Raw genomic sequence first — 282,049 nt, forward strand, 5'->3', positions numbered from 1 at the left:
GCCTGGAGCCAGGGAGGGGCAGGGCTTAGGGAACCCCAGCTGAGGGCTCGCTCCCACCTCCAGGAACTTCCCCTGGCTAGAGGAAGTGCTGGTGGCAGTGGTGCAGATGTAAAGGGGCCAATCCTGCAACCCCTCTCAAATAGCCAGATGTCATGGTCTGTGACATGTTTTTCAGGGCCGTGAATTTGGTAGGACCCTCCTCATGACCCTCTCTGGGATCATGTAACCGCTGACCTAGTGGATTTTGTGCTGGCGTGAGCGAGAGCATGTAGAGTTATCAGCAAAATGCTGAGCTGCTGTCTCCATGGAGTCACTACGAGGCAACGCCTGCTCTTGGATTCTGCTGTTATTGCACATCCTTCCCCCAAGGGCTTCTCCTTTCAGAATTACAAGTGGAAGGGAGGGATTCTGTCTACTTCTCCCCGCGTGGCTAGCCTGCCTGCCAAACTGCCCCTCAGCAGAGTACATAAGCATTGGTTCAACTCGTGGGACAGTCTGGCTTCTTCCACCTGGACAAGTGGTGCTTAGAGAGTTAACACTGCCCCGAAACTCTTAACTAGCTGGTGTGGACGAGCCCCTGGCAGGGTTACAGCTGGTGTAGTGAGCTCCAATCCCCGGCAGTCGCTAGCGTATGTTCCCACAAACCCTGAAAAGTCTACGGGAGATTATCGGATGCAGCAGACTCTGGGGTGTCCAGGTTGGTGTAGAAGGTCCCCTTAGTTCTTCAGCAGTTCATTAGCCATTGTGGGATCAAGATGCCCATGCCACACGCTTCCAGTTGGAAGAGTTACTGTGACTCCAGTTATTGGTGAGAAACTGACATTTTTCTGGCCATGAAACCTTTTGCTAAATCCACCTGCCATCCTGTCCAGTGTGTCCTGGAATAGTACAGGACCCCATCTGCTGAGGTGCTCACAGAGGCTGCTCTATACAATATAGGCAGCTATCAGACGTTTGAGCAGCTGCCTACAGTCGCAAATTTTAGCCTCACTGCCCCCCAGTCATGCAAGACCACACGGCCACTCACTGGAATTTGGCACTGCCACCCTTTCCTTCATGATATAGGAGTGACTGGGCCAAATCTGCCACCCTAGGTGTCTGAGGAGGGGGATGGAAAGTTTTGCCTGGGATGGCAGATTGTCTCGAGCAGCCTCTGGGAGAGAAGTGCTGATTTCAACATGCTCTGATAAAATTCAATGGGAGTTGAGCAATCTCAGAGCCTGGAAGTCTAAAGACCAGAAACTGGAACCACAGAGACGCTATGATTCTGCACTGACCTGGAGAGGAAATGGTTGGGCCACGGTCCCTGGCCTGGCAATTGTGAGAAAGGGAAATGTGACCACGGGCGTCCGTTGCCCCGGAAAGTCATGATGACGTCTCCTATCAATATAAACTGCACCAATGGCAAGGAACAGAACAGACATCTCCACAGCCATGGAGACGGACAGCTTCTACCACAAATGGGACAGCTCAGAGCAAGTGGAACTAGCAGTGCAGGGAGGAAGCCGCGCACCTGGGAGAGCTGGTAAAGGTGAGCTGGCCTGAGGAAGGGTGGTCTTGTGATTAAGGAGCTGCCCTGGGAGTCAGGAGGACTGTGTGCGATTCCTGGCTTTGCTAATTTGAGGTTGGCCGGTGCCAACAATCAGGAGAGTTTCTCTCTCTCCCAAGTAGTGTCTTTGTTAAGTCTGGTTATTTCCATCATCCACATCAACTCCTTTCTTATCATGGGGCAAACTCATCCCTGGGTCACTCCAGTGTCTTCAGTGTTGCTATTCCAGGGATAAAACTGGTCCTGTGAACCTGCCCATATCTTCCCATTAGAGCCTGAAAGGATTCTCATGCTCCCTTTAAGGCAGGGGCTTCTCAATCTGGGTGTCACACTCATCTAAACTTCCCATATTGCCAAAAGGGAGAGGGATTCCCAGCATGGAAAATGGACCTCAGGGAAGGCTGAGAACTACCTCAAGGTATTTACCCTACAGTGAATCCCTCCCTTCCCCTTGTCCACTTATCATCTCTTGTAGGGAACCATGTTCACTGCCTGGAGTCTCTCCCCAAAGGGAATGTTAGGAGGGGGTGATCTTGCATTGAGAGATCTAACCAGTGTTGCTCCCCACAGCTCTTTGCCTCTCCAACTCCACCCAAGGGAAGGCCTTTGTGATCCTGTATCTCCTGCTGGTGATTTGCATTGCAGTGGCCACAGCTCTTATCGTGGTGAACCGTGGGAAATGTACGTCTCCTGATCATGTCTACCTTGACCTCAGATCTCACCTATCAAGAGTGAGGCTGCTCTGACTAGTTTTGGGTGGATTTTAGCAGTGGGGCACAAAATTGGGCTGAGACTGGAGGCTCAGTTACGGTCTTAATTATGGAGCAGTTGCCATTGCTAGGTAACTTTCACTCACCCGTGAGGTAATGTGACCGGATTTTCAAAGCGGTGGGATTTGTCCTTAGCATAATTCCCACTAGCTTTCCATGGGACGTGTGCTCGAAAAACACAGAAAAATCCCACCCCAAATCAGTAACCGGGGCATGTTTGTGGTGACATTTTGAAGGTTGTGAAATATTCATACAAAAATGTTCTTTTGTCAACGGTGTGCTGGGGCCAGTGCAAAGGGCTGGCTGCGGCTTCTGCTAGCGGAGAGGGAATGTCTGGGAGTGAGAACAATGCAACAGGGGCATGGCACAGTGCGCTGCCACAATTGCCTCTTCCACATTAACACAATCGGAGCTTGGGCCCGACAAATACATTCCTTTCCTTTTTAACTTTGCAACCAGCTAACCACACACAAACCGAGACAGGCTCCTTGTGGCAGCAGGCGGCTTTCTGCTCCGCACAGCAGTCAGAGCCCTGCATTGCTCTGGGAAGGCTGAACCTTTTCACTCTCAGCTTTGCTATGCCCCTTTGAGCTCTCCAGCCACATTCTGTGCCCATGTGTAGCAGTAGCAGCTGCACCACAAATCTACATTGTACCGAGGACCGAGCTGGTGTCCAGAATAATGAATCTCTGTGTTGAGCACAGTGTACCTGTAGCGGAGGATCACAGCTAGGAAGAGGTAATGGACATCAGAAGTCTTGGGTGGTAACTGGGAGGAAAGTGCACTAAACAGCAGCACTGATGTCCCCACATCTACGGGTTTCCCCTCCTGTTCAATTTTACTCTGCAATCAAAAGTCTCATATCTACAGTGTCCCAGGGTCTTGCCGAAGCCCAGGAGGATCGAGATACAATAAGAAGAGATTCCAAGAGAAATCTGTCACATCACCAGGACTATCTAGGTGAGAGGATAAAGAAAATGTTTCTATTCCTTGTCGGACTTCGCAAGTCTTTTTTGGTCCTTACACCTCAAGGGAGGGGAGAGTTGGGCGCACGGGGTCAGTTGCAGGGCTGGTGAAGATGATGTAGCTCCTTGGACTTCAGTGGAGCTGAGCAGACATACATCAGCTGGAGATCTGACCACAGCTAAGACAGGACTGTAGATTATTGTGAGGAGTGGGACAACCACAGGAAGTGGAAGCAGCCCTTAGAAGTTGTTGGACAATGTTGTCCTGCTCCTAGGATCACTGATTGTTCAGTGAGATTTTCTTCTGATGAAGTCATGTTTCTACCAGTGTCTCATAGGCTGAGAGTGTTGTCCTGCTGGGGAAGCCCTGACGTAGATGGAATTGGTCTGTTCCAGGAGTAGGCATGTGCCTGGGACTTCCATAAACAGTCACTGCTTGGGTGAGTGGGAACAGAGACCTGTGTCCCCCAGGAAAGATCCCAGTTTAAAGGAAGTAAGGAAGCAATAATCTAGACGGTGGAGAAGTGTTGTGGTGGGTCCCCAGTCATCCAGCAGATGGTCCCTGCAAACCCACCTGCAGTTGGAACCATTCTACAGAGGCAGGGCCAATGGGAACCACCACGCTGCGTGTCCCCGATACCCCTGGATTACCTCAATGCAGTCCTGGGTCTGACCTGTTCTTTCTACCACAGTCCCCCTGCACGGGTCATTGATTTCCTAATTTTCCTTTGGGACACTAACACTGTAACCAGCCTGCACCCACCTGGACAGGATGGGTGTCACTGTGCAGCACGTCACGGGCACTGAGAACATCCCAGTAACAGTGGGTTAGTACTCAGATCCTGCTGCTCCAAAAAGGGTCTGAGCCCCAGATGAGCAAAGGTTGGCTGCTGTTCTGGCTAAGGCCTGGGCTAGAACACACAAGATCTGGCTTCAGTCCCCAGTTTTGCCACTGACTCCCTGTGTGACCTTGAAAGAGTCACTTCATTCCTTTGTATCTCAGTTTCACTATCTGTGAAATGGGTAACATTTCTGGTCTATTTGTATTGGAACCGTCTCTCGTTCTGCGTCTATGCAGTGCCCAGAGCAACAGTGCCCAATCTCAGTTTGGGTTTGTGCAGCACCTGGCACAAAGGGGCCCTAATCTCAGTTGGGGCCTCTAGGCAGCATTGTAATATAAATCATTAATAGCTATAAGTGAAACCCATTTACATCCTTGCAAACGACTGCACTTGCTTTATAAATTTCACAGACTCCTGGATGAATGGTCCTTACCCAGCACTCCTCAGGGGTGGAGCATGTGAGTGGGGCAGCATGAGGTCCTGTGTTGTTATTTAAAATGGAAAATCCCTCTTCTCTCATCTTCCTTTTAGAGTTGAAGATGTCCAAAGAATTCCACGTATTTAACAGTCGACTTCTTAATGGTATGTTCTGCTGATGTTTCTCAAGAGTTGGGCATAAACAGTTCCATTGTACCCCAGCATTCAAAAATCATGAGTGAAGCCCATGAGACTGGCTTAAAAATCATTAATTTTTTAGAAATTCAATACATGTTGGGCTTGATTCTGTTCTGGTTTCTGAACCTTTCGGGTCACGCTTGGGTCACCTTATTAAGCTGTTCTCCGCTACCACGAAGGGTAGAAATTATTTTTTTCTAATGAAAGCTGAGACTCTCTCCTAACTGCATAAATCCAGGAGCTGGGGCTGAAGAAACATATCAAGAGTCACAAAACGGGCAATAAAATTGTGGAGGTTGCACATGGGTGGAGTCTCTCCCTTCAACACACCCAAGTACAGCAGTTGTTTCCTGCTCCCTGTTGTCTGCAGTGTCGAAGGAGCTGGCTGGGGTTAGGCTGGGGATCGAGGAGATCCAAGCGGATCATGTGAAAGACCCATCACATCTCCAGGACGCCATAGGTGAGAAACATCCTTTTCCTTCCTTTACCTGATCACTGCTACTTCCTTGTAGAGGGACTCCTGGGTCTGATCTTCCCCTGTGGAGGGCAAGCTGAAATGGAAGGAGAGAAGGAGGATGAGAAAGGGGAAGTGTGAGGATGGAGCAGGTAACCCTGTATGGATAATCCCATTTTAGTTTGGGATCAGCTGTATCCTGCTCCCATGGACCTCCCCAGGTTTTATCCTGAGCCCAGTTCATGCTGCAGCAGAACTTTGGATCTCAGACCCCGCTCCAGCAAAGGCACTTGGGCATGAGTAACCCATTGGTGAGCAGTGTGACAGGTCCCCCACTGTGCTGATCTAGGAGTTGATGGGGTAGCTTTGTCTCAAGCTGTAGTATTTCCTGCTTTTAGCCCTGGAGGACCCCAGTTCAATCCCCAAGTTGTTACCCACGATAGCAGCTGTCAATCTACTCTAGGCTCCCGATTACTGTGTGGGATACCTGCTCAGAGCAGTCATTTTCGACCTGTGGTCCGTAGACCTGTGGGGGTCCGCACACTATGCCTAAGATTTCAATAGGGGTCCACACCACCATTGAAAAGCTCAGGGGGTTGCAAATGAAAACAGGTTGAACATCACTGGCTTTGTGTTTAAGTGCTTTGCTGCATTGTGGTCTCAGTACTCTGTAAATACATTGGAGTGAGGGGCCAGGGGTTGTGGGGGGACTCTGGTTCGCTCAGCACTGCTGAGAGTTCACAGGGCCTGCAGAAGGAATTCGGGAATGCTCAGCCTTTCTGGTATCCGGCCCATCCAGTGCTAACATGAGCCGGATTCTGTGATGCAGAAGTGGAGTGTGGGCTACCTGATTGTGAGCCTACTGAGGTAAAAATTCACTCACTGAATCCAACAGTTGGCTTGAAGGAAAATCAATGAGCCCAGGATAGCACAGGTGCTCAGGTAATACAATGGTCGACTCCAGTATCAGAGCATGGATAGGTCGAAGGCTGTGAATGGGGACAGAGAGTGTGTTTGCGGATGGATGGACACAGAGAAATTTCCAGCTGCTGTGAAGGAAGGTCTGAGCCAGGCCAGAAATATCAACCTGTTGATTCCGGTGGCATTTTTCTACCCCCTGCCTGCCCTGACAGAGATAAGGAACCTAACGCACACTATGTCGAAGGAGCTTGCTGAGGTGAGAAGGGACCATGACAGACTCCAGCAGGTCTTGAGCAGGGTGCAGGACGAGTTACAGAATCTCACAGGTAAATAGTCGCCGGGTAGGGCTGTGACGCCTGTGACAGCGTTATCTGAAAGGCTCAGTGTCAGTAAAAGGGAACAGCACTTTCGACTGTCATGTTCCCATTAGGCCTATGGCCTGCGCAGCTCCCCCTGCACTGAAACTGACCACATCTCCCAGCTGGGAGTGCCCAGTGGCTGTAGAGCCGGCACAGATGTCTCCGATGCCACCCTCCTGTCTGGCCCCGATTCTCTCATTGGTTCTATGCCTTGGGCACCAGAGTTGGTGTAGAATCATCCAGAGACTCAGGGAACCATAAGCCATTCCCTGATACCTGCCCATCACCCAATGGAAACAGACACAGCTGATAATCTTGGCCCTAGTTGGCTAAATACATAAAGAAGACTAACATGAGATGGATACAATGCTGTATGGCAGAAGCCAGCAGATGGTGCCGTTGTACATCAGCTTGCAAGTTCTCTTCCCAAGCACGTCAGCGGTATTCAGTCTTTGAAGACATGATATGTTGTTGTTTGCAGGCTGTGATATTTTTGGGGGGCAGCTATTTTTTGTTTATGGGCACCTATTTTCCAGGACTAGTGCACGGAGCAAAAATCAACAAGTCATACTAGGAAAATATTAACTCACTGATTTATTTTCAATGGGAAACCGACCTACCAGGCCCTGCCATCTGCTACCACATGTCAGAGGGGTGACACTGCCATGTAACTTAGGGTTACCATATTTCAATCCTGTGAAAAGAGGACACTCCACGGGCTCTGGCCCTGCCCCAACCCCGCCCCTTCCCCGGCCCTGCCCTAACTCCGCCCCTTCCCCAAACGTCCCCGCCCCAACTCCGCCCCCAAGGTGACCAGAGCAAAAAAAACCAAACAACCCCCCCCACCATTCCGCCTTCCTCCGCAAGCGCTGGAGGGAGGCCTGGGAGACGCAGGGGAGTGTGTGTCCGGCCTGGCCCCACGCAGGCAGAACTCTGGCACGGTACCTGGAGGGAGAGTAGGAGGGCAGCCCGTGGGGCCAGGCGGCGGCTGTTCGTCCTCTTACCGTGCATCTCTATTTTCCCAGACATGGCCTGCTTTTTGGAAATTCCTCCCGGACGGGGATTTGAGGACCAAAAAGCCGGACATGTCCGGGAAAATCCGGACGTACGGTAACCCTAATGTAACTTATAAAACCACCCCACAGAGGATGAATATCAAAGTATGAATATTTGCAACAAACTATTTAGCAAGCTTTTCAGGAGGGTGAAATTCATGCTTAAGTCCAAATACTGAATAAATTCTTGAATTCCTTTAACTGCTTGTGAGCAGTTAGAATGCATTTTCACTCTCTAATCCAGGCTTGTCCCATAATTTGACTTCTCACAGAATTCACCTGCATGAAATGTCCACCTGGCTGGCAGCGTTTTGAGAAAAGTTGCTACTTCTTTTCAACATCGACTAAATCCTGGCCGGATTCCTCATCAAGACATTGCAGAAGGAATCCTGCCCTGAGGGAGAATCCACCTTAAGTTTTACATTGAGCCCAGTGCCTGCTGGGAACAGGACTTTGGGAGACTAGTTGGTGATGGGAGGATGCCCATGTAGTGCAGAGGTGGGCGAGGTACTGCTGTGAATCTGGAGTCACCAGAACCTAAATCTGACTCACGAGCACTACAGCTCATAGCGTGTGTATTTCGCTATCCCATCTTCAGTTCTGGATTTAAGGCTCCCCCAGTAACCAGGGTGCAGAATGGGACTTAACAGGGACTGTAAGATGATTCCTTGGTCCCCCTGCCTGGAGGAGACCTATGGCCATGAGATTCACAGTCCCCAGAGGCAGACCCTCAGCAGCTGTAGAAGGATTGAAAATTATCTGCAGTCCTCAGGGAACAGCAGCGTAATATTCAGCCTTATTATTATCACTTACCTGTATTGTGGTAGCACCTAGAAGTACCAATCAGAGCCCTGTTGTGCTAGGTGCTGTACACACATCACAAAAGGACAGTTCCTGCCCAAAACAGGCCAGTGTTCACCTCCCATTCTGAATGGGAGATTTGCAGGGCAAAGGGCAGAGATGAGACATTTGAAGTACAGCTGGTCAGAAAATGAGCTTTTTTTTCCCTGTGGAAAATTTCATTTTTGGGGGCAAACATTTATATATTGCAATTATTTGACTGAAAATCGAAACATTTTAATTTGGAAATGCTGCTGTAGTGCCTCATGGGAGCTGTAGTTTGGATGCCTCAGGCCCCCATTCTTTAGAGGTCAGACTACATCTCCCATGATGCACAATGGTCACTCCTCTTGAAGAGAGGAAGCAATGCATCATGGGAGTGCCTGGTGCATCATGGGAATGTAGGGTGGCCAGCCCTCATGTAAAGGGTTGGAAAAACAGAGGGAGGGATGAGAATCTACAGCGACAGACTCTGCTGGCCACAAACACAGGCCCCACAGGCCCCATGAAACCTCCTCACCTCCCTCCTCACCTTCTGCCTGGGATCATGATTGTCTCCTTCACCTGTTTTCCCACATAGACGTTTTTGTCAAACCACATCACTCAGCCCCACGTGTACTGGCTGGGCCTCAGCGACTCAGCGAAGGAAGGAGAGTGGCGCTGGCTGGACGGCAGCCCCCTGTCTGTTAGGCAAGTCCCTCTTTGTTTGGCCTCTTTGGAGAGAGAACTGTCCCTTACAATCAGCTGTTTCTGCTTTATCTCCTGTCCCGCTAAAGAGCCAGACGGAGCATTGATACCAATGCAATTGATAGTAAAGGGGTCTCTGGTCCCCTTTAGTGGCTAAACCACGTAAAGAAGGTTATGAGTCTGCAACTGCCTCCATGCTAATGTCATCCAGGGTCAGCACAGAGCCGGGACTGGACCTGGGATGTTCCTGGGGAGCAGAAAGCTGCTTGACCATGGGGCATTCTGAATGTCCTGCTAAGGAACGGTGCTGGGGAGAACAGCAACATGGCCCAGGGGACAGGGCCATGGACAAGGAGGCAGCACTCCTGGGTTCTAGTCCCAGCCCCATGAGTGTGCTCTGCGGGCTGACTGTGAGGCACGTCTCTTCCTGCTCTATGCCTCAGTTTCCCCACCCGTACAATGCACTGGAAACTGATGTCGTCCAAGCTGAGAACAGCTCTGGCTTGAGCAGTGGCTGGGCCAGCTTCCCCCTATTCAGTGGCTACCATGAACCTGCCATGGCCCTGACCTCCAGACACCACCTCAAGGAGTGAGTAGGCAGATCAGTCCATGCCCACCTTGACTCTCTCTGCTAAAACTATCAGACCAGTCAGTGCTCAGTGGCATCGGTGACATGGACACCTGTCCCCTAGGAGCTGGCTCATTTCACACCACCTACATGGATTAGGTTTTCAAACCAGAGACCTCTAATTTCACGTGGCTTTGGTTTTCTTCTCAGGTTCTGGGGGCCCGGGGAACCCAACAATCTTGGGGCACACGGGGAAGACTGTGTTATCCTGCGCTTCAATGGAAAGTGGAACGATGCCATCTGCTCCTTGACTCATTACTGGATCTGCGAACGGCAGTGCTAGCTGAGTCCCTGAATCCGCAGCAGGGAGGGGAGGTGTCACACAGCCTGCCCCACGTGGGACTGCTCCGGAGCTTTCATCTCTCTGAATCAGTGATTCTCAGACTGCCGCTCGTGAGCTGCAAGAGGCTTTAATGTGTCTCCTTTGGCTCTTTTCAGCACATGATATTAAAACACTGTGATTTAATTACACTGGTCTACAATTTTTGAGAAGTCGTCTGCTTCAGAGATAAAATGTGCTATTTATTATGTATTTTGATGTGCTGAATTCAAATATGACAATTAAAACAACTGATTGGCTACTCTTTCTAAGATATTTAAATTTTTACATTTTATGTCTATGAATATTGTGTAGATAGTAGAGTTTTAATCATAAATTGTAAACCTAAGTCTTTTCATGTGTTTATGGTTGTTTTACATGATAATATCTCACCTGTCCTGTTTATGTAACACTTTAAAAATCAGCAAAAGGGTTATATAAATAAAATTTATTATGAAACAAAAGGCAAAAAACTATTATGTACGTAGTTTAGTCCTATTCAGTGTCTACTCGGCGCTTCTTGGCTTGTCTCTTGTATTCATTAAATGAAGCATCTCTTGTCACTGTCCAGCAATAGTCTGCAAGCATTGATGGGCTCCATTTGCCCTGATAGCGTTTCTCCATTGTTGCAATGTCCTGGTGAAATCACTCGCTGTGCTCGTCGCTCACTGCTCCGCAGTTCGGTGGAAAAAAATCTAGGTGAGAGTGCAAAAAATGTATCTTTAGTGACATGTTGCAACCAAGGCTTTTGTATGCCTTGAGGAAGTTTTCCACCAACAACCTGTAGTTGTCTGCCTTGTTGTTTCCAAGAAAATTTATTGCCACTAACTGGAAGGCTTTCCATGCCGTCTTTTCCTTGCCACGCAGTGCATGGTCAAATGCATCATCTCGAAGAAGTTCACGAATCTGAGGACCAACAAAGACACCTTCCTTTATCTTAGCTTCACTTAACCTTGGAAATTTTCCACGGAGGTACTTGAAAGCTGCTTGTGTTTTGTCAATGGCCTTGACAAAGTTCTTCATCAGACCCAGCTTGATGTGTAAGAGTGGTAACAAAATCTTCCTTGATTCAACAAGTGGTGGATGTTGAACACTTTTCCTCCCAGGCTCCAATGACTGTTGGAGTGGCCAATCTTTCTTGATGTAGTGGGAATCTCTTGCACGACTATCCCATTCGCAGAGAAAACAGTACTTTGTGTATCCAGTCTGCAGACCAAGCAAGAGAGCAACAACCTTCAAATCGCCACAAAGTTGCCACTGATGTTGGTCATAGTTTATGCACCTCAAAAGTTGTTTCATGTTGTCATAGGTTTCCCTCATATGGACTGCATGACCAACTGGAATTGATGGCAAAACATTGCCATTATGCAGTAAAACAGCTTTAATACTCGTCTTCGATGAATCAATGAACAGTCTCCACTCATCTGGATCGTGAACGATGTTGAGGGCTGCCATCACACCATCGATGTTGTTGCAGGCTACAAGATCACCTTCCATGAAGAAGAATGGGACAAGATCCTTTTGATTCTGGTGCATCAGGGACCGGCAGTCCTTCTCCGTGGGGTACTGGGCGTATAGCTGATGGAATGTTTGGATAATTCACAGTCCACTTTTTCTTCTTTGACACACCTTTCCCAACTGAAGGCACCATGCAGAAGTAACAATTGCTGGTATGATCTGTTGGCTCTCTCCAAATCATTGGCACTGCAAAAGGCATAGATTTCCTTTTCCTGTTCAACCACTGGCGAAGATTTGTTGCACAAGTGTTGCAGCATATGTGTGGGGCCCATCTCTTGTCCTGATCTCCAATTTTGCAGCCAAAATAAAGGTGATAGGCTTTCTTAACCATAGTGGTTATATTGCGCTTTTGTGATGCAAAAGTCACTTCACCACAAACATAGTAGAAGTTATCTGCACTGTTCACACAAGTACGAGGCATCTCTGCTCACTTTGGCTAAACAGAAATGTGTCCCTTTGCAAAATCAAACACTGACAAATAAGAGAGCACGACACTTGTATGATTTCTAGAGCTGATATAGGGCAATTTGTTCAGCAGAGTGATGTAAGCTTCGTTATGATTGCATCATCCATGACTTCTAGGAATAACATGATGCAATTCATATCATGTATGACGCAATACCAGCTTCAGATTGCATCATTCATTGTTTTGCCTAAAAAGCAAGTACTGTCCAAACCCAGTCATAGATTTATTCATAGATCCAGTCAAAGATGTATTTTAGTCATTTCTGGTTTAAATTGAGATCCCTTCCCTTTATAACTCACTTATCCTCCGCCATTCCCAAGTCAAGGGTCATATATACTGACCCAATAGCATATCTTGAAAACTAGAGCCAATCAACAATTTTAAGCATCATTTTCGTTCTCAGTGACCCAGAATTAGTAAAGTTTGACTACATTTATTTCAGAAGCATTTTGACTGTACAGCAGTGTTATTAATTGATCTATTTCAGAGTAGCAGCCGTGTTAGTCTGTATCTGCAAACAGAAGAACAGGAGTACTTGTGGCACCTTAGAGACTAACAAATTTATTAGAGCATAAGCTTTCGTGGACTACAGCCCACTTCTTCGGATGCATATAGAATGGAACATATATTGAGGAGATATATATGCACACATACAGAGAGCATAAACAGGTGGGAGTTGTCTTACCAACTCTGAGAGGCCAATTAATTAAGAGAAAAAAAACTTTTGAAGTGATAATCAAGCTAGCCCAGTACAGACAGTTTGATAAGAAGTGTGAGAATACTTACAAGGGGAGATAGATTCAATGTTTGTAATGGCTCAGCCATTCCCAGTCCTTATTCAAATCGGAGTTGATTGTGTCTAGTTTGCATATCAATTCCAGCTCAGCAGTCTCTCCTTGGAGTCTGTTTTTGAAGTTTTTCTGTTGTAATATAGCCACCCGCAGGTCTGTCACTGAATGACCAGACAGGTTAAAGTGTTCTCCCACTGGTTTTTGAGTATTTTGATTCCTGATGTCAGATTTGTGTCCATTAATTCTTTTGCATAGAGACTGTCCGGTTTGGCCAATGTACATGGCAGAGGGGCATTGCTGGCACATGATGGCATATATCACATTGGTAGATGTGCAGGTGAACGAGCCCCTGATGGTATGGCTGATGTGATTAGGTCCTATGATGATGTCACTTGAATAGATATGTGGACAGAGTTGGCATCGGGGTTTGTTACAAGGATAGGTTCCTGGGTTAGTGGTTTTGTTCAGTGATGTGTGGTTGCTGGTGAGTATTTGCTTTAGGTTGGGGGGTTGTCTGTAAGCGAGGACAGGTCTGTCTCCCAAGATCTGTGAGAGTAAAGGATCATCTTTCAGGATAGGTTGTAGATCTCTGATGATGCGCTGGAGAGGTTTTAGTTGGGGGCTGAAGGTGACAGCTAGTGGTCTGTTATTTTCTTTGTTGGGCCTGTCTTGTAGGAGGTGACTTCTGGGTACTCGTCTGACTCTGTCAATTTTTTTGGACACAAATCTGACATCAGGAATCAAAATACTCAAAAACCAGTGGGAGAACACTTTAACCTGTCTGGTCATTCAGTGACAGACCTGCGGGTGGCTATATTACAACAGAAAAACTTCAAAAACAGACTCCAAGGAGAGACTGCTGAGCTGGAATTGATATGCAAACTAGACACAATCAACTCCGGTTTGAATAAGGACTGGGAATGGCTGAGCCATTACAAACATTGACTCTATCTCCCCTTGTAAGTATTCTCACACTTCTTATCAAACTGTCTGTACTGGGCTAGCTTGATTATCACTTCCAAAGTTTTGTTTTTCTTAATTAACTGATCTATGTTATTAACCAATCTGGATGCTTTTACTATGTTATTAACCCATTAAATTATCAACTTACACTAAGCTACTAACTTATTTGCTGTGAGAATAATATGTACAGATATGAAACTAAATATTTCCCATCACACTGTTTCGATATGAAGAGTACTATAGTCAATGAAACAATGAATTCACTCTACTGTGGCGCTTTTGCGTAACGGTGATGGCTAATTTGGCTCCTGAGCCACTGAGGCCCGAGTATCGCTGCTCTACACGCTGGGCGGCTATTGCAGCGAGTGGAGCTATGGGACGGGATCATGGAAAGCAGAGGTGGAGAAGGTGACTGGCATTGGACCGTCTAATCCGTTTCCCTCCCATACTGGGGCCCAGGGCGGGGTTGTTCCCCTCAGGGCTCTAGCATTAACTGTGGCTCCCGCCCTTCCCCCAAGACGTTGCAATTCCCCGGCCTGGTAGATCTCATTGCCAGGCTGTTCTTCCTGACACTGGGCCAGAGTCTGATCTCAGGTGCGCTGCTGTAAATGCAGAGGCTGTACTGGCTTCAGGGGACTCACCCCAAACTGACATCGATGTGAGTGGTATCAGAATCGGGGCCAATCACCCTCAAACGTCCTTTTCTTAATTTCATCCCATTGCTCCTCGCAAGACCCCCTCAGTCAGGTCTATCTTGGAGGCCAGGGGAGGCCAGGAGTGGGGAGTATTGACTTGGGAAGGTTGCAGGGGAGTTTTACTGGGGCTGTCTGCATTGGGGATGGGAGACTTTCCTTGAGGGAAGATACCTGAGCATGTAACATGAGAACCCAGGTGGGGGGTTGAAGATCACATGACCTCCTGGCCCGGGGAAAGAGACAAAGGGAGAGGAGGGGCTGGAGAGTTTCAGTTTGGAGCTGGCTGTGAAAATGGAGGGGAGGCCAGACAGACCTCCTGACCTCCCCTAGCCCCCAAGATGGACCTGACTGAGAGGGGTCCTGTTGTCTGTACCTGAAAGACCTGTCTGGGACTGTGTTCCTGTCATCTAAATAAACCTTCTGTTTTACTGGCTGGCTGAGAGTCATGGTGAATTGCAGGAAGCCGGGGGTGCAGGGCCTTGTGTCCCGCAAACTCTGTGACAGCAGGATAAACATATTAATTAAACAACTGCTTGTTGGAGAGGTGATTTTCTAACTGGTGCCGGGACGCAGCCCAATCTGCTGTAAATCAGATTCGGCATCACTGCTTTATAGTCCATAGGGCCAAATCCCTAGCTGGTGTAATATAACTGGCATTAAGGGGCCACATCTCCAGCTGATATAAATCAGCATTGCTCCTTGGAGTCACGCAGCCATATCCCCCGCTGGTGTGTATTTACATAGTTCCATTGTCTTCAAATAGCTCTATGCTGATTTCCACCAGCTGAAGATGTGGCCCAGAAAAGTGGTCATCTCTCTCTCTCTCTCTGTCTTTGATATCTGGGGAGTTTCTGTTCCGGGTGTTTTCTTTTTTAAATACCAGAGAGTTTGTTACAAACATTTTGCAGGCGTATGCAAATTCACAGATCACCTCTACTGGAGCATGGCAGCCTGTGTGGGTTTCTCTTTTAGTGGACGGTACAGAAGTGGGTTTACCACATTTACCAGGGGCATGCGAGTGAAAGTGTGCGACACCATGTGAATCAGTGTGAGAATGTATGTGCACACGCATGTGTATGTGCATCTGTGTATGTTTGTACATTGACACCAGCTAAGGAGCTCGCCTATTTAATTTAGAAACAACAAAGAGTCTGGTGGCACCTTAAAGACTAACAGATTTATTTGGGCATAAGCTTTCGTGAGTAAAAACCTCACTTCTTCGGATGCATCCGAAGAAGTGAGGTTTTTACTCACGAAAGCTTATGCCCAAATAAATCTGTTAGTCTTTAAGGTGCCACCAGACTCTTTGTTGTTTCTGAAGATACAGACTAACACGGCTACCCCCTGATACTATTTAATTTAATGGACTTATTCATGATTTACACCCATATATACAAGATCAGAATGAACTCCGCTCTGTGTGTTATTCCTGGATATCACGTTAAGGCTAGGAGCAGCAGAAGTTTGGAGTTCAGGTAGTGCTAAGTAAAGATCTCCAGAGTAGATTCTGATCTTAGTTACACTGGTATAAATCCAGAGTCACACCTTGGCACTCAGTGGAGTGACACCAGATTTCCACCCGGGGAAGAGTGCAGAGCCTGGCCCTTTGGCTGAACACTTCAGTGTATGTATGTTGTGGAGTTTAGGCCATGAGCCCCTGGGAGGAAGGATGGTGAAGATGGGAAAACATCTTTGCTCCATCGAGCAGGAACATGTAATATGATTCAGCAAGTCAAGGGTTAAAGGATTACTTTAGGAGCTCTATCTATAGCAGGTGAAAAGTCATTGCAAGCAACCCTTGTTTGGATGCCCTGGGCTCATGATCCCTCAAGGCATCCCTAGGTGCTTCCAAGGTTTGGGTGACCTACCTGCCTGTGAAGCCTGGGACACGGTCATTAGCTCAGGTTTGTCTGGACAGGTACTGGTTTCTTCTCACAAGAATTGCAGTTGCCCTGGCTTCCACCCCCACTAGTGACCTCCATCCCACAATTCAGTGCTTTGTGTTAAGAAATTCCCACAAGCCCCTTCACCCAGGAACTACTGGACAGGTGAGTCCCAGAATGCACGGGAACAACCATGTCTGCAAGGGGTGGATGGACCTGGTGAGACACACAAACACATATACTGTAATGATCATAATAGGACCCTCACATCAGAGCTCACAGCTAGTATGGGAAGCGTCCTTCTTACCCTAACCCATGACGCCTTCCTGTGTGGGCAGGACAGGGCCAGTTCTAGGTGATGAGGATCACTGGGACCTAACAAATGTGGTACATTATTAGCAGGTGCAGATATATCCTCTTCTAGTCCCTTCTTCACAGCACTGTGGTTTGCTGCATCAATGACCATCTTATTTATAAAATAAATAAATAGATGCTTAAAAATAAAAGTGTTGCCAACCTATACCTCCATCTGCTACTGGGCTACTCACTGCTCCGGCGATCTGACGGGCATTATGGGATCGGTATCCCACAATGCACTTGGGGTGAAACTGATCTCTCTGCAGAAGGCTAGCCCAAGGCTTAGGGCATAAGGAGGATGTACGTGGTGCCTTGGCCGGGGGAGTGATGTGTATTGATGCCCACTTGCCAACAGCCCAGCTCATAGCTGAGGTACACTTATCTGTGGCAGGGGCCTGCACTGGCACTGATCCCTGCTACAGGACTGAGGTATCGATTGAGTTGTAGGATAAAAGTCTAGCCACCTATGCAAAGCCAGGGAAGGACTGTGTGTTTCCTCCACCAACCACCCAGAGCCAGGGCGTGGGGACATTGGCGCAGCTAGGACAGAGGTCTTCCTATGGCCTCTAGGAGAAGCTGCAGTGGGGCTGGCCGCTAGTAGAGACAGGATATTGGGCTAAATGAACCACGGGTCCAACCCAGTATGGTGACTCCTATGCTCTAGAGCGTGGCTCTCAACCTTTCCAGGCATAGAACGGTTGTTTTGCATACCCCCAAGTTTCACCTCACTTCAAAAGCACTTGCTTACAAAATCAGGCATAAAAATACAAGCGTCCCAGCACACTACTACTGAAAAATGGCTGACTTTCTCATTGTTCTCATGTAATTATAAAATAAATCAATTGGACTATAAATACTGTACTTACATTTCAGTGTGCAGTACATAGAGCAGTATAAATAAGTCAGTGTCCGTATGAAATTTTAGTTTGTACCGACTTTGCTAGTGCTTTCAATGCATCCTGTTGTAAAACTAGGCAAATACCCAGATGAGTTGATGTACCCCTTGGAAGACCTGTGCGTACCCCCAGAGGTACGCATACCCCTGATTGAGAACCACTGCTCTTCAAAGTGTGGGCAGTAGACCCATGCAGTTCACAGACCAGGTGGCCGCCTCACCACCACTCCTCCAGCCGCCCCACGGCCATGCACCCCGCGGCGGGGTTGTGGCACAGCTACACTCCATGGCACACAGCATGGTCTCCCCTTTTACCTGGCTCAGTGTGCACAACTGAGCTCTGCTGCATTTCATGCTATTTGCATAACCTTATTTATCCGAGCCCCGGCAGAGAGAGGAACTGAAACTGAGGGAGTAACACAACTTGCCCTGAGCGAGATACTGAGCGCAAGGGAGTGCTTCAAGCAGAACTGGCTCTGGGGTTGGGGTGGGGTGGGGTCGGTTGATTCAGCAGCAGCCCACCTAAGCCCCTGGTCCCCAGCAATAAGGAATGTCTCAGCAAGAGCTCTATGGGAATTGGCTGTGCCCTCCACCGTCACCAGGGAAGAGACTGGTGAGACAAACAGGTAAAGACAAAGTGGTTGGAAACAGTTGGCACCATCTGTAGCCAGGCTTAGAAGGGGCAGATGTATGTTGTGTTGCGGTTGTGTGACGTGTGCAGCCATGTGCATTGTGGGGTGTGGGCAAGGAGCATATACCTACAGACATGTGTGCTTTGTGTGTGTGTGTACATGTGTAAGCCCCATTAAATGTGGATTATGTGGAGGGTGCATATGCAGTTGAATGTACTGTGCTTTGTGTGCAGGACTGTGCACATACCCATGTGCTGGTGTGTGAGCGAGTTTTGCGTCTGTGTGTGTACATGGGTGTGTAGTACATCCATCTTTCTGTGTGCAGGGCTGTGTGCGTTCTGTGTGCGTATGCAGAGGTGTGTGCCATTTGTATGGGAAGAGGATTGTGTGTGTGTAAGTATGTGCAAATGTATATGCTGTATAGTGTGTGGTCGTGTGTGTGTGTGTGTGTGTGTGTGTGTGTGTGTAGCATAAAAGAGTGCAGATATGTGTGCTCTTTGTGGTGCATATTTGTTCAGAAGGGAGAGGGGTAAGATGGGATAAGGTCAGTCCACCATAAACACAATACATCTCCCACTCAAATCTAGTGGTAGCTGGGGAACCCCACTGTGGTTCTCACTTGCATCAGTTTAGATCTTTGTGGAAGAAAATGACTTGGAAAATAACTGAGGAACCATAACCGACTGTGGGCTGAATTCTGCTTTCACTCAAATGCAGGCAATGGGCTGATGGTGTTAGCAGGCCTAGTTCCTCTGGAGCTAGTAGAATTGAACTGCTTGCATCCCGGTGGAATTTAGTGGGGCTGGATGTGGCCAGATCCCAAGCTGGTATAAATTGTCATCACTCCATTGACTTCAGCACAGGACGCGGATTTACCCCAACTGGGGATCTGGACCTTTGTCACTAAGGGCATGTCTACATCAGGAGATATTTTAATTTGAGGTTTACATTTGGGAAGAGTGCAGAACATCAACCGTTACAAAGTTAACTTCTTCCAGTGAATTGGCAAGTAATTAACTCCAGGTCATAAACTCTATCGTAGACAAGACCTGAAGGTAGAAATAATATTCAAATGTCACCGGGATCAGATATGTCATGTCCAAGACTCTAGGACAGATCCGAGAGGCCTTCAAACCCATACAGATCCTGGCTGTGCTGTAAGATTGAACTGTGTTTTAACAGTTTCTGGGAAGAGCATAACTGTAACCCCTGACCTGGCTGGATTTGTAGCAGGGATGGGATGTAGGAGGCTCAAGGGAGAGCAAAATCTCCCCAGCCACGTCCGGACATACGACTTCCATGCCCAAGGCAAAATGCTTCTGAAGAGCAAATTTGTTTCCCTTTTGGAATACGCTTCGCATCAGATATTTTCTAGGGCTGTCAAGCAATTTAAAAATTTAATTGCAATTAATCGCGCGATTGATCGCACTGTTGAACAATAATAGAATACCATTTATTTAAATATTTGTGGATGTTTTCTATTTTCTATTTTCAAATATATTGATTTCAATTACAACAAAGAATACAAAGTGTAGAGTGCTCACTTTATATTTATTTTTGATTACTGTAAAAAACAAAAAAAATCGTATTTTTCAATTCACCTCATACAAGTAGTGCATTCTCTTTATCATGAGAGTCGAACTTACAAATGAGGAATTATGTACAAAAAAATAACTGCATTCAAAAATAAAACCATGTAAAACCAAGTCTGCTCAGTCCTATCTCAGTCAATCGCTCAGCAAATAAGTTTGGTTACCATTCGCAGGAGATAATGCTGCCCGCTTTGTTTACAATGTCACCTGAAAGTGAGAACAGGCATTCGCATGGCACTGTTGTAGCTGGTGTTGCAAGATATTTACATGCCAGATGTGCTAAAGATTCGTATGTCCCTTCATCTTCAACCACCATTCCATAGAACACAGGTCCATGCTGTTGATGGGTTCTGCTCGATAACGATCCAAAGCAGAGCGGACCGATGCAGGTTCATTTTCATCATCTGAGTCAGATGCCACCAGTAGAAGCTTGATCTTCTTTTTTGGTGATTCGGATTCTGCAGTTTCCACATCTGAGTGTTGCTCTTTTAAGACTTCTGAATGCATGCTCCACACCTCGTCTCTCTCAGATTTTGGACAGCACTTCAGATTCTTAAATCTTGGGTCGAGTGCTATAGCTATTTTTAGAAATCTCACATTGGTACCTTCTTTGTGTTTTGTCAAATCTGCTGTGAAAGTGTGAAAATGAACATGTGCTGGGTCATCATCTGAGACTGCTATAATATGAATATATGGCAGAATGTGGGTAAAACAGAACAGGAGACATACAATTCTCCTCCAAGGAGTTCAGTCACAAATCTAATTAACGCATTATTTTTTTAATGAGCATCATCAGCATGGATGCATGTCCTCTGGAATGGTGGCCCGAAGCATCAAGGGACATACAAATGTTTAGCATATCTGGCACGTAAATACCTTGCAATGCCGGCTACAAAAGTGCCATGTGAACACGTGTTCTCACTTTCAGGTGACATTGTAAATAAGAAGCAGGCAGAAGTACCGCCTATTAATGCAAACAAACTTGTTTGTCTTAACGATTGGTTGAACAAGAAATAGGACTGAGTGGACTTCTAGGCACTAAAGTTTTACATTGTTTTGTTTTTTAGTGCCGTTATGTAACAAAAAATAATACATATGTAAGTTACACTTTCACAAGAAAGAGATTGTACTACAGTACTTGTATGAGGTGAACTGAAAGATAGTATTCTTTTGTTTATCATTTTACAGTGTAAATATTTGTAATAAAAATAATAATATAAAGTGAGAACTGTACACTTTGTATTCTGTGTTGTAACAGAAATCAATATATTTGAAAATGTAGAAAAACATCCAAAATGTTTAATACATTTCAATTGGCAGTCTATTGTTTAACGGTGTGATTAATCGCGATTAATTTTTTTAATCGTGATTAATTTTTTTGAGTTAATCGCATGAGTTTGCGGCGATTAATTGACAGCCCTAGTAGTTTCAGAGGGCAGTTATCATGGAAACCTTCCTGCTACACAACCTTTAGTCCACCAGCCTCCACGGGAGATGGCACTAGCTGAGTTCCGTGCTTTGCCACCATTGGATAATTAGGGCCAGATCCCCAGTTAGTGTTATTCTAGACTTGTCTGCCCTAGAAATGTTTGTTGCTTTAACTATATACTGGTATTTCTAAAGTGGAAAACCCCAGGTAGCATGAATGCAGTTATACCAGCATAAAAGTCTTTATCCTGGCATAGCTTCTTCTGATACAGGAAGAAGAATAAGCTATATTGGTATAAGGCACCTTCCAACCAGTATAAATGCATCTACATTGAGGCTTATACCAGAATTTGGGTAAAAAAAAAAATCACGCCCTCAACCGACAGTTATACTGGTCACAGGTTTCAGAGTGGTAGCCGTGTTAGTCTGTATCAGCAAAAACAACGAGGTGTCCTTGTGGCACCGTAGAGACTAACAAAGTTATTTGGGCATAAGCTTTCATGTGCTAAAACCCACTTCATCAGATGCATGGAGTGGAAAATACAGTAGCAAGTATAAAGAAGAACAGGAGTACTTGTGGCACCTTAGAGACTAACAAATTTATTAGAGCATAAGCTTTCGTGGACTACAGCCCACTTCTTCGGATGCATATATGCATCCGAAGAAGTGGGCTGTAGTCCACGAAAGCTTATGCTCTAATAAATTTGTTAGTCTCTAAGGTGCCACAAGTACTCCTGTTCTTCTTTTTGCGGATACAGACTAACACGGCTGTTACTCTGAAAGTAGCAAGTATATATACCACAGTACATGAAAAGATGGGAGTTGCCTTATCAAGTGTGGGGTCAGTGGTAATGAGACAATTCAATTAACAGTAGAATACCAAGGGAGGAAAAATCACTTCTGTAGACTCATAGACTCATAGACTTTAAGGTCAGAGGGGACCATTATGATCATCTGGTCTGACCTCCCGCATAATGCAGGCCACAAAGCCGTCCCTACCCTTTCCCTTGACTCTGCTGTTGAAGTCCCCAAATCCTGTGGTTTAGAGACTTCAAATAGCAGAGAATCCTCCAGCTAGCAATCCCTGCCCCATGCTGCGGAGGAAGGCGAAAAACCTCCAGGGCCTCTGCCAATCTACCCTGGAGGAAAATTCCTTCCCGACTCCAAATATGGTGATCAGTAGAACCCTGAGTATGTAGGCAAGATTCTCCAGCCTGACCCTCATTAGCCATTATACTGTTAACCAGCGATGGCACGCTGTTCCTTTGACTAAAATCATGTTATCCCATTAGACCATTCCCTCCATAAACTTATCTAGCTTAATCTTAAAACCAGACAGGTCCTTCGCCCCCACCGTTTCCCTCGGTAGTATAATGAGGGTGGCCCATTTCAAACAGTTGACAAGAAGGTGTGAGTAATAGTAGGGAGAAATTAGTATGGGGAAATTAGTTTTTGTAATGACCCATCCACTCCCACTTTTTATTCAGGCCTAATTTGATGGTGTCCGGTCTGCAAATTAATTCCAGTTCTGCAGTTTCTCATTGGAGTCTATTTTTGAAATTTTTTTGTTGAAGAATTGCCACTTTTAAGTCTGTTATTGTGTGACCAGGGAAACTGAAGTGTTCTCCTACTGGTTTTTGAATGTTATAATTCCTGATGTCAGATTTGTGTGCATTTATTCTTTTTTATAGAGACTGTCCGGTCTGCCCAATGTACATGGCAGAGGGGCATTGCTGGCACATGATGGCATATATTACATTGGTAGATGTGCAGGTGAACGAGCCCCTGATGGTGTGGCTGATGTGGTTAGGTCCTATGATGGTGTCCCTTGAATAGATATGCGGACAGAGTTGGCACCGGGCTTTGTTGCAGGGTTTGGTTCCTGGGTTGGTGTTTTTGTTGTGTGGTGTGTAGTTGCTGGTGAGTATTTGCTTCAGGTTGGGGGGCTGTCTGTAAGCGAGGACTGGCGTGTCTCCCAAGGTCTGTGAGAGTGATGGATCATCCTTCAGGATAGGTTGTAGATCCTTGACGATGCGCTGGAGAGGTTTTAGTGTGGGGCAGTAGGTGACGGCTAGTGGCGTTCTGTGACTTTCTTTGTCAGGCCTGTCTTGTAGTAGGTGACTTCTGGGTACCCTTCTGGCTCTGTCAATCTGTTTCTTCATTTCACCAGGTGGGTATTGTAGTTTTAAGCATGCTTAATAGAGATCCTGTACTGGTATAACTCTTCTAGTGTAGACCAGCCCTCGGTGTTGCTCTCTTGGAGTCAATGAGCCAGACTCCAGTTGAAGAAAATCAGCTGTCGTTCCACTGAAGTAAATGCTGATTTACACCTGCTGAGAATGTGGCCCATAAATTGTAACAACTTTTTCTTTGATGAGTTTCACCTCTTTTTTTCCCCCTGTTGGTGAACGGTCTCAATTTCTGTCCTAATTATGTGTTATCCAAAATGATTTGCTGGTCAACTCCTCCGCTTGTAAGACCATTTGCCATATTCTGAAATCCAAGGACACATGGCATCACTTCCTTTCCCTGACTGGATAACTGTATCTCCATGGATCAGGTTTCTAGTAGCAAAGGTTCACGCTTACAGGTTCAAAGCTCTCTTACCAATGCTGCTTTAGTGGGATGTTGCCAAAGAGCAGCTGCAGTGAAGATGATTTGGTTTCACCAGCTTGAGGGGCTGCCTCTCAGATTGTGGTGTCAGCATCAGATCCTGCAGGGGTATCCCCTAGAGAATTCTCACTTTCTCCAAACACATACCCTTTTCCTTCCTTGTTTGCAGGGATCTACTTATTAGCAGGGGGACCAGCACATGCAAGTCACTTCAGATCTGGTGAGTCCATATTACTTCCTCCTCATGTTCCTTGGATCAGGCTTTCTGCATCTGGGCCAGAGCAGAGTCCTGGGCCACAGCATGGTGCAAAGCGAACCTCGATGAGATACCAGTGTAGAGATAACTCTACTCCCAGCTTTGCTGGTGATTTATATGCGACCTTGGACCTCTTCTCTCTTTGTGCCTCCGTTTCCTCATCTGTGAAACGGGTGTAACAACTTCAAACCCACCTTCAAACAGGTGCTTGAGATCTGTGCATAAAGGGACTGATTCTCCTGTCCCACACGCCAGTTTTATTATTTGTATTACGATAGCACCTCAAAGCCCCACCTGCAATCAGGGCCCCATTGTGCTGGGTGTTGCACAGCCACATCATCAGAGACCATCCCTGCCCTGAAGAGTTGACAGTCTAAATTTACAAGACAGGCAAAAGTGACGGGACAGCGGCAGGAAGTGATTCGCTCAAGGTCACATGGTGGGTCAGAAGCAGAGCAACAAACAGCACCCAGGGTTCCTGAGTATTAGACTAGTGTCCTAACCACTAGGCCACAGTGGCTTTCGGCTTTGCTCCGTAAACTAAACCTACTGGACCAGCCAACATCTCCTCACTTCAGCAGTTTCTACAGATTTTCTCCATTATAAGGGAGAAGAGAATGGGGCTCCAAAAGAAATGAATAATATAATCATCATCCTTCTAGCAGTGAAGAGGGCAGTTGGTGAAATCTCACTGCAGGTGTTCTGTAATTCCAAAGCGACTAAGGGCTCCATGCCCAGGATGTGGAATCCCCTATGAATGTTCTCAGATGCAAAGGATTTGCTCTCATCAAAGTATATTAGCTCATTGGGCCAGATCCTCAGTTGATGTCATTTGAAGCAATGCCCATTTATACTGTCTGAGGATTTGGCCCTGATTACTGTACTGGGGTTAATTCTTCTCATCTATTTAGGCTCACCTGATAGTTTTTCCAATGAGGAGGATTATGACGATGTGTCCCTGTCCGAGACGGGAGATCACATGCAAAGGAGGCTACCAGCTTATCAAGACAATACAGATGTAGCAAGTCAGAGAAGCAAGGAAAGCAAAGGTAGAACCTATATCTCCTCCTGTTTGCTCCCTAGCCTGAACCGATCCCTGGTGAAGTCAGTGGGGATTCACCAGAGATGGGTTGGGGCCCACGACTGCATGTGGAGTTACACTCCCAGCAGCGGCGTGGCCTGGAGAAGCCTGCATATTTGATCGTGGGCGAATTGACGCTTCCTCCAATGCCTGCACTTTCCTTCCTGTTTGCAGGGGTTTACGTGCTAGCCGGGAAGCCAGCATCTTCAAGTCTCCCAAGGACAGGTTAGTTGGAGTTCCTGCAGTCTCCTGTCCCTTGGACTCTACTCCCTGTGTTGCTCTGGGTAATTGGATTCATATGGGCTACGGGGCAGCCATCAGATGGGAATGACTTTTGGTTGCTATAGACCTGGAATCAATCGATCTGTCTAAAGGTTTTATCCTGCCACCTATATCTGACCACCTTCCACATAAAGTTAATAGTATTAGCAGAGTCCCTAGTGGACTTCATGGAGTCTCTACCACTTCTCCTTTTTGGTTTGGATTGGGACTGATGCCCTAGAGATTAAAGTCCTCATATCCATTTTCCCTGACACCCCACAGCCAACCCCATGCCTGGGGACAGACTGGAGCCAATGCCTGAGAAGTGAAAGGTCCTGTGTTCCCTTCCCCAACCTCTGTCTTCTGATCTAACCATGAGACTCCACTCACCTCTCAGAGCTGGGGAGAGAACCCAGGAGTCCAGATGCCCAGCCCTAACCATCAGGCACCACTCTCCTCTCAGAGATGGGGAAAGAGTGCAGGAGTCCTGAATTCCGGGCCACACCCAGATGTGACCACTAGACCACACTGCTTCCCATTACTCATTTAAAAGAGCGAGCCAGTATCATTGTTTTCAGTGCAAGCCAACATGATTCTGAAAAGTTTAAATAACCACAAAGTCTTCCTTTAACATCAAGAGCCTGGGTGAAACCCTGCCCTGGGGTAAATGATTCCGGGATCCGTCCTGCTAGGAAATGCTGAAAGCACAGGGAGGTACTAACCAGTGCTGCTCTCCACAGCTGACCCCATTCCTGACGCCAACCAAGGAATAGGCTACAGACCGAAGTCCATTGTGACACTGTATCTCCTGATGGGCATTTGTTTTGCAATGTGGGCAGTTCTCCTCTCACTGGCAGTGGTGAAATGTAAGTTTCAGCACAAGTTAGTATGGACACCTACTTGGGGGGGGGGTGAGGGAGGGGCCTACTGATGTTATTCTCTTCTCTGAATTAATATATTTGTGCTAGGACAGGCATGCGACAGGGGCAGAAGTGGGGAGACAGCATCACAGATAAGCAATTAACAGAAAAAAATCCATTGCTATCACCTGCTCTCACACACACACACACACACACACACACACACACACACACACACACACACACACACACACACACACAAAACACCATCGACACACACTGATCTCACAGTGGTGCCAAAGCATCCCCAACCCACACTGATCTATTATCCTAGTGCCAAAGCATGCACACACATGCGCGTGCACGCGCACACACACACACCACTGATTTCAGTGCCACTCATGCCAAAGAGCCCCCAGTACGCACACTAATCTCAGTAGCACTGGTGCAACAGCACTATACTCTGTGTCTCGGATCTGTTACACGAGCGTAAATCCAGAGTAACTCCAGCAAAGTCAACAAGGAGTCTGGTGGCACCTGAAAGACTAACAGATTTATTTGGGCATAAGCTTTCGTGGGTAAAAAACCTCACTTCTTCGGATGCATGGAGTGAAAGTTACAGATGCAGCGAAGTCACAACGCTGTAAGCCTCATGTGATGTTGTCCTGAGCCCTGACCTGACCTGGTATTACTTTACACCCGCCTTGCACGGATGTAGATAACTGCACAAGGTTCAGGGCAACAGGGGCTCAAGCCCTACCCATACTAGCAACACTACTTTACCACTGAATGTTAAATGGGCTCGTGCTATCACTGAACATGGAGAATGGGGATGGGGGAGTGCGACCAGCAACTCCAGACAAATCCCTGCTCCAGTGATTCACCCATCAGGTCCTCTCCAAGAGAAAAGTGAGTGCCATATCCTCCTTCCCCCTCTTCCCCCGCCCCTCCCCCAAGTGTTCTTATAATTATTTATTATTATTACTTGTATTACAGTAGCTCCTAGAGAACCTGACCAAGATCAGGGCCCCATTGTGCTAGGCACTGTACAGGAATATAGAGAAAGGCAGTCCTTGCCCTTTCAATCTAAATGGATGAGGGTACATGTACACAGTAAAAAAAACCCAGAACCTACGGCAGCGGTCTCAGACCAGGATCAGTTGACTTGGGCTTGTGGGGCTAAATATAGCAGTGCAGATGTTTGGGCTCGGGCAGGAGCTGGGCTCCAGGACCCTCCCTGGTTTCACAGGGCAGGGTCCAGACTGATCCTGAATGTCTACATTGCTAGCTTTAGCCCTGCAGTGTGAGACCCGTGAGCCTAGCCAGTTCACCTGGGCTCTGAGACTGGCTACCACAGGTCTTTTTTTTTTGCTCTGTAGACATACCCTAAGAAAGACAAAGGGTGGGAGGGACTCCTGTCAATGCAGTCAAGTCCCATCCCAGCAATCCCACACTTAGGGATCAGATACTGCTCTTGGTTACAGTGGTGTAAATCTGGAGTAACTCCACTGGGTCAGATACTCAGCTGTGTAAATCAACGTAGCCCCACTGACTTAAAGGCATAAGCCAACCTCTCATTATTGGGTGGTAGGAGGAAACTTCCCCTGGAGGCAGGTTATCACCAGTGCACCTTCCCCCAAAGCAGCGAGCGGAGGCTGCTGTTGGAGACAGGATACTAGACTAGATGAGATTCCTGATAGGATCCAGTGTGGTCATTTCTAGCTAGGTGAGGATCTGGCCTATTTATTTTAGCATGAATGGAAAAAGCCATATTCTTTTGTTTCCTTTTTAGACATGGAGATGTCAGAGGAGTTAAAAGTTTTAAACTATAACCACTCGGAGAGGCTAATGAACGGTAGGTTCTGGGACTCTAGCTAACACGTCGTAGGTACTTCTGGTTCAAAGTGGAAAGTGCTGGGTTTGAATTCGGGGTGGGTGGGTCAATTTGGCCATGCTAATCCTTTCAGGAATCCCTGGCCCATCTCTAGCACCACCCACTGAAGCATCTCAAAGCTTTTTGGAAATAATGAAAAAAGCGAAACGATCTGATTCTCCTTTCATTTATATCAAGAAAAGAACCATTCACTTCGATAGAGTTACTTCTGATTTACACCAGAATTCCACCTTTGGACCTGATTCAGCTCTCACATCAGTTTATATTAGTGTAGCACCACTGACGCCAATGGAATTAGTGCAGGTGCCCACTGGTTTAAGTGAGATCAGGATCAGACCCGCTGAGCTTAATGGAGTTACTCCTGATTTACACTGGATAGTATGAGAGGAGAATCAGATGGAGAAACTGAAGCTGCAAGAGGCGAAGGATTTGGTTATGGTCACACAAAGAGACTGGGCACTTAGAAGATCCTCAGCTGATGTAAATCAATAAATGCCAATTGACATCCATTGAGGCTTATTGTTATCCCTTATCTGTATTGTGGTACCACCCGGTGGCCCCATCCCTACTGTGCTAGGCGCTGTGCAAACATATAAAAAAAATCACGGTCCCTGCTCCAAACAGCTTACACTCAAAGGCAAGAAAAATCAGATGAAAACAACAAATAAATGGTAGGAGCACATGATCACAATGAAGGAATTAAGGATCTGGCCCATCACGAGGCAGTCTGCCTCTCATGGAGCTGAAACTGAATTTCAATGATTACTTGCATTACACCAAAGTCAGGGGTCCGTTGTGCTAGGCACTGTACAGGCACATGAAAAAAACCCGCCCTTGCCTGCACAATCTAAAGAGAGAGGGAAAAGAGACTTGCCCAAACTAACAGACAGAGGGGGGACTAGAACTGAGATCCCTAGCACAGCACCTCATCTGCTAGACCATGCTGCCTACTGATTCATCTGATGCTTTGCACTTTTCAGTGGTGCAGGACCTGGCTGATGCACGAATAGAGCGAAAGAAAATCCAGACCAACGTGAACAAGAGCTATAAGGAATTGTTGGATTTGACAGGTACATCAGGGATATTTTCATCACGGGTATTTTCTCATGGTCTGTTCATGGTACCGGTGAAAACTCTGTTGATTGTTATCAATTTTACCCCAAGAAGCCTCAAAGGGGGCTGGTGAACGAAAGCCCGTTTCTGCTCTTGTATAAATCCAGAGTAACTCAACAGAAGACTACTGAGTCACTTTGAGTTTATGGCCGTGTGAATAAGAGCAAGATTTGGAGAAAGGAAGAGTCGAAGGCAGGCAGATTCCAAATAAAAAAGGATTTACAGGTCAAAATGGTTCATGGGAACAAATTGGAAGACAGTGGAATGGCTGGAAAACATGTGACACGCTCCCAGTGAGCCACCTCACTAAATAAGCAAAAAGTTGCTTTCTGCATAAGCCTTTGTTTCCAATGCTAAAGCAATGCTGTCCTGAATTCTCCCTTACAGCATCCATCTGCAATGCGTTCCCAGAGCCTATTCAATGTGCAGCCAGCTGGAAGAAGTTTGGGAAAACATGCTATTACTTTTCAAATACGACTACAGACTGGATGGGTGCGAAGCAGTTCTGCACTGATCAAAAGGCTTCCCTGGTTATCGTTAACAATGACAACGAGCAGGTAAGCTATCCCCGCTGTTTGCTGTAGTATGCCATTCACAATGGAAAGAGTGAGGCCTAAAGATTCTGCGTTCAGCTCCATCCATGTCAGTCCAGAGGAACTCCAGTCAATTCAGAGGTATTTCACAAGTTTGCACTGCCTCATCTTCCTCTCTGACTGATGTAACTTGACTGGCTGCAATTAAGTTGTGGAAAAATTGGAAAGAGTCCAGCGGAGGGCAACAAAAATGATTAGGGGTCTGGAGCACATGACTTATGAGGAGAGGCTGAGAGAACTGGGATTGTTTAGTCTCCAGAAGAGAAGAATGAGGGGGGATTTGATAGCAGCCTTCAACTACCTGAAGGGGGGTTCCAAAGAGGATGGAGCTCGGCTGTTCTCAGTGGTGGCAGATGACAGAACAAGGAGCAATGGTCTCAAGCTGCAGTGGGGGAGGTCCAGGTTGGATATCAGGAAAAACTATTTCACTAGGAGGGTGGTGAAACACTGGAATGCGTTACCTAGGGAGGTGGTGGAGTCTCCTTCCTTGGAGGTTTTTAAGGCCCGGCTTGACAAAGCCCTGGCTGGGATGATTTAGCTGGGAATTGGTCCTGCTTTGAGCAGGGGGTTGGACTAGATGACCTCTTGAGGTCCCTTCCAACTCTGATATTCTATGATTCTATGATTCTATGATTCTAAGTTACACTGACGGGAGAAGAGAATCAAGCTTGGGGTAGGAGTTTGTGACTTTCGTCACAAATGTGATTTGAGATTTGACCAGATCCTGAGATTTGTAAATCAGCATAGCTCTACTGAAGGCGATGGAGCTCTGTCAATTTTTGAGAATCTGGCCCTTTTGACTTCAGTAGAACTACACCAGCTGAGGATGTAGCCCTGAAAGCCCATCTGTGCTTCTTTTAGAGCACTGGGGAAGAGGCTATGGTGGGAGGACGTTTGTCAGAGACATGCACCCTGCCCGACTGGGAACTCCCAAACTCATCTCCCCTAAGGCAGTGAAAACACATTCAGAAGGCCGTGACTTTTGATCGCTAGACAGCTGGCTGACTTACAAGTGAAAGGCTGTTGAGATACCATGCCGATGGATGCATTGGAATTGTACAGACTGACCGCTCCGTTTCACCTTGCCAGACCCCAGAGCCATCATGCTGGCCTTCTTCATATTAAATTCTTTTCCATTCTAGGCTTTCTTGAAAGACTGTAATAAACAGAAAAGGACATACTGGCTGGGACTGAGTGATGCAGAGGAGGAAGGGAAGTGGCAGTGGATAGACAATAGCCCGTATTCTGTCAGGTAAGCCCCTTCTCATGCAAATCCTTTAATCAGAAAGCTAGTCCCAGTCCTCGGGAGTTTTGAAGCCATTGATATGTCTGTTTTGTCTCTTATCTCATGAAAGGGGACTGAGTAGGATAGGCTCAGAACAGGCACTGACCCTGGGAAGCAGGGATGCAAAACTGGGGCTGGAATATTAGCAGGGGAGGACTCTTTTACATGAATTTAGTGCCAATAAAAAGTATCCCGGAGACTGAAGTCCTTTGTTTATCTGCAGAGAAGGTACAGCCCATGCAGCAGCCAAGAAAGCCCCCCTTCTGCCCCGGCTGTTCCTTGCCAATACGCCTCTCCTCTGCCCTGGAGGGACTCCTCTGGTGTGAGAGGGGAGTTCAGTCTCCACAGCCTATTCCATCCTTGGCCTCTCTGCCCCGATGGCCAACATATTTTTGTGAGTGAGTGAGTTTCTCACAACATCCTGCCTGTCCCAATGTTGGTACACAGGGCGGAAACCAGTCTCTTCCATACTTATGGTCTTGAGATAGCCTATTCTGCCCTCCTTGCTAAGGGCTCTTCTTCGGGTTTTTCTTGGGATTCCTCACACCAGTCAGTTTCTACTTGGCAGCTTCATGTGGGAATCTATGTGTTGGCATTCAGAGTACAAGCCCCACATATGTCCAGCAATTCCTTCTGATTCTGATGGAAATGAGCTGCGAGTTGTTGATTTCTCAAATATCTTCATTGGTGATGAAGTTTTTTTTTTCAATCAACTCCCAGAATCTTTCGTAGGCACTAAATTTCCAAAGTTGTCTAGTTTTCCGTCTAAGATTTTAGTAAATCTCCAGGTCTCGCAGCAGTATGTTAGCACCGAGATTACATTTCAATGGAAAATTCTCAGGTTTTGTTCTAGTACTATATCTCTTTGATTTCTATATGTTGCTGAGTTTAGTAAGTGCTGTGGATGGCTTTACTATCCTTGATGTCACTTCCTTCTTGAGGCCTCTGTTAGCTAACTTTCTTGACATTTTTGCATTCTACTGTGATGTTACTGCTTGACATCTGGGTTTCAAGGATGTTTGTTTTAGCATAATTAATTCTGAGCTCCACTTGACGTGCTATTTTTGCCAAATTCTCTGTCTTTGTTTTTAACTTTCCAGGGATATTGCTCAGTAACGCAATATAATCAGCCAAGTCTGGGTCTTCTAGGCATTTTGCCATCTACCCATGCTATATCAGTGTTTGTGTTGCTAATACACTTCTTTCTTCATTACACAGTCTATTGCAATGCCAAACAATGGTGGAGATCAAATTCAACCCTATTTCATGCGGTCCACACTGAACCAGTCTGCGGTCTGGTTGTTCACCCTTACAGAGCACTTTGCATGGCTTTGATGTTGCTTATGACTTTAACTGGGATTTTGTAGGCCTGAAGAATATTCCACAATGTATGTCTGTGCAGGCAGGCAAATGCCTTTTGAAAAAAGAAGAAAAAAAACCATCAATAAAATGGATGAAAGGTGGAGTTTGCTATAAAGGTTCTAAATGTGAATATCTGATCTACATAGGAACTTTTGGGCCTGAATCCAACTGCTTCTTCCCTAAGCTTTGCATCCACTACCTCTTTCATTCTGTGTAGTATCGCACTGCAGAAGGCTTTCCCTACAACAGAGTAATGTAACTCCCCTCCAGCTGTTACAGTCAGGAAGATTGCTCTTTTTGGGTATTCTGACAATGATTCCATGATTCCACTGGTCAAAAGGAAGCCCCCTTTTCCCCAAATGTCATTGAACATCTGTCAATTTTGGTAGTATCAAATACTTTCAGCATTTCTGCTATAATTTGGTCATCTCCCACCACTGTTACTTTTCAGATTTTTGACTTCAGCCTGTACTTCTGACATCTTTATTGGATTGTTGTTAATGTGAAGTTGATCAGCTTCCCGTGTTTCATCAAACATGGCGCTGAAATGGGCCTGGGTCTATTGACGACTTCTTTGAAATGCTCTGCTCATCTGTTTTATCGGTTCTACTTCAGTTGTAAGCCTTTTTCTGTCTGCTTTTTATTGGCCCATGTCTGGTTTTGAAATTTTCACACTTGTTTTTAGTCACTTGGTAAAAAGCTCCGTGGTTTCCTAACATAGCAGCAACAACAGCAACTTCAACTTCAGCCGCTAGGTCTTCAACGTATCTTCCCTTGTGTTGCGTCATACTGTTTTTTCTGCTTTCTTATACTCCTCTTTTGGCTCTTGCCAATAGTTTATTGGTCTTAACATTCAGTTCTTTCCTTGATGAGATACCACATCTCTTGGCTTATCCAATTCTTGCTCTGTCTATGTTGATAACCAACTGTGACTGTTGCAGCCTGAATCATATGGTTTCTGAGCACTTCCCATTTTTCTTCAGGTCTGTGTCTCACCTCTCTCTGCCTCTGTCAGTGCCTCAAGCCTGTTTCTTAGTTCAAGTTGGAATTTCTCACACTACGCTTTTGCTTTCAGTTTTATACTGTTGATTTTCCTTTCCCGCTTTCTGCTTAGCATTGATCGTTCTCAATTTTAATTTCAGTTTAGCAATGCAAAGATTGTGGTCACCATTAACATCTGCTGCTCGATATGTCCTTACATCTTAGACGGATTACTTGGATCTTGAGCTAGTGTGGATGTGATCAATCTGACTTTTCATTTTGCCATCTGATGAAATCCAGGTTTCTGTGTGTATTCATTTGTTAGGGAACAGGGTACTTGCAAGAACCAGGTCGGTGAGCAAGCACAATTCAGTGAGTCTCTCACCATTTTGGTTAATGGTTCCCAACCCATGCTTCCCCATTGCTCTTTCCATTCTCGAGTTGTCACATCCTATTTTAGCGTTAAAGTTTCCCATCACAAGGAGGAAGTCATGTATAGGTATTCAGTCAATCACACTTTGGAGACAATTGTAGAATCCATCTTTATCCTCAGCACTATGTTCCTTTGTTGGCACTGTATGATGGACATTCTTAGGAATCTGGTTTGGAATCTGGCACATATGATGTTTTGGTTAATCAGTTCCCAGCCAGTGAGTGATTTTTCAGCAGAATCTGTCAAAATGAGAGCTACGCCCCCGAGTGTTGTTGTCACTATGACCTGAGTAAATGAGATGTTTCTTCTCTGGCTTGAAACGCTTCTTATCCGCACCTATCAACCTGCTCTCACTGATGCTCAAGATTTCAAGTCTATTGTTGTCCCTCTATCTCATGACCTGCAAGATCTTTGATGTTTGAAACATTGTTCTCATATTCCAATGACCAATTCTGAAGGCCAGCATCAAACTTGTGGGGTCCTGGCTTCCCCCAGGAGCCTTCTTGCAGCATGAGGGGGCAGCAGTGTTCATTTCTACTGAAATGTTGAGATATTTTTACTAGGCACAGTTGCCAACTTTCTCGTGGTAAATAAGCACCCCGACTTTCACAAGTCAATCCCATTTCAAAACAAGGCCAAAACAAGCCAATCCCTATGAACTAGGGATGTCAAGCAATCAAAACAATTAATCACTCAATTAATCACACTGTTAAACAATAATAGAATACCATTGATTTAAATATTTTTGGATGTTTTCTACATTTTCAAATATATTGATTTCAATTAGAACACAGAATACTTTTTATTACAACCTAATACAAGTACTGTAGTGCAGTCTCTTTATAATGAAAGTTGAACTTACAAATGTAGAATTATGTACAAAAAATAACTGCATTCAAAAATAAAACCATGTAAAACTTTAGAACCTACAAGTCTCACTTTCAGGTGACATTGTAAATAAGAAGCAGTCAGCAGTATCTCTTGTAAATGTAAACATACTTGTTTGTCTTAGCAATTGCCAGCAAGTTAACGAAGTATGGGCTGGATGAATGGACCATAAGGTGGATAGAAAGCTGGCTAGATCGTCGGGCTCAACGGGTAGTGATCAATGCTCCATGTCTAGTTGGCAGCCGGTTTCAAGCGGAGTGCCCCAAAGGTCGGTCCTGGGGCCGGTTTTGTTCAATATCTTCATTAATGATCTGGAGGATGGCGTGGACTGCACTCTCAGCAAGTTTGCGGATGACACTAAACTGGGAGGAGTGGTAGATACGCTGGAGGGTAGGGATAGGATACAGAGGGACCTAGACAAATTAGAGGATTGGGCCAAAAGAAACCTGATGAGGTTCAACAAGGACAAGTGCAGAGTCCTGCACTTAGGACGGAAGAATCCCATTCACTGTTACAGACTAGGGACCAAATGGCTAGGAAGCAGTTCTGCAGAAAAGGACCTAGGGGTTACAGTGGACGAGAAGTTGGATATGAGTCAACAGTGTGCCCTTGTTGCCAAGAAGGCTAACGGCATTTTGGGCTGTATAAGTAGGGGCATTGCCAGCAGATCGAGGGACGTGATCATTCCCCTCTATTTGACATTGGTGAGGCCTCATCTGGAGTACTGTGTCCAGTTTTGGGCCCCACACTACAAGAAGGATGTGGAAAAATTGGAAAGAGTCCAGCGGAGGGCAAGAAAAATGATTAGGGGGCTGCAGCACATGACTTATGAGGAGAGGCTGAGGGAACTGGGATTGTTTAGTCTGCAGAAGAGAAGAATGAGGGGGGATTTGATAGTTGCTTTCAACTACCTGAAAGGGGGTTCCAAAGAGGATGAATCTAGACTGTTCTCAGTGGTACCTGATGACAGAACAAGGAGTAATGGTCTCAAGTTGCAGTGGGGGAGGTTTAGGTTGGATATTAGGAAAAACTTTTTCACTAGGAGGCTGGTGAAGCACTGGAATGGGTTACCTAGGGAGGCAGTGGAATCTCCTTCCTTAGAGGTTTTTAAGGCCCGGCTTGACAAAGCCCTGGCTGGGATGATTTAGTTGGGAATTGGTCCTGCTTTGAGCAGGGGGTTGGACTAGATGACCTCCTGAGGTCCCTTCCAACCCTGATATTCTACGATTCTATGAATTGGCTGAACTAGAAGTAGGACTGAGTGGACTTGTAGGCTCTAAAATTTTACATTGTTTTGCTTTTGAGTGCAGTTATGTAACAAAAAAAACCTGCATTTGTAAGTTACACATTCACGATAAAGAGATTGCACAACTGTACTTGTATGAGGTGAACTGAAAAATAGTTTTTCTTTTGTTTATCATTTTTACAGTGCAAATATTTGTAATCAAAACTAATAATATAAAGTGAGCACTGTAGACTTTGTATTCTGTGTTGTAATAGAAATTAATATATTTGAAAATGTAGAAAAACATCCTAAATATTTAATAAATTTCAATTGGTATTCTATTGCTTAACAGTGCAATTAATCACGATTAATTTTTTAAATTGCAGTTAATTTTTTTGAGTTAATCACGTGAGATTACTGCGATTAATCGACTGCCCTACTAAGAACCCCAACACTCTATGCGACTAGATCCCCCCAGCGTGCAGTCTGGGACTGTGGTGGGCCCACTGTGCACCCCTGACTCTCTCCCCCCCCTTGTTCCTGCTTGCCCCTTGCCCCTGCTTGCCAGGAGCCGATCAAAAAAAAGAAGAAGCAACAAGCTAAAAGCCAAAAACTAGCCAACAAGCAACTCACAAGCCAATTAAGCCAAAAACAAGACCAATTTCTGTGTTTTTTTCGTGGGTTTGGCATGTCTGACCAGCAACCCCAGCATGCAGGAAGTGGGGTTCCATTATGGTGGTTAGTTGTTATTCTTCTCCATTGTTATATGGACTTGTCCCTCTGGTAAATGAATTGACACTAAGGGACAAATTGTGACTTAGCATAAGTGGGTGCATCTCTGTGGATTTGCACCTGCTTTCACCAGACCAGACTTTAGTCCTAGGGATTCATTTCACATAGACCACCAAAGAGCCATCAGATGGGGACATCTCCTGGTTGTTTAGTCAACTGGTCTGGACTGACCCAGTAATTTAGAACTGGAACTCTCCAGTGTCCAATCTCCCCTGCCTTGGAAGAACTCTTGCTGGAGAGTTGCCACTCTTGCCAGGGTTTGAGTTGTTCTACAGAACCTTTCCCACCTACAGCTCCTTCCCAGTAAGTGCCCTCCCAGTGCCCTCCCTACAGTGCCCTCCCAGAGCACCTCCTTTTGGTACAACCAAGCCCTGCAGGCACACTTCCCTCAGTTCCCTGTACAGGGATTCAGAAATAAATTACTCACCTCCAGAATCTTTAAACAATATTCCCCTTTTCCTGGGGTCTAATTTATTTATTATATACACATAGGTCTTCTGATTTTCAGTTGTAACGGATAAAGACTGATAAAACACCATGATACAAAAAGAAAAAAAATCCCTGTTTATCGGAATAAACACTGGAAAATATTACTTGTATCTAAGGGCTTGTCTGCACAGAGCAGTAATTGGGATTATGGGAGTTGGGATGGGTGATTTCTAAAGCCTACTAATGTGTTGTGCGTTAATTGGTCCATGTAGACCCTGCTGGTATGGACTAAAGGTTCCCAAGTGCGCTTTAATGTAGTGCTGTTTGAAACAACACTATGTTAAAGTGTGCCTAGGGAATATTACAATATATACACATTACTAATTACAGTACATATGAAGAGAAAGTCCCAAAAATCCCCAATGTTTGTAACTCAAATATTGCTAAAAATAAATCCCCCAAATTGAAATGAATAAACCTCACAAACTAGAAGCCTTATTAATACAGCTTCACCCAAAATAGCTCAATGTTTGGTCCAGCGTCTTTCCAGCCCTCCTTCTTGGGATGGGGGATTTCAGTCCTGGCCTCCCTGGCCCATAGAGTCTCACCTCAGAGTCAGGGGTTTTCCTAGGTCTCTTTCTTGGGGCCAAGGGGATTTCCTGTCAAGCTTCTCCCACAGCTTCCCTTATAGGGCTGTGTTTATTACCTCAGGCCCACTGTGGCTTTAAACCTGCTTCTCCTCCAGCTGGTCCTTTTTCACATTAGTCCGTTTTCTCCCTGGACTGGGAGAGCTTAGCTGACATCAACCTTCCACTTCCTGCAGTGTCTCCCTGTTTTGAGGGAGGAGGCCGACTATATCCAGACCTCTTTCCCAGAGCTGGTTCTGCTTGGTTAGGAGAGGGTGAAGCCTTGCCTCACCATCTCTACAAGACTTCTGGTCCTGGACTCTTAAAAGAATAGCACAGGTTTTCACCAATCACAGACTCTTCCCTGGGACCAATTCTCCTTTCCCCACAGCTGCCTTTGTCATTTTCCAAGAACCTGGGGTACTAAACCTTAAAAGGACGACACCACAGGATAGGGATGGGATGACCCCAAGGCCCTACTACCCCGACACTGCAGGGAAACCATTGACCCATTGATATGCCTGGCATTAATTCCCCTCTTGCTAACACCAGTGCAACTCCAGAAAGCCAGATTCCCAGCTCATGTAAACTGGCATTGCTCCATTTACATGTCCACTTACATGAGATGAGGACCAGAATGTACAGATGACGGGACTTACTGGTGTAAGAGGAAAATCAGGTCTGTAGTGTTATCAGTACCAGATTTACCCTGGCGCTGGGCCCACGTTCCAAAGGGCCCTGGCCCGGCCCACTCTTCTCCTCCCCCCCTCCAGTCCTCACTCCTGCACCCCCCACACATACCCAGCCCCACCCTGAGCACCAAATGGAAGCTGCCCCAGGTAAGCGCGCCACACCCCAACCTCCTGCCCCAACTCTCAGCTCCCTCCCTCCCCCTAGCTCCTGGCCAGACCCTGCACCCCAACCCCCAGCCTGCTCCTACACCCTAAATCCCTACCAGACCCTGCACCTCCAGCCCTGTGCTCAGTGCAGAGAGAGACGAAGAGAATGGGCTAGAACCAGGGAGAAAGTTGGCACCCGCTCTATGTGTGCAGGGGCGGGGGGGGATCCTGTTTAGCCCCTCCCCAGCCCTGCTGCACTTACAGTTTACCCCCAGCCCCTCCCTTGCTTCAGGGACCAACCCTAGCTCCTGCCCTGCTGTGCTTTTGCCCCCGGCCCCTGCCTTGCTCAAGTCAGCAGGGACTAATCCTCCCCCCATGCCCCACTCTGCTCATCTTGCCCCTGGCCCCTGCCTCACTCCAGCTGGGGACCAATCCTTCCCCCCCACCCCGCCTCACTGTCAGGGTGGATAAAAATCAATGACTTTTTAAAAAAAAATCAAAAAATCGGATTTTTTTATTTAAATGGGCCTTTTGAGGGGAAAAAACTATTATATCTCATCATGGAATAGGGATTATAAATTCTAATTCTATAGTATGAGACAAGATATTCATGCAAAGTTTTGTAAATGAGTTCTAATAGTTCATGGATTAGGGGCCCAATCTTATGGGTTCCACAGGCTTCTTACAGAGTATTTAGGTTAATCTTTCTATCTACCCAATGGGACTCAGTGCTCAGTCTAGAAGATACCATCAGAGATGCTTAGTTTTGCAGTTCTCAAACTGTGGATTTGTGTCTCCAGAGGTAACAGGCTTGTTCACAGCAAAAAATGTTTTAAAATAAATAAATAATATATAGTGGTGAGAAATAACAGACCTCAACTCTATTGCCCCTCTGCAAATTTGTGTACACAGAGTCAATCCCTTACCTCTCTTTAAATGTGAAAAGTTTCAAAAAGTTCAATGAATAGAAGATTGGTGGGGGCGGAATAGATCTGGACAAGGAGAAGAAGTCTGGAGATAAACGTGAGAAGCGAGGGACATATGCTTTTTTGTTAAAATATTATGTTTGCTGTTGAAAAAAAAAATCCAGAATACGTAATGTTGTTGTTTTAGTTAAATAAACAATTTAAATGTCTGTGCAGTGATGTTCTCCTCCTAATTCAGCCGGGCACGAAAATCCTCCAACTATTAATGATTAACCTGTTGAATTGGAGATAGTTCACCTCCCAATGCTTTCATAAATATCTGCTTCAATTATCTTTGGTAAATGAAATAACCAAACAATCATTCATTTTCTGATATAGCTGTAAAACTCATCTGAAAAGTTTTCAAAATAAATCACTGTTTAAAAATGCATAGTGTGTACCTTCTAAAAATGAAGCCTACATCTATCTCTGAGTTGTGACGAATATGTTTTAAGATTATAACAACAAACAAGAATGCACTTTTATGAAGAAAACCCTGATTAAATCGAGTCTTCCTGACTAGTGATTTAAATCATGATTTAAATCAAATCCACCCTGCCCGCTGTGCTCTTGCCCCTGGCCCCTTCATTCCCCAGGGGGGGCCCACAAATATGTTTGGCGCCGGGCTCACAAAAAGTTAATCCAGCCCGGGTTACCTTCTCAGAGTAAACTTTTGGTCTCCATTACACTGGAGTAAATCTGTAATCTCTCCATTAACGTCAATTTGGTTTACTCTTACACTGTTACCAGAATATGACCCATTGATTTAATCTTAAAAACTCGATGAATTTGTAGATATCTGTCTCTTCAGTGGAAGAGCTGTATTTAATAAAGGGGGCTGAGATCTACAAAATCCCTCCTTAGCGGCTACAGTTACTGGCACTGCCCTGAGAGGCGTGAACTTTTCCCATTTGTCTTAGTGGGTTTTAACTCTGGAGCCTGAAAGTGACCTTTTAAATGTCAACACAATTTAACTACATCAGCAGACTCTATGTGGCTTTGTTTTTCTTGGCAGCTTTTGGAACTTGGGGGAACCAGACATCCAGGGTGAGGAGGAAGACTGTGTCTACATGAGTTCTACTGGGACATGGGGCGATTCCAAGTGCTCCCAGCCCAATTACTGGATTTGTGAACAGACATGGATCTGCTGACCCACTTTTCAAACATGCTGTCATTATGGGATTGAGCACAAGTCCTACTGCTCCTCCTGCACCTGCTCAGTGGCTGACAAGAACTCACTCCAGCTCCCCAATAGCTGAACTGAAGATGACGTTTCTCCTGATTGTTAATAGCGCTCTCCTGCATGCTAGTTAGGGCTGTAGGTTCAGGGGTCCAAGTGGTCCCAAAAAAGTGGCAGTATTATACCTCAGCCCTGCTCACTTCCTCAAGCTTTACCCATAAAACACAGAGCAGCTACACACTTCAGCTAAAATTATCAATAGTTGAAATGTAACTGTGCTGACACGTAAATGGCCACCATTAGGCTTCAGAATCAACACCCACTTAAAACAAATGAGGAAAGTTCATGCCTCTCAGAGCTATGAGGCCCAATTCTTTACTTGCATCTGTTTTAAACCCACGTAACAACTGATTTCAATGTAGTTACCTGTGCATCAGTAGTGTCTACTTAACTCTCAGAAATTATGGCTTCTATAGACTAATTCTTATACTTCAAATCCACTCCTCAAAAATATGATAGTGTTGACAAGACCCCTTAAGGGGATGCAGCCACTTCACTCATACCATATATTTAGGCTTGGCAGAATTAGGTTGTTTTTATATATACAATTTTGAAAGATAAATAGTATCAATGTTTATTTAAGTATTTAAAAAAAATTATCAATGTAAATTTTCACAGTTGTAGAAAATTATGGGCAGGTCAGACAATATTTATTTTACGACAGTAGATAAATTAAACTAATGGAGACATCCTAACTCCTAGAACTGGAAGGGACCTTGAAAGGTCATCAAGTCCAGCCCCCTGCCTTCACTAGCAGGACCAAGTACTGATTTTGCCCCTGACCCCTAAGTGGCCCCCTCAAGGATTGAGCTCACAATCCTGGGTTTAGCAAGCCAATACTCAAACCACTGAGCTATCCCTCCCCCTATTTTGAATGCAGACATTCAAAAAGTTAAAACATTATCACCATTAAAAACACAAATTGTCAATGTCACATGTCAGAATATACAAAGTAGATATCCTTAAATCAAACTCTAATATATGCTCAAGCCGTATTTTCTTACTTTATCTATCTGTAAATTCTGATTATTAGCAATGACATTTTTTTGGGCGGTTTATTTGTGTACTGTGAAATTGACATTTACCAACATTGAATGATAAACGTTGAATCCTTCCAAGTTTACATATATTCCTCCTTCACTTTCTATCACTCCATGCAAGTTGCATCTCTCCCTGCCTTAAGCCATGTCCTTTCATTCATTTGTGGAATAATAATTATGTGATTCTGTAGCTAGGGTCAAGTTGAGTTTTGCCCTTTAAAACAGGGATTCTGCTTTATTGTTATGTAGAAAGAACATAGCATATTTTCCTCAAACGTGCAGAAATTGTAACGGAGCACAGAATGGATTTTCTGAGGGTTTACAAGTAAATCTGTTGACTAGTTTGGATTATAATCAATTAAACTTGTGTCCTTTTAAGAAGTGCAGTGCACATTGCCAGACTTTTTTTTGTACTGAATGACAAAATCATCTGTTGCGACAAACTATCTGTTTAAAGATTGACCTAAGTGCTCTAAAATTGACGTTTGTTGGATTTCTTTAAATTTGGGGTGCCTCAGGAGGATGCAGGGTAGGATTAGTGATGCAAATTTGGAGTCATTCAAGCCAGGGATTCCAGAGATATAAGCCTGGAAAAAATAGCTATTTTTAAAAAACGGTTTCTAGGTGGGTGGCTTTTTTTGCAGAGAGCTAGAGCTCAAACTATTGATGGGATGCAGGTAAAAATGGTCTCAATCTATTGAGTTTTACCCAAGGTAGTGTGTTGTATTCACTAAATCTTTGGCACCCTTAAGACTAACAGAAGTATTGGGAGCATAAGCTTTCGTGGGTAAGAACCTCACTTCTTCACTTGTATCTGAAGAAGTGAGGTTCTTACCCACGAAAGCTTATGCTCCCAATACTTCTGTTAGGCCTGGTCTACACTACGGGTTTAGGTCGACTTTAGCAGCGTTAAATCGAATTAAGTCTTAAGGGTGCCACAGGACCCTCTGTTGCTTTTTACAGATTCAGACTAACACAGCTACCCCTCTGACACTAAATCTTTGGGGGACCCAAACTGAGAACAGTATTTAAGAAAATGTACATTTTTACACTGTATGTGCACCAATACAAAAAAAAAAACCCATCTGGACAGTTTCCATGCCAGTTTTTTATATGCTTTAATCCTCGACTCTTATAAGAGCTCTAAAATCTGCATAGTGAATTGGATTGCTTTGAAATCTGGTGTGCCTCATGGTGGCATAGGGTAGAGTTAGGGATCCAAATTTGAGGTCATTTGGCCAAGGAGTTCCTGAGTTACAGGTCCCCTCCAAAAAAATGGTTTCCTTCTTTAGCCTTCTGCTGTTAATCTGAGAAGTATTAATGACTGGATGAATCTCAGGCTTGGTCTTCACTACAGAGTTAGGTCAATGTAAAACAGTTTACATTGACCTAATGCTGTGAATGTCTACACTACAATTTTGCTCCTGCCGATTTAAGTCACCCACTACACCGACTTAATAACTCCATCTCCACAACAGGCATAGCACTTAGGTTGATAGAGACACTGTATAGACACAGTATAGACACTGCATTGCTTACATCAGACTGTTCCGGCTGACCCCGGGGCTCATGGCTGGCAGTGCCCCACAATGCCCCACACAGACAGTTAAATCAATGCAAGTGCTCCTGGTGAGAACATTCACTGCCGACAGAAGGAATGAGTGTGGAGATGCAAAACTGATTTAATGACTGTGGTGTGTAGGTGTAACTTAAATGGACTTAACTTTGTAGTGTACACTTGCCCTTAGACCCCTTGATGGCGGTGAACTCAGCCTGCAATTACCATATCTAAGGATAATCCCCAACCTAAGACAAAAGGAGTTTGGAACAGAGTGGTTGGAGGTGCTACAATTTGTGACTCATAGGTGCCAGATTTATTTTGGTGGAAATATAATCAAACTGTTTGGAGGGGGAAAAATCAGACCTGTGAATGCTTCTTGAGATGGGAGGGGTATTAGGGAGGGGAAGGAATAGAGCTAGAGGGGTTTGGGGCTGGAGCAAGGAAGATTCTGGGGAGGTGGCTAAATAACGGATGGATGGTAAGTGTGGTGAAAGAGTTTGGGGGCTCAGGTGAGGGAGGCATGGCACCCCCCACCTCTGCCAAACCATTCCAACCCACCAGCACCCCAACCACCATGCAGCCCCAGCTCTGCCAGTGCACCTCAACCCCACTTCACATAAGCCGCCCTCCACCCCAACATGCCTGTACCCCACAGCTCTGCCAGTGCACCTCAACACCTTGGAATCCCCAGCTCTGCCAGTGCACCCCAACCACCTTGCACCCCAACATGTCCTGCCAGTTCACCCCAAATCTCTGCATGCAAACACCCCAGATCTTCCAGTGCATCCCCAAATCCTGCAATTCTAGCTTTGCCAGTGCACCCCAACCCTCTTGCACCCTCCAGCTCTGCCAGTGGTCGAGTGGACCCCATCTTCCCTGCACCCTCAGCTCTGCCACCGCACCCCAACCAACTTATACCCAAATCTTCCTGCACCCCAATACTATTCCATTGTAATATAGGTTATAGGAGAGGGCAAGTAATGGTAATAGGAGCATTTGTATACCAGGGAGTGAAGAGTTTAGGGAGATGCTTTCCCTGCTTGCAGTGGGGAGGCCTAGGCATACTAGGGGGAAGGGGCCCGTTTGGCGGGGGAGTGCATTGAATGGGTCAGGGGCATGGCTGGGGAGGTGTGCCAGAACAGGGCCTGTGGGATACAGCTGATGTGCGTGGTAGGGAGGAGGTAGGAATGGCTGGCTCTATATGCTAATTGTGGGATCATAAATGTATCATTGCCCAAATGACTACTAACTTCTAGCAACACCACATCTTTTCTTGTTCCAAAAACCAGGAAATTCAACAGCAAAAGCCTGTTAGCGCAGAGTTAAGGTTGCTTGGCAGTATGTTGTCCGCTTGCAGAACATTGTTGTGAACAAAACCCAAACTGCTGAAAACCAGGAAGTGCAGAGTTAAGGTTGCCCATGCAACCTTAACTCTGCCCTCTTCCAGCAATGCCCAAATGCAAACCGTTAACACACATACTTGACTCTGCCAACCCACAGTTGCTGAGATCTACAAGCTTTTCACCTCGTTTTACAACCCAGTCACTCTCACCCGCAGGATTCCATCGAACACTTTTAAAGCCCGCCCTCCCCAAAAAAGACTTGCCAATGGCGTGTTCCCACTACATTTTTTGAGCAATGCTTCAATATGAACTCAGCACATACTCCCACTAGCCCTTGGCACTATTAGATCCAGGAATGTTCAAGACCCTGGCATACTCCCTCACACTTTGCTAACACCCCAGAAAGAATACCACACATTACAATTTAAGAACTACTTCACAGACTTTTACAATAACTCCCTTATACTTACTCATAGGATACCATCTCACTTTCTCTTCACCACCATTAATATTGCAATCCCCTCAAATTCTGTCTCCCTGCTGACAGTATTGTTGGGGTCCACTAGGCATAGCTACCAGGTAACTCGGGAGAGTGGAAGGCCAAAAGTGCCGATGACGCTCTTTTGCTCTGGGTCTGTGAACCACAGTGACTCCATCTTGGGAACTCTCACCTACTTCTGTGCTAACTGCTTACTTGCTCTGAAGCAGGCTGAAGCAGAAATGTAATATCAGCTTTTTAGCAGATGGCTGCAGTTTCACTCACACTAGCAGAAATAATACAGATAAGAAGCGGGGTAGTTAGTTTGCAGGCGTCTAACTCAAGGTCGCAAAGACTGGGAAAGTTTTCTCACAAGCTTATGTAGAGCTTATTGTAACAGTTGTCTGGAAGGGAGGGGTAAGGAGGAACAGCCAGACAAAGAGATGTATGCAAACAGTTTGAAGTATAAAAGGTAAAAGTTGTTTGTATTTGTTGCACTGGATTTGAGACATGCTGGTCTCCTAGTGCCATTTCAGAGCTCTGAAATAAACTTGGCTTGCTTTCTCCCCTCGGTGTCTTTATTGGTGCCAAGCACACCGGGCGACGAACCCCCTGTTTGCCATCGCGGGCCCAGTTCTGGGCAGGCAACAGTATTGCTTATAATAAAATCCCTCTGTCCTGCTATTGACAATCCTACACAGAAATGATGCATACTGCAATCTGAAGATACGCACACACCACTTCTCATTGATCTCCTCATATCACAGTCACAGCTCTGTCACATACCTCAAAGGAATCCACATGTCCTCATATCACAGGCTTACCTTTACTCAGCAGGCCCAACTACTGCCTCCACCGTTTAGTGCAGGTACAATTAACACACTGACTGCACCTGGACGCTGTCCAAATAATTCCCATTGGCCATTGCCAGCTCCTGGAAAACAGAGGGAAGGGGGTGTGGGCAACCATTTTTGTTGTTTTGTTTTTGTCCTTTACCAGTGTTCAATGGAATTCTGGGGGTGAGAGTGAATGGGCTGCAAAAGGTGATGAAGGGCTTGTACATTTCTGTGGGGCTGGCACAGTAAAGGTAAGTGTGTTAACAGCGTGTATTGAGGCAATGTTGAAAGAGGGCAGAGTTCAAGTTTCATGGGCAACCTTACCTCTGCATTTCCTGGTTTTCAGAAGTTTGACTTTTGCTCAACTCAGCGTTCTGCAAGGCAACGACGTATCACCAAGCGACCTTAACTCTGAGTTTAGGTCGGTTTTTTGGGCCACTGAATACATATAGACGTACAAGAAAAAAGAGAAGCTCCAAGCAGGGCAGGGGCTATTGCAGAGTGTCTAGGGGATTACGACGTGCAGTGAATGTGTCTTGGCCTGAGCATTATGCTCCGGTTCAGCTCAAACTATCCCGCTCAGGCCACTGCGATGGCCATTTCTACGTTGACTGTGGGCAGCCGGCTTGGGAGAACTCCAGATATTCTACGCACAGGTTCTTGAAATCTGCCTCCTGGCTTTTGTGCTCACTTGGCCACTTCTCAATCCAAGTGTCTCTGCCAATGACATAGGAGATACTGGAAGGGACAAGGAGAAGATGTGTGCCTTTGATTCCGGGCTTCCCTCACTACTCACTGATCTGCCAGCCGTCTGTTGAGTTCTTCAAGGATGACCAGGCCTGCTCTCTTTGTAGGATCCCAAAGGCCACACCTGACTTGTACAGAATCAGAACAGATTGCATCCGGTATCATCTTTAATTTAGGGACACGGCCCATGGAGACTACAAGTCCCAGCAAGCAATGATCCACATTCAACTAGTCAGATTAGGATGGACCATTGCTCAGATGTCCTGACCTGCCCCTATTCTCCTCTCACTCACTGACTGGTCAGTTCTAATCAGACACCTAAATACAACCTTGGTTTCCACAGGATCAGCCAAGGCTGTCCCACTGAACTGGTGGCACCTTCCCATTCTAAGCTTATTTATATATTTCCCCCCAAAAGAAATATATTTCCACCTGTTCAAGTGAAGTTATTTATCCAAATTCAGGCCAATGCTATTCAGAAATGGCTCTGGGCCAATAACCCTCGAAGCGAACTGAAAACAGTGACCTTTAACTATTGTTGTGCTTGTTAAGGTGAAATGATTCACAAACTACAACTTCCTGCCACAGCCTTCTCCCCATCAACATGCAGAGATTCAAGGCCCAGGTCAAGGGGCTACTTACTTGGCTCTCAGGGCCCACAAATTACTTCTGAGGCCCCAGATTAAATAGTCATTAAGCTCCAGTTTCAGAACCTCACGACATTTTGCATAGCTGATCAACACACGTGTTTTTCCTTCTGGATTTTCATCAGTTCCTGGGGAAAAAAGAAAAAGATGCCGCACATCAGAAGTTGGAGAGGGGGATATTGAATGCAGGGAAAAGAGATAACAGGAAAAGGAAAAAGGGGAATCCCAGATGTTCTCCTGCAGCTTCAATACAGAGACCTAGGGCCAAATTTAATCCTAGAATAAGCAAGTGAACCCCTTATTGAAGCCAATCACTATAATTCAAACACTCAGATTAACTCGCCTCCCAGTCATGATAATCACAGAAGTGGCACGAGAACTTACTTTGCCCCCTGTTCACTTTGCCTTTATCATGGTTGATAGAAGTCAATTTTTAGGAACATCGGCTCATCCTCATCCATACCAGCTTGGGGCAACATCAGAGCTGGCATCTTGGCTCCGGCAGTGACCGTTACTGGAAAATTACACTTGGCAGAATTCTTTTTTTTTTTTTTTTTTAGTTATTTTGACAGATAATATTTTTTATTTGTAAGCATTTTTTCTCTTTTTATCCATTTAAATTTTCACAGTGATAGGAAATTGTGGGCAGGTCAGATAATGGGGGAGGTATCCGACAATAATTATTTAATTAGAGTAGATGTTGAGATTCAAAAAAAGTTAAAGCATTATAACAGTTAAAAAACAAATTGTCAGCATCACACATTATAATTTCCGAAGCAGAGATCCTTAAATCAAACTCTAAGAAGTTCTCCTGCAACTTTTTTCTTACTTTGCCTATCTGTAAATTTTGATTATTGTCGACAGAAATATTTGTCCATTGGTTTGTGTGTGTGCATGGTGAAATCAGTGTGACATTTACTGATAAAAACGAGGAAGTTACTCGCCTTGTGCAGGAACGATGGTTCTTCAAGATGTGTGTCCCTATGGGTGCTCTATGGTGGGTGTATGTGTGCCCCTGTGCCTCTAAACGGAGATTTTTGGTAGCAGTGTCTGTTGAGCCCACGCATGTGCCCTCCCTCCCTCATGGTCTACCTTTAGGCTATTTAGCACTGCACGGGCGAACCGCCCTCACTTCCTTCTCTACTGCAGAGTCCTATAGAAAACTCCAAAGTAGGGTGGAAGGTGAGTCGTGGAGCACCCATAGGGACACACATCTCGAAGAACCATCATTACTGCACAAGGTGAGTAACTTCCTCTTCTTCGAGTAGTGTCCCTATGGGTGCTCCACAGTAAGTGACTCCCAAGCAGTACCCACCACTGGAGGCTGGGACTTCGGAGTGGAGTCTTTTACTACAGAGCGTACTGTGGAGTCGAAGATGGTGTCAGCAGCCAAATCGTCAGTGATCGCATAATGTTCTGCGAAAGTACGGGCAGAGGCCCAAGTCGTTGCTCTATAGATTGCTGCGATTGGGGTATCCCTACGGAATGTGATTGAGGTAGAACCTGACCTCGTGGCATGTGTAAGGACTCTGAACAGAAACAATAAGTGATTAATGCAACTAGAAACCCATTTGGATAATCTTCGAGCAGATATCACAGAGCTTTTGGATCTTTCTGTGGACAAAAGGAAGAGTTTAGGGGATCTCCTGAAGTCCTTCATCCTGTCCAAGTAGAATGCTAATGTCCTTCTAATGTCTAGCATATGCACAATTGTCTCCCAGTGGTCACAATCTGGTTTTGGGAAAAAACAGGAGATGGATCTGTTGATTCATAAGGAAAGTGAAGAGAAAGTAGGGAGAAACTTGGGATATGGCCTTAGAGTTACTTTGTCTTTAATAAAAAAAAGGACGTGAATGGTGGGTGTGCCATCAGGGCCGCTATTTCTCCTATGTGCCTAGCTGAGGTGATGGCAATTAGAAATGCTGTCTTCATGGACAGGTGTAAGAGAGAACAAGTTGCCCTGGACTCAGAGGGAGGTCTAGTCAAAGCCCTGAGAACTAGGTTAAAGTCCCAGGGGCTGAAGCGAGTGGTGTCACATGTGGGAAGAGATTCCCAATGCCCTTAAAGAATCTACGCATTAATGGGTGAGCAAACACGGAGTGGGAGGCCGTTTTCACTGCAAGATGAACCTTAAGGGAGCTGAGTCAGAGTTTAAAATGTGGTGCAAAATCAGAGATATGAAAGATGAAGTTGGGTCTGTGTGTTTGGAATGACACAAACCTGGAGCTGTTTCCATTTTGTAGGGAAGTACGTCGAGTGGTCAACTTTTGGTTGTGTTGCAACACGTCTTTCAGCTTATCAGAGCATTCTTCCTCTAAGCCTTGGAACTAAGAAAGAGCTAAGCCTGGTGGAGGACCCGCGGGTTGGGGTGAAGGGTCAGGCCATTGTTTTGAGAGAGCGGGTGAGGAATGGGCTGAAGAGAAACAGGAGGGCCTATTGCCATCTGTGTCAGGTAAGGGAGCCAGACTTGTCATAGTCAAGAGGGGCAACCAGAATAACTCTCGCTTTGTCTTGTTGAATTTTCAACAGAATCTTGGCTAGAGTAGGAAACTGGGAAAAGATATACAAGTGGGCCCTGTCCCATGGGAAGATGAGGGCAACTGCCAATGAATGTTTCCCCGGGTCGGCCCTGGAGCAGTAACAAGGACCTTTCTTGTTCCGTTAAGTAGTGAAGAGACCCATAGCTAGGATTCCCCAAAGGGCAGATATATCTTGAAGCACCTCTGAGTTCAGTACACACTCATTGTCATGACAGAATTACAACTGAGACTGTCATCTGTCACATGCTGTATCCCTGGTAGATAGATAGCTGAGATGAGCACATTGTGATGGGTGCATCAATTCCAAAATTACAACTGAGACTGTCATCTGTCACATTCTGTATCCCTGGTAGATAGACAGCTGAGATGAGCACATTGTGATGGGTGCATCAATTCCAAAGTTTGAGTGCTGTCTTGTAAAGGGAGGGAAATCTGGCAGCCCCCTGGTGATTTATATAAAACATACAGGTCATAGTAAATCCATCATGACTTTTGTGAGTTGTTTTTGACGAAAAGCAGAAAGTATGCACAAGCATTCCTGACAGCCCTCAGCCCCAAAAGAGTAATATGGAAGGTCATTTCTGTGGAAAGCCATTTGTCCTGAACCTTGTGACTGTGTAGGTGAGCTCCCCAGAGTATTAGGGAGACATGTGTCCCAGGGTGGTGAATGTGGGTAGCGAGAGGAATGTTCTTGCTTGTACTGCATCAAGGTTGGTGATGATAAAGTCCAGTCACTGTACCAGGGTTAATATGCTGCTACAGTGAAGAGAACCTTGGAGAATACCCTGTGTGGAGCAGTCTTTACTGATAATGATCCTGCCAAAATGGTAAGCAGTAGGAAATCTCCTGTATGATGGTTGTATTGAGATACAGAAACAGGCACCTTGTAGGTTCAGGGCTAGAAATCAATCTCCTTGCTCTAGAGCTGGTCTTAACTGCTGTGAAGTAGGGCAAGGTGACTTCTGAGTGGTGTGACAGGTATACAGATGGCAGCTGATGTTGTAAGGTATCATTGTCCAGGCCCTCGACCAGCTCATCAAAAGTGCTTATAAGAGGCAGTTTGAGAGGTCAAAGACTGGGCTGCAGACTGTTCCTTGGTCCTCTTACACTGTGGCTCATAACAGCACTGAGATGGTGGGTATTGAGAAGATTGTGACCTGTGGTGTGGTTGAGAGGTATATCCTCTCTTCTGTCCCACCGTCTAGATTCCTAAAGAGTGTAACACGGTCTGAGAATCCTTCAGGATGTGGAGAGAAAATCTATCTTCTCCGCAAAGAGTTTGGCCCTTTAAACTGGAAGTCTGTAGCTCTTTGGGCAATCTAGAGAGGTGTAGACAAAAAGAAACCCCACAACCCGCCTCAGTACCACCGTCAAGGAGACTGGGCAGGCATCTGTAACAGCTACATCCAGTGCTGTCTCTAGGACCAGTCTGGCTATTAACTGATCATCTCTAAGAATGGTCTGAATCTGTTCTTTTTGTGTCTCCAGTAATGTTCCAGAAACAAATTGGATTTCCCATAATTAATAAAATTGTATTTGGTCATGACAGTTTGGTAATTCATGACTATAAACAGTAACATCGATGAATACATCATCTTGCCAAGCCTGATCGTGTGGAGTTGACTTGGCATTCGGTTGTTAGCTTCATGCCATAACCACATCCACTGTGATGGAGTTGGGTTGTGAATGTTCAAAACAAAGTCTGCCTCTTTGGGTAGAGATGTAGGGTTTTTCTTGTTGTTATTGTTTTTGTTTTTTTACACTCTGTTGCTGGTTGGTGCGATGGAGGCTGGTGTCTGCCAGATGACTTTGGTAGGATCTAGAATCATCTCATTAATTGGGAGGGCAATTCTAGATGACAAGGTGGTGTGCAGAATTTCCACCAACTTGTGATGTGTATCTCCCACCTCCTATAGGAGAATCTACAGCTTGTCTGCCACCCCCCTTGTTAACATCCAGAAATTTCTTAAAATCTTCCCCTAGTGATGAGGGGTGGGCAGCACAGCCTCATCTGGGAGAGATGAGGAGAAGGGTGCTGGAGGGGTGGCTTCTTCTGTGGGTACTTTTTCCTGTTCTGAAAAAGCTTCCTCGTTCCCCAGCTCAGGTGCTCTGGACAGCCAGGCTGTAGCAAACCATCTGGTGGACTCTCCCTGAGAGACACTGGGGACAGTCACAAGATGTATGTGTACGTCGCCCAAGAATTACAATATGGCCTTGCGGGGGAGAGGGAGGAAGGTGGGCATGGGCGGTGGGCTTACCTCAATGGGCCCGTACCGTGATTGTAGGTTGGCTTGATGGAATTGGAGACGACCCTTGTAGTGTGATGGTGGGCCACAATGAGGGGCCAGAGAAATGATCTCCTCCTGGCCAGTGTCAGACTCATCAGTGGCTAAGGGTGATGCTGACTGGGGTATTGGCAGTATACAGACCAGTGCCAAGAGCAATTCTGGATGCCGGGATGTGCTTGATATTGGGGTCCTGGTACCAAGTAATGGGGATTGCAGTTCTTCCCCAGCCATCAGGTCTCCAGGGTACCAGAGCTCATGCCGTACCATGGGTTCATTTGGTACCACTGAGAAGTGTCCGAGGTACGTTGTCCGTACCGATAGTTGGGTAGAGCACTCCCTAAATGAGAGTTTTCTTGTGTCCAGGACAGAAAGTTTGTTGGTGCCTCTATTTTAGAGATGGTACGGTAATTGTCTTTCTCTGGGTACTGAGGCCACAGGTCTCCAGAGTGTTAGCAGAGTCAGAACGAGCTCTCTCCTGACATCTGGTGGTGAGCTGTGGAAAAGGACTTCAGGGGCTGATCTCATTTGCATGGACACACCCACCCTGCCTAGCACGATGGGACAGCTGGTACCAAATGATCACTTTGGCTGCTGTGGGATCCCCAGTCTCTTTGTTATCAGGGCAGGAGTAATAAAGGGTTGTTATCCTGGTTATGAGCAACGAAGAGTCCTGTGGCACCTGAAAGACTAACAGACGTATTGGAGCATAAGCTTTCGTGGGTGAATGCCCACTTCATCAGATGCATGTAATGGAAATTTCCAGCGGCAGGTATAAATATGCAGGCAAGAATATTGGTACTGATATATTTATACCTGGCCCTGGAAATTTCCATTACATGCATCTGACGAAGTGGGCATTCACCCACGAAAACTTATGCTCCAATACATCTGTTAGTCTTTAAGATGCCACAGGACTCTTTGTTGCTTTTTACAGATCCAGACTAACACGGCTGCCCCTCTGATACTATCCTGGTTATGTGACTCAAGGACAGTAGAACTATACTTGACATTTTATGACGGAGGGACTTGCCCTCAACTAAGTAGCACTCAGTAGGCAATAGCTAATTTCGACTCCACTAGGACTCTTGTTACATGCTGCAGAGCTGAAATCACTGATACCTAGGTCTAAGCATTAGATCTACTTCGGGCTAATGGTGCACAGCACTGAGGCTCCCCTACTACCAGCTAAAATCAGTAAAGAAAGAGCTGAGATCACTGAGAGCTGTGTTAAGTAGTGAGGGGGCTGAAGACAAGTTGGTGAGCAGCTAGCAGAGAGGAGCGGATAGTGGAGCAGCTAGCAGAGAGGCACCGCCGGCGGTGAAGACTGCAGCAGAACCCCACGGAGAGGCGTGGCAATCGGCTGTCAACCTGAGCAGCAGAGTATGTAAGATGCCCCCCGTACCTCCCCCCATTTCCACCCAGGCTGGGAGGTAGACTCTGCAGAGGAACTTCTGCACTCTGGGGGCTGCACTGACCAAGGACAGAAACTGTGGGAGGAGTGACTGTTGGGTTGCTGGACTCAGGAACCACTCTGGGGCTGCACTGACCAACGTCAGAAACTGTGGATGGGGTGACTGTTGGGTTGCTGGACTTAAGACCCTGAGGGGAAAAGGACACTGTCAAACTTACTTGGGGGTGGGTCTTTTGCTCATGGTTTGTGTTATGATCCTGTTTGTGGTGTTTCCCCAACATAATGCCGCATTGTTTCCCTCCTTTATTAAAAGGCTTTTGCTACACTTAGACTCTGTGCTTGCGAGAGGGGAAGTATTGACTCTTAGAGGCGCCCAGGGGAGTGGGGTGTAATTGCCCCAGGTCACTGGGTGGGGGCTTGAGCCGGTTTTACGTTATGTTATTGAAATGGAACCCCTAGATACTGAACCCAGCCCTTGTTGCTACCAACTCTGACGGGCAGAAGGGTTACAAGAGTACCACAGCACATGTGTTACCCTGGGCTCAAATGGTACCACAGAGGAGTGTCTGTAGTATGTTGTCAGTATTGATGGCTGGGGAGGCGCAGAACACTTCCTAGATGGGAGTTTTGTTGCACCTGGTACCAAAGGGTTTCTCTTTGATGCTCTTTTAGACCTGGTACAGTAATTGTCCCCTCTTCTTAGGGGGCGGTACCATTGCCTCAGAGCCCTACTGCAGAAGCCCCTGGCTTCTCCATGGGGACGGTGCTGCAGAGCAGAGCTCAGAGCAGGGTCCACTTCTGGGTGATGTGCTTCGGAGTTTCTGGTGTCGTCCTACCGAGGTGGCTACTCTGGGGAGCCCAACTGGCTGGCCAGCTACTCGGAGCCCTTTTTACAAGCCTTTCCGGGGGAAGTCTGCTGCGCTTCTTCACGACTCAACCCCTTTTGAAGTGAAGGCTCCGGGGATGATCCAGGGTCAGCACTGGAGTCCCCTGCAGACTGAAGTGTTTTCTCCATGGGGAGGAGTTTTAACTTCAGCTCCCAGCTCCTGTGAGGCTGTCACAGGCCCAAGGACTCCCTCCCTCGGGGGGTCCCATGGGAAGGCAGATCAGCATTGTATGTTGCTATCGTGGTTGTAAGCATTGCCAGGCATTTTGGGGGGAGGGAAGGGAAGGTCAAAGATGTGAATGGGGAATGGAAGATTCCTTTACAGTTAGCAAGAGGCCAAGAGGGGGAAAAAGGAAGAGAGCAGAGAACGGGTTAACTCAACACTGTAGTTAGCTAGCTCAGTCCGATGATAAGACGCTACGCTGGCCCCAGTCCCAAGTCACGGAAATCTGCAGCGGCGTTTATCTCTCACTCAGCCACAGACAGCTATGAGAAAAGAAAAAGTACACTGAACCAGGGCTGCAGAGATGGAAAACACAGGTGAGACTACGGGGGGGGGAGGCGGTGGCGAAGCAGAGCTGTGCATCCCTGAAGCAGGTGTGTGAGAAGGCCACAGAAAGCCAGTTTGGACTGGTACAAAGAGCACCAGGAACAGAGGGCCCTGAATGAAAACACCCCCAAAAGAACCCAGGACTTAAAAACCCTCCCAAGAGCCAAAGCAAGTCGGAGATTACAGCGGGCCCAGGACAGAACTCCCGTCCACCCTACCCCCTCTTCTTCTTATGTTACACCCAAGCGTGGCCAGCCATGGGTAGAGCGTGTGAGAGTATGAAAGTGGATTAGGGCTTGGGGCATCAATGCTTTCTTCCTTCCTCTGAGTGACGTGGGGAGCACCCATCACTCTCCACTATTATTTTATTAATAAAGCTTTAAAATTTAAACCCTTGGTGTGTTTATCATCCCCTCCCAAAACAATCCTGTGGCCTCAGCTTGGTCACCTCATGCCTCAGATAGATTGGAAACTGAAATCTGTCACAAGGCCATTTTCGTTGTGGCAGGTAAAGCACTTCTGTGAGGCTCACCCAGGCACAGGGAGAGTGTCTGGCCATTATAGGAACTGACTCCTGGCAGAGAGGCACCTCTTGGAGCAGAGAGAGCCAGGCCTGCCCCTGGGCAGGGGCTTGTCATCCTCTAGCAGTGAGCAATGCAGAAGAACGTCTTCTTTATTTTCTTTTTTTAACTGAAAAAAATAATTATGAGTCTACTAGATGCCTGGGGGGGGAGGAGCAATGCCCCCAGACGGGGCAGGAAACTGAAGTTCTTTTCCTTTCTCTCTCTCTCTTTTTTTTTTAACCCAAAGGAATAAAATAAAATAAAGAAACACTAACCTAACTATTTTTAAGGAGAACAAAGGTAGCAAAACAAACACTACTTATGCTAATGCCAGATAAGGAAGGGACGACTGCTCATTCCATCCGAGGCAAAAGACAGTAGAGAAGGAACGGAGGGGGGTTCGCCCATGCAGTGCTAAATATCCTCGAGGCAGATCACGAGGGAGGGAGGGCACATGAGCGGACTCAACGGACACTACTACCTACGGTGACCAGATAGCAAATGTGAAAAATCGGGACAGGAAGTGGGAGGTAATAGGTGCCTATATAAGCAAAAGCACCAAATATCAGGACTGTCCCTATAAAATCAGGACATCTCGTCACGCTACGTGCTACCAAAAATCTCTGATTAGAGGTGCAGGGGCGCACCTACACCTACCGTGGAGTACCCATAGGGACACTACTCGAAGAACTAATCCTTCCAAACCTGTGGATAATTCAGAGGAAAGTGGAAACATACCATAATTCAACTGGCCAATTGTGCAGTGCTGTATGGGGGGTAGTTTTGATATGGTGAGCCGTAATGCCCTGAAGCAAGAGGCTGTATGATCTTTATCATATCAACTGGACCCTTAAGCTAATATATCTTACACTGGCCTTTATACCAATGGTCATTTAAACTGAATGCTCATAATTTTGGAATCGGGTTGATTTTTTTCAACCCAAAGAAGCTCTTACCTGCTTTGATAACTTCCAAAATTTCCATCATGTAGTGTCCCTATGGGTGCTCCACGGTAGGTGTAGGTGCGCCCCTGCACAGTCAAATATCATGAGGATTACTGAAAATCTTGTTCATCATATAAAAAGTCCTACCAATCCCAAAGAATTGGACACATGAACCCCCAGGTCAATGAATATCTCAGATCTTACCCAAACACACGCTTACAGCCAATTCTTATTAACTAAACTAAGATTTATTGAAAAATAAAAGAGAGAGTAAAAGATCATTATACATACAAGTATAAATTGAGTTCTTAGGTCAGTTCACAGTAGAGATAGTGAGCTTCAGAGTTGCAAAAAGTTCTTTCAGAATTAGTTCCATGAATTATAGTCCAATGTCCAATACCCGCGTGACCCAGTCTGGAGCTGGGGACCTCAGTTGCAACTCAAACCTCCCTTGATGAAGCTTAAGCAGATTTGAGATAATAGGATCAGGGCTCAAGAGTCCTTTTTATAGTTCTTTAGCAGCCTCTTGATAGCAGGTGAAAAATAGGGGAAGCATTGTGGCTTTAGAAGTTACCTCCTATTTCCTAAGCATCACTGGTAATTAGCTACATGAATTAGCATAAGGCAACAGTCCATCTCCCACCACTTACAGGGAGTTTATTACATACTTCAAACAGGAATGAAGACAATGATATTACCACATTCACAGTTCATCTAAATGTTAATACTCCCGTTTGGTCTTTGAATCAATAGAGCATAGTGACAGACAGGAAACATCTAATCCCCCACAGCTTTCCTCTACTACAACCCACCCCTGCTCCCACTACAATTCCCACATAGCACCCCCTTAATACTCCCATGGAATTTCCCTCACACTCTACACCATTCCCCCTGAATTGTATTAATTTACATGGACTATATAGGCCAGAGCTGTAAACGTAACCCAGTCACTGTCCAACATGAAACAGTTTTAAACCAGGTTTGATATGCAGAGACTTCAGCCTGCTTAGTACCAATGGCAAACACACCATTAAAAATCCTTCTTAACATTTTATTAGAGATACAGGAAAAAGGAAAAACATTTAAAGCGTCTGAAATGAAAAGTATTCCATAAAGTTTGCATTTGAACAGTATCCCTTGTTCCCTTCCCTTGGAGAGCGTTCTTAAGTCCTTGTTTGACCGTCTCTTAGCCGGTATCAAAGATGGTTCTTTTTGGGGAAAAGAGAAGAAGACCCAGCCTGCATTAACGCTACAAGTCTATGTAAGTTACGCTACTTAAGCTATGTCGGTTACATCACTGAAGTCGACTTAATGTGGTGTCTTCACTGCGCTGTGTCGAAGGGAGAGCATCTCCCACTGACGTGGCTTCCACATCTCGTTGAGGTGGATGAATTAAGTCGATGGGAGAGCTCTCTCACTTTGACTTATCGCACCTTCACCAGACCCGCTAAATCAACACCACTACATCAATCGCAGCAGTGCCGAATTTGCACGTAGTGTAGACAAGGCCTTCCTTGAGATGGGCTGCAGCTGTTGTTTAAGTCCAATCCTGTTTCCTAAGGAGCAGGGCCGGCTCCAGGCACCAGCCCACCAAGCTTGTGCTTGGGTCGGCACCTGGAGGGGGGCGGCGCGGCGCTACGGCCCCCGGGGAGAGCAGGGCCATGGCCGGGCTCGCCGCCCTCCCCCCGGCGCTCTGGCCGCCCTCCCCCCCGGAGCCCTCCCCCCGACCACCAGGGGGAGAGCGGAGCCCCCACCGGGGCTCACCGCCCTCCTCCCAGGGCTCCGGCCCCCCTCCTCCCGGCCGCCGGGGGGAGAGCGGAGCCCCCGCAGGGGCTCGCTGCCCTCCTCCCAGGGCTCCGGCCGCCCCCTCCCCCCCCGCGCCCTCCCCCCGGCCGCCGGGGGGAGATTGGAGCCCCCACCGGGGCTCGCTGCCCTCCCCCCGGGGCTCTGCCCCCCCCCTGCAGGGGGGGGGGCGGCCGGCGGCTTTTTTGCCTGGGGCGGCAAAAAAGCCAGAGCCGGCCCTGCTAAGGAGACAAACACACACAAAAAGGGAGAGAAAAGAACAGCGAAGATGGAAAATGCTGCTTCTGTCTCTGGGGTTAACTCTCACTCGCAACGTCACTGCTGCAAAAACAGGCACAGCGCATGGTCTGATCAGCCACTCCAAGACCTGGCAAACTTGCAATCGTATCAGGCTGTTTAGGGCATTACCTTTAGCTGCCTCTTTCTGGTCACAGGCTTACAGCATGTTGCAAAATATACAAGCTTGGCCAGTTAAACCAGACACCTTTTAGCCAGAAGAGAGAGAGATACAAGAAAGAGAAAAAATAAGGCCAAGGAAAAGGAAACATGGAGGGGTGGAAGGGAGAGTCTCACATCTCAGCTGGTGTCAGGGATTCAGCTGGTGGAAGTGGTGACATCGTCCAGGTCCCTCTCTCTAACCCGATCTGGTCAGGAATCTCAGGATTAAGACGAAGAAGGCCTGGGGTCCCAGATGCCAGTGTGGGCAACAGCAACGATGGTGAAGCTCGCTTCAGGAGCCAAATTTTTCTCCCCAAACTCTTTCTTTAAGGGTCCCAAAAGGGGTTGATGGGTGGAACAGCCCATCCCCTTGTTCCTTTGGCCACCAAGTAGGCTTAATTTCCAACACACCAGTTTTAGTTCATCAATTTCCTGTCTCACGCTCGGTTAAGATCATTCTTGGTAAACAAGGCACAGTCCTGGAGTTACAATAGGAGGTCGTTTTGTTTGGACTAATTCAGTCTGTCACCCTTTCTCAACTCTGCTGTCACAAGATATTGTGAGACTTTATGAACTTTCCTTCTCTTTTCACGCTGAACGCACAATAAGAGTACATTTGTAGGCCCAATTTTCACCACACCGCACACACCACCCCCTCCTACAACATCACATATTTCCCCCTCCCCATGGAACCCTACCCACACAAACAGTTCCTCCACCATATCCCGCATCTGCTACACCCCTTTATAGCCCTATGACGGATTGGGTCACAGAGACTCCCTTGAGACTGCCACCTGATGTGCTCAGACTACCTCTGAGTCCATTTTTCCTGACAGCTTGGGACTTCAGTATCCTGTCTTGTTGCGCCAGACATGCTAGCCTGCTACAAACACAGACCCAGGTCTGAACCACATCCCCCACAAGCTGCAGATTTAACTGAAAACAGCTTAAGAAGTGCTCCAGTGTCCAGCACCCAGACACCCAGTTCCCAATGGGGTCCAAACCCCAAATAAATCCATTTTACTCTGTATAAACCTTATACAGGGTAAACTCATAAATTGTTCGCCCTCTATAACACTGATAGAGAGATATGCACAGTTGTTTTCTCCCCAAGGAATTAATCACTAACTCTGGGTCAATTGATAGAAAACCCTGGATTTTGACTCTCTAACGCAGGCTTGTTTCTGTATTTTGCACCCCCGCAGAGTTCGTCTGCACAAATGTCCATCCAGCTGGCAGTAATTTGAGAAAAGACATGGCCTCGTTACAACACTGGCTAAATCCTCGGCAGATGCTAAGCAGTTCCATATTGATCGAGGGTCTCGCCTGGCTATTAATGCTGAACAGGAACAGGTGCGCCAACCTCACAGTTTTCGACTGCAAATCAAGCACAATAGAAAGAAAGAAGCACAAGAAACCAGATTTTGCTTGCAGCTATCATGGTGTGAATCCGGAGTAACTCCACTGACTAATTCTGGATTTGTATCAGTCGAAACTGAGATGAGAAGCTGGCCCAAGTTCTCCCAGGCTGGGAAATGCCAAGCCTTTGGGTTTGGGGAAGGACAGCAAAATGAAATCTTTTTCCACCTTTTATTAACTGGATAGATTTGCCAATTCTTTGACGCTCTGCTCCCAATCCCACTCCCACTGAAGTCAATGGGAAAACTCCAGTTGACTTCAACTGGAGCAGAATCAGGCCCTCATTCAAGACTTTAGGGTGGAGACTGCAACCACTTGGGTGAAGTCAAAGTGCTAAAATAATTAAACACGTGAAACACAGCCTTCCCCTCCCCCATACAAGGATAAGCCATAGAGTAGCAGCTATCCGAGGATATTGGAGATAAGCAGCTTCCTCTTCTTTGTAAAAAAGGGGACTTCTGGTGCTGGGAATGGAGCTGGGCTTTATTTTCCCCCACATGCAGTAGTAGTCTCCACTTTTTCAGGAGGACTTTTCCCATTCCTGGAAAGAAAGCAAAGATGTGATGACACGGTGAAGGCAACCTGAGTGTTTAATGTTGAAAAGGGGGACTCTCTCTCAAAGGCAGTAGACAAAGTTCCTGGATTCTTTCCCTCTGGGGTGAAGGAACCAGGAGAAATTCCTTGCAGTGTTGTCTCCTCACTGGGGCCAGTCCATCTGCACTAATGAAGATTCAGTCCCAGTCTTGCTCAGAAAACAATCCTGATCTTATGTCCAAATAAATGTGTTAGTCTCTAAGGTGCCACAAGTACACCTCATAGTTTTTGCGGATACAGACTAACACGGCTACCACTCTGAAACCAATCCTGATCCAGTAATTTTAGGTTATGATATTTCGAAAGCCAATGTCTGCCCACCCTATGCTGAGAGATCCGCAGAGCTCAAAAGAGAACCCAAGGAAGGAAATATGGAGGGAGGTTGCTATTTAAAATGATTTCTCTGCTGGTCAGAACAGTAACCATGGGCATATGGGATTCCCCCAGGCCTGGATGTGAGAAATACCCAGTAGCTAACACTCCCAATGCTGTTCTCAGCTGGACTACAACAAGGCACCAGTCACTTGGGGGACAAAGCAAGCTATATACTATAACGATAGGCCCACTAGAAAAGCATCATTGGAAAAAGTAGAAAGATATTTATTAGTAGATAGATCTAGATATTTAAGGGGAGACAGTGTTGCCTCGTGAATAGGGCACTGGCCTGGGACTCGAGACCTGGGCTTGTTCAATTCCCCTCTCTGCAACCGGTTTGGTGGGTGATCACCAATGAGTCGCGCCTCCATGTGCCTCAGTTTCCCTTATGTAAAATGGGAATAATTACACTGACCAGCTTTGAGATCTACAGATAAAAAGCGCTGTAAGAGAGAGGGGAATTATTGTTATAATTATTCTAATTTATACAAAATAAAAGAGCACCTATTCTAGTCTCAAGGTGTCTTAATCACTAACCACACTCCAGTAGTATAAACCCAGCAGTCTAAAGATAACCAGACGGAAGGAAAATTAAAAATCACCCAGTTTTTCCACAGAACCAGCTTTGATCCCTCAGTCCCGCCAACCCCCTCTCATATACAGCCAATAGATACAGAAGACACAGCAGGCATCTGTTTATTATCACTAGAGTAGATGGAGATGGATATCGAGTAAGTAGATATTATTGGGTTGGCCTATAACAATTTTGGCCATTCGATACAGTAGATGGCTACATAGCAGTGAGGCTGGTAAAACTAGACCCTGTTTGATGGATGTGTCCCCAAGGCCGGTATTGGAGAAGAGATCAGCATCACTTACAGTTCCGGTGGTCGTGGGGACAGCTGACATAGATACCCTGGAAGTCTGAGACTTGGTTCTGGTTTTTTCAATCCTTCTGATCCATCTCTTGTACTCCTGTCTCACCTAGAAAAATACGGAACAGGCTCATTGGCTCATGTAACCAATGCCCCATGAGAAGCTCGGACAGTTTTACACCACTCGGTCCTAAACCTGAACAGAGCAAAAGAACTGAAATTCTTGTGACCATCTTCCTTGCTGCAAATTCCAACACGTAAAGGGAAGGGGGATGAGCGGCCCTCCATCCCCTAGTTGCAATGAGCCATATTCTGACTCCAGTCACACCCAGGCAACATCACTGACTTCATCAAGTTGCAAAGTCTGAATAGAAATTTAGCCTAGGAAACGCAAGTTGATGAACTCCCACCAAACGACATGTTAATGGGCTTGCTGCAGGATTAACCTGGGGAATTTCTATGACCTTCGTTACACAGGTTAGGCCAGGGGTCTCAAATTCAAATGACCACGAGGGCCACATGAGGACTAGTGCATTGACCCAAGGCCGCATCACTGACACCCCCGCTCGCTGCCTCTGGCTCCTCCCCCACGCCACCCCTTCCATTAGGCCCCGCCCCTGCCCCACCTCTTCCCACCCCTTCCCTGCCCCATTCCAACCCCTTCCCCAAAGTCCCCACACCAACGCTGCCCCCAGGGGGTGCAGAAAGGGTGCAGGGTGCGGCAGGGGCTCAGGGCAGAGAGTTGAGGTGCAGGAGGTGTGCAGGGTGCGGCAGGAGGCTCAGGGCAGGGAGTTGGTGTGTGGGGTGCAAGAGGGTGAGGGGTGCGGCAGGGGGTCGGGGTGCAGGGTGCAGCAGGTGGCTCAGGGCAGGGAGTTGGGGTTCAGGAGGGGTGTGGGATGTGGCAGGGGACTCAGGGCAGGGACTTGGGGTGCAGGAGGGGTGTAGGATGTGGCAGGGGGCTCAGGGCAGGGCGTTGGGGTTCAGGAGGGGTGTGGGATGTGGCAGGGGGCTCAGGGCAGGGAGTTGGGGTTCAGGAGGGGTGTAGGATGTGGCAGGGGGCTCAGGGCAGGGAGTTGGGGTGCAGGAGGGGTGTGGGATGTGGCAGGGGGCTCAGGGCAGGGAGTGGGGTGCAGGAGGGGTTCAGGGTGCGAGCTCCAGCCTGGCGCTGCTTACCTAAAGCGGCTCTGGGGTGGCAGCAGCATGCACCGGTGCCAGGGCAGGCTCCCTGCCTGCCTGCCCTGGCCCCCGGCCCCGCGCCACTCCGTTCCAGGAAGCAACTGGAACCGTGTCCCTGCAGCCCCTGGGGGAGGGGAGGGGAAGGGCTCAGGGTTCCCTGCGTGTGCTGCTCTTGCCGCTCCTCCAGGTACCTCCTCCGAAGCTCCCATTGGCCGTGCTTCCCTGTTCCCGGCCAATGGGAGCTGTGGGGGGGCGGTGCCTGGAAGGAGGCAATGCAGGAGCCCTTTGCCTCCTTTCCCCTCCCCCCCGGCCCAAAGGGATGTGCTGCCAGCCGCTTCAGAGAGCGGCGCGGGGCTCGCAGTGCCACAGGGGGCAATCCCGCAGATGGGGGGGGGGGGCGCGGGGACCTTGGTGGGTCACACGCAAGAGCCCCACGGGCTGCATGCGGCCCGTGGCCCGCGTGTTTGAGACCCCTGGGTTAGGCCATGTCTACACTACCACTTATGGTCAGCAACATTTATGTCACTCAGGGGTGTGGAAAAAACACACGCCTGAGTGACATAATTTCACTGGTATAAGTGGCAGTGTGCACAACACTCTGTCGGCGGGAGAGCTTCTCCCACCAACATAACTAAAAGAAGCTGACAAGAAGTGGAAGCTTGGACAAATGACCAGGGAGGAGTATATAAATCTTGCTCGGGCATGCAGGAGTGAAATCAGGAAAGACAAATCACAACTGGAGTTGCAGCTAGCAAGGGATGTTAAGAGTAACAAGAAGGGTTTCTACAGGTATGTTAGCAACAAGAAGAAGGTCAGGGAAAGTGTGGACCCCTTACTGAATGAGGGAGGCAACCTAGTGACAGAGGATGTGGAAAAAGCTAATTTACTCAATACTTTTTTTGCCTCTGTCTTCACAAACAAGGTCAGTTCCCAGACTACTGCACTGAGCAGCACAGTATGGGGGTGACCAGCCCTCTGTGGAGAAAAATGTGGTTCAGGCCTATATAGAAAAGATGGACGAGCACAAGTCCATGGGGCCGGATGTGCTACATCCGAGGGTGCTCAAGGAGTTGGCAGATGTGATTGCAGAACCATTGGCCACTATCTTTGAAAACTCATAGAGATCAGGGGTGGTCCCGGATGACTGGAAAAAGGCTAATATAGTGCCCATCTTTAAAAAAGAGAAGAAGGAGGATCCAGGGAACTACAGGCCAGTCAGCCTCACCTCAGTCCCTGGAAAAATCATGGAGCAGGTCCTCAAGGAATCAATTTTGAAGCACTTCGAGGAGAAGAAAGTGATTAGGAACAGTCAGCATGGATTCACCAAGGTCAAATCATGCCTGACTAACCTAATTGCCTTCTATGATGAGATAACTGGATCTGTGGATGAGGGGAAAGCAGTGGACGCGTTTTCCTTGACTTTAGCAAGTTTGCAGATGACATTAAACTGGGAGCAGTGGTAGATACACTGGAGGGTAGGGATCGGATACAGAGGGACCTAGACAAATTAGAGGATTGGGCCAAAAGAAATCTGATGAGGTTCAACAAGGACAAGTGAAGAATCCTGCTCTTAGGACGGAAGAATCCCATGCACTGCTACAGACTAGGGACCGAATGGCTAGGCAGCAGTTCTGCAGAAAAGGACCTAGGGGTTACAGTGGACAAGAAGCTGGATATGAGTCAATTGTTTGCTCTTGTTTCCAAGAAGGCTAACAGCATTTTGGGCTGTGTAAGTAGGCACATTGCCAGCAGATCAAGGGACGTGATCATTCCCCTCTATTCGGCATTGGAGAGGCCTCATCTGGAGTACTGTGTCCAGTTTTGGGCCCCACACTACAAGAAGGATGTGGAAAAATTGGAAAGAGTCCAGCGGAGGGCAACAAAAATGATTAGGGGGCTGGAGCACATGACTTATGAGGAGAGGCTGAGAGAACTGGGATTGTTTAGTCTGCAGAAGAGAAGAATGAGGGGGGATTTGATAGCTGCTTTCAACTACCTGAAAGGGGGTTCCAAAGAGGATGGATCTAGACTGTTCTCAGTGGTACCAGATGACAGAACAAGGAGTAATGGTCTCAAGTTGCTGTGGGGAAGGTTTAGGTTGGATATTTGGAAAATAACTTTTTCACTAGGAGGGTGGTTAAGCACTGGAATGGGTTACCTAGGGACGTGGTGGAATCTCCTTCCTTAGAGGTTTTTAAGGTCAAGCTTGACAAAGCCCTGGCTGGAATGATTTAGTTAGGATTGATCCTGCTTTGAGCAGGGGGTTGGACTAGATGACCTCCTGAGGTCCCTTTCAACCCTAATATTCTATGATTCTATGATCCTATGAACTACTGCTGCTTGTTGGGGGTGGTTTAATAACGTCGACAGGAGAGCTCTCTCCCATCAGCATATAGGGGCTACAGGAGAGATCTTATAGCAGCGCAACTGCATAGGTACAGCCGTGCCACTGTAAAGTCTCTAGTGTAGATGTAACCCTTGCCTGCTTGGTGTGGTGCTCTGCCCCCTCTAGTGGCAGCTAGTTCGGCTAGAGATTAATGAGTCGGCTACAGCCTTAACTAAGAGCATGTGGCTTTTAGCCCATGCAGTAGAGACTCATGCATTTAGCTCCCGAGCTCCCAGGTTCGATCGCACCCACCAGGGGCTGTCTGTGTTATATAGACATGGTCCTTCCTGGCCTTAAAAAAATCTGTGACTCTATGAAAACAGCACAATATAAGCTGCAGGAGAAAAGAGATTGGGGGAGAAAGGTTGAAGGTCGAAAGAGAGGAAGGAGCAACAGGCACGGAAGACGTGAAAAGAGTGAAACCAAGACAAATGTGAACAAAGAAGCTCTGCTGGCTGGCCATTAATGGAGCTGAACAGGTAACAGGACATTGGCTTTACCTGCTGATTGAGGAGACAGTGCACCAGGAAGATGAAGGCTCCCTGCAGGCTGTTGATGATGGTGAATAAATACGCCATGACCGTGGCTGCCGATTTTGTTTGCAACAGACCAAGACTCCAAGTGCAGCCCAGGATGAAGAGCTGGGCGATGGCTTTAAATGTCAGCAATCTGGAGTAAAGCTGATGGAGAGAGCCCATTACAACCCTATGCAGAGAGACCAAGTCAGTGGGCTCTGAGGGCGATGGCTTACGCCCTCCAAGTAGCAACTATGCAAAATTCCCCTAGGGACCACTGGTGGGTAATGTTTCTAGATAGAGATTCTGCAAACAGGCCCTATTCCAACCAGGTTAGAATGGCTTCTACCATAGGGTTACCATATCTAATAAAGAAAAAAAGAGGACCCTCCACGGGCCCTGGCCCCGCCCATTTTCCCACCCCCCCAGCCCCGCCCCAACTCCGCCCCTTCCCCGCCCTAACTCCGCCCCCTCCTCCCTCCCACTCCCAGCCACGCGGAAAGGGCTGCCCGAGCGCTACCGGCTTCACGGTGTGCCGGGCAGCCCCCAGACCCTGCGCCCCCGGCCGGCGCTTGCCCAGCGCAGCTGGAGCTGGGGGCGCAGGGTCTGGAGGCTGCCCGGCACACCGTGAAGCCGGTAGCGCTTGGGCTTCGGGCAGCCCCCTTGCCTCCGGACCCTGCGCCCCCGGCCAGGCACTTCCCCTCCCGGGCTCCGGCGGCGCAGGGTCCGGAGGTATGGGGGCTGCCCAAACCCCGTAGCGCTCGGCTCTAAAACAGAGCCGAAGAGTTGGGGAGGAGCAGAGCCGCCGCGGCTGGAGGCTCTGCTCCTCCCCTGACTCTTCGGCTCTGTTTAAGAGCTGAGCTGCCCCAGCGCTACCGGCTTCGGGCAGCCCGCATGCCTCCGGATCCTGCGCCGCCGGAGCCCGGGAGGGGAAGTGCCCGGCCGGCGGCTGGGGTCCGGAGGCAAGGGGGCTGCCTGAAGCCCATAGCGCTCGGGCAGCTCGGCTCTTAAACAGAGCCGAAGAGTCGGGGAGGAGCAGAGCCGCCATTTTCCCGGACATGTTCGGCTTTTTGGCAATTCCCCCCCCGGACGGGGGTTTGAGTGCTGAAAAGCCGGACATGTCCGGGAAAAAGAGGACGTATGGTAACCCTATTCTACCATCCCCTTCACTCTCTATGGGCCTGCTCCAAAGCACAGAGAGACACTGCCATTGACTTCACTGAGTTTGGATCAGGCCCTAGTTTGCCACCCCTTCTGCATCTTGTTCATTTCCTGATTTTGCTGCAAGGAGGCTCGGGCCATCAGTACCACACATCTGGGGGCAGTTGTCATTTCAATGCGCTGGGCCAGTGAAGGATTTACCTGTTCTCTAATTCCAGGTAGGTATTTCTCCCCCTTTTTTATTCCTGGTACTTGAAGTGCATCTTACAACCTTGAAGCTATTTACCTTCAGAACCACTCTGTGAGGTAGATGGTGCCCTTATCCCCATTTTCCAGATGGAGAACCAAGGGCATAGCGAGATTAAGTAACTTGCCCAACATCACATAGGAAGGCTGTGTTGGATCAGGGAGTTGAACCCAGGTCTCCCACATCCCAGACCAGCACCCTAAGCACCAAATCATCCTTTCTTTCCCATTCTGATTGATTTGGAAACCGCTCTAATAAAGCCCTTGAAGGAGAACACTACATTCGCTAGAAACCATGGCTTGCCATTAAAGATTTGGTCCATTAGTCCTTACACCACACTCATAATATGGAATAGGTCACTAAATTATTTAAGGGATTGTTGCGTGCCCTTTGCTGTAGCATGTCAGAGTACAATGCAGACTAGCAGAACCAGATACTAAAGTCAGCTGGCAGCAAAAGCGGCCTTTTGCCATACTAGGCAGATTCAGCCTTTGTGTAACTTCCTTGGTTTCAGCAGAGTTACAGATTTTACCTCAGATTAATTCACGTATAGATATTTGTATAGCACTCAGCATTGTAACATCTGACTTAAACCTGTGTTCTGTTCCGAGCTCTGCCATTGGCCTGTGGTGTAACACTGACCACGTCCATTTTCCTCTGTTTCCCCTCACATCCGTTTTGTAGCGCAGGCAGTGAGTATAGAACCGTGCAGTAATAATAGTTACATAGGAAGAATAAGGGGCAAAGGGCTAGGGAATGAGTAGCAAAAACACAAAATACCTGTTGACCAACACCTATAAAATAGCTTAAGCAGTTAGCATAAATGCAAGGCCTTACACCCTAAGTAGAAGTAGTTGGTCAATACGTTAGCATAAGTCAGTAAATGAACAGTTATCTTAAGTCACAAAATGGCAAAAGGCTTTTTGTTTCTTCTTTTGTAATGACCACTTGTGTTGCAAACTGTTGATGGGTAACTGCAAAAAGACAAAAACCAGTTTCAAGTATTTTTAAAGGAGGACATCAGCAAATGCCTAACCACAGGTAACCACAGTAATCCAATTAACGTATGTTAATAAGTTTAGCCAAGTTAATAGACTAACCTATAGAATAAGAACACCCCAACAATGTAGGTAAAAACCTTAAAATATGGTTTAAAAAAAAGCTATTCATATATGCATAAAAAATACAATGGCCTATCGGGGTGGCTCTATGTTTTTTGCCGCCCCAAGCACGGCAGTCAGGCAGCCTTCGGTGGCACGCTGGTAACGCGGATTCGGCGGCATGTCTACAGGAGGTCCACCTGTCCCGCGGATTCGGCATACCCATCGCCAAATTGCCGCTGAAGCTGCGGGACCGGCGGACCTCCCGCAGGCATGCCGCCAAAGACTGCCTGACTGCCACCCTCAGAGTGACCGGCAGGCCGCCCCCCGTGGCTTGCCACCCCAGGCACGCGCTTGGGGCGCTGGTGCCTGGAGCCGCCCTTGAGGCCTATAAAACATCTAGTCTCAGGAACAACCGTTAAAATTCTTCATCGGCATGCCAAAGAGAAACCAAAATCTGTCTCAATCCTTAAGGCTCTCCCCCAAAATAAAGTAATATATACAAGTAATGGGGCTGGTCGCTCTCACACTGTTATACTATCTCACCGATTTAAATTGCTTTACTTAAACTAGTCATTGTGATAATAAAACGTTGACCGTTACAGAAGGTCTGCGCTAAGTGCAAGTGTTTTCATTGCTGTGCCCACCCTCCTCAAATTAGGTCTTTTCTCACCATTGTCAGTTACAAATCCCAGCGACCATGGCCACATGTCCAGCTCTTCCAGAAAACACGGATTTAGCAATTAAGTACTGTGATAGGGTCAGGCCAGATGGATACAGGAGAGTGTTCGAAGGCAGATATATTAGTCCCAGATTAAGTAGATCCCTTTTCCATGGGTAAGGAAACAGGGGCAGTTCCAGAACAAGCAGGAACTTGTTGGAACCACTTAAGGCAGGCAGGCTAATTAGGACACCTGGAGCCAATTAAGAAGAAACTGCTAGAATCAATTAGGACAGGCTGGCTAATCAGGGCACCTGAGTTAAAAAGGACCTCACTTCAGTTTGTAGCGTGCATGCGAGGAGCTGGGAGCAAGAGGCACTAGGAGCTGAGAGTGGGAAGGCGTATTGCTAGAGGATTGAGGAGTACAAGCATTATCAGACACCAGGAAAAAGGTCCTGTGGTGAGGAAAAGAAGGTGTTGGGAGGAGGCCATGGGGAAGTAGCCCAGGGAGTTGTAACTGTCGCGCAGCTGTACCAGGAGGCACTCTAGACAGCTGCAATCCACAGGGCCCTGGGCTGGACCCCGGAGTAGAGGGTGGGCCTGGGTTCCCCCCAAACTTCCCAACTCCTGATCAGACACAGGAGGAACTGACCTGGACTGTGGCTTCTACCAGAAGGGAAGGTCTCTGGGCTGTTTCCTGACCCACAGGGTGAATCTGTGAGGCGAGCAAATCCACCAATAAGCGCAGGACCCACCAAGGTAGAGGAGGAACTTTGTCACAATACCAAGAAATCACTGTGCAGTTTTCCTCATGCTGTCTCAGTTGTGCATAGCAAAAAGCATCAAACTAGTGTCCTTCCTGGAGGAGAGAATCCTGCACTGAATGAGGAAAATGGGACTGCATGATCTAACACATCTTCTCCATTCCTGATATCTCTAACTTTCTGCTTGACTGAAAGGGCTAAGAGTTCTTACACTAGCCAAAAGAGAAGATGCAGGAGGAGCGAACAGAAAACTCTGTACAAGGCAGTCTTGATTATCCATACTTCAGTTATGCAGAACAAGGATTCCCCCAATTTGTTAATTACATTGAAACTTCCCTTGATTTTAGAGGAAGGCTGATGTAGTGGTTAGTGCCCTAATCTAGTACTTGGGAGACCCAGGTTCAATTCTATGCCCTGCCACAGATTTTGTGTGTGAGCTTGAGCAGGACACTTAGCCTCTATGTGCCTCAGTTCCCCATCTGTATAATGGGGATAAGAGCCCTGTCCTGCCTCACAGGGGTGTTGGAGGATCAATGCATTAAAGATCGTGAAGCGCTCTGAGATCTGTGGGTGAAAAACCAGCATACAAAATAGGGGCCCAGTACCATGAGATGCTCAGCACCTCCTAAAAGGTGCTGCGTATCCTCATCTCTGACCTAAGTCAATAGGCACTGACGGTTCTCAGCTGCTTGCAGGACCAGGTATTCAGTGTTCTGTTCTCCATGACTTTCTGATACCAAGTCTGTATGACGCTGGTATTTCCTCAGTTTAAATGAGCCAAGAGCACCTGTAGCAACCCCCCCCCTGCAGAAGACTAACTGGACCTCTCAGGCAGGTTTAGTGCTTTCCTACCTTGTGTTTTTGAGGGTGGAGACATCTGTATTCAGGGAGGAGATTTTGTCTCTCAGGAGCCAGAGGGTTGTGATAAAAAATGCTAAATTCATCTGTGGAAACAACACAACAACTCAAGTGGATCAGACCCCAGGTCCATCTAGTCCAGTATTCTGCCTCTGACCGTGGCCAGTACCAAGTGCTTCAGAGGCATGGATAATCTACCCCCTATATTAGTTCTCCTCTTGGTCTTTGGTAGCTACAGCTTGATTTAAATCCTGAAGCCTGGGGTTTAATATCCCTTCCAGAACTTTTGTTAGCCCTGATTAGAACAACTCTGGATATTATTCTTGCTACCCATATAAATGCCCAATTTCTTTTGGAATCTTGTTAAAATTCTTCATGTATTCACAGTGCCTAGCACAATGGTACTTTGACCCCAGATGGGAGCCCCCAGCTGCGACTGTCATCTGAATCCTTCCTGCACCACGAGACATCACTTAGGGCACAGATAAGGCTCTGCCATCCCTCTCTGTTCTGAGCTGCTCTGTCTGTCCTCTGTGTTACATTCCATAAACTTTCCCTCTCTACGTATTGTTGGATCATGGAAGGATTCTTTCAGCTGCCCTCTTGTCCATGTTCTTCCGGCTGCCCAGTTTCACATCTGACATAGCCGAAGGTCTGTTTCATTCGTAGCACCTAGCCCAGATATTTCCGTCTTCTCTTCTGGATAACTTTGGAGCTAAGGAGGTGCTGAACTCTGACAAATCCCAGCATTTGGTATAAATTCGTTCCACTCCATTGGAAACAAATCGCATGTGATTTATTAATTATTTATGAATTTACACTAATACAAATAAAGAAGGTGACATTGTTACCTTGTCACTTTCCAGAGAGTAAATCCACAGTAGCTAGGCCACAACTCACTCCTTAAGCAAACGTCCCAATGTCTGACTCATCTCACTATCAAAGTCCTTTCCCTGCGACATACACATAATTCATCCTTTCCCATTATCCGTTGAAGAGAGGAGAAGAAAAGGAATATACCCACCACAATAATAAGGCAGACCGGTCCAAGGAAACTCCAGACAAAGCCTCCCTCTATTGTGAGCCAGCAGCTAAAACGCAAGAAGAAAAAAGGGTAACAAATTATCCCTGGCATTAAATAAAGTGAATTCTCTCCTTTTGGTTGTCAGAGTTGATATCTGGGTGGGGTAGGAGATGCAGGGTGAATGCTGCCTACTTCCCTTTATGACAGTCTCATGAATGTAGCTTGCAGAAATTAGTCTTTTAAGAACATAACAATGGCCATACTGGGTCAGACCAAAGGTCCATCTAGCCCAGTATCCTGTTTTCCGACAGTGACCAATGCCAGGTGTCCCAGAGGGAATTAACAGAACAGGAAATCAACAATTGATCCATCCTCTATGGCCCATTGCCAACTTCTGGCAAACAGAAGCTAGGGACACCATCCCTGCCCATCCTGGCTAACAGCCATCGATGGACCTATCCTCCATGAATGTATCTAGTTCTTTTTTGAACCCTGTTATAGTCTTGGCCTTCACAATATCCTCTGGAAAGGAGTTCAACAGGTTGACTGTGCGTTGTGTGAAACGTGAAGAAACGGGGATTATAGAATATATTGTCTCTCTGTAATTCAGCCAATGAGTTGAGTGGGCAATGAGATATCTGTTCTCCCTCTGGGATGGGCTCTGCACGTACTGTTTGGAAGTTCCGTAGCCTTTGTGATTCACCGCTGCAGAAATAGCCACCACCAGGGCTGGGAAGCCGTAGCCGAACGGGTACATGAATCTCTTCTTGAACCGGCTGGCGCTGGTGTAATTCACGACCTTCAGGTTCCTGACGGTGAGGAAGAGGTGCAGCCCTTCCAGGAACATCCAGGTGAAACAGGCCAGGAAGAGGTAGTGTAGGAGGCCAGCAATGACAGCACACGCCACCTGGGGGAGACAAAGAGCTCAGGGACTCTGAACATCTATCTCTCCGAGATAGGGGAAGTGTTAGTTATTTGATGTGTCCTCTCCAAGCTGGGGAGAAAATGGCAACAAGGCCTGTGAAATATTTAACAAACCCCTAGGACATCTGGGACTATACACTGCATACTGTGGCCATTCAACTTCATCACAGCACGAGGGGTAGAACTCAGATCCTCCTGGTCCAAAAGCACTAGCTCCTACCTCATAAACTAAAAGAGAATCTCCATTAGTGGTTAACAATATAGGGCTTATGACACGTATTGAGACAGGCTGCTCTGAGTTCAGTTCCCAACCCTGCCACCGACTTCACGTGTGACCTTGGGCAAGTCAATTAATCTCCCTGTGCCTCACATCCCCATCTGTAAAATGGGGTTAATGGAATTCTGTCCCCCACCCATTGTCTCATCTGCTTAGACCATAAGCTCTTCAGGATAGCAGTTGTCTCTTGCTCTATGTGCAGTGCCCAGCACAATGGAGCTCTGATTTCAGTTGGGTCTCATTGGCTACTATAATACAAATAAATGACTATAATAGTTGAGGCAGTTCTGACCCCATCCAATAGAGGGCAGCACTGTTTCACTCACATCAGATACTAGGTCACAATATTATTATTTTTTCTTGCAAGAACTCAGGGCGAGGAATAAACCAAGAAAACACACAGACTGAAACATATGCACTGTCCTCACTCTCTGAGCCAGCTCATATTGACAGCTATATGTATTCCACATGTAGGCCAAGTACATTTTTTTAACCTTGGGAAAGCTGCATCGGCGCAAATGCGCATTTTCAGGTGTTTGTGGTTGTGAAGTTGATACCCTACGTCGCTCAGTCCAGGGTTCCTCCTATGACTGGGGAGCTGAGGCCAAGGGTTTCAAGCGGAGTGCCCCAAGAGTCAGTCCTGGGGCCAGTTTTCTTCAATATCTTCATTAATGATCTGGAGGATGGCGTGGACTGCACTCTCAGCAAGTTTTCAGATGACACTAAACTGGGAGGAGTGGTAGATACACTGGAAGGTAGGGATAGGATACAGAGGGACCTAGACAAATTAGAGGATTGGGCCAAAAGAAATCTGATGAGGTTCAACAAGAACAAGTGCAGAGTCCTGCATTTAGGACGGAAGAATCCCATTCACTGTTACAGACTAGGGACCGAGCGGCTAGGCAGCAGTTCTGCAGAAAAGGACCTAGGGGTTACAGTGGACGAGAAGCTGGATATGAGTAAACAGTGTGCCTTTGTTGCCAAGAAGGCTAACGGCCTTTTGGGCTGTATAAGTAGGGACATTGCCAGCAGATTGAGGGACGTGATCGTTCCCCTCTATTCGACATTGGTGAGTCCTCATCTGGAGTACTGTGTCCAGTTTTGGGCCCCACACTTCAAGAAGGATGTGGAAAAATTGGAAAGAGTCCAGCGGAGGGCAACAAAAATGATTAGGGGGCTGGAGCACATGACTTATGAGGAGAGGCTGAGGGAACTGGGATTGTTTAGTCTGCAGAAGAGAAGAATGAGGGGGGATTTGATAGCTGCTTTCAACTACCTGAAGGAGGTTCCAAAGAGGATGGATCTAGACTGTTCTCAGTGGTGGCAGATGACAGAACAAGGAGCAATGGTCTCAAGTTGCAGTGGGGGAGGTTTAGGTTGGATATTAGGAAAAACTTTTTCACTAGGAGGCTGGTGAAGCACTGGAATGGGTTACCTAGGGAGGTGATGGAATCTCCTTCCTTAGAGGGTTTTAAGGTCAGGCTTGACAGAGCCCTGGCTGGGATGATTTAGTTGGGGATTGGTCCTGCTTTGAGCAGGGGGTTGGACTAGATGACCTCCTGAGGTCCCTTTCAACCCTAATATTCTATGATTCTATGATAATTAAACTCTGGTGTTCGATTCTGATTTTACTGATGCTGGTGTAAATCTGGTGTACCTCCATTGAGGCCAATGGTGTCAAAGCAGTGTGAGCAAGTTCAGAATCCAGACCACTGAATTTATTCTGGGCATTGTGATCCCAGGCATGTGAAGGGGCCCAAGGGCAAAACCAACCCACCTTGATTATCAGTGCATCACAGAGGTCGCAGCTTGCAGTCTGTATGCACTGCATGCATGTTCCTTGTATTCCTCCATCCATCCCTCCCCCCACAAGCTCTCTGTGCCATCCTCCCATTCTCCTCTTCCTCAAGGACCCCCTGCAAGTCCCCACATGCCTGGACTCATGCCAGGAGAGATGACAATGGTGGGGTGGGGGTTGGCGGGAACATACCATTGTCCTGCATTCATCATCGCTTGGTAGGGTCTCTCTGTGGTCCCCCATGCTTCCTCTTCCCCCCCCATACCAGGGCTGTGTCCCTCCCCCCTCCCAATGTCTTCTCTCCACATGCCATCATCCCTTATTCGCTGTCCCCCCATCCTCCCCTGGTAGGTCTCTGTCGCCCCACCCCCCGCTTGCTTCCTCTTCCCCCCATGTCAAGGGCTCCATATGTGCCCCATTCCCCCTCATTATTTCATTACAGGATCACTTAGGGGCCCCATACAAGTTCAAGGACCCGTCGTGCTCAGCGCTGTACAAACACCCAGTAAGAGTGTGTCTACACTGCAGCTGGGAGCATGCGTCCCCAGGCAGCAGCCCAGGCTAGCCGCCCAAGTACAATCACGTCCGACCCTCTGGATAGTTACTCAGGCAGTTGGCCTCACTGCTATTTGAGTGCGTTAGCTCACGTGGAGCTAGCGTGTGTCTGTCTGTCCACTCTGGGAGCCTCCCCCCGCCCCAGCTGCAGTGGAGACCTATCTTTGAAGAACTTACGATCTAAATAGACAGGATAGATAAGGGGGGGGGTGGATTTGGCTGATTTCTCTACCTTATTGGTGACGCTGTTCACTGCGGTGAGGAAGAGCAGGTCGGCCAGGAAGAGGCAGAGGCAGAGCTGCAGGTGGAGGGAGGTGCTGACGTTGCGGATGGAGCGGCACAGGAGGAAGGTGAGGATGGCGAGGAAGAGGCACAGCAGGGAGAGGGTCAGTCCCACGTAGGTGATGATGGTCAGTGGGTAACTCTCCTGCAAAAGGAAAAATTAAAGGAAGTGTAAAGTTTGGAAATCACGCTGGAGAAACAGGGGCTTTGAAATAACCGGATAATTTCCCAAGGCAATCAGATCTCTAGCTCCGTTGTTGGAGAACATGGAGGACCCATCTCCTCCCTGCCCCTTTAAATAAAAATAAAAATAAAATAAATTAATTAATAGAGATATCCTATCTCCTAGAACAGACCTTGAAAAGTTATTGAGTCCAACCCCCTGCCTTCACCAGCAGGACCAAGTCCCTAAGTGACCCTCTTAAGGATTGAACTCACAAGCCTGAGTTTAACAGGCCAATGCTCAAACCACTGAGCTATCCCTCCCCCCTTTCAATAGATAACTCAGAGGAGCAACACGTGTGTTGAGTTTGCAGCCCTGAGATGATCTCTGGATCTCGTCATGACTAAACTAATTGGAACAAATACCCGGCTGACTCATGCCCCGTGCCACCTGTCTGACGTCTAACATGCTGACCAAGTGCACCTGATCATGACTTTCCTACTGGCTGGCTCCAGCCATTCTAACTATATTTACAGCCAAAGGCATTACTCCTTTTGCATAAGTGGTGGACACCTGCGTTTTGTGTGTCGAAAGGCTCGGGTTTGTTCTTGCAAACAGCCGCAGCGTCTGTGCGAATGCAACCCTAGTTTGTTACACATGGACCATGAGCTTAAGCCGACGGCTGAAATACCTTGATAGCATGTGAAGCCATCAGGATGGCAAAGCTGGACAGGTGCGTACAGGTGCAGGTGGTGTGAGTGCTGTTCGCACGGAGAAGAGTGCAGCCCTCAGTAGACCAGGTGCCAGTGAGCTTCCAGAAAACACAGATAATCTCGTCTTCCATTTCCTTTCTCTGGAAACAAACATTGCAGCACCAGCGTCAGCCTCCTCCTTTAAAGAGCCAAGGGCTAGTTTAGCCCAAACTAAACCAAAGAGGAGCTAGAGCTTGTCAGACAGAGCACTGGGTTGGGACTCAGGGGACTGGGATTGTATTCCTAGCTCTGATGTGCAATCTCATGAGAAGTCTCCGTGCCTCTGTTTCCCTCCTACCCTTTGTCTCTCTTCTTTGGGACGGGGCCCATGTGTTTGTGCAGTGCCTGGTAAAATCAGACTCTGATCTCAGTGTGCCTCTACGTGCACTATAATAATGGATATCGGTTTCACACCAGTATAAGTCCATTGATCTGGATTGGAGTAAACGAGAGCAGAGTCAGGCATCCAAGCCGATGCCCCACTGGTACAAGGTATTGAGGTTTACAAGTTCATCTGGGAATTTCAATGATTTTTGAAGGCTTTAGGGTGGGTATTGGGGGACCCTTAGCATTCAGCCATTATCAATTTTAAGTTGAATTGCCTCCTCATTTAAACTTGATGTGGTGGAGAAGGAAGAGCCAGTGGAAAGATTCAAATTACAGGGCATCTGTGGTACTGATGGGCAAGGAAGATCATTTTAGCAGGACTGAAGGGAGGCATTATGGGTACTGGGGGGCCCAGAGAGGAGGCTGCAGTAGAAAGGTGGAAGGTGACCAGAACCATGGCGAGGGCAGAGAGGAAAAGCCAGATTTTTGGGGAAGATGCAGCATCAAGATTTGAACTCATCTTGGTGGTAGGGGAGGAACCAGAAGGAGTTGAAGATGACCCTCGTTAGTCAGGCCAACTGGAAGAGGACGGCAGTGTTGACAACAGAAGCACAGAGAGAGGACAGTTGGGAAAAGCTCCTGGCCAAGAGGGGTCCCTCTTCCATTTCAAGCAGGGACATGATTGCCAATCACCTGTTTATGCTCCAGGGTGAAGTAGAAAGGTTTGGGGAGGGGTCCGGGTTTCCCAATGGTCCCACTCACTACCTTGGAATTCAGCGTAATGCTAACCAGGTTGTCCTCCCCTGTCAGGTTTTGCTGGTCGATAAAGTTATTGTTCAGGATGGACTCGAGAGTGGCATACGAGATGAAGGCAACGACTCCGGAGCCTGCAGGAGCAAAGATGCAAGAGGTGACACCAGAACAGCCTGTGTCCTGTGTCACACCGCAAGGAGCTGGAAGAGCTCTTGGCTGGGGGGCGCAGCCGAACCAGCGATGAGAAGGACACAGGTACGGAGAGATGGAATGGCTTCCCCACGTTCGTGCAGAGTGTCAGTGGCAAAATTGGGACTAGACCCCAGGACTCCTTACTCCCTGCACTGGCCAACGAATAACACTTCCTCCTAGGGGCCCATCTGCCGCTAGTACTGGATAATCCACCCCCGTCCTGCTCTGTCTGAAGCCTCCAGCCCTGACGTGCCCTCTGCACAAGGGAAGCCCCAATACCTCTAGGCTTGGCAGTTCATAGCCCCGGCACTTCCGGGTTTCCTGCGTCATTTATGAAAGTAAAAATGTTGCTCGAGTCCTGGCACCTAATTACTTGAGTCCCAACCCCACTTTCATTACAGATTAAGCACTGCACAGAGGGTCGGTGTAAAGCAACCCAAGTCCCCCTGGGGAGTCTGTCAGGGCTGCTCTAAGGTCCCTCTGCAGCCCTGGAAGATCTGGCCTCAGAGCTGGAGCTGTGGAATGGGTTGGAGAGGTTGGATTCCTTCCGTTGCCTGTCCAGACAACTCCCGGATGGTACCTGCTTCGCTGGCGCCAACCACTGTCGTGCAGTCAATGCTCATCAACTCGTTTTCAGCGTTCAGTTCGATCATCTTCCCAGCCCGACTGCAGTTATCCGTAACCCGCAGGGCTGCGATGGCTGGGGGCGGAAGGACAAGTTCTTCACTGCGCGGCTTTGAAAACTACCCTCCATTTAGCACAGAGCCTGATTCTCCTCCCACTCCCGTGGCGGCAGGGAGCAAGGCTGCGGTAAAACCAGCAGAGCCGAGAGAAGAATTAGGAGCCCGGACTGTCTTTATGTCCTTTGTGCTTTGCACCTAACACAATGGGGCCCTGCTCCATCATGACTGCGGCTCATAGGCACTACCACAATCCTGCTACTAGCCGAGATCAGAGCCCCATAGTGCTGGGCACCATAGGCAAATGCAGCAATAAACCACTCCTGCCCCAAACTGCAGAAAGGGGTCGTGTCCCCATTTACATGGAAAACATAAGCACCAAGCGAGCAAGCAGGCAGGAATGGCACTCAACTCTCTTATGCTTTAGCCCAGCACCCTAGCCCCGAGGCCACCCTTCATTGCCGAGAGCAGCTAGGGTGGCAATCAGAGCTGTGCGGAGGTTTTTCCTTTTTCTTACTCATCGTCTCGGCTGTGATAGTCTGCGGCTCGTTCTCAGAACCGTTCCAAGCAGCTTCCAAGGCAGCCAGTTCTGCACGCTGCACAAAGGCAGTGGCTGCCCACGCGACCTCCTCCTTGCTCCAAGTAGACTGCTGGGCAGTGGCATTGAAAAGCGAATCGAGAGAAGTGAAGACTTCCTGGGGTTTAAAAAGAAGATGCCCAGGGTAAATCAGGGGCTGTCAAACAGTGGTCCACCGGTTAACAGAGAGATGGTCCCATGGATCCACCACTTTTCCTCCCCATTCACCATCATGGAACATCCCAGGACAGCTACAACTGCTTACATGGATGGGTGATTTTCGGCAGGCTTTTAGGGTTCCCTCCCCCTCCACGTGCTTCTTATAGTCTGGCCCTCCACTCCACATGGTTCCCATACTCCCCAGTTACTGGATCCCAACAAGATACTGCCTCGTTCCCTTTGCCCCAAGATATTCATCACCCACTCTTGGCTGGCAGCTGAAATTAAACTCGCGGTTGGCTCCAGTCTACTCTTCTAGAGTAGAGGCAACTAAGCCTTGTTTTCAGCTGCTTTTAAAGACTCCCCCCCCAGGTTCATCTTTGGAAGGAAGTATCTGGAGACCGGTTGCAGCAGCTGGGGACCAAGAGGAGGGACTTTGCCTTGGAGGTCAGGGACTGGCAAATACAGGTACACAGCCTCTGACCTTCGGCGGTACTGACTGGTTTCCATTGCCACATGCAGATTCCAGGGTCTTTGAGGTCTGATTCAGGATGGTGCAAAATCTATTGCTTTTCTGGTTTCCCTGTAGGGGAATCATGGAAAAAGGAGTTAATGCTATAACATACCTATCCATGTCCATCCAACTGTTGTGGCCCTCTTAACCCACTGTATCTTTCAATCCGTCCTCTATGTCTAGCTCTGGCTATTTCTCTATCCACCCATCTTCTCAATCTCCACCCTTCTCTAGGTACCAGCTCTAGTCCATCCATCCTCCCTGTTCATCCATAATACCCAACCCAAAAGCAGCACTCACGCTGTCTGAATGCACTACACAAACTCTACACACACACCCCTCAATTCCATTCTCTCCCTTTTTCCCTCCTGCCCTGCACACGAAGATGACCCAATTGGGAATCACTCAACACATACGTGCTGCATCATGTTGCCGCACTGGCTTTTGAAATCATCTCCTTGCAGAATCCGGGGCTGGCAGCGGAAGAGATTTTCTAGGGAAGGAAGGAGGGAGCCAACATTGGAGCCTCTCTTATAAAGATCATATCTCTTTGTGATGGGATCAAAACATCATTATACTTCTGGGCAGAGAAATGAGCCCCAGCAAAGTCCAGTCAACAGCAGAGCTGATGCTAAAGCTAAAGGGATTGGTTTAAGAAGCCCAAAGGTCATGGTGTGAGTGTTCTGGCAAGGGCAAGATTTCCTGCTGAGACACTCATCCACGCCTAGGCAGTCATGCAGAACTGACGGAACCAAGCCTGGCCAGTTGCTGGGTGGGGACTCAGAAGCGCTGGAATCTTGGCTCCCATTCCAGGCCCTGGAGAGGAGTGTCCACTAGTGGGCACAGACTCATCTGCATAATCGTTCATGCACAAGCTTGCCTCCTTCAGCCTTATCCCCCACACACACAACTTGTCCCTGTCCCAGTGCAGTTTCTTCCCATCCCTGGCTCTTGTCCCACTCCCAATTAGAACACCTCACATGTCTCATTCCAGTCCCAGTCTCCTTTCCCAGCCAGTCCCAGTCTACCCCTGCACCAAATCCTCCCCTCCCAGTCCTGGTCTTCTTACCCAGCCAGTCCCAGTTCCCCAGCATCCTGGTTCCTCATTCCATTTGTCTCTCTCCTCACCTCTTAGTTTCCAGGTTTGCCCACTGCCAGCCCCCCAACATTCCCCAGTCCCACTGAGTCCCAGTCCCAGTGTCCTTCCCCAGATACTTAGTCCAATCTCACTGTTGTTCCCCCAGACCAGCCCCTTGACCCAGTCTCTTTATCTGGCCAGTCCCATCTTCCCCCTGTTGCCTGGAGAGATCTGTCTCCCCATCCTCCTTCCACACACACATTTCCAGGCCAAGTTCCATCCTACCACTGCCACCTGCTTGGTTACCCTCTATTGTTAGCATGCTAGCTCGATGGAAGTGTAGACGTACCCTTAATCATTGCAGCATGCTCACCGGTCAGTAGAGTACACTGCTCCATAACTTTTCTGGCAAGTGCAAGAGCTGGTCCAATGGCATTAGAGCAACCTACATTACACTCAACACATTACAGAATTCCCTCTCACTTAGTTGGGCTCCGGAGCCGATACTCACCGATGCATTTCACTGTTGGATCAGTGAAGTGTTCCTCCCCAGAACTAGATGCAAACCCGTGATTGCAAGTGCAGTGGTAGGACCCAGAAACATTTTCACAGGTTGCAAAAGCAGGACAAGTAGACGAATTCTGACACCTGTCAACTGTGAAAGGAAGAAGGAACCATGTCATTGAAAGAGAGCAATCGATAACCCTTTGCACATTTTCTTTGACTTCTTCAATGTGGTTCACTTTCATTCGTTAACCTTGTTAACAATGCAGCTAGGGAGAAAATGTGGACCTAACAGAGCAGGTGGGCGAGGTGGGACGACCAAGGCAGCTGGCCTCTCTTCTCGAGACATCAGGGAAAGGATCAAGAAAAGGCCTCCATCCCTCTCCTGTGAATCCAGGGAAACAGGAGGACATATTCACCACTTCTATATGGCTATGATCTATTTTGTACAAACTATGCCCTATGAGGTAGCATTTTGAAACTCATAATGTGAGGAATATTATTATCTTCTGAAATGTGTGTAACAAACACTGCATGTGAAATTATGAAATTTTGCTGTAGGATTATTACTGAAATATGTTATAATTCCTCGGTACGCCTCATAAGTCAGTTCCTCAGAGACAAGAACACACTGGCATGCCAGCAACAGGCTACAGAGTCATCCCCTGGTTAATGGGAGATTCACCAACTGGGGAGATCTCAACAGGAAATGTACAAATCAGCTGAAAGACAGTTTGGTGCTCACATACTGCCTCCCCACAGGACCCAGCAAGGGTATTTCCAGCACACAAGGATTGGGGTATAAGAAGGGGGACAAACATGCCTGTACCCACCTCTCCTGTCTATCTTATCTCCCTCTCCTTATTACATCAGTGAATCTTTGAAAAACACTGAACTAAGGGGAGTGGTCCCAGAATGAAAGGAAATCCTGCCTGAGAACTGAGAACTGCCTGCAGCGTCTGGTGTGGTGAGAAGGATGTTGGCTTCAAATCTTATTAAACTTGGTAATGTTTTGGAATTAGCTTGAGGTTTTATCTTTTTATTTCTTTTGTAACCAATCCTGACTTTTGTACCTTTCATCTCTCATTTATAAACGTGTTTTATTGTTTTATCTAAACCAGTGTATCTGGGAAACCTCTACTTAAGATAACAAAGGCTGGGGCATAAACATTACCCATTGTGGAATGTCAGACTATCTATGATCTTATAATGCAAGGAGTTATTGACCAGTATAAGACGCACATTTCTAGGGAGCCAAGGCTGCGAGCGGGGATATGTGGGTGTCGCGGTGTATCTATCCATGCATGGCTGGGACAGCATTCACGTAAACATCAAAGGCATATAAAGCAGCGTAAAAGGAAAACCAGGTTAGGAGGTTAAGGGGACACAGCAGTTCAGGTTGCACCCTGGGGAATTTCACAGTAAGACTGAAGGATGGGAGTTGGAGGTAGGGAGGTATGCCCTGTGAGGTATCATTGGGAAACTCATAATGTGATGAATATGATTATCTTCTGAAATGTGTGTAACAAACACTGCATGTGAAATTATGAGATTGTGCTGTATGATTATTACTGAAATATGTTGTAATTCCTCGGTAGCCCTCATAAGCAAGTTCCTCAGAGACAGGAACACACTGGCATGTCAGCAACATGCTAAAGAGTCATCCCCTGGTTAACCAGAGACTCACCAACTGAGAAGTTCTCAACAGGAAATGTACAAATCAGCTGAAAGACAGTTTGGTGCTCACATACTGCCTCCCCACAGGATCAGCAAGGGTATTTCCAGCACACAAGGATTGGGGTGTAAGAAGGGGGACAAACATGCCTGTAACCACCTCTCCTGTCTACCTTATCTCTCTTTTTATAACATCAATAAATCCTTGAAAAACATTAAACTAAGAGGAGTCGTTGAATGAATAAAAGAAATCCAGCCTGTGAACTGAGAACTGCTTGAAGCATCTGGTGTGGTGAGAAGGATGTTGGCTTCAAATCTTACTTAGCTCGGTCATGTTTAGGAATTAGCTTGAGGTTTTTATTTCTTTTGTAACCAATTCTACCTTTTGTGCCTTACCACTAAAAATCTCTCACTCTCTGATTAATAAACGTGTTTTATTGTTTTATCTAAACCAGTGCTCTGGAGCTGATACTCACCGACACATTTCACTGTTGGATCAGTGAAGTTTTGCTCCCCAGAAGTAGCTGTAAACCTATGATTGCAGGTGCAGCGGTAGCCCCCAGAAACATTTTCACAGGTTGCAAAAGCAGGACAAGTAGACGAATTCTGACACCTGTCAACTGTGAAAGGAAGAAGAAACCATGTCATTGAAAGAGAGCAGCGGATAACCCTTTGCACCTTTTGATTGACTTCTTCAATGTGGTTCACTTTCATTCATTACCCTTGTTAACAATGCAGCAAGTGAGAAAGTGTGGACCTAACAGGTGGCTGAGGTGGGAGGACCAAGGCAGCTGGCCTCTCTTCTCGAAATATCAGGGAAAGGATCAAGAAAAGGCCTCCATCCCTCTCCCCTGAAGCCAGGGAAACAGGAGGACGTGTAAAGCGTAGCTGTGACATCCTGTAGCCCATATTCACTAATTTTATATGCCTATGATCTATTTTGTACAAAGTATGCCCTGTGAGTTATCATTTGGAAACTCATAATCTGCTGACTATTATTATCTTCTGAAATGTGTTTAACAAACACTGCATGTGAAATTATGAGATTTTGCAGTATGAATATTACTGAAATATTTTGTAATTCCCCTGTAGTAATCATAATCCAGTTCCTCAGAGACAAGAACACACTGGCAAGCCAGCCACGTGTTAAACAATCATTCCCTGGTTAACCAGAGACTCACCAACTGAGAAGTTCTAAACAGAAAATGTACAAATCAGCTGAAAGACAGTTTGGCGCTCACATACTGCCTCCCCACAGGACCCAGCAAGGGTATTTCCAGCACACAAGAATTGGGGTGTAAGAAGGGGGACAAACATGCCTGTACCCACCTCTCCTGTCTACCTTATCTTCCTCTGCTTTTAACATCAATGAATCCTTGAAAAACAGTGAATTAAGGGAAGTCGTCGCAGAGTAAAAGGAAATCCAGCCTATAAACTGAGAACTGCCTGGTGTGGTGAGAAGGATGTTGGCTTCAAATCTTATTAATCTTGGTAATGTTTTGGAATTAGCTTGAGGTTTTATCTTTTTATTTCTTTAGTTACCAATTCTGACTTTTATACCTTTCATCTCTCATTAATAAACGTGTTTTATTGTTTTATCTAAACCAGTGTGTTTGGGAATCCTCTACTTGAGATAACAAAGGCTGGGGCATAAACATTACCCGTTGTTGGAATGTCGGACTATCTATCCTCTTATAATGTCAAGACTCTACTGAGCAGTATCAGATGCACATTTCGGGGGAGCCCAGGCTGGGAGTGGGGATATGTGGGTGTCGCGGTGTATCTATCCATGCATCTCGGAGTGATTTTGCAGACTAGTATCTGTGCATGAGCAGGCCAGGACTGGCTGATCTGACAGAAAAGGAGCATAAAAGGAACCCCAGGTTGGGGGGTTAAGGGGACACAGCGGTTCAGGTTGCACCCTGGGGAATTTCACAGTAAGATTGAAGGATGGACGTTGGGGGAAGGGAGGTCTGATCCTATGGACAGGCTACAGTGAGTTTTAGTCCAGAAACAGACTAATCCCCCGCTAGGGTCACCATTTTGTCTTAAAATCCATGTCCACCACCAGCAGCAGCAAGAAATAATTTTGAAGGGATCTAGTTACGTTGCTGTCAGTAAAGATCTTGACTCCAGAGCTCAATGCATGGCCATCGTTGCAAGCATAAAGTAACTCCAAAGGTCATGGTGTGAGTGGCCTGGCAAGGGCAAGATTTCCTGCTGAGACACTCGTCCACGCCTAGGGAGTCATGCAGAACTGACGGAACCAAACCTGGCAAGATGCTGGGTGGGGACTCAGAAGAGCTGGAATCTTGGCTCCCATTCCAGGCTCTGGAGGGGAGTGTCCACTAGTGGGCACAGACTCATCTGTGTGCTCATACCCAAGCTTGGCTCCTTCAGCCTTATTCCCCCACACATACAACTTGTCCCTGTCCCAGTGCAGTTTCTTCCCATCCCTGGCTCTTGTCCCCTTCCCAATCGGAATGTCTCAGGTGTCTCATTCCAGTCCCAGTCTCCTTTCCCAGCCAGTCCCAGTCCCCCTGCATCCTGGCTCTTCATTCCATTTGTCTCTCTCCTCACCTCTTAGTTTCCAGCTTTGCCCACTCCCAGCCCCCCAACATTCCCCAGTCCCACTGAGTCCCAGTCCCACTGTCCCGCCCCAGATACTTAGTCCAATCTCACTGTTGTTCCCCCAGAGCAGCTCCTTGACCCAGTCTCTTTATCCTGGCCAGTCCCATCTTCCCCCTGTTGCCTGGACAGATCCGTCTCCCCACCCTACTTCCACACACTGGTTTCCAGGCCCAGTTCCATCCCACCACTCGCACCTGCTTGGCTACCCTCTATTGTTAGCATGCTAGCTCGATGGAAGTGTAGACATACCCTCAATCACTGCAGCATGCTCACCGGTCAGTAGAGTGCACTACTCCATAACTTTTCTGGCAAGTGCAATAGCTGGTCCCAATGGCATTACAGCAACCTACATTACAGTCGACCCATTACAGAGTTCCCACTCACTTACCAGTGCTCTGGAGCTGATACTCACCGACACATTTCACTGTTGGATCAGTGAAGTGTTGCTCCCCAGAACTAGATGCAAACCCATGATTGCAGGTGCAGTGGTAGCCTCCGGGGACATTTTCACAGGTTGCAGAAGCAGGACAAGTAGACAAATTCCGACACCTGTCAGCTGTGAAAGGAAGAAGGAACCATGTCATTGAAAGAGAGCAGCGGATAACCCTTTGCACCTTTTATTTGACTTCCTCAGTATGGTTTAGCTTAATTCATTAACCTTGACCATGGTCATACCCTTGACTCTTCTGCTTGCTCATACCCAAACTTGGCTCCTTCAGCCTTATTCCCCCCACACAGAACTTGTCTCTGTCCCAGCGCAGTTTCTTCCCATCCCTAGCTCTTGTCCCCTTCCCAATCAGAACGCCTCAGGTGTCTCATTCCAGTCCTGGTCTCCTTTCCCAGCCAGTTCCAGTCACCCACTGCACCAAATCCTCCCCTCCCAGTCTCCTTTCCCAGCCAGTCCCAGTTCCCCTGCATCCCAGCTCCTCATTCCATTTGTCTCTCTCTTCCCCTCTTAATTTCCCACTGTGCCCACTGCCTCCCTGCCCCCCAACATTCCCCAGTCCCACTGAGTCCCAGTCCCACTGTCCCTCCCAGATAGTCCAATCTTTCTGTTGTTCCCCCAGACCTGCTCCTTAACCCAGTCTCTTTATCCGGCCGGTCCTATCTTCCCCCTGCAACCTGTTGCCTGGACAGATCCGTCTCCCTGCCCTACTTTCACACATTAGTTTCCAGGCCCAGTTCCATCCTACCTCTTGCACCTCTATTGTTAGCATGCTAGCTCGATAGAAGTATAGACATACCCTTAATCACTGCAGCATGCTCACCGGTCAGTAGAGTGCACTGATCCATAATTTTCCTGGCAAGTGCAAGAAGTGGTCCCAATGGCATTACAGCAACCTCCATGAGTCTCGCCCCATTACAGAGTTCCCGCTCACTTAGCTCAGCTCCGGGAGCTGATACTCACCGACGCACTTCACTGTTGGATCAGTGAAGTTTTGCTCCCCAGAAGTAGATGCAAACCCGCGTTTGCAGGTGCAGTGGTAGCCCCCAGGAACATTTTCACATTTTGCAAACGCAGGACAAGTAGTCGAATCCTGACATCTGTCGACTGTGAAAGCAAGAAGGAACTATGTCATTGAAAGAGAGCAAGGGATAACCGTTTGCACCTTCTGTTTGACTTCTTCTATGTGGTTCACTTTCATTTATTAACCTTATTAACAATGCAGCAAGGGAGAAAGCGTGGACCTACCAGAGCAGGTGGCAGAGGTGGGAGGACAAGGCAGCTGGCCTCTCTTCTCAAGACATCAGGGAAAGGATGAAGAAAAGGCCTCCATCCCTCTCCCCTGAAGCCAGGGAAACAGGAGGACGTGGGAAGCGAAGCTGTGACACCCTGTAGCCCATATGCACCACTTTTATATGCCTATGGTCTATTTTGTGCAAAGTATTCCCTCTGAGGTATCATTTGGAAACTCGTAATCTGATGAATATTATTATCTTCTGAAATGTGTTTAACAAACACTACATGTGAAATTATGAGATTGTACAGTATGATTATTACTGAAATATTTTGTAATTCCCCTGGGGGGGAGGAGGGATAGCTCAGTGGTTTGAGCATTGGCCTGCTAAACCCAGGGTTGTGAGTTCAATCCTTGAGAGGGCCACCTGGGGATCTGGGGCAAAATCAGTACTTGGTCCTGCTAGTCAAGGCAGGGGGCTGGACTTGATGACCTTTCAAGGTCCCTTCCAGTTCTAGGAGATAGGATATCTCCATTATTTTATTTTTATTTTTATTTTTTTATAAGCCAGTTCCTCAGAGACAAGAACACACTGGCAAGCCAGCCACGTGTTAAACAATCATCCCCTGGTTAACCAGAGACTCACCAACTGAGAAGTTCTCAACAGGAAATGTACAAATCAGCTGAAAGACAGTTTGGTGCTCACATACTGCCTCCCCACAGGACCCAGCAAGGGTATTTCCAGCACCCAAGGATTGGCATGTAAAGAGGGGGCAAAAATGCCTGTAACCACCTCCCTTGTCTACCTTATCTCTCTCTGCTTATAACGTCAATGAAGCCTTGAAAAACACTGAACTAAGGGGAGTGGTCCCAGAATGAAAGGAAATCCAGCCTCTTTACTGAGATCCGCCTGCAGCATCTGGTGTGGTGTGAAGCATGTTGGCTTCAAATCTTATTTAGCTTGGTAATGTTTTGGAATTAGCTTGAGGTTTTCTCTTTTTATTTCTTTTGTAACCAATTTCTGACTTTTGAGCCTTACTATTTAAAATCTCTTTCTCTCTCTCTCTCTCTCTCTCTCATTAATAAACATGTTTTATTGTTTTATTTAAACCATTTAATTTCATTGAAGTATTTGGGAGATAACTTGTTGAGATAACAACGGCTGGTGCATAAATATTACCCTTTGTTGGACAGTCGAACTCTCTATGGGCTTATACTGTCCAAGGGTCTACTGAGCAGTATAAGACACACATTTCTGGAGATCCAAGTGTGACGGCACCACCGCATAAGGCTTTATGGAAATATGCTTATGAATATATATGACATAACTGGAATATGTTCTATGCTACATATGCCATGCAACATATCTGTGTGAAGCTTATGATCTACTGAATATATTAATCGTATTTGTATGCAGGTATCATTTTTATATTTGAAGCTATGAATATTGGCCATGTCCTGGCTTGGTTTCTAAATAACCTTAGTAGAGCATTTGGTCAGTTCCTGGCGAAAGAAATTTGTAAAGTTAAGTGCCCTATGAAGAAGCACTTAGGGAACAATGCATCTTGGAATGCTCCAATCCACATAAGAAGTCTTCCTGGAGACATTCAAGATACCATGTGGGCAATGGCTTCTGCCTGTAAAAACCGTGAGTCATGCATGGACATGTGACTTGCCCAGGTGATTCCAGAACTCCATCTTGGAGCTGGACTTTGCATAGGAAACAGAAGGGGGTCACCACCCACAAAAGAAAGTCTATTTAAGCCCATGGGAGACCCCTCCATTTTGTCTTCAGCTGGCTAAAGAGAGCCTCTCCACCCCTAAGGATACCTAAAAGGAACTGGAACAAAAGACATTAACTACAGGGTGTGTGAGTGATTGCTGGACTGAGACTATCAGGAGACTAGTTTGTAAACGGAAGCTTACTGGAACTGGTGAGATCTTATCTGTATTCAGTTTCTTAGTGTATTAGACATAGTACCTCTGCTATCTTGCATGTTTTATTTTATTTTACTTGGTAATTCACTTTGTTCTGTCAGTTAATACTTGGAACCACTTAAATCCTACTTTCTGTATTTAATAAAATCACTTTTTACTTATTAATTAACTCAGAGTATGTATTAATACCTGGGGGGCGGGGCAAACAGCTATCCATATCTCTCTCTCAGTGTTATAGCAGGTGAAAAAATTATGAGTTTACCCTGTATAAGCTTTATACAGGGTAAAATGGATTTATTTGGGTTTGGACCCTACTGGGAGTTGGGCATCTGAGTGTTAAAGACAAGAACCCTTCTGTGAGCTGCTTTCAGTTAAGTCTGCAGCTTTGGGGTAAGTAATTCAGACCCTGGGTCTGTGTTGGAGCAGACAGGCATGTCTGGCTCAGCGAGACAGGGTGCTGGGGTTCCGAGCTGGCAGGGAAAGCAGAGGCAGGAGTAGTCTTGGCACATGAGGTGGCAGCTCCCGGGGGGTTTCTGTGATCTAACCCGTCACACCAAGCTGGAAGGACACGCCAGGGTTCGGATCTGGAGTATTTTATCCATGTTTCTAGGCATCAACTTACCATCGCTGGTGAAACATTGAGTCCCCTTGAAGCAGACGAGCCAGCAAAAGCCTGAAAAAGAAGAAACAGCCAAGGCTGCTCTTACTGCACTGGGTTTTAGTGCTGTTACCCTGTAGGAGGCTGTGTGGCCTAGTGGGTAGAGCAGGAGCCTGGGAGATCAGGGTGTTAATCCTGGCTCAGTCACTGACCTGCCAATTGACCTTGGACACGTCCTTACCCTCTCAGTTTCCCCTGGGTCCTTCTTTTCTATTTAAACTGTAAGGTGAGCATTGTGTCCATACAGCGCCTAGCACAGAAAGGCCCTGATACTGGTGGAGACCCCCAAGCACATCTGGAATGTAGTCTATAGATAATAAAAGCAATTTTGGGGGATGTTCAGAGGGCCAAACTCTCCGCTTTGGGAGGATGGGGACCTGGAAAACAATAGGGTTGGAAGGATTCAATTTTTATTGTTAGATGTTGGTAATCATCAATTTTGCCATACACAGAGAAACCCATGAAAAAATATTTCCATCAATAACAGTTGAAATTGACCGATAGGAAAAATGAGAAAATTGCTGCTTCAGAACCTATCACGGTTTGATTTAAAGATATTTACTTTATATATTGTGACTTGATATTGACCATTTGTATTTTAACAATTACAAGGTCTACTGTCATTAAACGAATATTGGCTGACTTCCCCCATGGCCTGACCCCCTCCATAGTTTCCCACAACCAAGAAAATTTTAATTGGAAAAAAAATCAAGTTGTGCTTAGCCTGCAAACCAATGTGGCTCTATTGACATTAGCAGAGCTAGAGCGACTGATGAGCTGGCCTCAGTCGTTAAACCCAAAAGGAGTTTTGTCTGTGTGAGGACACTCAAGGTTTGTCTCGTTCCCACACCTACACTGTAAGAGAGTGACTCACTTCTCCTATCACCCAATGTCCCCACTGCACATTTATCAGATCAGCTCAGAACACAGTTTGAAAGCCACTTCCTTGTAACCTGCTGCCGCAGTCCTGCTGTGAATCAACTGACCCTCTGCTACCTTCATTGACAGCTGAGCCTCAGAAACGTGCTTTGGATGCCACCATCAGAAACCGAACTCCTCAGCAAAAACCCCTCTGGAGCTGGGAATGCAGGAGGAAATCTCAGAAGTTTATTTCTGTTCCCTGCACTGCAGCAGCCCCAGAGAATGGCTACTTGATACTTCCTCTCCCACACTCAGCTGGAACTAAGAACTGCCGAGGCACATGGTGATGATTTAAAAACAAAGGGACCAAACCTTTTGGGATCAAAAATATTTTCAGCTTATTTTTCCCCCAACTGATCCAGCAGTTTACAGTAGAACAACAGGAATGCCAGGCACAGGAGAAGCAGAGGCGCTCACAACCCTTGGCAGTGGGCTTTTCCCAGCTCTCACCGCTTTGGGTTTGCCATCCAGCACTTTGCAGCCCATTCCATGAGGTACTTTCCCTTGTGGATCCGAGATGGCTGGGCATTAGAGGAAGGAGGATCTGGAACAGTTTCCCAATAGGACTAGTGGTGGGAAATAACCCGACTAGTCTGAAGATGGAATTCGCCCAATTCATATAATTCTGGTCTATGATGGGACTGTGTACAACAGCAGGTGCCTGGATTTAGTGACCCAGATGGTCCCATGTCCTAAGGAAGTTTTACTAACTAAATCCTCCATTTGTTATATGGCTTTTCTGTGTTGCATCATGAGTGAGGACAGCGATTCTCAAACTTGCCAGACCACTGCAACCCTTTCAGGAGTCTGATTTGTCTTGCATACCCCCAAGTTCACCTCGCTTAAAAACGACTTGCTAACAAAATCAGACATAAAAATACAAAAGTGTCGTAGCAGTGCACGCTGTTACTGACAAATTGCTGACTTTCTCATTGTAACGATATCATTATGAAATAAATCAATTGGAATATATATACTGTACTTACATTAGGGAATAGTACCTAGAGCAGCATAAACAAGTCATTGTCCGTAGGAAATTTTAGTTTGTAATGACTTCGCTAGTGCTTTTTATCTCGCCAGCTGTAAAACTAGGCAAATATCTAAATGAGTTGATGTACCCCTGGGAAACCTGTGCATACCCACAGGGACAAGACTCTCCAAGCACGCAGACAACTCAGCCTGTTTGTGTTCCTCTCATCCTGTCCTCCCACCCCACCGCTTCTCTTTACCCTCCTTCTCTCTAGCTAAGGCCCCGATCCTGCGATGATCACCATAGGAGGAGATCCTTAGGCCTGTTAAAGTCAAACGGACTCCATAGGGGGCTCCTTGCAGAATCGGGGCCAAAAAGAGCATAATCCCTTCGGGGCGGGAATTGTCTTTTGCTATTAGCTTTACAGCACCTAGTACAATGGGGCTCTGATCTGCCAGGTGCAGCTGTAAGAACATCAGTAACGTATTGATTCACAAGCCATAACGAAGAATTCATAATCAACACGGAACAATAAATAGCAAAGGATTCAGTATGATAGGCAGCACATGGACTCGCTTATTAGACAATAATGACAAATAATAAATGTACACCAGGCCTAGCCACCAGCATATTCACAGATTTAGAGGCCAGAAGAGATCACTGATCATCTAGTCTTACCTCCTGCATAACACGGGCCAGAGAGCTTCCCTGAATTAATTTCTGCTTCAACTTCAACAGTTGTGGCCGAGTTAGAACCCAGTTTAGAAAAACATCCGGCGATGGAGAATCCACCACAACCCTTGGCAAGTTGTTCCAATGGTTAAAGACCCTGACTGTTAAAAAAAAAACTGGACATTTGTCTTCAACTTCCAGCCATCGGGTTTTCTTAAGTCTTTATCAGCTAGATTGAAGAGCCCTCTATTATCAACTTGCTGTTCCCCAGGAAGGTGTTTCTAGACTGTGATCAGGTCACCCCTTAACCTGCTCTTTGATAAGCTACTGGGGTCTCTCACGGGACATTTTCCAGTCCTCTAAACATTCTCATAGCTCTTCTCTGAACCGTTTCCTTTTATTGACATCCTCCTTGAACTGTGGGCACCAGGACTGAAGACAGGATTCCAGCTGCTGTTGCACCAGGACTAAATACAGAGGTAAAATAATCTCTCTGCTCCTACTCCATATCCCCCTGTTTATACATGAAGGATCACGTTAGCCCTGATTGATTTATAGGATTCCCCTCGGAGCTTGTGTTCAGCTCATTATCCACCAAGACTTCAAGTCTTCTTCAGAGTCACTGCTTCCAAGGAGAGAGTCCCCCACCTGTAAATACATCCTAGACCTAACATTTGGCCATACTGTGGCACAGAGTGTTTGATTGAATCTAGCTCACCTAAGGATCCAGTTCGCTCTGTATCAGTAATCTGTCTTCTTCATTATTTACTGCTCCCCCACTCTGTGCGTCTTCTACAAACCACTGAACATGAGCTCCCAGTGTGACACTGTGGCCGAAAGTGCTAATGCAATCCAGGGCTGCATGAACAGGGGAATCTCGAGTAGGAACAGAGAGGTTATTTTACCTGGGTACCTGGCATTAGTGAATTACTCCTAGAATTCTGTGTCCAGTCCCTGTGCCCACAGTTCAAAAAGAGTGGTAATAAATGGGAGAGGGGTCAAAAAGAGCCAGGAGAATTAGAGCATTGGGGCACATGTGTAGGTGAAATATTCAAAGAGCTCGATCTATTTAGCTTAAGGAAGAGAAAGTTAAGGGTGACTTGATTACCGTTTACAAGCATGTACACAAATATTTAATATTGGGCTTTATAATCTAGCAGAGAAAGGTGTAACATAATCCAATGGCCGGAAGTTGAAACTAAACAAATTTAGCCTGGAAAGATACCGTACATTTTGACAGTGAAGGTAATTAACCATTAGAACAATTTACCAAGGGTTATGGTAGATTTCCCATCCCTGACGATTTTAAAATCAAGATTGGATGTTTCAGATTGGATGTGTTTGTAAAAGATCTGCTCTAGAAATTATTTTGGGGGTAGTTCTCTGGTCTATGTAGACAGGAGGTCAGACTAGATGCTCACACTAGTCCTGTCTGGTCTCGGAATTGGTGATTTATTAACTTTATCAATGATGATTTTATGTTTTCTTCCAGGTCATTGATAAAACGAGTGTTCATTTCAAGAGGCACAGATCTGGGCTGAATGCCCATCAGCGAAGGGCCCTACACAGATCCCAACACAATTATTACGGCAGCAGCCGGTCATGGACCCTCGTGCTAGGAGCTGTACAAACAGAGAACAAAGAGAGGTTTCCTGCTCCAGGGAGCTTAAGCTAAGGTTCTTTTTTGCCAAGCCCCCATTGGAAGAAAATAACCCAATTCCTTTCAAACTTACCCAGAAGGTGGGAGATGAGCTGCTTCATGGTGGCCACTGCCTTCTGCAACCAGGCAAGAAAACCGCAGCTACTTTATCCTGGTGTGATCTTTCTCAGAAGTTTGCTGAATGACAGTTTTTACTGGGGCTTTTTATCACAGTGCCTTATCTCAGCTGTCTCTCTCTTTGGACGGATAGACCTCCCCTGCCCACGATGGCCTCTAAGCATCTAGCTAACATTTGTTATGAGGGTAAACCTACCTCCAGTGGTGCTGGAACTAGGGGTGCTGCCACGCCCCTCAGGTTGAAGCACTAATAACAAACACCAAATACATGGTTTCCATCAGCAGCACCCCGCTCCCACTAAAATTGTTCCAGCTCCCTTGACTATCTCCCAGCAATCTACAGGAAGGAAAGTAGCAGGGGAAACTGCGCTCTTTGCCTTTCGGGAACTGAAACTGGCTAATAATAATAGTGGGATGTGAAGGCTTTAAATAATCTCATGGATGGTTCCTGGGAGCCACATGTGACATTCTACAGCTTGGGGGAGCGTCCTGTAATCCCCATAGTCCTCATTTTTATATAATCGTGATCTTATATAGAAAGCAGGCCTTGTAAGATATGAGGGTAAAGGTTATGATCTGCTGAAAGGCATTTCTCTATCCATATATGTATCCATGTGCCGGGCGCTTCCCCTCCCGGGCTCCGGCTGCGCCAGGGAAGTGCCCAGCGGGGGGCGCAGGGTCTGGAGGTCTGGGGGCTGCCCGGCAAACCATGAAGCCAGTAGCGCTCGGGCAGCTGTTTTGCGTGGCTCGGAGGGAGGAGGGGGAATGCGGGGCGCTCAAGGGAGGGGGCGGGGTTGGGGCGGGGCTGGGGCAGGGCTGGGGCGGGGAAGGGGCGGGGACTTTGGGGAAGGGGCGGGGCCGGGGAAGGGGCGGGGCCAGGGCCCCCTGGAGTGTCCTCTTTTTTAAAACCTTAAATATGGTAACCCTACTCAGCAATGCCCCCTAGACATGTCTGGACTCGTGCTCCCCAAGCACATGGGACGGAGGGTATAAAACAGAACCCAGTGGCCACGTGCTGGGCCTTTCTCCCTCACCCATCTATGTGTGTACGATGAACTGCAATATCCAACAGGGTGAGAAAAACTGCTGAATCTAGATGTTGCCCAGTCTAATAGGGTCAAGAGTTCAGACTGTGGGCTTATATTTTGTTTTGGTAACTAACTCTGACCTTTTTGCCTAGCACTTTCGCCTTTCCTGCTGGAGGAGGAAGTTGTTCTGGGGTTCGGGGCTGACTATACACCTTATAGAAAGGGAAACACAGACTCTGTGCCCCGTCTCGATTTCATGCCAGCCCTTTTAGGGTGTAAAGTTGGCAGAAATGGCCACCGTTTGTAAACATCCCATGGGCAGGGCGCCTTGCTAGCTGGAGTACGGGTCCTGCATCCCCCTGCTCCCGGAGTGGAGGACAGATCAGGGCATGACCAGAGTACACTGCACTACAGCTCTTCCCTGCTCCCCGGGAGGCTACAGGTTGCAGCATAAGTTAGAACAGCCTCGAGGCTGCTCTAATTTACACCAAGGGCTGGGCAGAGCCCTGAATGGCCCCAGAATAGAGGGAACACAACATTTCTTCTAACTTAGCTGCTGCAGGGTCTCTCCCTACAAGGCCTCCTCTGCTATGGAATGACTCTCACTTCTGGATATGTCTGAAGTAGAGGTCATGGGGCGCAACTGGGCCAGCCGGACAGGACTCTAGCACCTGACTGACAGCATTCCTGGCATTGACCTAGGCACTGTGGTCGCAGCACTACGCCTCAGAGGACCTGAGATAACGCATCACAGCAGATCTCGTGCTCTGCTGCTAGGGGACAGCCGTGGAGACCAAGAACCCTGGCGGGGAGAACAATGGGGAGTTGTGGGGGGGAAGAGAAGAGGCCACATACTATGAATCCCCATCCACCCAGCACTGCGAGGGTTAACACAGCATGCAGCACCAATCTCTCTGCTTTATCCCTGCAGCTGTCTGCTGCCTTATCTCCCTGCCAGAGCTCAGTTCCCCTCCTTGGTTTCTTGCAGCAGCCTCTTCTTATCGCCCTGGTGCAGGATGGTGACACTTCTTGTGAAAGAAACTTCCCCTTTGAAGCCACAAGCCGGGGTGCCAAGAGCTACCTGGCAGGCCCATGCATGAGAACCAAGAAACACCCAGAGGCTAAGGGTATATCTACATTGCAAGCAGAAGGTGTGACCGCTGCGCTTCTAAACATGTCTGAGCCGACGGTCGAGTCGCGCCCGAACCCTCCAGCACACTATTCCGGCACTTCCGTGGCCTCTTGTGATACGTTCAGTACTTGCATTCCAGCACATCACTCCCTGATCTGAGCTAGCTTTGTCTAGCTAGATCACGGCTAGCTCAAGTATTAATAGCAGTGAAGTGCCAGCAGCATGGACAGTAGCTGCTCAAACATGTACCCTCAGTCCTGGGCACCTGGGCGGCCACCTGCTCCTCGAGCTAGCTAGACAAAGCTCGCTGTTGTACGTCTGCCCATGCTGCAGTCCCACATCCCCATTGGACTGTAATGTACCTGGATCATTGCTGGGTCCCTAAGCTAGAGGGAAAGGACCCAGGCAGAACTAATAATCCTTCACCCTTATCCAGTTCTTTTCAGCAGTAGATCTCAAAGCGCTTAGAGAGTCCCCTCTTGCCCAGCTGAACATGGCTAGTAGCCGGTGCCATAATCCACCGCAGGCCGGGGAAGGTATAACTGGGTTCCTGGAGGACAGGGCCATCGCGGGCTGTTAGCCAAGACAGCTCAGCCTCCAACAGCCAGAAGCCGGGGCTAATTGCCCTGTTCTGTTCATTCCCCAGGAAGCGTCCGGCACTGGCCGCTGTCCGAGACAGGTCACTGAGCCAATGGCCCATTGCTCTGACCCACTCTGACCATTCTTGAGGCGATCCCGTGCTTGGGGGGGAGGGGGCTGGGGGCCACATGGGAGCCTGAGAGCTGGCCGTGGAGCTACGGCTACGCCCCGGGCAACCTGACAGCTGGAGCCGAGAGGCTGGGATCCAGGCACAGTCACACCCTGTTTGGGGCGTTGCACATGTGGGGCTGCGCACTGGGCCCAACAAGACCACGGACAAAAGAACCAAGTTCCGGCTCATTGCCTCCAAGAGTGGGGGCCCCCGTGGCAGAGACAGGACTCTGCGCGGATGCCTAGAAAGGGGGGTCCTGTATTGAGGCTGCTGGATACAGGCCCACTGGTTCCCTCAGGCACTCTAGCTCCCAGACTGTACTTCCTGATGTCACCACTAGGTGTCTCTCCACATCCTGACTTGCATTAAGCAGTCATGGAGCAGAGTGCAGGCTATACTGAATTCATAGGACAGCACTACTGGGCATGCTCGACAGCGCCCCCTGGCTGTCAGGGAGCACTAGGAGCTGGATTTAGACCGAGCATTGTAGGGATTCAGGACGTGGTTGCTTGTACCCCATTTCCAGAGAAACAATTTAGCCTGTGTATTTTAGTGGGTAGAAACAAAACCACTTCAGAAGGCGTTTTAAAAAGACACCACAAAGTCATGCATTCAAAATCGAACTCATTTTACAGTATTGAAATGCCACAGACATGCAAAACCTACTCAGATTTCAGGGGACTGAACAATTTGGGGGGGATGATAAATAAGGAGAAAGGGAATCTCAGAAAAGCAGCAGCAGATTAAGCTATAGGTGCTACTGGCCAATGTCTAGGGAGTGTAACTTGTTCTAACCACTAGACCCCACAGCCAGGGATAGGACAACCCAGGAGTCCTGACTACCAGCACCCCTGGCTCTAATCCAGACACTCCTCTCCCCTTCCCAGCCCGCTGATTTAACCCCGGGATCACACTCCAGCTGGCAGGTTGGTTTCGAAGTTGGGATCCTACAAGTACTTTAAAGAAGGCAGATTCAAGTTCTGCGATAAGCTCTTCCTTCTCCTGCGGCGCGATGGCGTCTCCTGCCTCCCGACCAGAACGTCAGCCCTGCAAGGAATGAGAGACACCGGCATGGTTCCGGAGGGGCGGAAGGGAAAACACAAGTTCCCAAGACAGTTTTGATATCAGATGAGTCGGATCAGGCCTTATGTGCACTCGGATTTGACCCTGACTTCAAGCTCCTAGCGGGGCAGATTTCCATGTCTATTGGTGTCACTGGCGCTTCCCCCAGTGCTCCTAAGTCCCTGAGGGCTGGTTTGCACCCAACTTTTGAACCAATGTAACTACATCAGTCCAGACACCATGTCTGCCCTTCACTGGGGAGTCGTGACTCCCAGCCCCCTTTGCTCTAACCACTAGACCCACCCCACTTCCAGAGCCCAGGAGTCCTGACTCCCAGTCCAGTGCTGTAACCCTGCCCGGATCTAGCCTAGATTCTGGACGCTTCTGGTGAGGGTTCAGCGGTCATTGGCTCGCTTACCGCTTTGCTGCTGGTGGCTAAAGTAGACATGGAGACATCAGAAACGTAGGACTTGGGTTTGCAGGTGAACCATCTCTTGTACTCCTCCCGCACCTGGAGATGCAGAGACAGTCAGTGGTGCCGAGAGATCTCTTCTCTCTATGCCTTATCTCTGTTTCTAACGTGCCCAGCACCTCAGCATCTGGGCGATATGCAAATGAACAAGAGCCGCATCTAATCCTGCCTGATAAAAGGACCTGAGCCGCTCATGCAGTCACTGGGGCTCATTCTCTGTTACCCATGCGGAGACTTATAGTTATTTATGCTCCCCCTCCTCTATGCCTTGGTACAAGTTAGAGCAACCTCAGGGCTGCTCTAACACTCTGCTTCCTGTGGCAGCAGAGAATTCCCATAATGCAATGCACTCTAGCTTTGCACCCAATCCACCCCCTGCATTGGAGGCAGAGCCTTTATAGGATAGAAGCATGGAAGGGGATTCTCAGGAGACCTTTTCCTTCTGACTTCCTGAAGGGTGCCAGACTGATTATCTTAGGGAAGTTCTCCAGGGAACTGAGAGGCGAAGTGACTTGCCCAAGGAGCCGACAGCACAGCATGGAATTGTGCCCAGGTATTTCAGCCTCTGGGCCATCGTTCCTCTCCAAACAAGGGGCTGCTCCATTGCTCTGTTACTGGGGGAACCCTGGGGGGAAAGCGGGGGGGGGGATCTTGCCCAGCATGCTCAGTAAAGTGTCGTTAGCCCGCCCTGCTCTCCGCTGGCAGGGGGTCCAAAGAGTCCATCAGGGGACGAAGGGCCCTGGGCGGTACCTGGCGATTGAGGAGACAGTGCACCAGGAAGATGAAGGCTCCCTGCAGGCTGTTGACGATGGTGAATAAATACGCCATGACCGTGGCAGCTGGGCCGACTTGAAGGAGACCGAAAATCCACGTGCAGCCCAGAATGAAGACGTGGGCGATGGCTTTAAAGGTCAGTAGCCTGGAGAAAGCAGAGGGAGAGATCCCGTGATCTGCAGGGCGGCTGAGTCAGGGGGGTCTGAGCCGAAATGGCGAATGCCTCCAGAGAGCCACGCCCCATCTACAAGCGTGAGAGCGGCTGACCCAGAGACTTCGAAAGGCAGCTGCACAAGCTGCTACGGCCTGCGCTAAAGACCCAAACCTCGCTAAGAGCGGCTGGGACGGATTCCGATCCTGTGTGGATCGGGCAAAAGGAGCCCTGGCTGCAGGCACATATAAACTCTGCCTCTATGTGTCCTGGCTTTCGGGGTGACTATCCCATCCGGGCCCCATTGCAGAGGGCAGAGGGCAACCATCTCTTGTACTCCTCCCGCACCTGGAGATACAGTATCTCTGTACACAGCAAGGAGCAGAGCGGGCTTGTAAATCCAACTGTCAGAGACGGGGGAAAGCCCCACTGGGAGCAGATCTCCAGCTGGTGCAAATCGGCAGATCCCGTAGAGCGACACCAGCTTCCACCACCTGAGGATCTGTCCATCCAGACTTCGCAGCAGCATCACCCTCTCTCCTGCATTCCAGCACCCTGGCCACTCCACGGCTGAGGGACAAACGATGGGGCGTCCAGCACTGCCCTTGGGGGGCTGTCGGCCAGACTGAGGATCTCCACGGGCTCTCCCAGCACTCAGGGGGGCTCACAACTCCCACTTCAGCCCAGTTTTTAAAAAGAGGGAAACTGAGGCACAGTGACTTGCCCAAAGTTACGCTGCCAGTAGCAGAGCTGGGAATGGAACCCAGGAGTCCCGACTCCCAATTCTAACTGCTAGACCCCGCTCCCCTCCCCGAGCTGGGGACAGAAACCAGGAGTCCTGATTCCCCCTTCCCCTTACCACCACTAACTATACTCTTCAGCTCTGCTTTTAAACCAACGTTACCTGGTGTCCTTGAGGGTGGACACTTCAGTGTTCAGGCTGGAAAGTTTTCTTTGCAGCATCCAGAGGGTTAAGGCGAAAAGGACGGAATTCATCTAGAATCAAAGTAGAGAGGTGGCAACATTTGCAGATACAAAATTGCTCAAGATAATTAAGTCCCAGGCAGACTGCAAAGAGCTACAAAAGGATCTCGCAAACCCAGGTGACTGGGCAACAAAATGCCAGATGAAATTCACTGTTGACAAATGCAAAGTAATACACACTGGAAAACAGACTCCTAATGATACATATACAATGATGGGGTCTAAATTGGCTGTTACCACTCAAGAAAGATCTTGGAGTCATTGTGGAGAGTTCTCTGAAAACATCCACTCAATGTGCAGGGGCAGTCAAAAAGCAAACCGAACGTTGGGAATCATTAAGGAAGGGATAGATAATAAAAGAGAAAATATCATATTGCCTCTATATAAATCCATGGTGCGCCCACATCTTGAATACTGCGTGCCGATGTGGTCGCCCCATCTCAAAAAAGATATATTGGAATTGGAAAAGGTTCAAAAAAGGGCAACAAAAATGATTAGGGGTCTGGAACGGCTGCCATATAAGGAGAGATGAATAAGACTGGGAATTTTCAGCTTGGAAAAGAGACGACTAAGAGGGAATATGATAGAGGTCTATAAAATCATGACTGATGTGGAGAATGTAAATAAAGAAGTGTTATTTACTCCTCATAACACAAGAACTAGGGGTCACCAAGTGAAATTAATAGGCAGCAGGTTTAAAACAAACAAAAGGAAGTATTTTTTCCACACAACACCCAGTCAACCTGTGGAACTCCTTGCCAGAGGATGTTGTGAAGGCCAAGACTATAACATGGTTCAAAAAAGAACTAGATAAGTTCATGGAGGATAGGTTCATCAATGGCTATGGGCAAGGATGGTGTCCCTAGCATCTGTTTGCCAGAAATTGGGAATGAGCAACAGGAATGGATCACTTGATGATTACCCATTCATTCCCTCTGGGGCACCTGGCACTGGCCACTGTCAGAAGAGAGGATATTGGACTATGGACCTTTGGTCTGATCCAGTGTGGCCGTTCTTATGTTTGTATGTTCTTATCTCACTAACCCTAATTTGCCGCAGGTTCCGGGGAAGGGATGTGATGGGCAGCTGGGGGGGTCTCGACATGAGCAGAAGCAGAAATTGTCACCATCCAGAGCAAGTGTATTGCTGTCTGATATGATTATTCGGCCAGATCCCCAGCTAGCACAAATCAGCATTGCTCCATTGAAATCAACCGAGCAATACTGACTTACGCCAGGTGAGGATCTGGCCTCATGATCTGAAGTCCCAACGAGATGCCACAAACTGGCTTTGGCAGGATTGATCTGGTGGGTCTTATCACCCCATTCCCCGACTGGGCCAAAATCCTCCTTGGCATGTACTCCTTCGAGGTCAGTAGCATTACACCAGGGGATGAATTGGGCCCACAGTGCTTAGCAATAGACAAGGGAAGCCAGGCAGCGCTCCAGACATCACCGTGCTGAGGTAGGCAGCAGGGTCGAGCCACAATGGATACGTACCCCGATGATGACACACACCGGCCCCAGGAAACTCCAGATGAACCCCTTCTCCATGCTGAGCCAGCAGCTACAAGAACAAAAGGTTGATGTGACATTCACTGAACATCAGCAACCTGGTGCAGCGATTATCATTGATATTAGTGCTACCCGAAGAGGCTTCCACCGAGACTGGGGTCCCATTGGGCACAGCTACAGAGTGAGGGACAGGCCCTGCCCCAAACAGCACCATCTAAATGATAAGACAGATGTGGGGGGAAGGGAAACTGAGGCAGAGAAGGGGGCGTGTGACTCATTTCGGGGAGTTCTCTGTCCTGTGTTATACAGGAGGCCAGACCACATGATCGCAGTCGTCTGGCCATAGAATCTATTAATTTTATTCAAGGTCATGGACAGAGGTCAGTAGCAGAGCCAAAGAGAGAACCCAGGTGTCCTGCGCCCCAGTCAACTAGATGCTAGAAACTGACTAATTCATTCATGAAGGACAGCAGCACAGCTGTCGAGACAGATGCCCACTGGTCCAGAGAGTCTTTCCCTGGGGAGCTCTGGGACGCACACACACACACACACACACACACGACACACACAGAGCGCTACACACACACAGTGCTGGCTTAAGACAGGACCTACTCTCTTCACTCCCCTTTTTGCACTCACACAGCGAATATGGCCTGCAGGTCTAACTACAGTACATCAAATTTCCTTAAAGCCGAGAATGCCTTAGATTTGGACCGTCCACTTCTAGGGACTTATAAGGCCCCATCACTGTAGCCTCTAACAATCTTTAATAGATTTTGTCTCCCAATACCCCGCTGCAGCAGGGCAGTGCCATCATCCCCATTGCACACATGGGGAAACCGAGGCACAGAGCAGCTAATTGGCTTGCCCAGCACCAAGCCTGTAGAAGAGCTGGGACTTGAACCTGCATCTCCCCTAACACATGTTAATGCCCTAACCACTGCAGCCTCCTTCAGGGCCAGTTCCCCAGCTCGGGCACTCACTTTTCCTGTCTGCCGTAGCCCTCCGGCATAACCGCCGCCGAGACGGCCACTACCAGGGCAGGGAAGCCGTAGCCGAAGAGGCTCAGGTGCCCCATCTTGGGGCTGTGAGTGCTGAAATAGTTGACGACCCCGAGGTTGCGGACGGTGAGGAAGAGCACCACGGCCTCCAGGAACATCCAGGCGAAGCAGGCCAGGAAGAGGTAGTGCAGGATGCCAGCGATGATGGCGCAGGCCAGCTGGGGAGGGAAGAACGCCCGCGTGAGCGCAGAGATCCCGGGCTCTGCTTCTGCGTAGTTCCCCAGGCCAGGCCAGCACTTAGGGTGACCCCTTGTGGCAACACTATGCAGAACAGGGCAGGAGCTGCGAGCCAGAGAGAACCACAGGGTCTGTGTCCAGCAGCCCGGATAAACAACGTTTGAGCATCGCCTCCATCTGACCATCAGGGACACTGTGGCCACCACTGTCTTCTGCCACACAAATCCCAGCTCAGGGGGGCATTTCAAAGAGCCCACTGGAGGTCTGGGGCCTTCAGCCTGCACTAACGAGCACTTCTCGAGGTCCTTTCTAGTCCTATGAGTCTTTCATTTAACAGCCTCTAATGGGCATCCCTGGGCTTGGTTCCCCTGCATCAAACCCACCCCTGGGAATTACCACTGTAAGAAGGGGTTTGCCCTAGGATCTCATCTCTGCACTGATGGCTACTGCTAGCTGCATACCCAATAATCACTCACGCTTCAAAGTAGGTCAGTATCATTACCCCCATTTTACAGATAGGGAAACTGAGGCACAGGAAAGTGCTTTGCCCAGCATCACCAACAGGTTAAGGGCAGAGCCAAGACTACAACCCAGGACTAGAACCCAGGTCACCAGAGTCCCCAGGCAGTGTTCTGCGAGGGGCAGGGAGTGGTTTACCTGATGGCCGGGTCTGTCCACCGCGGTGAGGAAGAGCAGGTCGGCCAGGAAGAGGCAGAGGCAGAGCTGCAGGTGGATGGAGGTGTTCACGTTGCGGATGGAGCGGCACAGGAGGAAGGTGAGGATGGCGAGGAAGAGGCACAGCACGGACAGGGCCAGCCCGACGTGGGAGACGAGGAACAGTGGGAAGTCTGCCTATCGGGGAGGCGGGGCAGACAGCTTGTTAGGAGCCCACGCGTCGTCCCACGTGGGGCAGTTAATGCGGGTGGGGCTTTGCTGAGAACTCCCCCGATTCCTGCCCGTGACAGATTATCGCAGCTGTTCCAGGGGAGCACGGGCATATAACTGTACTGGGGCCTTTATTTCAACCATAGGGCTCTGGGAGCCAGCAGGGGACCATGGAATGGGGAACCGCCTGTGATCGGCCCGTGATGCCCACCTCCAGTGCTCACCCCAGCCCCTTTGCGCTTTCTCCGGTGCTGCCCCCCATGCCGGGGAGGGGCTCTCCGTAAACATCCCCAGAGCTACCTCCTTGTCCTCCTTCAACCTCTCCTTTGCCGAGAGGATGCCCGACTGCCCCCAGCAAAGCCCGCAGCCTCAGTCTGCGAGCGCGGGCCCGTTACCGTTATCTCCCCCGATGCCATGAGGACGGCCAGGTTGGAGACGCGATTGCAGCTGCACGTGGTGTGAGTGGCGCTGCTGCGCAGGACCCCGCACCCTGCCCGAGACCAGCTGCCACGCCGGGCCGTGGCCTCCCACGAGACGCAGATGAGCTCGTCGCGGCTGCTGCTTGGCTGCAAAAAAATGAAATAAAAATAAGGAAAAAGCGAAGAATAACGCAGGTTGGAAAAAACGTGATACCAGGGGCGTGGGCCGGGGACTCCAGGAAAGCACTTGAGGGGCAGACTAACAGAGGCCGTGCGGACCAGTGGACAGGGTATTAGATTGGAACGCAGGAAACCTTGGCTCTGCCACTGGCCTCCTGTGTGACCTTGACGGAGTCATTCTCCTGCTCTGTGCCTCAGTTTCCCCTCCCACCCTTTGTCTAGACCAGACAACCTATGGCACGCGTTTCAAAGGCAGTACGTGAGCTGATTTTCAGTGCCACTCACGCAGCCCGGGTCCTGGCCACCGGTCCGGGGGACTCTGCATTTTAATTTAATTTTAAATGAAGCTTCTTAAACATTTTAAAAACCTTATTTACTTTACATACAACAATAGTTTAGTTATATATTATAGACTTACAGAAAGAGACCTTCTAAAAACGTTAAATTGTATTACTGGCACGCGAAACCTTAAATTACAGTGAATAAATGAAGACTCGGCACACCACTTCTGAAAGGTTGCCAACCCCTGGGCTAGACAGACTAAGCGCTTGGTGGCAAGGGCTGTCTCACACAATGAGCCGTTCCTGCCAGAAGGGGGCGCTGATTTCAGCCTGTGCATTAGCACAAATACTGAACAGTAGGGCAGAGAGTTAACAGCCTCTCTATGGCCCCCGCAGAGAGTGGGCCAAAGAACACATATGGGCTGGTTCTGAAGGGCTCCCAGAGTCTGCGTCTGCCTTAATGAAACAGAAGAAAATCTATCTCTGCTGCTAGTATTAACACCTAGCTCTTAAGTGCTTTCCATCCATCAATCAAGGCGCTTTCCAAAAAAAGTCACTATCATTACCCGCATTTGACATATGGGGAAACTGAGGCACAGAGTGTGTGTGTGTGGGGGGGAATATCAAGGTCATCCAGCAGGCCAGTAGCAGAACCAGGAGTAGAACCCAGGTCGCCCACTAGTGTGCTATCCACTAGGCCACACTGTCTCCCCATGTTCCTCTTTGCTCTCTTCCCCTGTCACTCAACTCCAGTACCGGGAAATGTATGTGTCTACTACCGACGCTCGGTTAATTGAGCTGTCCCTTTAGCGGCTGGAGCAGAAATTCAGACTTTTTCATCAAGAGGTCATGACTTCAATCCCCCCCTTCCCGCCCAAGGCAGCACCACACCTGGGGGAGAACACAAGAATTCCTCCCCACTTGAGAGTTAATTCAATGCAGCATCCCCACCAGAGAAGCCAGACTGCTCCTGAAAAAGTCGGAATCAACCCCAGTGTAAGGGGACTGTTGCCCCCGTACTAAAACTCAGTGGGGGGTTTAGTGACTAGCTCCCAGCACTAAAAGGGGAGGGGTCGATGGCAAATCAGGAGCCTGAGACTGACTGTCCCCAGGAACAATGGGGAGAGGTCAGTGCTCCAGATGAGCCTGATTGACAGGGCGGGCAGCTAATCAGAGAGTCAGGAGGCCGGGGGGGTCCCGTCCTCCATGTGAGCTGGAATGGCCTGGGTCAGACAGGGTGGGGCCGAGCTAAGGAGAGAGCAGGGGCCCGAGCTGAGCTGGGAGCAGAACTGCAGCCCCAAAGCCAGAGCACAGCCCAGAGAGAGCAGAGCTGCCCTGGGGGCAGAGCTGCAGCAACCAGAGCCAGGGGGGCCAGACAAGCAGCCCAGGGAGCTGGAGGCAGAGCAGCAGCAGCAGCCGTGCTGAGGCCGAGTGGAGCCGAGGCTGGAGCAGTCCGGAGCTGGGGCTGGGGCAGTCCGGAGCCGTGTGCAGTCGAGTGTGGTGAGCAGCTGGGGAGAGCGAGGGGGACCCTGGGCAGTGGGCCCAGCACAGGGAGATGCCTCAGCCAAGAGGCTCTGCAGGCCAGACTTGCAGGGGGATCATAACCCCTACGGGGCGGGGGCGACTCTGGGAAGAAGGGTCCTGCCACCTAGAGCCTGAGGGCGTGTGGCCACCGCCAGAGCAAGTGTCCGACCCGCAGCGTCTCTGCAGCACGGCCAGGGCCTGAGAAGGAGCCTGGGACCTACAAGGAACAGACTGTGACCTGCCCTGACGTTCCAGAGACACTGCTTGTGATGTTCCCTGCACAGAGCAGGGTGATGTGTTTTCCTTTAACCTTTCCCATTTTTCCTTATTCTTTTTTAAAATTAATTGTTAATTAAACAACTTGTATTTGCTTTAAATTGTATGAAATGATCAGTGGGTCAGGGAGGTGCCCAGTGCAGAGAGAGTACCCCGGAGTGGGGACACCCTAGCCCCTGTCCTAGGTGACCACAGCAGGGTTGGGGGTCGAGCCCCCCAGGAATCCTGGGCCCAGCCTTGTTGGGGTTTACGAGGACACTGCCAGACAGGAGAGTGGAAGGAGAGTCCTCAAGGGCAGGGAGGCCTCTGGGTAAAGGAAGTGGGAGCGAGGACTCGGATCCTTTTGCTAGCCCACTTCACCGGGGTAGTGCAGAAGCCAGGAAAGTTCCCCACAATAGCGGGACCATTCCCCCGCTTACACCAGCAGCAGTTCATGGAGGGACATGCAGCCGACCTTACCATGATGTTCTGGAAGGTGTACTGGACTGGATCCGGGAAATCGGTCTTGGTCTCGCTGGTCAGGAAGGCACTCACCACCCTGGAATTTATCCGGACTGGCAAGACAGAGATGTCCCTTTGGCCATGGAAGAAGCTGCCATTCAGGATGGACTCCAGGCCCACGTAGGAGGCAAACGCCACTCCAGCCCGGGCTGCAAGTATTCCCAAGGAAAAACAAGGTGTTAGCGGCTTCTTTACCCGCATTGCGCAGAGGGACTCGCAAAGCACTGTACAACTCCCCCGCTTCAGGAGCTGGGTAATGTATCACTTCAGACCCTCACACGGATAAAAACGAGGTACAGAAAAGTAACACAATGGCACAGCAAGCCAGCAGCAGAGCGGGAAGAGAAACCAGGTGTCCGGACAGCCAGACTTCTACTTAGAACTGCAGTTCAGCTGGCACTGACGACAAGACTGAGGGGCTGTCCATAAATTATAGAACGCAACAGATGGCAGGGGGCTCCTTAACATTGTGTATTTATTTCAGCGTTACAGTGTTATAAGGGGTGGGCGGATCTTGAAAATCCCCCCAAATGTGTGACAGTTTTTGGAGAGCCCCTGAAGCTGGTTTTCTGAAAACATCTGACATTAACAGAGATAGTTGGAAAAGGGTTTTTTTCCCCTGGTGAAAATCTTGAGTTTGGGGGGGAAAAAAATGGAAACCAAATTTTTGATTTAAAAATGCTACTGCAATGCCTCCTGGGAGTTGTGGTTCCGGTGCCTTGTGCTCCTGTTTCTCCTCTATGAGCCAGGCTCCCTGGTTGGTCTGCATCTCCCATGATGCACCATGGCAATTATCTAGCCACAGTACATCATGGGAGATGAAGCCTGGCTGGAGAGCCTGGCCTGTGAAGGAGAATGGGAGCATAAGGCATCAGGAACATGATTTCAGAATCAAGATATTTTAGGTCTTCAGCCAAAAGCAGAAAATATTTCAGGTTGGAGGGCGTTTGGGGCAGCCAGTTTTTCAAGACGCAATCTAAGTTTCCTGCAGAAATCAGCCACTTCATGAAGAATTGCATTTTCTGAGGACCCAGTTTTCCAGTGAAGTACAGTGTAGATAGAACAGTTTTGACCAGCCCTCATTCTTAATTCTTCTAGTTCCCTTGATTCTAGCCAGCTTGACTAGGACAGAAGGAATTTACATTTGTAGGCATAAGAACCCAGGAATTGCCATTCCATCATAGAGCCCTGTTCTGTGAGCCCTGTATCCCATACTCCAGCCATCCCAAATCACATCAATGGTGCATCTAGTTCACTTTCCCATCTCTCTGTGTCAGCCTGGGAAATCCGTCTCATGCCCTCTGGTGGTGGTGACGTACCTTGTGCCTCTGATCCCTGGATCGTTCTGCAGCTAATCTTCATGGTCTCCCCTTTGACTTTCAGGCTGATGACTGAGTCCTTTCCGGGGCAGCCGTCCTCAATGACTTTGGTCTGGACAGCTAAGGAGAGGGGGAAAGAGCACGGTCTGATACAGCACAACGGCTCCTTGGGCAGGGGCCGTCACTCGCTCTGCAGAGCCAAACCGTGGTTGACGGCCCAGAGAGAGAGGGAAACGGAGAAACACGTCCAGCTGAGAGGGGAAGAGGCTTTTGTGCCCACAGGACAGAGATAGGGAGGAAGTTTCATGGGGCCCTTGGACCAAGCCTCTCCCGAGGGGTTTAAGAACAAGGGGGGACTGGGGAGCTGTAGATGGGGGCGGGGAATGTGGCCTTGCTTAAGAATGGGAACTGCAGCCATCGGTACATGCAGGCTGGGATCCCGAGAGCTGGGATCGAGGGATACGGCCTTGTGGTTCAGGCAGGAGATCCAAGCTGAACTCGCAGCTCTGCCACCGAATCCCTTGGGCAAGTCACTGCAGCTCCCTGCCTCAGTTTCCCTCCTCTGTAAAATAGGGATAATGAGCTGCCTTTGTTTGTCTAAATTGGAAGTTCTTCGCAGCAGGGACTCTCTCTCCCTCCGTGTCTGTGCAGCGCCTGGCACAACAGTGTCCCGGTCTCAGCTGGGGTTTCTAGGTGCTACCGTAATGGTCATAATACGGAGGCCATAGAAAAATAGATGATACCGTAATGTTCATAATAGGGAGGCCATAGAGAAATGAGCCAACTAGATATTGCACCTGCTGATTGGTCACCAGGCAGGCTCCATCCCTATGGGGCCGAGTCACGCTGCTTGTGACGTGCAGCTCCCACCTGTTCCGACCACCCCACCCCCCAAGACCCAGCTTCCTACCCAGTTGTTCCATCTGGATGGTCTGGCTTCCATTCCCGGTCGGGTTGTTGAAGACGGCCAGCACGACATTCTCCACGTTCTCCAGGAAGACGGTGGCCATGGTGGAGAGCTGCTTCGTGCTCAGGTTGGACCAGGAGGGCGACTGCTCCAGGATGGAGGCAAATCCCTCCGCGGCTTTCTACGGCGGGGCGAGACAGAGAGCTCTTATTGGCTGTGCTGCGTTACCCCAGCAACGGTCGGCCAATCTCCTAAGAGCTGCTGATGGGCATGCTCACAGCTGCCCTTCGTCCCATCGGCGCTGAGGAGACACGTCTGCAACATGCCCCATCTAGTGGCTGGCCCATAGAGGTCTGAGCCAGCTACAGGTCCGGGGTCTGCTCCACGGCCAACGGGAGGCTTTGAATGACTTCAGTGGGCTTCGGCTCAGGCCTGCAGTCCGTTGGCTCAAGCGCCAGCGGCTCATGCCTCTAAAGCTGAGTTTCCTCGGTCCAGCCCTGCTACGGGCCTACGTGGCGCCGATTAGATCTCTCTACAGCAAGATGCTGGTGAACCACGAGCATCAGCCCTGTTCTCTTCCAGGGAATTCTGGGATCTGCCCACCCCCTAGTTATAGGGCTGGATGCAGGGCTCAGTGGGGTGGGGTTCTGTGGCCTGGGTGATGCAGGAGGGTCTAGAGAGACTGAAAGCTGCGATAAGTATCCAGGCTTCTCTTACCTTCAGAGAGACGTTGGAGTTCTTCCTTTCGGTGGGGTCTCCCAAGACGCTGAAGGTGGAGGTCAATAACGTGCAGAAGGCAGCCTGTGCAGGGCAGAAGGAGGGGGCCGAAGCAGAAGGAAAAGCCCGTAATACAGCACAAATTCAATCGTACAGCAGCAAGGTTGCTCTTGTGGCCAAGGCATGGGGCTGGGACCCAGGGGTTCAAATTGCAGCATAGTCATGAAGCCATCTTACTTCTCACAGTTTCAGTTCCCCATCTGTACAGCAGGCCAACTAACATTGCCACTTACGTTGTAAGTCATGGGGGCACGGACTGCCTCTTATTATGTGTCCATGCAGCACCTGGCACAATAGGGGCCCCGATCTTGGTCCGAGGAAGGGGGGTTTGTGCAGCGCCCTGCTTGAAGCCACAGTGCTAATGCAAAGGATTGTGGGTGGCAAGAAGGGACAAGGGAGGATTGGGGTGCCAGAGGTTCTGCTGCTGCTACCGTGGGGATCGGGACTGGTGCTGCTGGGGGGGCAGAGGGGAGTTATGGCTTCCTACACTGGGGTTTTCCACCCACTGAAGATTTGATGATTCTTGTCATTCTCCTGCAGCCTGCACTTTGCTGCTCGCTCACTGGCAGGGAGGACGACGTTTCACCCCCTGGATTAAAATCCCCAGTGCCAGAAACACCAGGTGTGAGTGGCTTTGCTGTGGCAGTCCAGGGCCGCACTGCAGACAAAATCGACCAGGGCTCAGATTCTCCAAAGCAACTCGATTTTGGCAGCACTCATGCGAGGTTCCTTAAAGGTGCCCAGGAAGTGGCGAGCGCCCGCTCCCTGCACACTCAGGCCCATTTGAAGGCATCTCAAGTCAGGCACCAAAAACCATCACTGAGTCACTTTAAAGAATTTCAGCCGGGGTTCCCCACGCTGCCTTTGCCGTGAGTGTCCCTAGATCAACGGGGCGTGTGAACTATGCTGGGATACGTACATCGTCTGGGGATGAGCCGTGAGCCGCGTCCAGCCCTCGATTCTCGCAATTCCTCACCAGATCGTTTGAAGCGACCTCTAGGAGGAAATGAACAAAAAATAATCAAATGTGCAGGAAATCACTGGGCGTCCCCATCCAGGATACAAAGGGTTTAAAAATCCTGCTTCTAAAACCAGTGACTTCCAGGTCTAGGGTTACTACCCAAGTAAGCCCCACTGTTCGCTGACCCCAGATCTGGGTCAGAGGGAGGCGCCGATTTCCTCTCAGGATTATTCACATCCAGGAGCCTGGTCACCCTTTACCAAGGAGAAGTGGAGTGGGTCTGGTTCCGCCTCCCCCAAAACCCCTTGGAAGCGAGAGCCCAGTGGGTAACGCGTGCACCTGAGATACGGGACACGAAGGGTCAATTTCCCCCCTCTGCCTGATGTAGGACCCTGGGTCTCCCCATCGCCCCGGAGAGAGCCCTAACCACTAGGCTGCAAGGCTGGTATCCCTCAAGCTCTCCGGTTGGGTAACACGGTCATTGCAACCAGGGGACAGGAACCTGGGTCTCCCACTTGAGTATCTGCTCACAGCCGGTTGCCGGGCTGATGCACACGGGTCAGTTCCTGCACCCACTGTGGACTGGCTCCATCCCAGAGCGAGAGACCAGAGCTGTGTTCCCTTTGGTGCTTTAATACACAGCCGGCTACACCTGGTACCGCCTCAGGTCAGGTATGTTACGCATGGTGCCACCTGGTGGCTGAACATTATAATACAGTTTAGCAGTCACCTGTGAACTATACCGTCACTGTACTCTCACAGATCTTGGGAGACAGACCTGTCCTCGCTTACAGACAACCCCTCAACCTGAAGCAAATACTCACCAGCAACCACACATCACTGAACAAAAACCACTGACCCAGGAACCTGTCCTTGTAACAAACCCCGATGCCAACTCTGTCCACATATCTATTCAAGTGACACCATCATAGGACCTAATCACATCGGCCACACCATCAGGGGCTCGTTCACCTGCACATCTACCAATGTGATATATGCCATCATGTGCCAGCAATGCCCCTCTGCCATGTACATTGTACCAGACAGTCCCTACGCAAAAGAATTAATGGACACAAATCTGACATCAGGAATCATAATACTCAAAAACCAGTGGGAGAACACTTTAACCTGTCTGGTCATTCAGTGACAGACCTGCGGGTGGCTATCTTACAACAGAAAAACTTCAAAACCAGACTCCAACGAGAGACTGCTGAGCTGGAATTGATATGCAAACTAGATACAATCAACTCAGGATTGAATAAGGACTGGGAATGGCTGAGCCATTACAAACGTTGACTCTATCTCCCCTTGTAAGTATTCTCACACTTCTTATCACACTGTCTGTACTGGGCTAGCTTGATTATCACTTCAAAAGTTTGTTTGCTTTTCTCTTACTTAATTGGCCTCTCAGAGTTGGTAAGACAACTCCCACCTGTTCATGCTCCCTGTATGTGTGTATATATATCTCCTCAATATAGGTTCCATTCTATGCATCTGAAGAAGTGGGCTGTAGCCCACGAAAGCTTATGCTCAAATAAATTTGTGAGTCTCTAAGATGCCACAAGTACTCCTGTTCTTTTCTCTGTCTGTGTTCTGTGTTCCCCTAGTGAGCATCACCCTTATTGGGCAGAGAAACTGTTTAAAACCAGGCTGGGGGATCAGATTTTGTCCTTCTCATGGGCAAGGGTTACAGTGAGAGGGCGGGGAAGGTGTCTTGGATGGTCACCTGTGCAGCGGGTTGTTCCGGGTACCCAAGGCCCTGGCATGGACGGACGGTGCCCTGGTGAGCACTGGCAGGTGTAGCTCCCAGGTGTGTTGATGCAGGAGGCATTGGGCCCACAGATTGCAGGGTTTGGGGCACATTCATCCACATCTGCCAGGAGATGATTTGGAATTAGTCGGTGTGTTTATTACATGCATTACGGTAGCACCTAGAGGCCCCACTGCGCTGGGGGCTGCACAGACACAGTGAGAACTTACAGTCCAACAAGACAAAGTGCGAAGGGGGCAGAGGCCAGGAGAGGGGCAGAGACTCAGGAAGTCAGGAGCAGGGCAGGGACTGGAACTCCCGTCTCCTCATTCCCTGGCAGTCGCCCGACCCACTGAGCAACACTGTGGAGCCAGCAGTGAAGACACAGCCAGCTCGCCCCACTCCCCGGGGCTCTGGAGACAGTCGCACACAAGGCTGGGCAGGCAGAGCCGCTCAGACCCTCGCTCTCGTCTGCGGGACGACCGGAGAGCCGGCCTCAGCCTCCCACCCCAGAGCTCCACCCACAGCCCTCGCCCGGGACGCTCACCTGTGCAGCTGAACGGGATGCCAGGCTGGCTGCGGGGGAGGTAGCCTGGGGGACACGTGCAGGTGTAACTGCCCCGTGTGTTGGTGCAGATGGAGCTGGGGCCGCAGGGCGATGGGTCCCGGGAGCATTCGTCAATATCTAGGGGAGGGAATCCAGGTTGGACCTGCGTGATGCTAGAACTCCAGGGATTTACTGCCAGGGGCCGCCCACACCCTCATCCAAAGCCCATTGGAGTCAGGGAGAGTCTTTCCACCAGCCTCAGGGGCCTTTTGGATCCATCGCTCTGCTCTGGGCCAGAGCTGGTTCAGAGCAGTGACCCATCTAGCCCAGAATCCTGCTTTCAACAGTGGCTGGTACTAGATGCTTCTGGCGATCATTTCAGATGTTCTCATTATTTATATCAAAGTCTAATCTGTCTTCAAAACCTGATCAATTTGCAGCCTCTATGGGATACTGTGGCAGGGAGTTCTACAGGTTAATACTGCAGCATGTAAAAAAACCCATTTTCTTTTATCCATTTTAGGGGCTGTATTGTGAGTGTCCCCGAAATGGGTGCACAGGAGGAGGGAGCCCACAAGGAACCTCCCACCAGGCCTCCGCAAGGATCACGCTTTCCGCCATATTCCTCCTGGTGGATCATGCTGTCCCAAAAGTGGGTGGGAAGGAGGCGGGGCCATAATATGCTCCTCCCCTCCATACAAGGAATGGAATCAGGGCTGGAGGGGACTTTTTCTACACCCTGGGCTGCTCTGGGAGGAATTCAGCCACCCATCCCCATGCCACCCTGCCCTGCTCCAAGGCTGGGTGCAGACTGCACTATGGCTTTTCCATTTGATTGGCTGGCCTGTGGTTTGGGGAGGGACAGATTGACAGGCGGGGGAAGCCAAGTCACTAAATCTCCTTGGCCACATATATCCCTCTTAGTCACTGCATCACGCTTTCCAGTCAGCGAAGTACTCAATACCGAACCTTCACTGCAAGTGGAAGTGCCACTCCCGGTGACACTAGTGCAAGCTACATAGCAGTGGCCCTACTACATGGCTCCCCTTCTCCTAGCTGGGTTCAGGAGCTCACACTCACCGTTGCACTTCACTGTTCCGTCAGTGAAGTGCTGCTCCCCAGAGCTAGATGCAAACCCACGTTTGCAGGTGCACTGGTAGCTCCCGGGGACGTTGTCACAGGTTGCATAAGCAGGACAGAGAGATGAATCCACGCACCTGTCAGCTGGGAAATGAAGAAGAAACAATTAAATTAATTAATAAGCTTTGCCCCTTTTGCCTTATATCTTCAATGTGCTTCATATTCCTTCGTTAAGCCTCCCAGCAAGTGAGGAAGAGTGGGCCTAGAAGAATAGGTGGATGGGGAGGTAAGATCAAGGCAGCTGGACTCTCTTCTGAAGGCATCAGGTGAAGAAGCAAGAAAAGGCCTCCAGCCCCCTCCCCTGAAGCCAGGAAAGGAAAAGCCCATCTCCTTGCCCAGCCAGTCCCAGTCTCCTCCCCATGCCTGATCCCCCCTCCAGGGTGGATTTGATTTAAATCAGGGTGAGGGTGGAGACAACACTTCCTACACTTGGATGAAGACCACAAGAACGGCCACACTGGGTCAGACCAATGGTCCATCTAGCCCAGGACCCTGTCTTCCAACAGTGGCCGGTGCCAGGTGCTTCAGAGGGAATGAAGAGAACAGGGCAGGGATCGAGGGATCCATCCCCTGTCCAGTCGCAGTTAGCAGCAGTCCGGGTTGCTCAGCTTCCCCACCCCCGGCTTTGTGCAGTTTGCACCGTCTCTAACTTCCATTGCTGCTTTCCAGTGTGACGGGCCATTCCTGGGGTTGCTGATGGCCAGATTGCAGGAAGCCAAGTCGTTAAATCTCCATCGCCACATATTGGCCTGGCCTGGCTCTCTTAGTCACCGCATCACGCTTCCCAGTCCCTGATACTCTTTTCTCTAGTACCTGATGTATTATCTTCATCGCACGCTCCAGAGCGACTCCATGGAAGTGTCCCCAGTACAGAGCTCCCCCTCCCTTAGCTCCAGGGCTCACACTCACCATGGCAACGGACGGCTGGGTCGGTGAACTTCATGGCCCCCGAAGTGGATACGAACCCAGGTCGGCAGGTGCAGTAGTAGCCCTGGAGAGCGTTGGTGCACGTTGCGTGATCAGGGCAGAGCATTGGATCGTCGCACCTGTTCACTGGGAAATGAAGAAGGAACCAGGGCTGGACATTGAATTAAAACGCAGCCCTGTTTAGCTGCCAGCGGAGGAGCGGGGACACAGCGCAAGAGAGCAGAAGGGAATGAAAAAGAAGAAAGAGGAAAAATACACAGAAACGTGGGGAACGGGGAGGAGGAAATGGGATGGAAAGTTCTTTGCCCGTTCAAAGCCCCCCTCCAGTTGCAGGCCACGCTGAGGTTCGGATCTGGAGATTTTGTCCAGGTTTCTAGGCATCAACTTACGAGCACTGGAGAAATGCTGAGTCCCCTTGAAGCAGACGAGCCAGCAAAAGCCTGAAAGAGGAGAAACAACCCAGGATTGGTATTGCACTGGGTTTTAATACAGTTACCCTGGAGGAGGCTGGGTGGCCTAGTGGGTAGAGCAGTAGGTCCCGGGGGAGGGTGGTTGTTTGGTTCTACTCCTGGCTCTGTTGGTTGACCTCAGCCAAGTCGCTCCTCCTCTCTGTTTCCCCTGGATCCGGCTTTCCCAGTTTGATTATAAACTCTCAGAACAGCCTTGGTGTCCACACAGCTGATCATGGCTGAGACCCCTTAGCACTACCGGAACGTAACCTATCAGAGTCACACGTTTTCAACGGGCCAGATCCCCAGGTACTGAACTCAGGAACCAATCCCCAGGCGGTGTAAATCAGCGTGGCACTCCTGACTGCCGTGAGCAGCTGAGGATCTGGCCCTCACCCCCAGCAGGAGTTTAGCCTGAGTGGGCACCAAGGAAGGATACACGAGATCAGCTCATTCTGTGGGCCCCTACACGAGAGAGACGTTCTCAGGCACTCACTCCTCCCACGGCCCCAGTGTCCCCACTGCGTGGCGATCTGTCTATTTCTCTGTAAGCTAGAAAGCGGTGAGCGCTCACCAAGTCCAGGGACAGCTGAGCCCCCCAGAGGTTCAGAAACGCGCCTTGGCTGGGACAACCAGAAGCCCGGCGGCTCGGTCTAACCCCCTCTGGAGCTGGGAAGGCAGGTGGAAATCTCAGAAGATTCCTGCTGTCAGTTGCATGGGAGCCGCCCCCGCACAGAGGGATTCTTTTGAGGCTCTCTCCTCCGCCCTCACCGGGAACTCAGAGAGGCCGAGGCACGTGGTGCCGTTTGATTTCAAAAGAAAGGGACCAAACGTTCACAAAAACACTGGGCTGATCCTCATTTCCCCCAGCTCCCGCCAGTCGCTTACGAAGGAACAAAGGGCCGTGCCAGGCACAATACGAGCAGAGGAGCTTGGCATTTGCAGCCCAGCCCGCTACGGCCGGTTACACGAGGCAGTTTCCATTTTGGATCCAACAAGGGGGCTGGAAGTTTCAGGCTAGAAAATACAAGAAGATTTTTTTAACTAGCAGAGGAGGGAGGTTCTGGATCAGCCTCCCAATGGGACTAGTGGGGGCAAACTACTTCTGTTAGTCTTAAAGGTGCCACAGGACCCTCTGTTGCAGCCTACCTGGGTGTAAGGTGGAGTTGGATACATTTATACACAGGGATATATGGCAGGATTGTGTGTGGTAGCGAGGGACTGGACCACTGCAAACCATCCCTTCTCCTGATCCAAGGGGTTCCCTTGACTTCCCATCACTTCCCCCAGACCTCCTGCTTCTTGCAATTCTCCAGCCCGCCCCAGCTGAGCCATTCGCTGGGTTTTATAAACACCTGACCCCCAGCTGATCAGTCTCAGGTGAGGCTGGGCCCCGCCGCCCCCCAATTCTCCCCTCTCCCATCTTTATCTTCTACAAACAGTTTGAATCTAGGCCTGTTTGCTCGGAAAGCCCCGACCTCTCTCACACCTGGGTGTCAGGCACCCCCTTGCTTCCCCCACCCTCGGTTTTGGGGAGCGAATCTTTGCGGAGACAAAACGCAGAGCGGAAATTGGGTGGGCCCCCGTTCGTGGGGGCTGGGCAATGACCAGAGGTCTGACGTCACAGCAAATCCTTTATGCTGCATGTTACTGTGTGACTGCGTGTTAGATTTGATTGCTGGGGGCAGGATTGGAAGGGGGAGTGCGGGGAGCTGGGGGCTGGGCTGGCCAGTGGAGTGGGTCGAGTCCCACAACCCCACAGGCAGGCACGGATTAACCCGGAGGGCCAATTGCCACCTGTGTGGGGGCAGAGGCTGGCCGGGCTGCACCGCTCTCTGCTGCACGTGATGTTCCTCAGACAGGCCAAGAGTCTTCAGCCAGGAGCTCCTAATCCACACCCATGCCGCTCTCAACTTCTGCATTCGCAGACTCAGATCTGGGTGAGCCGAGGTGCTAACTGGATGGGGCAGAGCCCACCTCTGGCTATGCCCCCGACCGGACTGGGTGACCTGGGAGGTCCCTTCCAGTCCTGTGTCCTGAGGCAGCCTCACCGACTCGACCTTCAATTCATTAACTGGCTGCTCCAAGTAGCATCGTAAGTCACCACAAGGCTCTGGGGCTCGTGGGCTCTCGGGTGCCTGTCTACAGTCGCGCCACTGAGACAAACAGGGGTCTTGCAGTTAAGGCTCAGGGGCCCAGCTCAACAAAGGCGCTCAGGTGCTACTGTGATCCACAAACGCCTGCTTGGCTACGCTTGGCACCCAGGATGGATGACACTCCCAGCAGGTGCTCAGGTGAGACTGGTGATTTGCTTGTGCCCATTAACAAACAAACCCCCTACGCCTAGAAAGCCATGAACACAACTCCTCCCACTTGTGCCAGTCTTACCTTGTCCCCCTGCCCCACCCTTCCGCTCAGTTCCCTTTACCCACTTCTTCTTAAGCTAAGGCCCCGATCCTCCAATGATCTTCACCCAAGCAGCCCCCCATAACTGTTAAAGGCCGGGGGATGCTGGGATTAATCAGGGCTTAAAGAGACTCAGCATTTTAGGGCAGGAAGTGTCTTTTGCTATTTAGCTACACACACACCTAGCTGTGACATACCAGGGCCATGACAATAACCTTAATAATGTGTCGATTAACAACAGCCACCCAGGGCTGGCTCCAGGCACCAGCACAGGAAGCAGGTGCTTGGGGCGGCCAAAGGAAAGGGGAGGCACGTCCGGGACTTCAGCGGCGGGTCCCTCAGTCCCTCTCAGAGGGAAGGACCGGCTGCCGAATTGCCACCAAAGAATGAAGCAACACGGTAGAGCAGCCACCAAAGTGCCGCCAATCGCGGCTTTATTTTTTTTCTCTTCGCCACTTGGGGCGGCGAAAAAGCTGGAGCCGGCCCTGCAGCCACCCACGAGCAATCATTCATAATCGACGTGCAACAATTAATAACAAACCACTAATAATCAAGTCCACACGCTACAAACACCAATGAATCCTTCATGATTAGCCATCTGTGATTAATAATAAAAACACCCCAGGGACACCCAGCGTGGCCAGCCACTGGTGTATTAATAGATTTGGAGGCAACTGTGAACATCTAGTCTGACTTCCTGTGTGATATGTGCTATAGAACTTCCCTGAATTAATTCTTGTTTGAACAAGAGCAGATCTTTTAGAAAAACATCCAACCTTGATTTAAAGCTTTCTAGTGCTGGAGAATCCACCATGACCCTTGGTAGGTGGCCCCGTTGGTTAATTGCCATTTGTCTAGCTTCAACTTCCAGCCACTGGATCTTGTTAGACATTTGTCCGCTAGACTGAAAAGCCCATGCTCAAATATTTATTTCCCATGTTGGTACTTATAGACTGGGATCAGGTCACCCTTTAACCTTCTCTTTATTAAGCTTAATAGATCGAGCTCCTGAGTCTTTTTCTACAAGGCAAGTTTTCCAAACCTTTCATCTTCTCAGGGCTCTTCTCTGAACCATCTCCAATTTTTTCGACACCCTTCTTGAATTGTGGCCCCCCAAAACTGGACAAAGAATTCCAGCAGGGGTCACACCAGGGCCAAATACAGAGTAAAATAATAACCTCTCTCGCCAACTTGAGATTCCCCTGTTCATGCATCCCAGGACCACATTAGCCCTTTTAGTCACAGGGTCACACTGAGACCTCACGTTCAGCTGATTATCCACCATGACCCCCAAGCCTCTGTCTGAGTCCCTGCTTCTCAGGAGGGAGCCCCCCATGCTGTAAGTATGGCCAACTTTCTGTTTGATTGCACCCAGCTTACCGAGGGATCCAGATTTCTCTGTATCCCTGACCCGTCCTCTTCCTTATTACCACTTCCCCAATCTGCGTGCCTTCTGCAGACTTTCTCAGTAACGATTCTACGTGTTTCTCCGGGTCATTGATCAAATAAACATTTATATGAAAAGTCTCAGATCTGGGCTGAACACCCATCACTGAAAGACCCTACCACCCCTCAAAGATCCCAACACAATGACAATTATTGTTGCTCCTTTGCAACCCGAGCGGCTGGTCAGAGTTCTGGGCCCTGGGAGCAGAAACTGATGCTGGACTCTGGTATTTCCTTTGTTCCAATCTGGTTAAGTTACAAGTCCTGCTTCTCCAAATGCAGGAGGGACCAAAAACCAGGGATAACTTCTTTTCTTAAAAAAAAAAAAAAAAACAACAGGTGTCCTTGTGGCATCTTAGAGACTAACAAATGTATTTCGGCATAAGCTTTCGTGGGCTAAAACCCACTTCATCGGATGTTTTAGCCCACAAAAGCTTATGCCCAAATAAATGTGTTAGTCTCTAAGGTGCCACAAGGACTCCTCATTGTTTTAGCTGATACAGACTAACACGGCTACCCCTCTGAAACCTTCTTTTCTTACAATCCCAAGCCTCTTTAGCCAGCACCAAACTCAAAAGCTGTCTCCGGTCTTCTCCCAGGGCCATACCCCAGTACCGGGTTTACCATGGTGCCAGGCCCACAATCAGAAGGGGCCCTGGCCTGGCCAGCCCGATCCCCCAGCCGGCTGGGCCGGCCAGGAAAGCTACCCCCCCCCTGCTGCACCCCACCCCCACTCCAGCCCTTCCCCCGAGGATGGTAAGTGGAGGAGCGACCCGGCCCCAGTCCCCTCCACGCTGCTGATGAGTGCTGGGGAGCAGTTCCCCCCTCTCTGCCCCCCCCAGTGCCAAGGCTGGGAGTCAGGGGAGCACAGCCGAGTGGGCTGGGGTCAGGTCGCTCCACTTCCCGTCGCCCTGTTAGTGCGGGGTCGGTCCCACCCTGCAATCACCGGGAAGCAGGAAGTGGAGCGACCCGTCCCCAGCCTGCTCCGCTCTGCTCCACCAGCTCGGAGGCATGCTGGGGGGTGGTTCCCCCCCGTCCCCCCAAGCCTGGAGAGGAGATGGAGCAGTGGGGAAGAGAAGGGGACAGGGGAAGTGGGGGCAGGGGGGAAGGAAGGGGGTTGGATGGGATGGGGAGGAGATGGAGCAGTGGGAAAGGGGCATGGGATGGCGATGGAGCAGTGGGAGGAGGATGGGATGGGGAGGAGATGGAGCAGTGGGGAAGAGAAGGGAATGGGGGAAGTGGGGGCAGGCGGAAAGGAAAGCGGTGGGATGGGAAGGAGATGGAGCAGTGGGGAAGAGAAGGGAACGGGGGAAGTGGGGGCCGGGGGGAGGAAGGGGGTGGGATGGGGAGGAGATGGAGCAGTGGGGAAGAGAAGGGAACGGGGGAAGTGGGGGCCGGGGGGAGGAAGGGGGTGGGATGGGGAGGAGATGGAGCAGTGGGGAAGAGAAGGGAATGGGGGAAGTGGGGGCAGGGGGGAAGGAAGGGGGAGGGATGGGGAGGATATGGAGCAGTGGGGAAGAGAAGGGGACGGGGGAAGTGGGGGCAGGGGGGAAGGAAGGGGGTTGGATGGGGAGGAGATGGAGCAGTGGGGAAGAGAAGGGGACGGGGGAAGTGGGGGCAGGGGGGAAGGAAGGGGGAGGGATGGGGAGGATATGGAGCAGTGGGGAAGAGAAGGGGACGGGGGAAGTGGGGGCAGGGGGGAAGGAAGGGGGTTGGATGGGATGGGGAGGAAATGGAGCAGTGGGAAAGAGAAGGGGACAGGGGAAGTGGGGGCAGGGGGGAAGGAAGGGGGTTGGATGGGGAGGAGATGGAGCAGTGGGGAAGAGAAGGGAACGGGGGATGTGGGGGCAGGCGGAAAGGAAAGCAGTGGGATGGGAAGGAGATGGAGCAGTGGGGAAGAGAAGGGAACGGGGGAAGTGGGGGCAGGGGGGAGGAAGGGGGTTGGATGGGATGGGGAGGAGATGGAGCAGTGGGGAAGAGAAGGGGACGGGGGAAGTGGGGGCAGGGAGAAGAAGGGGGTGGGATGGGGAGGAGATGGAGCAGTGGAGAAGAGAAGGGGATGGGGGAAGTGGGGGTAGGGGGGAGGAGGGGGAGGGATGGGGAGGAGATGGAGCAGTGGGGAAGAGAAGGGGACGGGGGAAGTGGGGGCAGGCGGGAAGGAAGGGGGAGGGATGGGGAGGATATGGAGCAGTGGGGAAGAGAAGGGGACGGGGGAAGTGGGGGCAGGGGGGAAGGAAGGGGGTTGGATGGGGAGGATATGGAGCAGTGGGGAAGAGAAGGGAACGGGGGAAGTGGGGGCAGGGGGAGGAAGGGGGTTGGATGGGGAGGAGATGGAGCAGTGGGGAAGAGAAGGGGACGAGGGAAGTGAGGGCAGGGGGAAGGAAGGGGGAGGGATGGGGAGGAGATGGAGCAGTGGGGAAGAGAAGGGGACGGGGGAAGTGGGGGCAGGGGGGAAGGAAGGGGGTTGGATGGGGAGGAGATGGAGCAGTGGGGAAGAGAAGGGAACGGGGGATGTGGGGGGAGGCGGAAAGGAAAGCAGTGGGATGGGAAGGAGATGGAGCAGAGGGGAAGAGAAGGGAACGGGGGAAGTGGGGGCAGGGGGGAGGAAGGGGGTTGGATGGGATGGGGAGGAGATGGAGCAGTGGGGAAGAGAAGGGGACGGGGGAAGTGGGGGCAGGGAGAAGAAGGGGGTGGGATGGGGAGGAGATGGAGCAGTGGAGAAGAGAAGGGGATGGGGGAAGTGGGGGTAGGGGGGAGGAGGGGGAGGGATGGGGAGGAGATGGAGCAGTGGGGAAGAGAAGGGGACGGGGGAAGTGGGGGCAGGCGGGAAGGAAGGGGGAGGGATGGGGAGGAGATGGAGCAGTGGGGAAGAGAAGGGGATGGGGGACGTGGGGGCAGGGGGGAAGGAAGGGGGTTGGATGGGGAGGAGATGGAGCAGTGGGGAAGAGAAGGGGATGGGGGAAGTGGGGGCAGGGGGGAAGGAAGGGGGTTGGATGAGGAGGAGATGGAGCAGTGGGGAAGAGAAGGGAACAGGGGAAGTGGGGGCAGGGGGGAAGGAAGGGGGTTGGATGGGATGGGGAGGAGATGGAGCAGTGGGGAAGAGAAGGGGACGGGGGAAGTGGGGGCAGGGGGGAAGGAAGGGGGTTGGATGGGGAGGAGATGGAGCAGTGGGGAAGAGAAGGGGATGGGGGAAGTGGGGGCAGGGGGGAAGGAAGGGGGTTGGATGGGGAGGAGATGGAGCAGTGGGGAAGAGAAGGGGACGGGGGAAGTGGGGGCAGGGGGGAAGGAAGGGGGTTGGATGAGGAGGAGATGGAGCAGTGGGGAAGAGAAGGGGACGGGGGAAGTGGGGGCAGGGGGGAAGGAAGGGGGTTGGATGGGATGGGGAGGAAATGGAGCAGTGGGAAAGAGAAGGGGACAGGGGAAGTGGGGGCAGGGGGGAAGGAAGGGGGTTGGATGGGGAGGAGATGGAGCAGTGGGGAAGAGAAGGGAACGGGGGATGTGGGGGCAGGCGGAAAGGAAAGCAGTGGGATGGGAAGGAGATGGAGCAGTGGGGAAGAGAAGGGAACGGGGGAAGTGGGGGCAGGGGGGAGGAAGGGGGTTGGATGGGATGGGGAGGAGATGGAGCAGTGGGGAAGAGAAGGGGACGGGGGAAGTGGGGGCAGGGGGAAGGAAGGGGGTTGGATGGAATGGGGAGGAGATGGAGCAGTGGGGAAGAGAAGGGAACGGGGGAAGTGGGGGCAGGGGGGAAGGAAGGGGGTTGGAAGGGATGGGGAGGAGATGGAGCGGTGGGAAAGGGGCATGGGATGGAGAAGGGAAGGGGATAGGGGAAGCGGGGACCCAGCATGCGGATCCCCTTGGCAGCAGCTGGGGCTCTCCCGTTAAGCAGGCCCATCAAACCCTCACCCTGACAAGCCCCATCTCCCCTGCATCTGTACTACCCCGCTGAGCCCCCCCAGACACCCTCCCCACTGAGCCCCAACCACGTACACCTGGACCCCCACCCAAATGAACCCCACCTCCCCTGCACCCAGACACCTCCCACGCCACCCTGCTGAGCTCCTACCACTTTCACTTGGTCCCCCCTGCAGACTACCATTGCCCCTGCACCTGGCACCTCCCTGTGCATCCAGATCCCCCAGTGAGCTGCCTGCACCCAGACTGCCCCCCACAGAACCCTCTTACCCCCATCTGGATCCCCCACACTAAATCCCTCTGCACTCGGATCCTGCTGCCGGGCTGAGACTCCCTGCCCACATCTGGTGTGCCTGGCGCAAAAGGGGCAGGGCCCAGGGCGGTTCTGTGGCAGGCCTGGCCCTTGTGCTGGGTCAGGGTCAGGTTCAGTCTCACTGCCAAGTCCCTGTCCCAGGGGGGCGGAGGAGGCTGCAGGGTGATCTCCCACCTCCATGCAGCCAGTGGCCTGTGCTCCCCACTGCCATGGTGGAGCCTCCACATTTATTTATTGTGAAGAAAAATTTGCAGAATTTTAAAATATTATGCACAGAGTTTGATGCAGAATTCCCTCAGGAATACGGGGCGCTGTCCAGCTGTGATGGTGGGACTGTGAAGCGGGTGCTGGACAGGAGGGGATCTGTGGGGGGGGGCTGGGCAGGGGGTATGGTGTGCAGGGTGCTGAGCATTTGTGGTGGGGGGCCAGGGGGAGGGGTCTCTGGGCAGGGGCTGCTGGGCATAGCGGGTCCGGGGGCACTGGGCACAGGGATCTGCGGGGGAGGTGTCTGGGCGAGGGGGCGCTGGGCATAGGGATCTGCGGGGGAGGTGTCTGGGCGAGGGGGCGCTGGACATAGGGATCTGCGGGGGAGGTGTCTGGGCGAGGGGGCGCTGGACATAGGGATCTGCGGGGGAGGTGTCTGGACGAGGGGGCGCTGGGCACAGGGATCTGCGGGGGAGGTGTCTGGACGAGGGGGCGCTGGGCACAGGGATCTGCGGGGGAGGTGTCTGGGCGAGGGGGCGCTGGACATACGGCTCTGTGGGGGAGGCGCTGGCATAAGGGCAGGTCATTGGGAAGGGGGGCGGTGTGGAAGGGCCACACTGGCAGTGCAGGGCTGAACGGGCCAGTGTGCGTCTAGCAGTGGTGGGTTTGTAAACAGTGCCCTTGTGCTGGGCTGAGGGGGGCCAGTCCCACTGCTTTGCATCTCATTGCCCCCAACCAGCCCCTCACTCTGCGGACCGCCCCCCATCACATGCCCTATTTCCCCAATGGGGTCCCACAAATATGTCTGGCGCCGGGCCCACAAGAAGTGAATCCAGCCCTGTTCAAACCGTGCCTACAAGCTCCTGTTCGGCTTTCTTCCTCTGTCTCTGAGTCTCCCCCGGTTTCTTGTCTGCCACTCCCCCCGCCGCTAGATTAACTCTATGCCTAACAGTCACACACACACACCTGGTCAGAATAATACCCAGGTGGTACCTTCTGCCCACACGGTGCTAGTTTCTGGGCAGTTTCCATCCTGCCTTGTTGTAGGTGGGTCCCCCTACAAAGTCTCTTACAATTATCTTCACACACCAATTTCCATGAGGTTTCAACTCAACCGGTAACAAGGATTGATTGCACCCACGAGCCTCAATTATGGATTGGGCCCCCGCAGTGCTAGGCGCTGTACAAACACAGAACGAAAAGACAGTCCCTGCCCCAAAGAGCTTAAGTTAAGTTTGGTTTTTGCCAAGCCCCCATTGGAAGAAAATAACACAATTCCTTGCCAACTTACCTACAAAGTGGGCGATAAGCTGCTTCCTCATTATGCCACTGCCTTCTCTTACCAGGCAAGGAAACTGCCCCTACTTTATCCGGTTGTGATCTTTCTCAGAGGAAGTTTGCTGAGTGACACAGTTTTGACTAGGGCTTCTTTTCAGAGGGCTTTAGCTCGGCGCTCCTGTTCTTGGGACAATTCTGCTTCCTCTGCTCAGGACGGTCTCTGAGCATCTACTACGTGTTTATTACCAGAGTACCCAAATAACACCCCAGCAATGGACAGGAAACAACAGGGGAAGTTGCAATCTTATCTATTCAGGAACTGAAAGTGGGACATGGGGTGGGGAGGTTGGTCTTATCATAGAATCATAGAAGATTAGGGTTGGAAGAGACCTCAGGAGGTCATCTAGTCCAACCCTGTGCTCAAAGCAGGACCAACACAAACTAAATCATCCCAGCCAGGGCTTTGTCAAGCCGGGCCTTAAAAACCTCTAAGGAAGGAGATTCCACCACCTCCCTAAGTAACCCATTCCAGTGCTTCACCACCCTCCTAATGAAATAGTGTTTCCTAATATCCAACCTAGACCTCCCTCATTGCAACTTGAGACCATTACTCCTTGTTCTGTCATCTGCCACCACTGGGAACAGCCGAGCTCCATCCTCTTTGGAACCCCCCTTCAGGTAGTTGAAGGCAGCTATCAAATCCCCCCTCACTGTCCTCTTCTGCAGACTAAATAAGCCCAGTCCCCTCTGTGACGTTGCACTCCATAGTGTTTTATGGAAATACGCTTATGAGCGTGAATATAATGTAACTGGAATATGCTTCATGCAAAAGGTCTCTTGTAAGGTATCATAACAAAGCTTATAGTCTACTGAGTGTGGTCATCCTATGTGTATGTATGTGTCATTCTTGTATCTAAAACTAGAAATATAAAGTATAACTCTGAGGTCCTATTGTAATTATGTGGGCCTTTAATGGTGGCTTCGAATCTTGATGGCTCCCATTGACTAGGACAATTGGTTCTAAATGGGTTTATTTACCTGCACGCCTTCCTGTGTACCTGACATGGGTTATGAAGAATTAGGTCTCACAGGACATGTGACCAGGTCACATGATACTGGAATCCATCTTAAACCTGGTGCTTTTCCATTTAGAAGGAAGGGTGGGGACCCAGAAAGACAAAAGATTCCCGCTTTGTGCCAACGGTATATAAGGGGGTGGAACAGAACAAAGGAGGTTCCAGTCATGAGAACACCCATTTTCCACCTAAGATGTCTGCTGGAACTAACAAGAGCTGTACCAGGGAAAGGATTGGGCCCAGACTAGGAAGGAGTCTAGTCTGTAAAAGAAGCTTATTGGAACATCTCTGAGGGTAAGATTTTACCAGTAATCAGTTTCTTAATGTATTAGGCTTAGACTTGCGTGGTTTTGCTTTATTTTGCTTGGTGACTTACTTTGTTCTCTCTGTTATTACTTGAAATCCTACTTTTTATACTCAATGAAATCACTTTTGTTTATTGATAACAGGGCTGGCTCTAACTTTTTTGCCGCCCCAAGCAAAAAAAAAGAGTGCTGCCCTCCATAACGCCGCCATAACACACCCCCTCAGCACCATGACATCCCCCCCACGCAGAGCACCGCGCCGCCGAACCCCCCTCCACCGAACACCCCCAGCCCCCCGCGGAGCACCGCCAAACACCCCCCCCATGGAGCGCCGTGCTGCTGAACCACCCCCGCCAAATCCACCAGCCCCCCGCAGAGCGCCGCCTAACCCCCCCCCGCCGCGGAGCGCTGCCGAACACACCCCCCCCCCGCGGAGCGCCACCAAACGCTGTGCTGCCAACCCCCCCCGCCGAGCACCACCGAACCCCCCAGCCCCCCGTAGAGCGCCGCCGAACACCCCCCCCGTGGAGCACCGCGCTGCTGAACCCCCCTGCCGAGTGCCAAGCTGCCTAACCCCCCCGCCGCCACACACCGAGCGCCACGCCACCAAACACCGCCACCGCCGAGCCGTGCTCCTGAACACACACCCCCGCGGAGTGCCCCGCTGCGCCGCCACCCCCCCCCCGCGGAGTGCCGCTGCTGAATCCGACCCCCCCAGCGCCCCCCACATGCCCAGCCGCCGAAACCAAAAACCCTGAGCACCCCCCCGCCACCCCAAGATTGGCCGCCCCTTACCAGATGCCGCCCCAAGCACGTGCTTGGTCGGCTGTTGCCTGGAGCCTGCCCTGATTGATAAACCCAGAGTAAGTGATTAATACCTGGGGGAGCAAACAGCTTTATATATCTCTCTATCAGTGTTATAGAGGGCAGACAATTTATGAGTTTATCCTGTTTGAGCTTTATACAGAGTAAAACGGATTTATTTGGGGTTTGGATCCCATTGGAAGCTGGGTGTCTGGGTGCTGGAGGCAGGTAACCTGCTGAGCTGTTTTCAGTTAAGCCTGCAGCTTTGGCGGCGTGGACCAGACCTGGGTCTGTGTTGCAGCAGGCTAGCGTGTCTGGCTCAACGAGGCAGGGTTCTGGAGTCCCAAGCTGGCAGGGAAAACGGGCTCAGAGGTAACTTCAGCACATCAGGTGACAGTCCCAAGGGGATCTCTGTGAGCGAACCCGTCACACCCTCAGCCTCTCCTCGTAAGTCATGTGCCTCAGCCCCCTGATCATTTTCGTTGCCCTCTGCTGGACTCTCTCCAATTTGTCCACATCCTTCTTGTAGTGGGGGGCCCAAAACTGGAAGCAATACTCCAGATGTGGCCTCACCAGTGCCGAATAGAGGGGAATAATAACTTCCCTCGATCTGCTGGCAATGTTCCTACTAATGCAGCCCAAAATACCGTTAGCCTTCTTGGCAACAAGGGCACACTGCTGACTCATATCCAGCTTCTCGTCCACTGTAATCCCCAGGTCCTTTTCTGCGGGACTGCTGCTTAGCCAGGCGGTCCCCAGCCTGTAGTGGTGCATGGGATTCTTCCATCCTAAATGCAGGACTCTGCACTTGTCCTTGTTGAACCTCATCAGATTTCTTTTGGCCCAATCCTCCTTGTATGGGCCTAGGAGTCAGAACTCCTGGTCTCTTCTTAGCTCAAGAGCTAATGGGTAGACCAGGAAGCTGGAATTTGGACATCTGGGTTCTCTTCCCAGGGCAGTGTTATCTAGTAGCTAGAGCTTGTGAGTAGGAATCAAGATTCCTGGCAAAGGACGTCCATGATTTCAAACTTTGTTTTCATTCCACTTACGAATGAAACCCAAAACTTTCAAAATTCTCTGTGGAAAAAATTTCAGGGGGAAAAAATCATATTGGGGCCGATGGAAATGTTTCATTTTGAAAAAAGGGGTTTCATTTCAATTGCTGCTTCAACAACGTTATCTTGCGTTACAACACGCACCCACCGTAACACAAAATACAAATTTCAAAAAGCGAAGTCATTTTGAAAAGAAAACGTGAACCATTTGGCTCCGAAAATGTTAAAAATGTGACATTGTCGGAATTTTTTTCTTTTTATCTGAAGACAAAATTTCGGTGAATCCAAATGTTTCCGTTTCGAGCGAACTGCAGTGTCCAGTGGAAAAAGGGTCAGTTGGAGTTTTTCCATTTCATTCTTCTCTTGAGTTCTATCCTCAACTCAGGGAGGGAGGCTGGGAGTCAGGACTCCTGGGCTCTCTTCTCAGTTCTAGGAGGAGCGTATTACCTAGGGGTGAGAGCACAGGATTGGGACTCAGGGAACGAACCCAGAAGCCCTGCTCTGGGAATATATTCAAGTTATCTGAGCACGTCTCTTGGGGCGTGTTCCTAACATTGAGAGCATGGTCTAGAGGTCTAAGTACTAGACTGGGAATCCAGTGGTTTGCTTGCTAGTCCCATCTGAGCCATTGACTTGCTGTGTGATATGGTCAAGTCACCGCTGCTCTGTGCCTCAGTTTCCCCAGCTGTGAAATGGGGCAATGATACTTAAGAAAAGTGATTTGATATCTTTGGCTAAGACGCACCAATGTAACTGCCACGTAATGTTACTGGGGGTATTTTCTTGCCTGAGTAAAGAGAAGGTTTTGTGGATGTAGCCAGCGCTAAGGGAAACAGGGGATAATAATGTACAAGGGAGGGCATACTGCCGGGAGATCCTGGTGCCGTAAAGCTACGTGCTCAGGGGGTGGATTTCTGCCCTGGGAAGGAGAGGCTGAGTGGAGTTGGAGCCCAGAAGTCTGTGGTCATATTTCATCCAGGATGTTTTTCATCATCGGGGCTTATTTCTGAGGCCGCTTTCTCAACAGCAGAGCCCATAGACGGGTAGACGCTGTGCCCAGCTGCTTACGACGTGGCTAGTCTATGTGGGGATTTCACCACATAGATGACGCCTGAGATGCGAGCTCTGCGTACCCGGGAGGGCTGGACAGAGTGCTATGTAGGGCGAGCTCAAGGAAAGCTTTGTGGGGCTGCAAGAGGGCAGGTGACAGGATGATGGAGGCAGTCCATGGAGATATACGTGCAGCGAGGTAGATGGCTCTCACCAGCGGCTCAGCCGTCCGGCCTGCAGAGGGGTTCAGATCTGGAAGCCGGGTCGGGCCCTCCGTGCTTCCCTGGGCCACACGGTTGTCCCAGTTTTCCTCTGCTGTTCCGCCAGGAGCCCTGAGATTCGCAGGAGCGTGGAGGGGGGAACCAATTCTGAGACCGCCCTGTCTGCAAAGCCGGGAGGGGACCGGGATGACGTCGCTGCTGGAGCAGCAAGCCGGCTCGTGCCCATGCGACTGGGGAAACCGACAAAACACAGAGAGTTTCACTTGGGAAAAGTGCTGAGTCAGGCATGGACAGAGCGCTTCCCCAGAGCCGCTCTCAGAGGAGGGGAACGGAAGGGGTTTGCCCAAGGGACAGGATGGGTGGTGGGCTCAACCGCAGCCTCGAGCCTCAGGAGACTTGGGTTCTATTCCTGGCACTGCTGCGTGACCTTTGGCATGTCTGTGCCTCAGTTTCCCCATCTGTAAAATGGGGGATGAGGCTGACTTCCTTTGAAATAAAAAGTGCCATGTGCATGTTAGGAGTTATCAATGCTGGTTAATATGAATTCCTGCTACCGCCGTGCCAGCATTCCCTCGGAGATGCCAGCATCAGAGATGGGCTGCCTGGGAGCAGGAAGCCCTGGGTGCGGCAAGGAGGCGAACGACCTTTCTGGCTTGGTGGGGCTTCTTTAAGCATTTTGGTTTTCAGGCCAAGGAGACATCTGCTCAGGATGTTACACCTGGGGAACAGGGCTCGGGTGGGAGCAGGGCTGCGGGGGGCGGGGGCTGGCAGAGTACAGGAATAGGGCAGTATCCCTTTAAATAACGTGAGCCCTCGCTTAGTGCTCCCCGTGTTCTGGTTTAGATGCCGCCAGAGCAGCAGGGGGTGCGTACCGGGCTTCACGCGTTGGTGAACGTGCACCAAGCTGGGTCCAGCTGGATAATGTCATTTTCGTTGTGTAAAGCCCCAAAGACACAATGGGGGGAGGGAGAGGGGATGGGAAAGGGCGCCTGGCCAACTCCCGCAGGGATAAATGGCAGCCCAGCCTCTCTGATTAACAGGAAGGTTGGTCCAATGGTTACAGCATCGCACTCCACAGACCTGGGGTCTCTTTCAGGCTTGGCCACTGACGCTGGCTGAATCCCCGCCCCACGCTGTACCTTATCTTCCCCCTCTCATTCTGGGCTAGTCTGGTTAGCCTGGGAGCTCGTCAGGGTCGGGACCAGGTCTCAGTAGGTGTTTGTGCAGCACAATAATGAGCGCTTAGAGCACATTGCAAAGGAGACGAGTATCACTCACCCCATTTTACAGTTGGGGAAACTGAGGCTCGGGGAGCTGGCGGGACTGGCCCAGGGTCACCTAGCAGCAGAGAAATAGAACCCGGGTTTCGTTGGTCGAAGTCCCGTGCCGCCTGCCCACACGCACGCACACACACACACACACACCCCGAGGCCACAGAGTTCTGCTTGAAACCCAGCGCTTCCGTTTTCCTTGGGTTTCCTGGAATATTGCACAAACTCAAGACCCGGGGGAAATGCTGAGCCAGGGTTGAACTTACCAGCAGCTCAGCGAAATGCTGTCCTGTATTCTGGCTCTGTTCCCAACACTCTCCCACCCCACTTTTATCTCTTCCCAACCCCCATGGCCACTGGGCCTAGGCCGCATTTCCCTGTGTTGTGTGTTTGTGGGGCCTAGCGGGCAACGCACTGACCTGCCACGCCCACAACTTGGCTTCTGTGCCTGTCTCTGCTGCTGGGTGAGGTGGGGCAAGCTGCTTCCCTGCTCTGTGCCTCAGTTTCTGCTCTGAGACCCACATTATCCTCACCACCACCACATCACTTGGCGGTACCAGCGCCATCTAGGGGTAGCTACTTTGGATGCTAGCACAGAACCGGGCCTGGCGTGGCTGGGAATTGATGCTACAGGGTGTCCATGTGCCAGGATCTACCCTATGGACAATCCACCACAGAGCTAGTGGAGCAGAAGGGAGGAAACCCTGCGTGGCCTGGGGTTTAGGCAGCACAGTGCAATGAAATGGATGAGTGAAGCGAGCCGTGGACAAACAGGAGGGGAACGTACAACAGCCTCCTTTTCACCTTCATTAAGTTCCGTTCCCAGCTCTGGGGGTGGAAGGGGGGCTCGTGAGTTAGAGGAGAATGGGATTCAGGACTCCTGGGTTCTCTTCCCTCTTCTGGGAGGGGAGTGGGGTCTAGATGTTGCAGGGGTTCTCAAACTGGGGGTCACAAGGTGATTGGGGGAGGTCGCAGGCTGCAAGCCCCCATGCATGCCAGGGCTCTGGCTGTCCGCCTTGTGCAGGGCTGACAGCCCGAGCCCTTCAAAGCTCGGTGGCCGGAGAGCAGCGGCTGCTGGCCAAGCGCCCAGCTCTGAAGGCAGCGTTGCGTCCAGCAACAGCCCAGAAGTAAGGGTGGCATGGTATGGGGGCGGGGGGGGGGGGTCATCATTTTTTGGGGGGGGCATCACAGCCTTAAATATTTTGGGGGGGGGGGAGCCAGCCAAAAAAGATTGAGAACCCTTACGCTAAAGCATGGTGGGAGAATGGGAGTCAGGACTCCTGGGTTCTCTTCCCAGCTCAGGGAGGGGAGTCAGGCCTGGTGGTTAGAGCAGAGGGGCTCTGAACGTCAAGACTCCCAGGTTCTAATGCTGGTTTAATTTAGCGCTTTAGAGCGAAGGGCTGGAAGTCAGGACTGCTGGATCTAACCCCAGTGCTGGGAGGAAGTGTGGTCTGGTGGTTAGAAGAGGGGCGTGGCTGTCAGGAGTCCTGGGCTCTGTTCCTGGCTCATAAATTGACTTGCCAGCAAGTCGCTCCCCCTCATGCCTTGCCTCACCCTGCTGACAGTTTAGTAAAGGGTTAATGGCAATCCCATGAGCCTGGTGCCAGCTGGGTTCTGCCTATGCTGGAGGGAATATAAAGGTGGCAGTCGGCAAGGGATCCTCCCTCTCCAGGGGACAGCCTCCTACCCATTCCCGTGGTAGCAGCCCTCTGGGCTCCATACACCTGTGCCTGATGGGGTAGTCGGATCATGGACTGGAGAGAAAAGGGCTCTTGGCTGCAGGGTGACAGCCGATACATCCCCAGCCTGTCCACCCATCCAGTTTATTCAACACAAAACTTCCTTTACATGCGTGAGAGAAGGGAAAGAGAAGAGGGATCCGAAAGTTCATAAATTAATAGTCCCGGGGTGCTACTCCCCGCCGCACTTCCTCCAACACATTTCTTCCTGCTACAGAGACCCCTTCCAGGCCTGGCGCCGCGTGACTCATGGTGTGAGTGCCGGGCAGCGTCGGGAATCCTGTGGGTCATGATCTCAGTGTGTGGGGGGGGAATTACACAGGGCTCCAGACCTCAGCAATATTCCGAATAATCTTCCTCTACATAATTCGCTGGGAACCAGCCAACCTAGGAGGGGGAAACACAGTGAGACGTGGAATTGTTATCACAAAACAGCCATTGGAACATGGCCCATGTGCTGTATACACATTGCTGCCCTCTTCTGGATGGGATGGGTGCTGCTTACCTGTGTGTCATAAGCCCTGTACTGCTAGGAGCTAACGGGGATTCTCCTGTAACTTGGCTTGTTTTTGCAGCAGGAAGATCTGTGTGCTATCCCCAATGCTGTGGTGAGATCTGCTGGCCATGCCATGTGGCACAGGGGCCACTATCATGAGGCATGAGTAGCAGGGATTGAACTTTGGACCTCTGGATCTAAAGGCACCAGTCTCTACTGCTTGACCTAAAAGCCCCAGCTACTGCCCAGCCACCACTAAGGGGAGACAAAGTACCACTGAAGTTGGCCAGTTGGCCACAGCTTTCTTGGCATCCTATATCTACACTAGGTGTTCATTGTTACCAGATGCATCAGAACGTGTGGGCACATGGGCGCATGCATGTGGAGCGATCATGTGTGTGCACGCGTGTGGGGGGGATCGTGCATGTGCATGTGCATGCATATGGAGATCGTATATGCGTGTGCACACGTGCGTGCACATGCGAGAGGAATGCGTGTGTAGGTGTGCAAGGATTGTGTGTGCGTGAGCACATCTTTGGGTGCGGATTGCGTGTGGATTGTGAGTGGGGGTGAGACAGAACTGCTGCCCCCTGCTGAGTAGGAGATGATTACACCTGCTCACAAGTGTGTTTGGGGCGGGGGTGCTTGCACAGAACTGGATGGAATATGACAGCGCTGCTCAGACGCATGGGTCTATAGAGAGTGATGTATAGAAGAACGCTGCTCCCTGCTGGATGGGATATGTCAGAGCGGGTCGTATGCGTGTATGTGTGTGTAACACTGCCCCCTTGTGGACGGGCTATGTCAGGCCTGTTCTGATGTCAAAGGGGGCTGTAATCCCAACCCCCACTCGGCGGCGCACTCACCCGGCCGTAGATCTCCCCTTTCCACCAGCCCTGCTGCCCTTTTTTGCTCAGAATCTTTATGATGTCGCCCTCCTTGAGCGTCAGCTCCGTCCGGTCCCGCGCGCAGAAATCGTAGCGAGCCTTCGCCGACCCAAAGTACTTCAGTCCTCCTGCTGCAAGGGGACAGACCCACGCTAGAGACAGCTGTGCCAGGAATGGACACCCTCAAATAACGATCCACCCCGTTAGTGGCATCTTGGAAAGCGAGCGGCACCCGGAAGCGCTCGTCACCCACCACATGGCTGGAGGCAGTGAAAGATGGTGAAAGATTGGCTCTCTCCCCTCCTGGGGCTCCGAGGGCTTGGGCCGCAGAGGGTTAATTTCAAGAGACCACCAGGGTGGAGTCTATGCACCAGGATAGAGGGTACCATTGCTGGGGGCCATGGCCGCATGGCTCCCCCACACTGTAACATCTCCCATCCGCACTAGAGACGCAGCCCAGAATATCCCCCTCTTCTTTGCAACGGAGCCTTTGCCAGGTCCAGCAGGGAGCACGGACCACCCTCACCCTGGCTTCTACCCTCACTAGCTGGCGGCTGCCCCAGCCCCTTTACGGGCATTTCGACAAGCGCCCACACACCAGCAACCGACCAGGATGAGCGATTCGAGTTGGGGCTGGGAAATGGCGGGTTTTGCCTCACGACATTTAATCCTGGTTTTGTCGAAATTTTCCCATTTTTGTTGAAAACCCCAATTTTGGGGTGTCCCCCCCCACTAAACCCTGGAAATTTGACAAAAACTAGAATGGGGGGGGGGGCAAAAATGTGGGTTGAAAAGTCACTGTCCCTCAAGAAAAATGTTTTGGGGGAAATTTCCATCCCGGTCATGAGGATCTATCCCAAGAACCCCGGGGGCTGAGATCCTGCAGCGCTGGGGGGGCTCTTGAGGTCTCCCCACCCTGGCTTCAGCACTGGCCCCCGAGCACCCTACCGGGAGGTCTGGAGATGCCCCTCCGCTCGGGCTCCTTGAACGGGAACTGCAGCGTGGTGTCGAGGGTTTTGAAACAGTCTTTCAGGGAGTTGTGCTGGTAAAACTCCACCAGCTCCTAGGGAAGAAGCACAGAGAGGGGGAGATTCCTTCTCTCCTGGAGCAGGAGCAGAAGCAGAGACAATAACAGCTGGACCCCACTCCCCCGGCCCCTCCAGCCAGAAATAGAACCCAGGAGTCCTGACTCCCAGCCGCCTCCTCCTCTAACCCACTACCCCCCTCTCCCCTCCCATAGCTGGGACCAGAACCCAAAAGTCCTGACTCCCAGCCCCTCCTGCTCTATTCAGTACACCATACTGCCTTCCTGAGGGTTAAGCAGCTGGGGTTGCACTAAGCATTTCCCCCAGTGGCCGGCGCCTTCCAGTGAAGACGGAGTTGAAGCGTCGGATGCGAAATCCGCTCAGTCCTTACTATGAGTCCTTTGAACGCCTTCTTCTCCGTGATGCGGTACAGCCCCTCCGACGTCAGGATCTTGATGTGTTTGATTTCTACGTTAAACCTGGGGGCACAGACACCAGCTCTCAGGGGGCCGCTGGTTTCCTAACGATCTCACCAGCTGTCATTTTCCAGTGTATTGCACCTTTACATGTCTAGCTGTCTGCTCTCTGGGAAGGGCAGAGCTTTGTGCGTGGAGGGTAGATGCAGCTTGTTACAGAAGAGAGGCACACACTGTACTCTCTCTCATGGGGTCTTTCAGAAAGCACTAAGATGGGGATCTGGCCCCACCGACTCCAATGGAGCGACACCGATTTATGCCGGCTCGCGCTCTGGCCCTAGGAATACAGGATTCTCCATAATGGCACAGCTCTGGCCTTGTATCCCACCTCAAATGGGAAGCACATCCGGATGGAAGATCATCGTATGCACTGCAGCAGGAGGTACTTTTCCCCGCTCCCCTAGCTGGTGCTGTTGGAGATGATATTTTTAAATATCTAACCCTCGCTTCTTAACTTATGAAGCAAATGACCTTCATAAAATCATGAGGTAGGGAGTCCCACAGGTTAACTACCTGTTGCATATAAAAATATTTCCTTTTACCAGGTGGGCATTTAATTTTGTTAAGTGCCCTCTGGTGTTTGCATTATAGGGAAGGGCCCAAAAGAGTTCTCCCTGAGAGGCAGGCTATTCACGCACACAAAGACGTTGCTCTTTAGAAGCTGTTATTAAGGTTAGGATTACTTGATGCTGATGGCAAACTCGGCCGCGTCCTTGACCCTCTGCCGCACCAGGAACGTGCCGTCTGAACGGTTCGTGAGGATTTGCTCCGCCTCTGCTCTCTCCATAGGTCCCGCGTACCTGCAAGTAGGGACATTCACACAGGAGTTATTACTTGAAGTCTATGATTCAGCCACTAGATGTCGCTGTGGGCTGCATGCCATACCAGCTAGGGTGTGGTCTCCTGGTAAACAATGGAGGCAAAGTTGGAACTCAAGCTGGTTTAAGACAGTCTGTGATTTCATAGAGCATAGAGGCAAAAGGCTGGACTCCAGATTAAACAGCAGTAAATTATGTAGATGCAGAAATGTTTCAATTCTATCATTTTACTTACCAAAGATAAACAGAAAAATCCGGGGGAGGATTCTGGGAGGGAAAAGAAAGAAGTTTTATTTTCTTGCAGTAAATAAAACAGAGAAGAAAGAGTTAAGTCTGGCCCAGGAGATCTGATGTCAGTGCTCCGTTATTCTGGAGTTTCATTTTGCTCCCAGTGTCACATCACAAATAATTCAATTTTTTTTTAAATGATTTATATAACGGTACAAAGAATGGGGTCCCATTGTCCCAGGCACTGCATAGACCTTCCCCAAGATCAGGACCCCGGGGCCCCAGGTGCTGCCCAGACCACATAGTGAAAGACAGTTCCTGCCCCAGACAGCATGTTCACAAAGAAAGAATTATTATACCCAATTTAAAAATGAGGAGCTGAGGTACAAGGAGATTAAGTGACTTGCCCAAGTCCCAAACAGGCAGTCTGTGGCAGAGCCAAGAATTTCACTCAAATCTGAGCACCACTCCAGCACCTTACCCACAAAACCCACCCTTTCTTCTGCTGCTAAGCATTCTGGATTGTAGACTGACATCTGCCCTTTGTCCCCAAAGCAGACACAACCCACCAAAACTTGTCCTAGGAATTTAGAGACCCTACAAAAACATCCAGCGTTTAATAGCTAATTGAGCAAATGTGAAAGGAGTTGCTACTCACACACACATACGGTTTGACTTTTTGGCATGGGAACCAGCCGATCTCATTCGTGGATGTGTTTCTGCCCTGCAAAGCGGAAGCCAATGCACGTCAGATCTATCGTAAAGAGCTATCAGGGAAGAGGCCGAGGTGGCTGCTCTTGGCCTGGTTTGCAGAGGGACTATTGTAGGCTGGATGTTTAAGCCGAGAGCAGAAATATTTCAATTCGGCTATCCCAACGTGGTGTTTCTTGGGAATTGTAGTTTAGTTTTCTCGTGCCCCCACTCGCTATGGGCCAGGCTCCCCAGCCAAACTACTTTTCCCAGGATGTACCATGGTCAGGGCCTCCCATGATGCAACCGTCTCCCCTCACCATGAGGGCAGACTGTGGTGCATCATGGGAGATGTAGGCTGACCAGGAAGCCTGGCCTTTGGAAGAGAAATGGGAACATGATGCAACCAAACTACAACTCCCACAAGGCACCGGGGCTACAGTCCCCAACCATAATATTTAATTTTTTTGCCCAAAAGTTGAACATTTTGCACAGGAAAAAGCCCCCTTTTTCCAACCAGCTCTAGTCTGAAGGCCTGAGCCAACCCCCACTGAAGTCAGTGGGCATCTTTTCCACTGGCTCCAGCGGGTTTTGGATCAAACCCTCCCTAACACTCTGCATCTCTGATCAGAGCCAGCACCGAGATCAGAGCCCCCTTTGGGCCGGGCACTGCACAGACTCTGACTGAGATCAGAGCCCCCATCGTGCCAGGTGCTGCACAGACCCCGACTGAGATCAGGGCTTTGGGAACTAACTGGGAGAAGACAAGGCATGGGTGACCCTCCCAAAGGGGGCTGCTTATTCTGTTTCATCATTCGGTGCCTGATGCTGCCCGGCCTCCCGAACAACAAGAGGCTAAAGCACTAATTGATTTATGCTGCTCTCCTCTTTAACAGCTGATTTTAAAGACACCCTTCCCCACCATCATTTCTTACCATGAGCTCTATAATGATCCCAGCAATGGTCATCAGCAGGGCTTGACTGCTGGAATGTCAGCACTGACAAACAGACCCCTCCCACGTGAGCTAAAGTGAGCTCCATTAGCCAACTGCACTAACTTGCGGCATCTTGAAAACTGTATTGCAACTGTACGCTATCCCTTTAAATGCTTGAAGGGTGGTGGTGGCGGGGGTGTTCCTGGTCCTGCTTATGGGCAGGGAGCTCTGTAGGAAGCTCTGAGATGTGGGCTAGCAATAGTTAGATTGCAGCCAGCCAGCCTAGAGTAAGGTGGGGTGAGTTATTTCTCAGGGAGAAGCCTGTTTTGTCTCTCTCTGTTTTGGGGTTCTTGTGTGTTATCATTCTGGATTCAAAGAAATAAAGTTGTGTTACACTGCAACCTTCCAGCAAGAGTATTCTGGGTTTATCTAGTATCTTGGTTTGCATGCCGTGAACATAACCGTAGTCAGACTGTTACCCTCTGGATGGACCAGCCATCACAATGGAAGGTCCTCATGGGGCGGAGCCCTGTGGTTTTGGAACCAGAAGTTCCAGCTTCAAGTCCCCGCTGACCAAATTTACGTGCAATTCCTCTAGTCCAGCAGTTCCCAAACTATGGGTCGCGACCCCAAGTGGGGTCGCACCATCAGCGATTGGGTTGCGAGTCCAAGTGAGTAGCCAAACCAAATCTAAACATGTCTGGAACCTGCTCCACAAAATGGCGTCCTCTGTGCAGCATGTCCTTGTGCATATGAGGTCATGCCACATGGAAGATGCTGTATTTGGTTCACCCTCCAGCAGCGGGTCCAGTGATGTAGTTATGGGGTGGTGGGAATCAGTGGGATTGAACGTTCAGGAACCGCTATTCTAGTCAGTGTGTCTCTATCGGGGCACACGGAGTGGTGGGTGGATGGCGGCGGAGATACCTACCTCCCACCAGAGCTGCTCCACCTCGGCTTTGGTCAGCTCCACAATGTCCCCCATGCTGAGTCGCAGCGATGGGCCAAATGCCACGGGTGGCGGGGGCAGCCCGTAATACTCCTGGCAAACCTCCATTTTGGGCAGCCCTAAGGAAACAAGGGCATTGTCAAGGAACCGGTCACAGGGCAACCCGATGTATCTCCCTGCAGCAAACGCCTGCCACCCAGCAGCATCTGCGCCCAGTGCTCCTCCCACCTGCTACATGGACACATGTGGATGGTCACATCTTCCCGGTGTGAGGGGGACAGAAAATCCTCCCCGTGGTCTACAGGGGGGATAGAGAGACAGCCCTGAGGCAGGCCCCATTTGCCCCTCCAGGACGGGGATTCTGCATGCAGGATGGTGTATGTTAAGGGCTTATTGTCTCCTGAACCCTCATTGACCCAGAGTTCCCCCGAGCTGGAGCTCAGCATCCCAGCACAGATCAGGGATCCATCTAGTCCAGTGTCCAGCCTGTGGGAATGGTAGCTCAGTTACCACATGTCCTCCTCTATGGGGCAGGCTCCCCAGCTGGACTGCATCATGTACAACACTTCAGAGGGATGGGATTATAGCATTCCAGTCACTCGTAGTACAGCAGACCTAGCAGAACTTAAAGGGGGATCCTTTATTGAGGCGTTAGACCCAGAGCAGACCCTCGGCTCTCTCCAGGCTGCAGTTCCTGGTGTCACCAATAGGGGTCTCCATCACACCTGGCCTAATCAGGACTGCTGATTACAAGAAAGGAAATTCCTTCCTGACCCCCCTGCCTGCCCTGAAGCATGAGAGTGGGTGCCTGCCACAGGACTTACCGAGTTCGTTCTTCTTTCTCTCCTGCGTGTGTCGGTTGGATTTATTCTGCAGAGGGAAGACAAGGAGCCTGGCTCAGATAAGGAGGCTGTGTGGGATCTGTCTGCAGTTCAGCGGACACAGACCCTGCTATAAATCAGCGGGGGGTGTAGTATTATGAGCAGACCTGGAGTAAGAGGGTGGGGCTTGAGGAGGGACTTAGGTCAGTGTGGTACTAGGGGAGGGCTCAGCAAGGCAAATATAACCACCCCCCATGTGGTAATGAATCCCCTTCTAATGGCAGCTGAGCCACAGACAGAGGCTGATGCACTTGCTGCTAGGTCAGGTTTTAGACTCAGAGGACCCAGGTTTGATCCCCATTCCCGGTGACTGCCCTAGCAGCATAACATAAACTGGGACCAAGCTCCTTTGCACCCAATCTCTAGACCCTCAGCATGTAAAGATCTCCCTTGTCCTGCATCACTTATTGCTAATTAACCATGGGGCAGGGGTCTGTGATCTCCTGATGCCGCCATTTAGGCTGTGACGGGGACTGATCCCCAACATTTTCCATTTGGGTTTTTTCTGAGAAACACCGTGTTTCATGAAAAGTGTCGGCTTTCTGCAGAAAAATATCTATTTTTCTTCAACCCTGCCCCCGCAGCCTGAAAATTTCAATATACTGCCCCGGTGCCTCATGGGAGTTGTAGTTCAGTGGCCTCGTGCCCCCATTTTCTTCTATGGGCCTGGTTCCCTGGCTGGATTACATCTCCCATGTGCTCTCTCCCATCAGCCACAAGGCCTGGCTCTTCACTCACCCTAAAGCATCGCTGGTGTAACATAAGGCGCTGGTGAGCGAGAAATTAGGTGCAGTGTCTGTCTGATAAACAGTATAAGGAGAGAGAGCCAGGCAGCAAATGAGCTGAGGTGAAGGGAACCTGGATTAAAAGTCAGTATTGCCCAATGGCTAGAGCACTGGACTGGGAATCAAGAGACCTGCCTTCTATTTCCAACTCTGACTTGTGTCATCCTGGCCAAATCCCCTCCCCACTCCATGCCTCAGTTTCCAAACCCTCCTACTTTATTATTATTCTTATTTATTAGGTGTATTACGGTACGTGTAGGATCCCCGCCCCCTCCCCAAGCCCAGGACTCCGTTGTGCTAGGCCCTGTACAGACACAGAACAAAAAGACAGACCCAGTCTCTTACTATGTGTTTTTGTCCCCACGGAGCCCAGCACAATAAAAGTCTCAGTCTCGGCTGGGGTCTCTAGCTCCTACCACAATACAACTAATAATCCACCCCTCAGATGAGAGCGTTTTCTCCCTAAGAGATTTAAGGTTGTTCGGGGTTGGTTTGTTTGTTTACCTTTTTCAGCGTAGACCCATAATCTGGATTAAACAGAAAAGAGGGAAAATGATTACTCGATAGTTCTGAAATCTCACCCTAAGAGTTCTCAGACTAAATTAAAGCAGAATTGTATTTCTGTTTGTGGGTGACCAGTATGTGCCAGGGAGGCTGGGTTAGAAAACCCACCTCCTGTCCCACATGGTGCCCCTTTGTCACCCCACTGGTACCTCAGCGGCATGGGGCTGCGGCACAGATGGTGATACAGAGCAGCAGCAGCAGCGAAGGGGTTAACTAGTGCCTGTAGGCCAACCCTTTCCTTCCTCTGCTCTTGTATTCAGCCACTTGCAACTGCACCCTCCTCAGATGTATCCCAGAATCCTTTGTGCTGCCATGCCCCGGCTGCGTCCCAGAATCCCTTGCCCCACTTTGTCCATGCTGCATCCCACAAGCCCTTGCTTGGCCCAGATCCATCCCAGAATCCCTTGCACCTCACGGCTTAAATGCATCCCAGAATCCCTTGCACCACTTTGTGCATCCCTTACATGACTTCGTCCAGCTGCGTGCCAGAATCCCTTGCCCCACTTTGTCCATGCTGCATCCCACAAGCCCTTGCTTGGCCCAGATCCATCCCAGAATCCCTTGCACCTCATGGCCTAGATGCATCTCAGAATTCCTTGCACCACTTTGTCCCAACTGCATACCACAATCCCTTGCAACACTTGAACCAGATGCATCCCAGAAGGCATTGCACTTCATGACCTAGATGCATCCCACAATCCCTTGCCCCCAACTCTTCAGATAAGGCCCCCTGGGAATCAGCTGATTCGTGTCCGGGTTGCTCTAAGGAGGGCTGGCCGCAGGCAGGCTCAGGTAGTGGGAACAGAGTTGTACAACCCGCCAACGCTGCTGACCTGGACTGGACGCAGACACGTACCTGAGCTCGACTTCCCGCAGGGGGATACCCGGCCCAGACACTCCTTGTGAGCTGGGGCTTTGCATCGGCTGCAGCGATAGCCCTGGTAGAACGTGCCCCTGTTTGCACGGCCAAAAGAGAGAACATGCGTGTGTTAGAGTCGCCGTGATAACTCGGGGCTTGAAGTCATCCCCCCCACCCTTCCGCCCTGCCTTATTAACCCTTACCTCCCCATGCCCCATTCCCAGCTCAGCCCTACCCCACAAATTAACCCCGAATACGGGATTGGCCTTAGCCGAGAGCCGTAGGGCAGACCAGCGGCGGGCGTGGGGGATGCACATGTCCCAGGCGGGTTGCACCAGGATCCGGGCAGCTCCTACCTGAGCAGCATCTGGCAGGATTTGCAGGACGCATTCTCCTCGAAGGAGTGCATGTGGAAGTCGTGGCCATTGGACGTGGCGTTTTCGGGGTAGATATTGGAGCTACAGGGATCAAGGGAGAGAGACAGACCAAGTTATGCGTAGTATTATTATTGTTATTTATTAGGTGTATTACGGTAGCATCTAGGCGCCCCAGTCGCTGCCCAGCTCCCCTTTGTGCTAGGCACTGAATATTACGGTAGTACCCAGGAGCACTTTGTGTCCTAGATATGATGGAGCTGGCGCATTAAAAATAGCAGTGGTGTGAGGAGCGGGAGGAGCTGGCCGCCCTGAGGACGTGCCTACGGGCTTGGACGGCTACACTCCCATTTTTAGTGCATGGCTTGAACAGACCTAGAACAGGTACGTCTGCTCGGGCTCGACATTACAGCAGCAGCTCAGAGCGTAGATTTATCCTATGTGTCTGTGCAGCGCCTGGCACAGCAGGGCCCTGATCTCAACTGGGGCAGGGACTGTCTCTCGCTGTGTCTGTGCAGCGCCTGGCACAGCAGGGCCCTGATCTCAGCTGGGGCAAGGACTGTCTCTCACTGTGTGTCTGTGCAGCGCCTGGCACTTTACCACTAACAATCTAGCAAGCCACAACCAAACGAGCAGGGGACAGGGGGCAGGACGTGGCAGAGAAGTTTCAGAGAAGGGCTGGGACAGATTTTTGACAACGAATCTGTGGAGAATCAGTGGGCAGGGATGGGAGTGAGGGTGTGTGTGGGGGGAACGTACATGGACATTTCAAACTGCTCCATCCACTTCTTCTTCAGCTCTCGCGTCTTGAAGAAGAGCTCGTAGCCCTGGGTCCCATAACTACAGATCAGGTGGAACATGTGAGTCCACTGGAAAAGACAAGCACATGGATGTTTAACAGTCCCCCTGGAACTCATGGGGGGGGGGTCCCACCTTCCCAGTAATTGCATATCAGACAAGGGGACTCAAAGAGAGACGTGAAACCAGATTCCCTCTCCCTCCCGCCCCATACCAGCAGCAGAAAGGGGCAGTGTGGACTAGAAATTAGAGCAAGGGAGTGGGGAGCCAGGATGCCTGGGGTCTATTCCCAGCCTTGGGAGGGGAGTGAAGTCTAGTGATTACAGCTAGGGAAGCAGGAGTCAGACTACCACGATTCTCCTCCTGGCTTTCGGAAGGAGCGTTGACTAGTAGTTAGAGCAGAGTGTGCGTGGAAACCGGGACTCCTGGGTTCTATTCCTGGCTGTTGGGAAGAGTGTGCCCAGTAGTTGAAGCACGGGACTAGCAGCCAGGACTCCTGGGTTCTATTCCTGGCTGCTGGGAGGAATGTGCCCAGGGTTAGAGCAGAGGGACTAGGAGCGTGAGTTATTTTGCTGACTCTCCCTGGCAGCCAGAACTGGCAGGTCTCATTAGCTCCAACCCAGGAGCAGAAAAGGGCTGAGCCGGGGGGAAGAGGAGCTAGTGCAGGGGCAAATACTGGGATCAGTCAAGCTAAGGAGACGCCTTAGGCCAAAGTGGAAATGGTGCAGACTCTGTATGTGTGTGGTTGCTGCCCCCTACTGGGGGGAAATACCTGCTCTGTGTAAGTGTGTGTATGGATGTGCAGGATGGAGTGCACACATGTTGTGTTAGCAGGGTGGGAGAGGCTCCGGCTCACACACACACACACACACACACACCCCCGCAGCGTTACCTTCTTATTGTCCTTTTCTCCCAAGGGGTCGTCCCGGATCTGGTAAGTATGGAGGTCGATGAAATCCCTCATCTCGTAGGAGTCCCCTTTCCGCTTGCAAATGAGCAGGGCTTGGTCCAGGAGGAAGGCGTACCTGCAAGGAACAGGCCCCGACACGGAGAGGGATGAAGACAGAAGATGAGCCACAGATGGGCGGGGGGCGGGAGGAACGCACATCCGGCTTATAGGAGCCCCAAGACTTTAGCCCTGCTCTGGATGCAATGGGAGGCCGTACACTTAAGCCGGGTCTACATGCAAAAATGAAGTCGACCCAACTACGTCACTCAAGGGTGTGAAACATCCACACCCCCGAGCGAGGAAGTTAAGCTGATCTAAACCCCAGTGCAGACAGCGCTAGGCTGAAGGGACAATTTTTCCATCAGCCTAGCTACCACCTCTCAGGGAAGTGGATTAGCTACGCGATAGGAGAACCCTCCGGTGAGTGTCTGCACTGAAACGCTGGCTGTTCTCTGTCTTTCTCTAAGCGCCAGGCTCCTGGGACATGTTCTCCATCCTTTGCTATTCTCTGGACCTCAGGCTGACACTATTAAGGACCGTATCTGCTCTAGATTCCCCCAGCTACCCCAGAGCTTGATCTTGAAATAGGCAGAAGGGAGGCGGTTCAAGACGGCAAATTACTTTTATTTTGTTTTATTTGCAGGAAATTCCCCCCCCCCCCCCCCCAAAAATCAAATCAATTGGGGGTTTATCAAAATTTCCCTGCCCAAAAAAAAACGTGGGCCAAAAAGCCAACCAACCCAACCCTGGTTTTCCGTTTGAATTGTCGATACACATTATTTCTGAAAAATATTTCGTTGTAGAGGAATCATTATGTCCAGCAAGGGCATTTCCCCACCCCCACGTTGGTTTTCAATGAAAAGCCTTTTTTTTTTTTTTGGTTGAAACTGAAAAGAATCCGACCAACCCCGCCAATAAAACACGACAGGCCAGATTTTGAATGGCCCTAAGACACGTTCTACCGGTGACTCCGGAGCCACACGCAGCTCTTCAGAAGTTAAGATGCGGCTCCTTGTCTAGGCACCGACTCTGGGGCTGGAGCGACAGGCGCCAACTTTCCAATGTGCCGGTGTGGGGGCTCACTGCTCAACCCCTGGCTCTGCCACAGGCCCTGCCCCCACTCCACCCCTTCCCGCCCCCTCCCCTGAGCCTGCTGTGCCCTCGCTCCTCCCCCATCCCCCCCAGAGCCTCTGCACGCCAGAAAACAGCTGATCGGGAGGTGTGAGGAGGGCTGCCGGTGGGTGGGAAGCACTGGGAGCGGGGGTGAGGGAGATGATGGGGGGGCTGCAGATGTGTTACTGTGGCTCTTTGGCAATGTACATTGGTAACATCTGGCTCAGGTTGGCCACCTCTGTGTTATACCTTGAAAACACTGGTGCTTAAACCCCAGTTCAGGACAGCACTTAAACATGTGCGTAAGCGCCCTTCCTGAATAGGGCTGCGTTCCTGAACGGAGGCCGGAAGCACGTGCTGACTTCTAAGCACGGGAGCAGTCCAAGTGACTTAAATCTCAGCATGTGCTTAAATGGGTTGCTGAATGGGGGCCCAGAGCTCTAGCAGCTTGCGCGCCGGAGCCCCGGTTTGGGTCTGTCGGTCGCAGAGATGGCTGCCATGGGCCCCGGCCCGAGAACCGCTGTCCCCAGACACTTGTCATGTGATCAGATGCATCATGGTCCCTTCTGGTGAAAGTCAGCAGCCTCAGAGTAATGGGATTAGCCCTGGCATTGGCCCCACAGCTCAAGGAGGTAAAAGAGTTTGTAAACTACTTGTACGACCTTAAATCAAGATGGCAAACCTTCCATGACTTAGGGGGTTTATTGATCGTATCTGTATTGCATGGGGAAGCCCTCCAGCGTCGATTCAGCCCCCATTCCCAGTTAAGTGACATGCCCAAGGTCACCCAGCAGGCCAGTGATAGTAGAACCCGGGTCTCCTGAATCCCCGTCCAGTGCTCTGTCCACTAGGCCGCGCTGCTGCCACTCAAAACCACACAGCTTAGCTCTCTGCCTGCGCTCACCTGTCCGTCTTGGAGCGTTTCTCAGAGCTGGTGACCTTTAGCTCCCCGTCAATCTTCGGCCTCCCGTACTGAGCCAGGGACTGTGACTAAGAGAAGGGGGACAGAAAACCAAACCATCTTACACGAATTCAGTCTGAGATGTATGGAACCAGCAGGCTGAACAGATGCCATATACCTCCCTTATGGCTGGCCCGAAGACGGTAAGAGTCTATGACTGCTACTGGATGATGGAGTCACTCTTATAGCTAAAGAGGGAAAACCTCTGTGCTGGGTCCTGGGTTCACTCCATGGGGGGCCATATTATATATGAGGCTGCACACGGTTCCTAGAGCTGTACAAAGGGTGGTAGCGATAATGCTGGGACCTTCTGCTCTAGAAATCCCACAGCGACCAGTAGGAGCGGGGAAAGGGAACTGGTCTAGAGGCAGCTGGAAGCTGTTGAGTGTGTATAACACACACTCCGGTTCGTATTGTATATACGTATTCCAGGGGAGAGGAGAAAAGTGATACAGTCGGCGGGGAAAAAATAATTTAAAAAGGCAATTTCGGTCGTTTGATATGATTAGTTCATTAAAGAGAACGCGCGAATGAAAAGAAATGAACAAAAAAATGAAAGGAAAGGAGTAAAACAATGAAAATGAAGGAAAAAGAATGAGAGAACAAATAAAATGAATGAAAGAGGGAAAACGAACTAATCAATGAATGAAAGAACCAACAACAGGCGAATGAATGACAAAAAGGAACAAATGAATAAAAGAAAATGAATTAAAGAACAAAAAAGGAAAAAGAGGAAGAATGGTTGAGGGAACAAACAAATAAAGGAGCGAACAAAAGGACGAGACAGGAGAAATGAACAAACAAGTAAAGGAATGAATAAATACAGGCGCGAACAAATGCAAGATTGAAAGAGGAAGAATGAACGAATAAAGGAACAAATGGATAAAGGAGCAAGCGTGAAACATGGTGGAGGAAGAATGAATGAATGAATGCAGGAAGAAAGAAATGGAGGAATAAACAAATGAAAGAGGAAAAGTGACCGAAGGAATGAAGGAGGGAACAAACAGACAAGGAAGAAGGGAAAAAGAAAGAAGAAGACCGAGGGAAGCAGCGAAGGCAGTAGCTGTGGCCCAGGGACTCACCAGTTTCTCTATGGAGAGCTGGAAGTTGGTGATCTGTTTCAGAGTCTCGTTGTCTCTCTTGATCTCGTTCACGCACTGTGCCAGGTCCTAGGGGATAGAGGGTGGGGACACACCGAGCCCTTGGTCAGCACCAGCCGTGCTTGGGGGTGCAATCCATGGCTGGGTTTTCCCTTCAGGGTCCCCGGGGCATTCTCTGCTGCGGGCACGGCCCTCTGAGGTCTGACCATTAAAAAGGGGGGTTTCCATGGGGCAGAGTGACATCCCTTGCTAGCAAAGGGGGCGCCAGATCCCTCCATTACTGCTCTGCCCTCCCCGCCACCCAATGGGGTGTACTGAATAGTCCCAGTGCAGCATCCCAGTAGCACCCCCCGACTGCCCTCTCCAGCCCCAGCCTCCCCACCCCACAAGCTCCCCAACTCTGCAGCCCCCAACCCACAAACCCCCCACCACTCCCCTCAGCACCAGCCTCCCCACCCCACAAGCCCCCCAACTCTGCAGCCCCCAGCCCACAAACCCCCCACCACTCCCCTCAGCACCAGCCTCCCCACCCAACAAACCCCCCAACTCTGCAGCCCACAGCCCCCACCACCACTCCCCTCAGCACCAGCCTCCCCACCCCACAAGCCCCCAACCCTTCAGCACCAGCCCCCAGCACTAGCTCCTCCACTACCCAGCTCACCGCACCAACAGCAACATATTTATTACGGTATATTTGTTAAATTATATTTATTCTGGTGTATTTATTTAGGCTTAACAGATTTTTTTGAATTTTAACTGAGACTATCAATGTTTATTTAATTTGTGTAGCTTTAAATTTTCACCGTTGCGCAAACTTCTGGGTTTTAAGCATATTTTTTCTCTATTTTTACTGGTTTAAATGTTCACACTTAGGGATACTTATGAGATGCTCAAACAATGACGTGCTGACAGCGGATTCAAAAACTGTGAACATCACACGTCGGACACACAAAGTAAATACCCTCCAATCAACAAATCGTCCCTGTTTTCACTGGTCATTCGCTAGTCCAGTGGTTCTCAACCGGGGGTCCGCAGCCCTCTGGGGGGCCCCAAGCCCTTTCAGGGTGGCCGCAGAGCCCCGCCGCTGAAACCCAGTTTCCCGAGCCCCGGCGCCCCCCGCGGGACTGAAGCGGGGAGCGGCGTGGGGATGAAGCCTTGAGCCCTGGCACCTCCCCACGGGACTGAAGCATTGAAGGGACACAAAGGTGTTGCCCCCCAAATTGCACTGCCTTACCCAGAGTGGGGTAGTCCTGGGGGCAGCTCCACCCCCCCACACACCTCCTCTCCCTCAGCCCCCCTCAGGCCCCACCCTAGGCAGGAAGACCGAGCCAGGCAGTGCGGGGCAGCTGCCCCTCTGGCTGGTGGTACCATGGAGTGGGCAGCTGTGGCATTCTCCCATCTGCCCACCCGGTGCTTGGGGTTGCGTCTGCTCCTCAGCTCCCAGCCTCTCTGACTGCTCACGCAGGCGGTCAGAGCTGCCCACGCAGAGCCCTCGGCCACCGGCTCCAGCCCCGGACAGGTGGGTGACCTGATGAGGTGAGTCGGGGGTGGAGGTGGCGCTCCCTCCCTGGACCCCGCTGTGCAGAGCTGGCCCGAGCCCTGCCGGCCCTTGCCCCTCCCACCCCCACCCCCCAATAGAAGTCAAACTACGCCTATGCCCCAGGGTCCCACCCCGGGCCCAGAGGCCCCCTGCGCTAGTCTACTTGTAACACGCCTCATTCAAAAGTCTAAGTCCCTGGATTTTGACTCTAATAAGGTCTCACCCCCCCAAAGCCCTGCCCCCACACTGCCCCTTCTCCCCAAGCCCCCATCACGCCTCTTCCCCAGAGCCCCCACTTCCCCCAATGACCCTGCCCCCCGCTCGCTCCTCTCCGCCCCCTCCCATCACTTGCCCTTACAGCCAGTGAAAAGTGTGGGGGCCACGACACCCTGTTCCGGTGCCCTTGTATTAATTATTATATTATATCATATTATGGTGTGTCTACACTTAAACATTTTCTGAAGTAGCTATTCCAGAATAAATCCACTTCCAAAGTGCATTAAGCTAAATTGGAAAAGGCATTTGTCTTCCAGAATAAGAGTGTCCACACTGGGACTTATACGAAAAGAACTCTTCTGGAATAGTGCAATTATTATTAATAACTATTACTTTTGTTATTAATTATTTATTATTATATTTTATAATTATTCCAGAAGAGGTGTTTATAATTATTACGATAATGTCATTTATTTAATAATTATTCCAGAGTAGCTACTTATCATTGTTATTTTCATTTCTATAGTTATTTTATTGTTACAAAATCATTATTCTGGAATAGATTTTATTATTAGTACTCATTTTAAAATAATTATCCTCGACTAGCTACTTGGTTTTGTTAATTATTCCGGAATAGCTATTTCGGTCCATTTCCACGTCTCCACAAGCCCTCGAGTCATTGAGATGTTTCGGAATCAACATTTTTCAGAATTTCCATTCTGAGGAAAATTTCAGCCTCAGGACAATGGTCCCCGTGCCCCTCCCCCTCACTCGCAATGTCAGAATTTCCCCCGGGGAGGGAAGTCCCTCTTCCACCCAGCCTTAAACAGGAACTTTCCTACCCTCACCTCCCAAGCATAAGTCCCTCTGATGCGCACAACCACCCGCCAGGCCCCGGAGCGTTTTGTGCCAGCCCAAGTCTGGCGACCAAAACACTGAGAGACCCTCACGACTGTCCCGAGAGTTGACAGCACCCGGGAGACGCAGAGCCGGCCTCACCCGCATGGCATCCAGCGCCAGCCGCAAGTTCTCCTTTTCTGTCGGCTCCACCGTATGTTTCACCAGCTCCTGGAGAGAGGAAATAAACCGGGATGGATTTGACCCACTCAAAGGCATTTCTGGCTCCTCCAGCAGAGGGTGCCAGGGTTCCCCAGCTCCCCAGAGCGAAGCATCATGGGGCAGAGCCAGGAGCCCATATAGTGCTGGGTGCTGTACGTTATTTATTAGGTATATTACGGTAGCACCTAGGTGCTCCAGTCATGGCCCAGGACCCCGTGGTGCTACGTCCTGTACAAACAAAGAGAACATAAAGACGGCTCCTGCACCGAAGAGCAGACTTGCTAGTCCGAAGCTGACCCCAGGCTTCAATGGAAGAGCTGGCCAGACCCAGCTGGTACGGAGGGGGATTATACCATGCCGAACACCTATAGGTTTTTTTTTTTTCCTGATGGTGGTCATTGTTCTGCCTATTTTATGGAGGGAAACTGAGGCACAGAGAGGGGAAAGGACTTGCCCATGGTCACACAGCAGGCCACTGGCACAGCCAGGAATAGAAGCCAGGAGTCTTGATCCCCAGCCTACCCCCTCCTTTAGCCAACAAGACCCCACTCCCCTCCCTGAGCTGAAAATAGAACCCAGGTGTCCTGACTCCCAATCCATGACCCTTCTGCATAGACCACCCCCCCTTGACCAGGGTCCTTCGTGCCCACCCCCAGCTTCCAGCCGAGGGTCCGTACCTGTAGGAGCAGATGGTATTTCAGCACCCGTTGCATGGGCACCATCAGCAGGTCACGCAGGGTGAAGCGCCCATTGTTGGCTCGCTGGGAGCATTCCTACACAACAGGATTGCAGGACAGGACAGCATTGGCAGGGGGAGATGCCCAGTGTGCTGAGGGCCAGAAGGACCCACAAAGACTAGGGCCAGTCCTATGTGATGGGACACCCATAGGGCCTCAGCTACCTCCCGTATGAGCCAGGACTATGGAACCCATCCACCCCGTGACCCCACGGAACCTCCTGCCGTGTCCTCTGAACCCCCTGACCCTGCACCTCCTGCCGTGCCCTCTGAACCCCTCGACCCTGCACCCCCTGCCGTGTCCTCTGAGCCCCTCGACCCTGCACCTCCTGCCGTGTCCTCTGAGCCCCTCGACCCTGCACCTCCTGTCGTGCCCTCTAAACCTCCCAATCCCATGGCACCTCCCACAGTGCCCTATCAGCCCTGACCCCATGGCACCTCCCGCCATACCTCTGAACCCCCCTGATCCTGGCACATCTTCCATGCCCTCTGATGTCCCCAGCCCATTCCTGCTTAGGGGGTTCCCGTTAGCACGGAGGGATGTGGGGGGTGGGGCTGTAGTTAGAGGATGGATGGGGAGTGGCTAGGGTGATACAGAACCATGGCCCTGACCTCCAGCTTCATCCTCACGTCCATGCTGGCACCAGCCACTTGGTCCAGACACCGGCTGGCGGCTTCCACCTGACTGCAGTATCTGCCGTAGAGCAGGAACCTGGGAGGGCAAAGGGGAGTAGGGGTGTGAGCCGGGGGAGGGGAGGGAGAGCTGGAATGTGGCCCTGGCCCAGTCTGGAAAGAACCCTTGGCTTGTCTTCTTCCTGTCTCCACCCACAGCCGAGGGGAGGGAGAAAGAAAGAAAGAAAGGTGGGAACTCAGGAAAGAGGTGCTGGGAGCCCCGTATCCTGGGAACGGAGAGTGGGGGACACAGGGACCAGCTGTGCCCTGACTCCCTGGACCTACCTCTGCTCTCCGAGTGGGAAGGGAGCTCCCACGAGGTGGGCTTAGCTTTCTTGCTCAGCAGAAGGCACCATGGGGGCAGGGAATAAAGAAGTGGGGTGGGGGCGGTGGTGAGAAGGAGGCATCTCCACGGATTCTTCTAGACACTGGGCTCTTGGGGCAGGAAGGAGAAAGGGGAACCGACCCTTGCCCCAGCAAGGTCAAGGGGGACGGGGAAGAACATGTGGCTTCAGAGCATGCCCAAGTGACCCCACTAGGGGAAGCTCCTGCACCTCTCCCCAGGGGTTCTTCTCCCCACCCTCACCTTTCCGGACAAGCCTCACCTTTCCTTGTACTTGATAAAGACCTGGTAGAGGTTCTGGGCGTTGCTGAAGGACAGGACATTCTTCAGGTCATCCAAGAAGAATCGATGCACCTTCACGAGGTCCTAGGAGCGGTTGGGGGGCAGAGGAATCAGCTCAGAGCCACTCAACCTGCCACAACTAGCTCGCTCACCAGCTATGGGCTGTACAGAAACATCACGTGCACCATGCTGGAGTCCCAGGGGAGGCAGACTTAGATCTAGACCCCAGGATTAGACTGTGGAACCCACCGGGACATGTGCTTCCTGGGCTAACACCTGATGTGAAATTTGCCCAGTCCCCACTTATGGAGCAGGAACCCATTGTAGTGGGTGCTGTACACACACAGAACAAAAATATCAGTGGGGCCAGACCGCCAGCTGGTGCAAATGGGTGTGGCCCCACTGGAGTCAATGGGCCCGACCCTCCAGCTGGTGTTACTGAGATTCCCTTGTTCTAACAACCAGGCCGCACTCCTATCCAGAAATAAAACCCAGGAGTCCTGACTAACAATCCATCTTGATCTAAGCAGTAGACCCACACTGTTTCCCACAGCAAGGAATAGAACCTAGGAGTTCTGACTACAAGCTAGCTCGTCCTAACCAGTAGGCCACACTCCCCTACCAGAGCCTTTCAATTCTAGGAACCTACCCATGACCTACTGCAGGAGATAGGGCGACATTCATAACTACCCCTGCATGGATTGCCAGTGTAATTTGGTTTGATGGCCCTCAGCACAGGCTGCTGCCTTTAGAGATAAAGGAGCAACTCTATCCGCTGCTAGCAGTAGCAGCTTGTTATCCACTTTGTGGAACAGCCACTAGAATGGGGGGATATATAGCACACAGTCCCCTAAACAGGGAAGGTGGATTGATGGGTGGTATTTAGGCTGGGTTTCCAGGCCGGAGCTTAGTTTGAGTCAGGAGAGGTATATGAAAAAGAGATCAACTTACCTCGATGTTGATGAAAATGTTCTCCATGTCCTCGGGTTTTAGAAATCTCTGCAGGGGCTTCATAAAGTGCTGCAAACACACAACGGGGAGTCGTCACGCAGGGCAGACCTGTCTGAATCACACGGCTCAGGGGCCGGATTCCACAGACAAACCCTGGCTGGATTTTCATGGAACAGACCCAAGGGGGCGGGGGTCGCTGGGACCGCAGACGGGGTAGTGGGCAAGGAAACAGCATTGTCATTTAAAGGGGCCACCTTCCTGGAGAGGGTAAAACATGTGCCGCTGTGATTCAGGGGTTCAAGGTCAAATGTGTAAGCTAAAAGTTGAAGGTTACAGTTCTCCAGGAGTTAAAGCATCATTCAATCTAAAGTTAAAGTGAGCTCAATCTATTTAGCTTAACAAAGAGAAGGTGAAGGGGTGATGTGATTATGGCCAATAAGTACTGACATGGGAAACAAATATTAGATAACAGGCTCTTCTTCTAGCAGAGAAAGGTCTAACATGATCCAATGGCTGGAAGTTGAAGCCAGACAAATTCAGACTGGAAACAAGGCGTAAACTTTTAACGGGAAGGGTAATTAACCATTGAAACAATTGACCGAGGGTTGTGGTGGATTCTCCCATCACTTTTTAAATCAAAATTGGATGTTTTTGTCAAAGCTCTGCTCTAGGAAGTATTTTTGGGGAAGTTCTTTGGCCTGTGTCATCCAGGAGGTCAGACTAGATGATCACCATGGGCCTTTGTAGACTTGGAATCTCTCATTCTATGTCTCTAAGCTTGAAGGTTAACGGTTAAAGTGATTCAGGAGTTAAAGGTTGGTCCAAATTTTTCTGTTGCAATTTTTTGGATGGAAAATTGGAGCGCTGACATTTTCACAGACAGCGTCTGCCTTCATCCAACATTTCTGATTTTTCTTTTTTGGGTCAGAAAACTGAAAAACGTCCAGCTCTGGACCAAAACTCTTGGAGGGGGTTTCTTTTCTTTTCATTTTTTCGTCAAAAACATTTCAGGTTTTTGATGAAAAATCAAAATTGCTCACTGAAAATCGTGTTCTCAATTAAATGGTTTGCAGAACCCCCGGCATTTTTGTACCGGCTCTAGGGGAAAACTCCTCTTCTCTGGAAGTATGGTGAGAACTAGCGGACTCATCCCCCATGGTGGGGCGGTTGTCTGTGGGGACTGAACCTGCAGCGTCTGGAGCTAAAAGTTGGTGGTTTTGTTGCTTGAGTTCTAGGCGGTAGAATCTTTTATACGGCTACATATGGTGCAGCCACTAAAGGGCTAGTAAGGGCGATACAGTCTGTAGTCACCGCCTCCACCCCAAGTAGCACCACGGCGATCTTTGGCCCCATGCCGCCATTGGCTCTGACCCTCTTTCATGCCAACCTGGCCTTTTCAAGGGTGTCCTCCCAGCTCCTGCCGCCCACGCAGCCCTCCCATTAAGGGGGCAGGGGAAGCCAAACTGAGATGAGTCCCTTGTTCACACCTCTGCCTATGTCACCGGGGGAATGGTCCGCACCCCCAGCTGGCCGAGCGGCCAGCAGAGATGGCAGGACTGGTGGGCCGCCCACCTGCCGTACCTGGTAGATGGATTCTAGTGTGTCTGTGTATTTCTCCTCCGTCTGTCTGATTTCTTGAAGGCAGCAGTTCCGCTTATCCAGCTCTGTCATCTTCTGCTGCAGGAAGACACAGTGCAGATACTTGACATTCAGTAACCTTAACCCCGGGGGCCAGATGCCCAGCTGGAGACCCCATGACCCTCCCCAAGCTAGTAATCGAACCCAGGGGTCCAGACTCAAAGCCCCCTCTACTCTAACCACTAGACTCCAGCTCTCTTCCCAAGCTGGGAACAAAGCCCAAGAGTGCTGACTCCCTCTCCTCTACCCCCTAGACCCCACTCCCCTTCCAGGAGTCATGACTGCCATCCCCTCCTCCTCGAACCTCTACATCCTACTCCTCTACCAGAGCTGGGAACAGAACCCAGGAGTCCTGACTCCCAGCCCCTGGCTTTGACCACTAGCTCACACTCCCCTCCCCAGAGAATGGAACCCAGGAGTCCTAGGATATCACCACATGCTGAACACCTCGAGCCACCTTCGGGGTACAGCCCACTCCAGCAGCAGGGTCTCAGCAATGCATCCTTCCTCTTACTTACTGGCATGACAACCGGCTCCGACCTCATCAGGTCTTCGTAGATTTCATCTCCTTCCGCCTCCTCATTCTCCACGCAGTCGTACAGGTCGTCATCTTCCTCCACCGTGTCACTGGGGAGTTGAGAGTGAGAAGGACGCTCAGTGCCCTGGACCGGGTCTGACCCCTTAGCTTGCAGAACAGTCCAGATGTTCAAACTCAAGGGCCAAAATTCAATATTTAGGCACCTAAATAAGTGGTCTGATTCTCAGAAGTGATGAGCTCCCCCAAGGGTTCCTCGGCACCCTCTGATTAATATCTGCACAGACCCCGACTGAGATCAGGGCCCCATTGTGCCAGGCGCTGCACAGACCTGGACTGAAATCAGGGCCCCCATTGTGCTAGGCACTGCACAGACCTGGACTGAGATCAGGGCCTGTTGTCTTGGGCACTGCACGGACCCCAAAAAAGATGGGAGCCCTCATTGTGCCGGACACCTCACAGACTCCAAGCCAGATCAGGGCCCCCATTATTCCGGGCACTGCACAGACCCCAACCAAGATTGGGGCCCCCCTTGTGCTGGGCCAGTGTTTAATTTTTTGCCAGGGCTGAGCCCCGGCACCTCCAGGCTTGGCAGTTCAGAGCCCCGGCACCTCCGGGCCTGGCAGTTCAGAGCCCCGGCACCTCCGGGCTTGGCAGTTCAGAGCTCCGGCACCTCCGGGCTTGGCAGTTCAGAGCCCCGGCACCTCCGGGCTTGGCAGTTCAGAGCCCCGGCACCTCTGGGCCTGGCAGTTCAGAGCCCCGGCACCTCTGGGCCTGGCAGTTCAGAGCCCCGGCACCTCTGGGCCTGGCAGTTCACAGCCCCGGCACCTCCGGGCTTGGCAGTTCAGAGCCCCGGCACCTCCGGGCTTGGCAGTTCGTAGCCCCGGCACCTCCGGGCCTGGCAGTTCGTAGCCCCGGCACCTCCGGGCCTGGCAGTTCAGAGCCCCGGCACCTCTGGGCCTGGCAGTTCAGAGCCCCGGCACCTCCAGACTTGCCACATCAGTTATGAATGTAAAAAAGTGGCTTGAGCCCCGGCACGTTTTCATGACAAATTAAGCACCGTGTTGGACACTGCACAGACACATAATGAGAGAGTCCCCGCCCCGAAGAGTTTGCAATATAAACAGGCAAGTCAAAGTCAAGAGCCTAGTCTCCATTTTACAGAGGCAGAGGCGCCCAGTGGAAAAGCAGGGAACAGGACCCTTTTGAGGGCCAAGCCAATGCTCTCTCCAGGTCACCCCCTATGGCTTTTGGTGGAGACGCCGAGGGCACTTACTCAATCTGATCCGAAAGGTCACCATAAACGTCGTTGTCCGCGACGCTGTCCTCGGTGGGGAAGGGCCTGAAAGAGGACAGAGCCGGCTCGTGATCAGGTTATAACGCGGGCAAGCCTCGTTCGCGAACGTCTCCTCTCCAGGAGGGTTCGTCTCCCTGGCCTTTTCTCCTCTCCGTTTTACCCTTGCTGCCCCATGTCCCAGCGGCACAGGGCTGCCTGCATCCCTGCCCCTGTCATGGAGCTGATCAGCCAGAAGGGGTCACTCAAGAAGCTGTCTGTGGGCAAACTTGGACAGATGTCACGGTCAACCAAGATGGCCATTTGCTAACCACATGACCACCACAGCTGATAACTTCTAATTGAGGGGAAGGTCTGGGAGGCACGACTAGGCCCTCAGATAGGGTTTGATGGGGAACGGTTTTCCTGTCCTGCAAATATAAGAGTTGAACATTTTTCCCATATCGAATTGGGGGCAAAAAGCTAGTCCTGCATTGAGAAAAGTAATTTTTTTTTTCATTTCAGGTGCATTGAAATGTTTCATTTCAATCATTTCAAACGTGTTGTTTAGACCGGCCAATTTATCCTCTTTTTTTAAAAAAAACTTTTTTTTTACCTGTCTAATTAGCTTCAATCTCCCAACGAAAAGTTGTTTCCAACTGGAGAACCGGGATTTTTCCATTTTGAAAATGTCCAAACAACACATTCTGACCATCTCAAAACTTTCTTCTGAGTCAGGAAGAATTTGACCAACTTTCACAGTCAGTTTTGGTGTCAAGGAATCAGCATTTTCCGATGAAAAAATGATTTATTGGAAAATTCCTACCCTCGATATCACCCAGTGTGGGACTCTGAATCCCTGGGTGGTGGATTCTAGACCCATGTAGGCTGCCTGATTAGGACCATAAACTAGGATCCTTCTCAGCAAGGAGAGGCCACGTGATATTAATGAACTACCAAGCTTATTAATCCAACCACTAGCACATTCCAAAGAGAAATGAAGCCACCCCACATATGCATATTCAAATTCCTTGCTGTAGCACTCAACCGGGGTGCGTTGCCAACCTTACTTACATGATCCCTTTGGCTTGAGCTACCTGAGTCCATGAGAGAATCGACAAGGTCTCGATCACCTGGGAGGGGAGAGAAGGGCGTGTTACATCAGCGGACAAGATGGACAATTGCAAGGGTGGCAACAGAACCGTAGCGAGGGTGGATTGGACCCACAGAACCCGGATGGGAACTCCCCGAGTCTCTGAGAATGCAGCGTTGCCCCGTGAGAACGTTAAACTGAGAGCAATGGAGAGTGATCCCCCATCCACTGAGCACAATGGAGACTCCCACTCCCAGGGAACGCTCAGCACGGTTGCAAATATGGCCCCTTGGTGCTAAACCCCAGGGGTTTCCATGCCCTGGGTTAAAATAAGAAGCAGCTGGGGATCTTCCCAGGATTTTCCCAGCCTCAAAGCCTGCCGGACCAGCTGACCTCAATCCCCAAATGTGCGGCTTTCCCCAAGTACAAAAAGAAAAAACCAGGAATGCCTCTGTCCAGGGAGCTTTTATTCCGGAGAGCAAGAAAGAACCAATGTAAAGTCTCCATGAAAGCGAGACGAACACGTACTCAGAGCCGCAGGGTCTCTCACACACAAAGTCCCTTTGTAACACCCTGCATCTGGACTGCAACACGGAACAATAGCGGCCCAGCAGCTGTCTCTGCAGACAGATAAGGAGAACACTCTACATTTAAAGTCACTGGACACAGATCTTCTTTCAGGCTTCGTATAGCGCTACAAACACACACCAATTATCTGGGGGCTTTGGGTGCTCCCCATTAACCCAAGACATTCACATTCTTGGGCTTCTTCTCTACACGTGGTTTTAAGGACTGTGGGACCTTCGGGTTGAAAGGGGCAATATAAAGCTATGTTAAACTCCCCCCCCCCCATTGTTCTGGGCACTGCATGGACCCCCACCGAGATCATGACCTCACTGTGCTGGGCGCTGCAGAGTCACTGTAAGAAACAGGCCCTGCCCTGAAGAGTTTATAATCTAAATAGACAAAGTGTGGGCCAGGAAATAGAGACCCGAGGGGGGAAGCGACTTGCCCCTAGTTCAGTGGCAGGAAATGCTCCCGACGTTGTCCCCGAACTCTGGGGCAGTTCTCCAGGCCCAGACGCGCAGCGGCAGAGTTCTATTTAGGGTTACTTGAATTGTGAGCTCTGTGGAACAAGGAACTTCTCTTTGCTCTGTGTTTGTACAGCACCTGGCACACCGGGTCTTGGTCCGTGACTGGGGCTCCCAGGCACGGCCATAATCATGATAAATAATAATAATTCTAGGCTCGATCCAGCAACACCGAGGTGACCCTAAGGGACAGGCCAGGGCAGCTAAAATGACTATTCCAGACCCAGAACGAGGTCGCTGTGCTGCAGTGTGACATGGGAGCCCTGCAGACGTTGCCCAGCGCGCTGATCCTGCCAAGCCAATGTTGCGGCGCTGACTGCCTGCCTTCTTCCCTAAGACAGAGCTGGAGTGTCGGGGCTGGCTGGGGAGCAAAGGAAGTGAGTATTTGGGGTGTGTATGGTGGGGCCTAACTCGCTCCGGGGCTCCGGATGACTCTCCAAGATGGCTGCCTCATAAGCCAAAGCCCCAAGTGACTCCAATCGAGGGCTGCCAACCAGACAGTCCAGGTTTCAGCTGGTGTGTCATTTGACAAGCCCTGAAGTCCTGCTTTTTGATCGTGGGGAGGGGAGAGGTGGAGCAGGGGCTTTGCGGAAAGAGGTGGGGGCTCGGGGGTCCGGTTACCAGCCATTAGAAAGGTGGCACCCTACTCCAGTCAAGGCTAAAAGGGGGCCAGGGAGCAGGGGGGTGGGGTGTGATTGGGCACTCAATGGTCCACAGGCATCTTAAAGCCTCTTAAAGGGGGCAGGGCAGGGATGATCCGAGATAGGCTCTGTGTGATATCTTGGGACATTTGATCTGTGGTGCAGGTTATGTCACCTCAGACTGGCCTGTCTGGGAGGAAGCACAAAACTCTCCACTTCCTTCTTGGCCAGGACTATTTGACACATTCTGGGGTGTGCGGGGAGAGCTTTTCCCTTTTCCCTGTTCAGCAGTGTTCATGGGAGGAGGCTCCGGGGAGGGTGTCACTGTCACACAAGTCACTGAAAGGCAGCAGCAGGGAGGTTGATGTACTAGCCGTGACCATGAGGCCTAGTGCATGGATGGGGGGGCTTCAGGGACGGGCGACGGGAATGATGAAGAGCCTGGAAGAACTCTCCTATGAAGAGAGATTGAAGCCAACAGGAGGCAAATATACGGATACAGAATAAGGGATTCATAGATTATAAAAACCAGAAGGGACATTGTGATCAAGTCGGACAACTAGAGAAAACAGAGGGGGAGCGTTTCATTGCCCTGTTGGGCTACCAGCACAAGTGGCCCCTTTGAATGAAATTGAACAGTGGCAAAGGAAATGCTTTTTCCACATGATGGGTGATTAGCCGGTGGAACTCCTTGCCACAGGACACTGCCATGGCCAAGAATTTGCCAAGATTCAAAGGAGAATTGGCTGTTTACGTGGACAACAAGGAGATCCAGAGTTAGATCAGCAAATGTTAAATGTTTTGGAAGAGAGAGAAACTCATCAGGGCACAAAACAACCCCTCACTATTAGGGATGAAGAGAAGATTTTCCTGAGGGGAGATTATCCCACCTGAGCCTCTACAGCATGTAGTGCTGGCCACTGTCTGAGGCAGAATATGGGACTAGATGGACTCTGAGACTGACCGTTATTGTTATTTATTAGGAGTATTACGGTAGCTCCTAGGAGCCCCAATCTTGGCCTAGGACCCCATTGTGCTAGACACTGTACATTATTTATTAGGTGTATTATGGTAGTGCTAGACGCCCCAGTCATAGATCAGGTGCTAATTGTGCTAGGTGCTGTACAAACATAGAACAAAGAGACAGTCCCTGCCCCCAAAGAACTTTTTCAGTCTGGCAGTTCCTATTTCATTTCCCCAAAGCCCGGTAAACTAGTAACTCTCTTCCCTAGGTGCTTATCTGACCCTCACCAGTGTCATGTCCGAGCACCTCACAATCTTTACTGCATTTACTCTCCCAACACCCCCTGGATGGCAGAGCAGGGCTGTTGTGCCCATTGTACAGATGGGAACTGAGGCACAGAGATTTGCCCAAGGTCACACAGAGAAGCTGTGGCAGAGCAAGGAACCTAACCCTGGTCTCCTCAGCACTGCTCCGTCCTCAGCATCGTTGTAGTACGGGAATGTGGAGCATCAGCGGTTCTCAGCATGCATGGGAGAGAGCGCCCAGGTCAGGCTTCACCTCTCTTCTTTGGCTGCCAGCGTGGGGTGGGGCAAGATCAGTGCCAATTGCGAGGGTTTGGGATGCGGCCTGCTAGGATCTGGGCTGAGACCCAGCAAACTCACTCCCACCAGATTCTAATCTCCTCTCTACACGTCTCCTTACAGATACGCAGCCAGCTCCACTGTCGCCAAGGTCTCAAAATGGAGCAAACCGAGCCCGGGCTATAATAGTAACAGCTAGTTCTCCTGGAGCACTTTTCATCTGTAGATCTCAAAGCCCTTTTCAAAGGAATCCGTAGCACTATCCCGACTGTACAGGTGGGGAAACTGAGGCACGGAGGTGAGGCAGTGACTTGCCCAAAGCCATCCAGCAGGCCAGTGGCAGAGGTGAGATCCCCGGAGAAAGGAAATTACAGGACAGTTCAAACGTCAAGTATGGGATTGCAACTGGCGATTTCTCACATGCTGACCTGGGCATCCTCCATCCCAAAGAGGCAATTCTCCATAGTCTAAAGCGGGAAACTGAGGCACGGGAGGTGGGGGCGGGGAAGCGACGTGCTTAAAGTCGTGTGGTGAGTCAGTGGCAAAAACGGGAATAGAACCCAGACTCCCAGGCCCCCTGCTCTAACCACTTGAGGCCACTCCCCTCCCAGAACTGGATTTAGAACCCAGGAGTCCTGGCTCCTAGCCTGCCCTGTTCTAAACACTGCACTCCCCTCTCAAAGCTGGGGAGAGAACCCAGAAGCAGCTATTCGTCAAAACTAACTAACAAATGCTAGACTGTGGCACATAGGTAAGGAGACCCTCCATCAATAGTTGGAAATGCCAGGCAAATAAAAGACAGCTTCTGAGTGGACAGCCCAGGGGACACTGAACCCGGGGATCCCCACATCTTTCAGCATGAGTCTCTCCAGCTTCCGCTACAGAAGCGGCTTCATTGCAGCTCTAACCAACCCACCGTCTCTGTGGCTCAGGCACAGAACGGGGGACACGTAACACACTCTGAGCACCCCATCCCCTTCCTGGATGGAATCAGAACTGGGTCAACTGTGTGTGTGTCATCATAGGCCCTATACTGCCAACAGCAAATGGCGTTTCTGCCGCTTCGCAGGTGTCAGAGCCAGAGGATGACCTACGGCAATAATAGTATCCTCTAGCGCTTTTCAGCTCAAAGCACTTTGCAAAGGAAGCGAGGTTTGTTATCCCCATTTTACAGAGGGGAAAACTGAGGCCCGGGGCGGCAACATGATTTGCCCACAGTCACCGGCAAAGCTAGCGCTAGAACACACGTCTCCCAGTTCAGTGGTCTAACCACTAGACCACACTGCCTCATACTATCAGACTTTTATGGCCCCAAATATCACAATATCTGAGCGCACCTGACTCTCTTTAATCTGTATTTATCCTCACACAATCCTGGGAGATAAGGCAGTACTTTGATCCCCATCTGATAGCTAGGAGAGCAGATGCGCAGGGAGATCTGCCCAAGGCCACGCTGGAAGCCTGTAGCAAAGCAGGGCCTTGCACCCAGCTGGTCAGTAAGTGCTCTAACCATTGCACCATCCCATCCCCGAGTCTCAGATCTGAAGCACCAGGGGTCTAACTTTGCGCCTCCACCCCTGTCACCGTGAAGCCCCCGTCCCCCATGACGTGTAGCGGCATCACAATACACGGCCAGTATGTGACACACGCACCCAACCATTCAGCTCTGTGAAAGCCAGAGAAAGCTGCCGGCCCCAGCTCCTCTTCCACGCCCCAGCAGAACAGAAACTGAGCGAGCGGCCCAACCTCGACAGGATGCGAGATCTAAAAGAAAAACCACACACGGGCTGCAGAGCCAGAGACACAGCAGGCGCGTCTTGCGTGCAGTGAGAACGCGACCTTCGCTGATCCACAGATTTTGGGGCTAGACGAGACCATTCGAGCATCAAATCGAAGCTCCCGTAGAGCTCAGGCTGGAGAATTTCCCCCCGTCACCCCCCATCTTGAGCCCAACCACTTGCGTTTGGCTAAAACATCTTCCAGAAAGGCTGTATCTGAAAACCTCAAGAGATGGAGAATCCACCACTTCCCTGGGGAGTTTCTGTCAATGACGACCCCACACACACTGTTTAAAATTGGTGCCTTGTTTCTCATTTGAATGAGTCTGGCTTTTCCCTTCCAGCCGCTGGTTTTTGCTGACCCTTTCTTCATTTGACTAAAGAGCCCTTTAATAGACGGTATTTTTCTTCTGCATCTGTATGTTGTCTACACTGTACATTCTGGTATGTCTACACTGCAGTCGAAGACCCATGGCACGGCCGTGGCTGGCCCAGGTCAGCTGACTTGGGATTGCAGGGCTGTCAAATTGCAGGGTAGATGTTTGAGCTCGGGTTGGGGGTGGATCTCAGAGCCCAGGGTCCAGATTGAGTGTCTACACTGCTGTTTCTAGCCCCGCAGCCCGAGTCAGCTGGGCCAGGCTCTGCGCCTTGCTGCCCTGGGTTTTATAATCGCAGTGTAGACGTACCCCAAGCCTGGGCTCTGATTCAGGTTTGAGCCCAAGCCCCCCTTTCGTCTACACACAGATCAGTCTGATTCGGGTCAGCAAGCACTCCGCACCTAGACCCCTTTTAGGGGGTCAGAACCCTGCAGTGACTTGGGTCCAAGCCCTGTCATTTTACAATGTGGACGCAGCTCAAGCCACAGATCCGAGTCGGAAAGCCAGCGTCGTGCAGTGCGAGCCGGGTCCAGCAACTGGCTTACCATGCAGTGTGGACAGTCAGGCTGGGAAACACTGAGTCCATGAGCCTGGGTCCCACAGACCTGGCCTTCATGTGCAGTGTAGACATACCCAGTGGGGTCAGGAGGGCTAGCAAGTCAGCTCTTCTTGGAGAAAGGTGGACACTCCCTAAAGCAACGTTTCTCAAATGTGGCCACCATGGCCGCATCTGGCCACCAGCAGTTTTACGTGCAGCCATGACACTCTCCTGGGCGGGGGGCAAAGCACCACGCGCCCCCCCTTTGTTGCTCCTGGATGCGCTGCCCTGCACGGCCTCTGGAGAGAGGTGGGGCACAACACTGCAGGAGCAAGGTGAGTTCTTATCCACGTTGCGGGGAGGGGGTTGGGGGTCAGGCTCCAGCGGTGGGACTCCAGGATCAATGTGGCCCCGGGCTCCGACCGCGGGGCAGCGGGTACTGAGCCCCCCGGCTCTGGCCACGCGGCCCTGGCCTCCAGTTGCAGGGCTTCAGCCTCCGGCCCCTGGTTTCAGCTGGGTGGCAGCAGGTGCTGGCCCCTGGTTCCAGTCCCAGACTACAGCCGCACAGTGGCAGACGCTGGCCACAGGCACCGACCCCCAGCCCCAGCCGCACAGCACTGGCCTCCAACTGCGGGGCTCTGGGCACAGGGCAGCAGGTGCTGACCCCTGGCTCCAGACACTTCCGCCGGTGCAGTGGTGGGCGCTGGCCCCGGGCTCCCGCCACGCGGCCCTAGCCCCTGGCACTGATCCCCTTCCCCAGCTGCACGGCAGCAGATGCCAACCCACAGCTCCAGCCATGTGGCCCCAGCCCCTGGCGCTGATCCTTTGCCCTAGGCGCCGACCCACAGCTCTTTTCCAGGGCTCTGACCACGCAGTGGTGGGAGCTGGCTCCGGGTGCTGCTAACCCCTGGCCCTGGCCATGCAGCAGTGAGCGCTGGCTCCAGCCACGCAGCGGCGGGCGCTGACTCCTGACTCCAGCTACACACCCCTGGGCTCCAGCACCCAGCTCCAGGCTCTGGTCACACGACAGTGGGGCTCATCATCCCTTCCCCCCCCACACCTCCCCCGGACCCGGCTGCCTTCCTGGCTTTGCATCCATCCCCCGCATTGCCCCCCTTTCAATCCCCCCTCCCCCCCATGCAGAGCTTAATGGGTCCTGGGGCTTGCTGAGAAAAGTGATATTAACAAACATGCAAGTATCACTTTTCACAGCAGACTGACTAGCTATCTGTGAAAAGTGACAGTTGTATGTTTGTTAATATCACTTACCACTTTCCATAGCCTCCCCGGTGGCTACTAAGTGTGCGGTGATATTAACAAATATACAAGGATCACTTTTCACAGCAAGCCCCAGGACCCATTAAGCCCTGGATGAGGGGCCAAAGCGGAAGGCAACATTATTTTTGCTATTGAGTCTGCCAAAAACCCGTACAAATATAAATGACAGTGATCTGGATGTGACTGTGTCCATATTGAATTGTTTTTCCTAAAGTTAATTAAGTATTTTAGGGAAAAAGTGTCAGTGAAGCCACCAGTGAGAGTCGGTGGCCACACTCTGATGCCACCAAACAATTGTTGTGAGAACCCCTACCCTAAAGGGAGCAGATTTATTGTCCAACAAATACGTACTCAAAGCACGTTACAACCGTGAGCCATTAACTCCATTTTTTAGTTGGGGAAAGTGAGGCACAGAGCAATTGTAAAAAGCAACAGAGGGTCCTGTGGCACTTTTAAGACTAACAGAAGTATTGGGCGCATAAGCTTTCGTGGGTAAGAACCTCACTTCTTCAGATGCAAGAGCAATTGTAGCATCTTCACGGTCTCACAATAGCAGAGTCAGGAATAGAACCCACATCTCGTGAGGGTTAGTCCACTGCTCTAGCCACTAGATCGTACTGCTCTGGGAGGCCAGCGGCTCTCCTTGAAGACTCCTCGAATGTCCCAGCCTTGCAATGGCCTTGGCTGCAATGATAAATTCAGTATGGCCAGCCCCAAGCCTTCAAAAATCGGGAGCCAGGCTCCAGAACAGTCACCAGATTGGCTTACACATCACGAGATTTAAAAACAATAATAATACTCCATTTGGGGGAGGGGGGTTCCAGATCTTTTGTTTATCATTTTAATATGTATTTTTTCAGAAAAGGGGAAAAGTTCAATAAAAAGTTGGACAATCATTTTGAAAAAAAAATGTCAATAACAATTTTGGTAAAAATGTTCACCCCCAAATTCATCAATATTTTCACCTTTTTTTGTTTTTTTGCAAATACTGTCCCCCTAACTCACTAGTATTTCTTGAAGATTTTCATGAATATTTTCCCCAAAATCTTTGTGCATTTTCCCAAATCTCCCCCTCTCCCCCCCCAAAAAATCACTAAAAGTGTCCTGAATATTTTCACTAATATTGCCACACAATTTTCCACCAGTATCGCCACCCAAAAGTTCACTAATATTTTCATGCATAAAAACCACTAAAGTTTTCAAGAAAACCTTCACTAATATTTTCGTGACACTTTTCAGCACTGTCGCACAATTGGTCACTAAAGTTTCCACCAACATTTTCACACACACAAAGTCACCCCCCCAAAAAATCACAAATATTTTTGTGCAAATGGGTCTGTTTCGATCCCTCTTGATATTTTTCACCAAATCGGTTCACGGCTTCTCAAGCCACGCTATTTAACCACTCATTACGGCACCTGCTAAGTGCTAGCGGTGACTCATTGAGGCTGGGGTTAGGGGGCAGGGGAGCTGGGTTTGGGAGGAGTCTGACTCTTTCTGAAACTATTTGAGAAACCTCAGGTGTAAAAAGAAACTGAAAAAACCAAAACCAGGTTCCATTTCTCTGGTGTGGGTGGATGGGGGAGAGGCAAGAATGGGGCACTGGGTCTCACTATGGCACGCTAAACACCCAAAGTGCCCCTATATTCGGATATGGGCAATGGTTATACTGTACACTGTCTAAACAGTAGTTACAGCAAGGCGTGGAGCGGATGGGAGTCAGGACTCCTGGGTTCTATCCCAGCTCTGGGAGGGGAGTGGGGTGTAGTGGTTAGAGCAGAGGGCTGGGAGCCAGGACGCCTGGGTTCTACCCCCAGCCCTGGGAGGGGAGTGGGGTGTAGTGGTTAGAGCAGAGGGCTGGGAGCCAGGACGCCTGGGTTCTACCCCCTGCTCTGGGAGGGGAGTGGGGTCTAGTGGTTAGAGCAGGGAGGCTGGGAGTCAGGACTCCTGGGTTCTATTGCCAGCTCTGGGAAGGGAGTGGTGTCTAGTGGTTATGGGGGGGAGGGCGGCACTGGGAGCCAGGTCTTGTGGGTTCATCACCAGCTCTGAGAGTGAGTGTGGTTCAGTGGTTAGAGAGGGCCACTACGGTAGGTGCAAGGATTCTTGGCTTTACGGCTGATGCTCTGTGCGGCCCTTTGTCAAGACACTTCCCCTCTTTGAGCCTCGATTTCCCCACACACCATCTCAGAGTCGAGAACAAGATTGGGGAGCCATTCCCTGCTCTGCCACCGACTCCCTGGGGAAACCATGGGCAAGTCATTTAGCCGCCCTGTGCCTCCGTTTCCCCCACCTTAACATGAGGATATTAGCACTTCCCTATCATGCAATGCGGTTGTGAGAAAAAATGTATGAAAGACCGTGAGTTGCCCAGATGCCACAATGACAGGCACCAAATAGAAACCAATCAATAATCCGACCAATCAAAGGCTGACCTTCCCGAAATCCCGCACGTCGAAGAGATCGAAGACTTCAAAGAGTTCGTTCTTGCGCAGGCCGAACTTATCGCAGCAGGTGGAGAGGAAGGTGCGGATGTTCTTGAGACACAGGAACTGAAAAGGAAACAGGAGTTGATGCTTAATCTGCAAGCTCATTGGGACAAGGACTTCCCTTTTATGGCCACGTGTCTGTGGTAGCCCCATAGGGCCCTGATCCCTGACGGAAGGCCCAGGGGCGGCTGAGTTACATATGCATGATAATAAATTAGGGGCGGCAGGCCTTTTCCTCACCAGTGCCTCCTCTGTGCTGGGACTGGTGGCCACCAGTAAAGCATCGTATCCCACCATTCAATCCCCAGGACAATAGCCTGCTATGGGCCAGCCCCTCATCCGCTTGATCCCTTGGTTCGGTCCCTGTCTTGGCAGCCTCTGCGCGGGGTTTGTCAGGGGGAGAGCAGATCTCGAGAGAGGGGGATCTGGGAATGGTGACAGGGCAGTCCCAGGAGACAGGAAGTCGGAGGGTCAGACAGAAGGTCTGGCTAGACTTGCCTGGAGACTTGCCTGGCTTAAGAAGGGTCAGTGGAGCTCTGAGGAAGGAAACCTACAAGGCTGAAGAGAGTTCAGCTTGGCTTCCCGAGTCCCAGCAACTTCCCACATAGATAGAGGGTGGTGGGCTCCGGAGGGGTGGGATGCCTCAGAGAAGGTGCGGGACCCCGAAAGCCATTCCAGCCACCCAAGCAGCAAAGGTTGGTGCTGGGAGATGACACTGGACACAGCCAGGTCATGGCACAATATTTGCAAATGAAGAAGCAGCTTAAGACAGAGTGACACAGATAAGGTGAGATGAGCCGTTTCTGTGCATAAACCTGTTTCTTTAATGCTTCCAGCTCCATGTTGGATTAGATTTGTTCTTAGAGTAATAAATTTATTTATTTTCACTAACTCTAAGCCTATGGCCTGGTCTACACTAAACGCTTAGGTCGACCCAGCTAGGTAGCGCAGGGGTGTTAAAAATCCACCCCCCTGAATGGCACAGTTAAGCTGACCTAACTCCTAATGTTGACGGCACTAGTTCGATGGAGGAATTCATCTGGCGTCCTGTATAAAACAGGCCATAAAACTTCCCCAGAGTAATTCCTAGAGCAGATCTTCTAGGAGAAACATCCTCATTCCCAGAGACTTGGGCCCAGACCATCAGAGGTATTTGAGCTCCAAACTTCCACTGAAATCAATAGGAATTAGGTGCCAAAATACCTTTCAGAAGCTATGCCTCGGGGACTGCCTGGGGCAGCGAAAAGGCTAGGGGGGCTATCAACCCCTTCCCAATCCCTGCATTCTGAGGCCCTGCCTGGCCACTGGGGTCAAACCCATCCTCACTGGTCCCCTCTGTGGGGAGATTCTCAGGGGGGCTGTTTCTACCCGTTTTAAGGCCCCTCTGTGCTGCGCCAGTGTGGCTACACCGGTGGCTTAAAATCCCACCATAAATAAGGCCCAATTCTGAGCCCTGTTTTATTCACCACCACTGAAATAGACTGAGATGTGTCTCCAAAGCACTGTGAGGTCTCAGTGGTTAGATGCAACCTGGGAGACATTCAAAATTGGCCTAAGATTTGTGTCTTCTAGTTGCTCCCAGAAGAGATGGCTCAGACTCCTGGCCTGCGCGTGCTCTGAATGCAAAACCCACGTGGTGCTGCTGAAACAGCTAAGCTTCAGACCCTCATTGTAGCTGGTCGAAGCTACCCACTCTCCCAGGGGATCTGCTCTTGGAAGGCCTGAAGGCTGAACCGAAGCCGGGCTGGATACAGGTTTTCCCGTCTTGTGAAAAAAATCAAGATTCCAAACAATTTGCGTGTCCCGAATTGGGTGAAAAGTCAAAAATCTTGGCAATGTTAAGGAATGAATTTCCAAATTTTTTCTCTCTTCGGGCTGATCAAAATGTTTCATTTCAACTTCCACCATCTTGTAAATTTCAAAACAAAAAAGGTGTTTGGAGCCAGGAAACCAAAATCATCTAGAAAATGTCAAAATGAAGCGTCTGGAGAACATAAACATTTTTCAAACATTTTGTTGAGCCAAGGAATTCGTCAAAGCCAACCCTTTCCCGCAAAAACTTTCGAGGGATTGGCATTTTGACAAAAAAATCTCATCCAAAACTTCCTGAAAAATCCATTCAGGGTAATCGAAACAGTTCTTTGTGACGATTTCAAAATGTTTCATTTCCATTCAAGTTTTTTAAACTCTAATCATCTTAAATTTGGAACCAAAAGTCATTTTGAGCTGGAAAAAAACAGAATTTTCCATTTCGAAGCATTTTGAGAATTTCAAAACCATTCCCCCCCCCCAACATTTTTTCCGACTGAGAAATTTGTCAGTACTGATCCTTTCCCATGGAAAGTTACGACTGGCCTTTTCTGACAAAAAATAAAAAGCTTAACTGAAAATTCCTACCCAGTTCTACGCTGAACCTTCCCACGTGGATACCACCAAGCAGAACAGGGCACCATCACTTGAAGAACGGACAGTGGTAAAGGGACATATCCTCTTCCATTTGCCGACCTCAAATCCCTCAGGGGACCCTCCACCTTGACCTCAGTCTTCGGCACTGTAACCTCCTTGATCATCTGCCCCACTATCCTGGTGTCCCCAACCCCTAAACGACATGTGTCGCACCAGCCCCGCCCCGGGCATCCTCTCTCCCTCTCCAGGCCACGCCCTCTCCCATGGTGGTTAGGCTGTTTCACACTTTAACCACAATTGTCCCCTTCCTGCCAACTTTCTCTCCCACGCCGGCTCTGTCAGCAAGCTGGCTCCATCTTACCTGGAGTGGCAGTCTGGGCTAGTGGATAGGGCACCAAGCTCAGTAAACATGCGTTCCATTCCCAGCTCTAATCGCGTCGCCTTGCCGTGCCTCAGTTTCCCCTCCCACCTTTAGACTATCAACCCTTTGGGGCAGGTGTTGCCTCCTGTGTGCACAACACCCCCACAGTGAAGCCCTGATCTTGGTCAGCGTCTCTAGATGTTACTGTAATATTCATAATAGCTTCATGAACCTGCTTTCCCATCTTATAATCTCGGGAGTCATCCTCCACCTTCTGGGTCTCCTTGCATTGCTGTCCCCTTCAAAAGTTTGCCAGAAGAAGCCCACTTTCCTGTGGGGTACAGGAATACGGTGGTATGCCTTTAAATACTGAGAGAGCCCTCTGACGGTGCACATTATGTTCCGTGTTTTAAAAGCCATCAGAAACCAGCCAAAGCAAGCGGCGTGGCCGGAGCTGGGCCTTACGTGTTTGTATATATGCAGTGAACACAATAGGTTATTTGGTTATGCCCACACGGTTCCTTCATCGTCTGTTTTGTGTAAAGAGCAGAAGGCACAACGCATGGTCTGGGAGCTCATCCTCCGAGATTCAGCGGAGATTTGAGCTGAGGTCGGCTGAAAACCTGGCCACCTATTCTGGTGCCTAAGTGGAAGCCCAGATCTTTGGAAATCCGGCTCCCGTTTGACGAGGAGCTCAACACAGGTCACCAGTGGATGGCCTGGTGTCATGCAGGAGAGCAGACGAGACGATCTAATGGTCCCTCCTCATCTGAAAATCGATGGTGATGAATTTCATTCCCTCGCCCTCTGCCAGTGAATTGGAGACCTAGATGTAAAGATTCCAGACCACCACGGCCAACGACGCCTCCAAACACCTGCTTCTGCTGTTCATCCCCACCGAGGCGGAGGGTCACGCGCTGGCTGTTGCAGAATGGGACCTATGACACATACTTGGACAGATCTTACATTTCAGCCACGATGCAACAGGCTTTTTAAAGCCTCAACGCTGCTCCCGTGAGACCAGGCTGGGAATTTTGATAGGGTCTCCATCCATCCTCCCTGCAGCCCAGGCAGAAAGCTGTCAGGGTCAGCAGATCAGGAGAGAAGATCTACGGGTGGATTGTCTTTGCAGCTATGCAGCTGCAGTGGTTCATCACATCAGCTCCACCGCTATGGGTGCTCCTTGAATGGCCTTTACCCCAAAGACACAAAAGCCTCCAGAAATGATCCTGGCAGTACAGATTCATAAAATAGCCTTTTTGCTGTTCTAGGCAAATGGTCCAGGTTTAAGGTTTGCATAACAAATCATGTGTGTGTGTGTGTATGGCATTGTTAAAGGGAAAAAAAATAAGCATTATGTTTCAAAGCACACAAGGAAAGCTGGACAGCCCAGGGACATCAAGGTTTGGAACCCTGTGTGGAGCGGTAGAGCTATCTCTCCTGATTCACCCTGGCAGCCAGAGCAGGTGGGTCCTTTTATTACCAGCTCAGGAGTATTGAAGGGTTTGAATGTCCTGCTGTCAAATACCAAGACCCTTCGCAGAGATGCGGGGCTACTTCTGCTGACACACCCCGATGCCAGGACCATGCTGAGAAATATCTCTGCCAATTCACCCCAATGCCAAGAGGTAGAGCTACTTTTGCTGAGTCACCCCAATGCCATGTCCCTGCCCAGAGAGGTGGAACGATCATCTTTGCACCACCCTCACCGCTCATGCTCAGAAATGCAGCACTATTTCTGCTGACTCACGCTTGCTGCCAGACCAGATGGGTCCTATTAATTCCAACCTGGGAGTATGAAAAGGCATGTGCATCCCAGAGAGAATTAAGGTTAGGAACTGAGGAGGTTTTATAAAAAGAAACAGTCACGCTCAAGAGAAAGCTTAGGTTGAAGTTTATATTTTGGTGTTGTTCAGATGAGGAAAGGGACAAGCACTGAAGCCCTAGTTGTGTGTTGGTGCTGAAGAGGCTACAGGGAGGAAATACTTTAATGTACCCCACTAGTCTCTCATCCCAAGGACCAACCAGATTTGGTCATACTTAGCTTCCAAAATCGTAGCACTTGTCAGTGTGTTATAACAGATCCTAGTCTGTCCCTGATCCACAGAGGATCTGAGTCTATTATAGCACGAGCTATCTCAGGTTACAGAAACTTATTTTTTAGACTCTGGAGGTTTCCAGGTCTATCCCCAGTGTATCCGTCAAAATGTTGGCCATCATATTAACATCGCTTGAGACAAGAGCCGGTCGGGAACTTTTCAGGAGAACGTTTTTTCGCTGACAAAATACATCTTAGTCAAACCCGAAACTTTTCACGGGAAAGGGTTGGTTTTGACCATGATCTCTGCTAAGACAAACAGGCGACAGAGGTTTTCGACTTTAAAAACAAAAATGTTGCAAAAAGTTCTGAAGTTGTCAAAAGGTTCCGGGTCGACATGAAAAATTTCTCAAGGAAAATTCTGGTTTCTTCTTCGAAAACGTACGCGAATGAGAGTTGAAAAAAAATTGCTTTTCAATCAAATAAGGGAATAAATCATATAAAATGAAACATTTCAAAATGATTGAAACTGAAATATTTCCATTGACTTGAACTGCAGGGGGCGGGGGAGACGTGGATTATCGGTTTGTGAAGTTTTTCAAGATTTCAACCCGATTTGGGGGAGGAAACTTTTGCAGGGCACCATGTCCTAGCCGTCTGGGGCCTGACCCAGGCTGAGGGCCGGAGCAAGGGAAAGACCTGCGATATCTTTGGTGAAGATGTACCCACCGGCTCTTGATCGTAGACGGGGCGTGTGTTTGGTCTGGCCTATTGGGGAATTCTGATTTTAAACACCCAGGAGGTTTGCGGGCGCTCACATTTGCGGGGGTCTCCAGTTTGAGGGGATGGGGACACTCGGGCCAAGAAGCAAGGCCTAGCTCCACCCCGTCTCTCACAGGGACGCCTGGCTGCAGGCCCCCCACCCCAGCGACGGGGGGGCGGAGGGGGTCCACAGGAGCCGAGCCACTTCTGCTCTTTAAAATCACTTGTGTTCTCTCCTCCACCCATGAATCCCTCCCCCGCTCCTTCCTCTTCCTTTCCCCTGCACTTCCCCCAGTATACCGTTCCCTCCCCCTACTTCCTTTTCCTCACCCCTTCTCCTCCCCCTTCCCCTGCCTGCCTCCTCTCCTCTAAACTTCCTCCTTCCCTCCTCTGTATCACCCCATTTACAGTAACTGGAAGCTTCACAGGCCCCCTCAGCGAGTTCATTCACAGCCCGGAGTCACTGGGCCAGCCAAGCCCACAGAGCCAGCCGCAAACTGAGTTCATCAGCCGCAAATATGCCCCCGACTCCCTGGTTTCGCTTTCGGCTCCTTGCTACATTTCAAGGACCCCGAGTTCAAAAGAGAAAGAGAGACTGGGGGAGGGGGCACGTCAGACCCAGAACCCCGGATTGGAATGCGCCCAGCTCTGGGGGAACGCCTGGGGCCCTGGTGCTAGAACAAGCCAAAGAATCCAGACCCGAACTCTGGGTAACCGGGCCCAACTCAAGGGAGCAACAAGATGCCACTGCCAGCCCTGGGGTAACGGGAACCAGCTCTGCTGCTTGGGGAATGCCCAGGGTGGGGGTGGTGAAGTGGTAGAGAATACACACAGTTCAGTGTACCCCAGCCATGCTCCCAGTCTGACCCCTGTGGGCCCCGGAGCGTAGGAATAACCACAGCGCAGCACACGGTCCAATCCACTCCCGACACCAGGGGCTGGTTTGACTCCACCGAACTCAACAGAGCACTAATAGACAGAGGCGCCGAGAGGGATTGTAGCCTGGGAAAGTTCACGGCCGCGGGATAGTTCAAGGGTGAGAAGGAGCAAACCTTAATTCAGTAAACACCAGCCGTGTATCCCAGACAGGAAGGCTCATCCAGGGGCAAAGGCGTTAACGTACGATTTGGGAGACACAGGGTCAATTCCTAGCTCCGCTCCAGACTCCCTGGGTGACCGTGGGCAGGGCACGCAATCGCTCCGTGCCTCAGTTTCCCCATCTGTATCCTAAGGATAATAGCACTGCCCTGTCTCATGGGATGTTGGGATAAATACATTAAAGACTGGGAGGTGCTCAGATCCGACAGTGATGGGGGCCAGCGAAGTACCTTACTTAGCTATCACCCAGGAGTCCATTGCGCTGGGTGCTGTACATACACAGAGCGAAAACACGGTCCCTGCCCCCAAAGACCTCACCATCTGAAGCGTGAAACTGTGAAACCTAAAGGGCGCAAACACGAAAAGGCACATAAAGAGAACCCCCACCTTTTTTATTATTTAAAAACTCGGGATTTTAAAGCCAATCTCCTGATTATTTTTTTGGATGGGGCTGCACTGTATTTTTTGGAAGACGTGGGGCCGGCGACGGTGCGTGGGACGTGGGAACGTCACAGCCAGGGCGACGACGCTGCATGGGGACTGGCGACGTCGCCTGGGGGCTGGCAACAGGGCGAGGCCACATGGGGGCTGGCGAGGCTGCACTGGGACTGGCAATGCCTGGTTGGGTGGTGCAAGATGCACTGAGGGGCCATGCTCCCTTGCGCCAGCCACATCTCTTTATGGCTGGGGAGGGCTGGTCCGGAAACAGGAAGCTCTGCAGAGCCGTCAGAACGGCTTCCTCCTCCCCCGACCCCGCGCTGGGGAAATTGGCTACCGCAGAGAGCAACCAATGAGCGCAACGGGGCTGGCGTTTTCCTCTGACTGCATCTGCACAGCCTGGGCTGGGGATGTCCCATATCAGACCTACCCAGTCGGTGCTGTGCTGCCTGGAGTGCACACTTTGCGGCAAGTGAATCCAGACAGAGTCTGAGCCCGCGGCTCGTCGGTGTCCGTTATATCATTGGTGTCAGTGACACCAGCTTAGACCCCACCCCTCGCGCTTGATGCTCAGTTACCCCATTCCCCTGCCTTGGGTAGAAATGGTGGGGGCGCCTTTAAACTACCTTTGTGCTCCCCACAGTCCGGGCCCTGCCTGGCTTCTGATCCAAGTTAGAGCAGCCTCGAGGCTGCTCTACTTCAATGGCCCCTGGGAAGCAAAGAACAGCTGCAGCGCGGGGCACTCTAGCCATGCCACTGCTCCACCCCCTGTGGGAGCAGAGCCTGCCCCTTCCACCAGATCCACCAGGTGGGGAGTCCCCCACATGGGTGAAGGGGATGCTCGGGCGGGGCTGTACATTCCCGAAGCAGCCTAAAGGGCTCTTAGCATCACCAAGAATCAAGCCCCCCGGGCCTCCAGCTGCCTCCCTGGGACGACCAGTGGGCTATGAGCAGCCCTGATGCAGGATGCTAACGGAGTTGCAGCAGGGCCAAGTTTAACCTTGGGGTAAGTCCCACCAGCGCCGTGATGCTGCCTCCCTCGCTATTAGCGATTCAGGTGCTCGGTGCAGAGTCCCGCTCTCCTCGCGAAGACTGACCTTAGCCCGGCTGAGTCTGGGCTGCAGAGACCCATCTCCTTTCTCTGCGGCTGCTCTGGAGACAGGCTCCTCTGTGGCTCGGGGGCCTTGTGCTAGCTGGAAACCACCTGCTCTGACTGTAGCTGCCCTTTCAGAAACCCCAGAGCTCTGAGGTCTCCACGCCCCCGCAGGGCTCTGAGCACGCTCCCCAAAGGGAATCAAAGCGCAAGGCGAGTTCCCAGGTGAAGGGCAGGTCTTCACTGCAAAGTTAGCCTTTGCAGCCTGGACCCCCAGCCCCTCTTCTGGTTCCATCCACACACAAACCCCGCCCAGCTGGCCCGGCGGGTCAGAGCCGGGTGCCGCTTGCACTTTGCAGTGTGGATGCAGGTTAAAACCACTCTAGTCCTCCAACGCCTTCCCACCCTTCCCCCCATGTGCCCTCAAGGGCAGACAAGTTCTCCCACAAGGATCAGAGCTTAGTGCCGCGCCAAGATCCCCGGGCGTGTTCGAGCAGCACGCGGCCAAGCACAGCAGCGAGGAGTGGACCAGTAACTGGGGTTGGGCTGGGCTGCTCCCGCCCGGGCTAGGCTGAGCCAGGCGCCGACCAGCCAGGCTATCTCTGCAGTGAAGCCCTATCTGGGATATGTGGTAGATGCCTGCACCGCACTGTGTTTGTACTGGAGAAGGCCGATCAGAGAAGTGTGTCTGGTGCTTGGAAGGGGAGGTTTGGCCATGGTCCCTAGTTCTTGTGGCAGGTAGTTCCACCGGCTGGGACAAGGAGGCTCTGTCTCCTGCAGAGACCAGCTTCACCCTGACCGTGGACGCTTCCTTGGGGCCTGAGCAGCAGAAATGTTGACCACAGGCCCCGTCCCAGAGCTGTAGAAGCTTGAAGAGAAAGACCGAGCCCGTGAACTTGCCTCTCTATTCAATGGGAGCTGGAGCTGAGAGCAGCGGGCGGGGTGATGTGCTCACGGGAGCCCGCCTTGCTGAGGAGGCGTGCTGCAAAGTACAGTATGAGCTGGAGTTTCCCACGCACTCAAGGCTCCATGCCAGGTCTATCACATGGCTGCAGCTTGGTGACGAAGGCCTGAGTCACTGAGGCCAGGTCTTCGTCCAGTGGAATGGAGTCCCCTAGCCAGCCAGCCTTTTTTGCCACCCCAAGCAGCGAAGAAAGGAAAAAAAAAAACCCGATTGAGCTGCCGCCGAAGACCCAGACGTGCCGCCCCCATAGCGGACGGAGCGCCGCCCCTTTCTATTGGCCGCCCCAAGCACCTGCTTCCTTCGCCGGTGCCTGGAGCCGGCCCTGCTCAGCGGGCTTCCCTCCGGCCTCCAGCGTCACCTCTGTCTTGCTCGGGTTCAGCTTCTCTTCAGCTGTTCTTCAGCCAGGCGCTGACCTCGTCCCGTCCCCGGGCCGCACGGGGGTGGGCCGGGTGGCTGCGCAGGGTGATGGATAGGCAGAGCTGTGCAACGTCTGCGTATTGCTGGTACTGAAGTCCATGTTGTCTGCATGTAGATGTTGAATAAGACCAGCAGGAGAATGGATTTCTGTGGGACTCCACCAGAGAGGGGTCCAGTGGCCGAGGGGCGGTTCCCCATCACTGCTCGTCGGTCGCATCCGTCCAGGAAGGACTTAAACTATTCCCTAGACCCCGTGTCATAGCGCAATGATCCCCGTGCCGTGACCCACCGCACCACAAGACAGGATGCCGGAGTAGATGGGCCATTGGTCAGATCTGGTTGAGGCAGGGACCAACTTTTTGTTCTGTGTTTGTACAGCACCTAGCACCATGGGGTCTCGATCCATGAGTGGGGCTGCTAGGCAATACCATAATACATAATAATAATATGGCAGTGGGTAGCACACCAGGCTAGCTAGACCGCTGCTCTGATTCAGTGCAGCAGGGGACAAGATGCCAGACTAGATTACTAGGAACATAGGCATTGCTGGATAGGCTCGGACCCACGATCTTTGCCCTGACAGTGGTCAGTGCCGGATGGTTCAGAGGAAGGTGGGGAGGTTTGGCAATGGTCCCTAGTTCTTGTGGCAGGTAGTTCCACCAGCTTTACCCTGCAGCAGCAAATGGGGAATAATCTACCCCCCACATTAGGTCTCCTCCTGGTCTCAGAGATCGTCTCAAACCATGAAGTTTAATCTCCTTTCACAATGTGACCACCAGTAATTATTACAATTCTGGATATTATCTGTATTACGGTAGCAGCCAGAGGCCCCAACCTAGATTGGGGTCCCCTGTTGTGCCAGGCGCTGCACAGACCCCGACCGAGATCAGGGCCCCATTGTGCCAGGCGCTGCACAGACCCTGACCGAGATCAGGGCCTCCATTGTGCCAGGCGCTGCCCAGACCCCGACCGAAATCAGGGCCCCATTGTGACAGGCGCTGCAGAGATCTCGACCGAGATCAGGGCCTCCATTGTGCCAGGCGCTGCACAGACCCCGACTGAGATCAGGGCCCCGTTGTGCCAGGCGCTGCACAAACCCCGACCGAGATCAGGGCCCTGTTGTGCCAGGCGCTGCACAGACCCCGACCGAGATCAGGGCCCCGTTGTACAAGGCGCTGCACAGACCCCGACCGAGATCAGGGCCTCCATTGTGCCAGGCGCTGCACAGACCCCGATCAAAATCAGGGCCTCCATTGTGCCAGGCGCTGCACAGACCCTGACCGAGATCAGGGCCTCCATTGTGCCAGGCGCTGCACAGACCCCGACCGAGATCAGGGCCCCGTTGTGCCAGGCGCTGCACAGACCCCGACCGAGATCAGGGCCCCGTTGTGCCAGGCGCTGCACAGATCCCGACCGAGATCAGGGCCCCGTTGTGCCAGGCGCTGCACAGATCCCGACCGAGATCAGGGCCCCGTTGTGCCAGGCGCTGCACAGATCCCGACCGAGATCAGGGCCCCGTTGTGCCAGGCGCTGCACAGACCCCGACCGAGATCAGGGCCCCGTTGTGCCAGGCGCTGCACAGACCCCGACTGAGATCAGGGCCCCGTTGTGCCAGGCGCTGCACAGACCCCAGCCGATATTTTTCACCCAGCTCTATTTATGTGCCAAAGTCCCATTGACGTTCAATGACACTTGGGCTCCTGGGGCCCCAATTTACTTCTGAAAATGGGACTTTAGGCACCTAAGTCACGTAGGCGCTTTTGAAAATTGCACCAAGGCCACTTGGGAGCAGCTCCGGGGAGAAGCAGCGAGAGCGAGCAGCTCCCGCAAGCGGAACTGAGGAAGGAACTTGAGTGCAAGCCCAGCAGAATGAAGGGTTTCAGCGAAACAAACAGCTTTGCTCTCTCTGCATCTGCCCGAGTCACACACACGTGCAGGGAGGCTGGTATGTTTCATGTCTCCTGGGAAAGCTCTGATTGGCCGCCCCCTCACCCGTCTTCCCCTGCAACCAAAAGGCCAGAGACTCTCAACCAAGTCTGCGTTCACTCACCAATGGAGCAGCTAGCAAGCCTAGGGTTGGATCCAAACGCCCTCTGAATATCGGTTCATGGACTGCATTGACGTTCAGGTCCACCTCTGATTTACACAGCGCATCATCCATCCCGTGAGACCTCAACAAGGATCGCTTTGCCACCACTAAAATGCAGCCACCTCTGGGGTAGGACATGGCAGCTGATCAACAGCATGTGGGGATGCTTAGCAGGCATCGCTCACCCGGTACTGAAATGCAGCTACCTCTGGGGTGGGACACAGCAACTGTCCAATGGGACACAGCAACGCTGTGCAAGGGATCGCTCGGCCAGTGTTGAAAAGCAGCCACTTCTGGGGTGGGATGTGGCAGCTGATCAACGGCACACCATAACACCGCGCAAGGGATCGCTCACCCAATACGGAAATGCAGCCACCTCTGGGGTGGGATGCAACAGGTGCTTAACAGCTGCCCAGCCGCAACGTGCAACACTGCCTCGGCCAGAAAGTGAAGGAGAATGAAAACAGCAAGGGGGGTAATTTAGAGCGGCAGAAGGGAATAACGGAGCTTAGAAATCGGGTAGAGCACCAGAGTTCACACCCTTAAGCAAATCCCCCAGTGACAGGCGCCTCCGAAATATAGAAGGGGTGAGAGCCCCAAAACAGGCGGGAGCACACACCAGAGCCAGCCGGGTGTTCCATGGCTGCGAGTCCAGGATGGGGCCAAGAAAGAACCACAGGGTTGGGCTGTGTCCAGCAGCCTCCATAGAGATCCTCTTTATAGTCATCACAACTGAGTCCTCGGTTGTTCCGACCACCAGGGGCGCTCTGGGGGGTCTCCAAAAGGGAAGCACCCCGGTGACGGTGCATTGGGGTCCGTCCTGAAGTCAGGTGGCAACCTGCCAGCAACAGCACTCGGGGGTTCACCATCCAAGGACCCACAAGGCCTGGCCATGCTTAGCTTACAGAAATCACAGCATCACTGATGTCCCTGCAGCCCTTATCCACAGAGAACACGAGCTTGTTACAGCCCCAGACCGCAGGGCTCACCCACCCACCACTGAAATGCAGCCACCTCTGGAGTGGGATGCAGCAGCTGCTTAACAGTGCACAACAGTCAAGGACGGGAAGTGAGGGAGCAGTAAAACCGCAGGGGGAGGGGGATTTTGAGAGGCAGCTAGGGAAGCTTGGCTCTTCAGTTCAAGCCGCTGTCCCATGGAGCTCTGGGGTGTCCAATTCAATGACCTGGGTGTCAACCAAAATAATTCACTTACCAGCTTCCTTAAAGCTCCCCTCCTTGGGAGAGCCTGCGACATCCTGGCTCCATTGTTCAGTCTGCGGTCACCCTAGGAACAGTCCCGTAACATGGCAACCTCACCCGGGATTTGACTATCTAAACGCTGCAGGAGCTGTTTATAGCATGTTCCCCAATCAATGGGGATGTTGTTTTTAGACACCGGGCCAAGTTTACATCTTGTCAGGGCCAGTTTCTAGGGGCCTACTCTACTGGGCGGAGCACTAGACTGGGACTCAACAGACCTGCGTTCTAGTCTCAGATCTGCGGCTGGGTGACCTCGGGCAGCTCTGTGCCTCAGTTTCCCCACCTGTAAAATAGGGATACTGGTGCTAACCCCCCTTTGAGATCTACCGATGAAAAGGGAGAGCTAGGGATGATTATTATTCAGGACCCAAGTCCTGTTGGGCGACAGGCAGGGAATATATGGACGGCCAAACTCCTGTCGACCAGCACTCCCTTGAACCCAGTCTCACAGAGTTTAAGGCTAGATGGGATCATTAGATCACCTCGTCTGCTCTCCTGTGGAATACAAGCCTCTATATCCCACCCATATACTGAGCCCAGTGACTCTAGTTAGACCAAAGCGTTTCAGCCCTCAAGAGACTAAATTGTTTTGTACCACACGGAGAGACCAGGAGAAACTGAGGCCCCTGTGATGGCAGAGCAGGTGAGACATGCCCAGGTGATCCACCAGAAAGGCATAAAACCGCCAACGTCCCTGCCAATTTGACCCAGGGGAAAATTCCTGCTCCGATATTCTTCAGAGGCAAGGGAAGCCCACAGGCTGCATCTAATGATGTGACCGCACAGCACTCCCTATCCGCAAATCTCAAAGAGTTTTATCCTCATCCCCAGAGGGAGGAAACCGAGGCACAGAGCGAGAACGGTCACCCAAGCGTGTCGGTGGAACCCAGGCGTCCTGACTCCCAATCTGGTATCCTGTCCTCTAGAACCAGGGAACAGGTGGTTTTTGCTGACCCAGGTTGGTAGTCAGCCCTGGAACCTGGGGATGGCACCGCCACATAGCACCTTTCCAAAGCAGTTCCACATCGCCATCTGCGCAAATGGGGAAATGGAGGGCCAGGAGGGGAAGCAGCTTCACAGAGGGGAAGCAGTGGCAGAGTCCGAAATGGAACATAGACGTCCCAGCCACCCCACCCCTCGCGCCACTCACCCGCACTTCCCTCCCCGACTGGGAATGGAGAGAACGCAGGAGAACGCCCAGCCAGCCTGCTCCAACCCCTAGACCCTGCTTCCCTCCCAGAACCCAGGAGTCCTGATTCCCAGTCCCGCGTGCCTGATCACTTCACCCAGACTTCCTCCCAGAGCTGGGGATAGAACCCAGGAGTCCTGAGTCCCAGCGCCACGTAGAACCCAGTTAGTAAACACTGCGATTGGCACTCAGCAACACAGTCAGGCCAGGGTTGGCCACGCACACGCTCCTGCTCTGACTGGTTTCTGGCAGCGTCTCGCGCACAGAACAGTGAGCGCCACTCGAGGACTCACCGACCGTTTAAAGGGAGACTCCCCTATTCCCACGCACGACACAGGGCCTTTCTCGCCAAGCAGGATTCCAAGATAATTGTCACCCTAGATATGGCGCCCACAGGAAGAACTCAGTTATCATAGACAAGGGCTCATCTAACACAACCCCTCCCCCCCCACCACCACGCTGTTTCCTTTTGATCTGGTGTAAAACTGGAGTAAATGCCTTGACATGCTGGATTTACACCGGGGTAAGTCAGAGCCTGCCCTAGCCTCTCTGTTTCCTCGAGTCTCCGAGGAGTAAGAGACTGAGAGCGATTTGCTGCTTTTGTCTCCCCGCGCAATCACATGAGAATGACTGAGACACCCGAGGACTCATTTCCAGAGACAGTCACTGTCTTACCAGTGAGAGAAACGCTGGCCCATTCTGCCCTGCCATCCTCAACCCAGGCCACCACCAGCACCGATCAGTGCCCTCCCCCACCCCCAGCCCCAGAGCATGTGTCAGGGGTGGAAACCAAGCCCGACTTTTGCCTCATCTCAATACACCCGATTCAGGCTTTTCCATCCCTTCTGACCCTCCCTTGAGCCTAGATCAGATTTCATGGAGGCTTAATTCACCTTCTGGCCTCACTTTCCGGATCTCACACACTTGGGCCTGGTTACTTAAAAGTAACACCAGCCTAGCTGCATCGGTTAGGGGTGTGGGTTTTTAGCGGCCTAGCTAAGCTTTAGTTTGTAGGGATGCGACTATACCAGGAGAAGAGGGCCGGAGAACCAACATCAGCTAGACCAGCAAAAGCTCTCTTAGGAGAGGTCTACGTTAAAAATGTTGCCAGTATAATAAAGTTGCTTAGGGATGTGACATCCCCATACCAGCAAAAGCCCTGTTATAACTGTGCCAATATCGCTTCTTTTGTTGTACGATATAAGCGATCCTGATGGAAGCACGCTTTGCCTTAAGCTGTGTCTACACTAGGAGGGTTTGCTGGTGCAGCTATAAACCAGGTCTTAGAGTCCACACTAGGAGGGCATGGCTGGGATAGGTGTGCCGGGAAGACTTAAGTTTAGACGTAGCTTGAAGGTCCATTTGCACCGGCATCTTTCGTAGCAGGGCAATTGTTGTATGTGGGGTTGTTGTCAAAGTTGGTCCAATCTGACCGCACCCACCTTGTCTCTCTAATAGCAGGACCATGAGAGAGCTGGGAAAGGAACCCAGGAATCTTGACTTCCAGCTTCCCCTGATCTAACTACTAGACCCCACTCCCTTCCCAGAGCCATGGATGGAACCCAGGAGTCCTGACTCTCATTCTCCCCTGCTCTAACCCACTTGACCCCACGCCCCTCCCAGAGCTGGGAAGAGGATCCAGGAGTCGGGACTCCCCAGGCCTGTCGTAAATTCCCCTCCCCCAAATGCACGCTGCACACACTCACCCGGCCGGTGGTTAATGGAGCTCTAAAGCTCAAATTTCCTTTGAGAAATGGTCTTATTAAAGCACCAGTCTGAGCGTCAGGACTCCTGGGTCCTGTCTCCAGCTCTAGGAGGGGAGCAGGGTCTAGGGGTTAGAAGGGGGGGGGCTGGGAGTCAGGACTCCTGGGTCCCATTCCCAGCGCTGGGGAAGCAGTGAGGTCTAGTGGACTGGACCAGGAAGTCTGGGCGTCCGGACTCCTGGGTTCTTTTCCTTGCTGCCATTGGCGTGTTATGAAAAGCTCCGATTCTGCCCACTTTGAGTCTCACACCAAGCCCCAAAACTAAGGGCCTACCCACTGCCCCAGCTCAGGGCCCACCGAGCCTGGCACCCCCCAATTCCAGGCACAGCTCCACGGCTTAGTATCCCTCTCTCTGTCCCCTCCTGTGACTGTCGGTCCTCTACAGAGCTGGGGCCTGCTCGGGTCTCCCCACCAGGGGCGTTGCGGCTGGGACTCGGAGTCTCCACCCTCCTGCTCAACAGGCCTCGTCAGCCCCCACCCCAGCATCGTTCACCCTCCTGCCTGCACCCCAACCCCAGGGGAGCTGCCCCGGTGCCCTGGCCCTGCTCCAGGGGCTGCACTCCCGTGTGCCTGGGCATCAGGGCCTGGTTCACCCCAGGGCCCTCTCAGCCCCGCCCGAGCCATCCCCGCTGTTAACCCCTTAGCTGCTGAAGGGTTCATTGCTGGTGCCTGCTTCCCCCCCCCACTGGATCCCATTTCCTCCCCACCCCAAAGACAGAAATGCCTGCAAGCACCCTCCTCCCCCACCACCCACCTTCCTGTTAACCCCTTAGCTGCCAGGTGCGGACGCACGTAAGACTCCCCAGTTCCGTGTTCACCTCTTCGCTGTCAACTGGGGCCCATAACCACCCACCACCCTGCTGTTAACCATTTGGCTGCCGGCTGTCCTAGCAACTCCCCACCCCCAGACACACACACTACTGTTAATCCCTTGCTTGACAACTGGGTCCCATAAACACCCCCCCCCCATCTCTCCCAAACACACACACCGAGTTAACCCCTTAGCTATCCGCTGGACTCCAGGTTAACCCTTTCATTGCCAACTGGGTCTCAATCCCTCCCCCCCTTTTTTTGGTGGCTATTAACCCCTTAGCTGCCAGTGAGCCCCCCTAAGCCTTGCCTCCCCCTTTGCTGTTTACCCCTTAGTTACCAGCTTGTTGCCATAAACTCCCCCTCCCCGTGGACATTAACCGCTTCACTGCCAGCCGGATCCCATAGGTCTCCAGCTCAGATCCCAGATTAACACCTTCGCTGCTGGCAGGCTGGCCCCATGCCTCCCCCCCGTTCTCCCGCTCACCCACCTGGGACATCTGGGGCCGCAGGTTGATCTCCCGCAGGTTGACGGCGTGGGGCATTAGGTTGTTGAGAAGCTGGCAGAGCAGGACGCCGTCGCGCAGGGCCTGAGCCAGTTCGCACACCTGGGCGCTGGGCCAGGTCACCCGGTGGTTGGGGGGCAGCACCCGGCACTGAATCAGCCAGTTGGCGCATTGCTTCCACAGCTCCATCTCCCCAACTGGGCGTCCTCGCTGGCCGGCTGCTGACTGCTTCTGCTGCCTCCGCCTCCTCCTCGTGTCTGGGAAACCGATGCCTGAGAGCGACAGCTTCCTCTTTTGCAACTGACAACACCAAACCACAGAGCAAGGGAGCCCATGTGGGGGCTGGGGTGGAGCAGGCCTGGGAGCTTCCCCCTCCCGCACCCCAGGGAGGAGCTGCAAGGGCAGGGTGCCCCTTCCCTCCAGGGGCATCGGAGAGAGCTGCTGTGGTGAGCAGGAGAAGTGCTGGCAGAGGAGACCGGCCCCTTTTAAAAGCACCTACTGGGAAAAAAAGACACAGTTAGTTCCTGTGCGCACATAGCTTGGGGAGCCGGGACTAGACCCCTGGTCGCTCTGCTCTGCTCCCAAAGACTTTGGTCCCCTGAGCTAAAGGAAAACCTCCTCTGCTTGGGGCAGTAGTAGACACCTTATCTTCTCTATAGGACTGGGCAGTATGCTCTTGCTGTCTCTTTCACACACGTGCACCATGTGGCAGGCAGGTCAGTATGATACCTGTTTCACAGGTGGGGAAACCGAGGCACAGAGCAAGGGAGTGATATCCCAAAGATCAGCTAGGAAGTCACCACCAGACTTAAGAGAAGTGACTCCCTGTTTCTGTCATAAGAAGGATGGGTGGCCATTCTCTGCGGCGTGTTTCCCTCTCGTAAGGCAAATCAGTTCCCATCGAGCACAGCTGAGGGGGTGACAAGCAGCGGAGACACAGCCAGTGATCTGAGCAGTAGAAGCAACAGGTGGGTTTGCTTTTTCGGGGAGATCATGGAAGGGGGCAGGCTGGGAAGCTGGTATCACAGTGAGATGCCCTGGGTGGGTCAGCTTCTGTACTGAACCTAGAGCAGTCTCCATCCACTAACCCCCGCCCCCGCTTCTGCAAATTCCTAGCAGCGCTTCCAACCCTATCTCCTCCTCCCACCTTCTCCATTTAAATCCCTGTGCTGCCACCTGTTTGCCCGAAGTGTCCACTAGGGGTCACTCTTCTCCACATTTTGCAGCGGAAGAGGCCTCGCTTGCAGACAGATTTGTGAGTGGACCGTGGGCTCAAACCTGATGTCTGAGCTCTGGGTTTACATCTCAGTGTAGACATAACCCTACGGGTACCTGGCCCTTCACACCCACACAGCTGGGATCTAACCCTTTACCTGGGCTAAATGGTTGTATCCAGATGGTATCCTCAGGGTGGGGGCGTGGAGTATGGAGACAGAACAGGAGTACTTGTGCATCTTAGAGACTAACAAATTTATTAGAGCATAAGCTTTCGTGGACTACAGCCCACTTCTTCAGATGCATATAGAGTGGAATAAATATTGAGGAGATATACACACACATACAGAGAGCATGAACAAGTGGGAGTTGTCTTACCAACTCTGAGAGGCCAATTAAGTAAGAGAAAAAATAATTCTTTGAAGTGATAATCAAGCTAGCCCAGTACAGACAGTTTGATAAGAAGTGTGAGAGTACTTACAAGGGGAGATAGATTCAATGTTTGTAATGGCTCAGCCATTCCCAGTCCTTATTCAAGCCTGAGTTGATTGTATCTAGTTTGCATATCAATTCCAGCTCCGCGGTCTCTAAGGTGCCACAAGGACTCCTGTTCTTTTTGCGGATACAGACTAACACGGCTGCTACTCTGAAACCTGTCATTATGGAGACAGAGAGACAGTATCTATCTATCCCCGTATTCACTGATCCATCTATTCCCATTAACAACCCAGACTCTGTTTGTCTATAGCAGTAATTCTCAACCAGAGGCACGCGTACCCCTGGGGGTACACAGGGATCTTCCAGGGGGTCCATCAACTCATCTAGATATTTGCCTAGTTTTACAACAGGCGACATAAAAGCACTAACGAAGTCAGGACAAACTACGATTTCATACAATGAGTCGTTTATACTGCTCTATGTACTACCCACTGAAATGTAAGTACAATATTTATATTCCAATTGATTTACTTTATAATTGTATGGTTAAAAATGAGAAAGTCAGCAATTTGTCAGTATTCTAATACTGTGCTGGGACACTTGTATTTTTCTGTCTGATTTTGTAAGCAAGTGGTTTTTAAGTGAGGTGTAATTTGGGGGTACCCAATACAAATCAGACTCCTGGAAGGGGTACAGTCGCCTGGAAAGGTTGAGAGCCACTGATCTATAGCTGTGGTTTTCAACCTGTGGTCCTCGGACCCCTGCAGCTCCACAGACTATGTGTAAGATTTCAAAAGGGGTCCAGACCTCCTTTTGAAAATTTTATGGGTCCACAAATTTAAAAAGGTTGAAAGCCGCTGATCTATAGCCACGCGAACTGTTTGGAAACTGATGTTGTGTTTCACAATTTTTTTTAAAGCTCATTTTCTCAAAAATTTTCAAAAACCCACAGAAAAATGTTTTAGTTTTTTAGTTGTGAGGGCAGGAATTGTCTCTCATTGTGCGTCTGTGCAGCACCTGGCACAATGGGGGCCCTGATCTCGGTCAGGGTCTGTGCAGCACCTGGCACAACAGGGGCCCCGATCTCTGTCGGGGTGTGTGCGGTATCTGGGTTTGGCTAAAGCATGTTTTCTAGAAAGGCATCCAGTCTGGATCCGAAGACGTCAGAGATGGAGAAGCCGCCCCTTCCCTCGGTAATCTGTTCCAATGGGTATTCCCCCTCACTGTTAAAAATACGTGCCCTATTTTCTAATTGGAATGTATCCAGACTTCCCGTCCAGCCATCAGCTTCTGTGCTCCCTGTGAGGGTACTTACCCAGCGAGAGCAAGTCACCACATTTGTGGTCGTGGGTTTGGAGCTGATGTTAATCCAATCTCAATGCCAGGTCATTTCCTGCCCAGTCACCCAGCTCAGAGTTCCCCAGCAAAGCACCTGCAAGGTAGGTAGGTTTATGAGTCACCACTTGAGAATGTCCCAGCCTGACGGGGTCAACTTCTCAATCAGCGACTCCAGAGCCTGGAGAAAACAAGAGGGAAAATAAATGTTTAATGCTGGATTAATCGGCAAATGAACTGTCCCACAGGGCAGTTATTTCTCTCTGCTTCTCCGACAAGTACATTCCTGCGTCTTTCTCCTACCCCTTAGGAGTGGGAAAAGCAATCTTGCAAGCTTAGGGGTCTATCCTGCCCTCCATCACCACAGTGCGTGCGCACTTCCCACGTAAAATCAAGAGCCACCGTGGAGCCCCCTCAGGGATAGCTCAGTGGTTTGAGCATTGGCCTGCTAAAGCCAGGGTTGTGAGTTCAATCCTTGAGGGGGCCATTTAGGGATCTGGGGCAAAAATCTGGGGATTGGTCCTGCTTTGAGCAGGGGGTTGGACTAGAAGACCTCCTGAGGTCCCTTCCAACCCTGATTTATGGTTCTATGATTCCTAAGCTCCATCTCAAAATCCGTGAAACTCCTCATAGCTCAAGTCTGCCATGCTGAACCTGATAACAAGCTAGGCACGCTGCAACCACTGCCCCTGATTGGTCAAGGATCGGGCCCATCCACTTACCCCTGTAAAACCAACTTCCCTCCCCCCACCCATCTCATTTGTCTCACCCACCCTGTTACCATATACCTCACCAGGCAGGAAAGGGCTTTTGTGTCAGTTTCACAGTTGGGGAAACTGAGGTACAGTTGCACATACACGCTCACGATAGAAAAAGGGGCGGGCGAAGCAACGCTGACAAAGCCTGTGACAGAGCAAGGAATTGAAGCCAGTCTGCCTTAAGCCCCAGGTTAGTGCTCTAACCACTGGACCATGCTTCCCCTTTCTTTTCTGTTTTGTCTACTTGAATCAGAAGCCCTTCGGAGTGGACCCGACATTTTCTGTGTTTGTACAGCATCTAGCATAACTGGGGCCGGGCCTGGCTGGGCTCTATGTGCTACTGTTTAGATATTTAATAAATAACATTATCTGGCATGTGAGAGGCAGTGGGGTCTAGTGGCTAGGGCATGGTCTAGGGACTGAGAACCCCTGGGTTCTAATCCTGCCTCTCCCGCTGCCCTGCTAGGCGGCCTTGAGCAAGTCACGGCCCTCTCTGTGCCTCAGTTTCCCCTCCCTTTGTCTGTTTGGAAGGGGAGTCCTTTGGGGTGGGGACTGGGTGTATTGCAGCATTTAACTGGAGTTCAGCAGATTTATACCAGCTAAGGAATTGGTCCCCAGGTCAAGGCTGGCAATTGCAGCCCCCGGGTGATCTAACAGTGACAGCATCATCCTTCCCGACGCAGATATTACTCATGGCCCCAAACAAGGAGCCAGGCAGGGTGCTGCTGAGATGAGATTCAGCCTGATTCAGCCAGCTTCTCTCCGCCTCAACTTTGTTCCAGGCTGACACAGTCATGGTAACAGCAGGGAAATCTGTCAGCAAGCACCCCCCACCTGTCCAAGAAACTCGCTGGAAAAGTCAACCCACTCCTTCCATCCCCAGCTGCCACCAGCCATCTGGCGCGTACCGTTGTTCCTGCTTCAATCCTTGCTCGGCTCCTACTTCCAGAGTCTTTTATAAAGGAAAAAACAACCTTATAAGGCCGTGATCTGCTCCCCCAAGCAAGGTCGGGCTGGGTCAGACCTTGGATAGGGAACCTTGCACTAAAGAGAGCGGTGAGGGGGGTTCAGTAGGGGGCGCTCTCCCTTCTGAATCAGTGCTGAGCCTGCTACCCCAGGGTGGCACTAGGGGGCGCTGTGCTGAAGGGAGCAGAGTGACAGATCAGTAGGGGGCGCTCTCAGCCTCCACGCGAACCCCAGTGCTGGTGGCAGGGGGCGCCATTCTGCTTCACGCAATAGATGAGAGGGGTTGATACAAGGAGCCCGTTGAACGAGAGGGTGGGAAGCAGTTCTGGCTGACACACAGCAACAGGCGGGGTGGGATGGAGCCGAGGGAGGCTGTGCACAAGGCCCTGGTGACAGGAGGTGTTTCGTACACCAGCACTCACATTCACTTTCAAGCCGACACCAGCCCACAGTCACGTTCACGCCAACAGTCCTAGAGGAGTGGTCACATCTGCGGCACAAACAGCAACCCTCGCCGCGGCTGTGCTTACAGCCTCACCCGCCCCCCATCACACCCACACCAGCTGCCCCTCCACAATCGGACTCACAATACCTCATAATCACACAGGCTTCCAAACACATTTCTCACACCTTCAAGGCTACACAAACACACTAGCACCCAGGCACACTCGAAACACAGACTCACAAAGACAACCCATCTGACACCCACAAGCCTACCCGAGGACACTAATGTGCCATTACACCACACCCAGAAATCAGACTCACAAACATACCAGCTCACACTCATACACTTCAAACTCACACCCAAAACACACAACCAGACTCACCATCTGTCACAGAGATACACTCAAATTCACACCCACTATCACACCCAAAGCACACAACCCAACTCACAATCACACAGATACATTCAAGCACACATCTACTGTCACTCCCAGAACACACAACCCAACTCACAGCCACAGGGATACATTCCGCCTCACACCCAGAACACACAGCCCAACTCACAGTCACACAGATACATTCCCACACACACCTACGGTCACTCCCAGAACACACAACCCAACTCACAGTCACAGGGATACACTCCGCCTCACTCCCAGAACACACAACCCAACTCACAGTCACACAGATACATTCAAACACACACCTACTGTCACTCCCAGAACACACAACCCCACTCACAGCCACAGGGATACATTCCGCCTCACACCCAGAACACACAGCCCAACTCACAGTCACACAGATACATTCCCACACACACCTACAGTCACTCCCAGAACACACAACCCAACTCACAGTCACAGGGATACACTCCGCCTCACACCCAGAACACACAGCCCAACTCACAGTCACACAGATACATTCAAACACACATCTACTGTCACTCCCAGAACACACAACCCAACTCACAGTCACACAGATACATTCTAACACACACCTACTGTCACTCCCAGAACACACAACCCAACTCACAGCCACAGGGATACATTCCGCCTCACACCCAGAACACACAGCCCAACTCACAGTCACACAGATACATTCCCACACACACCTACAGTCACTCCCAGAACACACAACCCAACTCACAGTCACAGGGATACACTCCGCCTCACACCCAGAACACACAGCCCAACTCACAGTCACACAGATACATTCAAACACACACCTACTGTCACTCCCAGAACACACAACTCCCAACTCACAGCCACAGGGGTACACTCCGCCTCACACCCAGACTCACAAGCGTTCACCACCTCACATCGTCACCCCCGCAGCCCCTCACCGTTGCACGCAGCCCCGCCCCCCCGGCTCGCAGCCCCCCCGGCCCCGGCTGCCTGGTCCCGGGCTCTGCTGCTCCCGCGGGTGGGTCCGGGCCCTGGGCGGAGCCGCTGCCGGGCGCTGGAATGTGCGGAATGGGGCGAGTGGAGAGCCCGGGGCTGGCGGGGACCTGCCGGAGCCGCGCACGGGACCCGCAACCGCAGCGCTGCGCCCCAGCCGCTCAGGTACGGGGGAGACACCCGCCCCTGCGCCTGCCCTGCCCTGCCTGGGGGTGGCCGGGAAGGGGGAGCCCTGCGGGGGGGGGGATGTCTCCAGGGGGGGTGCTTCTGTCTTGGGGGGCGGCTAGAATCGGGGGGGGGGGTATCCTCGAGGTGAGATCTGGGTGGGGACCCTGCCCTATAGGAAAAGAAATGAGCCAGATCGGGGTGGGGGACTGCCCGGGAGGTGAGATGGGGGGGACTCTGCCCATAGGAGATCCAGATGGAGGGGGTGCCCGGGAGGTGAGATGGGGGGGGGCCTGCCCATAGGAGATCCAGATGGGGGGGGTGCCCGGGAGGTGAGATGGGGGAGGACCCTGCCCATAGGAGATCCAGATGGGGGTGGGGAGGTGTCCTGGAGGTGAGATCTGAGGGAGGGAGCCCTGCCCTATATAAGGTGACCAGGATGGGGGGATCTATTCTGGGGACCCTGCCCTGGCAGTGAGATGGGAGATGTTCCCACTGGCTCCTGCCCTGATGGGGTACCCAGTTACAGGGCTGAGCTAGATTTGTTTTGGGGGAGCATGTTAGCTAACCCCCCCCTAAACCTAGGGGGAATCTTATCTCTGTTCCCACACCACCATTTTTCAGATTGTTTCCCCAGAGAGAGATTGGAGCTCTCCCTAAATCCCCTGCATACCCTGCCGCCAACCCAGCACCCTTTGTTTGCTGGTTACCCCCCAACGCACACCCTACAGCTGGATTAAAAGCACAACCCCCCCACCCCCTTTATCTAGCCCTTGGAAGAAGGGCTTTGACTGCGTGATGATCTATCTGCGGGAAAGACAATTGGGGGGAGTAGGGCCTGGTTCAGCCCTGACCCCGTGGCAGTCGGAGGGGGACCCTGGATTTCCCCTGGGGTATCTGAAATCAGCATGTGGCCAGCATGTGTCATGCCTCTGCTGTGGTCAGGGGCACGCGGTGCCCACAGAGCCCTGGCACACGCTGCGCTGGAGACGGTGGGCCGTGGCTGATCGGAACAAATACACAGGTTACGTCACTTATTTCGGGTGACCGGCTTCCTTCCCCTGCGGTCGCGCTGGCTCCGTTGTCCAGCCGTTGGTGTCCATTCCCTTTGCCAGTTTTCTTTTTGCCCCCGTGGGCGATGCGCCGCTGGAGTCAATGGGGCCAGATCCCCGGCGGGCGTAAGCTGTCTCTGCGCCTTGGGAGTCGTGGCGGATTTACACCAGCTGAGATCCCTGGGGAGTGTGGGAGGCGGATCCAATCCCTGAGCCTGCCTCAAGGCTGGTGTTGTTCCAGCAAACCGGGCCTGCGATGGCTGGGGGGGAAGCACGCCAGGGCGGAGGATTTCCTCCCCATTGTGTGGCCGCCCAGCCCTTTGTGTTTGGTTTAGTTGGGGATTGGTCCTGCTTTGAGCAGGGGGTTGGACTAGATGACCTCCAGAGGTCCCTTCCAACCCTGAGATTCTAGGATTCTAGGATTCCTAGGGATGAAGCCACAGGGCCAGGGCGATGTCCTGAGCCGGGCGTGCAGCTCCCGTCCAATGGGGCTGCGCCGGGGGATTAGAAGGGTGGTGAGAGCCAGGAAAATTACGGCATCACAAGGCCCCTGCATTGCCGCTGACCTAGTGACATGAAGTTCAGGGACCGGGACATAGGGACTATCCTGCGGGAACAGACCAATAGGCCCATCAAGCCCGGTATCCCACTTCCTCCCTCCCCGCCCACACCATGCTGCCAAGTCTGGCCAATGGGCCACCTAGCCCGGTATCCCGCCTCCTCCCTCCCCGCCCACACCATGGTGCCAGATCAGGCCAATGGGCCACCTAGCCTGGTATCCCGCCTCCTCCCTTCCCGCCCACACCATGCTGCCAGGTCTGGCCAATGGGCCCATCTAGCCCGGTATCCCGCCTCCTCCCTTCCCGCCCACACCATGCTGCCAGGTCTGGCCAATGGGCCACCTAGCCCGGTATCCTGCCCACCCCACCCTGGATCAGCTCAATGTACCCATCTAGCTCTTTATTGCCTCACCCTTGATGGGCCTGGTATCCCCCACCCTGCCCCCAGTCCCTGTTGTATTAGATCCAGACAATGGTGTCAATCCATGGATGTCGCTGGAGTGACTCTGGATTTACCCTAGCCGAGGTCAGACCCTGGCCCCGCGTCTCCCCATTCTCCATGCGCTGGCCTGACTTACCTGCTTTTTTGGTCTGCCCCACTGATAAAAATCAGGGGGGTCCATCATGTACTGTGTCTCCCTGTGACTTTTTATCTGTCTCTTTAATTCTTTGCTGATGGAGACACCGGGGCGCTTGGGAGCCGCCCCTCCTTTCATCTCACTTGTCTTGCCGATCAGTTTCTTCCCAGGGGGCTTTTGATCTGAATCTCATCTCCTTTTAGGAGGAAGCATCTCTGCGGGGGAGCTTGGCGTGAGCTCTGGAGGGCAGAGGCCTATCAAACCCAGTGGCGAACGGTCCTAGAGGGTTGGATGCCCCGTCAGACTGCGCATCCCCTCGCGTGATGCCCCGGAGTTGCCTGTAAGTCATAGATTCTTGTATCCCTTGATGTGAGTGATTCAAACCGGCCTGACGCTGAGAGAATTAAGGAGCCTGATTTGTTTAGCTTATCCAAGAGAAGGTTAAGAGGTGACTTGATCACAGCCTAGAAGCACCTATCCTAGGCGGCCCTTACATTTAGCAGGAAGAGATGCAGCGGCTGGAAGCTGAGGCCAGACCAATTCACGCTGCAAATAAGAATCACATTTTTAACAGTGGGGGGAATTAGCCACGGGGGGAGGTCACCTCAGATCTGGGCTTGTGATCTACAGAGCTGGGCAGTGGCGTTGGCTGGCGCCGGCGTAGAGGGCTCAGCCCTTCTGTAGACGGGGGCCTGTCCCTGACCTTGGCAGGAATTTTGTCTTGGCAGCTCTGCGGCAAGGATCAAAGGAAGCAGAGGGCTGGCTGGTTGAGCGGGGGATATAATCACAGCTCTTCCACGGTGCTTTTCACAAGCAGATCTCAAAGCCCTTCGCGGTCTTTAATATATTTATCCTCCCAACCCCCCATCTGAGGCAGGGCACTGCTGGGATTCCCATTGTACAAATGGGGAAACTGAGGCTCAGAGAGGCTACGTGACTTGCTGAAGGTCACCCTGGGAGTCTGCGGCAGAGCAGGGATTAGAACCCGGGTCTCCCAAGACCTAAGCTAGGGCCCAAATTATGGCCCAGGGGGTGAGTCACTGTCCTCTAGGTCTGCAGGGACAGCCTGAGATCCGAATAAGCACCGTGGGGTCGTAAATTGTAGCCCATTGTGCCACGTTTGTGCAAATGCTCCCTCGCGGTCCCACGTGTGAGTGGTGTGGACAGTCGGGTAGCTAACGCGTGGGGCGGGGAGTCAAGAGAACGGACCACTGCCCACGCTCAGGGCCTGATCCTAGACCGGTTGACAGCAGCTGCAAAATGCCCGCTGAGTGGGCTCAGGGCTGGAGGTAGAGCTTGGCTGATGCCAGAGCGGGGCGGGTGGCCCGCGCTGCAGCACTCCACAGCTGGAGATGGGACACCACGGGGACCGGTGCTTTGAGGAGGGCCAGAGATGTCTGGCTGGTGGGTCTTGCTCCCCTGTTCAGGGTCAAACTGATCGGCAGATCTGGGGTCGGGCAGGAATTTCCCCCCGGCCCAGATTGGCAGGGACCTGGGAAGTGACGGGATTCGCCACCTTCTGCAGCAGGGAGCGTGGGTCACCTGCCGGGGTCATCTGGGGCATGCCGCCACGCCCTGATCATTTTGGGCCCTTCGCCTGTCAGGCTGAGGAAGCGAGTTAAACGGCAATAGCTCCTCGTTTGCCCAGCAGGACCCCTGTGCCGGCTGGGCCTGTCCTTGTTAATTGTATTCTAGGCAAACAGGCTTTGCAGGTGCCTAGTCCCCTGCGAGGAGGCTCTAGATCCGAATCCCAATCGGCGGCTGTCTCATGTCGTCTAACGGGGGCAGAGGGTCCTTCCAGCGTGGGTGTGGCACCCGCGGGTGCATCGAGCTTCTCAACCTTTTTCTTTCTGAGCCCCTCCCCCCCCATGCTATACAAATTCCATGGCCCACCTGTGTCACAACATCTGGTTTTCTGCATATTCAGTAGGTTAAAAGCCAGGGCTGGCGTTAGGGGCTGGCAAGCCGGGTAATTGCCCAGGGACTCACGCCACAGGGGTCCCCCCATGAAGCTAAGTTGCTCGGGCTTTGGCTTCAGCCCCAGGCGGTGGGGCTCGGGCTTCGGCTTCCTGCCCTGGGCCCCAGTGAGTCTAACGCTGGCCCCTCTCTGGTTCGTTTTGGCGGCCCCCCCCTGAAACCTGCTTGTGCTCCCCGCCCCCCAGTTGAGAACCACTGCTCTAGGGTTCCCGTCGCGGCACAGCAGCTGGTTGGGCAGGACGGTGCCGGGATACGGAGACACACCTAGGCCACAGGGAAGGATGGCGTTTGGGGCCAAAGGGGCTGGGTGAGCCACGTGGCAGCAACACAGGGAGCTCAGAGTCTCGGTTTGTGACCCACAGAATTTGGGATCCCTCTGCCGCCTCTGTTGTAGAAGTACCATTGTAGGAAATGTAGGCTACCCCAGCCCTGGCCTCTCCCAGCAGGGGGCGCTGTGGGGAGTGGGGCAGGAGCGCTGGGTGTGGGGGGAACTCCCAGCTATCCCAACGCTGGCCTCTCCCAGCAGGGGGCGCTGTGGGGAGTGGGGCAGGAGCGCTGGCTGTGGGGGGGAGCTCCCAGCTACCCCAGCCCTGGCCTCTCCCAGCAGGGGGCGCTGTGGGGAGTGGGGCAGGAGCGCTGGCTGTGGGGGAGCTCCTGGCCCCTCCAGTCCCAGCCCCTCCCAGCAGGAGGTGCTGTAGGGAGCATGTGACTGGGAGCCCCAAGGCGCAGCCCCTGACTTTAGGGACCACAGCTGTGAAGAGTCATGTGACTTATTGGGGGTCTCCGTAAGTAGAAGCTTGAAGTCAGTGTCGGTTGAGAAGAGGCTGGGGCAGTCCGGGGTGGGTGGAGGAGTAGCTGGGGCAGGAGTCCAGGAGCAAGGCTAGCAGGGGGTCCTGATACGAGGGTGACCGGAGCCCTAGAAAAGGACTAGAGGGACGTGGGGATCCTGGATCCAAGGCTGAAGGTGAACGCTATCTGTTCAGTAAGGTGAATCAACCAGGCTCTGGGAGGGGAGTGGAGTCTAGTGGTTGGTGTGGTGGGGAGACTGGATTAGAACCCAGGAGTCCTAGCTCTGGAAGGAGAGTGCCAGGCGGGCTGGGAAGCAGGACTCCTGCATTCTGTTCCCAGCTGCGTGGTCGCTGAGTCCCACCAGGGTGCAGGAGGAGGGGAAACTGAGGCACACACGCAAGGGTGCAGTGATCTTGTGGGGCGCAAGCTGGCTGCAGGGCAACCCCCCAGCTCCTGCAGTGCCCTCTCCCTCTCCTCCGTAAGCAGGAGTGCAGACTCGTCTTGAACGGCCCCGTCCCCTGCGTTGAGGACTCTTGCATGCCAGCCTGTTGGAGCTGAACCACGGGGCCCGCTCGCTGGGCTGGAACTCTTCCGGCCTCCTGGCGGGCTCCCAGTGCCGCTGACTCAGCGCCCAGGCATCCCAAGGTGTGCTCATAACCTGCCTAGGCCAGGAGCTGCGTGAACCGGAAGGAGCCCGCCCCGAGCAGACAGTCCGGAGGAGCCACCGTTGGGACAGGAGGATCTGATCCCGAGGACTAGATTCCTCCGGAGCCGGGTGAACAGGCAGGCTCCTCGCAGGGTAAAGGGATCCGAGAGGGTTACATGCCACGGCTGCGTTTGGCACTTTGCTCTTTCCACGCCCGCTTCTTATCGCCTTCCCCTCTTCCTCAGCCTCTTTGCACAGCGTCACCCACAAAGCCACCGGCACGAACGTTAGTGGTGATATTACAGTCGAGTCTAGAGCAGTGGTTCTCCCCCAGGGGTCCGGGGCCCCTTCGGGGGGCCGCGTGCAGGCTTCAGGGGGTCCGCCAAGCACATCTGGCATTAGACTCGCCAGGGCCCAGGGCAGAAAGCCAAAGCCCTGCCACACAGGACTACAGCCCAGGGCCCCAAGCCCCGCCGCCCGGGGCTGAAACCTGAGCAACTTAGCTTTGCGGGGCCCCCTGTGGCAAGGGGCCCCAGGCAGTTGTCCGGCTTGCTACCCCGGAACGCCGGCCTGGCTTTTAGATGCAGAACATCAGTTGTTGTGGCACAGCTGGGCCGGCGTCAGAAAGGAAAAGGTTGAGAACCCCTGGTCTCGAGGCACCGCCCAGGTTCGGCTCCCCCCGCCCCCTCCCCGCCATCGGGCTGGGTGCTGCGCAGGCCCCAGTTGAGATTGGGGGTGCCCCTGCCATGGTGCTCAGGCAGAGGGAGAGCGTCTCTGCCCCGAAGAGCTCACAGTATAAGGACACAAAGCAAGAGGAAGGATTGTTAGCCTGGATTTTACCATTTTGTCCATTTCTCATTGTGTGCAGCGCCCGGCACAACGGGGCCCTGATCTCAGCTGGGACAGGGCCTGTCTCTCGCTGTGTCTGTGCAGCGCCTGGCACAGCGGGCCCTGATCTCAGCTGGGGCAGGGCCTGTCTCTCTCCGTGTCTGTGCAGCGCCTGGCACAGCGGGCCCTGATCTCGGGTGAAGGCTCTGGGTGCTGTTGTAATGCACCCTGGGGGTGTGAAAGTGGCGCTGGCCCCGGTGGCGACCCAGCAGGCCTGCGCCTTGGGGTTCCCGTTGGCACCGGGCCATGCTGATTCAGCCCTATGGAATGACTAGCGCCTGTTGTGCGAATGGATCAGGCACAGAAGCGGTTAATGGATGACCAGCAGGAGTAGGGGGCAAAGTCCTCAAGGCAGTGGAGGGACGGGGTGGGGGGGGAGGATCCCTGTCTGCTCTCTGACCCCGGTAGGAAACTGCCCTGTCCTGCGGTCAGAGGCTGCGACAGGTCAGGCTGCGTGGGTCTGGGGGGGATGGGCCGGGAAGGTGGGAGCACCAAACCAGGTGCCGGGAGGAAGATGTTGCTGCTGACCTTTGACCTTTCGTCGCCCAGGTGACCATGGAGTTGGCCAAGGAGTTGCTCCGGAAGGAGCTGGAGGAGGAGCTGAAGCTCAGCACCGAGGAGCTGCGGAGCCACGCGTGGTACCACGGCTGCCTGCCACGGGAGGTACCCACGATTCCCATCTATTAGGTGTATTATGGTAGTGCTCAGAGGCCCCAGCTGAGGTCAGGCCTCACTGCCCTGGATGCTGCATCGATCCAGAGAGAGGCCCTGCCCCATGGAGCTCAGTCCCGCTGCCCGGGACACTCGGTATCCCTGTTTTACGGAGGGGAAGTGACTTGGCCAAGGTCACACGGAAAGTCAGTGACAGAGCCAGGGATGGAACCCAGGAGTCCTGACTCCCAGCCCCCCGCCCCCCTCGCTCTAACCACTAAACTCCATTCCCCTCCCAGAGCCGGGAATGGAACCCAGGAGTCCTGACTCCCAGCCCCCTCCCTGCTCTAACCACTAGACTCCACTCCCCTCCCAGAGCCAGGGATGGAACCCAGGAGTCCTGACTCCCAGCCCCCTCCCAGCTCTAACTACTAGACCCCACTCCCCTCCCAGAGCCAGGGATGGATCCCAGGAGTCCTGACTCCCAGCCCCCTCCCAGCTCTAACTACTAGACCCCACTCCCCTCCCAGAGCCGGGAATGGAACCCAGGAGTCCTGACTCCCAGCCCCCCTGCTCTAACCACTAGTCCCACTGCCTGCCATCCCCACCCCTGAACAGCCCTTGTCTTCCCAGGAGGCCGAGTCCCTGCTGGGGGAGGACGGGGATTTCCTGATCCGGGACTCAGGCTCCAGCCAGGGGGACTACGTGCTGTCGTGCCGCTGGCAGGGCGAGCCCCTGCACTTCAAAATCATCCGGGTGGTGCTGCGCCCACGCCTGGGCTACTCCCGTACCCTCTTCCAGTTCGAGCAGGACCAGTTCGACAACGTGCCGGCCCTGGTGCGCTTCTACGTGGGCAACCGCACGCCCGTCTCGGAGACCTCGGGCGCCGTGGTCTCCCGGCCCGTCAACCGGGAGGTGCCGCTGCGCTGGCTGCAGGAGCGCTACCGGGCCACCGTCCAGCCCCGTGTGGACGGGCAGGAGCCGGCCAAGGGGGACGCAGCTCCCCGCAGACTCGGCCTCCACAGGCTCACCGCTGGGGAGATGGCGACAGAGGGGAACCTGCGCCGGTGAGCGCTGGGATGGGAAATGGCCCTGGTTAGAACTCCGGCTGGGGTGCTGGGAGTCAGGACGCCTGGGTTCTCTGCCCAATTCCGGGAGGGAAGTGGGGTCTAGTGGTTAGAGCGGGGGATGGGCTGGGAGTCAGCACGCCTGGGTTCTCTGCCCAATTCTGGGAGGGAAGTGGCGTCTAATAGTTAGAGCGCGGGACAGGCTGGGAGTCAGGACGCCTGGGTTCAGTTCCTAGCCTGGGAGGGGAGTTGGGGGTCTGGTGGGTTTGAGCAGGGAGGACTCGGAGTCAGGACTCCTAGGTTCTATTCCCGCTGTACCATAGAGTCGCAGTGTGACCTCGGGGGAAGCCCATTCCCCTTTCCGTGCCTCAGTTTCCCCATCAGTGAAGTGGGTCTTCTGAGCCTCTCATCCGGGGATGGGTTGTGATGCTCAATTCCTTGCTAAGCGCATTCGAACCCAGGGGGATAGGGGCTGCCCTGATTATTAGCCCCGTGTCTGCCAAACTGCCCCCAGGCTGTGGGTTGGGTCTGAAAGGGTGGTCCCTGGTGCTGTGCCTGACTCACACCAGCAACTCGGGCTCCAAACTGGCTTCCCCGCGAACGATCACGTTCCGTAGAGCAGCCCAGATCTGCCAGCCGGGCCCATTACTCCGGCATCCCCTTCATTCTGGGCGGGGGCCCTTTGCAGCTTGAGGGTCTGCAGTGGCCTGGGGCTCACGGTGTCGCCGCTTCTCCCTGCAGAGTGAAAGACAGAAGTGGGAGCCACCCCACCGGGCTGGATCAGCTGGGCCGGAGACCCTCCCTCTACACGGCGCAGTCAGACAGTAACCTGCGGACAGGTGCGTGGGGGCCGGGGCTGGAGGGCAAAGGCTGCCTCTCCTGGGAGGTATTACCCCTTCCGCCACGTGGGGGGTACAGGGCAGGGGTTGGTTTGGCTGCCACCTTCAATGCAGTTCCTCTGGATTGACGCTGGTGTAACAGGATTTGTGCAGCTCCCTAATGCAATGCTCCCAGGGGGTACCATAATACACCTAATAGATAATGTAACGTGCCTAGCACGCTCATGGAGCGGGGCTCCTAGGTGCTACTGTAATACATCTAATAGACACCTTAATAGGCAGCAGGTTTAAAACAAAGAAAAGGAAGTATTTTTTCACACAGCGCACAGTCAACCTGTGGAACTCCTTGCCAGAGGATGTTGTGAAGGCCAAGACTGTAACGGGGTTCAAAAAGGAGCTAGATAAGTTCATGGAGGATCGGTCCATCTATGGCTATTAGCCAGGATGGATAGGGATGGTGTCCCCAGCCTCTGTTTGCTAGAAGCTGGGAATGGGCGACAGGGGATGGATCACTTGATGATTCCCTGTTCTGTTCATTCCCTCTGGGGCACCTGGCATTGGCCACTGTTGGCAGACAGGACACTGGGCTAGATGGACCTTTGGTCTGACCCAGTCTGGCCGTTCTGATGTATAATGCACAGTGTCTAGCACGCTCCTGGTCCATGAGCAGGGCCCCTAGGTGCTACCAGAATACATCTGATAGATAATGCACAGTGCCTAGCGCAACAGGGTTCTGGACCATGACAGGGGCTCTCAAGCGTTACCATAATACACCAAATAACGGACTCCTTACAAACCAGATCCTCAAGCTGGTGTAAATTTGCATCTCTCCATCGACTCCAGTGGGGCTACAGCCTGGGGATCTGGCCCTACTGCACATCACCACAGCTCCGATTGCCACCCCTGTCCCTAGGGGAGCGACTCCGGATTCACACCCGTCCTGGCTGAGATCAGAACCAGGCTCTGTGGGGTCCATGCGTCTGGCCGCTCCGTTCCCCGCTCTGACATGGTCCCATCTCCCTCTGTAGGCAGCCCGGAAGCTCCAGCCGGCACCCAGGAACGGGGCGAGCTCCCGCCCCCCTCGCCCGTCTTCCGCACTGGCAGCGACCCCGTGCTGCGGCCCACCGCCCCCCGGTGCCTGGACCCTGAGGGGGGTGCAGCCTTGAGCGGCTCGGAGGGGCAGCTGCACTCCAAGGCTCCCCCCAAGCCCCTGCGGGCCCCCTCCATGCTGGTGGGCGACGCCTCCCAGGAGCAGCTCAACACCTACTGTGAGCTGGTGCCCAAAGCCCCGGCCGGCTTGCGGAGCCACGTGGCTCGGCTGCACACCGAGGAGAAGTGGCGTGGCCGGGCCCGGGCCACGGACACGGCCTTTGGCTTCCTCGAGGACGAGGTGGCGCCGCTCCCCCGGCCGCGCCCCTATGAGGAGGAGATGGAGGGCTTTGTGCGCCCCCTACTGGAGACAGCCTCCTCCTTCCAGCCCCACAGCTTCCACTCACTCCTCCTGCCCCCCGACAACAAGCCCCTGGAGCCTGGCGCCCTCAAACGGCTCAAGGACCTTTTCGACTGGCATGACTGCCGGACCATGGCCCTGCACATCCTCTACATAGACTGTTTGGTAAGAGGGCGCTGGGAGCCAGGACTTCTGGGTTCTATCCCTAGCTCTGGGAGGGGAGTGGGGTGTAGTGGTTAGAGCAGGGGGGGCGCTGGGAGCCAGGACTCCTGGGTTCTAACCCTAGCTCTGGGAGGGGAGTGGGGTGTAGTGGTTAGAGCAGGGGGGCACTGGGAGCCAGGACTCCTGGGTTCTATCCCTAGCTCTGGGAGGGGAGTGGGGTGTAGTGGTTAGAGCAGGGGGGCGCTGGGAGCCAGGACTCCTGGGTTCTAACCCTAGCTCTGGGAGGTGAGTGGGGTGTAGTGGTTAGAGCAGGGGGGCACTGGGAGCCAGGACTCCTGGGTTCCAGTCCCAGCTCTATTGCTAACTCACTGTTCAACTATGGGTCAGTCCCTTCCTTTCCCTCTGCCTCAGTTTCCCCAGTCTGTATGGTGGGGGGATGATAGTGTCCTCCAGGGCAGTGGGGTGTGGGGAGGTGAGCTGGTTGTGAGGCACCACTGCGTCTTTGTAAAGTGCTTTGAGACCCTTTTAGCGGAAGACCCCACAGAGCCATAGAATTTAAGGCCAGACAGGATCATTGGCCTGGATATCACAGGCTACCAGCGCCACCCAGCACCCAGACACTAAACCCGATCAGCATGGATGGGTGGGTGGCATCACCCCCGCCTCTAACGGCCCTGGACCCCAGGACCTCCTGGGGATGCAATCGGACCCTCGGGGTAAAAACTGACCACTGGGGTCTGTGCACTTGTACCTCAGCCCGGCACAGCGGCTGCTCCGCTCTCCCCCGGGGGGCTTGTTATCCTGCGCCGGTGGCCCCATCTCAGACCTCTCCAGCCCAATTAATAGGAGCGCTCCTCTCTTCTCCTCTCGTGCCCCAGCCCCACCCATGGTCCTCAGGCTTTCCCCCGCCAAGAGGGCCCATTGGACTGGCCCTTCCCAGAGTCCGAGACCTGCCAGCTTAGCTAAGCTGCAGCCTGTGGGGAGAAGGGGTTAAATATTGAGGGGGGGGGTTGTTTAGGGGGGTAGGGGATCTCGGGGGCTATGGAACTGTCCCCACCCTAAGGGGAATGGGTAGGAGCCCCATAGCTCTGCCCGGAAGCAGCCCTGGGAACGGGAAGCAGGAGATCCGGATAGTTATAGCGGGTTGGGGTTGGCACTGTCTGTGAGGGGAGAGCGCCCCCTCCTGAGCCCCCCGCCCTGCTCCTTTGTAGCACAGCGCCCCCTAGTGCTGACCCCAATGCCCCAGCACAGAAGTAACTGTGCGGGGAGAGCGCCCCCTATTGATCCCCACTCCCTGCAGCACAGCGATCCTGGAGATGGGTCAGGGGTGGCTTATGGACTGACGGTGACCCACCCTCCCTGGTCTTTGGATGGCCCTGTTTGAGCCTGGCTGGGGGTATTGCTCGCTCCCCACTGAATGTGGAATGGGGAGATCGGCGTATCCAGGGGCTCATCAGTGTAATGAGAAAAATCCCAGACCCCTTGGGGGACCCAGTGATCTGGCTCCCCTCCACCGCCCCCCTCCCCCACCCCGCCGGCAGGTGGGTCCCTTTGTCCCGGCAAGTCTCAGGCCCTCACTCCTGCGCTTGTTTGTTGCTTGCACCAGGCTGGCAGGATCACCGGGGTGCTCAGGGAGCAGCAGCGGGCGATGGGGGTGAGCTCGGGGCTGGAGCTGATCACCCTGCCTCACGGGCACCAGCTGCGCCTGGACCTGTTGGAAAGGTACCGGCCTGGGGGAGCAGGGTGCGGGGACAGAGGCTGCGGGCTGAGGCGTGGCAGTGTTGAAATGCGGCTGCTTCTGGGGGAGCGCACGAGGGTGGCTAAATAGCTGCACGGCAGGATTTGCACTGGCAGGAGGAGGAGCTGGAGTCTAATTAAAGCCGCGGAGGGAAAGTTAGAATAAAACATGGCTGGGTAAAGCCTTTACCGACCACAGCCTGGGGTAAGGCTTAAGGGCTTGTCTACATGAACATTTAGTTCGCGGCAAGCTAGGGTGGGAGCCTACCTCCCCCCACCCTGCCTGTGCGCTCAGTCCCTGTGCATCACCAGCTCGTGAATGCGCTTTGCTCTAGTGCTCTTTGAAACACGACTGGATCAACGCGCACTAACGAACTTCTAGTGGGCATCAGCAGGGATCCAGCGGGCCGGGCTACGCTTAGAACGCTGTGGCTGGCGCTGTGATGAAATTGCTCTAAGCCGACGGGAGAGAGTTTCTCCCGGCAGCATAGTTAATCCACCTCCACGAGAGGCGGTAGCTTCCCTCCCATCCACGTAGCGCTGGCTATGCCGGGGGCTAGATCATCATAGCTGTGTCACTCGGGGGGGGGAGAGAGAGTGGTTCACACCCTGAGCGCCATAGTGGAGACCAGATCTTAGAGCGTGGCCGGCTGGAGCAAGTTCCCACCCCCAGCGTGCTGCAAACTAAATGTTTGTTTGTGTAGACAAGCTCAGGGGCCTCGTGAAAGATGGCAGAGCGCCTCCTACCTAGCACTGCAGTGTGATACTGACTGTGGTACTGACTGCCAGGGGGAGAGCACCCCCGCCTGAAACCCCCACTCCCTGCAGCACAGACCCCCGCCCCTCCGAGCACCATGCTGGGGCATTGGGATCTGCACTGACCCAGGGCATGTCCACACTACACCCACAATGCGGACTCTCATCACGGCAGAAGAGGTTTTTCCCATCGCTGTAGTAAAGCCACCCCTCCCCATGGCAGTAACTAGGGCAACGGAAGAATTCTTCTGTCACCCTAGGGGTGTCTACACTGGGGCTTAGCTATGTCATTTGGGGGAGGGGGGGAAGTGAATTTCTCACACCCCTGAGCACTGTAACTAGGTTGACCTATGTTTTAAGTGGAGACCAGACCTCAGTGGGGAGCGCTCCCCCTTCTGAGCCCCTCCCTATGTTAGGCACAGGGGGGTTCCCTTGCAGGTCTCCCATTTAACACACAACCAAGCCCAGACCTGCTTAGCTTGCCCCAGGTAACATCCGCCTCCCTTGAGCAGCTACAGCCCGGGCTCCACTGTGTGCCCTGCTAGTGAGTGGTAAGGTTCAGCCCCTGCGGTGTCTCTGTCCCTTCCAGGCACCATCTCATTGCCCTGGGCATCGCTGTGGACATCCTGGGCTGCACGGGGGCCGTGGCGGAGCGAGCCGCCACCCTGCACAAGATCGTTCAGCTGGCCGTGGAGCTAAAGGGCTCGGCCGGGGACCTGTTCGCTCTGTCGGCCGTGATGAAGGGCCTGCAGCTGCCCCAGGTGAGGGGTGGGCCGGGGGGTGACTAGCTCCTGTTCCCCATAGAGGGATGGTTCAGGCTGGCCCATAGAGAGGGGCGTATGGAATTGTCTCGTCAAGGAGCGGGCTGTGAGCCCTGTAGCTTGGCCTGCTGGATGGAGCCCTGGGGAACAGACTGTCTTGGTCCCCATTGGTGGGGAGGTAATGTGTTCTAATGGACTAGCAGACCAGTGACCTTGGACAGGTCGCGTCTCCTCTCTGGGCCTCAGTTTCCCCTGCCCGCACTGTGTGTGTATACAGTGAGCTGTTCAGGGCAAGGACTGTCTATGGGTCTGTGCAGCGCCCAGCACGCTGCGGGCCCCGATCTTGGTCACTGGGTCTGCGCAGCGCCCGGCGCAGTCGGGGGTCTTGAGTTGCTACAGCATAATGGGATCCAACAGGCCTTGATCTATCCCTAAGGAACGGGACTCCCATCCATCTGGCAAGTTGCCAGGGTCTGGTCAGTGGCGCTTGCCCCAAGGCAGGGCACCCGCCGTAGCCCCCCAGTAGCTCACTCCTATCCCCGTGTCCCCACCACCACCCCGCAGATTGCGCGGCTGGATCAGACGTGGCAGAAGCTGCGGCAGAGCCACACCGAGAGCGCCATCGCCTTCGAGAAGGACCTCAAGCCCTTCGTGAAACGCCTCCACCGGGGGGAAGGTGAGACGGGGCCCGCGGTGGGCCCAGGCCATGGACCTGAGAGGGGATGGAACAAGCTGGGGAGGGATCTGCCCGGGGGTGGAGGCGATGTGGGGGGAGCATCATGGGGGGTGAATCTCACCCCAGGAAGAGAGGGCTGCAGGGGGTGGCTGACACCTGGAGAAGTGGGAATTAGGCTTGGGGGAGGGGGGGGTAGCCTCACCTGGGCTTGTGTCCCACCAGCCTGGGCTGGATCACAGCCAGGCCCCCTCTCCCGCCTCTGTTGCCAAATGGTACAGGTCCCCTAACTGTGCTGCTATCCCCCCCCTTCCCACAAGTACCCTTCTATGCCCCTATGCCAGAGCCCTGGCCCAGTCCAGGAGGATGGCTGGCCCAGGTTAGCATGCTGGCCTGAGACTTGGGAACACCAGCTTCAGTCCTCTGCTCTGCTCCAGAGTCCCTGTGAACAAATCACATAGTCCCTCTGTGCCTCAGTTTCCCCCTCTGTACAATGGGGATGAGAGCCCGGCCTCTCCGGGGGTTGTGAGGATAAATGCATTAATGACCGTGAGGGGCTGGGGGGGGGGGGGGAGTGCCAGCTCAGTACCAAAGATCGAGCGGACGTCTTTCTGTCCACGTCTCAAATGGGGTCTGATCCTCTTCTCCCAGCAGCCTCTGCAGTAAGCCTCGGGGCTGCCCGTAGCTGCACCCTTACACCAGGGCTGCATTTCACCCTCCATGGCCAGTCCTCAATCTTATTTCTCTAGCCCCAGCCTGCAACAGCAAAGCAGATCGGGGTGGGCCAGATTTGTCTGGGCAGTAGTGCCTGGCCTGCAAGGCGCAGGTTGGATAGGTGAGTGGGTACAGGCCCCTGCTGGAAGGTGGCTCTCTGACGCCTTGTCCCCGTGCTGCAGGGAACTCCTCCCAAGGAGAGGTCGCCGTCCCACACCTCCTGCCTCTCATCAGCCTCATGGAAGGGGAGCAGCTCTGGGACGACCATGAGGAGAGCTGCGACCTCCTCCTACGCACGCTGGAGTCCGCCCGCTCCATCGCCACCAGCGCCGGGGCCTACAAAGCCACCGCAGAGGCTAAGCTCCAAGGTAGGGCTGCAGGGAGCTGTGTGGGTCAGGGGCTGGCTAAAGGGTCTCCAGAGCCTCATAGGAGTTGTAGGTCAGTTGCCTCGTTATACTCCCCCTTTTCTCTGGGCTGGGTTCCCCAGCTGGACTACATCTCCCATGATGCTCCCCTGACCTGGGACTCCCATGCTGCCATTGCTTCACTGCACCATGAAGCGATGCTGTGGTGCATCATAGGAGATGTAGTCCAATGAGGGAGCCCTGCCCCTAGAGGTGGTGGTGGATATGCAGCCACTGCCCTGCGACTCCCACAGGGCCCAGCCGAGGCAGATCCAAACAATACTATTCTCAAAGCCGGCTTTGATGGAAATGGTTTGAGTAGCCCCAGTGTATGTGGAGCCAGTTCGGCCTGCGATTACACAAATAGCGTAGGAAGGAACAAGCCAGAGCCCCTGCCCTCCTGTACCTCTCAGCCCTTCCCTGGTATCTTCTCTCCTCTCCCTAGGCTTCCAAGCCACGCCGGAGCTCCTCGAAGCTTTCCAAACCGAGTTCGCGCTCCGCTTATTCTGGGGCAGCAAAGGAGCGGCCGCGGACCGGGCCGAGCGCTACAGGAAATTCGACGCCATCCTCACGGTGCTGTCCCAGAAACTAGAACCAGCGGGGAAAACGGAGCCCTGAGTTTCCTCCGCCACCACGGCACGGACCATGAACAATGGCTTGCAGAGCCAAGTCAGCACAGGATGGAGGAGCGACCACGCCCCTGGGCCTGGAGATCTCTCCACGAGCCAGTGCCAGGAGCAGGATGAGGGAAAGGGAACTAGCCTGAAACCGAAAGCCTTCCAGGCCCCACCGCCGCAGAGGACGGGGGAGACAGATTTCCACGGCTTACGCCCGTGCCGTATTCTGCCAGCCCCCCGTGCCTTGCTACTGGAGGCGGCTGCTCCGTGTACAGAAGCTTGGGGGAGCGGGAAGGATTGGTAGACCCATTGCACCCGCGAGCCTACGGCTTTTTAAATGCAAAATGCCACTGCAACTTTAGCTTCCCCCGCCTCTTTGCCAACGTGGGAGGGTGTGAGCTGGTGAAAGGGAGCGGAGGAGCAGGGGGGGATTTCCCCCTGCCAGCAGAGGAGGGGTGCCTGGAGCAATAAACCGAAGCCTTCCAGCTGGCTTGGAGAATTGCTGCAAAGGGTAGCGCCTGTCCCCGGGGTGGCTGGAGGTTACGTGGGGGAGGCGGCTAGGGGCTGAGTTGCAGCCTGCGGGGGCTGGTGCAGCAGAAGCCCCCTGCCCCCTTCCAATGACAATTGGCGACTTAGTGAAAAGTCTCTCTCCGCCCCTGCCCACTTCTCCCCTGAAATGAGCAGGTTTTGTGCTGCCCTCAGTGCATTAGGGGAGCTCCCCTGAGTCGGGGTAGCAGGGGGCTGTTAGCTCTGCCCCAGGGATGAAGAATTGCCTAATGGTTACAGCAGGGGACACCTGGGTTCTGCAGCCAGTTCGGGCAGGAAGCAGGCTAGGAGGGGCCGGCCCGGGATTAGACTAGGATGGTCGGCTTCTGCTGTCAGCCGCGCTTTAACTAAAGCATCCTAGTGTCGTCCCCTCCCCCCGGCCCCCGACCTCAGCCCAGGGCAGTGGGGAAGCGAAACCAGACAACGCACCACCGAGGGGAACGGTCCGAGCCAGGCTGTCATGTTTCCTGCCCCACCCCACCCCCCGCCGCGTCTATGTTCACGTGAGGGGAACCAGCTGGAGTCGGTACCCGTCCAATGCCCCAAGGAGCGGCTGGCCAGGAGGGTTATGGCCAGGAGAGCCTAAGGTGGGGAGTTAAATGAGGGTAGTTACAGCAAGGCTTAGCCCTGTGTGGACGCTCTGAACTCAGGCTCAGCCCTTGTGGATGGGGGAAGCTGGACCACTCACAGCGAGGGTGGGAATTTAAGCCCCCTGCTCTGAATAAGCCAATGCAAACTGCAGCTGAGTTAAATTGCTATTCCATGCGTGGGGGGCCCCTCTCTTCCCCACAGCCACGGTGGAGTAAGAACGGGGGTGGCTGGAGACAGCACAAGCGTGACTAGGCCCCGGCTCCAGCAGAAAAAAAGCTGTTTAAATGTTGCCTCTAACATGGAAGTAAAAGTTCCATGTCCCTTATGGGGAAACCAAGACAGGCCTATGGTCACATAGCAAAATCAGAGACTATCAGGGTTGGAAGGGACCTCAGGAGGTCACCAAGCCCCTGCTTAAAGCAGGACCAATCCCAAGACCCCTAAATGGCTCCCTCAAGGATTGAACTCACAACCCTGGGCTTAGTAGGCCAATGCTCAAACCGCTGAGCTATTCCTCCTCTCAATGGAAGGCAAACCTATGTGAGCCCAGGCCCCTCCCACAGCTAAGAATAGAACCCAGGAGTCCTGACTCCCAGTCCCCCTCCTCCCTTGTGCCTAGCACTGCTAACGGAACCCAGGAGTCCTGGTGACCAATTCCCCCTACTCTAAACCCACTAGCACCCTGTGAGGCCACCTGTGTTCTAGTTGCAGGTCTGCCACTGTGCAGCTGGGGGACTGTCACTGCTGCTGTGCCTCAGTTTCCCCAAATGAAAAACAGGGAGGTGCGCTCCTTAGCTCTGTCCTCACTGCAAAACCAGGATCCATTTCTACTGCCAGCTAGCCCCACAAGGGGTTGTACATCACAGTAGCAGGGGCACAGGTAATTTACCTCCACAGAGGTAGTCTAGAACAATCCTATACCACCCCCTCCAAAACCTCAACTAGCTACATTGCGTTTAAAAACTTCCCAGACCACATCCCCAGCCGGGCCCTCCAGCACCTTAGGAAAAAAAGTGCCCTTAACTTGCGTCAGCCAACACACTGATACAAGGCGAAGTTCCAGTGAAGACTAGGCGTAGCCTCAAGGAAACCTTAAGCCACATCATAGTTTGTAGCTGGACCTGCTAGTGCATGTGAAAACTACACCCTGCCTCGGCCACACTAGAGCGTCTTCCTCTTATGAGGAGAGGCTGAAGGAACTGGGATTGTTTAGTCTGCAGAAGAGAAGAATGAGGGGGGATTTGATAGCTGCTTTCAACTACCTGAAAGGGGGTTCCAAAGAGGATGAATCTAGACTGTTCTCAGTGGTACCTGATGACAGAACAAGGAGTAATGGTCTCAAGTTGCAGTGGGGGAGGTTTAGGTTGGATATTAGGAAGGCGGTGAAGCACTGGAATGGGTTACCTATGGAGGTGGTGAAATCTTTACCTTTAGAGGTTTTTAAGGTCAAGCTTGACAAAGCCCTGGCTGGGATGATTTAGTTGGGAATTGGTCCTGCTTTGAGCAGAGGGTTGGACTAGATGACCTCCTGAGGTCCCTTCCAACCCTGATATTCTAGGATTCCCATGTATTCGAATCCCTCAGGGTTTGGCTTCACAGGACAGCTGCCCCGCTGTCGTACTGGAGTGAAAACGCTACTAGCAGATCTGCTCCCGCCAGCGTAGTTAATCCTCCGCCCCCAGAGGCGGTGGCCATGTCAACAGGAGAAACACTCCCATCCCCATAGCATGTATACATAGGGGGATAAGTCGGTATAACTGCACTGCTCACGGGGGTGGATTTTTCAACCCCCCTATATTGACATAGGGCTGTGGTGTAGACCTCACCTTAGTGAAGACAAGGCCCGGATGTCGGGCCCGGGCCACCACAGTGAGGTCCTGCTCTCAGCTGGTGGGCTTCTAGACAGGACGCTAATATACACAACCAACCGTGCCCCTCTCCCTAAGAGCAGGGTGGTCTAGGTGTTACGGGAACACAGACGAACCGCCCTGCTCCCCTCCCACGTCCCAAACAAACTGAGGCCTCAGTGCCACCGAGTCTGTATTGTTTTTATAAACTTAAAAACTGCACAGGAGGGGGTGGGGAAATCAACTATGTACATAAAGTGTAAAAGGCACCAGGCTGCAGTGGAAATACATTCTATGGGCTCCGGCCCAGCGACCCCCCCAGACCCACGTCTCAGAACCAGAGGGGAGACAGATCTGCCCCCTCCCTCCCCCATCGGGTGAACAGAAGCCAAGACAACTGGCACATTTATACGTATGTTACAGGTTAACTGAGGCATAGGCTAAAATGAGCAGTAATTGGTCACTGTATAAAAAGCTAATATATTAAGAGTCCTCTAAAAAAAAAAAAAATTACACAGAAAGGGTTGGCTGCAGCTCGGAGCCCTGGGCTTCCCCCAACGAGATCAGCCTCCCCCACCCCCCAGGGGACAGATTCATTGATGCAATAGGCACTTTTTGCTCTTTTCTTCCTTGGCTGGGCGAGTTCTGGAGTCTGGGGAATAAAGTGCATGACGTGGGCACAGTGGCGGAGGGGGAAGCGGGCGGGAGCTCGGCCGATGATGGAGCTGGTGGCGGCAGCTGTAACGGGTACTCACTCCCACCTAGGGACAGGGGAATTCAGACCCACGGGCCCTGGCAGAGAACGCACGGAGGTTCGGGCCCCGGGACTCCCGGCTGGCCGGCGCCTCTGTTCCATTAACATCCAGGCTGGCGCCAGCTTAAGTGGGGAGCCACAGGTCCCGGGTTCGAATCCCAGGAGGGAAACAGCCAACCCAGGCCTGAGGTTTATCATGCTGCTTAACACGCACCTGGACGGCGCCCAGATGCCAGGGTGACAAGCATGGAAGAACAGATACAGAGGACACTTTCTATTCCATAAGCGCCCCCCCCCCTCCCAAAAAATGGGCTCTGCCCAGCACACCTTGATGAAACCTGCATCCCTTTGCCCTAAGCTAGCAGGAGACAGTGCAGCTCCCTTCACCCCAGAGATCTCATACACCCCCCTCCCTACAGGGGGAAATAATAACAGGCTCCTATGAGCCCTGCACTGGAGGGGGTAGGGGGCCGGATGGGAACCCTGGCCTCATTGCGTATAGAGGGATGTAATCTGACCCATGCCCCCTTGTGGACACAGGGATGATTGCATCCACACCACTGGGGGAAATGTGGGGTGCTTAAGAGCAGGGGAGGGGGTGCAGCAGCTGTTTTTTGGGGGGAGGTTGAGTTACTCACTCCCCGGGGATCTGCCGGAGGGGGCGCAGTATGGAGTATGGGGGGGCAGCAGTCAGAAACCCAGTCCATCCCTCCCCCCAGCACCCACTGCAGCCTCCCCCATAAGCGGAGAGGCCATGCTGAAATGTGAAATTCCACAGAGCTGGGGCTTGGGCAGAAGGGGGTGGAAGGGTTTCTCCTTCCCCTCACAGGCGAGGTGCTTTGCAAGCCGGCGCCACTGCTTGCCCCCGAGGGCCACTTGTCTATGCAGGGCCAGAGGCCACTTCCACGCCTGTACCCCTGAGTCCCAACCCCCAGGTTCCAGCAGCGTTGCTCCAATCCCCGCCAGCCCCTGCAGCTCCACGAGCCAGCTGCCGCTCTCCGGGCGGGGGGGGAGGCCCCAGCTCAGTTCAGGGTGACCCGCAGGTAGGATGTTGGCACGTAGCCCTCGCCGCCTTTGCTCCTCCGCACCCGCGTCCAGCCATCGCCTTTGTCCTCCTCCATCAGGCTCAGCTCCTCTCCCTCCGTCATGGAGATGGTGCCTTCGCTGGAACCTGGGGTGAGGGGGAGGGAGGAAAGGGGTAGGGGAAATCAAGGCAATGGGGTTAGAAGAATCACTTGTTTCAGAGCTCAGCTAGGTTCCCCCCCATCCCTGTGATAGGAGGACCTGTATGTTAGAGCTCCTAGGACTCCAGGGGGATCACACCCTCTGTACCCCTTCCCCAAATCCACATAGCTGGCTGCAGCAATAGGCCACTGCGGGCTGGAAGTTTCCCCTGGAAGATACGGGTGAACGGCACAGACCCTAAGTGACCCTTCCTTGTCCCCCATTAGCCAAGAAATATCCCAGTGGGCAGCTGTTAAAGGGGAACTTATGCCAAACGCCTACCTGGAGGGAGGGGGGTGGGGTGGACTGAACAGGGGTGTGGAGATGTAGCCTGCTTAGCGGTGAAGTCTCCAACCCTTAAGCGGGATTTGAACTCAAGACCCTCAGTATTAAAATGGGTTCCTACTGTATGAGCTAAAACGAGGAGCTCTGTTAGCAGCCAGCAGTAGTAAGACTGTTATCCTGACTGCACACCAGTCATGTGGGGGAAGTGGCTAAGGATGGTTGAAAAATTTCCAGCAGAAAATTGGTTTTTGAATGAGATTTTTCAGGTAAAAGTATCTGCTTCCCATGGAAGTGTCAATTTTCTTCTGTAAAATTACCCCAACAGCAGAATATTTTGATGAGGAAATGCGGCCATGATGCCTCATGGGAGTCGTGGTTCAGGTGCCTCACACTCCCATTCTCCTTTCTAGGCCCAGCTCCCAAGCTGGACTTCATCTCCCATGATGCACCATGGCCCAAAGACTCCCATAATGCACTGTTTCCTCAGTCAGAGGGGCAAGACCCTGGTGAATCATGGGAGATGTAGTCCAACCAGGGAACCTGGCTCAGAAATGTCTTGGGCGAGTACCTTCAAACTGGTACATGGCCACACAGGTGCCGATGGGCGAGGCCAGGTCCTCCTCGAAGTCCTCGTCAAACTCCGTGTAGATCGGCTGGTTCAGGGCATCCTGGCTGTCGTCGGAGTGGGTGGCGTCAGGGCTGAGGGACCAATGAGACAGGGTGAGCGGCTGTTTCTGGGGGTAGCTCCAGCCACAGGGAGTCCAGGGTGGCTGTTCAGAAGCACGAGTGTGGTCTAGGGGTTAGAGCAGGGGAACTGAGAGCCAGGACTCCTGGGTTCTAATCCCCACTCTGGGAGGGGTGCAGGATCTAGTGATAAGAACTGGGGGACTAAGGAGCCAAGACTCCTGGGTTCTATTCAGACAGATGGCACCCGGCCCAGAGATCCCAAACCGCACATGTGGGTGAGGATTCAGCAGCCCCCACACCTGGGTATCACGGCCGCCTGCTCCCCCTAGCTCCTGGGGACGGACATTTCACCTCCTCACCTGCCCTTCTCGTGGGAGCCGTTGTTGTTCAGGGTGGTGGCGTGGTCCAGGTGGTGACTGTATCTCAGGGTGTTGTCCGGCCGGTTACTCAGCATTCTGCTCTCGGCTTCGGCCAGCCACGACTGGGAGGCGCGGGAGAGAGAGAAAGGTTCAAGCATTTCATTCCTGCCTCCCCACAGCAGAGACAGATCGCACATGGGGGCAAGCGGCTTCGTTCACATGGGGCTTCCTTCTCTGGCCCTGGCAGGGCACGCCCCTTAGCAGCTGTCCCCCTATGGGGTCTTGGCCCCATCCCTGCCCTCAGAATAGCTACAGACCCAGGCAGTCAGAGCAGGTCAAGTACCCCGATTCTCAGTTCTGCTCCAGGCTTCGCACAGTCTTTGGGCTCCCCATATTTTGTCTTGCCCGGCCCACCCCCAGCGTGAGTTAGTGCAAAATCAGTGCTCAGAACCCAGGAGCTCTAACCACTAGACCCCATTCCTCCATGGTGGTGCTAGACGTAAGGAGACTAAGCAACTGCTTAGGGCCCCAAACGGCTCACGGGGGACCCGCTTTAGTAATACCCCCAAAATACCATTCACCTTATTTAACAAGCGTATCAGTCCATGGTGTGTTGGTATATTTGTTATGGAAATATTAGTATTTTTAGGAGGTGGGTGAGGGGGGATGGGGGGCCCCCCAAAATATTCCTGTTTAGGGTTAAGGTTAGCACGGCCTCTGCCGCTTCCTCCTGAGCTGTGAATAGAACCCAGGAGTCCTGCCTCCCAGCCAGTTAGCTACAGTCCCATTCCTGCCCACTCCAGTATCAGAGACACGGGCTATGACCTGTAGGAACAGGAAACACCCAAGAGAGTCAATCACTGGAGGAATGGGGCGGGGGAAGGTGCTTTTATCAGGCGACGCACATTCAGCCGACTCATTCATAAAATAAACCTGTGGCCAAGAGTAACTTCCTTAGCGAATAAGGAAACTGGGCAGAGCCATTTAACAGGATTGTCTGGGGTAAAGCTCGTCGCTTGAGAAAGAGAAAGCGACCGAAGGCCCAGGCTGTTTCTATGAATGAAACGATACTGGGCACGGAGTTACACACATGATTCACCCCAGAATAATTTAGGCACGACGCAACCGCTCATAAATCAAACCAGCAGCCTTTGAATCATAAGGACACCTAACCTGAGAACCAATGCGGTCGTGACACCATTATCAGTAGGGTCACTGCCTGGTTTAAAATATTCTCTCATCTTTTGATATTATTCATATTGTTGCAGTGCCTAGTTGCCTCAGTCATGGCCTAGGTCTCCATTGTGCTAGGTGCTGTACATTATTTATTAGGTATATTATGGTAGTGCCTAAGAGCCTCAGTCATGGCCCAAGTCTCTGCTGTGCTAGATGCTGTACATTATTTATTGGGTGCATTACGGTAGTGCCTATGCGCCCCAGTCATGGCCTAGGTTTCTATTGTGCTAGGTGCTGTACGAACACAGAACAAGACGCTGGTCTTTGCCCCAAATAGCTTCCAATCTGAGTGGGACCCCAATATGCCTTAAAGAAGCAGGATGGTGCAGCAGTTGGGCACTAGCCTATGACTTAAGTCCCAGGTTCAAGTCCCTGCTCTGCCACAGACTTCCTGTGTGACCCTGGGCATGTTACTTAGCTGCTCTGTGCCTCAGTCTCCCCACCTGTACAACGAAGATAACCGCTTTGCCCTGGGAGGATAAATACACTCAAGATGGTGCGCTGCTTAGATGCGACAATGACGGGGGCCACATAAGGACCTAAAATACTTAGAATCCATCAGCAAGCCAAGGGACACCGTGTGGACGCGGGGATCATTGTGCTAGATGGGCCAGACAATTTTGACCATATATTAACATCAGTTAGGAGTGTGATTTTTTTTTTTTTTTTTTTACATTCTTATTGAAATATACATAGATAGAACACTTAGCCAGGGACTCAGGAGATCTAGGTTTTATTCCCAGCTCTGACACTGGCCTGCTGGGTTAGTCTTGGCAAGACACTTTCCCCGTGTTTTGCCTCAGTTTCCCCCACTGTAAAATGTCGGTCCTCGTCGGTAAAACGCTGGGCTCCAAGGATGAAAAGCGCTCGAGAAGGGGGAGGCGCTGTTACATGGTTCGGCCACTAGAAGGAGATAAAGACCTCCCTTATAGATTTACCGCACTTTAAACCGGTTCAAAGGAAGGACTGGTCAGACCATACGGGGCATCGCCGGTGTCTGGAGCCACAGATGGCTGGAGAGCAGAGCCGGATGTGTGGATTCCCAAAGGGGCCTGGGGAGTGTGTCAGAGGTAGCCCCATCCCGTGACCCCCCCCCCCCGCACCTCCCCCTTACCTCGTATTTCTGGATTTCTAGGCGCAGCTTCTCGATGTTGCTTAGGGTCTCAGAGATCTTTGGCTCCAGGCTAGCGGGGTCACCCATCTGGGGCGTCTTCTGGTACACGTCCTTCATCTTGTTTAAGGCATCTCTGTGGGCAAGGGGAGAGGGAAATGTTAGGGGAAGGGATTTAAAGGGACAGCACACAAAATTTCTGCCTTCTGGCAAAGAGATTTGGATGCAAATTGTAGGAATGCAAACTGATTGGTTCCCTCCCTTTATTTCCTCCTGCATCTGAAGAGAACAAGGGGAAGGAGTGCGTCCTAACAGACAGAGCACTGGACTAGGAGTTACACAAGAACATCAGAACGGCCACACTGGGTCAGACAAAGGTCCATCTAGCCCAGTATCCTGTCTTCCAACAGTGGCCAATACCAGGTGCTTCAGAGGGAATGAATAGAATAGGTAATTGAGTGATTAAACCCGTCATCCACTCCCAGAAAGCAGAGGCTAGGGATGTCCAGAGCATGGGGTTGTATCCCTGCCCATCTTGGCTAATAGCCATTGATGGATCTATCCTCCAGGAACTTATCTAGTTCTTTTTTCAAACCCAGTTAAGTTTTGGCTTTCACAACATCCCCTGGCAAGGAGTTCCGCAGGTTGACGGTGCGTGAAGAAGTACTTCCTTTTGTTTGTTTTAAACCTGCTGCTTATTAATTTCATCCAGTGATCCCTAGTTCGTGTGTTATGAGGCGGGGTTAATAACACTTCCTTATTCACTTTCTCTGCACCAGTCACGATTTTATAGACCTCAATCACACTCCCCTTTAGTTGTCTCTTTTCCATTACTTTGCCCCTGACCTGGGGGAAATCATTTCTCCTCCTCCTGTTTTCCCTTCTTACCCTGGTCTATTTAGACTGTAGACAAATTGGGGCAGGGACTGGCTCTCACGAAGCACGTCCAGCACCTGGCACAACGGGGCCGCACATCTCGGCTGCGCTCACTGTACAATGATTATTTGAAGGAGTGATTACAGATCAAGCGCACACGCTATGGGGAAATAGCATTTCCCTATTGTGCGCAATCTACAGGACTCACTGCAGCAGGAGGCCAGAGTTACAGACTATGGATAAACCCTCAGGGTTTAGAAGCCTGGAGAAGGGAGGGGTGGTGCATTGTGGGAGTCCCAGTCCATGGAGCATCATGGGAGATGTAGTCCAGCAGGTGAGCCGCCACCAGGGGAGGAGACCAAAGACAGGAGGCCCCCAAAAGGCACCGCCTACAGGGCATCGAGTGCTTGTACCTCTGGTCGATTTCCTTCTGCAGCTCTCGGTTCCTCTCCTCGATTTTCTGCTGTAACTTCTTCCTCCTCTGCTCCGGCGGCAAGTGGCTGAAATCTTCCGTGATCACAGGCTGGCGGCAGGAAGGGGGGAGGGGAAGAAAAGGATACATCGGTTCCCTTCATGTCGTAACATGGACCCTCTTCCCCAGCCACAAAATCCAGTCCCGTGCGCCCCCCCCCCCCCCTCCTCCCCCGACTCCTTCACACTATGGGTTGCAGGGGCTGCTGACAGCCACTGCCCCTGACGTGCAAGACGCTGGCCAGCGCCAGGGGAATGTGTGTGCCCCACTCGAAGGGCCTGATCTCGCTGAGCCTCCTAGACCTTCACTGGTCACTGGGAGAGCTCGGTACCTCGCAGGGTAGCGACAGCGCTTGGAGGCAGGGCCCCTCCCGGGGCAAGATGTTGCATGATGCCTTTCTGCAGCAGTGGCCGGGATCCGGAGCTCTCCGATTGTGCCGCGAAGAGAGCTCGGCACCTAGTGGCCAGGGAGACACCAGCCACGGCCCTGCAGCTTTAAACCGACGTGGGCCAGATCTCGGCCTCCACCAGCAGCACAGAGGGTTGAGATCCTAGTTCTCTCCGGCTGCAGAACCCTCAGCCCGTGGAGGCAGGAACAGCTCACGGCATCCGCCCCAGCCGTTACAGCTATGGGGGAAACCAGCACTGAGCTGGGATTCAGGAGACCCGTGCGGCCTCCGGCAAGTCACTGGGTGGACGGGCCTCAGACAGCGGCGTGCAGTGCTACAGCGCCACGTAACCATGCCCACGCCCAGCAAAGGTCCTCGGAAGCGTCAGCGCTGCCCGAGATGCTACTCGCTGGACCGTGGGTCTGGTAATACTTTTTTCTCAATTGGCCAGCAACTGACTTCCACCCCTGTGAGGAGGCAACACCAAGCAAGCACACGCGTGATTTTTTTTTTTTAAAAAAAGCGAAACACACTGGGATCCTGGCACAATAACCACGTGCCCTCAGCCTGGCAGAGTCAGCCCCCCCGCGTCCCCACGGCATGGAAGGTGAAAGCCATGTGGGCAAGCCCTGGTTTGCGGAGGTGCTCCTGCTTCCTGGGAATACCGGAGGTGGAGGGGGGCAGGGGTAGAGGGAGAGGCGATCAGAAATTGGCTGCTGGGTTGGGTCTTTGGTCTCCTGGCTTGCAATGCTTTATTAAGAACAGGAAGCTGTTTACTGGGGCTTGACCCCACTCCCACAGAGCCTGTACCCCAAGCAGCAAATGCGGCACAACAGTTTCCAAAAAGGGGACGCCGACAGAAGGGAAGCCTGGAAAGCAAGGGACGGCTTGGGGTTTTATATGGAGCAGAAGCGGAGGCTGCACATTCTCCTGGCTGGAGGATGCAACGGGGGAAGCTCCTGGTTCGGACGGGCAGAACAAGGTGGACTATGGTGCTGTGTGGAACAGGCGAAGGGCTGGGCTAGGAAGTTTGGAAGGAAGGCGCGTGTCTGGGGAGCCGATGTTTTTGAAACAGGCGGAAGCACTGACCGCTGTACCACGCGAGGGAGGCTGGAACTACGTGGAAAAGAGGGAGAACCCAGGGCTTTGAGAAGTGACTAGTAAAAGAAGAAATAATTGGGTGCGTGCTGGGGCTGGGAGAAACTTCCCACGGAAACTGAATTTTTATGGAAAACCTGGATTTGGGGGAAACGCATCTGCTTCGGGCAGAAAGATTTGATGTTCTCGTTGAACAGAACAAAGATCTGAAACCCAACGCTTTCAGGATTTGACTATGCTACTGTAGTGCCTCCTGGGAGGTGTAGTTCAGGTGCCACATGAGCCCATTGTCCTCTATGGGCCAGGCTCCCTGGTTGGACAACATCTCCCGTAATGCACCATGGTGGGCCCTCTCCTTTGTAAGGGGAGGTGGTGCATCATGGGAGATGCAGTCCTATCAGGAGCCCAGCTCACAGCGGAGAACGGGGACATGAAGCCACCAAACTCCCTGTTCTCCTTTGTGAACTAGGCTCCTGATGGGACTACATCTCCCATGATGCACCACCTCTCCTTACAAAGAGGGCACACCATGGTGCATTGTGGGAGATGTTGTCCAACCAGGGAGCCAGGTCCATAGAGGACAATGGGCTCATGAGGCACCTGAACTACACCTCCCAGGAGGCACTACAGTAGCATTTCTGAATAGTTCCATTTTCAGGGGGGAGGGGGGTTGCCAGAAAGCCAAAGTAGATGCAAAAAGGCCTTTAAAAAAAAGATACTTTAAGCCTCCTTCCTGCACAGCCCTGCTGTTTCTTTCTTTGCAGGTGCCCTTCATAACAGCAGCAACTTCCCGTGGCTTGGTACAAAGCAAAATACAAGACACAAACTTACCCCCCGTTTGAGGCTGCGGAAGGAGGCGATGCGGGGTTTGACTGTCTTATTGATCTCATTCAGACAGTAAGACAGAGGGTCCCGGGTGAATTTGGGGGATGGAGGTCCGTTGGTGGCAGACGAGGAGGAAGGAGGAGGGGCAGAGATCACTGGGGAGAGGGGAGGGGGCGGGAGCTAGGGACAGACAAAGGGATAACAGAACACATGGGGACACACAATGGAGAGAACTCTGTAAGAAAATAAACAGGCACGCACACACAAAAAAAACAACCCAACACAGCACAGGGAATAAAGGGGAGAGGGGTAAGGACAAGCTGCACCATCACAATCCACCAGCCGGAGGCAGCGAGGGGAGGGAAGGCCCACCAACCATTTTGTCTGTCTCCCAACTGTAGGGGATCCCAGCAGCAAAGGGAAGGGGAATAGGCTCCGAACCCTTTCAAGGCCAAGATTGTTCAAACGATCCTAAAGGAACCTGAGTCCCATGGGAAGTCACAGGAATTTGGGTGCCTAATTCCCCTAAGAAATATGCCTGCTTTAAACGCTTAGGGACCCACCCTGCACCAGGGGTGTGACTGGCACCATGGATCCGGCCCCTGCCTGCCACAGATCGGGCCCCACCCTGCACCCTTGGCCCTTCCTGGCACCCATGTGATTGGGAAGCTTGACACTGAGAAGAGGCCCAGGCTTTCAGCTCCCACCTTCCTCTCTTGGGACTTTGTTCATGTCTCCCATGATGCACCACCTGCCTTCACAAAGAGGGGAGACCATAATGCATCATGGGAGATGGTAAGGAGACTGGGGATGGGGGGGCATGTTACAGCAGGAGGCAAGTAACATGACCAGAGGCTGCTTTGCTCCCACAGGCCCGTGTATATCCCCCCCACCTCCATCTCACTCTCACAGCTGTCCTCCCCAAGACCAGCCTGCACCCCTTCCTGTCCACAGGCCCCCCCCAGCTAGGGAAGGTTGAAAATTGGAATTTCAATTAAACTTTCTTTTAAAAAAAAAAAATTAATTGTTTTTGGTGCTTCCTGCAGGAAATTTCAGTTTTTCATTGAAAACTGAAATATTTCCATTCTGAAGTGCCACTGCGGTGCATCATGGGAGTTGTAGTTTGAGTGCTTCATACCCCACATTTGCTTCTGTGGGCCCAGCGCCCCAGCCAGATACATATCCCATGAGGCACGGCCTCCCTTCATCGAGACCCAGGTTCATCATGGGAGATGTAGTCTGACCGAGGAGCCTGGCCCATAGAGGAGAATGGGAGCATGAGGCATCCGAACAACAACTCCCACAAGGCACCGTGGGAGGCATTTCCAAATGGAAACGTTTCAGCTTTCCACCACAATATCGTGATTGTAGACACTTCCATCTCCAGTCCTGAACTGTCCCCTCCAGCCCCCAATCTCCTCCCCACCCCCTCCCACCCAGGTCTGCCCTGCTTCTGGGCCTCATTCTGAGTGCCTGTGCCTGGTGTTAGCTCCTCAGGGTGCAATCTTTCCGCGTTACCCCTTCCCCTGCTCAACTGAAGCCCCAATCTGGCAAAGCACTTCAGGCAAGAGAACAAGTCCACTGGCTTCAATATTAGGTGTATTATGGGAGCCCCAGTCCTGGATCAGGACCCCATTGCGCTAGGTGCTGTACAGCAAAGACACGCTTCCTGCCTCAGAGAGCTAACAGCCCAGGACTAAGGTTGCCAGCCCTCCAGGATTGTCCTGGAGTCTCCAGGAATTAAAGATTAATCTTTCATTAAAGATTATGGCATGTGATGACACCTCCAGGAATTTGTCCATCCAGAACTGGTGACCCTACCCAGGACCCTGTTTCTGGGCTTAGAAGCGAAGCACGGGCTTAGAAGCGTTTCGCAGGATCAGGGCCTGAACTCCTTCCAGCTTCCGTGTGGACAGTTGATCTCATCCCCTTTAGCAAACCCTTGCCAGGGGGGGAGGGAGGGGGGAGAGAATATCCATCCCCTACCCACCCCTTATAGCAAGCAATTAGTCCCTCCATAGGGATCCTTCCATGTGATAAGTCCCCCACCCCTTCTTGAGTGCCCTGCACCCCATGCTGTACCCAACAGCTCCCCCTATGGGGAGTGGGGGTAACTGATGCACCAACACCCCAGAGGTCACCTACCTCAGCTGGAGTGGGGCGGGAGGGGGAAATCTGAAGGCAGGATACAAGGGTGAGGGTCTGCAGGAAGCATTCATAGGGAACACATGGCTAATCAGGGGGTGGGGATTGATGCCCTAAAAGTCTCTGCCTTGGACATATGTTCCCTGGGCCTCCTGACCCAGTCACTCTCCTGACCCACCCCTGCATGGCGCAAGGCACAATGTGCCCTACCCCTGATGCTGCTCCAGCTCTGGGGCTGAGAAGAAGCAAGATACTATTTTTATACTCCTGCGGGCTGAGGGGAAATAGGGCCCAGAGCCAGAAACCCCAGATCCAAACCTCATTTCGGTCTGAACTCCACAGCTTGCGGTCCCCCCTACAGGGGAGACCCCTCGGGTTTTCCCCCCGCCCTGGGTGGACGCAGGACGCCGGGCATCGATGGCTGCGTGTTGCCGGGTAGTAGGAGTTTTCAGCGCATGCATGAAGTGAAGCAGCAAACGGCTTGGATATGAAACAGGCGTGAGACAATTAGAGCAAGAAAGTTGCCCCTGGGGTGGGCGAGGGAGGGAAAACTTGATCCATCCAGCAGTGCCTGTGAAATGGGTACAACACAGCCAGGACGGGCACTGCAATCACAGAATATCCGGGTTGGAAGGGACCTCAGGAGGTATCTAGTCCAACCCCCTGCTCAAAGCAGGACCAATCCCCAGACAGATTTTTGCCCCAGATCCCTAGATGGCCCCCTCAAGGATTGAACTCACAACCCTGGGTTTAGCAGGCCAATGCTCAAACCACTGAGCTATCCCTCCCACCAGCTGTGCGCATCCTGGACCCGCAGCAGGGGTCAGCGAGCAGAGCACTAGAGCCCAGTTCCTTTTCTATGGGCTGCCATGACCTGCGAGTCCCCTTCTGCCGTCTCTGATTGGCCTACCGGATCTGGAGGGGGGTGGGGGCACATGGCCTACTAACCAATTGGGCTTCACGCAGCCCTTCCCCGCCCCCTTATCCTGCTCAACGTCCTTCCTGAGGGCTGCTCTAAACTTACGCTCTGCTTCCCATAGGTCCCGGGAAGCGGGAAAGGCCTAGCACGGATCACACTGGCCACGTCCCCAATATGCTGGGGGCTAGGCCCTTATGCCAGCTCCATGCTGGCCTGGGCGGTCCCTGAACAGGGTCTTCTCCACCCACATTAAGTCCCCTTTATGCACTGCGTGGCCAAATGGGGCCTCCAAACCATCTTCCACTTGACAGCAGCCCAAGACTCCCCCGGATCAGAGAGATGGGGCAGCCCTGTGACAGACCCACAGTAACCCCTAATATCCTGGACAAGCCCGACGGAAGGAAGAGAAACTTTCCTGAGTGAAGTTGAACCTCCCTGCATTACAGTTCATACCTTGTGGGGGGAGGGCGGTAGGAAAATGCACTGGGCTGGGTGTGCATGGGGGGGACCCTGGGGGAGGCTGTAGGAAAACGCACCAGGCTGGGTGTGCGTGGGGTGTACCCTGGGGGAGGCTGTAGGAAAATGCACCGGGCTGGATGTGCGTGAGGTGTAGCCTGGGGGAGGCTGTAGGAAAATGCACCAGGCTGGGCGTGCGTGGCCTGTACCCTCTCTAAAAGGGAGGGGGGAATGCTAATTAACTCGCTTGGTTGCCTGGGGAGGCATCCATGTCCCTGTGCAAACCGGATTCTCTAGAGCCCCACAGACCAGCAAAAAACAAAAACAATCTGGATGAAAGCTGAGGTTTTAGCTAGCTCAGGGCCTTCTTTCTGATCCAGCCAACGGGCTGGTCCACGGAGGGGCCCGATCCTTAGGGAGCCTTGGAAGGACTTGGCTGACGGAGGCCTCCTAAGGCGGGGGGCGGTGTTCTGAGCCGAAGTGCGGAGGACCCACAAAGGAACCCAGAGGGCAGGGTGATGCTGGGGAGCTCGCTAGCGGGCGTGTGGGTTCTCATTAGTCGTAGAGGTGCTCTCTGTAATCCTCTTTATCTTAAGCATGAAGGCGTAACAGCTCTGAAGCCACCCCTCCGTTCTCAGGGGGGCTGTCCTTGCTGGGAACCGCACAGCGAAGGCAGGGAACCGTGCAGCCTGGGACGCCCCCCGGCAAGAGGGAGAGGGACGCGGGCTGCCTGAGGAAAGGGGAGAGCCGGGGAGCTGGAACCACCCAAGAGTGGAACCACGGGGGTGCAGACAGTTGCCCCGAATTGTGACGAGCCTCAGGGGGAGAAAAGCCGAAGGGAGCTGACCGCACCGAGGATTTCTCCTCCAGAAACGTGTCCCTTCCTCAGAGCAGCACCTGCGCTAGCCTCCCGTGAAGGCCGGGATGTATCAGGGGAAAGGGGCGAATGCAGCCAGGCTGTGGACGCTGGAGGGAGCTGAGGAAGATGGAGCATGCAGAGCACAGACGTGAGGCGGGGGAGCAGAGCTGAGCCGGATCAGTGGTTAGGATCGGGGCTCCGGCCTGGCCTTAGTCTGACCTCCTGTGTCACCCACCCAGCACCTGCACACTAAAGCCAACAGGCCCAATGTGGCCCAACTATTACAGCCCATGGGAGACGAAACTAACTAACATGCCTGGGGCCCTGCATCGGCAAGGAATTGACTGAGATAAACCGACCCACACCCCATGCTACAGAGGAAGGTGAAAAAACCCCAAGGCTGTGGCCACTCTGAGCAGTGCGATGATCTGGGGGTGATCTCTGTTGCGCACAGTACAGACAGGACGTGGGGGTTAGGACACAGGTAAACATGGGGGAGGAGGACGGAAGAGAAATCCTACCACACAGATGTGACCCTGGGAGGGGTTTCCAAGGGCTGAGACGCATGCGGCTGTGACCTGCTTTTGCTAACAAGCCTCTCGCTAAACCGGGCATGTTGGGAGCCTGAGGTTTTTTTTTTTTTTATTTTGAAAAGGATCCCACACAGGAGAGAGCTGGCCCGGAGCACGGCCATCCCTGATCCTGTGTGTGTGTGTGTGGGGGGGGCGGGTTATTAATAAACAGCCTCACAGTTACTCAGGGATCCCAGAACCAAGACGCAAAAAAATACACCCGCCCCCTCCCTGCCCCAAGAGCCCTAACCTGGCGTAAAAGCCAGGTCAAGATTCCTTGTCGGAACAGCATGTTCCCAAGGCAGCTCTCCTGGGGCGCGGGAGGGAGGGGTGCGTCGGATGTGACTCATGGAGGACAAGAGGATGGGGCAGGGCCAGGGGCGGAGGAGACAGAAAGAGAGAGAGAGGCTCATGCTGGCTGATTCGGAGCGCGCGCTCCCGAACTGGTTAATTATTAGCGTCTCAGCCCGCCCAGCGCTCACGAGAGTCGGGGGCTTAAGGCTCTTTTACGGCGTCATGCACAGGCAGCGAGATGCAGCCAGGGAGAATGATCATAGACCGGGGTCAAACGGCAGCGTAGCCTGCAGCGAGCGACAGGCCGTGCCGCAGAGAAGGGGGGTGGAGGCTGCTAACTACCCGGGCATCTTCGCAGCGCTCGGGCCAGCGGGGTAGCAGCTGAGGCCCGGAGCCCCCAGAACTGCATTTGGCAGCTGTTCATCTACAGTTGATAAGGGATGTGGCCCGGGACCAGCGCTTGGTACCATCTGCCCCTCTGCGTAGCTAGTAGGGTGGGCAAAGGGGCAGAAGGAGATATGGATGGGTTCATGCCAACCAGTATTGTGGGGGTGGGGGTGGCTAGTGGTTAGGGCAGGGGCTGGGAATCAGGACTCCCAGAGCTGTGAATGGAACCCAGGAGTCCTGACTCCCAGCCCCCCTGCTCTAGCCACTAGACTCACCCACTCCCCTGCCAGAGCTGGGAATAGAACCCAGGAGTCCTGACCCCCACCCCGAGATGGGATTAGAACCCAGGAATCTTGACTCCCAATTCTGTGCTTCGACCACAAGGTCCCGCTCCGAGTTCCAGCCACGCTGAGCTGCCCCATCCCGGGCAGCGCCCAGAGCCAGGGCCTCAGGGCCTCCCTGCCAGTTCCTACCTTATTCTTCTTGCTGAAGAGCCAGCGCTTCCCTTTGTTCTTGCCCAGCAGGCGGGGGTCCAGCCGGCCATCCAGGGTGCCCCGGGGCGTCCCCAGGCTGCTGTCGGAAGAGGTGCGGTTGATCGGCTGGCTGAAGTCTTCGAAGTCCACGTCTCCCGGCCTCTCGAAGCCGGACTTGTGTAACTCGATCAGCACCTGGGAGTCCTGCCGGCGGTGGGGTGAGGGGGGAGGGCGTCACCGTCGGGAGAACCAGAGCTACTATCCTCCCCAGTGCCCGTTCCTCATCGCTGCAGCGTTCTCATCTCCCCAGAAACACTTGCATGCACAAGCCACGTGTCGCCAGCAAGACCGGGCTCCAGGGTCCTTGAAACGGGGTCTTCCCCAGAATTGATCTCTACAGACCGGACGCCAATCCCTATTCTATCCATGGGCACAAGTCCAAATAGGACCCAGGTGTCCTGATTCTCAGCCCTCCTCCTCCCCCCCGACCCCACTCCCCTGGCAGGGTCCTGACTCCCCTGGGTCCGCAAGAGGAGTGGGTGTAGTGGTTAGAGCAGCGCGAGCTGAAGTCAGGACACCTGGGTCTTATTCCCATTCCCTAGGACACAAATACCCACAAATCCCTCCGGGTTTGGGATCTGGGGCTGGATTGACTTAACTCCTCCAGGTGAAGTAAAAGCAAAACTGCCCCCATGCTGGTCTGGGGCCCCTAGTGGAGGGGGGAGGTTATGACAGCTGGATCCCACCCAGTTAGCCCCGCCTACTTTAGGGGCATCTGCCTCCTTATTGGAGGGCAGGTGCTATAGCAATTCCAATGGGCTTTCCACCCCTAGGGCACTAAGTTTAAGGAGAGAGCAGGACCCACGTTCTTCTCGTTCACCGAGTCGGCCGCTGCCTTCATGCCGTCTAGGCACTTGCCGATGATGGGCATGACCTGCCGCTCAGTCTCGGAGAAGACGCCGTAGCCTTCCTTCAGCCGCACCGTTCGCCTTTCGTCCATCTCCTGCAGCTTCTGCAAGGGGCGGGGAGCAGACAACAGTGAGAATGATAAAAGGCCTGGAGAAGACTCTACAAATATTAATTATTATTATTATTAATTACGCAGCTCTTGTATACTGCTTTATCCATAGATCTCCCAGCGCTTTACAAAGGAGGTCAGTGCCATTATCCTCATTTTACATATAGGGAAACTGAGGCACAGAGAGGGAAATGACATACCTCAAGTCACACAGCAGGCCAGCAGAAGAGCCAGATATAGGACCCAGGTGTCCTTCATGCTGGACGGGCAGTTAGTTTGATTGAAAAAGGCTGGGGTTGTTTATCTTGGGGATGAGACACCCTAGAAATCCACACAATAATGGGTGGGATTGAGAAGGGAGATCAGGTAGGTCTGTTCCCACAACACAAGAGCAAGGGGATGTTTGTTTTGAATTTTCCACCTGTCAGTTTTAGTAGATGAGGAAGAAATACATGTGTACTTTGCCATCCTGTAGCAGTGAGTTCCGCAGGCTACGAGACCAGGACCTTCCCAAGATTCACAAACAAAAGGTGTGTAGTGAAAGCAGCACAACTCCCCATAGTGCACAGGCTGTTCTATTCCCATCTAGCTATTCTCTTACTCAGACTGGAAGCTGTCTGGAGCAGCGATGACAACTTGTTCTCTGTTTAGACAGCACCGAGCACAGCAGAGTCCTGGCCCATGGCTCGGAATCCAATGTCAACACTAAACCAAACAAGGCCGAGTGGTTAGAGCACTGCATGGGGCCTCGGAGACCTAGGTTCTATTCTTTGCTCTGCCACTGGCCTGCTGGGTGACCTTGGGAAAAATCACTTTCCCGCTCCATGCCTCAGTTTCCCCATCTGTAAAACAGGGATAATGATAACCTTTTATGAAGGGCTTTGAAATCTACAGATAAGAGCTAGGCATCATCATCATCATCATCATACTGGTATAACAGAGAGGGAAAGAAAAAGAAGGGAAGGACAGAAAGAGGATGAGGGCTAAGGTTAAGCAGGAGCGGCTTATATTGATGGGGAGGAGCTTATAGTCAAGGGGCGGGGCTTACATTGAAGATCTGCGGCATCTCCAGGAAGTAGAACTGGCTCTGGTCCCGGTTGAATTTCTGCAGGAAGGAGGCGTATTCGTTCTTGCTCTCCTCCGCCATGTGACTGCGAAGATTGGCCTGCTGCTTTGCCTGCCGGGGTTAGTGCAAGCGTCACAACAGGCTCAGTTCCGTCCCCGCGCGCAGACGGACAGGCCTGGATACCAGCCCAGGGAATCCCTTCTAGTCAAAGCCGGGGGCCAACTCCCCATCCACAATAGCAAGGTCCCGGGAGGGTCTCCCTCCCATCTGCTCTTCTCCCCTGCACCACACAGCTAACTCCCCCCACGCATCACTGCAGCCCCCGTTGGGGGGGGGGGGGGGGAGGGCTGCATCATGGCAGGTGCTGCAGACACGGCCCCTGAGAGTTTAGCCTGAACAGCCTTGGAAAGGCTCATTAGCCCCATCGCAGAGATCGGGAAACTGAGGCACAGAGATGAAGTGACTGGCCCAAGGTCACCCATGGTGGGTCTATGGCAGAGCCGGGAACTGAACTGAGATCTCCCCAAGCCTGAACCCCGGCACCATCCTCTTCCTCTAATGCAGCCTCTTTAAACGCGGTCGGTTATGGATGGTCAGCTCTTTGGGGCAGAAACCTGGTCTTCATACCGGTCTGTAAAGCAGCTAGCAAAACCCATGGACTCTAGCTCACCCAAGAGGTCCCCCTTCCTTCCATCCTGCTGGGCCCCCCTCCCATGCAGCCTGATGGTTCCCCCATCCCCAACAGGCCCACGCTAGAGGGATTCAACCCAAGGGGATAGCAGCGTTCCGACCTTCTCCACGTCTGCCTTGGTGGCATTGAGGTCTTGGTCGAGCTTCTCGGCCGCCAGCATGGCTTTCTCCGCCTCCCTGCAGTCCCGCTCGAACTTCCGTTTGCTCTGGGGGTGGGGATACAAGCCAGCGTTACCTTGCCGGAGCACACAGCTGCTTCCCACCCACAGAATTCAGGGGAACCACAGGGGAGGGGGCTCAGGGATTCTCCCCCGTTACAGAGGAGGAAGCGAAGGCAGGAGGTTAAGGGACTTGCCCTAAAGCATGGAGTGAGTGTGTGGCAGAGGTGGGAATGGAACCCAGGAGTCCTGACTCCCAGCTGTCCCCCACACAACCCTCCACTAACCCACTAGACCCCACTCCCCTCTCAGAGCTAGAAACAGAACCCAGGAGTCCTGTCTCCCAGCACCTCCCATTGGTCTAATGCAGCAATTCTCAAGCCGTGGGTCGTGACCCCACTTTAATGTGGTTGCTAGGGCTGGCGTTCGACGTGCCGGGGCCCAGGGCCAAAGCCCAAGCCGCACCACCTGGGGCCAAAGCGGAAGCCTGAGGGCTTCAGCCCTGGGAGGCGGGGCACAGGTTACAGGCCCCCTGCCTGGAGCTGAAGCCCTTGGGCTTTGGACCCCACTGACGGGGGACTGGGGCTTTGGCCCTCCAACTCAGGGTGGTGGAACTGGGGGTGGGAGGGAGGAGCTTAGGCTTCAGTCCCCCTCCTGGGGTCATGTAGTCATTTTTGTTGTCAGAAGGGGGTCACGAGGCAATGACGTTTGAGAACCCCTGGTCTAATGCATCAGAGCCCACTGCCTTCCCTGAGCTACCAACAGAACCCAGGAGTCCTGAGTCCCTGCCTTCCCCCCACCCTAGCCACTAGAACCACAGAACAGTTTTGCCGCACATGTTCTGGACTTCCTCTGAATAAAGCCCCTTTCATTCTCCTGGAGGCATTTCCTTCCACCAGCTGTGCTCTCTGCGGAGCACAGGCTGACCCATGCAGCTGGGTCTCGGCGAGCACCATCCAAAGCTTCCTCGCAGTCAACGGAAAAGCTCCCGGCGGCTCCAAAGAGCTTGGATCAGGCCCAACATGAGCATGAACAGAACGTAAACAGCTGGCCCCATTCCCCAGGACTCACGTTTTCGAGTTGCTTGAAGGAGTTTTCTAGCTGCTGCTGGGCTCGCCGGCCCTCCTGGAAGTGCTGCAAAGAGGAGAAACGTCAGCGGGACCTCATGATTTTCAGCCGTCTCTCCGTTCTGTGTTTGTACCGCACCTAGCGCGGCGAGGCACTACCAATGAATAACGTCCAGCGCCTAGCACCATTAAAAAATTAGCCAACACCAGAACATTCTTCTTCACAGCCAGAATTTGCAGAAGTGGCTAGAGATTTGGGAAGTTTGAGACTCCTTAAATTGCCCCTGATTTTCAGACAGCACCAAGTACCCTGCCCCGATGAAAAAGTTGGGGTCCCTTTAAGAAGTCTCAAGGGCCCCAAATCACTGGGCACGTCTGAAAATTCAGGCTGGGATGAAGAACGGTCTGCTGCTGGCTATTTATTAGGTGCATTACGGTAACGCTTAGGCAGCCCCAGTCCAAGGACGCTCTTGAACCTCTATAAGCTGTATTACAGCAGCACCACGGGGCATGTACCTGTCTCTTCTCCTCTCCAGGGAGACGGCAATTTTGGTAGTTCCCGGGTTCTAAAAAAGCTCCCCAAAAGTAGCATGGCTATTGCATCTACGATGCTCCCACAGACCCCATGTCCAGCCACAGGCAAACCCTCCAAGAAGGCAGCGGTGGCCCCAACTCCCGGAGGCGGCGAGCGTCAGTCATTACAGTGAGCTGGCCGAAAGTCGCACCCAAGGGACACAGCGTCTGGTGGGATTGAACCTGGGTCCCGTGGGATCTAAAAGTGCCCTCCTCTGCCACTGGAGGGAAAGGCCCTGGGACGTTACTTCAAGGCAGAAGCAGGCTGTCTCCCCCTAGTGGCTGGGTCCTGCAAAGAGGCACTTTTGGCTGGTACATTACCCAAGCTCTCTAGGCTCAGTGGGGACCCCACGTATGTCACCCGGCTACAAAGGATGCCCCGCCCCAGATATTACTAAGCCCTGGACAGTTGCACTGGAAGACAGGGAGGGAGGAAGCGTTACCGATTTCCTCTCCTGCTTGAGTTCCTGGCCATGCTTAGAGAGCTCCACGCAGATCCGCGTCGTCAGGTTCTCCGCCACCACTTCCCGCTGCCCGGCAAAGTCATTGAGCTCCTTCACCACCTGCAGGAAGGCTTGGTACTGGCAGAACCTGGAGCAGGGGCAGAGTTACGGGGCGAGCGACAAGGTCATGCTACGGTCACTGGTGCAGAGGCTCAGGGCATTCGCCCCCCACCCCCTCAACCCCCAACTCATCTGCCCCAGGCATCTCCAAACTCCGCCTAGATCAGAACAGGTTTCATTCTAGGCCAGGATCCCGCCTCTGCTAAGCCCAGACTGGAATCTCGAAGATGCACAAGGCCGCTCCACCGTAAGGAGAGGCTCAGTGCAACCACCTCTGGAGGGAAAGCTCCGGTCTGCAGTATGCAGGAGGTCACGGATTCAAGGTCAAAGACTTCGAGCGATGGAGGATTCACCACATCCCTCCGTGAGGCGGCCCAAACCTGTACCTGGTGGGGGTCTACCTAGCTTCAGCTTCCGGCCATCAGATCTCGGTCTGCCTTTCTCTGCTAGACTGAAGAGGCCTCAGCTACCGGAAACCGTCTCCCCATGTGGGTATTATTAAATCATCATAACGGTTCATTCTGGCCTTAATCTAGGAATTGATATGAGCTGCCTTAGAGGATGGTGCAAGAAACTCGCAATAAAGCCATGACAGGATAACCTGCTGCCAGGGGAAGATGTCGCTGCCCCCCCCCCCCGTTAAAGGCTGGGGCATATGCCTTGAAGCATGAGGCTTTATATCCCTTCCTAAAAAACAAACAAACAAAAAAAACCCACACCAAATGTTTAAGTTGTTATTCTAAATCTGGATTATCTTATTATTTAAGTTAGCGCCCACTTCTCCTTTTAAGCCTACTAAACTCTCCACCCCAATGAAACCTTGTGGCAATGAGTTCCACTGACTGCACAAAAAAAAGTTATTCCTGCCGTCCATTTTAAATGGGCTGCCTTGTAGTTTCAATGAATAAAAAACCCCGTTACCAAAACCGGCGTCTTATCTGAGCTTTGAGATGGTTTAACTTTAGATGAAATAGAATTTAGATCTAAAGCCACAGACTAGAGGTTTTGCAAACCCAGAGCACAGATTACTTCATCCAAAATAGGGACATCCTCTTCTCTCAATATAACCTATTGCAAACACTCCAGTGCAGTTCTCCAACTGGCCAGCAGGGGGCACCCTACTATTGACAGATCACCTGGCAGCTCTGTTCACACCCCCAGCACCCCAATGGTAATCCTGGCCCAGTGCAGAGGCAAGACTGGGGGGTGGGCCTGGAAAGCAAGCCCCCCGCCTGCACTCACCTCACAGCAGCAGCTCGGGCAGCCCCAGTGTCCCAGGGAGCTGGGCCCAGCGCTTGGCTCCGTGCATGGCGACCTGGTATACAGGATCAGTGTATTGCTTGCGCTTGGCCCGGCCAGACCCGAGCAGCCCTGTGACCCGCGACGCCTGCAGCGGGGAGCCGGGTCCAGCTCCGCAGGATCACAGGAACCGCTGCTGCGGGGTGAGTCACGGACACAGAAAAAAGCCACGGCCAAACCGGGAAAAGTCACAGGGGTTTTCCCCAGCCACAGCATTTATGTTTTGTATCAAATTTCTCCGTACATGGAATGGCCACCTGTTTCATGCAGGCACGGCAAGGGGAAGCCGGTTTGGGTGCAAAGTTTTGGGCTGGAAATTCTGAAGGAAGTGGCCAGTCTTGGTAGTGACAGCGGAGCCGAGGGTTAGAGGAGGGCGTCTGAGGGGCTGGATTAGGGCCAGAGTCAGAGGCTGGTCCAGCCAGGGTCACCCGCTCTAGTGGGCTGCCTGGCAAGCTAAGCGTTCTGCCACTCCTGGCAGATCTCATGAGAACAGCTGATCTTGGTCAATTTCCCCACCATCCAAGGGCAGAGCCCAGGCCAAAATTGGGGGGCAAACAACAGGATCTAATCCAATGGCCCGACACTCCTGACGTTTCTGGGGTTCGGCTGAGAGGTTCCAACCTATCTCCGCACCCACGCGGGAGCCTTTCCAGTGCTCTGCGCCAATCAGAAGTCATCGGCCTGGGGCAGAAATCCAGAACACTGAAATTCACCAGACTGCATCAGACAGGCAGTCTACTCCATCGAGTCGGTCAGCACCAGCACTAGGTGCAAGAACCCCACCGTGTCCGATGTAGGATAATCTGCCCCCCGCATTAAATCCCGTCCTGGCCTCTAATAGTTAGAGAGCGGTTTAAATCCCAGCGCCTGAGGTTTAATAACCCTTCCAGAACAGTCGTTAGCTGTAATTATGATCACTCTGGATATTCCTGCTCCCCACATAAGCGTCCAATCCCTTTTTGAAATGTACTGAATTCCTGGTTTCAACCACTTCCTGTGGCAAGGAGTTCCAAAGGGTGACGTTCTCCGGCCTTTTATGTACGTCAGGCTAGAGGACAATGCTCCCTTCTGGCCTTTAGCTCTATTAAAGAAACTTGAACCATTGCAATTCATAGAGTTTAAGGCCAGAAGGGGCTATTCTGTTATCTCCTCTGACCTCCTGGAAGGCACAGGCCAGAGAATCTCACGCAATTACTCCCGTGCCGAGTCTGATCACTTGTGCCAGAAAGGCAGCCGGCCTGGATTTGAAGATCAAGGGATGGAGAATCCACCACTTCCTTGGGGATGTTGGTCCAATGGTTTATCACCCTACCGTTAAAGCATTGTGCCTTATTTCTAACTTGAAGTTGTCTGGCTTTAAACATAGCATCATAGAAACGTAGGGCTGGCAGGGACCTCAAAAGGTCATCTAGTCCATCCCCTGCCACACTGAGGCAGGACCATTTATACCTAGACAGGCTTTTGTGTCCTTAAAAACACCCAGTCTTTGGTTCGCATTCTGCCTCTCTCAACTAGCTTAAAGAGAATGACACGCGCCAAGATCAGACGGAGGCACTTACTTGGATTCTGGATCTTCTCGTGTGTTCCGTTTTGGAAGATACTTTTTCACCAGATTCCTGCAAATGAGAAAGAAAAAAAAAAAACCCATGGGAGAGTGGAGGTTTCCTGGGAAACAAGGGCAGGGGGTTCCCTGCGTAGGGAAGATTGCAAGATGTTACCAGCCAGAGAGAGGCCATCAGGCTAGAAAGCCCCTCCCTCGGTTTCCCCGGATAGATAGAAGCCATCGTAAGAAGTCGACAGGAAACCCCGAGTCCCAGTTCCAACACCAGAAATCTAGCCCCGAGGCCGATGGAAAAGCTGCAGGCTTTTTGTGAGAGCACGACCCTGCCCCAAACTGTTCATTCGCTAATCCAGGCCAGCAGCGCGAGGGGCAGCTAAGGCAGGGAGAGAGGAAGCGACTTGCCCAGGGTCACCGGCAAAGCTGGGAACAGAATTAGCTCTGCCGAGTCTCAGTCCAGCGTCTGATCCACTGGACCCGGCTGGAAGGATGTTGTAAAGTCCTTGGAATCCCTGTCTGTCTGTTGTACTTATCTGGTACGGTAACATCTGAGTGCCCCTCAAACTTTAATATACTTCTCCACACAGCCCCATCAGGTAGGGCTGTTCTCCCCATTTCACAGATGGGGAAACTGATGCAGTGAAAGAGAAAGAAGGGGAGAAAGAGACTCGATCATTTCCATATAGTGAACCAGTGGCAGAGTTGAGAAGAACCCAGGAATTCTGATTTCCAGGTTCTCTCTGCTTAACCACTGCACCTCACTCCCAGAGCTGGGAATAGACCCCAGGAGTGTAGTCTACTAGCCAGAGCAGGGCACAAGGAGCCAGGACTCCTGGGTTCCATTCTCAGCTCTGGGAGGGGAGTGGTATCTAGTGGTTTGAGCAGCAGGGGCTGGGAAGCAAAACTCCTGGGTTCTCTCCCTGGCTCTTGGAGGGGAGTGGTATCTAGTGGTTTGAGCAGGTGGGGTGAAGAGTCAGGACTCCTGGGTCCTACTCCCAGCTCAGAAGAGAAGATTCTTTACTTCCAATTTCCCCTCTGCCGTAGCACTAAACCAGGATTAAAACCCAGAAGTCCTGACCCCCAATTTCCCACTGCTCCAGCCATTCGACCCCATTCCCCAGAGCCAAGAAGAAAACCCAGATCTCCCCCGGGACAGTGGAAGAAAAGAGGGCGTCATGGGAACGGAAAAAAAACGCTTTTCTACGTGCAGCCGTGACGGGACGGTGCTTTTTGGTGGGATTTCACCCCCAGGCACGACACGAGCGGCCTCTGAAAAAGCTGGGCAAAAAGAGAAGAGAAACCAAAGAACTCCTCTGCTAGGAGCCTGGAGAACCCCCCGGAGCTGAGGGACAGACAGGCAGCCTGGTTTGAAATGGGCTCAAGGAGAGGGAAGCTCCCTGCAACGTGGTTTGCAAGAAAAATGCTGGGTTAAGACTTCTGTGCCACACGCCTGCTCTTCCTGTCAGCTACCCCGGGGCTGAGCCAGCCTGGAGGGGGCTCTTCCTTCCTCCCGCTAAACATAGGCCAGTGGTTTCTGATTGGCCTGTGGCAGAGATCTGCTGAGCAGAAAGGCTAGTCTGGCCTGGCACTTGCCTGCAGCGTGAACGGAGGCTGCTGCCCCTTAAAGGGGACAGGACGAGGTGGCTGCCTTCACCACCGTGTTCGCTTCCGCTCCGGGGGGGGGGGGGGAGCTGTGCTTGGAAAGCACCAGCGCCCCAAGATTCACATGCAGCCTGGAGAGCGACCAGGCTCCACGCCCACAGCCTCCCTGGGTACCGGCAGGACCCACAGCGCACGGGGGCTCGGGCCGAGCCTCAACGACCGTGCGCTGTTCAGCCCCACTCCTTAGGGAGGCCAGAAGAGGCATTTCCTTCCCCACCAGCCACGCTCCTGCGATCCGAGAGCCAGGATGCCTAATGCCTTTGGGCCCCCTCCTGGAAGGGCTTCCCCGGGGGTACATGGAGAGGAAGCATGGCCTATTGAGTAAATAAAATAAATTATAAATTAATGGAGATATCCTATCTCCTAGAACTGGAAAGGAGCTTGAAAGGTCATCGAGTCCAGCCCCCTGCCTTCACTAGCAGGACCAAGTTTACTGATTTTGCCCCAGATCCCTAAGTGGCCCCCTCGAGGATTGAACTCACAACCCTGGGTTTAGCAGGCCAATGCTTAAAACACTGAGCTATCCCTCCTCCCCCCGCAAAAAGCACTGAGCTGGGAGTCAGGACACCTGGGTTCTATTTCCAGCTCTGCTGTGACTTTGGTCTAACTTCCCTGCTCTGTGCCTCAGTTTCCCTTCAACCCTTAGTCTGTTTAGACGGAGCTCTTCAGGTCAGACACTTTCTGATCCACCCTTGATCTCAGCTGGGTCCTCTAGGTGCATCGTAGACTGCACTCTCCGCTCTTGGCTGTGGACGGGCTCCTCTCCTGACACTCCTTTCCACCCCCCTGCTTTCCATGGGGACAGGCTCAGCGCTAAGGGGGAGCGGCTCATAGGGGACTTTGGAAGGGGCTGGAGGTGGGGGTGAGGTTTTAAAGGAACAGGCCACCCCCTTTCCACCCACCCATCGGGCCCAAGCCTCTTGCTCAATAATAAAGCACATTTCACCCGCAAGTCTTCAAGCACTTCACAAAAGCATCACAACCCTCATTTTAGAGGTGGGGAAACTGAGGCACAAGAGGCCGCAGCGACTTGACCCAGGACATCCAGCTCTGGCTGCAGGCTGGAACGGAGGCCCAAGCCCTGGCACATCCATTCCCAGATACATACAGCCCACCCTGCTAGCACGGAACCAACCAGCGTTTGTTACAGTCCCAGCTACAGGACCCCAGCGGAGATCGAGGTCCGCCTTGTGCTGGGTGCTGGCCAGACACAGGTCCTGCTCCAAAGAGGCTAGACAAGACAGTGTGTCAGAGGCAGGGAGTGGGGACAGGACTCACCCAAGGTCACAGAACAGGGGAGGGGCAGAGCTCAGAACAGAACCCAGGTCTCCCAACCCAGGGCTCTACCCACTAGGCCATGCAGCCTCTGCTGGCTGGTTGGTTCAGGACAGACTTAAATGGCACGATCCTCTCTGCCTCAAACAGAGAATTTCCTAGCCCTGGCAGGAAACTCCCCACCTCTCTTACATGATGTGGCCTTCCTAGAAAGGAGAGGCACGGAGAGAGCCAGGCAACCCACGGTTTCACTTGCAAGTTCGGGCACAGCCCCTCCCAAGAGCTGGGAGTTTCTTTCCTAGTTAGAAAGGAGATGGAGCCTATGAAATGAGAAAGAAAAAAAAAAACAAACCAAAAAACAACCCCCACTGGCCATTCAGGAAGCACCTTGCAAACAAATTCACACCAAGCTGCTGAGCTGGCAAGACCCAGCTCGCTCAATTCACCGACAGACGAAGCGCGGCAGCGCTGGCCGTGAGCCCACCATATCGCCAGCCGCTGCCTCTCCCGGGTTTGTCTGCCACTCTTCAGTCATGAGCTGGAGGCGGGGCTGCTCCAGAGTAAAATCTTGTCCCCTCGCCCCGAGTTTCATGGGTTTTTTTTTTTTTTTTTTTAATTCACCTACTGGGGTGTGGGGGGAGGGGAGGGGGACTTTTTGGTTTTTACACTTCTCAGGTCAGTTTCAAGCTTTTTTCCTGCAGCTACAAGTGCTAGAAATTTACATTTTAAAACCATCTTGTAAGCAGAGATGCTTGCGTAGCCACCTGCCTGTAGGAGCTGAAGCTTTCAGAGAGTTGCTGTAAGTCGCGAGACTCACAATAAAGTGACAAGAGTTGGCTGCCCCCTACTTGAACGACGCCTTGTGTGCGTGTCCGCCCAGGCACAACGCTGCCCCCTGCTGGCGGAGCGGATCAGCACCACCCAGCTCTACGCATGTGTATTTAAAGGCCATTGATCTATCGCATCCCCTCCAATCTCATCCACCGTGGCGCTTTTGCGCCAAGGCCAGCAATAATCGTCGCCGCTTGGCCCCGTTTAGACAGGCGAGCAGTGGACATGGACAGTCGCTCCTCCACGGCATTGTACGCGGTATTATTGACCCAACTCCAAACTCATCCACAGCGACTGGGATCAGAAGTAGCCACTAACCACGGGCTGCTGAAGCCGACGTAACACGACTAGATCGGTTCAGTGGCTGGATGGGTCTTGCCTGCAAAAGTTTGTTGGCCTGGACCAGGCTGGAGAAAGACGTGTAGACAGACCCCTTGAGGGCAGGGGGTGAGGTGCACCAGCAGAGGAAGGGGCAGCAAGACGCCTGCTGTATCACTACTCCTAGATCTTCCAGGGGAGGTGTGGGGTTTTTTTTTTTGTTTTTTGTTTTTTTTAAAGCCAGTGGGACAATGAAACCTTTAAAGCGCCAGTGACCATTTCAAAGCACTCGTCCCTAGGCCGGGTGGAGACCCCCCAAAGAGCCACCTACGGCTAGCACAGGAGGACCCAAGCATGAAAGTGACACAGAGGGAAAGTGACCTAAGGTTCCCTGGTGAAGAAAACACGAAAATAGGGAACCGGCGAGAGAGCAGCCCTTGAGGTTTGTATAATTAGTCATCCCAGTGCACCACAACCGCTGGGGGGTGGGGGAGGGAGAGAGGGGAAGAGAGAAGAGAAGAGTTCATTTTATTTTTAACACTATATCAATTTATTGTCTTGCCAGCATCCCTGCAATAATAGGAGGTGATGTGGGGTTGGGGGAGAGGGGAGGAGAGAGTGTCCGTGTCTACCACTGCTCTCTGCTAGATCGAATCAGAATGACTTGATTCTGTGTCATAGGCCCTGTACTGCTAACAGCGATTCTTCTGGGCGGGACAAAGGAGCTGGATGTGTGTAGATATTTGGGGTCTACGCCGGCTGCTCTGATCTGTCTAGCTAAGGAATTTAACTAACACCCCTGCCGCCCACCCACACACACTATGTGATACCCTTCAGAGCAGGACAATGCTATTATCCCCACTTTATAGGTGGGGAATGGAGGCCGGGAGAAGATAAGGGCTAGATTTTTCAAGGTATTTAAGTACCTAATTCCAGTTGATTTCAATAGGAATTAGGCATCCTAAATACCTTGAAAAATCTGACCCTAAGTGACTTGCCCACATCTCACAGGGGTTTGGGGCAGAGCTGGGTCTAGAACCCAGGTCTTACACACCTGAACAGCCAGTCCCCTGCCCACTGAACCACATGGCCACCCAAGGCCCATGCTAGAGCCGTAGCCACCACACTGTCCAGCTTTCCTCGGGATGAAATGCCCAGCGGCCGTGCTGTGCCGCACAGGGGCAGTCATGCAGCGTACGTGGGAATCAAGGAGCCCCTAACTCAGAGAGGCTCACCCCTGCATCCTCAGAGTCCCCCCGCACACTGTGCTGTGCGGCAGCAAGTTGCTCTCTTCCACCCCAGAAGCAGCTGCATTTAGCCAGCATCCAACCCTCCTGACATCCTAGAGAAAAACATGTTACCAGGCAGCCAGGTCAAGAAAGCACCTTGCGTTTCCACGCTAGGTCAGCTCAACGGGGCAGAGGGACTCAGCAGACAGCAGGTAGAGGACAGGGCTGGGACTCAGGTAACCTGAATTCTGTTCTGGGTTCTGCCACTCACCTGCTGGGCAGGTCGCTGCCGTTGGCATGGCAGAAGCGCGTTAGGTGCTTTCCAGCTAGGTTTCCCCTCCGCCTCCCCGCCCCCGTTTCCCACGCAGCTTTTGGTTCCCTCCCGTGGAGGTTGCTAGGATCCCTGACCGATATCGCCAGCCCCCCTGCTCCGGGATCTGAATACCTGATTCCTCTTAAATTCCAACAGGAAGGGGGCATCCACACCCCTTCGCCAGCTTGGGAGCATTCCCCTCCCATCCTCTGAACCGTCTAGTCCCCTTTGCCCAGGTGGGCCGGGCTTGGTCTTCCCTGCAGAGTTAACTTGAGTCTTGTCCCTAACACGTGTCTGGTGAGCAGGGCCGGTGCAAGGAACCCAGCCCTGCGGCAGCTCCCCACCTCCGCCCTGAGGGCCCCCCCCTTGGCAGCTCCCCCTCCCCGAGGAGCCGTGCAGCAGCTCCCCACCCCAGCTCACCTCTGCACGCTGCCTAATTCTCCTCCCCTCCCAGGCTTGCGGCCCCAAACAGCTGATTGGCACCGCAAGCCTGGGAGGCGGGAGAAGTGGAGCGGCCGCTGCACTGGGAGAGGGAGTCTGAACCGCACATGTCAGCGCGCCGCCGGCAGCCCAGCCCAGGAACGCCGTAAAAAAAATTGGGGGCACCGCTTTTTGGCGCCCCCAAATCTTGGTGCCCTAGGCAACCGCCTAGTTTGCCTTAATGGTAGCACCAGCCCTGCCTGTCAGCGCACAGACCCCTCCCTCCCATGCTGTGGGGCGGCTAACTCGAGCCAGCCGGCCCAAGACGGAGCGCAGGCGAAAACCGGAGCGAGCACATCTCATCAGCTGCTAACGCAACCGCCTTGTAGTGTAGACGTGGCCGCAGGCTCGCGCCCCTTGGATGCTGCTAGCCTTCCCACCATCCCCCCGCACGAAAGGATAGCCAAGTTCTCCCAGGATGCACTGGGAAGGAAGTCACAGAGGGGCTCAGCTTAGTGCAGTGCCAAGAATCATGGAACACGCCCCCAGAAGCATAGGCGCAGACTCCGTGGGTGATCCGGGGCTGGAGCACCCACGGGGAAAAATTGGTGGGTGTGGAGCACCCACTAGCAGCTCCCCACCCCCCTGCCCCAGCTCACCTCTGCCTCCGTTCCGCCTCCACCTCCTCCCCTGAGCAGCCTCCGCGTCCTGCTTCTCCCCCCTCCCTCCCAGCATTTGCGCTGGGAAACAGCTGTTTCACACAGCAAGCCTGTGAGGGAGGGGGGAGGAGGAGGAGGAGGAGGAATGCAGCACGATTGGGGAAGAGGTGGGGCCAGAGTGGGGTTTTGGGGAGGGATCTAATAGGGGCAGGGAGGGGGTGGAGTCGGGGCAGGGCCAGGGGGTGCAAGCACCCACTGGTGCCAACAAAAGTTGGCGCCTGTGCCCAGAAGCCCCAGTGAACACAAAAACTGGGGCAGTTGGGAATACTGAAAAGGTCAGGTCCCTCACACAGAGTGATCTGGGCGGCTTGGTAAAATGGGGGCAAGCAAACCACATGTGTTTTAATACAGCTAAATGTGTACATCTGGGGGACACAGAACACAGGCCATACTTACAGGACGGGGGCCTCGAGCCTAGGAAGCAGTGACTCTGGAAAGGATCTGGAGGTCATGGCGGATAATCAGCTGAACACGAGCTCCCATTGTGAAACTGTGGCCCAAAGGGCTAATTTGATCATAGAATATCAGGGTTGGAAGGGACCTCAGGAGGTATCTAGTCCAACCCCCTGCTCAAAGCAGGACCAATCCCCAACTAAATCATCCCAGCCAGGGCTTTGTCAAGCCTGACCTTAAAAACCTCTAAGGAAGGAGATTCCAGCACCTCCCTAGGGAACCCATTCCAGTGCTTCATCACCCTCCTAGTGAAAGTGTTTCCTAATATCCAACTTAGACCTACCCCACTGCAACTTGAGACCGTTACTCCTTGTTCTGTCATCTGGTACCACTGAGAACAGTCTAGATCCATCCTCTTTGGAACCCCCCTTTGGGTAGCTGAAAGCTGCTATCAACCCCCCCCCCCCCCCCCCCCACACACACACTCCTCTTCTGCAGACTAAACAAGCCCAGTTCCCTCAGCCTCTCCTCATCAGTCATGTGTCCCACCCCCTGATCATTTTCATTGCCCTCCTCTGGACTCTTCAATTTGTCCACATCCTTCTTGTAGTGGGGGGCCCAAAACTGGACACAGTACTCCAGATGAGGCCTCACCAATGCTGAATAGAGGAGAATAATCACTTCCCTCGATCTGCTGGCAATGCACCTACTAATGCAGCCCAACATGCCGTTAGCCTTCTTGGCAACGAGGGCACACTGCTGACTCATATCCAGCTTCTCGTCCACTGTAATCCCCAGGTCCTTTTCTGAAGAACTGCTGCTTAGCCAGTCGGTGCCCAGCCTGTAGTGGTGCATGGGATTCTTCCATCCTAAGTGAAGGACTCTGAACTTGTCCTTGTTGAACCTCATCAGATTTCTTTTGGCCCAATTCTCTAATTTGTCTAGGTCCCTCTGTATCCTATCCCTACCCTCCAGCCTATCTACCTCTCCCCCAGCTTAGTGTCATCTACGAACTTGCTGAGGGTGCAATCCATCCCATCATCTAGATCATTAATAAAGATGTTGAACAAAACCAGCCCCAGGACCGACCCCTGGGGCACTCCACTTGATAGCAGCGGCCAACTAGATATCCGAGCTGTTGGTCACTACCCGTTGAGACCAGCAATCTAGCCAGCTTTCTATCCACCTTATAGTCTATTCATTTAATCCATGCGTTTTTCACTTGCTGTCAAGACTATTGTGGGAGACCGTATCAAAAGCTTTGCTAAAGTCAAGATATGTCACATCCACTGCCTTCTGCATATCCACAGAGCCAGTTCTCTCATCACAGAAGGCAATCAGGTTGGTCAGGCATGACTTGCCCTTGGTGAATCCATGTTGACTGTTCCTAATCACCTTCCTCTCCAAGTGCTTCAAAATGGTTTCCTTGAGGACCTACTCCATGATTTTTCCAGGGACTGAGGTGAGGCCAGGGCCGGCGCAACCCATTAGGCGACCTAGGTGGTCGCCTAGGGCACTGTGATTTGGCGGGCGGCGACCACGGCGGTATTTCCATGGCGGGACCTTCCGCCGCCTCTGTGGGGGTGCGGCATTTCAGGGCGGGACCTTCCGTCACCTAGGGCGGCGGAAAAGCTGGCGGTGCTCCTGGGTGAGGCTGACCGGTCTGTAGTTCCCCGGGTTCTCCTTCCCATTTTTAAAGATGGGCACTACCATATTTGCCTTTTTCCAATCGTCCGGGACCTCCCTGACCACGAGTTTTCAGAGATAATGGCCAACGGCTCTGCAATCACATCAGCCAATTCCCTCAGCACCGTCAGATGCATTAGATCTGGACCCAGGAACTTGTGCACGTCCAGCTTTTCTAAACAGTCCTTAACCTGTTCTTTCACCACTAAGGGCTGCTCACCTCCTCCCCATACTGTGTCGCCCAGGGCAGCAGTGGGATGGGTAAACAGGGGAATCTCGAGTAGGGGCAGAGAGGTTCTTTTACCTCTGTACCTGGCACTGGTGCGACCGCTGCTGGAATCCTGCGTCCAGTTCTGGTGCCCAAATTCAAGTCGGAGAGAGGTCAAAGAAGAGCCATGAGAATGCTGAAAGGGTTAGAAAACCTGCCTGATAGCGAGAGACTCCAGGAACTCAAACTTCTTTGCGTAACCAAGAGAAGGTTAAGGGGTGACTTGATCACAGTCTATACGCACCTACACGAGGGACAAATCTTTCATAAGGGGCCCTTCAATCTAGCAGCGAAAGGTCTAACACGATCCGACGACCGGGAACTGAAGCTAGACCAATTCCGACCGGAAATAAGGCGCACATTTTTTAATGGGTGAGAGTAACTGACCACTGGCAGGTTGTTCCAAGGGTCATGGTGGATTCTCCATCACTGAGTTTTTAAATCACAGTTGGATCTTTTTCTAAAAGCTCTGCTCTAGGAATGATTTGGGGGCAGTTATCCAGGAGGTCAGACTAGATGATCACAATGGTCCCGTCTGGCCTGGGAATCTATAAATGTGGGCAGAATTGGGGGGCGGGGGAGGGGGAGCTTACGCTGCCACTGCCCATGCCATGCGCCTGTTTCTCCTGGTGCCCATCACCAGGCTATCTGGGAGGCAGCGAGCATACACACGTGTCTGCTCTGTAGCTAGGCAGAAGACGGTCTCCAGGGCAATGCAGAGCTGGATTCACAAACCGTCCCCCCAGCCAAGGGCCAGGGCACACGGCGAGGAGTCATTGGTAAAATCCAGCCAACAACCCAGTGAAGAGCAAGAGGAGTCCAACACGCTTGGACGGCAGGTCCCCCGGCTCCCCCCGCTCCGTTCAGCTGTATTCCAGGCTGGAAGCGCCAAGGTGCTGGCTGCCTGCCTTGCTGGGAGAGCAGCAGCCCCCGCAAAGGGGAGGTGGGGGATTTAACTCGGAAACATTGAGTGGCACCTCGTTAACCCTTTGCTCCCTGCTAGGCCAGGCCAAGCCAAGCAGGGATCTTGGAGCACGATGCAGATAATACGAGACGTGATGCGTGGGAGTGGGGGGGATGCAGGGTCATGTGCCTCCTCCCCCCATTTGCTCTTTGGCTTGTACTGAGCATGCTCAGTAACACCGCTGAAACCAGGTGCCCTCGCTCTGCCCCCCTTCTCCCCCCCCCACTATCAGCAGGTACGAGTGGTCTCTGCCACAAGACACGGACAGGTCAGGGAGGAGGGAGAAACCAGGGAAGGACAGAGCTGTGGGTGGAGCGTGGGATCGGGCCATCCTGCCAGCCAGTTCTCTGCACAACTTTGGGCAAATCCCTTTTGCTGCCTTTGTCTTGATTTCCATTTCACAGATGGAGCAATGGAGGCACAGAGGGTCTGTCTACTCTGCAACGAACCCCCGTGGCAGCTGATTCAGGGCTCGGGCCGCAGGGCTCTAAGATCGCAGTACAGGCGTTTGGGCCAGGCCGGAGGCCGGGCTCTGAGACCCGCGTTACACAGCTCGGGCTCGACACTGAACATTTTTAGCCCCGCATCTCGAGTCAGCTGACACGGGCCGACCGTGGGAGTTTTATTGCAGTGTAGACATGCCCAGAGAGAGGAAACTGTTTGCTCCAAAAGGTACCGAGGGAGGAGCTGAAGAGAAAGAACCCAGGAGTCCTGAAACCTGGCTCCCGCCTCTAACCACTGGACCCCACTCTTCTCCCACAGCTGGGAATAGAACCCATGATTCCTGAGACCCAGCTCTAACCACTAGACCCCATTCCCCTCCAAATGAAGGGAATGGGACCCAGGAATCCTGCCTGGCCCTAGGTCTGGGAGGGAATGTGACTAGAACCCAGGCGCCCTGACCACTAGGCCCTTGTGCCTTAAGCAGCCGTTCTGGTCTTTGTCCCCTGCCCTCCTACCTGAGCTGTTTGGCGTAGGCCTGCTCGATCTCCGTCCGCTCCTTCACAAACTTCACGTACTTCTCCAGCAGATCCAGCCCCCACTGGGTGTGACGCTCTATGTCATCAAACTGGTCCTGGAGGAGAAGAGGGGGGAAAGAGAGGGGGGAGGTGTGCACAGCTGGAAACAATACAGCATCCTTCCTGCGCGCCCGACCGCCCACTCTGCTGACGCCCCCCACAGCTGTGGGCTCAAACCCCAGCGGTCCCCACCCCCAGCCCCCGCAGAACCCCGGGTTCAATCCCCGGCTGTGCCAACCCACACCCTTGGCAACCCCCCAAACATGGGTCTCAATCTCCTGTTGTCACACAAATGCCCCCCAGCCCATGTCCACTAATCTCAGACCACCCCCCACCTCCTCAGTACAGCCGTGCGTCTGATGAAGTGGGCATTCACCCACGAAAGCTTATGCTCCAATACATCTGGTAGTCTTAAAGGTGCCACAGGACCCTCTGTTGCTTTTTGCAGATTCAGACTAACACGGCTACCCCCGATACTCCTCAGTACAGGCACTCATCCTCTATGGCCTCTCCTGCGAGCAAGCCCCCTACAGACTGGGCACCAGGAACACACAATGGGAGGAGTCCCTAGTGCTCCCCCATACATCCTCTCCCCACTCCCACCCCTCTCCACATCCCTGCCCCCATTCCAGCCCCCTGCCATATCCCCACGCCTTCTCCCCCAGATCCCCATGCTCCCCAGATCACCAGCCCAGACCCCAACCCCTCCTCCTCCCAGATCCCCACTGATCCCAGCTCCCCTACATCCCCACACCTTCCCCTCCAGATCCCCATGCTCCCCAGATCACCAGCCCAGACCCCAACCCCTCCTCCTCCCAGATCCCCACTGATCCCAGCTCCCCTACATCCCCACACCTTCCCCTCCAGATCCCCATGCTCCCCAGATCACCAGCCCAGACCCCAACCCCTCCTCCTCCCAGATCCCCACTGATCCCAGCTCCCCTACATCCCCACACCTTCCCCTCCAGATCCCCGTCATCCCTAATCCCCGAGGCCCACCCTAGGATCTCCAATCCCGATTCCTGCCCTCTCTGATCCCCGACCCACACTCAGAGGCTGGGAAAGGAGCCCAAGTGCAGCAGCTCGACTTCTGCAGGCAGTGGAGGAAGCGCCTCCGTTCCCGTGGCCCCCCCCACGGGCTCGCCCCGCTGGCTGGCAGCCAGGCCCATTCAGAGCTCGGAGGAGAAAGACGCCAGGGCAGGGGGGTGTTTATAAACCTAGCCACACAATGCGGCCTTGTTTACGAGAGCAGCTTTTGCCAGGGCTCAGGCAGGTTTCACATGGAGACCGAGAGGTCTGCTGCTTGCCAGGAGCTAGGATACACGATGTGACGGAGCGACTGCCGAGACTCATCAAGCCCTCGGATCGCTACCCCTTCCTGCTTCTCCACGTGGGCACCAATGATACTGCCAAGAATGACCTTGAGTGGATCACTGCAGACTACGTGGCCCTGGGAAGAAGGATAAAGGAGTTTGAGGCGCAAGTGGGGTTCTCGTCCATCCTCCCTGTGCAAGGAAAAGGCCGGGGTAGAGACCGTCGAATCGTGGAAGTCAACGAATGGCTACGCAGGTGGTGTCGGAGAGAAGGCTTTGGATTCTTCGACCATGGGATGGTGTTCCAAGAAGAAGGAGTGCTAGGCAGAGACGGGCTCCACCTAACGAAGAGAGGGAAGAGCATCTTCGCCAGCAGGCTGGCTAACCGAGTGAGGAGGGCTTTAAACTAGGTTCACCGAGGGAAGGAGACCAAAGCCCTGAGGTAAGTGGGGAAATGGGATCCTGGGAGGAAGCACAAGTAGGAGAGTGCAAGAGGGGAGGACTCCTGTCTCATGCTGAGAAAGCGGGACAATCAGCGAGTTATCTTAAGTGCCTATACATAAATGCAAGAAACCTGGGAAACAAGCAGGGAGAACTGGAAGTCCTGGCACAGTCAGGGAACTATGATGCGATTGGAATAACAGAGACTTGGTGGGATAACGCACATGACTGGAGTACTATCATGGACGGATATAAACTGTTCCGGAAGGACAGGCAGGGCAGAAAAGGTGGGGGAGTTGCGTTGTATGTAAGAGAGGAGTACGACTGCTCAGAGCTCCGGTATGAAACTGCAGAAAAACCTGAGAGTCTCTGGATTAAGTTGAGAAGTGTGAGCAACAAGGGTGATGGCGTGGTGGGAGTCTGCTATAGACCACCAGACCAGGGGGATGAGGTGGACGAGGCTTTCTTCTGGCAACTAGCAGAAGTTGCTAGATCGCAGGCCCTGGTTCTCATGGGAGACTTTAATCACCCTGATATCTGCTGGGAGGACAATACAGCGGTACACAGACAATCCAGGAAGTTTTTGGAAAGCGTAGGGGACAATTTCCTGGTGCAAGTGCTGGAGGAACCAACTAGGGGCAGAGCTTTTCTTGACCTGCTGCTCACAAACAGGGAAAAATTAGTAGGGGAAGCAAGAGTGGATGGAAACCTGGGAGGCAGTGACCATGAGATGGTCGAGTTCAGGATCCTGACACAAGGAAGAAAAGAGAGCAGCAGAATACGGACCCTGGACTTCAGAAAAGCAGACTTTGACTCCCTCAGGGAACAGATGGGCAGGATCCCCTGGGAGAATAACATGAAGGGCAAAGGGGTCCAGGCTGTATTTTAAAGAATCCTTATTGCGGTTGCAGGAACAAACCATCCCGATGTGTAGAAAGAACAGTAAATATGGCAGGCGACCAGCTTGGCTAAACAGTGAAATCCTTGCTGATCTTAAACGCAAAAAAGAAGCTTACAAGAAGTGGAAGATTGGACCAATGACCAGGGAGGAGTATAAAAATATTGCTCAGGCATGCAGGAGTGAAATCAGGAAGGCCAAATCACACTTGGAGTTGCAGCTAGCAAGAGATGTTAAGAGTAACAAGAAGGGTTTCTTCAGGTATGTTAGCAACAAGAAGAAAGTCAAGGGAAGTGTGGGCCTCTTACTGAATGAGGGAGGCAACCTAGTGACCGAGGATGTGGAAAAAGCTAATGTACTCAATGCTTTTTTTGCCTCTGTCTTCACGAACAAGGTCAGCTCCCAGACTGCTGGACTGGGCAGCACAGTATGGGGAGAAGGTGACCAGCCCTCTGTGGAGAAAGAAGTGGTTCGGGACTATTTGGAAAAACTGGACGTGCACAAGTCCATGGGACCGGATGTGCTGCATCCGAGGGTGCTAAAGGAGTTGGCGCATGTGATTACAGAGCCATTGGCCATTATTTTTGAAAACTCATGGCGATCGGGGGAGGTCCCGGATGACTGGAAAAAGGCTAATGTAGTGCCCATCTTTAAAAAAAGGGAAGAAGGAGGATCCGGGGAACTACAGGCCAGTCAGCCTCACCTCAGTCCCTGGAAAAATCATGGAGCAGGTCCTCAAGGAATCAATTATGAAACACTTAGAGGAGAGGAAAGTGATCAGGACCAGTCAGCATGGATTCACCAGGGGGAAGTCATGCCTGACTAACCTAATTGCCTTCTATGATGAGATAACTGGCTCTGTGGATGAGGGGAAAGCAGTGGATGTGTTATTCCTTGACTTTAGCAAAGCTTTTGATACAGTCTCCCACAGTATTCTTGCCGCCAAGTTAAAGAAGTATGGATTGGATGAATGGACTGTAAGGTGGATAGAAAGCTGGCTAGATCGTCGGGCTCAACGGGTAGTGATCAACGGCTCCATGTCTAGTTGGCAGCCGGTTTCAAGCGGAGTGCCCCAAGGGTCGGTCCTGGGGTCACAGTGTGCTCTTGTTGCCAAGAAGGCTAACGGCATTTTGGGCCGTATAAGTAGGGGCATTGCCAGCAGATCGAGGAACGTGATTGTTCCCCTTTATTCGATATTGGTGAGGCCTCATCTGGAATACTGTGTCCAGTTTTGGGCCCCACACTACAAGGATGTGGAAAAATTGGAGAGAATCCAGCGGAGGGCAACAAAAATGATTAGGGGGCTGGAGCACATGACTTATGAGGAGAGGCTGAGGGAACTGGGATTGTTTAGTCTCCAGAAGAGAAGAATGAGGGGGGATTTGATAGCAGCTTTCAACTACCTGGATGGAGCTCGGCTGTTCTCAGTGGTGGCAGATGACAGAACAAGGAGCAATGGTCTCAAGTTGCAGTGGGGGAGGTCCAGGTTGGATATTAGGAAACATTATTTCACTAGGAGGGTGGTGAAGCACTGGAATGGGTTACCTAGGGAGGTGGTGGAGTCTCCTTCCTTGGAGGTTTTTAAGGCCCGGCTTGACAAAGCCCTGGCTGGGAGGATTTAGTTGGGAATTGGTCCTGCTTTGAGCAGGGGGTTGGACTAGATGACCTCTTGAGGTCCCTTCCAACCCTGATATTCTATGATTCAGTTACCCCTGCCCAACGACTCGTCGGCAAGGGGAAATCCCTGGCACCGGACCCGCGCCCTTCCGACCCAGATGCCAGAGCCACCCACCAACCCGGCTGCAGCCCAGTCAAAATGTATCCTCACTCCCCGCCTGGCCTCCAGACCCTGTCACGATGCCAGTCGTCCACCCCCAGCCTCCTCTGTCCCTTCACCATGCAACCTTGGCACCATGGGTGCAACCCTCCCCCGCTGTAGCTCCTGCAGGTTGGCACAGCCTCACAAGCATGGTCTGCAAGGGAATTTTAGCCACTGGTGCTCCTGTGCAAATGGATACGCCCCCTCCTCGCCCACCCCAACCTGGTGCAAAAGGCTGCACTGTTACCAACCCTGACTTCAAAATCCCAGCGCGGGCAAGGACCCGGTTTCGGCCCCAGATGAGGCATCTGAGTTGTATTAGTAGTAAGGCAAAGTCAACTCAACCCAGACACCTAGTAGTATAAAAAGGACAAAACCCTCATGCTCCAGAACCAGGGATCAGGAGGAAAACATCCCCCATGGGGGAAAACCTGCCTCTAACTGCCACCCACAGAGTTTCTTGCACCGTCCTCTGAAGCATTGGAGGCTGGCCCCTGTCAGAGGTGGGATGCCGGACTAGACGGGCTCCCTGCTCTGATCCGGTGTGGCAATTCGTACGAAGGCACATTCCCTGGCTTATGCCTCTTGATTTCTCTCTCCATTGCTCTGTGCATGATGGCAGTGCCGAGAGGCTCAAACCAAGCCCCGTTGCGCCAGGTGCTGCAGAGACAGTCCCTGCCCTGAAGACACAGGCAGAACGAGAACTGCCGGGGTTGCGCATTAACTATTATAAAAGGAGTATTTGAAAGGATATAAAACCTCAGGCTTAAAGCAATCTCTGTTAGGAATTAGCAGACCCACGAGTGTCTGCTAACATTACACACTATCTAGATTCACACACTTTAAAGCCAGAAGGAACCACCATGATCTAATGAGCCTAACCTCCTGCCTAGCGCAGACCAGGATGAAATAGACCCCAAAAGGGCGGGAGAGGAACATAGCGTCTGGGGCACGATTTTCAGAAACAATTAGTGATTCGAGTCCCAGCTAGGGCCCACCTTAACGCTCTGTTGGCTTGGGCGCAGTTCTGGGGACCCCGATCCTCGAAGGGCAGGTGCTCAGAATTTTGACCCACGTCTCTTTAAGGAGCCTCAGATCACGTGCCTGGTGGCGTCTCCAATTACTTGAAGGCTTTTAGAAAGAGAAACCCGGGATTGATTTCAAGGTACGCTCTCTAGCTCCACTGCCCGACGTGGGCTGGAGGCAGGCTGCTCTGGGTTATAAAGGAGGTCGGGTTCAGCCAGCGTTTCTCAGTCCTTTCAGCTTGGCAGCTCCTTATTCAACATCAAACATTTTCACGGCAAAGGTCACTGCTGGGTCCTTGGCGCAGCTCACAACGCACTGTGCTTTTGGGCTGCCAAAGCCCCCCCATGAGGCTGGGTACCTCGCTCCCCCACAGGAGCCGGCACTGGGAGCCTGGCAGGGGACAGTCAGTTCCCTCCCCCGTGGAGAAGAGCACACTTACCCTGCTGTCCCAGCACTCCCCTGCTCCCACCATTACACAAATCAAGAGACCAGACCGGGACTCAGGAGACCTTCGCTCAATTCCTAGTTCTGTCACACACTCCACGTGTCATCAAGAACCTCTCTGTCTATTTCATTATTACCACAGCGTCTCTAAGCTCCAGTCACAGACCAGGGCCCCGCTGTGCCAGGCGCTGCACAAACAGAATACAAAAGATGGCCTCTGCCCCAAGGATCTTACAATCCAGGTAGAAAACAAAAGAGGACAGCTGGATATGGACAGAGCATACTTGTCCCTCCTTAGCACAAGGAAACAGACAATATTGGTCAGTCTGATCGGCTGTCTCTCTCTGTGTGCGTCTGTGCAGCGTCCAGTTGTCTTGGTGCAACTCTAACAAATAACACGGAAAGATTTGATTCAAAATATTAGATGCGAGATTCCAAGCGAAAATAAAGGTGGAGGAGAGAGATTTAAAACCCGGCCCATCAGTGAGGAGAGCTCAGCAAACAGGTAGGAGCAGGGAGGAAGGAAAAGTCATGACATTGACTAGAAATAAAGTGAAACGGACTCATTTTAGGCCCGGATCTCTCTCAAGAAGATCTGCTCTAGATCGATAGGGGTGACAGGAGTACAAAGCAAGAGGGTATTTAGAGAAAGAACTACGCCACTTTTTAAACCCACATCCTACATTTGGCTGCTGTCTCTGGCAGACTACATCCAATCCACCTTGCATGAAGGAGAAAGATCAGTGCTGAGGGATATTTGAAATACTTCACAAAGCACTTAACAAGCTCCTTCCATCAAAGGCTCTCTAAGCTCCTTGGAAACTTTGCAGTAAGCGTCCCAACAATTTGTTGAGTAGGGAGATATCCACGTGTAACATTGAGGGGGGGTGACCCAGAACGAGGAAGTGAACTTGCCTTAGGGGAAGTTCTGTTGCCTGTTATACAAGAGGTCAGACTAGATGATCACAATGTTCCCTTCTAACCTTGGAGTCTATTAATCTATAGTTAGTGAGGGCCCAAAGGGCGGAAGTGGCAGAGCTTGGGGGGGGCGCGGAAAGAACCCAGGAGTCCTGCACTTCCATCCCAAAATCATCCTCCTCCCCGTCCCCAATCAAATGAGGATTAATGAGAGACAGGCTGAGATTTCATGCCTGCACTCTTTGAAGCTTAAATAATGGACCGTTCTCCCTAGCTGAGTTGTCCGAGAGGAAGGCTGGCACAGTGGTTAGCGCACTAGTCTAGATCTTGGGAGATCCAGGTGCAAGACCCTGCTCTTCCAGAGAGACCTTGGAAGAGTCACTTTTAGCTTCTCTGTGCCTCAGGTCCCTAAAAAGGAGATACCCCCCATGAGGCAGCACATCACTAATGGGAGGATCGACATTGTGAGGTGCCCAGCTAGTAGCGATGATGAGGGCCAGAGAGGTGCCACAGATGGTTCAGGTTTCAGAGGGGTAGCCGTGTTAGTCTGTATCAGCAAAAAACAACAAGGAGTCCTTGTGGCATCTTAGAGACTAACAAATGTATTTGGGCATAAGCTTTCGTGGGCTAGAACCCACTTCATCAGATGCATGCAGTGAAAAATACAGGGGCAGCTATAAATACATGAGAGGATGGGGGTTGCTTTACCCAGTGTGAGGTCAGTCTAACAAGACACCTTCTCCTGTATTTTTCACTCCGTGCATCTTATGAAGTGGGTTCTAGCCCACGAAAGCTTATGCCCAAATAAATGTGTTAGTCTCTAAGGTGCCACAAGGACTCCTCGTTGTTTTTATAGATGGTTCAGTTTGCAGAGTCCTGACAGGTTGAGACTAGAATAGTCAATTCCCAGAGTCAGGGCACGTCTTCACTAGAAAATGTGGCAGCATCAGAACATGACCTCGGAGTCACCTTAACGAGCACAATGTTAAACTACTACTTAGACGGGGGCGAGCCGGGTTTAACATCCCGTCAGCTGGTCGGGATGGAATAGGAGAGCTAACCCCAACCAGCTGACACGATATTAAACCCAGCTTGCACCTGTCCACACAGGAGTTTTTAATGTCATGCTAATTAACATGACTCTTCGAGGTTATCTTGTAACACTGCCTGGGGAACCATAAGGACACGGGCCACCGCTGTTCAGAGCGGGGAAAAGGTGACTCATGTTGCTTAAAGAATTTAAGGCCCCCATAAAAAGAAACTTCAGTAATCTAATCACCTCTGTAACTCCCCTCCCCCCAAATGCAACAAGGAGAGCAGAGCCCGCGGCAGATGGGAAGGCAGGACTGCCTGTGACAGAACGAGGTGTGGCTTTAGGGGCCTCACCTCGCATAGCTCAGAGCAGGCCGGGAATGGGGCTGTTCAGATAACGGACAACACGCCTGCCACCTGAAGGATCTCAAATGCTTTGCAGAACATTCAGCAGCATCCCTGGGAGGGATTTTAAAAAGTTTGTAGAAGTGGGGAAACTGAGGCACAGAAGGAACTGCCACGTGATCATAGAGTAAGTTACCGGCAGAGACAGGAAAAGAAGCCAGGCGTCTTGACTTTCCACTAGACTCCACCCCCATGCTCTAGCCACTGGACTCCACTCCCTCCCCAGAGCTAGGGATAGAACCCAAGCGTCCCGACTCCCAGCCAGCCTTGCACTAGTCCTTCGACCCCACTCCAGCTCTGGTGGTAATTGTTACACAGCAACAGTGAGGGGCATGATCTGCTACAGACGGCCAACAGCTAAGGGGAAGCGTTCGCAATCAGAGTTACAGGGGAAGTTGAAGTAGAAGATTTACCCAAGATAAAGTCATTATATTAGGGCCAGTCTACACTGGCAATGTTAAAGAACTGCCACGAACGTGGCTTGTGTAGTTGCAGCAGAGCCCTGGGAGAGGGAAAAAACCCAACTCCACGAGGGACGTAGCTCCCAGCGCTAGTGCACGGTTTACACTGGCGCGCTACAGCACTGAAACTTGCTGCACTCACAGGGGTGTTTTCTCACACCCTTGAGCGAGAAAGTTGCAGCGCTGGAAAGTGCCAGTGTAGACAAGCCCTTAGTTTCTCCTGTAGCGAGCACAAGATTTTTTTTTTTTTTTTTTAGAACAGACATTTGGCACAGGATTGTCAGAACCCAGGAGTCCTGGCTCCCAGCCCCTCTGCTGCTCTAACCACTAGACCCTACTCCCCTCCTAGAGCCAGGTATAGAACCCAGGAGTCCTGGCTCCCAGCCACATCTTGATCTCACCCCCCCACTTTCTGAATACAATCCAGGTATCAACTCCCCATCTTCGCTGCTCTACTCAGAGCACACTCCCCCTCCCAAAGCTGGGGATAGAACCCAGGAGTCCCAGACCCCCACACCGCCTTCTAGTAGGCTGTCCTTCCCGAAGGAATCAGCCAGGCACCCCTCCCCCTTCCCCAGTGACAGCTAGCTCACTTTCGAGTGGACTTGGCCCGATTGCCGTCCAACTGGGGCCTTGACACCAGGGCCCTGAAGCTCTCTCAGCACCACTCACAGGCTTCCCCAGCCGGCGCCAAGTGTGACTCACCAGCTCCCCTGCATTCCTGCCGTGCGTCGCAGTTGATTGTAATTAGATGCCAAAGAGCTACATGCCAGGTTAGATCAGTCTGGGGGTGGAGGCACCCGAGTGTGAAGGCGAATGCAGCTCTGTATCACCCGGCACAAAAACCCACAGGACCCTGGTTCTCAGTTACCTTGACCTTAATGGACTGTCCCTCTGCACCATAAAAGGGCCTTCGTTAAGGCAGCAAATCTTCCCCATCCAAGGGGCACCTCCAGCAGCGCGGAGCTGGCACCTGGGCTCATCAGTCAGCGCACTACGTACTGGGCATAGCACGGTGCCTATTCTCCGCTCCCACTGGCCGTGGCCTTTGCTCCAGGTCCCAGCCATATAGGGTGACCAGATGTCCCGATTTTATAGGGACCGTCTTGATATTCGGGGCTTTTTCTTACATAGGCGCCTACTACCCCCCAACCCCTGTCCTGATTCTTCACACTTTCTAGTCACCCTACGTCCAACACCAACACAAGCTATTACATTTCAGGCTGGGGCTGGCAGAGCAACTAGGATTCAACTTCCTTGTGTTACGCAGGGTCGTGAAGGAGTCCAAAAAAACCCCCTCAGATTCTAAGGCCACTCCCCTCAAGTCTGACCTGGTACAGTACAGGCCACAGGACTTGCCTGGATTCCTTCCTCTTTGAACTAAAGCAGATCTTTTGGAAACGCATCCAAGCCGGATTTTAATATGGTCAGCAATGGAGAATTCACCACAGAGGTTGGCAAGTTGCTCTCATAGCTAATTACACTCATCGACGGAAATTTACATCGTATTTGTTCCCTGAATTTGTCTAGCTTCAACTTCCAGCCATTGGGTCACGTTAGACCTTTCCCTGCTAGACTGAGGAGTTCTCTGTTATCAAGTTTCTGTTCCTCGTGTAGGTAATTATAGATCAAGTCACCCCTTAACCTTCTCTTTGTTAACCTAAATAAATTGGAGTCCCTATTTGCCAAGCCTTTAATCATTCTCATGACTCTTCTCTGACCCCTAAGAACATAAAAACAGCTATACCGGGTCAGAACAAAGGTCCATCTAGCCCAGTATCCTGTCTGCCGACAGTGGCCAATGCCAGGTGCCCCAGAGGGAGTGAACTTAACAGGTAATGATCAAGTGATCTCTCTCCTGCCATCCATCTCTATCCTCTGACAGACAGAGGCTAGGGACACCATTCCTTACCCATCCTGGCTAATAGCCATTAATGGACTTTACCTCCATGAATTTATCCAGTTTTCTTTTAAATGCTGCTATAGTCCTAGCCTTCACAACCTCCTCAGGCAAGGAGTTCCACAAGTTGACTGTGCGCTGTGTGAAGAAGAACTTCCTTTTATTTGTTTTAAACCTGCTGTCCATTAATTGCATTTGGTGACCCCTAGTTCTTGTATTCTGGGAATAAGTAAAAAACTTTTCCTTATCTACTTTCTCCACATCACTCATGATTTTATAGACCTCTATCAATTTCTCAACATCCTTCTTGAACTGTGGGCACCAGAACTGGACCCAGTATTTCAGCAGCAGTCGCAATGACCTCTCTGCTCCAGATTCCCATTTACACATCCCAGGGTCCTGGTCACAGCACCACACTGGCAGCTCAGGATCACCTAATCTTTTTCAGTCACTGCTTCTCAGGAGTGAGTCCCCCACCCTGTAAGTATGGCCGACATCCTTTGTTCCTAGTTAGTTTCACATCACGTCAGTCTGACGGCCAGGGCCGGCTCCAGCGTTTTTGCCGCCCCAAGCGGCAGGAAAAGAAAAAAAAAAAAGCCGTGATCAGCGGCAGCTCTACCGCCGCCACTTCATTCTTCGGCGGCAATTCAGTGGCAGGTCCTTCCCTCCAAGAGGGACTGAGAGACCCGCCACCGAAGAGCTGGAGGTGCTGCCCCTTCCCATTGGCCGCCCCAAGCATGTGCTTGCTGTGCTGGTGTCTGGAGCTGGCCCTGCTGACAGATCTATTTCCCATAAACTCACTTGATTAGCATGAGTTACCCGCCTTATTTCTTTATTAACTTGAGTCCCATGTCAGCTATTCCATTATTTTGCCTGGGATTGACATCAGGCTGACAGACCTATATTTTATCTGTCTTCAAATAGACCCTTTCTTCAAGTCTTATAGATCTTCCACAATGTTCAAAGAGTTATTGGGGTGGGGTGGGGGGGGAAGAAACCAATGCTAATGGTTCAAGGAGCTCTCGCCCAGCTCTTTTATAACTCTTGGGTGCAAAAATACTCTAGGAAGGTGGACTTTGCACAGGATCTAGTGAAACAGGGTTCTGGTCCACGCCTGGGGCGTCTAACACTACTGAACCTGTGGCTCTTCTATGGTGCCTTCCATCCATCAACTCAAAGCACTTTACAAAAGGTGGCACCCTCATTCTCCCTTCCTCCCTCCCATTTCACAGATGGGGAAACCGGGGGACAGAGACACAAGCCCAAGGTCTCACACAGAGAGCAGAGCCGGGAATAGAACCCAAGTCGCCTGCCTCCCAGACTGGTGCCCGATCGGCAGACAAGACCTAGAAGCTTGGCACAGCGTTCTATGTCACTCAGGGCCTGATCCCACCTCTATTGGCATGGAAGGGTGGAGAATGATGTCGGACTGCCCTCCCCTCACCCTCCAGCAACTGAGACGTGGGTGCAATCATCTCTTTTACTGGACCAACTTCTACGGGTGAAAGAGAAGCTCTCGAGTGAACATGTAAGCCACTAAAACTATGTCTACACTGCAGTTTGACGTCAGCCGACTCGGGCTGGAGCCCAGGCTCTAGGACCCTGCGAGGAGGGAGGGTCCCAGAGCTCTGGCCCGGGGCGCAAACATCTCGGCTGCAATTAAACAGCCCCTTACCCTGAGTCCAAGTCAGCTGGCACGGGCTAACTGCAGTGTGGAACGGATGCGGCGGCACAAACAACGCGCCAGACGCTGCTCTCATTTATGCCGTCGTAAAACACGACGGTGGCAGGCAAGGGGAGTCACTCCGGAGCTACGCTGGCACAGCAGAGATCAGGATGTGGCCTGTAGCCTAGTTCCCGGATTGGAGCCTCCTTCCAGCGCAGCGGGCCTCATGTGACCTCCCGCAGCCATTCCAGATGCCTGGTTCTATGGCTCTATGAGTCTTTCCCCAGCCAGGAGGGTTAGGATCTAAGCTGCCAACTATTTATCCTAGGGACTCCCGGCTCCAGCCAAGTCTGCCCCACCCAGGAAACAATGACCACAGGCAGAGTTAACTCCTTGAGTGCCAGAGCCGTGTCCCCCTTGATAGACCCCCATCGTGACAGCGGCACTGATCCTTGCATCCCTGGAGATGGCTGAGATCAGCCCAGATTTCCGCCCCACCCCCGTTATCTGATGAGAGACAGATGGCAGCAGATTGGGTTGGACGAGAGAGGCTTCCCGGTGGCCCAACTTTCAGGCATCGGTGCCCCAAACCAAGAGCAACATAAAGCACACCAGGAAATCTGGCGCGGGGCAGGGGCCTGGCACGTGTATCAGAACAGAGCAGCCCAGCTGGGAGCTAAGGTGACAGACGCCAATAGATGGAAGACCCTAGAAGATCAGTCTCGTTACTGACAAACCCACCAGCCCATAAAGCGTGTACAAAAGTCTTGCGACAGGCTCCTATAAAACTCCTGAGACTGCTTTTAAAGTTCGGGGGTCTTTTTCATTTACTTCCTGGCTTCCAAGAAACGTAGCAGAGATTGTCACCTTCACATGACTCCAGAAGCCTCTGGCTTTAAGAAAAAAGCCATCAAACGGCATGAGAGGCGGCAACAGGTGGCAAAAGAGGGCAAGTTCCCTTTAATGAAGAACCCCCACCCAACTCGTGACACCTGCTTACATAGAACAAGCCTCCATCCCTCCCTGGGGGGGGGGGAGGGGTCAGAGTAAAGGACATCCTCTGCTGTGTGTTTCCCCAATCTGACTAGGGAGCATCCCAAGTGACTATTATTTCCAGCAAGAGGCCAGAATCTTGTTGGTCTCACTTTTCTCTTGCCCTTGGTACCCAGCCAAGACTCCGTTCCAGGTTACACACTAAGGTAAGGCCTTTACTATTAGTGGCTACAGATTGAGATCGGGCCCCCATTGTGCTCGGTGCTACGTGGACAGACCCTGCCCCGGAAGTTCTGAGAGGTGAAAGACTTGCCCCAGGTCACACCAGGTGGCAGAGCGAGGTCTCCTGATTACCAGTCCCAGTGTCCTACTCCTGGACCACCCTAAGCACTGTGGAAGGAAGATGACCTTCCCTGCACAGACCCCTTTGAGCTAAAGGAGTAACTCCACTAGCAGGCAGCAGCAGTAGGCGGTTATCTTTCAGGAGGCTGGCCACCAGAGGGAGACACGAGTGGGTGCATTAATACCACCTAGCTCTTACATACAGCACAGGTTCATCCACAGATCTCAAAACCCCTGGGGCCAGTATCATTATCCCCACGTTATAGGTAGGGAAACTGAGGCACGATGAGGAGAATGACTTGCCCAAGGGCACCCGGCAGGCCAGTGGCAGAACCAGGAACAGAACTCACCCATTTCGGTGCTCTGTCCCCTAGGACACAATGCTCCTTGCTTAGCCAAGCTGGTTAGTTCTTTTAACCTCTGATCCCCAATAGGATGCATCCTCATGTCCCTAGTTGCAATGCTACGTCTGCAGTCAGGACGGTGCCATGCTACAGAGACACATCACAGCTTCCCTGACAGTGGGGGGGATGAGAGGAAATAGGAGTGTGAATTTTAAGGGCAATTCACAGTTAAGTACCAGGCCTGCAGGACAGGAATGATGGATCCTTCTCTCCTGGGAGCTCCCTCAATCAATTGCCAAGACACCCTCGCAAAGGATGGAGGTAGGAGCTCAGTTGATGCTGCACCAAGAGCTATCCAGCCCCAAACTCTTGTCCCCGGTGAGCACTGGGCCAGGATGGGTTTTCCAAGAGCCAGCATTCTCCTGCCTGGTGGTCCCGCTTCGGAGTCAGGATTTGGAGGGGGATGTTCCCCAAGGTACACGGCCCACTCTGAACGGGAGTGCAAGAGACACCCACCGCCGCAGATGACAGAGAAACGGCGTCAACGTGTCTTATATGGCCCCTGTTGACTGTTCTGACCCGGCCGCTCTGCGGGAAACAGGACGCGTAAAGGCAGGCAGGCTCCTTACAGCCCCAGCGCGTTCAGTAATCAGATGCCAAAGCCAGACGCTACAAACCCACCTGGCCTTTGCTACCGAGCGATACTGACGCCACCAGTTTTGAAACAGGCTCTGAGGCGAGATATGCCGCCGACGATAGACAGAGGCCAGGAAGCCGGCTCGCTCAGATCAGCCGAGGTTCGGCTGTAATAGACCGAGGCTTGCTCTCCAGCCGCAATCCTCCCGGAGCACGGACCCTCCGAGGGTTGTCAGGGGAGGAAATGCCAATCCACCCACCGACTTCGGTGTCTTTCAGGGAGACGGGGGAGGAACGTAACTCAGGGAGGTTTGTTGCAGAAGGCGTTTCCAGAGTCCAAAAGAAAAGCTACCAGCTAGTGAAAGCAGGGGGCTGGACTCGATGACCTTTCGGGGTCCCTTCCAGTTCTATGAGATAATAATATATGGAGATATAACTAAGACAAGTCCTGGAGTTGGATGGAGAAGGGCCGCAGGTCGAGAGAGATGGAGCCGATCGGACAAGGCCCACTTGCCTTGCAGTGGAAACAGAGGTTCTCTCTGCCAGCTAAAAGAACAGGAGAACTTGTGGCACCTTAGAGACTAACAAATGTATTTGAGCATAAGCTTTCGTGGGCTACAGCCCACTTCATCGGATGCATAGAATGGAACACACAGAAAGAAGATATTTATACATACAGAGAACATGAAAAGGTGGGAGTAGCCATACCGACTGTAAGAGGCCAATCAATCATCAGCAGGAGAAAAACAAACACCTTTGAAGTGATAACCGAGATGACCCATAGAAGGTGTGAGGCTATTTTAACATGGAGAAATAGATTCAATTCGTGCAATGACCCAACCATTCCCAGTCTCTGCTCAAAGCTAAGTTCATTGTATCGCTATCTCCGCCAGCTGTTCGGTTAGGATCTGGAGCACCACTGGAGACATGCTGATGGCAGGGATTCCTGCGGCTAATGGGGCGCTGTGCTGCAGGAGAAGGGCTCAGAAGAGGGCGCTCTCCTTTTACATTCAGTGCGGATCTCAGTGCCGCGCTAGGGAGCAGGGCGGGTGCTCACTAGGGACAGCTCTCCCCTCGCAATCCGTGCTGACCCCAGTGCTCCACGGGGCTCAGGAGGGGGCACCCTCCCCTCACAGTCAGTGCTGACCCCAGCACAAGGAAGAAGGGGGCACACACCTGACTCAAAAATCCCAGGGCAGCTTCTCCCGAGCAGGGGCTTTCACCCAAACATCTTGGCCAGATCCCAGGGTGGGTCGAGTGTCATCACCAGAGCAGCCACAGTTGGCTAATGTAGAGTTATAGATCTGACTTGAAACGCAGGCGTCCTCGGCCCTGGGAGGGAGAGCGCATCCCCCTTTTACAGACAGATTCAAAGCAACATGCCCAAGACTCCAGAACTGGAATCTGAATCAGCATCGCTGACCCCCAAGACCTGTGCTCAGATCACTTTCCTCCAGGACCTTCACCACTTCCCAAATGGGGTTGTGTGCCCCACTCCAGAGCCAGCTACATCTCAGTGCCAGGTGAACGATCCCCGTACAAACAGCTGCCATGCGTCACCCCAGAGACAGCTGCATCCCAATGCTGGGAGCAAGGAGAAGCCGGTTCTGTGGTTCGGGCATTAATATGGGACTCAGGAGACCTGCCACAGACTTCTTGTGTGACCTCGGGCATGTTGCTTATCTCCATTTTATGGCTGGGGAATTAATACCACTGCCTTCTCTCAGGTGGTGTGTGCGCGCAAGGCACTGCCTAGGAATAGGGCATTCAAAATTGTGAGGCACTCTGATACTATGGTAATGAGAGCCATATCAGATCTAGAACGGCCCGTGCTCCACTCCAGAGCCTGCTGCATCTCTGTGCCGGGCAAGTGCACAGTCCTCATGCCCCACCCCAGAGGGTGCAGCTGCTCAGGGGTGGCCTTAGTGATCCCTGCGTAGCTTGTGAAGTACTTTGGTCCCTCCAAATCCACGAATCCCGTAGGATGGCTCTGTAATTATCTAGCGTGGCTCCTTGTAAAATGCAGGCCATAAAACTTCCCCAGAAAAACTCCAAGGGCACATCTTCTTGAAAAACTTCCCATCTTGATTTAAAAATTACCAGTGATGGAGAATCCATCATGACCCTGGTACAGAGGCAGATTAGGGGGTTGTGGGGCCCTGGGCCAGAGCAAGTGGGTGCCCCTCCCTACCTTCTGGCTGCATCCCCCCGATGCTCCTGACGGGATCCCTCGCTCCCCACCAGGAACGCCGGGCAGACAGAGCAGGTTGGGGCATGGGGGCTCCCATTTTTCTGGGGGAGCCCCCCAACTGGCTGGGGCCTGTGCCCACGGGCCCTGTTGGCTCAGTGGCTAATCTGCCACTGCCCTTATAAATTGTTCCTGTGGCTAATTACTCTCACCATTAGAAACGTTCGCCTTTTTTCCAGTCTGAATTTGTCTAGTTTCAGCCTCCAGCCATTGGACCGTATTACACCTTACCCAAACGTTTACTGTGCCAACGACCTGCAGCGTGCAGGTACGGAGCAATCCCTGCCTTCGCGATTCCCTTTTCACTTGCCCAGTGATCAAATCCACAGCTACTGGTGCCAAGATGCAGCTGGCTCTGGAGTGGAGCACAGCTGTGGTGTAACACCACTACCACCCCACCTGCTTCAACCCTCTAAGAAGCAGTGCCCCAAGACGGGAGCTCCCCCTCTGCTAATTGGGTCAGGCAAAGAGTTCCCCCCCCCCCCCCCCAAGCTGGATCCAGACTCCTGCGGCCGTTCACCAGCTGGGGGAACAGACAGAAGGGAGCATCACAACAGACTCCCTGGGGATCTTCTGGCTGTCAGCTTCCCACAGCAGGGTGTGTGTGTGGGGGGGGGGGGGGCTAAGGGACTCTCGGAGCGACCGCACCCAGGAAGGATCCCGCTTGCTGGCTCACGGAGGGTTAATTCCTCCCTAGCCCTCAGCTAGTGTTTCTGGAGTTCACATTAGGGCAGAACACTGCGGCTTTTCCTGGCTCAGGGCGAAGGGGAGCGGAGCAGAGGCAGCGAACAGGAGAATGTCTCCCTGTTCTGCAGAGAACTGTCTGGAGATTTTGGGTGTTTGGGGGGGGTGTCAGCAAGGGAGGCATGGAAAGGAGATGAGCAAAGGGGGCTGGGAACAGAACCAAGGAATCCCAAGTTACGTGCACACACCCCCTACACATACACACACGCACAATCTCTCAGCTCTACACATTGGACCACACTCCCTTCCCAGAGCCCGGAGGAGAATCTGATAGACACGCGCGCTGCTCCAGACCCCACTCTTGCCCATCACTGGAAATACAAGCCAAGGATGTTGTCTTGTGGTTAGAGCAGCAAGGCTGGGACTCAGGACTTCTGGGTTCTGCTCCTGGGATCTAGAAGTTAGAGCGGGAAGGGCTGGGAGTCAGGACTCCTGGGTTCTACACCTGGCTCTGGGAAGGGAGTGGGGTCGGAGGGGGGGCTGGGAGCCAGGACTCCTGGGTTCTACACCTGGCTCTGGGAGGGGAGGGGGGGGCTGGGAGCCAGGACTCCTGGGTTCTACACCTGGCTCTGGGAGGGGAGTTGGGTCTAGTGGGTTAGAATGGGGAGGGGGGTGGCAGTGCTAGCATGAAGGACTCCTAGTTCTCTTCCCAGCTCTGGGAGAGGAGTGCAGTCTAGTGGTTAGAGCAGGGGCTGCTCATCAGGACTCCTGGGTTCTGTTCCTATGACTCTCTGTGGGACCGGGGGTAGGAACAACCTCACTGTCCCCACTCTAAAGTGGGGGTAACCAGGGGCACTGGAACTAGGGGTGCGGCAACACCCCGACTTGAAGTAGTAACAACCAAATATATGGTTTCCTCTAAGTATTTGCACTATAAAAATTGTTCCAGCACCCCTGGGGGCAACTCCTATGGGGGGGCGGGGGAGGGGGGGGAGAAGAGGGTTAGCTAACAAGTGTTCTTTGAGCTCTTCCGGTGAGCGGCAACAGAGCAGGATAACGCAGTGGCCAAGATACTCATTAGCGCAATGAAATTTTAATAACTCCCCTCAATACACACACACACACAAACCCAAACCCCAGAGCAGCCCAGCATGGCCAACGCTCCTCCCTGGGTGCTTCACCACGCCACCCTCACCCACATGAGGATCATTTGATTATTCAAACCAGGTGACCCCACATCAGCCTATTTGCCTATTCAAAGGAAGCCGCAGCCTCCTTCCTAGGCAACGCCTTTGGTGCAGGCTGGAAGCTCAGGCAGCGAGACTGGTAGAGCCAGCAGCCCTCCAGGTGGAGGATCAGCAGGGCTGTGGTTAACGCTGTGAAAAGGGCAAGTGTGTGTGTGTGTGTGTGTGTGTGTGTGTGTGTGTGTGTGTGTGTGTGTGTGTGTGTGTGTGTGTGTGTGTGTGTGTGTGTGTTCTAGTTTGAACTAGAGCAGATCCTTCAAATTCCCAGTGAGGAGTCCCACCGGTAAGTGACCCTCGCTGTTGAAGATGCACGCCTTCCCTACGGGCTCAGTTTGTCTAGCTCCAACATCCAGCTGTTGGATCTTGTCTCCTTCCCCCCCCCCCCCCCCCGCCCAGCTCTGCTCTTCACAAGCAGAAAGACCACGTACATTTCATGGTTTAGCTGCAATCCCCTCCCCACGCACACCCCTCACACTGTCCTCAGCAACATAAACAGATGAAGTCCCTTCTCAGGATTTATCCACATGAAGAAACGGACCGGAATAGCCCCCCCATTTGCACACACTACTCCAGAACAAAAAGCCACTTGACTCTGCAGTTCTCCCCCCTCCCATTTATTCTGCCCGTCTCTGCCACAAAAGCACAAGAGAGTCAGCACAAAGTCACCCTCTGCAGCTGGTACTTCTGCCCTCCCCAGGAATAGAACCCAGGAGTCCTGCCTACCAGCCCCCCCAGCCCCCCCTCCCCGTTTAACCCACTACCTCCACAGCTGGGAATAGAACCCAAGTGGTCCCAACTCCCACCCTGCTCTAACCCTACTCCCCTCCCTAACCTAAAGCGCTGACTCCTTGTCCACCCTGCTCCAACTACTAGACAGCACTGCCATTAGGCCAGGATAGAGAGCTACAGAGTGGGCACGTTTAAGAGAGGCCTCTCCCCTTAGACGGAACAATTCTCCGGCCCTCCTGACCAGCTGCAATGGATGCAAATTTAGTATACAATGCCAGAAACATTTCATGCCAGTGGGGAGACCTCCCGCCCCATGGCAGGCAATGGTGGGAGTAGGCCAGAGAATGCAGGAAACCTGCAAGTTGGTACCACATTGGACTAAGATCCCAGCTGATCACAGACACTAAAGAGGGTCAGGCCGGGTCCGTGCTTGGATGGATGACCGACACCTGAAAGGATACTAGTGGCATTCACTGTGGCCCCAGCGGGTGTTTAAATAGCACCAGCGGACGGATAATTCTGGCCAAATTCCATCTCAGGTGATTCATTCTGCTGCCTTAAACTTCCCCCTAGGCACAAGAATCTCCAGTGCAGGCCTCAGTTTTTAGCTGCCGAATACGAGTCAGGCTAGAGCGCCCCGAGGCGAGAGGCCTGGGTTATTATCCAGAAGCCCAGCCCCCATCCGGCTCCAGCCACGGCACGGATTGTCACCCAGGATTACCGCTAGGAGACAGCCAACACATGGGCAGCACTCCCGACGTTGGCACTGCTGGTCACAAAATCAGTTTGCAATGCACGAGGAGTCTGCAGAGATCGGAGACGCTGCTGCAGTCTTTGCCGCTCAAATCCAGGGACTAGGGGTTCTGGGAGTGCAATACTCACCCCAAGTTTGTAGAAACTAGGTACAAGCTTTTTTTAAGCAGCGAGGGTGATGAACCACAGAAACAACCTGCCTATGGTCTGAGTAGATTCTCCATCACCTGAAGTCATTAAATCAAGGTGGGGTATTTTGGTTAAAAAGTAGCAATAGCTCAAACAGAAGTTACTGGCTTGATACAGAAACCATCGATCCCCAGCCTGTGCTCTGCAGATGTCAGGCCATCAAAGTCCCTTCTGGCTTTAAAATAGATCAGTCCTCAGCAAAACGTGTGGGCTTCACGGCAAACTCCCCACTGCGAGTGAGAGCAGAGAAATTTCCACATCAGCAGGCTATTAGGCGTATTACGGTAGCACCTAAAGGCCCCCAGCTGAGGTCTTGTCTACATGGGGAAGTTGCACAAGTTTCCCTTAATTCGGTTCTTAAGCAGATCTCCTTTGACTGGTGCGAACCCCAGCATGCTGCAATTTTGGTTTCATTCAAGTAGATTCAGGCTTTTTTGAGGGGGAGGGGAGGGGGGCTTGAGCACAATTCAGCTGGGAACAGGATTAAATTAAACGGAGATAAAAGCATCCGACACGGGAATTTACACCGGTTTTAACTAAATCGGTTTAGAGTCTCACCATCGTTAAACTGGCGCAACTTTCTCACGTAGACAAACCCAAAGATGCGTCTCCACCGCCCCCGTCCAGGGGCGTTGAAACAATGTGTATCGCAGGTGCTGAGAGCCACTGAACCAAACTGTCAACGCTGTATATGATGGAAACCACTTCAAGCCAAGGGGCTGCCGCCGCACCCCCAGCACCCCGTCCCCATCACGCTGGGTGCACAGACACAGTGCAAGGCAGTCCCCGCCCCCCCAAGAATTTATGATTTAAATGCACAAGACAAAGGAAGGACTGCGATCCCCACGTTAGAGCTGGGGAAGTGCCGCCCCGGAGAGGACTGTGATGGGCCCAAGGTCATTCAGGAGTTAGTGGCAGAGGCAGGAACAGAACGGAGACCTCCCAAGCCCGGCCCACTAACCACAAGGCCGCCCTCTCTCTGATGAAATTACACCATGGGCCTTGGGACAAGGATCTCTCCAAAAATCGCTCCTAGAGAATCTAGTGATTTTCACAGCAGCTGCTGATCAACTTTTCTCCCTGCCCTCTGGGAAGAAGGGGCTGTGGACTCTTTACAAGTTGATTTACAGCTGGCCTGTCAGACCTCGAGTCTGCAGTCCTCCTGATAACAGATCAGGTAATAAGGTACAACCCCCCTCTACCCCCATCCCCACACCAGTGAGTCTCTGCCCTACCCTGGGGGGCAATACAGGGGGAGGAGGAGTGGAAGGAGAATTCTGTCTCCAAGGATCATTCTGGTCTTGTGGAGATCTGCAGCGGGGGTTGGGGGGAGGCACCCCACACGTGCAGTGAGTTGTCGAGTCTCAGCACAGTTCCAGCACACACGAACGGGGTGTGATTGCAGCAAGACATGGACAATCAGCTGGGCTGGATCTGAACTAGGGAGAAGAGCGAATGGGCACATCCCTGACCTCCACCCCCAAACTAGTGAGCTCCCGCCCCCATATAAACACAGCCAGGTCTCCGTCACCAGCCCCTTCCCAGCTCCAATTTCCAAGCCAGCCCCCCCACCCCACCCCCCGCTCTTCCACGAGCCACTCCCAGGGTTTATGCAACCAGTACAGTGGCGTGCCAGCTTGAAGCCCAGAGTGCAAAATCAAGAGCCAGCTCCAAACCCCGGTGCCATGGAGGGGTGTGCGCATGCCACTAAAAGCACACCTGCAGAGCGGCCCACCAGGGAGATCCACGGCTCAAGTGACCCCCCCCCCCCAGTCTCCCGATCAGCAAGAGGGGAGCCTGGGGGAACTCCAGTCCGGATAAACAGAGCTGGAATTCTACCGAGGCCACGAGGAGTGAGTCACTCCCGTTCAGAGCCAGAGAGCTGCATTGTTTGAGCTAATCGGCTCAGCAAACCCGTGGTTGGTTTCTGGACCGTCTGCCCCGGCGCTGAGACGCGAGCCAGCCTGCTGCAACGAACGCCCGGTTTGACAAATAGCAGCCGGACGGCGTGGGGAGATCGCTCAGCGAGTCGCACGGAGCCGGGAATGGGGGTCTCAGCCTGGCAGCGCCTACCCGAGAGCTGGGGCCTATTGCGCCAGGTGCTGTCTGTACCCCTCGCTCTCTGGGACAGACTGTCTGTCAACTTAGACTGTAAGCAGGAAAGTTCAGTGATGAGAGCAGGGAGGTCAGCAGTCAGGACTCCTGGGTTCCATTCCCAGCTCTGGGAGACAAGTGGGATCGAGCGGGGTCGAGCAACGCGGTCTGGGAATCGGCACTTCTGGGAGGGCAGCAGGAGGCAGCGGGTAGAGAACACAAGAAGGCAAAGAGGTTACACGACTTGCCCCCGGCCGGGGCGCGTGTCGGCGTCCGGATGCTCCGCTGGGAGAGGGATAAGCTAGAGGACGAGCGTATCGGTAACCCTCTGCTGCTCTCGAGTTTCAGCGGCCCGTATTTATACACGCCTTCCAGCCAAGGCCACAGAGTGCAAGTACAAACGAACTCAAAGTTAGGTGGGGGGAAAATGGTCAAGTGTCATTTTAATGATGCCAAAACAGGGGGACGCAGAAGAGAAGTGACTTGCCTAAGGTCACCCAGCAGGTTAGTTGCGGAGCCACGAATAGAACCCAGGAGTCCTGACACCCAGCCCCCTCCCCCAACCTACCAGACCTCGCTACCTTCCCAGAGCCAGGAATAGGCCCGGGAGTCTTGACTCCCACTACCCCCACCACTAGACCCCACTCCCAGAGTTGGGGGGCACAACGCAGGCATCCTGACTCCTCTCCACCTCTGCAGTAGGGCGCCAACGAGCTGCCATCCCCGGACGGCTCGCGCGCGGTTCCACGCCAGCTGTCGTCCTTCCCCCGCCCTGCTTGGTTTAAGAGGACCACCCCACCCCCGCCACCCTCCGGGGCCGGGGTGGCCGGTCTCAACTTCCTGTTGTCTCTCTTCCCTGGCCGAGCAGGAATAAACACAGGCAGGAAGTGGAAATACAGTCCAGATGTGGGACCCGCCGAAATGCCTGCTGCATCCTGGTTCTTTTCTCTGCGATTGCCCCCACTCCCGCCCCTCCCCGCAGGGCTGGGTAGGATGGGGCTCGCTAAGGGCTCAGAGGCAGGAAGGCTTAGACTGGGCGAGAGCACCCCAGCAGGAGGGGTGGAAGAGAGAGATGCAGAATTGTCCTGTCTCCCGCCCCCTCCCCAATGATGCTTGGAGAGGAAATTCGGCCCCGAGGCCACACTGATTAGAAATAATCATCCGTCACAACTCCGGGGCGAGGGTGGGTGGATGACGAGGAGAGACTGATGGGAGTCAGCTGGTACTGAAGGCATGCTCCTGAAGGGACCAGATCAGGCCTAGTGGCTAAAACAGGGGAGATGAAGTGTCAGCATCAGATCCTTCATGCCCCAGTCAATTGGGCTTTGTACAAATTTCTTCCCTGCTCCGTGCCTCAGTTTCCCACCCCTCCCCCATCCAGAGGATGAGAGAAGTATTTTCCCTCCTAGGGAAATGATGAGGTTTGCTGTCCAGGGAAGCTCTGGTCTGAAAGCGACAGGGAGACGCACACGCTCCATCACTGCGAGGTGCTTAAACAAGACCAAGTATTCAAACCGTCTCGCTCTGAGCAGGGCCAGGAAGAGTGGCCTGGTGGTTATAGCAGCGGGCTAGGTCTCAGGAGATCTGGGTTCAGCTCTTGGCTCCGAACGCCACCATGGGCAAGTCACTGCCTCACTCTGTTCCTCAGTTTCCCCACTGTAAAAGAGGGATAATCCTTCCTGCTCTCAGGGGCAGGGACGGTCACTTGCTAGATGTATGTACAGCACCCAGCACACTGGGGTGAAATTATCCTGGGGTCAGATAAGATCATCATAATGGTCCCTTGCAGCCTGAAAATCCACTCGTCTCAGTTGAGGTCTCCGGGTGCTTTGAATACGGCACCGGCCTGGGCCCTGGGAGATGTAGGTTCAATTCCTAGCTCTCCCATGCTCTGTGGGACCTCGGGCACGCCACTCACTCCGTGCCTCAGTTTCCCCATCGGCAACTTCCCTACCTTGCCGGCATGTTGGGTGATGCAACAGTAATGGGGAGAAGCATACAAGAATCTAGCTAGAGGCCCTGATCGTTCTTTCCTTCCGTAACCCCTCTCCTTCTACTGCAAAAACCACTCTTTGCAAACTATGCTTGGACTCCTGCCCAATTCCTCTCAGCTGCCTGACCTGTTTGTGTCCTAAAAATAGCCCATGACAGAGTCGGCTTCTCCTGGCCACTGCAGAGCAGCGCCTCGTTGACACACCCACTTTACTCCTAAAAAACAGGTGGCGGAGGATGGAACGAAGGCCAGACAATGCTCTGATCTCTCCTATTTTCCAAGGCGGGAGATACAGCTCCAGGGCTCTTTAGAGGAAATGCCTGTAGAATGGAAACCTAGGTCTCCGGTCCCACCCCTCCTATGTTCTACGATCTGACCTCCTCCCACCTGATGTGGCTGGGAACCAGAACCCTGAGCGCAGACAAACTCACTAGCAGAGGTACAAATGTATCAAGATAATTTATTCCCATGTCTGGGGCCCAATTCTGCCACTGTTCCACCCACCCCTCCACGCACAGCGGATCTGTACCAGATCAGACGTCCTTGGAGTTAATAAGGACGGCTTTGTGATTCAGGTTTCAGCCTGGGAAGCAGGACTCCTGGGTTTTCTTCCCAGCTTTTTTCTTTTTTGGGGGGCGGGAGAAGAGCATGCAGGAGTCTAGTGGATTAGAACATGTGGAAGGGGCAAACAGAACTCCTGGGTTCTATCCCTGGCTCTGGGAGCAGAGTGGGGTCTAGTGGTCACAGCAGGGGGCTGGGAGCCAGAACTCCTGGGTTCTATCCCTGGCTCCAGCAGGGGCAGGGTCTAGTGGTCAGAGCAGGGGGCTGGGAGCCAGGACTCCTGGGTTCTATTCCCAGCTCTGGAAGGGGAGTGGGGCCTGACAGCAAGGTAAGTCAACTGGACCACAAAGATGGGAATAGAGTCCAGCAGTCCTGACTCCCAGACCTGTTGCTCTAACCAGTAGGAGTCAGGACTTCTAGGTTCTATATGACAAAGGTAAGTCTGCTGAACTGGGAATGTTAAACAAGTCACTTCCATGTTCTGTGCCTCAGTTTCTCCTCCCATCCTTTGTCTATTTAGACTTTGAGCTCTTTGGGGCAGGGACTGTCCCTCACTCGGTGTCTGTGCAGCACCCAACACCATGGGCCCCTGATCCCAGCTGAGGCCTCCAAGCAACACAGATAATAAATCTCTTCCCCTAGGATCAATTTTAAGGCTCACCCATGGCAAACTGGGGACCCCATCAGGCTGAGTAAGTGCACTCCCCTTGACCGCCCCCCCAAAAAAAACACACACACCCCAATGCCCTGCACCCAGAGATGCTGCCTCACACGCACAGCACCGAGGACCAATGGTTTCTGCAGAGCCCAGGCCCACAAACTCTTCCGGGGATTGTTATCTTTCCAGATAAAGCCTTTGTTACACAGCAAAGATCGCTAGGCCTCAAAATAGACAGGGCAATTCGGGCCATTGTGTTGGGAGTTGGTTATTGACAGGGAACACAATGTCTGTCCAGATTAAGTTGAAGCCCAGAGATTAACCGAAGAAAATCGGCAGGGCCATGGCCAGGAGGATGCACAGACTGCGATTTTAGGTACCAATTTAACTTGCACCAGTGCAAACCCCTTAGCGCAGATGTGACTTACAAGACCCGAAGAACAGCTCTGTGACGTTCGAAAGCCTCTCTCTTTCACCCCCAGAAGGTGGTCCAATAAAAGATATCACCTCCCCCGCCTCATCTCTCCTATCCTGCTACAATCACCAAGGGTCGGGGTGAATTCTCCATCACTGATCATTTTTAAATCAAGCTTGGATATTTTTTAAAAGTTCTGCTCTAGGAATTATTTGGGGAAGTCAATGGCCTGTGTATTACAGGAGGTCAGATTAGAGGATTCAAAGGCCAGAAGGGACCGTTATGATCTATGAATGTATGACCCACACACCATTCTGCAACTAGGATAACCCACAGCATCGTTTATTTTAGGTGCAAAATGGTGCGTTGGCGTAAATCACGTCTACGCTAAGGGGTAGCTGAAATCCCAACATAAACAAGGCCTTACATGAGATCTGGTCTATTCCACAGGAAGGAAGGATGGGTCCAGTGGTTAGAGGCACAACCTAAGACTTGGGGCACCCAGGTTCAGCCCCTGCTCTGCCACAGACTCCCTGTGTGGCCTTGGGCATGACCCGTGTGATTTTGGGGTGACGCATTGGATATGTCTAGGCTGCAGTCAAGAGATGCCCCTGCAGCATGTGTAGCAATACCCAAGCTTAGGTTTGGCCATGTGACTGGTCCAGAGATATCCGGTCAAATATTTTAGAGCACCGATTGATTAGAACAGGAAGTCTTACTTTTTTTTGGTTCATCTCCAATAGCTTTCGATAGATACTTATTCCTAATTACAAAAGAGTCAATTGAACTATTTTAACTCAGAAAAAGGCAAAACAGACAGGAATTCTAAAAAACACCCATATGCATGTCCCCACCATGTGGGCATTCTTGCTGGAATATCTGACATTGCCTATTATTTGCCACTCAAACGACCGGTTTGCCAAGCTCACCTGGGCTAGCTTTAAGCATGGGCTCCCTCTTCCCCGAGTCTATACCCAGGAAGATCCCGGGCGGGCTTGCACTTGAGCAGCTAATCACGTGCTGCCACAGCTTCACCGCTCTTGGTAGGCGAGCTGGAGTAAAGCTAGCTCGGGTACATCTATACGGGCCGCAATCAGACCTCCGACCGCAGCGTAGCCACCCCCTTAGCCGGTGGCCTCCGTAATGCGGCGACAACCGCATGTCCCTCCCTCACAAGAGGGTTGTGCAGATAAAAATGTTAACAAGGGAGATGATCAGATATCATGCTGATGGGAGCCACAGCTGAGACACAGAGAGATCCGAGAGACTCTCTTTACGGACGCGAGTCTGTGCTCCATCCGGAGGTGAAAGTAAGTCGGTACGCCGTGCTGGACTGGACTGGCTTCTCCAGCAGTGATTTAAAGGGCCCAGGGCTCCCCGCAGCGGCCAGAGCCTTGGACCCTTTAAATCGCTGCCGGAGCCCCGGGTAGCGGCGGCAGGGCTCCTGAGGTGATTTAAAGGGCCCGGAGCTCCGCGGCGGCCAGAGCCCCAGGCCCTTTAATTCTCCCGAGCCCCAGGCCTCCCAGCCACCTCTCGAGCTGGTAGCTCCGGGGTGATTTAAATGCCCTGGGGCTCCCAGCCACAGCCCGGAGCCCCAGGGCCTTTAAATCTTAAAAGGCCACACCTCTTCCAGTTGAGGCCACGCCCCTGCTCCGGACTCCAGCATACCAGTAAGTCTTTTAAGGGCTGATCTACACGGGGGGGGGGGGGGGGGGAAATCGATCTAAGATACGCAACTATTCGCGTTGCTGAAGTCGAAGTATCTTAGTTCGACTTACTTGGCCGTCCTCACAGTGGCAGGTCGACCGCCGCGGCTCCCCCGTCGACTCCGCTTACTCCTCCTGCGAGGTGGAGTATGGGTGTCGATTCGGGGATTGATTACTACCCGCCAATCCGGCAGGTAGTGTAGACGTGGCCTAAGTTACTTTCACCCCTGGCTCCATCAATTCAGCAGTGAGTCTATCCATCCTGATTTCAAAAGCCACCTTTGCCGGATGCTTCAGAGGAAGAAACCCTGCCGTTATTCTTTGTCTTACTGTGGTGCCTCAAAGCCCCCCGGTCATGGAGCAGGACCCCAGTGGGCTAGTCACAGAACACAAAGACACTCCCTGCCCCAAAGAGCTTGCAGTCTAAGCAGTGAAGGGACAACTTGCCCCCCAGGGAAAGTTTCCACCTAAGCCCAAGAGATTTATGCACCACGGCAACCTTCCTAGCCCTTCTAAAGCTCCTGGTTATTTGTTCCATTCTCATGCATCTGGCTTCCATGAAATCTTGTGGCCATGAGTTCCACTGGCTAGTTGGGTGGGGAAGAGAGTTGTTTCCTTTCCTGAGAAAATAAAGGAACATGCAGAAACCCTGGGAATCTAGAGAAATCTGGAGTGGGGAAAGCCAACCCAGAGCAGGGGTTAGATATAAATGTTAGTGCTCCTTTTACTGTGACAAGCCGGAAACACTAATTTTCAAGCGCTGGTTTTACGATTGTTTGAGAGGGGGGAATTATGGCTTAATTTTGCAGAAGGGATCAAAGCACCGCCAGATCCATACTCCTACATACAGAGCTGTAGCTCCGAAATCCATCCTGGTGATATTTAAGGGGGCCATTGGCTCCCATCTGCCCCCACCTGGCTGTCCCAGTCCCCCGGGGAAGTGCTAATCAGGGATCACGATAATAATAATCACATTAGCAGAAAAAACACACAGCACAAGGGATTTTAAAGGAAGCAGGAAAATCCCCCAGCACTTCTGCAGAAAAAGGAACAAGGATTCAATGGGTTTAAATCATCTGGACGTGGGATTTTTAATCTCAGAGTCAAAGCAATCAACGACCTTGGTATTTTCGCTACTTATTCCTCTCCCCGGCAGTCACAAACAGTGTCCAAGGGGGTGTCACGGGAGAATGATGCAGCACTAAACTTGATGTTATTTATGCTGCTTCAGACAAAATGCCCCCTCTCCCTCCTGCAACACCGCAATCTTCCATAGCCCTTTTAATGGCCATTACCCAGGAGGGCGGGAGACCAGACAGCACCTTAAAGCTGCCATTTAAAAAACAAAAACCACACATCAAGGTTAAGCAATGATTAAACCACCCATAATGAGATTAGGGGCACCGAACACACACATCCTATTTACTGCACTAAAAGCGGCTGTTTAACGGGACAGGGCAGCGCCCAGGCCAAACCTTTTCCCCAGCTCAAAGCCGGGCGATTAAACATGCGGCTTTCTCTAGGGTGGGAGCTGGAGGCACAATGGCTACTTGGGTGCTAGAAGTTTTAGCCCCAAAGGCCCTTTTCTGCACTGGGAGCCGGCCACCCGCACAAACACACACAGCGTCACTGCAAACAGGCAAAGCAGATTTTTGACCCGGAGAAGACTAAAGCAGAAGCAGTAAAGTGCAGTGCTGCAAAGCCAGGTTTAGAACAGCTTACCCTGTCTACCAGCAGCGGGGCCTAGTGGGTATCTTCCGTCACCTCAGGAGACAGGTTCTACTCCGGACTTGGCTACTGACTTGCTAGGTGCCCATGGGCAACTCACTTCCCTTCTCTGTGCCTCAGTTTCCCCTCCCGCCCTCTATCTGATTGGGAGCTCCTTGGTGGGGCAGGGACTGTTTCTGCAGATTCTAGTATGATGGGAGCCTGATTTCAGTTGGGGTCTGTAAGTGTGACTATACGACCATTACTAATCCTGTTTCTTAAAGTACTGCCTAAGGATCAACTGAGATCAGGGCCCCGCTGTGCCAGGTGCTGCGCAGACACACAGCGAGAGACAGTCCCTGTCCCAGCGGAGATCAGGGCCCCATTGTGTCAGGTGCTGCGCAGACACACAGCGAGAGACGGCCCCTGCCCCAGCTGAGATCAGGGGCCCCTGGGCCGGGCGCTGCACAGATACGCAGTAGATACAGACTATCATGGCTACCCCCTGATACTAGACACACAGTGGGAGACAGTCCCTGCCCCCCAGAGAATCTTAATACCAACCCCTTGTTTGGTGCATCTACATGAGGGACTGGACACCGAAGGCTGTAGAAGAGGGGCAAATTCCCACTGCAGATCAGGCCTCCACAGCTCAGGTCTGCTCGAGAATGGAGGGGGGGGAATTCCCCATGGGCCCCTCCTCACAGCCACGGGTAGGAAAGGACCTTTAACAGGAATGGGGGGTTGCATCAGAGAGCCATTTATCTGGCTGGAGGGCGTTTAAAGCCCCTAGCAAAGGAAGGAGGACGGATCAGGCCCAGAAAGCCCCAGCCCCTTTGTGCTCTTACGTATCAGCTCCTCACATCTCCAGAGTTTTGCCGGCTTAGATTGGCGACAATTAACTTCCCGCTGTTGTCAGCGCTGCAGAGCTGTTCTAGCCGGTGAAACGAGCCGCTATCAAAAAACGTCCACCCTGCTGCAGGAGAGATGTCAGCCCCACCCCTCCCTAGCACTGATTGCCAAATAGCACATGCCCTGTGGCGGTGAAAAGACTCATGGGGGGGGGGAGGAGTGGGCATAGAAAGGTTCAGGGCTGCCGGAGGGAGTGAACCTTGGACTGGGGCGGGGGAAGAGAGAGGGGGTCCGTCTGTCCTTGGGGAGGACAGATGGCGCAGGGAAGAGTTGTTTGGTTCCAAGGCAACACAGCCAAGTAGAGAAAAATCAGAAGGAGTCAGGACTCCTGGGTTCTTTTCCCAGCCCTGTCACTGACCTTGGGAAAGTCGCATCCCCTCACCAGGCCTCAGTTTCCCCTCCCTTTTGACTTATCTATTTAAATTGTAAACTAGGCTGCGTCTTCACTAGGAAACTGGCATACTACACCGAAAAAGGCCTCCCAGTGTGGATGCAGCAATACCAGCCAAGCTGCGCCTGGTGCCACTATAATAAATCCACCCTGAGCGAAACAAGCCATGCCAGTTTTGCCGATATAGCTGTGTCCACACTTGGGGCTTCTGCTGGCCCAGCTGTCGGTCAGGGATCACACCTCTTCCCTGCCCTGACCCAGCAGAAGCCTGTAGTGTAGACACAGCCTTACCGGGGGTTCTGATCTCCAAGTGCTACAGTAATACAAATCAATAATAATAAAACCAGGCTCTCAGGTATACAACAAGTGACAGGATTTCTTGCTTAAAGGGTTGCCATCAATCTAAAAGCAGCGTCGTTTCCATTTGAATTCCACCCTCCTATTGTTACAATTAACACCCAAGAGCTATTACAGTTTAAAGGTAGAAAATGACACACACACACTCACACCCCAAATCTACTTGATGCATCTGAGAGTACTTGAATCTGGTCAGTTTCACCCGTTTTCCCCTGCAGCTGTCTTTTACACAGCAACAAGGGGAAGAGAAATTCCTTTTTTTAAAAAAAAAAAAAAAAAGAAGGCAACAAACTGATTGCAAAACCACAGTAGACAGCAGGGAGGCGTTTACAAGCATCTGAAGAGGTGAGGCTTTGGTGAACACTTAACATTGCCTCGATTACAGGCTGGGGACAGGAATCACCGTGCCGGATAAAATGAACAATCCCCCTCGCTCAGTAGCCGTCTCTGCAGCAGCACCAGATGCTTAGAGGAAGGCGCAAGAAACCCCAGAGTTATTGGGGACCCGAGCAAGAGGTCAGGTAGAGCCCGGCCCAGGGGGTGTCTTTACTGCAGAGTTAACGACTGTGATCACCACCGGGATCTGAGCAGCCAGCCAGGGTCGCCCAGGCCTGGCGTGAGCAGCCATCCCGCACAACCCTACTGTCATCCCTGCTGCTGGGTCACTAGGACGTCTGGAGCACATCTAGGGTGACCAGATGTCCCGATTTTATAGGGACAGTCTTGATTTTGGGGCCTTTTTCTTATATAGGCGCCTATTAGCCCCCACCCACTGTCCTGATTTTTCACACTTGCTGCCTGGTCACCCTAAGCACATCCCAGTACCCAGCGAATGGTGGGAGAACCCATCGGTCCTCCTGGGCACACAGGGGAATTGTGGGCGGGCACCGCAGGACCAGCAGCACTTGCGTGACTTTTAGCCTATGTCCCACTGCACAGGTTCTAGCCCAGGTGAAAGGGGTACCACCAGGCAGACCAGCTAGCCTGTGGTGAAAGCACCACCACACTCGGGCAAGATGACTGTGTGTGGATAAGAAAGTGAGGGGGTAACACCCAAGTAAGACCCCAAGTTAACTCTGCAGAGAAGAAGGTATCAGCCATCCTAAGGCAGGGGGATTCATGGCCCTACCTAAACTTGGGGGGTTACGTTTTTTGTTTTATTATAAGCCAGGATGCGCTCATCTATATAAATACCTTTTGTAAAACCCTACTGAGATTTTAGCTAACAGTGTCTTGTGTGTAATGGGGAGCGGGGGGACACTTCCTTTTATTGGCTTGAACTCTGCCACCTTTCAAGACATCGCTTAAAAGGGAAGCCCCTAAGTAGTTTAGAGCCAACATTTATAACTACTTACAAAAAATTCACAGCAATTTAGCAGAAATCAATAGTTTCGTGACAGTTTGTGTGCGTTTTGAAGGCGGGGGAGGCTCTTCCCATGCATTGGCTGCAACCAAGCTATCCCGGCAGGCGCTGTTAGCCAGGAAGTGAAACAGACTAGAAACAGTAGTGAAACTGACTAACCCAACTTCAATCTTCAAGCCGAGCTCATGTAAACTAGAGCTGTAAGAAACCGGATTTTAAGGAAGAGATTCAGGTTTAATCACCTCTGGTGTGTCTTTAAGGTGCCACCAGACTCCTTGTTGTTTCTGGTGTCCCTAGCACACTTAGTTTTACAGGTGGGTGGAGAAGATTAAATGACTTGCCGGAGGTCATGCAGCAAGACTATAGCAGAGCTGAGACCAGAACCCAGGAGTCTGACTCGGAGCACAAAACCACACATGCCCATAATCCCGACTCCTAGTTTTTCCCCCTCCTCCAATTGCTACAGATTCCTGCTTCCCTTCAGGATCGCCTATTTCACTATACTTACAAAAAGCCAGCCGAGAAGGTTCCTTTACCACTCCCTCCAAATGACTTTCAAGATTTCGGATCAAAGATAAGACAACCAGGCTTCAGAACAGAATTGATCTTGCATTGGGGGGGGTGGGGAGAGACAAACATTGCAACACATTTCTGACTTCAAAAGTTTCCGGGTGGACTTAAAATTCAAAGCCAGGGGGATCATCACGCTAACGCTCAGAGAGAGGTTTGAACTGCTAGGCACAGCTTGGGCCGGCCAAGATTTGGAGAAGCCAATGCAAAAGCAACACAGCACAAAAATAAAAATAAAAAAAAAAGTTCCCTGAAAACGGATCCCGCTTCGCTGGAAGCTGAGAGCTTGCATTAGTTGCTCTAATTCAGGGATCGGCAACCTTTCAGAAGTGGTGTGCCGAGTCTTCATTTATTCACTCTAATTTAAGGTTCCGCGTGCCGGTCATACATTTTAACGTTTTTAGAAGGTCTCTTTCTATAAGTCTATAATATAGAACTAAACTATTGATGTATGAAAAGTAAATAAGGTTTTTCAAATGTTTAAGAAGCTTCATTTAAAAATTAAATTAAAATGCAGAGCCCCTTGGACCAGTGGCCAGGACCCAGGCAGCGTGAGTGCCACTGAAAATCAGCTCGCGTGCCGCCTTCGGCACGCGTGTCATAGGTTGCCTACCCCTGCTTTAACTGATTGTTCAGATGGCAGCAAACTGAAGTGACCCCATTTCCTCGTCTCATCCCCTCTCATGGCATCATTTGGGGAAAGTAACCTACCTAATAGCATCCCCCTGGCGGGGGGGGCGGTATATTGTGTTGCAATGCTCCCCTGGTGGCTCCATGGGCTTGGACAGACTTTAAAGGGCCAGAGTTTCATTGACAGTAAGGTCCCTTTTACGCCCCTCAGGCAGCCAAACGAAGCCTTAAAGTTGGCGTCAACGTTAAGAGAACTTGGCGTGAGAATCACGTCCCGGTTTCTCTTTAGCTTTCAAATCCGGGCTTTGGCCGCATCGGGAATGAGCTGCGTCGGCGTTGCCAAGACAAAACTGCTATTAGCCCAGGGGTGCTGACCCCCATCTTGAAAACCAAGGATTCGTCAGCACTGGCACAAGCCTCAGCATTTGGCTTCTTACTCTGTCCCGAGGCTCTGTAGAAGGTGCAGCTGCATTGGAGGGATCCAGAATGTGGATTTTCAGTGCTCTGGCTATTCCGGAATAAGAGCGCCCACATGGGGAGTTTATCCAGATTAGCCATTCCCGTCAATTTCATCATGTAGACAAGCCTTTAGGAGCAGATTACAGTAGCACCTAGGAGTTTTAGAGCAGATCAAAGCCCCGCTGTGCCGGGCACCATGCATGCACCTAGTGAGAAAGTTCCTGCCCCAAAGAGCTTCTCAAAGGACACAAAGGAAGGATCCTTATTTTACAGAGGGGAAACTGATGCACGGAGCAATTAAATGACTTGCCCAAGGTCACACAGTATGCGGCAGAGCCAGTAATCAAACCCAGGTCTCTCTCATCCCAGTCCAATGACTTAATCACCCTTCTTCCCCACCCACCTCCCCCTGTCCTCACAAGCCCCGTAAGACTGGTACTAACCTCACTCAGCAGGGCTGGTTAGTAGGTTGTGTTTTTGATACAATCCCTTCCGTGAAGGCCCCTCCCTGGTGTCAAATGCAACCCACATGCCACACAACACAGAGGCCAAGGACTGGGGCTTAGTCAGGGAAGAGGAAGCCAGCAATGTTATCCAGCCGTGAAGTTGCACAACAAACAAGGGACGTTAGGATGCAGCAGTCTAGCACCCGCTAGAGAGGCGAACAGACACAGCAGCAGGACTAGCGCCAAATACAGCCCACTCACTGGGCTGGGATCCTCTGCAGGGATGGGGCCAGTCCCCATGGGCCATTCAAACTCTGCTGAGGCAGGCAACAAGAGATGATGTTAAATAGGAAAGTGGTGGAGGAGGTTGTATGAAGCACCTGCTGCCTGGGAATGGAACCGATTTGCCCAGTCACAGGGTAGAAGCCCCCCACCCCCCACACAGACTTTGGGGGCACCATGGGGAGTTTTCAGTCTGACCTCCCACAAAACACAATTTGCAGAGTCCCACCCAGGTGTGGGGCCTAGTGGGTCCAGGTCTCAGGAGCCCTGGGTGCTATCAGCTCTGAGACGGGCCTGCTGGGTGACCTCGGACAAGTCGTGTCCCTGCCCCGTGCCTCAGTTTCCCCCTCTGTAAAATGAGGATAATGCTGCAGCCCTTCCTTTGTAAAGCACTTTGAGGTCAGCTGATGGGCAGTGCTGTAGACCAGCAAGGTGATATTACTAGTTCTCAGTGAAAGCCACCCCTTCATCGTCATGCACACGGCTAGCTCGCTCCTTAGCAAAGAGACTCTCTCCTAAAAGGGAAACGACAACAGACCCAACCACGTATCTGTGCTCCTAGGGCACCAGGGACAGTCTCAGGTTACCAGCCGCAAGTTACAACAGTAGTTTCCCCATGCACAGCCTGTCCTCCGAACATTGTCTCCTTCACCAATGACT

At 52.1% G+C, this 282,049-nt stretch overlaps 7 protein-coding genes and 1 long non-coding RNA gene across 12 annotated transcripts in view; 3 read left to right on the forward strand and 5 right to left on the reverse strand.

The window, feature by feature from the left end:
- Positions 1-1,434: 1,434 nt before the first annotated feature.
- On the forward strand, positions 1,435-10,538 carry LOC128828472 (CD209 antigen-like protein C). Its single transcript, XM_054013170.1, has 9 exons — positions 1,435-1,531; positions 2,120-2,230; positions 3,190-3,279; positions 4,658-4,708; positions 5,112-5,201; positions 6,329-6,442; positions 7,803-7,939; positions 8,951-9,060; positions 9,836-10,538. Exons 1-9 carry the CDS (start codon positions 1,435-1,437, stop codon positions 9,966-9,968), a joined length of 933 nt encoding a protein of 310 aa, XP_053869145.1. The 3' UTR covers positions 9,969-10,538.
- Positions 10,539-18,122: 7,584 nt separating this feature from the next.
- LOC128828116 (C-type lectin domain family 17, member A-like) lies at positions 18,123-42,325 on the forward strand. The gene is made up of 10 exons (XM_054012500.1): positions 18,123-18,198; positions 24,007-24,057; positions 25,005-25,142; positions 25,349-25,399; positions 26,176-26,301; positions 28,088-28,150; positions 29,170-29,259; positions 29,690-29,859; positions 31,038-31,147; positions 40,736-42,325. The coding sequence occupies exons 1-10, from the start codon at positions 18,123-18,125 to the stop codon at positions 40,869-40,871; spliced, it is 1,011 nt and encodes a 336-aa protein (XP_053868475.1). The 3' UTR covers positions 40,872-42,325.
- Positions 42,326-59,765: 17,440 nt separating this feature from the next.
- LOC128828107 (adhesion G protein-coupled receptor E3-like) lies at positions 59,766-86,579 on the reverse strand. The gene is made up of 16 exons (XM_054012478.1): positions 86,443-86,579; positions 83,876-84,019; positions 81,733-81,876; positions 80,560-80,636; positions 80,114-80,212; positions 79,411-79,588; positions 78,794-78,913; positions 77,962-78,155; positions 76,881-77,042; positions 75,977-76,171; positions 72,862-73,097; positions 72,191-72,257; positions 71,161-71,252; positions 66,361-66,529; positions 62,303-62,407; positions 59,766-60,995 (listed from the first exon to the last, which is right to left on the reverse strand). The coding sequence occupies exons 4-16, from the start codon at positions 80,569-80,571 to the stop codon at positions 60,975-60,977; spliced, it is 1,650 nt and encodes a 549-aa protein (XP_053868453.1). The 5' UTR covers positions 80,572-80,636; positions 81,733-81,876; positions 83,876-84,019; positions 86,443-86,579; the 3' UTR covers positions 59,766-60,974.
- An 865-nt stretch (positions 86,580-87,444) lies between these two features.
- Positions 87,445-94,917, reverse strand: LOC128828127 (uncharacterized). Its single transcript, XR_008443163.1, has 3 exons — positions 94,602-94,917; positions 90,270-90,320; positions 87,445-87,582 (listed from the first exon to the last, which is right to left on the reverse strand). It is a non-coding gene; the product is annotated as an uncharacterized LOC128828127 (long non-coding RNA).
- Positions 94,918-98,167: 3,250 nt separating this feature from the next.
- LOC128828125 (adhesion G protein-coupled receptor E1-like) lies at positions 98,168-126,360 on the reverse strand. The gene is made up of 19 exons (XM_054012515.1): positions 126,167-126,360; positions 116,535-116,585; positions 116,128-116,271; positions 115,159-115,302; positions 114,079-114,216; positions 113,508-113,654; positions 111,740-111,816; positions 110,761-110,844; positions 110,047-110,224; positions 109,137-109,256; positions 107,776-107,966; positions 105,032-105,202; positions 104,409-104,603; positions 103,497-103,732; positions 102,499-102,565; positions 100,920-101,011; positions 99,841-100,009; positions 99,037-99,129; positions 98,168-98,603 (listed from the first exon to the last, which is right to left on the reverse strand). The coding sequence occupies exons 1-19, from the start codon at positions 126,195-126,197 to the stop codon at positions 98,598-98,600; spliced, it is 2,334 nt and encodes a 777-aa protein (XP_053868490.1). The 5' UTR covers positions 126,198-126,360; the 3' UTR covers positions 98,168-98,597.
- Positions 126,361-133,705: 7,345 nt separating this feature from the next.
- Positions 133,706-190,538, reverse strand: VAV1 (vav guanine nucleotide exchange factor 1). 2 transcript variants are annotated; one of them, XM_054012469.1, is made up of 29 exons: positions 190,483-190,538; positions 188,797-188,997; positions 185,814-186,326; positions 168,581-168,697; positions 158,882-158,940; positions 157,811-157,876; positions 156,518-156,626; positions 155,943-156,038; positions 154,362-154,430; positions 153,391-153,494; positions 152,726-152,825; positions 152,055-152,150; positions 151,318-151,386; positions 148,545-148,631; positions 147,406-147,491; positions 145,332-145,464; positions 144,401-144,510; positions 143,624-143,725; positions 143,265-143,362; positions 142,349-142,371; positions 141,003-141,048; positions 140,161-140,297; positions 138,263-138,328; positions 137,612-137,643; positions 137,242-137,358; positions 136,474-136,561; positions 136,006-136,120; positions 135,037-135,188; positions 133,706-134,061 (listed from the first exon to the last, which is right to left on the reverse strand). In XM_054012469.1, exons 3-29 carry the CDS (start codon positions 186,255-186,257, stop codon positions 134,008-134,010), a joined length of 2,775 nt encoding a protein of 924 aa, XP_053868444.1. In that variant the 5' UTR covers positions 186,258-186,326; positions 188,797-188,997; positions 190,483-190,538; the 3' UTR covers positions 133,706-134,007. The 2 variants fall into 2 exon arrangements, with proteins under 2 accessions (XP_053868444.1, XP_053868443.1); XM_054012468.1 differs by lacking the exons at positions 188,797-188,997; positions 190,483-190,538 and adding an exon at positions 187,525-187,622.
- Positions 190,539-192,382: 1,844 nt separating this feature from the next.
- Positions 192,383-213,323, forward strand: SH2D3A (SH2 domain containing 3A). Of its 3 annotated transcripts, XM_054012473.1 has the most exons (12): positions 192,383-192,546; positions 194,940-195,076; positions 197,989-198,147; positions 199,586-199,699; positions 200,321-200,754; positions 201,496-201,593; positions 202,622-203,208; positions 204,812-204,927; positions 206,288-206,459; positions 207,024-207,135; positions 208,029-208,214; positions 208,696-213,323. In XM_054012473.1, exons 4-12 carry the CDS (start codon positions 199,592-199,594, stop codon positions 208,866-208,868), a joined length of 1,986 nt encoding a protein of 661 aa, XP_053868448.1. In that variant the 5' UTR covers positions 192,383-192,546; positions 194,940-195,076; positions 197,989-198,147; positions 199,586-199,591; the 3' UTR covers positions 208,869-213,323. The 3 variants fall into 3 exon arrangements, with proteins under 3 accessions (XP_053868448.1, XP_053868447.1, XP_053868449.1); XM_054012472.1 differs by lacking the exon at positions 197,989-198,147; XM_054012474.1 differs by lacking the exons at positions 192,383-192,546; positions 194,940-195,076; positions 197,989-198,147 and adding an exon at positions 198,183-198,301.
- Positions 212,039-282,049, reverse strand: part of TRIP10 (thyroid hormone receptor interactor 10) — a 76,333-nt gene continuing 6,322 nt past the window's right edge. The window contains exons 2-15 of one of the 2 annotated variants that reach the window (XM_054012475.1): positions 246,301-246,416; positions 235,265-235,321; positions 232,287-232,434; positions 231,275-231,337; positions 230,147-230,251; positions 229,338-229,466; positions 228,137-228,283; positions 227,272-227,475; positions 221,173-221,346; positions 218,797-218,906; positions 217,511-217,643; positions 215,161-215,282; positions 214,683-214,813; positions 212,039-213,776 (exon numbers count right to left, since the gene is read on the reverse strand). In XM_054012475.1, the coding sequence (XP_053868450.1) occupies positions 213,628-213,776; positions 214,683-214,813; positions 215,161-215,282; positions 217,511-217,643; positions 218,797-218,906; positions 221,173-221,346; positions 227,272-227,475; positions 228,137-228,283; positions 229,338-229,466; positions 230,147-230,251; positions 231,275-231,337; positions 232,287-232,434; positions 235,265-235,321; positions 246,301-246,416 (1,788 nt within the window). In that variant the 3' untranslated portion in view covers positions 212,039-213,627. The remainder of the gene's footprint in view (positions 213,777-214,682; positions 214,814-215,160; positions 215,283-217,510; positions 217,644-218,796; positions 218,907-221,172; positions 221,347-227,271; positions 227,476-228,136; positions 228,284-229,337; positions 229,467-230,146; positions 230,252-231,274; positions 231,338-232,286; positions 232,435-235,264; positions 235,322-246,300; positions 246,417-282,049) is intronic. The other variant, XM_054012476.1, reaches the window with a different exon arrangement.

Source organism: Malaclemys terrapin, chromosome 23, assembly GCF_027887155.1.
Source record: "Malaclemys terrapin pileata isolate rMalTer1 chromosome 23, rMalTer1.hap1, whole genome shotgun sequence".
Taxonomy (NCBI): Eukaryota; Metazoa; Chordata; order Testudines; family Emydidae; genus Malaclemys; species Malaclemys terrapin.

What these genes read in the sequence shown, in the direction of transcription:
- LOC128828472 (XM_054013170.1), top strand. Translation starts at nt 1,435, where the DNA reads ATGGAGACGGACAGCTTCTACCACAAATGGGACAGCTCAGAGCAAGTG. An exon ending in ACATCTCCAGGACGCCATAG is followed by an intron (nt 5,202 to 6,328) that starts GTGAGAAACATC and finishes CTGCCCTGACAG; the next exon opens with AGATAAGGAACCTAACGCAC. An exon ending in CGAGTTACAGAATCTCACAG is followed by an intron (nt 6,443 to 7,802) that starts GTAAATAGTCGC and finishes GACTTCTCACAG; the next exon opens with AATTCACCTGCATGAAATGT.
- VAV1 (XM_054012469.1), bottom strand. Translation starts at nt 186,257, where the DNA reads ATGCCCCTGGAGGGAAGGGGCACCCTGCCCTTGCAGCTCCTCCCTGGG. An exon ending in TGGCGCTGGATGCCATGCGG is followed by an intron (nt 148,632 to 151,317) that starts GTGAGGCCGGCT and finishes TCTATCCCCTAG; the next exon opens with GACCTGGCACAGTGCGTGAA. An exon ending in TCCTGCCAGATGCTGCTCAG is followed by an intron (nt 143,363 to 143,623) that starts GTAGGAGCTGCC and finishes CCGTGCAAACAG; the next exon opens with GGGCACGTTCTACCAGGGCT.
- LOC128828107 (XM_054012478.1), bottom strand. An exon ending in TATCACAGCCGAGACGATGA is followed by an intron (nt 78,914 to 79,410) that starts GTAAGAAAAAGG and finishes TTCCGCCCCCAG; the next exon opens with CCATCGCAGCCCTGCGGGTT. An exon ending in GGTTGGCGCCAGCGAAGCAG is followed by an intron (nt 78,156 to 78,793) that starts GTACCATCCGGG and finishes TTGCTCCTGCAG; the next exon opens with GCTCCGGAGTCGTTGCCTTC.
- LOC128828125 (XM_054012515.1), bottom strand. Translation starts at nt 126,197, where the DNA reads ATGAGGAAGCAGCTTATCGCCCACTTTGTAG. An exon ending in TCAGCATTTCTCCAGTGCTC is followed by an intron (nt 116,272 to 116,534) that starts GTAAGTTGATGC and finishes TTCATTTCCCAG; the next exon opens with TGAACAGGTGCGACGATCCA. An exon ending in CCAGGGATCAGAGGCACAAG is followed by an intron (nt 107,967 to 109,136) that starts GTACGTCACCAC and finishes GAATACTTGCAG; the next exon opens with CCCGGGCTGGAGTGGCGTTT.
- LOC128828116 (XM_054012500.1), top strand. Translation starts at nt 18,123, where the DNA reads ATGTCTCAGCAAGAGCTCTATGGGAATTGGCTGTGCCCTCCACCGTCA. An exon ending in TGCAAGTCACTTCAGATCTG is followed by an intron (nt 24,058 to 25,004) that starts GTGAGTCCATAT and finishes TCATCTATTTAG; the next exon opens with GCTCACCTGATAGTTTTTCC. An exon ending in GGAATTGTTGGATTTGACAG is followed by an intron (nt 29,260 to 29,689) that starts GTACATCAGGGA and finishes TCTCCCTTACAG; the next exon opens with CATCCATCTGCAATGCGTTC.
- SH2D3A (XM_054012473.1), top strand. Translation starts at nt 199,592, where the DNA reads ATGGAGTTGGCCAAGGAGTTGCTCCGGAAGGAGCTGGAGGAGGAGCTG. An exon ending in AGGGCCTGCAGCTGCCCCAG is followed by an intron (nt 206,460 to 207,023) that starts GTGAGGGGTGGG and finishes ACCACCCCGCAG; the next exon opens with ATTGCGCGGCTGGATCAGAC. An exon ending in ACGCCTCCACCGGGGGGAAG is followed by an intron (nt 207,136 to 208,028) that starts GTGAGACGGGGC and finishes CCCGTGCTGCAG; the next exon opens with GGAACTCCTCCCAAGGAGAG.